Here is a 279,390-nt window from a genome sequence, read left to right on the forward strand (position 1 = left end):
GCAGCGGGAGACACCACCCGCAGCCTGCCAGGGTCACGGCTGTGCTTCCCCGGGGAGCGTGACCCACGCGTGACCCACGCGTGACCCATCTGTTTCCTCTCCTGTCCTGTCTGAAATGGAGGAAAAGCAGGCACCGAATTCCAGCTCCGGGGGCTGCACCCTCAGGCCAGCCCCTTAACCTCTCTGAACTGTTCCGTCTCATCTGCCTTCCCATGCCAGCCTCCATTTTTTTTTTTTTTTTCTGGTCTGTAGGTCCAGGTGTCTCTAGGGCCAGCAGGTTTGCTTTACCTGCCGTGTGGCAGGGAACACATTAGCTCGACGGGTTTCTGGTTTTCCTCTTAAGGGTCTCTGCCTTTGCCTGAATGGGCGCGCCTCAGTGATGTGGCACGTTCTCTCTCTCTCCCTCTCTCTCTCTCTCTCTCTCTGCTCTCCCTGTACTTTTGCATGCCCTGATTTCTGATTTTCCCACTCTTCCTCTCGCCTGCATCTGGTGCTACGATCTCCCGTCCTCTGGGGACGAGGGAAGAACAGGAAAGGCAGCAAGCGCCCACCAGCAGTCACCAGGCCAGGCCTCTGGCAGGGGCCCCGTCAGGAGCTGGCATCAAAGGCGGAGGGCCAGAGACCGCCAGAAACAAACACCTCCCAGGAGACCACGCCGTGGTTACTTCCCCTCCACGAGCCTCGGCGTCCTCATCTCCAAGACGCCCGGCACACAGCAGGTGCCACACATCCTGGTGCTGTGTGCACTGTGCATGCAGGGCCTGGAGGAGCCCGAATGTCCCTGGAGACATGCATCCCTCCCGCAGCCTAGGGTCCGACAGCAGACGCAGCCTCCCCAGAGGGAGAAGGACTGGCCTTCCACGCTCATGGGCTTCCTACACCGACTTCTCATCCCCTCCAGGGAGCTGGGACAGCTGACCCCCGCGGGCAGGTGGCCAGGTCCTGTCTGTGTGGGACAAGCTCATCTGCACACCTGCCAGGCCCTTCCAAGCCTGCTAGCAGGGAGCCCGGGGCGGAGGGCTGTGCAGGGAGGGCGGCAGGAGAGGCCCTTTCCAACAAGCGGAAACCCACTTGAGCGGTAAAGGAATCGGCCGAAGCCGCACTGTACCCTCCTGGAGAGGACCTGCTCACGAGCCCCGTGTGCTCTGTAAGCCCAGGGCCTGGCAGCTCTCACGAGGCTGAGATGGGCACTGTTGCTGTGCAGGGGCTGGGAGGGGGTGGGCTCTGGGGCCCAGGGGCCTGGGGGAAGTCATTGCTGCCTGGAGCCAGGACCCACGGTCAGCACAGGGGCCAAGTCATCAAAGAACCCCGTGAGGACCCTCTAAGCTCTCAGCTGCAGAATCCCCATCTTTCCACAAGACACACAGCGCAACACGGTAGCAAGAACACAGACACGATGTCTCCAGCCGTGACTTTGAACCCGGCATTCAACAGCAGGGGGATGATACCAGCCTTGTGGATTTTTTTTTTTTTTTTTTGACAGGCAGAGAGGACAGTGAGAGAGAGAGAGACAGAGAGAAAGGTCTTCCTCTTGCCGTTGGTTCACCCTCCAATGGCCGCCGCGCTGATCCGAAGCCAGGAGCCAGGTGCTTCTCCTGGTCTCCCATGGGGTTGGATGGATCTTGGGCCATCCTCCACTGCCCTCCCGGGCCACAGTAGAGAGCTGGCCTGGAAGAGGGGCAACCAGGACAGAATCCGGCGCCCCGATTGGGACTAGAACCCGGTGTGCCGGCGCTGCAGGCGGAGGATTAGCCTAGTGATCTGCGACGCCGGCCCCAGCCTTGTGGATTTAAAAGACAGACGGCAACAACAGGCAGTCCCAGACCTGGCTAGGTAGGGTTTTATCACTATCACAAGTTTTCATGCAGTGTGGCAATGTCACACAGCCGCCAGCAGCACCAAGCTCCTGCACCCCCCCACCAGCCCCCACACCTTCCTGCCACCACCCGTGCCAGTCGCCAGATTTACCCTTCTTTTCCCTGCTGGGGATCCTGGAGTGGACCCGGTAAATGGTCCCCTTTCACAGGGGTGCAATACTAGGTTTTGTCAGTAGATGGCGCTGAGGGGACGCCTCTCTCCCCTCCTATTGCTCAGGGGCACGAGTGTGCCCCCCCCCCCCCCCCCCCCGCACAGCCCCAGGAGGCCCGGTGCAAGCTGTTTTGCAGGCCAGCTCTGGCCCCCTCTCCCTCCCGGGTGAGCTGCTGGGCCAGCATTTCCCCCAGCACTGTCTACTCTGTTGTCACATGGCCACGTCCTTCCAGTTAACTGTCTCCGAGTCTCCCTCTTCCCACGTGGACACCAGGCCCACCCCAGAGACCTACCTGAACTTGGCCACACCTGCAAAGACCTTATCTCCAAGCAAGGTCACAGTGACAGGTGCCACGGGCCTCGTGGTCCTTCCAGGCTGCTACAGCAGGCGTCTCAGGCTGAGCAACTTCGAATCACACGACAGTGTTTGTCACAGTGGAGGAGGGAAAGGCCAAGGTCACGGTTCTGGCAGGTTCAGGGTCTGGTGAGGCTTCGCCCTCCCTCCACAGATGCCGTTCTGTGGCTGCGACAGGGGCTCGGGCACTCCCTCTTACAGGAACACGAGTCTCACTCAAGGGGCAGAATCCTCCCAGCCTAACAACCTGCCAAAGGCCCCCCGCAGAGCTGCCACGGTGAGGATTTGGTGCCACCGTGAACTGGGGAGGTCACATCCGAACCACGGCACTCGGCCCCCGCAATCAGCCATCTCCACGTGACACCCACAAAACACCATTTCCGATAAAGTCACTTTCACAGGTACAAAGGGGTTAGGACTTCAACATGTCTTTCTCGGGACACAACTCAACAATACTTTCTGATAATTCTTTAAAAACCTGTCTAGTCAAAGGGCAGAGTGACAGAGAGAGCTTCCACCTGCCGATTCACTCCCCAAATGCCTGCAACAGCCAGGGTTGGGCCAGGCTGAAGCCAGGAGCCAGCACTCCACCCAGGTCTCCCACATGGGTGCAGGGGCCCAAGTACTCGGGCCGTCTTCTGCTGCTTTCCCAGGTGCATTAGCAGGGAGCTGGATCAGAAGTGGAGCAGCCAGGATGCCAGTGTTGCAAGTGGCAGCTTAACTTTGCTACACCACAATGCCGGCCCCCTGAGAATTCTTTCTGTTCCATCTTCCCTGGTGCGGCTCTGTCTGCCAACGCTCCTGACACACCACCCTGACTCAAGTCTCCAAAACACTCACTTGGACCAGGCCAGCACCTCTGCCCTCTCCTTGCCCTGTCCCACAACCTCCAGACTCCCAGCCAGGATGAAGCCCACCCTCGGCCCACGGCCCACTGCCCTCGCAGCTCCGGGGCCCGAAGCCCCTCGAAGCTCACCCCAGGGCCTTTGCTCCTTCCACCCAGCCTGGATCCCCAGGACACTGCTGCTGCCTCCTTGGCCCGCAGGCCTCTGCCCGGCGTCTCCTCCAGGAGATGCCTTCTCTGTCTAACCAGGCCAGCCCTGAGCTGCCCTTCTGGTCAGCCCCTGCCACGTGGCCTCACTTTATCACCTCCCACATGTGTGTGCACCTAAGATTAGCACGTGTGTTTGCTCTGCACCTGCCAGCTGCCCCACGCGCAGTAGGATAGGACCCCAGAGACAATGACTCACAGCCTTGTACTCTCCCAGCTCTCCTTGCACCTAGAACAGCGCCGGGCACATAGCAGGTGCCCGATGCATGCATGCTGGCTGACCACCAACATCTCAGACCCTGTAGAATTAAGTCAGAGGAATACTATAACACTCAGATTTTATAAATAATAATAATAATATTAATAATATAATGGCCAGCTGAACGAAACCCTGTGTTATGTGGGTTTTCTTCTTAAAATCCGGCTTTTGCTCTCGCACCCCAGTGTTCTGGTCAGACCTGCGGCCACCGGAGGTCACTTCCTGCTGTCCCCTTCGGTGACCTGTGTGACTCCCAGTGTGGACAAGGCTGGCCCTGGCCAGGGAAACTTCCAGCGGCCCTCCCAGAAGCAGAACAAGAAATTGAGGCTTCTCGGGTTGCAGGTGTTGGCCGCTGGGGAGCGGCAGGGCGGCGGTGGAGATGGTGGCCCGCGGTTGTGCTGCACTGGAAGTTCGGGTCCCCCCGAACTCGCCTGCTGCACGCTGCTGCCTGCCAGGAAGGGTGTGGGGGCGGGGCCTGGGAGAGGTGACTGGTCATGACGTGATTGGCATCCAGAGAACTTCCTCATTTCTCCCACGCACGAGGGCCCAGGGAGGAGCCGTCTGCACCCACCAGGCGCACGTTATCAGCCATTGTTAATCCTTCAGAACGGCCCGTGGAGAGGCGATTTCTAGCCCCCACTTCTCCGTGTTGGGTGTGAGTGCAGGAGTGTGGACCCCCGTTCCGTCTGCTCCACAACGGGTCCATCCCAGCACACACACCCCAAGTACGCCGTCTCGGGTCCCCACAGAACCCAGCAGGGGCAGAGAGCCGCAGCGCGCGGCGAGTGCACGGCCAGCATTGGCTGCCAGGGCTCAGGGCGGGGGCGGCGGGGCGGGCTTCTTTCTCAGGCCATGGGAATGTTCCAGAATTAGGGGTCGGAGTTCAAGGAACCTGTAAGTAGACTAAAACCCGCTGAATTGCACACGTTACAGGGCGAGCTTTACAACACACGCACTCTCTCTCCACTCAAAAACAAAATAATGCAAACGGTTCTTCTAAAACCACAGAGCCTCAAAGCCCCAGGCCCCCTCAGAGAAGGGGGCTGCAGCCGGTGTGGCCTGGGTGCTGCAGCCGCTGTCCGAGCGTTAGCTGGAATAGGCCAACGCCAGGCTGCGGGGACTCCTTCTGAGACCACCGCCCTCTGTCCTGGACGGACCTTCTATTGGCTGCCTGGAGAGACCCTCACCGAGACAGAAGATACCACAACCCCTCCCCCCTTCTTTTCATGCGCAAAGCAGTTCTGTGTATCAAAGGAGCGGAGCCTAGCCTGCTTTCCTGAGTCCCTGGTGCTCCTTGGGGGGTGGGGAGCAGGTGCAGGATCCCTCCCGGCGGTGTCTGTCGCCAGCTGATTCAGAACTCTGGGGAGCGCTTCCCGCAGAGCCCCGCCAGTGGGAGGACGCGGCCGGGGCGGGGGCTCCACTTCCCGGCGTGACCGCTGTGCCCCCACTACCAACCCCGCAGCAGCCAGGCCCGGCCCTCACGAGTGTCCTCCCGGCCCGGCTCGGCTCCGCAAACCTGGACTGCAAGCGCCGACTCGGGCCTGCAGCGCCCCCTGCTGGACTGAGGCGCGCAGCGGCGGGAGGAGGAAGCGGCTGGGTGCGCGGCCGCGCAGGGGTCAGCCCCGGGAGTCCTCGGGCGCCGCCAGCCCGGCACCTTCCCGCCCCACGCGGGGGGCCCGAAGCCCCGGAAAGGAGTTCCTCGGCTCCTGCCCGGGGGATCCGGGCGGCGCCGAGCGGTCCCTCCAGGAGCCCCAGGTGTGGGCACCTCGGCTTGCGGCCCTCGACGACGCCCGCGAGCGTCCACAGCAGCGGGGGCGGGGGGACTCTACCCCACCCCGCCCTCCGTGTGCGCACAACAAAGAAGGGCCTGGACGCCCCCACCACTCAGCCCCCCCGGGGATTCCCGGAACCCCCAGGATTGCGGGGTCCCCCGGGTTGGACGGGGTCAGATCAGGCCTGGGATTGCTCCTGCCCGCCCTGTCTCCGCCTCTGTCCCCGTTCCTGTCCTAAAGCACCCTCCAAGCAGTGTCCCCCCCGCACACGCCCGGGACAAGCCCCTTACTAAGCTTCCCACTTGGGTCCCGACTCGACTGAACCTGGACACCCCGGAAGATGCTGACAGCAAGATTCATCCTGGCCAGGGGCCTCAGGGCCACCCGGAGTCCCCGAGGGGGCTTTGCAAGCCGCACCATGCACCAGTTTTGCAATGCAAGTATTTTATTAATGCGCAGCGCTTCCATAGAGAAGTGCCCAGTGCTGGGGTGTGTGACCAGCACGGAGGGTGGGCAGAGCGCCCCCTTGGGGCCCCTGCCCATCACTGCGCCCACTGTGTTGTGTGTGTGACCGTCTCCGACCTGGCATGGCACCCAGGAGACCTGGATGGCCTGAGGGTAGCCGCTGTTGCTCTCCTGTCCCTGCAGAGCAGTCCACGGTGGGGGACAGGCACAGCGGATTGAGTGCTTTCCTGTTTGGGCTGGACACGAGCAGGGCTGCTGTAGCACCGTGTGTGCCTGTTGGTGGACAGATACCCACGTGCTGAGCAGGTAGCTGGGCCTGAGTTGCTGCTGGACTGTAGGGTGTGTCCGTTTTCATGCCATCAGCAAGTCCCTGGTGGGCCCCCTATTTACGAAAGTCCCCGTGTAGGAGGACCAGCAGCCACAGGTGGAGGGAAACGAGGCCAGAGAGGCGGCACATGTGACATATTAGGGACTGATGGACAGAGCTTGTCTTGGGGGCAGCACGCCAGGCTCCTGTCACCCCGAGGCAGATTATGTCACAGCTAGACAGGGGGACACGGCCCGCTGGAAGGTGCCTGGACTTGCTTGAGCAAGGCATCAGTTGGAAGACAGTCCAGGCGTCCGTGCTAGATGAGAATTGCTTGGCAAGCTGGCTTGATGCCTCTGTTTATCCTCTTGGGTCTGGGGTCGAGTGCCAGGCTCACTGGTGGGCAGTCCTGCCGAGCCGGATCCCCGCACCCACGGAGCCACCGTGAATGTTGTGTCGCGTCAGGTGCAGCCTGGGACTTCAGGTCTGCGAGCCCCGACCACAGCTCCTCCCCTCTCGGCGGCCTGGCCAGGATGCTGTGCAGGGAAGGGCCCCCCACGGGGCCCTGGGTCGTCCTGGCCGAGCCGCTGTCATCTGGCGAGGGCACAGAGGCGAGCGTGCACATCCGCGGCTCCTGGAACCCAAGGGGGGCTCGTCTCCCCCAGTGCGTCTCTGGCTCCCTCCGCGCGCTGCCCGAGTGCCTCAGGGTGACAGAGTGATTATCTGTCAGTGTCTCAGAGGGCGGGGGACCCCGCCTTGCTGCTCTCTCTGCCCACACACCCAGCAGATGGCCTGGCACGCAGAAGGGGGGGAGGTGGGGGAAGGGAGGCAGGTGGGGGACAGTGGTGAGCCAGGGACAGGGAGGAAACCGCACTGCGCCGGCTCCTGGAACCTGAAGCCCACAGCGATTCCCACCGTGAAGGAGATGGTGGCGTCGGTTCAGCCAGGTGAGCCCCGTCCAGGGAGCAGACCGCCTGTGTCTGCCAGGCAGGGCCCCCCTCCCTGGCGCTGAGACAGGTAGGCCCCCCGGCTCCTGTGCCCAGAGGGCTGCTGTCGCTCCCCGTCTTCGTGGAGGAACGACACAGGACCCTGCGTTGTTCTTTCGTCTGCTCGGCCCTCCCCGGGTTTGCTGCTGGTTCTTCCCGGGTTGGCTGCTGGTCCTTCCCGGGTTGGCTACCGTCCCTTCCACCTCCGTGGAAGGGCGGTTCCCCCTGCCACATTCCCCACTTCCGCAGGGGAGCGGCACACCGCCGGCCGGCTCTCTCGGGGGCTGCACAGGTGTTCCCCTTAGATGTTCCCCTTAGATGTTCCTGGTGCATGCCGTCTCTCTCCTCCTTTATAGTCCTCCTCCGCCAATCCTAACTCGGCTGCCCACACGCCGAGTACGCTGCTCTCCTCCAATCAGGAGTAGGTCCTACAGTTTATTGGTTGAACTGGAGGCAGCTGCGTAGAAGCTGTTTTCTCCTCTCCCAGCGCCATATAGTGGGAGAGCAGATGCATAGAATAAGTCTTAATTCCAGTAACTCAGTCCAGTCCGGGTTGCTCCCCACAGGCTGCCTGCTGCAGGTGCCACATCCATGCCACATCCCGCAGGCCTGGGGCCGGCTGATAGGACGCGGAAACTGTAGCTAGAGGTTGGGGCGCCGTCAGCACAGCTGTGGTCCAGGCTGGCTTGAGTGTATCCCCTAGAGGTGCATGTGTTGGCAGGTGGTGACCCCTTTGAGGGGTGGGGCCTAGTGGGAGGTCATTGGGCCACTGGGGTCCTTACCCTCAGAAGGGGCTGATGCTGGGCTCTTGGGGTGAGTCTTCCCAGAGCCGGCTGTTACAAGAGAGCAAGGCTGGTCCCTGGCTGGGCTCTGGCATCCCATTTCAGAACTCCCGTCATCTACGCAGCCACGGAGACCCTCAGCAGAGGTCAAGTCCACAGACCCAAGCAACCTCGGACTTGGAGCCTGTGAACCCGAGGACCAAGGGAGCCTCTTTCCCCAGTGAGGCACCCAGCGTCGGGTGTTCTGTGACCGAGAGCAGAGCTCAGAGCGGCCACCACAGCACCCCCAGGGTCACAGTCAGGATTCGGGGAGGACCCGAGCGGTTCGTCCTTGGTGAGCCAAGTCGCCCTGCTGGGGGGCCGATACCCTCAGAGACGGGGCAGGCCTGGTGTTTCCACAAGCCAGGCTTTCGCCGCGACCTCAGTGTGAACTCCACCCTAGGCTTGGGTCACATGGCAGCCCCGGCCGGGGAAGGCAAGGTGGGTGGACGGGAGTGACTACAGAGCCCGCCAGCGTGCAGACTGCCTGCCTTCAAGTCGGCTGCGGCTCCCCGAATAGAGTGGGAAACAGACAGGTTCAGTTTTGGGGGGATGAGGTGTCCCCCACAGAGCTACACCAAGCGGCTGTGCTCCCCGGGGAGCCCACGGCAGCACCCCCCGTGTGCTTCTTGAATGGCCAGCCAGGCATCGCAGGAGGGAGATTTCCGACCTGTTCTGCGCAGGCGGACCCCACACGTCCAGGGGCACAGCCTCGCTGCTCAGAGCCTTGGCTGCTGGTGCAGGGCCTGGCCCGGGGACCCGAGACGGCAGTTCGGTCCCGTCTAAGTTGAGGCTACACTCTGCGTATTGACTTGATCTCATTTCTGCTTTTAACTGGATTCAGATGCCTTTTACAGAACTGCTCAGCCTGCATCGGGTGGATTTGGGCTTGGGAAGACCCTGGCAGGGGCCCCCGGCGCTGCAAAGGAGCTGGGTTCCAACTTTTCAGCTAAGGGCTCTTTGCCACCCGCTGGTCCTTGTATCTCCAGACCTGTAGCCACGCCCCCAGGTTAAGAGGACCTTGACCCGTAGGCCAGAACCTGGCACCAGCAGTCTTGCAAATACACAGAGTTCCAGCAGTGCAAACAAAATCAGCCAGCCCAAAGCAGGTGGAGCACTGACGACACAGGGGCTGTGGCACCCCATTCCTTCATGCAGACTCCTCCCAGGGTCAGTCCTTGGCTCCCCCAGGTCTTGTAGGAAGCTGGGAACCTGGACTTGACCAGGTGGTGACAAATGTCCTCACGTTGTGCCTTGAGCCTGGAGGAGGCAGGAGGCAGGCAGATGACCCTCCTGCACGCGGCGGGGAGGGGTCAGCCGCGGGTACTGGCAAAGCCTGGAGGAGGGGCAGCCCCTCCACCTTCTGGGGGTCCGGGGCCAGGAAGCTTCCTGTAGTGAGACATAATACAAGTGCCGTACAGTTCACCCAATGAAACAATTGCATGGTTCTTGGGAAGCGCGGGGATGTGTGGAGCCATCACCAGTCCATTTCAGAACACTGTCATCGCCCTGTAAGAAACCCCCAGGCCCTCGGCTACCACTCTTCTGCTCGTCCATTCTCCCGACCCCTGACCTGAGACCCACTGGCCCACTCTGCTTCTGGCTTTCTTATTCTGCACTCCCGGGTGCCCGTGTGCTGAGTCTCCGCTCGGTGTGGCATCTTTTTGTTTGTTTGTTTGTTTGTTTTTGACAGGCAGAGTGGACAGTGAGAGAGAGAGACAGAAAGGTCTTCCTTTGCTGTTGATTCACCCTCCAATGGCCGCCGCAGCCGGCGTGCTGCAGCCGGTGCACCGCACTGATCCGATGGCAGGAGCCAGGTGCTTCTCCTGGTCTCCCATGGGGTGCAGGGCCCAAGCACCTGGGCCATCCTCCACTGCACTCCCTGGCCACAGCAGAGAGCTGGCCAGGAAGAGGGGCAACCGGGACAGAATCCGGCGCCCCGACCGGGACTAGAACCCAGTGTGCCGGCGCCGCAAGGCGGAGGATTAGCCTAGTGAGCCACGGCGCCGGCCTCAGTGTGGCATCTTTGAGACTCCTCCCCAGCGCAGCCAGCACCGGTGCCGGGCCCCTCCTGATGGCTGAACAACACCCTGTCAGGCGGGCATCGCGCAGTTTGTCTCTCTGCTCGTCAGCTGATGGGCATCTGAGTTGCTTCCCTAAATGCCGTAGCTTTAACCACTCCTGTGCGAGTTTTGTGTGGACGTGGGTTTCCGTGTTTCCAGGAGTGGAACTGCGGGGGGTGGAGTAACGCTCAGTAATTGTCTGAAACTGCTTGGACAGCAACGGCACCCCCTTAGGTCCCTCAGCCCTGCAGAGGGCGCCGGTTTCTCCACGGCCACCCCAGCGCTTGCTCCTCCGGGATTCTAGTCCATGCCGCCTTGTCTCCGTGTTGTTATTTATTTGTTTCTTCTTTCACTTTTTTTTTTTAAACACTGCAAACATGTACTCCTTAGTTAGGGGCATTTGCCACTTACATGTCTGGGAGAGAAGTCTGTTCAGATCCTTGGCCTGTTTTTAACCGAGTCATTTTGCTTCTGTTTTTAGTTGTAAGGGTTCCTTTTACCTCGGAGATGCAGGCTCTGCACCACATCCGTGATCGCAGACTTTTTTATCCTGCAGGTTGTCACTTCCTCGGCAGCGTCCTTTGAAACACAAAAGTCTGATGCGATCCAAATCCTCTGTTTGTGTCTTCTGCTGCTCATTGCGAGTTTTAAGGACCGAGAAGGAGCAGGATCCAGCTTCAGCTTTTCAAGAATCTCTGACTCTGTGGGGAAAGAGTTTTGTGACAGCAAGAGTAAAAGTACACCTCTCTCTCTCTCTGCCTCTCCTCTCTCTCCCTCTCCTCTTTCTCCCTCTCCTCTCTCTCCCTCTCCTCTCTCTGTGCAACTCTGACTTTCAAATAAATAAATAAATCTTAAAAAGGAGGGGAGGGGGGCTGGCTCTGTGGCGCACCGGGTTAACACCCTGGCCTGCAGCGCTGGCGTGCCATATGGGCGCCGGTTCTAGTCCCGGCTGCTGCACTTCTGATCCAGCTCTCTATGGCCTGGGAAAGCAGTGGAGGATGGCCCAAGTCCTTGGGCCCTTGCACCCGCGTGGGAGACCTGGAAGAAGCTCCTGGCTCCTGGCTTCAGATTGGCGCAGTTCCAGCCATTGCAGCCATCTGGGGAGTGAACCAGTGGACAGAAGACCTTTCTCTCTCTCTCTCTGCCTCTCCTCTCTCTGTGTAACTCTTTCAAATAAGTAAATAAATCTTTAAAGAAAAAAAAAAGGTGAAAGTACAGAGACAGGTTAGAGACCCTACTCAAACTTGCTGAAGCTGCAAAAGTATTTGATGGTGGGGCTGTTGAGAGCGATTAAGATGTGATTAGGTCATGGGGGCGGGGGGGCCCTCCAAACTGAATCCTGGTGTGTTGCTGTGGATTCGTTCTGAGAGGAGGAGCGCTGTGGGGTCAAGAGGTGCAGAATCACCACACAGACCCCCAGGAGTCGGGTGAAAGCAGGCCAGAGGCGGGCAGCCTGCAGCCTCATTTATTTCAGTTGGTACAGCAGCTTAAATAGCCAAGGCAGCCAATCCAGTCAAGGGGCGGTCTACGCCATAACCAATCACAGCCTGTTGCCAGGCAGGCTCTGTTGTCAGCGGCTATCTTGGCATGGCCTTCTCATCCCACCACACCAGTGGCTTCACTGCACCACAGACCGCTAGAGGTGATGCAGTCAAGGGGACCCCTGCACAAGTCTGCACTTGGAGTTGCCCACACCGTGGGCCAAGAACCAATCCCTTCTCTTTGTAAGGTGGCCTGCTTTAGGTATTTTTTTTTTTTTTACAGGCAGAGTGGACAGTGAGAGAGAGACAGAGAGAAAGGTCTTCCTTTTTGCCGTTGTTTCACCCTCCAATGGCCGCCGTGGCTGGCGCGCTGTGGCCAGCGCACTGCGCTGATCCGAAGCCAGGAGCCAGGTGCTTCTCCTGGTCTCCCATGGGGTGCAGGGCCCAAGCACCTGGGCCATCTTCCACTGCACTCCCTGACCACAGCAGAGCTGGCCTGGAAGAGGGGCAACCGGGACAGAATCCGGAGCCCCAACCAGAACTAGAACCCGGTGTGCCGGCACCGCAAGGCGGAGGATTAGCCTAGTGAGCCGCGGCGCCGGCCCATGCTTTAGGTATTTTGTTACAGGGGCAAAGAACTGGGCTGAAATATGACAGGGAAAGGGAACCAAGCCCGAGCAGTGCCCGGGGCTGTCCAACAGTGGCATACCTAGTTACTAGAACCATCAAACACGTTTGCAGCTGCGTTTCCACTGCGTGGCCTGGGGTTTCAGCTCCTGAGTGAGTCTGGAGACAAACTGTGATAAAGCCATCACAGCCTCACTTTGGCTTCCTCCTGCACCAGCGTCCTCCTCCCATGGCTTTCCCTCACGCTGCAAGGGGGCTACCAGGAGCCAACGGGGCTCCCCGTGTCCACACAGGACAACGCTGCTCTCCCTCTTCCAAATCAGAGCTTCACCCTGACTGGTCTTATCCAGCCAGCGCTCACCCCGCACCATCACGGAGGTGTTGGGAATGCTGCTCGCCTCTTGGCGTAGTCGTAGGTGCGGAGATCAGTACAGAGCTGCGCTGGCTGCACGGGGAGCTTGGGTGGATCTGTGCCACCCACCTGTGAGGCTGCCCCCCAGTGGGAAGGGCAGCAGAAACGCTGGCGCTTGTTGGCAGCTGCTGATGGGGAGAGGAGGCAGGGGGACTCTGGGCTCGTGCAGCTGGGTGGTGGCGCCATTTAGGCAGAGGGACAAGTGCATGATGGGAAAGTGCGTACTGAGTAAAAATTCACTTCCTTCTTTCTGTCCTTCTCCCATGCACCACGCGGGGTTGTAAGATGGGGAGTGCTGTGAGCATTAGCAGTAACACCTGCGGATTAGAGGCGGTGAGACGCTGGCGGCACGGCAACGCGTTCGGTCGCCCCTGCTCTGCTCCAATGCAGAATGCCAGAGATCCCCCTCCCCGTGGGATGGAGAAGGTGGGCAAGCTTGGCCGTCGCTAATCAGACCAAACCCTTGGGTTTCACCTCTTGCATTCTTTTTTAATTTTTTTTATTCGACAGGCAGAGTTAGACAGTGAGAGAGAGAGACAGAGAGAAAGGTCTTCCTTCCGTTGGTTCACTCCCCAAATGGCTGCTATGGCTGGCGCTGCGCCGATCCGAAGGCAGGAACCAGGTGCTTCTCCTGGTCTCCCATGGGGTGCAGGGCCCAAGCACTTGGGCCATCCTCCACTGCCCTCCCGGGCCACAGCAGAGAGCTGGACCGGAAGAGGGGCAGCCAGGACAGAATCCGGCACCCCTATGGGATGCCGGCGCCACAGGCAGAGGATTAACCAAGTGAGCCAGCCTCTTGCATTCTTGAGCATCAGATCTTTAACCCACGAGATGGGAAAAGTGGACAAGATGGCGTACAGATCACCTCTGCCTCTGGAAAGGGGTTGTGTCAGAGTCTAGTCCCAGACTGGATTCACAGGAACCAACTCCAGACCCTCAGAGTTCTCGATCAGCCCTCGACCAGCCAAGGGGCGCCAAAGCCTCCCCCGGCTGCGGTGAACAATCCTGCGAGACGTGAGGCATCCTGGGAGAGGCGGGAGCGAGGCCCTGCTCGACCGCTGCAGGCGCTGCTCACTTTGGCTCTCAGACTTGCCCACGTGGCAGCATCCATAGCTGACTCAACCACACTCTCCCAGGGCCCGGCCTCCTTTTGCGTTTAGTGGTGCCCAGACGCCTCGCAGATGCTTGGGAATGTACATCCAGGCCAAGCGCTCTGGGTCTGCCTCACTCCGTGGCCATAACGGGCGGAGACGTTGCTGTACTTCGTGCCTCCCTGGCCAAAGTGCCTGACACGGAGCACACGGCCACCGAAAAATCCTGCATTATTATTGCCCTTGGCACGGATCTTTAAAGCTACAGAAACACGACCCTGCAGAGGAGTGCTGGTTCTCCTACAAGTTCCTGGTTCTAGACATAGACGTTTGCTCGGCGTAAGTTCAGCTATTGCCAAATACAAGGCAACCCCAATCCCACAGCCAGGGCCTCCAGTTCCGGGGCTGGCCTCCTCGGCCTCGTCATCTGGGGCCTTCCGGCTTCCCAGCTGCCATTCATGTGTGTGTGTGTGGAGTGGGGCCAGAGTGGGGGGGGGGACTTGCTGTGTTGGGGACCCTCTGTCAGGCCCCCTGAGGTGTGACCATTAGTTAACCAAATGTTGTCCTCTACTGGCTTAGTCCTGGTGGAAACGCAGGAAGCCAGAGCCCAAGGCAGGCTGATGAGGTCGTGGAGAATTTCAGCAGAGAGGGAACCCGTGCGAAGGCAGGAGGCGGCTTTCGCCGGCTGGGGGGACGGGCAGCACTCCAGTCGCCCTAGGAGAGCGAAGGGGCGTTCCAGGCTGTGGGTAGGTTCCCAGTTCCTTAATCAAACTAGCCTCTGAAGGCTAGTCTAAGACTGCACGGTCAAGGTTCTTTATTCTCCCTGAGGGGTGGTCTGCGTCCCCTTGTTGTACCTGAGTGAGTGCACACAGCGGAGCGCCACACACTGAGCCAAGGTGCCGGTCCTTTGTTGCCGGCGGCCGAGAGTGGGCTCATGTCCTCAAGAACTCTCGACCCCGAAGCCCAAAGCAACAGGGGATTTAAAGGCAAAACCCACAAACTCAGGAGGGGACTGCATGGTTGCTGGGATCAAGGGGGAACACGTGGTTACTGGGGTCAAGCTGACCTAAAACCTATGAAAAATTAATATCAATTATAATCTTGACGATACCAGTTACAATCTCAATATTAATTAGAATCTTGACATTAATCCACATATTGATTTTAATCCTGTGTAGGACGTAGACAAATTGCATTTTCATCATTAACCCAGGGCAGCCTATCGGCTTCCAGGCTTGAGCAGTCACGCTAGGGGGTTCTCTGCTCTGCCGAGTGTGATGCAGTTTGCTGCTGCTGTCCGAGAGTCTCAGACCAGAGTCTCATGGTGGGAGGGGGGTGGGGGGTGCCTGCCCAGAATGGAGTCTCAGGGGCTCCAAAGTGGAGTCCCTACTGTCAAGGGGCCACTTCTCCCTCCCCTTTGCGTTTTAAGATGAATCAAATTCTTGATTCAGTCACATCAAGTGGCTCAGGAAGGATATTTAGGGCAGAGTAACAGGTGTGCCTACACACGAGTTTAACAGAAGCTGTGCTTTGTCGAATGAAGTCTAGTGACCAGTTAATTAGGCAGGGTCCTACAGCCAGTCCGAGGAGGAGGACTAACGGCCCTGTCAGGCCAGTTAGCAGGGTGGTCAGCCATGGGTTCCAATGAAACACACGACTATACCACGGCTGTGGGTCTTTGCACTGTTTACGGCGAGTTTCTAAGTCTTGCTTTGCCTTTTGGAGGGAGTCAGTTATAACTCCTGATTGATTAGCATAGAGACAGCAAGTCTCTCCCAGGGCCACACACAGGCCGCCTAGAGTCAGAAACAGGAGGTCTAGCCCCCTCCTATGTCCACGAGAGAACTGACCTGGTCGTGAAGGTGGTCAGTAGAGCGCTGGAGGTGCCCTAAGTCTGCATCCATGGCCTCGGTTAAATGAGTGAGACCCACTTCTCCTTGTGTTAACACAGCAGTACTTAGGCTGCTGTTCCCGCAAGTCCCAAGCCTACCAGGACTGGGATGGCCAGAGGGGCTGCTCTTTTTGCTCGGTTTTAGTTCTGTGAGAGAAAAGGAGAGGAGTAGGCCTCCCTCTGCACCAGCATAGGCATACACCTGCGGAAGCACGTGTTATGGCTTTTCATTTGTAGGAAACTTAACACAGCGAGTTAAGCCCAATGTGCAAGCAAACCACGAGTTATTGGGGGGTGGTAGTTTGGGGTACAGGACATCACAGTGCGGGAGGCGGGATCGAGTCTCAGAGCAAACCTTTCTGTCCCAGTTCACAGCCTGGTGCAGAAGACGTTCTGTCAAAGCCTGAGGGACCCACAGACACTTAGCCCAACCCGATGTCCTCAGCACCCCCACTTAAGCCACATCCCACATCCAAGGCGTCTTGGGGGTGTTGCTGCCCTGGGGGCCCCTTAGGGTGTGGCGTGGGGAATGGCAGTCAAAACAGGGTTCTAACAGAGGGGGCCTCTTGAGGGGCTGCAGTGTCAGCTCCCAGAAACTGCTTCCATCCAAGGTTCCGTGGGCAAGGCCTTCTAGAGCAGTACTGCTTTAAGGCTGCAGAAAACAAGTCTAACAAGCAGATTAAGTACACAGGGTCTAAAACAAGGACAGAGCCATTATTAGAGAACCTATGGGGGCACCTGGCAGGTGGGGGGTCCCCACCCCTTCTGCCTGACAAATCTTCCACCATCTCCCAGGTGCAGCCCAGTATCTGCACTTCAAACACCCTGCTCCGGATCCCCATTCTCCAGGGGGTCCTGCTCACCCTTCCTCTGAACCCAGGACGGCACCAGCTAGGCTTCCTCCTGTCTGACATCTTCAGGGGAAAACTCAGATAGGAGCTTCTTAATATTTACAGCCATAAAATCCTTTGTTTCAGGAGGAGATGTGTGAAGACAAAGACCCATCTCCTTAAAACTCCCCCCCAACCCCCCGAACTAGACTGTGCACTCAGCCCTCTACCTCTATGCTGAGCCGCCCGCCTGCCTGCCCAGGTGTGTTCTCTCCACTCAACCACGTAACCTTGCTCCCCCCAGTCCGAGCAACTGAGCACTCTCTCTCGGGTCCTGTCTGGAGAGGTGCCCATCCGTTTTTACAGATGTCCCTTCCCTAATAAACTTTGCTATTTCACTTTTCTACTACTCTCTGTCTCACTCCTGAATTCTTTCTTGCCCGAAGACAAGAACCCTGCCATTCTCCAGTAACATAATTATCAATTAATTAGAATTGCTTTCTGTTTTTAGTAACCTGAATTAACCATACTTTTTTAGTTAGAACCTGTTAAACTTTGGCTTTACCTGTTTGTAGAGCCATACCAAACCACTGAATACAATAAAGGTAGGAAAAAGAAGTCCTTTGAAACCTAAAAGAGGACACATTTAAATACAGAACCAACAATGTTTTAATTTTTATGAGCAGTAAATCTGAGTTTTAGTGTTTAGGGGAAACTATAACTGTGAATGATAAAAGGCTTTTAGTAGCCATGGTTAAAATTATAAAACTTATTAACCAACAAGAAGAGGCACTTGTTTACTCCACACAGTATTTTAAGATTTTATTGGGGCTGGTGCTGTGGCTCAGTGGGTTAACACCCTGGCCTAAAGCACCGGCATCCCACATACACACCGGTTCTAGTCCCGGCTGCTCCGCTTCAGATCCAGCTCTCTGCTATGGCCTGGGAAAGCAGTAGAAGATGGCCAAAGTGCTTGGGCCCCTGCACCCATGTGGGAGACCCAGAGGAAGCTCCTGGCTCCTGGCTTCAGATCGGCACAGCTCCGGCCGTTGCAGCCAATTGGGGACTGAACCATCGGATGGAAGACCTCTCTCTCTCTCTCTCTCTGCCTCTCCTCTCTCTGTGTAACTCTGACTTTCAAATAAATAAACCTTTAAAAAAAAAAGAATGAGTATATATTTAACCAAACCATACTTCTTTTAATAAAAACACAGCTGTTTTTAAACTATCAGAATTTAAGGAGAGACAGAGAACATCAATAGGATAGAAAATTGATGTCTCTTTGTCACTAGAATGGGAAATAAAATCCTTAAATACAAGTTAGCACATAGAATCATCCCATAACTCGGAACAATTGTAACAGAGTCAGAACCAGGAAAGAGAAGACAACTTCCTGGATCTGGCTAGAGAACAGATGGAGTCACCAGTTAAATAAAAACCATCAAAAGGAGATGTTGTAGTTTTTAACAGATTTTAAAGACTATTTTAAAATATTTACTAACATATATATATATTACAAAAGCCTCATTGTTTTAACAGAGGAGCAGATTTAAATTAATAGCTTTTGTATCCAGAAAATTTTTCACTACCTTTTGTGACTTTCTCACGCCTTTTACAACTTAAACTTGTTTTTTAAACCTCTTCTTATGACTTAAACCTGTTCTTCCTTAACCTTCCTTAGCAAGAAGTTTTATACTTGTGACCCCTTTTACCTGCTGATTTCTTGATTTACATTGAAATAATCCTTTAAAATCTGTAAATTAAGACAACATTTTAAAAATAAGATAACACATCCAGTGTTAACCTTAGTTATTTTAAGTGGTCTTGAATTATGCTTTAATATGGACTCTTATGAAAACATTTTTGTTAGACGCATCTATCTCATTTACCTTTACCCAACTTATATTTAGCAGTTAAACCTCGGTGACTTAACATGTTGATATTATTTCATACCTTTATCTGAATTAAGGTCAAAATTGCATTTACATGGAATTGTACTCTTTTTGTAAAACTCCAGCTAGAAATCAATGACATAAACCAGAGACTGAAAAATCCACACCGGGGCTGATCACCCGTGTTCTTTTTCATCCAGAGCTGTAAAAACCAAGCCACAGAGCTTGGGCAAGTGACAAGGCAGTCTTTAAGGCAGCAATCTTTCTCGATTTAATAGAGAGACATTTTTGAACATCCACTGAAAAGGTGTCCCCTGGACTGAGCAGAGCCCATGCTCAGGGAAGGGGCAGAGACTCCAGAGACAGGAGACAGGCAGGACAGGGAGAAGGACTTGCCTCTCGGGATTATGGGTGCAGACGGTACGTCAGAAAGTGGCCACGAAACAGGAACAGAAGCCAGTACATCCAGGAAAGGCCCTTCTTCAACCAGACCGAGCCGCACGTCCTAACACCATCGCGCTCAAACAGAACAGAGACTGTATTGGCCTCGTCAGACCTCCGATACCCAGCAGGCACCACCAGGAAGTGGACGCCAGAGGACCTAAGGCCAGTTGGTCAGTGAAGAGGTCGAGCTGAGCCTCCCAGGTTGGTGAATCGGGACCCGGGGCCCTGGAACATCATCAAGGGGCGCCTGTCCTATGGCCGGAGCACCAGCCTGGAAGGCTCAGAGCGAGGTCTTCCCGGAGATGGGAGGTGGTCTCCATAGCTCACTGGGGCTTCCAAATGCTGTACCTGAGCAAGCGCACACAGCGGAGCGCCACACACTGAGCCAAGGTGCCCGTCCTTTGTTGCCGGCGGCCGAGAGTGGGCTCATGCCCTCGAGAACTCTTGACCCCGAAGCCCAAAGCAACAGGGGTTTTAAAGGCAAAACCCACAAACTCAGGAGGGGACTGCATGGTTGCTGGGATCAAGGGGGAACACGTGGTTACCGGGGTCAAGCTGACCTAAAACCTATGCGAAATTAATATCAATTATAATCTTGACGATACCAGTTACAATCTCAACATTAATTAGAATCTTGACATTAATCCACATATTGATTTTAATGCTGTGTAGGACGTAGACAAATTGCATTTTCATCATTAACCCAGGGCAGCCTATCGGCTTCCAGGCTTGAGCAGTCACGCTAGGGGGTTCTCTGCTCTGCCGAGTGTGATGCAGTTTGCTGCTGCTGTCCGAGAGTCTCAGACCAGAGTCTCATGGTGGGGGGGTGGGGGGGTGCCTGCCCAGAATGGAGTCTCAGGGGCTCCAGAGTGGAGTCCCTACTGTCAAGGGGCCACTTCACCCTCCCCTTGAATCTGGGTCCTACGACTCAGCCAGCGTCTGCGTCCGGCCTTCTGAGGACACTCACTCTAGGAACCCAGCTTCTAGATGAGAGAGGGACACCCCAAAGAGCCCACGTGAAGAGCCCCCCCGCAGAGACACGTGTGCACATCCCGGCCACGCGCCCCTGCTGAGGTCCCAGCCAGTAGTCAGCATCAACTCCCAGGCACCAAGCGAGCCTGCAGCCGGTGCCAGCCCGGCGTTTGCAGCCCCCGGCTGATGCCGTGTGAACATCACTGGGCTTCAGTAAAAGAACAGCTATGGGTGCCTTGCAGGGTTGCTGCGAGGGTCCCGTGAAACAAAACACGTGGTGTGGCCACGCGGGAACAACACCGGGGCGGAGCTGCAGAGCACCCGTGAGGATGCTTGGCTCGCTGCACCTGCCGGGCCACCTCTCTGGGCACGTGAAGGACCCACCTGGAGTTCAGGAGGAGGGAAGAGTGTGTGTGTGTGGCCGCGGGTCTGTGTCCAAAGGAGCACCTGTCAGAGCTGGGCTGCAGAGCCCACTCGGGGGCCTGTCTCCTTGGCCCTGTGATTGGAACAGGATTAGGCACCCCAAAGCCGTGGGTCTGTGGACTTGACCTGACTATGGGGTTCCCGAGGCAGGCCTGGCGGGAGGCCCCCAGGAGCTGTTGCGGGAGGGCTGCTACTCAGCCTGAGTCAAGCCCAGCCGTGCCCTCCGCTCCCTGGCTCGCCGTGTGACCCTCCGCTGCTGCCAGACGTCCACACCGAGGGGGCCGACCTGGTCTTGGACAGCAAAGCTCCTGAACCCTGAGCCAAAGCAAACCTCTTCCTTCGCCGGGAGCTTGCCTTGCACGTCCAGGTAGAGTGATGAAAAGCTGGCCAGTCCAGCGAGGAAGCGAAGACGAATGGGCAGTGTGGTGCCCAGGAAGCCTAGGCCCAGACACCAAGGCTGCTTCCTGGAGTCCCAGCGATGCGGGTCCTTCAGACAACAGAGGTGCACTCCATTCCTACTCTGCCCCAGACGGCAAAGTCGGCGACGGTCTGTGCCGTGGGAGGGCAGAGGTCCTGCCCACCGTGACCTTTGGTTGGTTGACAAAGCAGATTCCACAGGTTCTCAGAATGAATCGCCAGCACACTGCCCGGCATCCGGCGAACGGCAGGGATCGCTGGCCCTCTCCTAGTCTCGCTCCTCACCTATCCTCGCGCTCTCTCTCTCTCTCTCTCTCTCTCTCTCTCTGTGCCTGGCCTCCTCTCACCCACTGCCTAACCAGGACAAGCTAAGGCACCCAGCAAGTAGGGGAAACCCCATCTCTCGTAGCAGCCAAAGCGGGAAGCAGCCTGGGTAAGCGTCCACCGACGATGATGGGTAAACAGAACGTGGTGGGCCCACACAGTGAAATGTTACTCTGCCTCAGAACAGAGGGACCTGCTACCGAGTGAGCCCAAGGATGCCACGCTAAGTGAAGCAGGTCACAAGGGACAAGCACTCTGATTCCACTCACAGGAAGAGCCTGGGGCAGAAAGATTCGCCCAGAGAGAAAGCAGAGAGGTGGCGCCAGGGGCTGGGAGAGGGCATGGCGACCTCGCATTCGAGGGGGAAGGAGTTTTGGTTTGGTGATGGGAAAGCCTGCAGATGAGCGGTGATGCCGGCTGCCCAGCGGTGAGAAGGTGTTCGTCCTTACAGCCACTGAACTACACACTTCAAATGGTCAAGATGGCAAATTTTATGCTATGTATGGATTCTTTGTTAAGGCTTTGTTTTCCTGTCCCTACTGAGAGGGAGGCCTTGTTCTGCCTGGGACCCCAACCTCACAATGAATGAGGAGGTCCAGAGAGGGGCTGGCCTACCCGGGCACCTGTAGGGTGTGTGTGTGCCCTGGCCGGACTGTCCCGTCCCCTCCATTGGTAACTTAGCCCAAAATTCTGCACCATGAGAATGTAAAGCCCTGTGTTAGTCAAGGTTAAGGTCAACCAGCTGTGACAAACTATCTCAAAATACACTAACTCTAGAATCTTGGGCCGGCTCTATGGCACAGTGGTTCAAGCTGACTCCTGGGACACCCACATTCCATACCAGAATACCAGGCCAAGTCCCGCCTCCGCTTCCCATCCAGCTCTCTGCTGATGCATGTGGGAGGCAGCAGGTGGGGGCCCAAGTACTTGAGTTCCCGACAAGACCCGGATGGAGTTCCCGGCGCCTGGCCTGGCCTGACCCAGCCATGGCTGTTGTGGCCATTTGGGGAGCGAACCAGTGAATGGAGAAGCCTGACTCTGTCTGTCTGTCTGTCCCTCTCTCTTCTGCTTTTCAAATAAATAAACCTCTCTCTTTTTTCTTTAACCTAGACTCATATTTCTTTCTCAAGGAGCAGCTGCAAGAAGATGAAAAATCTGCACACATCACTGCTCGCAGCCATCAGCAGGCCCTGGCCGGCCATCAGGGCAGCTGGGAAGTGGAGAGGAGTGGAAACTGTGTGCCTAGTGATGGACAGCTCACAAGCCCTAAAAAGCAGTCACTCTGATTTTCTAAAAGACCGATTGAATCATTTATTTGAAAGGCAGAGTTGTAGAGGGGTAGACAGAGAAAGATCTTCCATCTGCTGCTTCACTCCCCCAGATGGACACAGTGGCCAGGCTTCATCCGGGTCCCCCATGTCGGCGGCAGGGGCCCAAGTACGTGGGCCACCTTCCACTGCTTTCCCAGGCACCTTAGCAGGGACCTGGATCAGAAGTGCAGCAGCGCCCTGCTAATGCACACCCTGGGAGGCAGCAGGTGTGGATCAACCACTTGGGTCCCTGACACCCATGTGGTAAAGAGAAATTGAGTTCCAAGCCCTTGGTTTCAGTCTGGCCCAGCCCCAGCCATTGTGGGCATTTGAAAAGTGTACCAATGGATGGAAGACTTCTCTCCATTTGCCTCTCTGTCTCTCTGCCTTTCAAATAAAATAAAAATGAATAAATTTTTTAAAAATTAAAAGACAAAGACCGTGGGAATGTTCCAGATTAAAAAAGGCTAAAGAGGCCGGCGCTGCGGCTCAATAGGCTAATCCTCCATCTGCGGTGCTGGCACACCGGGTTCTAGTCCCGGTCGGGGCGCCGGATTCTGTCCCGGTTGCTTCTCTTCCAGGCCAGCTCTCTGCTGTGGCCCAGGAAGGCAGTGGAGGATGGCCCAAGTGCTTGGGCCCTGCACCCACATGGGAGACCAGGAGAAGCACCTGGCTCCTGGCTTCGGATCAGCGCAGTGTGCTGGCCGTGGCGGCCATTGGAGGGTGAACCAACGGCAAAGGAAGACCTTTCTCCCTGTCTCTCTCTCTCTCACTGTCCACTCTGCCTGTCAAAAAAAAAAAAAAAAAAAGAGGCTAAAGAGACACAAAATATAATTCCAACACCTGGCTGTATACTGGATCCTATAAAACACAGGGGAATTTTTTTTAAGAGAGATGAATTGGTCAACTGACAAATGGGTTAATTAGGTGAAGTATTGCATCAAGGTCAAATTGACTGTAGTTGATACTCCTGCTGTGGTTATAGGGAGAATGAACACACACAGACACACACATCCATGTGCCAGGGAAAGCAAGTGGGGTACAAGACAAAGGACAGGTGCCTTTTGGAAAAGGGCATCAGGATGTACTTTGTGTGGCTTTATTCTTGCAACTTCTCTAAGTTTGAAGTTATTTCTAAATAAAGGTTTTGCAAATTTTTCTTCCTGGGGCTGGCATTATGGCATAGCAAGTGAAGCTGCCACCTGTGATGCTGGCTTCCCATGTGGGAGCCGGTTCAAGTCCTGGCTGCTCAACTTCTGATCCAGCTCCCTGCTAATGGCCTGGGAAAGCAGTAGAAGATGGCCCAAGTCCTTGGGCCCCTGCACCCATGTGGGAGACCTGGAAGAAGCTCCTGGCTCCTGGCTTTGGCCTTGCCCAGCTCCAGCTGTTGGGGCCATCTGGGGAGTGAGCCAGCAATCAGTTTCACCCATGTGGGGAACCCAGAAGAAACTCCTGGCTCAGCACTGGCTGTTGTGGCTGTGTAGGGAATGAACCAGCAGATGGAAGATCTCTGTCTCCATCTCCCTCTCTCTCTCTTTGTGACTCTTTCAAAAAATAAATAAATATTTTTTAAAAATTTGTTTAAATTCAAGCCCAGGGTGGGTGCTGGGCCCAATGGTTAAGGTGCTGCTTGGGCTGCCCTTTTCCAGTGGGGCATCTGAGTCCCAGCCCCCGCTCTGCCTCCAGCCCAGGTTCCTGCTAATCCACACCCTGGGAGACAGCAGAGGGATGTGTGGTGGTGTCCCTGCCGCCCAAGGAGGAGACCTGGAGGGAATTCCTGGCTCCCGCCTTCCACCTGACCCAGCCCTGGCCATCACAGACATGAGAGCAGAGAACCGTGCATGGGAGATTTCTCTCTCTCTCTCTTTCAAATAAAATGAAAATAAATAAAAATAAAAAATACCAGCCCATTACGTGAAATGCAATTCCAATTAAAAATACATATTTGCTCCCACGAGGGGAAAGACTGGCAGGCTGCACATAAATGCAAACCGGTCCTTCCCCAGGGGTGAGGGTGTAGATGGCGCTTACTGGCATCTTCGTGCATGTGTGTATTTTCTTCCGTGACAACTGTGACTTCTACAGTGAGGGCAGGGAAAGGCCTGTGAGGATACGGTGGTGACTACGCCTTGCTGCTCACCAAATGTTATTCTAGGCACCAGGGTCAGGACCAGAGCGGGAACACGGAGGCCTCACTCTGAGCCCAGAATTTAAGATTCAGCCATCACGGGAAATCACACATGAAGGCAATATTCTTAAATCAAAATTCACGCAGAAATCCATTATTGCAAAACTTCAGAAATTGAAATGAAACAGGCTTACTATTACAGAATTTTTCTTTTGTCTCACACACCAATGGCTATGGAGGGCACAGTGAAGAAGTTTGATTCATTAACTCCTTCTGGCTACTCTTTCATTTTTTTAAAAAAATGCAAGACATAAAAATTATACATATTTATGGGATGCTATGTTGTGTTTCAGTACATGTATCCATTGGGTAATATCCAATCAGGGTAAATATACTTCTCCTTTTGATGTTTTTTTAAAGATTTATTTTATTTATTTGAAAGACAGAGTTACAGAGAGAGGTAGAGACAGAGAGAAAGGTCTTCAGTCCGCTGGTTCACTCTCCAAATGAGTACAACGGCTGGAGCTGTGCTGATCTGAAGCCAGGAGCTTCTTCCAGGTCTCCCACGTGGGTGCAGAGGCCCAAGGACTTGGGCCATCTTCTATTGCTATCCCAGGCCATAGCAGAGAGCTGGATCAGAAGTGGAGCAGCCGGGACTTGAACTGGCACCCACATGGGATGACAGCACTGCAGGCCAGGGCTTTAACCACTATGCCACAGCGCCAGCCCCTCTCCTTTAGAGCTTTTAACATTTCTTTATAGGCCGGCGCCGCAGCTCAATAGGCTAATCCTCCACCTAGCGGCACCGGCACACCGGGTTCTAGTCCCGGTGGAGGCACCAGATTCTTGCCCGGTTGCCCCTCTTCCAGGCCAGCTCTCTGCTGTGGCCCGGGAAGGCGGTGGAGGATGGCCCAAGTACTTGGGCCCTGCACCCCATGGGAGACCAGGAGAAGCACCTGGCTCCTGCCTTCGGATGAGCGCGGTGCGCCGGCTGCAGCGCGCCAGCTGTGGCGGCCATTGGAGGGTGAACCAACGGCAAAGGAAGACCTTTCTCTCTGTCTCTCTCTCTCACTATCCACTCTGCCTGTCAAAAAAAAAAAAAAACAAAAAAACCAAAAAAAACAAAAAAAACACACACACACATTTCTTTATAGTGAAAGCATCCAAAATCCTATCTAATGGTTCTTTTTAAATAGGGAAATAGTGTATTAACATTATAGAAAGTCACGCTGCTGTGCATTGGAACCTCAGAACTTTTATCTAGCCATGACTTCCTCTCCCAGCCTCTGGTAACCACCATTTTATTTTTAACTTCTTTTTTAAAGATTTATTTACATATTTATTTCACGGGCAGAGTTATAGAGAGATGAAGGGAAAGAGAGAAGGAACCTCCACCTTCTGGTGCACTCCCCAATGGTCCCACTGGCTGGGCTGGGCCAGGCCGAAGCCAGGAACTTTCTCTGGGTCTCGCACATGGTTACAAGAGTCTAAGGGTTTGGGCCATCTTCTACTGCTTTCCCAGGCTCATTAGCAGGGAGTTGGATTGGAACTGGAGCAGATGGGACTCAACCAGCACCCATACAGGATGCCGGTGCCGCAAGCAGCAGCCTAACTCGCCGGGCCACAGCGCCGGCCCCTGTTTTTAACTTCTATGAGATGACTTTTTTTTTTTTAATTTTTTTTTTTGACAGGCAGAGTGGACAGTGAGAGAGAGAGACAGGGAGAAAGGTCTTCCTTTGCCGTTGGTTCACCCTCCAATGGCCGCTGCAGCCGGTGCACCGCGCTAATCTGAAGCCAGGAGCCAGGTGTTTCTCCTGGTCTCCATGGGGTGCAGGGCCCAAGCACTTGGGCCATCCTCCACTGCACTCCTAGGCCACAGCAGAGAGCTGGCCGGGAAGAGGGGCAACCGGGACAGAATCCGGTGCCCCGACCGGGACTAGAACCTGGGGTGCCGGTGCCGCAGGCAGAGGATTAGCCTAGTGAGCTGCGGTGCTGGCCGAGAGATGACTTTTCTTTAGACTCCACGTGCGGGGGAGCTCCCGCGACTCTTGTCTTTCTGTGCTTGGCTTAGATCACTAACACAACGACCTCTGGTTCCATCCACGTGGCCACAGATGACACACTCTCACTGTCCGGGGCTGAGCGATACTCCGCTGTGTACAGGAGCACTTGTGCCCGCGGGCAGCGGCGCGCACTCGGGTTGTCTGCGTTCCTTGGCCATTGTGACTGGTGCTGCAGTAACCGAGGGAGTGCAGACGTCTCTTGACAGATGGATTTCCTGTTCCCTGGAAATACACCCATGATCAGGGTCGCTGGGTCAGCCGGTAGCTCCATTTTTAGTTTTTTGGGGGAAGCTTCAGATTGTTTTCCACCATGGCTCTATTACTCCCAAGCTTTTCAACAACCTCGCGAGACAGGATACAATTATTACTATGTTGACGAATAGGGAAACTGAGGCCCAGGAGAACCAGGTGCCTGAGGTCTCATGGCTGACCAGTGAGAGTGAGACTGTGCGGCCTCATGGTGCATCAGCACAGGCCGAATGGCTCACGCCCCGCACAGCCCCCGCTGGAATGAGCTCACCCCCAGGGGCACACAATGCCGCCGACAACCCTCTCTGGGTCCTGGGCCCTGAAGCAGGTACTTCTCCCGTCTCAAAGGGCTGCTGGTGAACTCTGGGGAAGGAACCCAGGGCCAGCAGTGGAGGCCATGGACACATAGAAGGTGACGGCTCTCGGGAAGCCACCCGGCTACCTGCAGGGGACAGCCACTGCCCCACAGCCCAGTTTCTTCAAGGAGACCCTTCCTGGTGCAGGAGCCGTGGCTGGGTCTGGCAGACGCAGTGACCCCAGCCCCTCACTGTGTGCTCTCCTGTTCACGGGCGCTCGGCTGGCTTCCGCGCCCCATCCTCGGCTTGGCACCGGCAGTCCAGACACACAGCTTCCTGGGCATGCACAGGCCGTTCTCAAGGTCACAGCTCAAATCTCAGCTCTGACAAACACCTCTCAAGTGCAAACTGCTCGGGGAGCGATGCACGCGAACCCCATCTCTGTCCCTAGGATCCTTTGAGAAGTGACATCCAGACAAAAGGACTATGTAGAACGACGGCTAAGGAACTGGTCGGCCATGGCCGGCGCTGGGTGTGTGGGTTCATCCCTCAGTGGCTAGGGGTTGGAGGCCTGTTGTATCCTAGCTGCTATGGTGGACGTCATTGGAAGGTGAGCTTGTCAGCTCCCTGTGCTGCTATCAGGGACAGTCCACTGCTCCTCGAAGCTGTTGCATCTACAAGCTAAACCATGAAGAAGCCTTTGGCTGCCGACGCCAAAGAAGGGTCCACTGCTCACTTGCTCTCTCGCTCGGCAACTATTCATTGAGTATCTTCGTTGTCAGGCACTGTGCAGGATCCTAGGGAGACAGCGATGGTTGAGAGACGTTTCTGTGCCTGTAGGAATCCACCGTCCAGTGGGGGAGGACAGTAAATAAGAGACTACAGTAATGGTGTGTATGGAAAGTTCTGTGAGATCACAGGGTAAAGAAGCAACCCACGGCTGCTGGAGTCTGGGGTGGGCGGGGATGAGCAGAGGCACACAGTGTGCCTGTTAGTCCTGCCAGCCCCTGCAGCAGGTGCGTTAAGACCCTCTTAAGGGCTGGTGCTGTGGGGCAGCAGGTAAAGCCACTGCCTGCAGTGTCGGCATCCCATAGGGGCACCAGTTCGAGTCCCGGCTGCTCCTCTTCTGATCCAACTCCCTGCTAGTGCACCCGGGAAAATAGTGGAAGAGGGCCCAAATATTTGGGCCCCTGCACCCACGTGGGAGACCCAGAAGAAGCTCCTAGCTCCTCGCTGTAGATCGGCTCAGCTCCAGCCATTGTGGCCATTTGGGGAGTGAACCAGCAGATGGAAGACCTCTCTCTCTCTCCCCCCTCTCTCTCTCTCTCTCTTTCTCTCCTCTCTCTCTGTTCCTTTCTCTGTGTAGCTCTGCCTTTCAAATAAAGAGAGAGAGAGCCTCTTGGCCACACCAAGCTGACTACTCTCCTAACAACATGATGCCTTTTAAGAACAGAAAACGAAAACATTTTACATCTTCAAACTTCCTTGAATTCTAGAATTTCAGGGACATACTCAACGTGGCTCTTCAGGTGCTCATTGAAAAGGCAGTGAGCCAGTGCTGGGTGCGCAGGTTTGCCCCTGGCTACTAACCGGGCCCATCAAACGCCAGCTCCAGGCCATCGTTCCGGGAAGACAGAGGGGCAGCAGCGACATTCCCTGAAGCTGTTCTTCCAGCTCTGCCCTCGAAGGCTTCGTTACCAACCAGAAAATGGACCAGGTGTGAGAGGAGGAGGAAAGAACAGCCCAGAAAGCCTGTACTCTCTCTAGGCCAAGGAACAGAATCAGTAACTCAAACTCCCACAAGCTATACATTAATGAGGATGAGGATGAGTCTGTGTGCGCTTCCCTCCGAATTTTGTTTAAAGATCTATTTATTTGAAAGGCGGGCTGACGGAAGCAGGTAGTAGGAGAGAAATCTTCCACCCAGTGAGCCAAGCCGGAGCCAGGAGCCAGGAGCCAGGAACTCCATCCAGGTCTCCCACAGGAGTGGCAAAGGCCCAAGTACGTGAGCCACCTTCCGCTGCCTCCCAGGGGCGACTCTGTCCCACTGTGGGATGTGGGTGCCCCAAGCATTCTCTCAACCCGCTGTGCCACAGCGCCCGCCCCACCCCTGCTGGGTGGCTGTGTGGGCTGCTTGTCTCTCCCTGCCCTTGGGTGCACCTGCCCGACCCACGCCTCCCCTCCTTGGGTGCACCTGCCTGCCCCGCCCCTCCCCCCATTGGGTGTACCTGCCCGTCCCACCCCTCCACCCTGAGAGGGGAGGGGGGGAGCCAGAGCAGGTCCTCAGGGCACTCACAGGCATGAGAAGGAGCCATGGCCTGACCTTGCCTCTCAGCCCGGTGGCGATGGCAGTGGCGGTGGATGGGGGCAGTGGGAACAAAGGCCCACAGGCGTGAAGGCGCATGGCTTTTGCTCTCAGCTGCCTTCTTTTCCTTCAAGTTGACACACCACACGGTCACAGGTACCGCCTGTCCCATCCCCTTCCGGTCCTGGCACGATGCTGAGCCCTCACCTCCATCAACCTTCTACATCTCCCCCAAAGCCACTCGGCCCCTCCCGTGAGCCCTCACGGCCCGACTAACACTCCAGGACCTCAGGGGGTCCCGGCTGCTCCACTTCCAGTCCAGCTCCCTGCGAATTCACAGGGGCAGCAGGAGACGGGCCCCTGCCACCCACATGGGAGCCCCGGTGGAGCTCCAGGCTCCTGGCGGCGGCCTGACCCAGGGACGTCGTGGGCCTCACCAGCCACACCTTGCTAAGCTGCCATCTCTCCCTAGCCCCTGCTCTTCCCCTCCTTAGCAACTGTATTTGTTTCTGGTCGCTGTTGTAACAAATAACCTTAAACTGAGTGGCTTCAGTAGGCCAGCTGTAGCCTCTGTAGGCCAGCTCCTCCGACTCCAGTGACCACTGCAGGCTCCTGGCCCAGGGGTCCCCGCAATGGACAACGCCAATCTGCATCAGACATCAGCCTGGGCCTGCCTAGGCCACACTGCGGCGTCACCTCCTCCTGGAAGCCCTCAAGGAGAATCTGTCTCCACAGCCGCTCCACTCCCAGGGGCCGCAGCCTCCTTCCTGACGGTCTCACCTCCCCCTCCACAGCCAGCAGCAGCAGGCCACGTCCCCCCCACGCTGCCGTCTTCCTGTTCTCCCCGTGGTTGAGGACCCGTGGTCACAGGCCTGTCCCCATCATGCAGGTCAGCTGTCCTCGAATCCTTCTGCAAACGGAGTTCCCCTTCCCCCGCAATGTGCTGTACTCACACGTGCTGGGGGCGGGCCGCGGACACCTCTGAGGCCCATTCCTCGCTTACCACGGTAATCGTCAGTCATTCTCTCCTGGTTCACTTCCTCTAGTCTGGCTGGTGGAGCCCAGGAGGGCAGAGACACAGTTCCCAGCGCAGAGCTGCCACACAGCCGGCGCGCACAAGTGGTAACGTCACGCCTCTGTTATGCGGCTCAAAACTGTGGCTCAGACAGGCGGAGCGACACCCCGCTCACAGAGGCGCGGGCCGGGCTGCACTGTCCTAACGGCAGCCCAGTGTCAGGGGCTTCCGAGAACGCGGGCTGACTTCACCTCTCCTCCCTCGTCCCCCAGCCCCCAGCCTCCCTCCCAGGAACATGGCTGCTCCCACAGCAGGCGGGAGAGGAGCCCACAGCCCAGCACACACAGGCTCAGAGCACCTGCTGTCTCCTCTCCTCACTTTCTTGGGGTCAAGCAGGACACCTGAGTCCACTGCTCAGGGTCTGTGTCAGTGCGCTAGGGCTGCTTTGCAAACCTCCCCAGCCCGGGGGCCTTGCACAACACAAATTAATGTTCTCACGGTTCCAGAGGCTGGAAGTCCCAAGTTCAAGGTGTTAGCAGGGCTGATCTCTCCTTGGCCGGTGGACGGCGGTGGGGCTGCATTTTCTGTGTACAAACGCATCCCTGGGGCTTGTCCTCGTCTTGTAAGGACACCAGTCCGCTGGGTTAGAGCCCCGTCCAATGACCTCATCTAACCTCAGCCACCTTTTAAAGACCATGTCTCCAAACCTAGTCCCACCAGGTCTGAGTCTGTCTCCCCCACCTCCTTAAACACAGTTCAGCAACACTGAAGACGCAAACAGAGAGGGAGAGGGAGAGGGAGAGGGAGAGGGAGAGGGAGAGGGAGAGGGAGAGGGAGAGGGAGAGGGAGAGGGAGAGGGAGAGGGAGAGGGAGAGGGAGAGGGAGAGGGAGAGGGAGCCTCTGTAGGCCAGCTCCTCTAACTCCAGTGACCACTGCAGGCTCCTGGCCCAGGGGTCCCCGCAATGGACTGGGAGCTAAGGGAGGGAGAGAGGCTCTGCCTACTCATCTGGGTGTCCTGTGTGTTGGCTGGGCGGTGGCCCACGCCTTGTATGCACTAAGCCTTCCTCAAACAAACCCTCGGTGATTACCGTGTGACAGTCGCCGGCACCTGGCAGCCACTCTGAGCCTGAGTAGTCAGGTCACCGAGGAGAGTGGAGCTCAGAGAGGTTGAATTACTTGCCCAGGACACACAGCAAGTGAGAGGGTCCAGCCCCAGGCATATCTGCCCCCCACCCCCAGAGCCCGTGCGCGGTGCTCCGGGCTACCCTCTGCTCTTGGGAGACCCTCAGCTCCAGCATGAGACTCCCTCTCTGACATCCCAGCCTTGTCCCTGGCCTCCCTGCTCCTCCACTCGAAGTCCCCGGAATTCCCAGACCTTCCTGCTTCTGTAGGCCCTGCTGTGTCTTCTCTCGCCTTCTGTGCTTGGGTGGTTACAGCTCGGAGACGACCGTTCACGCCACACCCAATAGGAGGGCTGCGATCCAACATGGAGGATGGCAGGTGCAGGTGAGGGCGCAGGGGAGCTGTGTCACACCCTGCTGGTGTGAGCGGACAGTGGGGCAGTCGCTGTGGGAAGCGCTGGCCACTCCTCAAAAGGTGCACACACAACGACCAGGTGAGCCAGCAAATCCACTCCCGGACAGAGGCCCAAGGGAGCCGAGAGCAGGGACTCGGATCCGTGTATGCCCAGGCAACGATGAACAGACACGTGGCCGACATAACTGCGTTCTGTGTAGTAAACAGCCTGGCACAGCGGGACCAATATAGGATCCCACTTAGAGACAGGCCCTAGGTGAGACTCATGCAGACAGGAAGTGGAGCAGAGGACCCCGGGCTGGGGGTGGAGGTGGGGGACTTACTGTCGAGCAGTCGCCACAGTGTGCGGGTGGACAGTTTCTGGCGATGGGTGCCCAACGGAGCAAGTGTTCCCAACGCCACCGCACTGTCCACTGAGCATGGGCAGTGGGCGTTATCCTCTGGCTGGGTCGCATCGGGGGTCTCTTCAGCAGCCACAGGGGATGGGGTAGCACCATGCACCGCTCCCTTCTTGGCTACTCTGTTGGCTGGGAGCTCCCTGGGGCAGGCGTGGGCACAGACAGGCTGTTCCTCTGTGCGTCAATGGCTGACACTTGTCCTGCACACACACAGGCTGCTTCTGGGAGGCAGCAGCTCTGTCGGGGAGCTCCCTGGAGCGTTGGGCAGGGAGTCAGGACGGCACCTCTGTTCCTCCAAGATTCAGCTCTGAGCCAGGCTGGAAAAGTGACCACAAGTTCATGGGCGGCACTGGAAGCATCGGCCTGTCTCTGAGCTGGAAACAGAGGGTTGGGTCCCGAGCCAGGGCCGCAGACTGAGTGGTCAGCGCCACGTGCAGCTGCGAAGCCGCAGTCCATGGGGACAAAGGCAGGCACCGCCACTGAACTTGGAGAGAGGAGGGAAACGAGGGGCCCTCAGCAGGCCAGAGGAGGGAGGAGGGCGACCTCACTGTAATGGAGGCTGACGGAAGTGGGGAAACACGCTAAGTGCAGGCAGTGGGCAGCTGGCCTTGGGCCTCGAGCCCCCTGGAGCGGGAACGGAGACCTCAGCCCTTTGCCCTGACCCTGGGCTTGCCAGGGCCCTCACACACAGCAGGGGCCGCCAGGGCTCCCACACAGAGAACCCCTGTGTAAATCCGGTGGCTTACTCTGCAGGGGGTGAGTGCACCTGCTGCCTGCTTTGCCTGACAAATGTCCCACGCACAGCTTACGTGTCACTTCCTCCAGGAAGCCCCAGCCTGCCACCCCCCCAGTTCTAACCCCTCTGTGCAGTGAGCGCTCCGGCCACATTACGTACTCCAAGAAATGAGTTGTTCAGGGTACGGTGCTGTGCGGCAGCGGGTTAAGCTACCTTCTGCAACGCCAGCATCCCATATAGGCACGCGTTTGAGTCCCGGCTGCTCCACCCAATCCAGCTCCCTGCTGATGCACCTGGGGAAGCAGGGGAGGCTGGCCCGGGTGCTTGGGCCCCTGCACCCACGTGGGAGACCCTGATGAGGCTCTTGGCTCCAAGGCCCAGCCCAGGCTGCTGTGGCCATTTGGGGAGTGAACCAGCGGATAAGAGATCTGTCTCTTCCTGTAACTCTGCCTTTCAAATAAATTAAAAATAAATCTCTGAGATTAGAAAGGAAAAGAAGTGAGTAATCCGGAAAATCTGGGTCAGCCCAGAGGAGGGGACGCCGAGGGGAGGCACAGTGGTCTCACCCTGCAGGCGCCAGATGCTTACAAGACACCGCCCTGCAAGGGGTCCCCGGGGCGGGGACCCTCGGGCCGGGGCTCGGCCACCTGCGTGACTGCCCGCAGTGCGCCCAGCAAGAGATGGATGGAGACCTCGCATTCCAGCACAGACGGTGCGGGCCACGCACGCCCCGCACAGGCGGCTTTAACGTCAATCACTAAGTCGCGGGCGCGCTGGGGGCCCTCAGGCACCGGCGGGGACTACGCCAGCTAAGGTGGGCGGCTGCGGGAAGGCGGGATGCGGGGCGAGAACACCCCGGACGGGCCTCTACCGGAAGAAACCATGCGAAGCCCAAGGGGGCACCCGGGACCGGAGCGGGACCGGAACGCACAGGCCACCTGGCCCCGCCCCCAGAGGCCCCGCCTTCCGCCGCCGCCTGTGAAAAAAAGCCAAACCCGTAACCTCTACCCGGCCGCTTCCCATTGGTTCCGCGAGTGAGCGAAGCCCGCCGCAGCCAATGAGCCACGGCCACGGCGCGGCGGAGCCCTTCCGGCCCCGCCCCCGCGCCGGCGCCGCGCCGCCCGCCGGAGCAGCCGAGGGCGGGACGTGGAGGCGGGGGCGCGGCAGAGCTGAGGCGGCGGCGGCAGGGGCGGCAGGCGCCGGCGCTCGGCATGGCTCGCCTGGGGCTCGGTAGGCGCGGGTCTGCGGCGGGTGGGCGCTGGCCGGGGAGGCTCGGGAGCGACGTCTTCGCCGGGGCGCCGGCGGGGTCCCGTGGAGGAGCCGTGTGGCGGCCCGCGGGCGGTGCGGAGCCGGGCCCGGGGGGCGAGGCGGGAAGGGGCCTCCTTGGGGCGGAGGCGCTGCAGCCCAGCCGGGGGCCGAGCTCCTCGTGCGCCGGGGCCGGAGGCGGGAGCCCGGCTGGGCGTCGGGGGCCGCGGCGCGTGGCTCCCGCGGGCTCTGCGCGGAGCCCAGCCCTGAACGGAGGGAGCAGCGCCCTCCGGAAGCCGCATCGGGCTGCTAAGAGCACCTTCCGTGGGGCGCGAGCAAATGGAGGCCGGGCGCCCGGGGTCGTGTCCCGTGTTCGGGGCCGTGGGCGAAGTTGAGGTCCGGTCCCGCCCGGCGCGCAGGCAGCTCTGAGCCCGCGCAGCCCACACCCACGAGCTGGGTGGCCCTCCCAGGGTGCAGCATTGTAGGGGTGGAGGTCCCGGGGAGCAGTGAGTGAGTGCAAAGGGAGGAGACGACGTGCACGTGCTTGCGATCGGGCGAGGGGGCACGGTGTGCGTGTGTGAGCTGCACCGGGGCCGGTGCAGGTCCAGCCCGGGGCGTGGCTCTCGCTCACCGGTGTTCCCTCCCGCCAGCAGGTGTGAGGGAGACGCGCTGCGGGTGTTGAGTCTGCACAGCTGAAGCTGCCGTGCTGGAGTGGGCAGCCACAGGCCGAGCCGGCCGCTCCGTGGGTCCCGGGTGGGACGTGCCCAGTGCCCGGGGCTCGGCACCCAGCGCAGTGGTGGGTCCCGAGTGGGACGTGCCCGTTGTCCGGGGCTCGGCACCCAGCGCAGTGGTGGGTCCCGGGTGGGACGTGCCCAGTGCCCGGGGCTCGGCACCCAGAGCAGTGGTGGGTCCCGGGTGGGACGTGCCCGTTGTCCGGGGCTCGGCACCCAGCGCAGTGGTGGGTCCCAGGTGGGACGTGCCCGTTGTCCGGGGCTCGGCACCCAGCGCAGTGGTGGGTCCCGGGTGGGACGTGCCCAGTGCCCGGGGCTCGGCACCCAGCGCAGTGGTGGGTCCCGGGTGGGACGTGCCCAGTGCCCGGGGCTCGGCACCCAGCGCAGTGGTGGGTCCCGGGTGGGACGTGCCCAGTGCCCGGGGCTCGGCACCCAGAGCAGTGGTGGGTCCCGGGTGGGACGTGCCCAGTGCCCGGGGCTCGGCACCCAGCGCAGTGGTGGGTCCCGGGTGGGACGTGCCCAGTGCCCGGGGCTCGGCACCCAGAGCAGTGGTGGGTCCCGGGTGGGACGTGCCCGTTGCCCGGGGCTCGGCACCCAGCACAGTGGTGGGTCCCGGGTGGGACGTGCCCAGGGCTCGGCACCCAGCACAGTGGTGGGTCCCGGGTGGGACGTGCCCGTTGTCCGGGGCTTGGCACCCAGAGCAGTGGCAGTCCTGGGAACAGAGCATTATCGGCCAGTGTGGACCTGCTTTGTGTGGAGTGCTTCTCTGGGGGTCTCCAGGGGGAGTGGCTGTTGGCTGCTTTGACGTCGCCAGAGTGGACGCCCCTTCACAGTAGCTGGATTCCCAAGTGTGCACGGTGGCGTTGCCTTCTCAGGAGTTGAGGTCCACGTTCTCATCAGATACCGCGTGTGAGGAGCGGGGGCTTTGTGAGAGCTGGGCAGAATTTAAGACTGAAACCCATCACCATGACTGTGGAAAAAATAGCCCACCCAGGTCCTTGTGGGGCCCGGCGCCGGTGGTCACGCCGGCCCTGGCGTGGAGGACCCTGGCGTGCCCCCCTCGTGGCTCCGGTCTGCTCCTGGGACCTGTGGTGGAGACAGCAGCCTTTCTTGCTGTCCGTGGTTGAGAGGTGGAGGAACCTAATTCCACTGCCCGCCTCTGCCACGGGGCCCTTGAATTCTCCAGGCCTTAGGTTAGAGACGTGGGTTACATAACTGTGTTCATTCTAATGATGTGGCCTTAGGCTAGCTGTCCTCGCTGTCACGGTTTCCTGGCTTATAAAGCAGGCGTGGGGGTGTCTACCCGACCGCCTTCTCACGTGGGTTCCTCTGTGAACTGTGAAGCAGGGCCTGGCACGGTCGTCTGAGTGTGGCTGTGTTGTCTCCCACGAGAGTAAACATCCTAGCTTCTGGGTGGTAGACCAGATGTCAAAAAGCCTCCACAGCCACACACATGCCCTGCACATGTACACGCACCCCCCCGGTAAGGTTCTCCTAAGGAAGGGGCCATGTCCATTCTTCAGGGCAGGGGAAAGCAGGAGAATATTAGCCACTGAGCTAATGGCGAAACACAGAAAACATGAAAATCAAGATTGTCAGCATGGTTCCACCATTTAAAAAGGTTCCACTGGAAGTAATAAATAACCCATGATAGTTACTTAAATGGAAAATGTCTTTTTTTTTTTTTAAGAGTTACTTATTTGAAAGGGTTGCAGCTGTTCATTCCCCAAATGGCCTCACAGGCCAGGGCCAGACCGAAGCCAAGAGCCAGGACCTTCCTTTGAGTCTCCCACGTGGGTGCAGGGGCCCAAGAACCTGGGCCCTCCTCCACTGCCTTCCCAGGCACGTTAGCAGGAAGCTGGATCGGAAGTGGAGCGGCGGGGACTCGAGCCAGCGCCCACATGGATGCCGCCCTGCAGGCAGCGGCTCTATCTGCTGCGTGGTGGCGTTGGCCCACTTTTGAAAGTTTCACGTTAGGCTCTGAGGTCTTTTCAACCTGTAATCAATATGAGAGGAGTAGTGGGGTTTGTTGATGTTTTTGTGCCTTTACCGAGTCTTGGAAACCAGCGTTCCGTAAGTGCTGCCAGTTGGACAGCGTGTTGTCCAGGGCGCAGTCCCGCCCTGCTGGGTCCCCCCTTTCTCTTCCCCACCTCCTCCTCTCCGGGGCTCCCTCTCCCCCGACTCCAGGCGTTTGTTAAGGTGTCCCCTGGACCTCATCTGCAGCCTCTCACACTCGGTGCTTCTGCCTTCCATGCCCATCTTGAAGAAGAAACCGCACTTACTCCCCACGGAATGCTGGCTGGCACTGCTCTCACTCTGTGGCATGTTCGCTCCTCCTCTGCCCACCGGCCACTGCCGAGTCTCCCCCTCCGCCACCTCACCAGGGCACCCAGTGTGGTCTCTGTGGTTCAATCCAATCTCCGTCTTCCCACCTCTCCCGCTAGCATTGGTCAGTGTGGCCCGTCCCGATACTGCGCTCTGGATAACCCCCCAGGCCATTGTCCACAGTGCAGCGGCACCAATGCTCCTAGAAAGCAAGTCTGTCCAGCCCGTGTGTAATAACCCTCCTCTGGCTTCCATCACTCTGATCCCCTCAGTCCCGATGACGGCTGCCGTGTGGACGGTTCAGATGCAGTGGCTCTGAGTAATGTGATTGTTCACGCCCATGGCAGACCGAACCATTTTTCTCAGGGGCACTGACTGAGGGCAGCTTGGGAAGAGGAGTCAGAGTCGCTCTGCCCTTCCCGGCTACACGTGGGACCGTGGGTGGGCCGTGGGCTCCTCCGCATTTACATGTCTGACCACTATCTGTTGCTGGCTCATAAGGCTGTGAAAGATCCAGTGGTACAGTGGATTGGAAAGGGAGTTGAGGGAAGATTCGGCAGTTAAGTCAGCACCGGTGCCCTCCTTCTGGGAGTGTTTACAGGCAGGCCATTCCCAAATCTTGCGGTTCTGCTTGGGAAGCCAGCGTGTGAAAACAGGCCTGGGATGGCACTGCCTGCCCTACAGGCATTCCAGACTTGCTTCTGATTCACTGTATCAACCATTAAAGGAAAAGACACGATCTTCACAGAGCTGAAAAGACAAGGATAGATAGAAATTTCTTTTTTTTCTTTTTTTAGATTTATTTATTTATTTGAATGTCAGAGTTAGAGAGGGGAGAGACAGAGAGAGAGAGAGAGAGCTTCCATCCGATGGTTCACTCCCCAATTGGCCACCGCATCCGGAGCTGAGCTGATCCGAAGCCGGGAGCTTCCATGTCTCTCATGCAGGTGCAGGGCCCAAGGACGTGGGCCATCTTCTGCTTTCCCAGGCCATAGCAGAGAGCTGGATCAGAAGTGAAGCAGCCAGGACTTGAACTGGTACCCACATGGGATGCCCGCACTGCAGGTGGCGGCTTCTCCCTCTACGCCACCGTACCGGCCCCTAGAAATTTATTTAAGATCTATTCAATCTAAAAACCAGCATCATACCAACGGGAAAACATGTTTGTTAAAGTCAAGAAAAAGCCAAGGACACTGCATTATTTATCATTGTCCTGGAGGTAATTAGAAAACATTTAAAAATATTAAAGGGGGTAGAATTTTGATAGTATTGCCAGCTCAAACTGAGTTCTTAAAATACGCGTTCAGAATTTGTTTTCCTGTATGGAGACTGTAAATTGCATTTGATTTCTTAGAGCAGCCAACAGAAAGACGCTTGATCACGGTGTGGGAGCACCACGCTGTTAATGCCGCGGCAGGCGCAGGCCTGTTTGTCTCGCGGCCAGGACGCCTGCACCGTGTCAGGGCCTGGGCGCCGCACTGACTCCCGCTCCCGGCTGAGGCGACCCTGGGACGCGGTCTCTGCCACCCTGAGGGAGACTTAGGGCTGAGTTCCTGGCTCCCGGCTTTGGCCCCAGTGCGGCCATTGTGGGCGTGTAGGGGTGTTCCAGCAGGGGACGCTCTGTCTGTTCCAGCGCTCACTCTGTCCCTGTCTCCCTGTCTCTGCCTCTCAAGAAACGTCCGCACACACAGTAGGCCACATCCTGCGTGTGTAAGGTCGCTCACGTGAAACTGCGTAGTTTCGTGTCCTTCATTCCGCGACGCTGGCAGTGCTTGATAGCTGCTGTGGGTGGTGGTGGTAGACGTGAAAACACTTGGGGGGTGGGCTGTGGCGCAGCAGGTAAAGCCACTGCCTCGACACCGGCATCCCATACGGGTGCCAGTTCCAGTCCCGCTGCTCCACTGCCAACCCAGCTCCCTGCTAATGCGCCTGGGAAGGCAACAGAAGGCGGCCCAAGTCCCTAGGCCCCTGCACCCACTTGGAAGACCCAGATGAAGCTCCTGGCTTCCGCCTGGCCCATCCCCAGCTGTTGCAGCCATTTGGGGAGTGAACCAGCAGATGGAAGTGCGCACCTTTCTCTGGCTCTGTCTCTGCCTCTCTGAAGCTCTGCCTTTCAAGTAAATAAATCATTTTTAAAAAATAAAGTCTATGAGGACAGTACTATTTAAAAATATAAATACTTATAAAAACAGTTACTGCTGGGGCTGGTACTGTGGTGCAGTGGGTTAAAGCCCCAGCCTGCAGTACTAGCATCCCATAGAGGCGCCAGTTCGAGTCTCAGCTGCTCCACTTCCAATCCAGCTCTATGCTATAGTCTGGGAAAGCAGTAGAAGATGGCCCAAGTCCTTGGGCTCCTGCACCCACATGGGAGACCCGGAGGAGGCTCCTGGCTTCGGTTCGGCACAGCTCCAGCTGTTGTGGCCATCTGGGGTGTGAACCAGTGGGTGGAAGACCTCTCTCTGACTCTACCTCTCTGTGTAACTCTGTCTTTCGAATAAATAAAGTAAATCTTAAAAAAAAAAAAATAGTCATTGCCCTTGGAAAAGTCACGTCCAGTAGGACAGACAAGTGATTGGGTTTTCCCCTCAAAGACGTGTGCAAATGAGGCAGGTGAGTGACACGCGGAGGGCCGTGTGGATTGCCCGATGCAGCCTCTCCATCCGTGAGATGACCATGGGGACAGCCGCTCCACGGGGTGGCTAAGGATGGAGATGGTAACTCGTGAAAAGCTCCAGGAACACTGCGTGGTGAGGGTGAGGGTGAGGACAGCCTGTTGTCAGCGCTGCCTGGGCCAGGGCGGTGCCGGGGCTCGGCTGCAGCCAGGAGGGCACGGGACAGAGCCTCCCTCCATGTGAGGCCTTAGTCGCGGAGCCCTGGGTGCCCAGGTGTCCATGCTGGAGCCGTGAGCCCCCGCACTGACCGCGTGTGTGTTTGTCCTCCAGGTTTGGTGAGCTGCACCTTCTTTCTAGCTGTGAACGGTCTGTATTCCTCTAGCGATGACGTCATCGAGCTAACACCATCGAATTTCAACAGAGAAGTCATTCAGAGCGACAGTTTGTGGCTCGTAGAATTCTACGCCCCATGGTAAGTACAATAGAGAAATTGGGGGAAACACTACATGAAAATCTAATTTTATTTAGTCATTTGCTTTGCCTGGCTTCCAGTTTGCTTGCAAAGTAGAAGAGAGAGATGGGAACCTCCACAAAAAAAAATGCTGAGTCTGTTAAAGGCCACAAGACTGAGTTGGTGATAAAGGTTGAAGTAGCTCATTGTCATGAGAAAGAAGAAAAAACCTTATTTTTAAAAAAAGATTTATTTGTATTTGAAAGGGAAAAGAACAGAGCGAGCGAGCTTCCATCTGCTGGTTCACTCCCTAAATGCACACAGCAGCAAGCACTGGGCCAGGAACTGCACCTGGGTCTCCCATCAGGGTTGTAAGGTCACTGTCTACTGGCTTCCCAGCTCGTTGGCAGGAAGCGGGATCAGAAACAGGGTAGCCAGGACTTGAACCAACACCCCGATCCCACTTAACCTGCTGTGCCACAATGCCAGCCCCTGAAACCTTAACAGTTTTAAGATCTCTCCTTATGATGAGGTAGTGGGTTAAGGATGGAAAGAACACTGATTTGGGAGCAGGTGTTTGGCACGGCGAGTAAGACAGCCTGCATCCCACATCAGAGTGCCTGGCCTTGAGGCCTGGCTCCGCTTCCAGTCCAGCTACCTGCTCGTGCACACCTCGGGAGGCAGTGGTGATGGTCAGCCAAGGACTTGGGTCACTGCCACCCAGGAGGAGACCCATGTTGAGCTGGCTCCTGGCTTTGGCTTGGCCCAGCCTGGGCTGTTGGAGGCATTTGTGGATTGAACCTGCAGAGGAAGCACGTGTTCTCTCTCTCTCCCCTCCTTCTCCCTCCCTCCCTCCCTCCCTCCCTCCCTCTCTCTCTCTCCCTCCCTCCCTCTCTCACCTGCCCCTCAAATTAAAATCTTTCTCTTTTTGAAGTGATACCAGACAGCATAATTGGAAAGGCAGAGTCTGGATCCGCAGGGGTGACTGTTGCTGTACTTGGAGTTCACTTGCTGGTGCTGTGGGTTAGGAGACGTCTGTCTAAGCAGGCACTTCTAGCCACTTCCTGTGTCTGCAGTCCCGTGAAAGCCTTGGCTTCCTCCTCAGAGTGAAGGTTTTGTGTGTACGATGTGTAGCAAGCAGAATCACAAAGGAAAACTAGGAGTGGAAGTGCGGCTGCTGAGGTACTAGGGTGAATCCTGATGTGGGAGCAGCACGCGTGGAGCCTCCCTTATCCCAGGTGGCTGGGGCCAGAGGGGCTTCAATTTGGGGGTTTGGATTTTGGAATGTTGGCATGGGCTTTGTTGGCTGAACATCCCTAATCCAAAGACCAGAATCTGGGGAGTTTGAGACACTGCACGAGTTTCCGATGCCGGGTTTTCAGGTTAGGGACGCTCACCCTGTACTTCCTACTGAGCAGTCAGTACCAGCAGCCGGCTGCAGGCCCAGCCGTTGTAATCCTAAAGTTACGTGCAGAAGGGATTATTTTAAAAAAGATTTATTTATTTCAAAGAGTTACAGAGATGGAGAGACGTAGGGAGAGAATCCTTCCATCCGCTGGTTCACTCCCCAAGTGGCTGCAACGGCCCAGGCTGGGCCAGGGGGAGCCAGGAGTTCATCCAGGCCTCCAGCTGTGTGCCGGGGCTCAAGGACCTGGGCCGTCTTCCGCTGCCGTCCCAGGTGCATTAGCAGGGAACTGGGTCGGAAGTGGAGCAGCTGGGACATGAACCAGCATTCACATGAGATGCCTGCCTCACAGGTGGCGGCTTTACCTGCTGTGCCACAACGCTGGCCACATAAATGATCTTCAAAGATATCCCCGGTGGTCATGATGGTAATCAGAGAATAGTTGTGATTTTTGTTTTAGTACTAACCAACTATAGAATACTGTTTAGAGTCATAATTGAAAGAAATCCTAAATTTCAGTTATAGGTTAGTGAAATTAAGGGATTTTCCCCCCATTCAAGGTCTTAAATGTTTAGCCACCAGTCCCTTGGGAATTTGGCCTGCATGTGGTCCAAGTCAGAGCTTGCGTTATGTTGACATGGCATTATGATCTGCTTGTACCTTCCCTTGACACTCGGAGTGAGGGGTGTGAGCTGTCATGGCGTCTTAAAACTTGAGTCCCCTTTTCATAGATAAACTAGACTTAAGGGGCGCAAAGCTCTGTAAAAATTACGGTCAGGATTCTGAGCATCCCCAGGGCGACAGGATATACTGTGCATAAACAGGTGCAAGCAGCGTTCCCACGTGCCCCTGAAAGGTCTGGCCTCGTGGTCTGTGTTGGGGGTGTGGGCATTTCATGGGGACTGGACGTCAGGCACTGGCGCTGGGTGGCTGTGTGATACACGGTCAGTTTCTTCCCTGCCTCCATTTCATCCTCTGTGAAAAAAAATACTGATGCCGTCTTCAGTGTTCTGCCAGTTAAACAGAGTCTACAGAAAGTGTGCATCTTGGTGCCGGCACATGTTACTTGCTTGTTAGGTCCTTAGAGACCTAATTAGAAGAGAATTTGCTTGGTTTAAAAAAAAAAAAAAAAAGCACTGGGCCCCATGTTGTGGTGAAGCAGGCAGAGCTGCCGCCTGCAACGCTGGCATCCCGTCCGGGTGCTGGTTCAAGACCCAGCTGCTCCCTACTAATGGCCTAGGAAAGCAGCAGCAGGTGGCCCGAGTGCTTGGGCCCCTGCATCCACGTGGGAGACTCTGATGAAGCTCCAGTCCCAGCCACTGTGGCCATCTGGGGAGTGAACCAGCATATGGATGGTCAGTCTCTGGGGCCCCTCCTCCCACCCCCCTGTAGCTCTTCCTTTCAAATAAATTAAATGAATCAAGTTATCTATGAACAAGTGAACTGTGGTATTTGCATATGATGGATGTGGCACAGTCATGACAATAAACACCTTGATGAATGTCGGAAACGTAACAAGGGTGTGACCAAAGGGTATGATGTGTGATTTTTCATGGTAGTTTAAGTACTAGGACCTCACAGGGTTAAGTTTTTCTTTGTGTTCTTGTCTCCCTCCCCCGGGTCAGGCACACCTGCTGTCTACCGCATACGCGCACATACACACACCAATGGCTCACAACTTGTTAGGCTTCTAACTCGGGTTTATTTGAGCATGTTGAACTGCCAAGGGGTGTTCAGATGTAAACACAGGAGACGGGCTAGATGCAGTGTCCATGAAGTGAAAAGGTCCATTTACATCGGGGATCTCAGACCTCATAGGTCTATCAGCAGTAGAACTTCCGGGATGCACATTTTGGGACGGGCGTGAGCCTGGCAGTTAGGATCCCTGCGTCCCACACTGGAGAGCCTGGCTTCAGTTCTGAGCTCTAGGGGCAGTGGGTGATGGGCGGGTGGTCGGGTTGCTGCCCAGTTCTGAGCTCTGGGGGCAGTGGGTGATGGGCGGGTGGTCAGGTTGCTGCCCAGTTCTGAGCTCTGGGGGCAGTGGGTGATGGGCGGGTGGTCGGGTTGCCGCCCCCCACAGGGAGTCTTGGGTTGAGTTCCTGGCTTCCAGCTTAACCCCCCCCCCCAACCATTGCAGGCACTTGGGGTGTTACCCAGCCAGTGGGTAATCTGTCTGTCTGTCTGTCTCAAGTAATACAGGTTCCTTCTCCAGGAGCTCTGGTTTCTTGGGATCCAGGAACCTGCTTTTTGCCTTCCATAAGCTCCACGCGTTGAGGCGACTGGCCCTGACGCGTGGAGGGGAGTGTTCACGGCTCACGGTTTACTTCAGCTTGTGAACAGGGTTTAGTGGGTCAGTGATTGGAAGCTTATCTATTAGGGTGCTGTGTAAAGCGATGGTCAGCAGTAGTACGGTGCCCCTGGGGCCCTGAGGTGTTCTGTTTGTGCCTGACCTCCTGCAGATGCACGATGCCATGCAGGAGGCCACGGTGTGCCTGTTAGAAACTGCAGAGAGCAGTCTTCAGTTTTCACCTTCTTTGTGTTTTCTCCCCCACAAGGTGCGGCCACTGCCAGCGGTTAACGCCAGAGTGGAAGAAAGCGGCCAGTGCCTTAAAGGTGAGTCTGACCTGGCGGCGTCCCCGCGGCTCAGCAGGTACGCAGGTGGTGGCTGTGGACGTAAGAAGCTGACTGCCTCGTAGGGTTGAAAACATGGTTCTGTTGCCAACAACTTGTAGGGAACGTGGGCAGAATATCTATTTTATTTTATTTTACTTCGACGGATCTGTTTGAGAAGCAGAGAGCATGCTCCCATCGGCTGGTTCACTCTTCAGATGCCCACAACACGCCGGAGGCTGCAGTCAGTTCAGGTCTCCCACATGGGAGGGATCCAACCATTGGCACCGTCATGGTCTCCCAGGTCCACATAAGCAGGAAGGTGGGGTCAGGAGCCAGAGCTGGGTCTTTTTAAGAAAATTTGTATTTAATAAATATAAATTTCATAGGTACAGCTTTTGGATTATACCAGTTCTTCCCCCCATAACCACCCTCCCACCCCTACTCCCATCCCATCTCCTACTCCCATCCCATTCTTCATTAAGATTCATTTTTAATTATATACAGAAGATTAGCTCTATACTGTATAAAGATTTCAACAGTTTGCATGCACACAGACACACAAAGTATAAAGTACTGTTTGAGTACTAGATTTACCATTAATTCTCGCAGAGAGCCTACATGGAGAGTAAGTGCACAGTGACTCCTGTTGATTTAACAATTGACACTCTTATTTCTGACGTCAGTAATCACCTGAGGCTCTTGTCATGAGCTGCCAAGGCTGTGGAAGCCTCTTGAGTTCACAAACTCCAGCCTTATTTAGACAAGGCCATAATCAAAGTGGAAGTTCTCTCCTCCCTTCAGAGAAAGGCACCTCCTTTTTTGATAGTCCCTTCTTTCCACTGGGGTCTCACTCACAGAGATCTTTCATGTAGGCCATTTTTTGCCACAGTGTCTTGGCTTTCCAGGCCTAAAATACTCTCATGGGCTTTTCAGCCGGATCCAAATGCCTTAAGGGCTGATTCTGAGGCCAGAGTGCTGTTTAGGACATCTGCCATTCTATGAGTCTGCTGTGTATCCCGCTTCCCATGTTGGATCGTTCTCTCCCTTTTTTATTCTATCAGTATTAGCAGACACTAGTCTTGTTTATGTGATCCCTTTGACTCTTAGTCTATCGTTATGATGAATTGTGAACAGAAATTGACCACTTGGACTAGTGAGATGACATTGGTACATGCCTACTTAATGGGATTTGGAGTCCCTTGGCAAGTTTTTAGCTTTAGCCTTAGGGGTAAGTCTGAGAGGGAATGTGTACATTGCCTCCCTCTCTTATTCCCGCTCTTACTTTCTACAGGGATCAATTTTCAGTTGGATTTAAATACCTAAGAATAATTCTGTGTTAAGAGTTCAACCAATGGTATTAAGTAGAAAAAGAAATAGTAAAAAGAATAAAATAGTAAGTTGTTCCTCGACAGTCAGGACAAAAGTTGATCAGGCATTGCTTCTCATTGTGTCAGTTTCACTTCTACAGGTTTCCTTTTTGGTGCTCAGTTGCCACAGATCAGGGAGAACATATGGTATTTGTCCCTTTGGGACTGACTTATTTCACTCAGCATGATGTTTTCCAGATTCCTCCATTTTGTTGCATTTTGTTACCGCTGTGTAGTATTCCATAGAGTACCTTTCCCATAATTTCCGTATCCAGTCTTCCGCTGACGGGTATTTAGGTTGATTCCATGTCTTGGCTGTTGTGAACTGAGCTGCAGTACACATGGAGGTGCAGACAGCTCTTTCATTTCCCTTGGGCAAATTCCCAAGGGTGGGATGTCTGGGTCACATGGTAGGACTAGATTCAGGTTTCTGGGGTATCTCCACATTGTCTTCCAAAGTGGCTTTCCCGGTTTGCATTCCCGCCAACAGTGGACTAGGGTGCCTTTTCCCACATCCGTGCCAGAGCTGGGTCTCAGACCCACTCCTGTGTGTACCGTAGCTGTCTTTCCTAGGCTGCCTCTACAGCGTAATTTTGTTTTTGTTTTTTAAGATTTTATTTTATTTATTTGACAGAGTTACAGACAGAGAGAAAGAGAAAAATTAGGTCTTCCTTCTGTTGGTTCACTCCCCAAATGGCTGCAACGGCCGGAGCTGCGCCGATCCGAAGCCAGGAGCCAGGAGCTTCTTCCTGGTCTCCCACACGGGTGCAGGCACCCAAGCACTTGGGCCATCCTCCACTGCCTTCCCGGGCCACAGCAGAGAGCTGGACTAGAAGAGGGGCAACCGGGACAGAATCCGGCGCCCATATGGGATGCCAGTGCTGCAGGCGGAGGATTAACCTAGTGCGCCGCAGCGCTGGCCCCTGCAGTTTGATTTTCATATCGCATATTTCTGCACATCGTGTTTCCTGGGAAATGTCCTAACTGGAGTTGGGTCTGCGGGTTCTGGGAGCGGCAGGCTTCCCTCCACAGACCTCGTCCGTCTCTCTGTGAAGAGTGTCTCTGGTTCCAAGGCTGACGCCCTCACAGGATCTGTGTCGCCTTCACCTGCCTTTTATTACCTTTACTGCATGGATCTGATGATGGATTCATATCTGATCTTGTTCCAGTTGAAAGAAAAACAGATATCTGGGGCCAGTGTTTGGCACCGTGGTTAAGGTGCCGTTGAGACAGGCGCATCCCCTGTCGGAGCGCCTGGTTCCAGGCCCAGCTCGTCCCCTCCAGCTGGTTCCTGCACTGCAGGCCCTGGGAGGCAGCAAGCATGGCTCCGGCATCTGGGCCCCCGCCACCCATGTCAGAGACCAGCTTGGCTTTGGCTTGGCCCAGCCCCAGCTCCGGGGGCGTTTGAGGGGTGAACCAGCAGATGAGAAAAAGTCTGTCCTTTGTGTTTCTCTGCCTTTCACATAAAAAATTAAACTTTTTAAAAATGTAAAGGTTAAAAAGAAAACAAAAGTAGATACTTCTTCTGTGTTTCCACAGGATGTTGTAAAAGTCGGTGCAGTTGATGCAGACAAGCACCAGGCCCTGGGAGGTCAGTATGGGGTGCAGGGCTTTCCGACCATCAAGATTTTTGGAGCCAACAAGAACAGACCAGAAGATTATCAGGGTGAGTGCTTCCCCGACTCCTCTGTTGCCCTGGTGAGCCAGAACCCAGGATTTCTGCCTCGGTGGCACTCTGGCCCACAAGTTCCACAGTCTTTTTGTGCCTGAATTTCCTTAAATGGAATTTCTATAAATTGTAAGGTGAGATCCCTACCCCATCTTGAATTCTGAAAGATTTTTTTTTAAAGATTTATCTTTGTTTATTTGAAAGAGCGACAGAGAAAGCTCTTCCATCCACTGGCTCACTCCACAAACGGCCACAACAGCCAGTGCTGGGCCCAGCCATGGTTAAGAGCCAGTGGAGCTGGCGCTGTGGCACAGAGGGTTACAGCCTCAGCCTGCAGCACCGGCCTCCCATATGGGCGCCGGTTCGAGTCCCAGCTGCTGCTGTTCCAATCCAGCTCTCTGCTATGGCCTGGGAAAGCAGTGGAGGATGGCCCAAGTCCCTGGGCCCCTGCACCCGCATAGGAGACTGGGAAAAACTCCTGGCTCCTGGCTTCAGATCTGCTCAGCTTTGACCATTGTGGTCATTTGGGGAGTGAACCAGCGGATAAAAGACCTCTCTCTTTGGCTCTACCTTTCTGTAACTCTTGTCTTTCAAATAACTAAAATAATTCTTTAAAAACAAAAAGAGCTAGGAATTCCATCCCAGTCTCCTACCTGGGTGGCAGCCAAGTACTTGGGCCGCCTTCCCAGGCGCCTTGGCAGGAAGTTGGACTGGAGACGGAGCAGCTAGGACTAAAACTAGGGCTCCGACGTGGGATGCCGTTGTGGCGGCGGCCCGACCTGCTCTGCTGCGGTCTGGAGGGTTAACGGCGCCGTCCTTCGTCTCCCCCAGGCCCGTGCTGCCTTGGCTCTGTGGAGCGGTCGGTGTTCTGTGCCACCCTCTTGTCTTTCTCGCTCTTATTACTTAATATTTCATGATGGTCAGAATTGATTTCTCACTCAGCTCTCCTTCCTTTACTGGTACAAGAAAGCTGTAGCATGGCAACGTGAACGAGAAGGCCCGGTGACTTGCAAGTTGAACCGTCTGTAGTTGGAGAGAGGGAAAGACAGGCAGATCCGCCATCTGCTGGTGTACTGCCCAGACGGCAGCAAAGGCCAGGCTGGACCAGGCTGGAGCCAGGAGCCAGGAGCCCCTTCCAGGTCTCCCACGTGACTGGCAGGGGCCCAGGCACTTGGACCACGTCCCACTGCTTTCCGGGGCCATCACAGGGAGCTGGATGGAGATGGAGCAGTTGGGACTAGAACTGGCGTCAGTATGCGCTGGCTGCGGTTGCTTTTGCACTCGGCAGAGCTGCGTGGTGGCCGTGGACAAAGAGGCCCCCGGAGCGGAGAATAGCTCCACCTGGCCCTTTGCAGAGAACACGTCCAGCCACTGTCCTGAGTGGGAGACGCTGGCTTTCCCGGGGCAGCATGTTTCCTGCTAGACTGGTTCAGAGGACGGTGGCACTGGAAGGAGCCGGGGCAGGATGGCCTGCCCTCGTGTGTGGTCAAGGCCCACCCAGGATGCCGTCCGTGTTGCTGTGTGGTCCCCAGCGAGCCACCGGGGGTTCCTGCCCACTGGCTGTGGCAGCAAACCCCTGTTCGTTCTGCCATACAGTCAGACCCGTGGAAAAGCTTGATTATCAGTCAGAAAAGCTGTGAGAGATTGCAGGACAGTTACAACAAGTGTACTGTGATAAAGGCTGCGTGAATGTGGGCTCTTCACAAAAAGTCAAGACAGATGTTGGCATTCAGGCCGTGGGCACGTGGAACGGCAGGGAAGGGGGAATGTATTTGAAAGGCAGAGTTAGAGCGATCTTCCATCTGCTGGTTCACTCCCCAGGTGGCTGCCACCAGCCGGGACTGGGCAACCCAAAGCCAGGGCTTCATCCGGGTTTCCTGCACGGGTGGCAGGGGCCCAAGGACTTGGGCCATCTTCTGCTTTCCCAGGCACATTAGCAGGGAGCGCAGTCGGAAGTGGAGCAGCGAGGACTTGAGCCAGTGCCCATATGGGATGCCAGCTTAACCTGCTGCACCACAGTGCCTGCCCCATTGGCCATTGCCCTTCAACTAAATGAAATGAATAATTCAAAGTTGTAGAGACAGAGCCATTTTCCATCTGCTGGTTTGCTCCCCAAATGGCCACAATGGCCATGGCTGGGCCAGGAGCCAGGAGCTTTTTCTGGATCTCCCACCTGGGTGCAGGGACCCAAAGACTTGGGCCATCTTCCACTGCTTTTCCAGGCCATTAGCAGAGAGCTGGATTGGAAGTGAGCAGCTGGGACTCTTTACTGGCGTCTATTTAGAATGTGGCACTACGGGCGGTACCTTAGCCCACGATGCCGCGGCGCCAGACCCAGGTCCATGCATTTTAATTCAGGCTTGTTACTTCCTACATTAGGATTCAACTCAGTTTAGCAGTGTTTTCAGCAAGATAGCAGAAAGAGGGAGAAGCCATCGTGGGCTGCTTGCATCACAGTGCCTGGGTTTGAGTCCTGGCCACCCTCTGCACGCCTCCCTGCCAGTGCACGTGCGGGGAGACCAGTGGTGGCCCGGACAGCTGCGTCCTGCCAGCTGTAGATGCCGGCGCACGCGCACCCTTGGGAAGTGCTCCCGCGTGAACACTTGTGTTGCTGCAGGTGGTCAACCTCAGGTGAGCCTGTCAGCTCTGGAAACGCGAGTCCGCGGAGCGCCCGAGATGGCGCGCGGGCTGCAGGCTGGGCCGGGGCTGGGCTGGGGCTGCCTGTCCCTCCTGACCTCTCCTCTCCACCCTGCAGGGGGCAGGACCGGCGAGGCGATTGTGGACGCCGCACTCAGCGCCCTGCGCCAGCTTGTGAAGGACCGGCTCGGCGGCAGGAGTGGCAGCCACAGCTCCGGAAGACAGGTGAGGCCTGAGGGCCACTGTCGAGCCTGGCAGCAGGCTCCCGTAGGAAGGCGTCACGTTTCACTTAAACCGGTGGACTTTCCACCAAAAGACAGCAGGTGTCAGGTCCCTCGATCGGCAGCGTGCCAGCGTGGTCGCCGCGGGATCACCAGTGCCTGAGCCGGTTTGCCAGGACTGCAGTTCAGGCTGCGATGGGCTTCCCCGGCCAGGGCTGAAACGAGGGTTTGCACTGCGCTCCAGGTCCCAAGAGCTGGGCTCGGGAAGCCCGCGTGCCTCGGGATTCCAGAGGGGAGGCGGATGGCGCAGCACTGCTCCAGGTCGACCGGGCAGGCCGCGATGGAGCTTGGACAAGCTCTGCTTTGTGTGCGTGGCAGTCAGGAAGTTGTCCATAGTGGACAGGGAAGGAGAAGCGTATCGTCTGTATTGATTAGAAAGACCGCTCCCATCCCCCAAACGCACACTGCCAGCAGGGCTGGACCAGGGCAGTCCTAGGAGGTGGGAACGCGATCTGGGTCTCCCGTGTGGGTAGCAGGAGCCTGAGAGACTTGTGTTGTCACCACGGTCCTCCAGGGTTCACATTAGCAGGAAATGAGTCAGAAGTCAGAGCCAGGAATTAAACGCAGACCCTCCAGTACATGTGGTCCAGGCCTCCTGACCACCGGACCAGGTGCCTGTTCCTGCATTGGCACTTCAGATGCCCGGATATGGATCATGTAGCTTAACCGTGATGCGTGTATTTTACTGAAAGGCGTTAGCGTACAGGTGTATAAAGAATGGTTTCTGACTCCTAGAAGGCCGTAAACCCTGCTGTTTTATAGACAGCTCACCCAAAGACTGCACGCTCCTGCCCTTTTTACGAAACTTAGATGTGGAATGCATACACCCGCCTTGCCCCTGCCCCAGGCAGAGCTTATATGAAGGATGCCCTCAATTTGAAAGTTTTCCTAGTGTAGTCACAAAGAAAAACTGGAAACTCCCTTCTAACGTCCAGGCGAGCGCTGTTCTGTGTGTAGACTGGAGAGGGCTGTTTGGGGCCGCGCTGTCGTGTGACACCTTCTGTCCTGACGACAGGGCAGAGGCGACAGCGCAAGTAAGAAGGATGTGATTGAGCTGACGGATGACAGCTTTGATGAGAACGTCCTCGAGAGCGACGACATCTGGATGGTTGAGTTCTACGCGCCTTGGTGTGGACACTGCAAAAAGTAAGTGCTTTCTCGCGTCGGCTGTGTGGCCCGGGCTTTTAGTCCTTGCTCTAGCACGTTTTGGAAGACCTCCTGCAGAGGACTGACTGAGGGACACAGGACACCGGCGGGCGCACGGCAGCTTCCCGGTCGTGTGTGCAGAGCAGGGCTGGTGGTGTCCGATCTGGGAAGGGCCGGGGCGCCATGGTTCTCCTCTTCCGGCGAGACACCACTGGCACAGGCCCGTGGCGGTGTCCACGCTGCTGGGTGGAGTGCACGCTTCAATGCAGCTGTTTTTCTGTAGCCTCGAGCCAGAGTGGGCTGCCGCAGCCACCGAGGTCAAAGAGCAGACGAAAGGGAAAGTGAAGCTGGCGGCCGTGGACGCCACCGTGAACCAGATGCTGTCGAGCAGATACGGGGTGAGTGCGCGCCCAGGCTCCTCTGCCGTCCGCGGCCTCATTCCGTAGAGCAGGCCTGTGAGGCAGGAGGAGAGGGGGCCGCCCCCGCTGGGAGCGAGTGGAAGCCAGTCCAGTACGTCGGGACTGGGGTCTGGGCGCTCTTCAGTACCAGCCTCCTCCCCTGAGCACGCGCCCTGTGTTAGCTCCACGCCCAGCCCAGTGACAGGCGCCCTGGGAACAGGTGATCCAGCCTGCGCAGGCACTGTGGTCGACTCCTGCGCGGCGGTCCTGGCAGCCGGGAAGATTGTGGTGTTTCTAAGTTGATGTTTTTACTCTAATTTTTTACTAGATTCGAGGATTTCCTACAATCAAGATATTTCAGAAAGGCGAGTCTCCTGTGGACTACGACGGTGGGAGGACGAGGTCCGACATAGTGTCCCGGGCCCTGGATCTGTTCTCCGACAACGCCCCGCCCCCGGAGCTGCTGGAGGTGAGCACCTTGGCCCTGTGCAGCCAGGAGATGTGGCGTGGGGGCACTGAAGTCCGGCCGTGCCCAGCCAGTGTGGCCGACAGACTGCACACTAGCGCCTCCGCCCCACCAGACACGGCTTCTCCCCGGGCGGCACTGCTGTGTCTGGAGGAGGAAGCCGGCTCTGGGAGGGTCTGTGTGCAGGGGCGCTGGGGGCCTGCGGCCTCTCAGCCGGGCTTGTCTTGGGCCCCGCAGATCGTCAACGAGGACGTGGCCAAGAGGGCGTGTGAGGAACACCAGCTGTGCATCGTGGCGGTGCTGCCGCACATCCTAGACACAGGTGAGCCCGGCACAGCCTCCCCCGGCTGCTCCCTGGAGCCGGCCGTGACTCACCTGGGGAACTCCCTGTCTCTCAATCAGGAGCTGCAGGCAGAAATTCGTATTTGGATGTTCTTCTGAAGTTGGCCGATAAATACAAAAAGAAAATGTGGGGGTGAGTAGCCGAGCTTCCCGTCTCGGGGTCACGTGGGTGCGAGGCTGCCGGGGAGCGCGCTCCGTGGTGCCTGCGGGAGGTGGCCGTGGGGCTGTGCCTGTGTAGCTCGGGGGTGACGTGGCTGTCCTGCAGGGAGAGAGCAGTGCGCGTGCTCGAGTGCTCCGCACCAGCGTCAGAGGGCTCATTTGGTGGGTGGGCGGCTGGGCTTCCAGGCCAGCTCTAGGGCAGCTTTGGCGGCCAGAGAACAAGGAAGAACGGTGGCTCCTGGCTCAGCGCTGGGCGGGCTGGATCCCTCTGTCTCCTTCCCGTCTATCTTCATCCTCGACACCCAGCGTGGGAAAGCGGTGCCTCCGCGCGGCCTCACTGCTCCGCTGGGTCAACACATAATGAGTTCCTCCCACACACGAGTGTGCAGAGCGGCCCAGACGCCTCTGGTGGGGCGTGCGGTGAACGGCAGGGAAAGGGCCTGCAGGTTTGGGGGGCTGGGACCGCACAGCCTCTCCTCCTGTGCTGCACCACAGACGTGCAGGCCGCCGGGAGCTCTGGCCCGAGCGAGGAGTGCGTCTCAGCTGCCTTCTCAGGCCTCGCTTGGCTTTGCTTTCTGCATTCGTGCCATCCCACAAAGCACAGGAGGCGCCCTTTCTTGTTGTGCAGGCCTGCAGTTAGAGCCCAGCTAATGTGAAAGACCTCTGTGCCCTCAACAGCCGCCTGCTTTCCTAGGTGGCTGTGGACAGAAGCCGGGGCGCAGGCGGAGCTGGAGTCGGCGCTGGGCATCGGCGGGTTCGGGTACCCTGCCATGGCAGCCATCAACGCACGCAAGATGAAGTTTGCTCTGCTCAAAGGGTCGTTCAGCGAGCAGGGCATTAACGAGTTTCTCAGGTGAGTCTGCTGCTCGGGTCAGGTGTGGTGTCGGGTTTGGAACCAGGTGTGTGCAGTCGTGCACTTGAAACCAGAGAGTCCGGGCTCTCACATCCCCGTTTCTGGGGAGCTACCCTGCACAGCGGGTGCCCCCACACCGCCCTGCCTGCCACTGCGTGGCCCTGGGCTCCGTCCAGTTCTCAGCCCCGTCTCCCCCAGTCCTGTCCAGTGTGCTAAGTGACACGGTTTCCATTTCTTGGAAATGGGCGTCTTAGGTCACCCCCCCAGTGTGCAGACCCAGGAGCCAGCTTCTAGAGCCCTCGGTCCTACTCCGCGCACCCTGGGGTGGACCTAACCCTGCTGGGCAAATACAAGGCACTGACTGGCCTCACGCGATTCTGGGCCCAGGCCTCGCTCTCTTCCTCGTCATCTCCCTGCTGCCGTGCACCCTCCCCGCCTGGCGCACAGCCGGGGGCTGTACCGTGCAGGCAGCCTCCTCAGCGTGGGGGAACAGACCCTGGCCCGCCCCTCCCGCACCTCCGCCCTCTGGTTTGACGAGAGCCGGCCTCCTGGAGGGGCGCTGGAGATTGGGAAGTGGAAGCCAGACGGACAGGACCTGGGGCTGGCTGTCAGCCATCGCACTGAGGTGTTCCAAGTTGATAAAATGACAACATCAAAGCATTTGTTTTAGAATCTTTGTAGTTTAGATCCATTTGTTACAAAACTCAGGAAAAATGTAAAGTAACAAGGTTTCTTTCTTTTTTTTTTTTTAAAGAAAGCCATTAAACAGCATGGAGATTTCCAAATATGTACAAAGTAGACCAGGCTGACAGCAGGTGCCCACCAGTGGCCAGACTTTGTCACCCACTGCTCTGGTCCATTCCGTCTCATCTGTAGGTGTTTCCACAGGTGTCCCGTCAAAGCTTTCAGCAACAGGACATCGTGCCTAGAAAGCAGGCTGAGATGTCACCCATCCCCTAGTTTCATGTGGAGTTCATCTCCCAGTGGGCGCACTGGAACTGCTAATGTTTACAGGTGTTTGCATAGAGTAGTCCGGTGCCTGCTAAGGTTGCGAGCGTCCGAGTTCTTCTCCAGCCCAAAGCAGGGTGTCCAGACCTTGGATCACGTGGATCCATGGACTTGCTTATTCCGGCTTCAGTGACTTAAGTTTCTGGGGGTTGTTGGATGAACCCCACGGACTTGCAGCAGTAGAGTGTTTGGCTTTGGCCTCCCAGCCCCCGGTCAGCACGGGGCTGCGGTGCCCTCAGGCTGCGCGCCGGCTCTTGGGAAGGCTGGCGGCGCTGCCGGGCGAGGAGCGTCTGGGAGACACGGGCGGCCTGCGGGGTGACTGCATCTCGGCAGAGCGCCCTCGCTGGCAGCGACTGGCTTGATGGTAGACCTCGGCTGGCGTCACTGCTGGTCTGCAGAGACTGGGCGGCGAGCGGCCTCAGCGCAGGCGCACTTCTCCAGGGGGCCGGCGGCTGTCCATCCATCGTGACCGGTTCCTCTTTCCCCCCAGGGAGCTGTCCTTCGGGCGTGGCTCCACCGCCCCTGTGGGAGGCGGGGTCTTCCCTGCCATCAGTGTGCGAGATCCGTGGGACGGCCAGGACGGCGTGGTGAGTGCTGGGAGGCCGCGCGGCGGGGTGGGCGGCCTGCCTTGCTGCCCTGCGCCGGGGAGCCCTGCAGGGACCGCTTCCCTGAGGCACTGCCGCCTCGCCTGGAAGCGCCGCATGGCACAGGATGTCCCTGACGCACATCCAGGATGAACTGCCGTAGAGGTCACCTCCCCGATCGTCCGCCCCGGGCAGCGTTCAGCCAGGCGTGCGCTGGCTCCGCGCTGGGGAAGGCAAAGCTGTAGCATTCGCTTCTGCGCGGGTCTGCCCCCGCCCACCGGGCGGCCCTCGGCTTTGCGCTTCAAAGGCGGCGGTGACGTATCTGCGCTTAGCTCTCCGTCTGTAACAGGTGCAGGACGCGGGAGACTGGCTCGTGACCGGAGCCTTCCAGAGCTCCCGAGCCGCCTCGGGGGTGGCTGCGTCCCGGGGTGCCCCCGCCTGCGGGGCTGACGGTGGTTTCTGTCCACAGCTGCCCGTGGAGGACGACATTGACCTCAGCGACGTGGAGCTCGACGACTTGGAGAAGGACGAGCTGTGAGGCGCAGCAGCGGTGAAGGGGCGCCCCCCCCCCAGGAAGTCGCTCTGGATGGCCATTACAAACACTGCACCAGTGAACTTTTGCGTCTCAAGAAACACTGAGAAATTCTATGAATTGCTGTAGCCAGTGCAGGACTGTGCGCGGTCACGTCACGTCGAGGACAACAGGGCTGCTGCCCGCCCTCCCCGACTGCTGCTGGGATGTCTGAGGCTGTTTCTTACTCGTAGGGTTTTTTTTAATGTGATTCCTTCATTTGAATATTAATGGCTTTTTCCATTAAAGAATAAAACAATATTTTGGACAGTGCTGATAAATGTCTGAACTTAGTGTCCACCTCCTAAGCCAGGGCCTGACGTGACGCCCGACGGCACCGTGCGCCGGCCCCGGGGCTCCGGCTCTCCGTGCTCACCCGCCTCAAACTCCCGCCCGGACAGGCGGGGCGGCGGGAGTCTCAGACACAGGGCGATGGAGCTGCGGAGTTGGGAGTTCAGAGGACCGGGCGTTTCATTGTAACTAAACTCGGCTAACTGGCGTGAGCAGCGTCTCTGGAGACCTCTGCCCCAGGCGCCTGCGCGCCGGCCGCTAGTCGAGGAGACCGAGGTCGATGTGGAAGTAGACGTACGGGAAGTAGTCCTGGTTACTCAGCTGCAGCCCCGGGATCTCCACGGACGCCTGGGCAGGAGACAGGCTCTGAGCCACGCGTGGGCGCCGCGGGACGACTCTCCCCGCCCCTCCCGCTGGGCCACACGGCCACCTTGGGACCCGGTACCTACGTCCAGCAGGCTGGCGGCGGCGACCTGGTCCAGGTGTCGGAAGACGGAGTTGAGGACCTCCCGCAGGCGCTTGGTGGCCGACTTCTTGTGTGGCTGCAGGAGGACGGCCTGGAAGTTCACGGGCAGCCCGTACCTTTCCAGACAGACGGGGCGTCAGCTGCGGCTGGGCCGGCCCTCCCGCCCCCCGCAGGCGTCTGCCTCAGCAGAGTCAGGGCTGTGGGCGCACAGTGACAGTGCGCCACGTCAGCCCCCGCCCGCCTGCCGCAGAGCAGTGCTGGGGTCTGCCATCAGGGCCGTGCTAACGCGCTCCCCAGCCGTGTGCTAGGGCGGAAGTGACGCCCTGACCGGCCGCTGCACTGGCCTCACTGGCTCGCCACTTTTCTCATTTCCGGTCCCCAGAGCTCTGGTGTCAGCCAGGGGAGGGTGAGCGGTGAGATGGAGGCACCTCCTCCTCTCGCCTGCCCCCACCCCGGCCCGCTGGGCAGGAGCACGTCCCCACAGCTGCACCCCAGGAGCACTGCGGCAAGGGCCGTGGGTTTGCTAAGGGGCGGGCATTGCGGCCGCAACACAGCGGCTGGGCCCACCCCGGGCCGCGTGGACACAGCCTGCCCTGCCTCGGCGTCCCTCAGGCTGAGCTCCCCGGGCAGATGCCGCGTGGGTCCCTGGTGCTGACGGCGGATGTCACTCTCCCACGCATCAGGGCCCCGCACCCTGGACCCCTTCCAGGCGCCCGTCCTCACGCGTCCTCTGGCTCACTCGGAACGCGGCTTGTGCAGTGGCTAGTGTGCTCTCCAGGGCCTGCCCCCTGCCATCGCTCCTGGACTCCACCAGGGAGCCTTCCTTGCTTGCCCAGGTCCTCAGGGAAGTCGCCGGCTGCCCTCCAGCATCTCCCAGTGGCCTGCCGATGGCCGAAGCCACAGGCCACCTAACCCTCAGCCTCGCGCCTCCTGCCTCTCACCTCCTGGTACCGGGCCCCTCGGCCGCCACTCGCCCTACATGCTCGGCACCTTTCCCCTAAGAGGGCCTGGCGTCACCCCCGCCTGCCGCTCGGGACTCCCCAACACCTGCTCCCCAGACCTGCCACGGAGCCCTCGCGGCGCAGCCGAGGCTCTGCCTGCTTCACGTGGCTTCTCCGACAAACATCTCACATCCTCTCTGCCCGCTCGGCTGGGCGAGAGCTGGGGCTGGAGAGCATCAGCTAAAGCCACCACAGAGACTCGGGGAGCTGCACACAGGCCGACCCGAGAGCACAACGCAAAGCCAAAGACACGGGAGCCGCACAGCCAGCGTCAAGCACCCCGCCCTCTATCGGGCTCCACGCCATTCACCACGGCGGCCCACGGGCATGAGCAACCTTTGCTCTCTGCGGTATTCCTGACTGGCACTTCACTGTGGACGCGTAGGACAGCCAAGCCGAGGAAGAAAGGGGAGAGGCGACCGAGGAGACTTGTGGGAAATGCATTTACCCCAACTAGGCACGGGGGCCGCCTGCCCACCGCCCTGAGCAGGCGGGCATCCCGTGAGGCTCGGACAGACTGCAGAGGGCCTCCGACTCCTGGGGCCCGTCCACGCCGGAGGTGGCTGCAGTGCCCTTGACCCTCCCGGCCTCCGGGAGCCAGGTGCGGGCGTGGACTGGCCAGCCAGGAGCCGGGCTCAGGTCTGTGTTTGAACAAGCCACACCGACAGCCCTCAGGATGGGGAAGAGGCTACGGCAGCGGTCGGGCAAGCAGGGCCGGGGGCCAGAGGGTGAGAACGGGAGGCGCAGGCTGACCCTGAGGGCGGGCACAGGTGCTGGGCAGCAGAGGCAGCTCACCGCAGGCAAGCGGCAGGCCCCGGGTGGGAGATGGTGGGGTGCACACTGCAGGGGACCCCGGTGCCTGCAGGCAGCAGCGGCCAGCATGATGCTGCCACCCAGATGGGGCGGACTCGGGACACGGGACATGCTCAGAACAGGGCGGGAAGCACAGGGTGCAGATGTGTCCTGACTCGACTTCCACAAGCACTTAGTGAACACCTCCACAGCCCCCAGGGCCCAGGCAGGAAGTCCGTGTTTCCTGCTGGGGTTCAAATCACGGGAGATCCTCGCCGTGTGCTCCGCTCTCCTTGGAACAGCGCGGCAGAACAAGCGGGCTTGCCAGCGGTGTCATTTGGCTTTTCTTTCTTGGGCTGCCCTGGGCCTGGGAGGTGAGGGTGGACGGGGCTGTGTCCCAGGAGGCACTGGGGTCCTGAGGGCCAGGCAGCGCACAGATGAGACCTCCCCAGGGCAGCAGAGGCAGGAGGGAGGGCGGGGCGTCGCCGGCACGCACCTGAGCACAGACTCCACGAACACCCGCAGGGCCTTGATGTGGATCCAGGCGATAAAGGCCTCACTGAAGTTCACCTTGAGCCAGCGCAGCAGGGGCCCCTGCAGAGACAGGCCGGCCGGTCACGGGGCCTGCTGCGGCCGGGGACAGAGGGCTGGGGTGTCAGAGCGGGCCCTGAGCTGAGCAGACAGGCCCAGGAGTCGGCAGAAGCAGCATCGCTTGGACGGGCCCCACCGTGTCGGCCTGCAGCACCAGGCGCGCTCAGCGGGCGGCCAACGGCCCAGGCACTCAGGCCCCCCGGGCACGGGGCTGTCGGCAGGAAGCTAACGGCTTCACCTGACCGCACAGCCAAGGAGCCCACCTGCCCCAGGGTCCTGGCATCACCCATCAGCCGCCGCTGCCATGAGGCCGGCGGGCCAGCCCCTGCAGCCTCCAACTCCCACAAGTCAGGTGGGGCCGGGGCGGCCCAGGGGGGCACAGCCCAGCTGCCCGACCGCCACCGCCAGCCAGAGCCCTGCCCGTCACCAGCTCCAGCCACCTGCAGCCGGGGCGGAGGCGCCCTGGCCCACAAGCACCCCTTGCCCTGGGGGAGGGAGCTGCAGTGCGGCCCCCAGATTAGTAGGAAGGCATGATTCGGGGCTCCTCGGATTTGCCACCTCCAAAGCCGCGTCAGATCACAGAAAGGCAAGTTCTCAGAAGCAGCCTGCGCTGGCAGACGCGAGCCAGGGCCCCCGGGCGCCCAGGGGGGTGCTTACCTCGCCCTCGCCCTCACTCTCTCTCTCTCTGTCGCTCTGCCCCGCAGCGGGCCTATCGGGGTTCCCTAGCGGGGTTACCTTAACCTTGTGGTCCGGGAAGGTGGTGGATCCCTTTTTAAGAGCAACACAGGAAGTTTGCTAAAGGCACAGAAATGATTTATTAATCTTCTGGCAAACACTCATCACAGACAAACAAACATTTGACAGCAAGCTTGAGGGTTCTGGCCCACCCTGGGGGCCCAAGTGGACTGGGTGAGGGGTGTGGCAGGTGCCCAGAGAAAAAATCTCTGGGCTCCAGATTCCAGGGACAGAGCCACATCCCCTCTTCTCCCTGCCTGGCCTCGGTCAGGACCCCTGTCACCGGCAGACAGGGGTGACACCAGAGGGGTCACTGAAACAGGCCTGCATGTGGGCTGCCTCGTTCTGGGCTCAGGGCCATGAAGACGTGGCCAGGGCCATGGTGAGGACATGGCCAGGGCCACGGGGAGGACATCACAGCCCTTAGCACTGTCTGTAGACACAGCAGAGTCCCTGCCAAGGCTTGCAGTGCACTGACCGCCATGGGCTTCTGGCCCCTTTGGTCAACAGGTGTGTGCGTCCAGCCAGGAAGCCGGGGAGGGGGCACTGACGTCCCAGCTGGCGGCTGCGCCCCACCCCCCAGGGCAGGAGGCAGGCTCCTGTGTGGCTCCCTGACCACAGGGGGCCTGGCGGGCCTGCATTGGTGCAGAGGTGGGTGCCGAGGGCCCGGCTTTGCCACCTGTCCTTCCAGCTGGACACCTGTGTGAGCTGCCACCATCCGGCCCCCTCTAGACGCCGTGGCAAGGCCTCAGGGTCAGGCTAAGCCAGCAGGGAAAGGCTTGGCTGCAGAGAAGGGGGGGTCCAGGGAGCCACCCTCTGGACTCCGGCTCTCATGGATGGCGGTCACTCCCTCCCCAGTGTGCCGGGTCTGTGGGTGTGGTCTTTGAGGACTGGAGCGCTGGGTGTCCCCACCCAGACGTGTCCCTGTGTCCTTGTGAGGGTGCAAAACCCCCAAGTGAACGTTTACGTCATCCGCTACTTCCTTTCTAAGGGGAGAGGGGCGGGTCCACGGGGCGGGGGTGCTCAGGCCTGTGCTCACTGCTGGGGAGGGGGCTCTGGTTCACAGCCCCTGCCGAGGGTCATCGACTCAAGCCAGGACGGATGTGCACGGCGGTCGGCCATTGTCATACGTGGGAGGCGGCCCTGGCGCACACTTGAACCTGGGGCCGCGCCCTCCCCCACGCACACACAGCTCAGTGTTTGCACACGCACTGCCCTGTCCTGGGAAGGACCTGCCCCGCGTCCTGCTCCTTCCCCCTCTGCTGCAGGACGCTCCCTGGCTGGCCCAGGGGGACCTGGGCCTGGGGACATCGCAGCTGCACGGGCGCCTTGCCCGGGGCTAAGCTGAGCCAGTGCTGCAGCCGGAGGCTGGGTTCTGCAATGCGCCCATTTTTACAGAGCGGGGCAGCAGCGCTCCCTGAACCTCATCTCTCCCCTCCGGGTGCCAAGCTGCCCTCCCACGTGACCCACGCTGAGTGGCTGTGGTTGGAAGTCCCCCAGATAAGCACCTGCTCCTTGCCAAGAACCCAGAGAGGAGAAGCCAGTGCTGGTGACCCCCTGGAAACCGCACGGCCAGGGACAGCGGGGTGACTGTTGATGGCACGTTCCAGCCACGGCACAGCCCACTCCTGGGCCCAAGTGCTCCTGCTGGAGCCCACCGGCTTCGCCAGGCCCCCGGCTCCCTAGTGAATCTGACACAGGAGAGTGGAGCCTCCCTCCCCAGAGAGCTGCAGGCAAAGCACCGAACCCAGGTCCCAGGTCCTGTGTGGTCTCGGCTGACCTGCGCCCATCTCTCCCCGCCCGAGAGGGCCCGCTCCTCCCAGCGCGAGCCCTGGGGGACCGGGACCCCGAGAGACCGGCCCCCTGGGTGGTCATGGGCTGGGCCCTGGCCGTACTCACATACTGTTGCTTCTTATCAGACAGCAACCTGCTCATCTCCTCCCGCTCCCTTTTGATTTCTGTTTCATCATAGTAAAATTCTCTGACAGTGAACCTTCCAACGACAAAGCCAGGGTCACTGAGCAGCTCTGAGCAGAGCAGAAACCCCGCCCACCCAGGGGAGGCAGACCAGAGACCCCACTCCCACCCCCACCCAGGAGAGACAGACCAGAGACCCCCACCCCCACCCAGGAGAGACAGAGACCCCCACCCCCACCCAGGAGGGACAGACCAGAGACCCCCACCCCCGCCCAGGAGGGACAGACCAGAAACCCCGCCCACCCAGGGGAGGCAGACCAGAGACCCCACTCCCACCCCCACCCAGGAGAGACAGACCAGAGACCCCCACCCCCACCCAGGAGAGACAGACCAGAGACCCCCACCCCCACCCAGGAGGGACAGACCAGAGACCCCCACCCCCACCCAGGAGGGACAGACCAGAGACCCCCACCCCCGCCCAGGAGAGACAGACCAGAGACCCCACCCCCACTCAGGAGGGACACACCAGAGACCCCACCCCCACCCAGGAGAGACAGACCAGAGACCCACCCCCACCCAGGAGAGACAGACCAGAGACCCCACCCCCACTCAGGAGAGACAGACCAGAGACCCCACCCCCACTCAGGAGAGACAGACCAGAGACCCCATCCCCACCCAGGAGGGACAGACCAGAGACCCCCACCCCCACCCAGGAAGGACCCAGAGCCTGCCCCCAAGGCCTCCCCCTCACTTGTTCTCTTTGGCTTTGACTTTGAAGTCGTCAATCACTTTCCGAAACAGAGTCACAGTGAAGAGGCCGCCCTCGCCGTCCTCGGCGATCAGCCTGTGGGGAGGGGCATTTGTCCACAGCAGACCCACACCCCCGGCCCAGGCCGACACCACGGCAGGGCCATCTCCTGTGTCACCTGCAGCCAACGAGGACTGGGAAGCACTCCCTGGCTTCCCTGCCTCCCGGCCGCCTCGTCCACACCCACTCCAGGCTGGGGCAGGCACGCAGAGGCCTGGGCTGTCTCCTGCCCGTTACATGCCGGTGGGGGGCGGGGGGAGTCAGCGGCCGAGCCCAGCTTGGCGAGCCTGGGACGCCCATGCCCGGCAGGCCGGCTCCAGCATCTCCCCTGTTATCTGCACACCCGGCTCCTCCTCCTCTGAGCTGCTGGCTCGTTCCCCCACCCACCCACCCACCCTGTCCTGTCCCCTGCACCCCAGGTTTAGCTCCTGATGACTGAGCGAGTGGCCCGGGAGAGTCCGCCCGGGCAGCAGGCACCCCAGGGCAGAGGCCTCCAGCATGGACTGGGGTGGGCAGGCCTGCGGGGGGCAGATGGGAGGGGGGGCGAGCAGGTTCTCCGGGCGGGGCTGCCTGCCTGGGGCTCCTTCTAAAATCTCTTAAAATCACAACCAACTTAGACATACGAAATAGTGTGAAGGATGATAAACACCTCGGTATCAGCCACTCCACTTAGGCTACCATGCAGTTCTCTCCCATGCCACCACACCCCACTCCTGGCGTGCAGGTCAGCATGATCGTGGCCCCGGGGTTCTGCCGTGCACTCGTGGGCAAGCATCCCCAAGGCACAGAGATCGGTCCCATCCCGTTCCCGGAACTGCCCCTCGCTGGACCTCCCAGCTATGTCCATTCCCCAGAGGACACAGCCAGGTCCTGTTCCCCTCCTTCCCCCCCTTCTTGGTGCCTGGCTATCCCCCAGGCAGGCACTGGAGCCGGGCACACACTGGGGACAGTCAGTGCCAGGCTAAGAATGCAGAGGGCACAGCAGAGGCCCCTGCGCCGGGTGCCAGCCGGGGGGGAGGAGGGGCAGTGGAGGTTGAAAGAGCAAGGCACCTGGCCCGGGCTGTGACAAAGGAATTCCGGGCCGAGAGACTCCAAGGGCACAGGTGCAGGGGAGCCCCCCGTCTCCCCCCACCCCGCGCACCACCCTGCTCATCAGCAGACCTGGGCCCCACTTACTTGGTCGACCGAGGGACCACCATGTCCGAGAGGGACTCGTAGGTTTTCTGCCATTGTGAGTAGCTTGGCCTGCAAGAACACAGCCCTGTGCGGTGGTCCGGGCAGCAAGGGCCCGGGGCGCTGCTCACCCCTCCTACCCGAGGAGCTGACGGTGAGCAGGGAGAGCGCTCCCGACATCCCCGAGGCCCTGCAGCAGGACAAGCTCTGCCCAGGACGGCCGCAGGGCACGCACGGGAAGCATGAGGGAGGGGCTGAGTGCAGCTGAATTTGCTGCCCTGTGTGAGCCCTGACGAGCTCCCCGGGCAGGAGACCTCCCAGGCCGGCAAAGGGCGGCCTGCGATGCCCCAGGCCCACAGCAGGTGCGCAAAACATGGCTGCTTCTGCCACCACCACCCCGGACCTGTTACTGCCCTCACAGCTGCCAGCCAGGGGGCCCTGTGCAGAAGCGCCTACTTCCCAGAGGTTAGGCCAGTGGGGGCTCCTCTTCCTCACTGCCCCAGACACAGAGAGCAAGGCTGTGGCCAGGCCCGTGTCCCCCGCCCTTCCTGGCCCACGTACTTGGGGACGATGACCAGTAGCGTGATGAGATACTCAGAATCCAGCACAAAGTCCTCCTTGCACACGATGTCGCTCAGTGTCCGAGTGAACAGGTTCCCCCTGGAAGGGACCGGGAACCAAGCCTGTGGTCAGCCCAGGGGGACACAGCACCGCGCCCACACCCACAAGGCCCAGGCACGGGGGCAGGAGGGTGTGTAGGCTGGAGCCTGGGAGAGGCGGGGACTCCCCCATACAACGGTCCTCCCTGGCCCAGCCCCGCTGCTGCCCCCCTCCCCTCCTGGGAGAGAGCTTGGCAGGGCCTCTGGCGCTCTCACCAGTCACCAGAGGGGCTGCAGAACCCAACACCTGCGTGCCCTGCCGTGCCCCGGTGCCAGCCACCAGCTGCCAGCAGCGGGCAGGCGGCTCCAGCTCCTCGGGTGTCAGCTCACGGCCTCAGCGGAGATGGCCCCAATAGAGCCCCGTGTCGCTTTACAAGCCTGCGGGTCCCGCAGCCAGGGGACACCCGCCCGAAACAGCTCTGCACAGGCTCGGCAGGCCTGGCCCGAATCAAGGTCATGGCCTCGTTGGCATGGGGCATGGGGCATGGTGTGCAGCCCTTCAGCTGCCACTCACAGACACCTACAGGGAGCGTGTGTGCCCGTCGCTGCCGGCGCTGCACACAGTATTCGCACCCAGCAGCACACGGAGCCTCCCCGGGCAATGGTCCCCATGCGCTCACCCAAGACCACAGGAACAGTGCAATCCCAGCCCCCAGAGACTGTACTCCTCTCCCATCCCCTGCCTGCACCGCCACTGGGCGGCCATGCACAAAACCCACAGAGGCTGCCGCGGGCACGGGCCACCCTGTGATGTGTGCATTTCCTCCATGCCCCCAGCGCGAGGCCCCTGCCCGTGAATGGGCCATGAGCGATCGTTAAGCTCTACACGTGCACACACTGTAACTGACTTCTCCTTTCTACCCATGGGGCTCGGCACACAGCCCCACCCCCACCCCGTCCCGAGCAAAGAGGGGGATGAGGCGCCCGCCCCTCCTTGTATGCGCCCCTCACTCACTCACTCACTGCGTGCTCAAGAAATCAACTAAAGTGAGCGCAGACCACGGACAGACGAACAGAGCGATGAATGACCGGCAAGGAGAGGCCGGGCCAGGTGCCAGCTCTGGTGTCGGCCACTTCTAAGGACCACGATTTGGTGGTGCGGCCTCCATGCCTGACTGCCTATGCCGAGACTGCCATGTAGGACCCTCTGCCTTCCTCCCAGGCTGTACGGCTCACGCCACGCAGCTCTGATGAGAAGGCAGGTGGCCCGCTGCGAGGGTGCCTGTGAAACACATCTTTGCCCCCTGGATTTTAACTCTACACACATGGACTACAGGGTGGGTGTCCCTCGTCCAAAAGGCCTGGGACCAGAACGGAAGAAAGCGCGTCTCGGATAATTTTGAATGTGGGAATCTGTGTGCGTGCGTCACGGGAGATCTCGGGGGTGGGACCCGAGTCTGTGAACTCCATTAGGCCCCACGCACGCTGTACACACAGGACACAGCACCATCAGCGCACCTGCGAGCTGCCCGCAGCCCAGCACACGGGGTCGAGGTGGAATTTTCCAGTTGCCGCGTCGTGCGCATGCTCAGACTGTTTCAGGTTTTGGAGCACGTCACGTTTCAGATCTCGGACTAGGGATATTCCATCAGGACTTGCACACAAGGCGGCTGGCCCCCCAGCTCTAAGAGGGACGCACAGCAGGGCACCTGCCAGGTGACGCCCTGCACCCACAGCGTGGGCAGTCCGAGGGCGCGCAGCCGGCTCTGAGCTCCCCGGGCTGCCCCTCTGGAGAGAACCTTCAGGAACCAACCTCAACAACCAGACCCGAAGGTAGGGGGCGCTCAAGAGCTCCTCCACGCCAACCCCACCCTGCCCGGGCCCTCCAGCCTCTGCAGCAGGAGCTCACGCGGCTGCTGCTCACATACCTCCTCCAACAGGGCGCTCACTACCTGCCTCATCACAGAGCACGCTTGCTCCCGATACCCCCGCCCCTTGCTGACAGGGCTGTCTGCCCGAGCACCCGGCTCCCCCTCCACGCGGCGGCTCTCAGCCAGCTGGGGAAGGTGCCCGGGTCCCTGAGGCTGCTGTGACCCGGCGGCAGAGCCCACCGTGCCCCCTGCTCCGCACCAAGGGCTAGGTCCTGACGTCGCCGCCGTCGGCAGCCTCTCCATAGAGCATCCACCACGAGGAAGACCCGGGGCAGCGCCTCGGGCGTTCTGGATGGGTGGGGGAGGGGGCTCTGGGACCAGCAGCACCGCGTTCTCCACCAGGCACACACAGGGTGGTGTGACCGCCCGTCTGCCCGCCCCACGCGGCTCTGTCTCGCTGTCACGCTCACGTGTGGGCACGCACTCCCGGGCCGCCCAGGGAGGGGAAAGACGAGCAAGGCCAGCTGGGGAGGCAGCGGGGACGCGGATACGCACATGGACTTCTTCTCCAGGTTCTCCAGCGTGGTCTTCAGCGCGCTGTAAGCGGCCGTCCGGGACTTCAAGTCCGCCTCGATCTGCGCCAGTTGCTGCGTGGGAAAGCAGACGCCCCTGGCCACCGTGAGCATGGCGGCTGCTATGGAGTTTCGCCGAGCGGCGCTGCTGCTCACGAGGCCCCGGCTGTCGGCCTGCAAGGGCACATGGCCCCACCCTCCCCCAGACGGTACAGCCCCCAGGCCCACAGTCAGCCCGCACGCGGGGAGGGCCAGTGTCGCCACTTTTGGGTGAGCTTGGCTAGGCTCGCATGCCGAGTTCCGCCTCCCCCTGACCCTATGTGATCAGGGCATCCCGCGCCCTCCACACCTCGCCCCCTGGGCTCTGCCGGGGCTCTCCACACCTCGCCCCCTGGGCTCTGCCGGGGCTGGGGCGGCTCAGCTGACCCCAGTGCATGCTTCGCCCGCGTCCCCAGGCTCGGTCCTTGCAGCTGGAGGCAGGCACCACGTGGATGCGGCAGGGGCCCCTGCTGGCTCTGGAGGCCCAGGGTGCAGGGAACACCTTCCAGACGCCCCTCCCGCGGGCTGGCAGGGGCAGTGAGAAACCACTCGAGTCCAGGCTGCAAGCAGGGCTCCGCGCTCACTGGCGGGCCAGCCTCTGGTCCCTGCCTGCCCAGCTGAGGGTCACAGCCAGGGTGAGCACCAGTGACAGAACACCGTCCAACAGGCCCAGCTGGGGGAAGCCCTCAAGACAGCAGCAGGTGTCAAGAGTGACAGCCGCGAGTGCCCGGAAGCCAGTGCCACTGAGAGCCCCGCCCCCAGCCCCAGCTGTTGGGGCTCCAGCTTCGACAGCAGACCCCTTCCCTAAGGCACTGGTCCCAAAGCGCAGCATCCTGGCAGGGGACGCTGTGCAGGCCAGAGGCCAGCGTGGGAGAGGCCTATCCACCCCCACGGGCTCTGCAAGGCCCTCCTCAGCCTGGAGGCAGCTCCGCCACAGACGTCACGATGCACAGCAACAGAGGCTGCTGCTGCAGGAAGCTCTGCAATCACTGGGTGAAAACAGGCCAGCGGGCAGGAGCCAGGGCGCAGGAGCCCAGCAGTCAGGAGCCCAGGGCTCAGGAGCCCAGCAGTCAGGGGCCCCGAGTGCAGGAGCCCAGGGCACAGGAGCCCAGCGGTCAGGAACCCAGCAGTCAGGAGCCCAGGGCGCAGGAGCCCAGCGTGCAGGAGCCCAGCGGTCAGGAACCCAGGGCACAGGAGGCCAGCGTGCAGGAGCCCAGGGCACAGGAGCCCAGCACTCAGGAGCCCAGGGCACAGGAGGCCAGCACTCAGGAGCCCCACGTGCAGGAGCCAGCGTGCAGGAGGGCAGCAGTCAGGAGCCCAGGGCGCAGGAGCCCAGCGTGCAGGAGGCCAGCGTGCAGGAGCCCCGCGTGCAGGAGCCCAGCGTGTAGGAGTCCAGCACTCAGGAGCCCAGCGTGCAGGAGCCCAGGGCACAGGAGCCCAGCAGTCAGGAGCCCCGCGTGCAGAGCCCGCGTGCAGGAGGCCAGCGTGCAGGAGCCCAGCAGTCAGGAGCCCAGGGTGCAGGAGGCCCATGTGCAGGCCAGCATGCAGGAGCCCAGCAGTCAGGAGCCCCGCGTGCAGAGCCCGCGTGCAGGAGGCCAGCGTGCAGGAGCCCAGCAGTCAGGAGCCCAGGGTGCAGGAGGCCCATGTGCAGGCCAGCATGCAGGAGCCCAGCAGTCAGGAGCCCCGCGTGCAGGAGCCCCGTGTGCAGGAGGCCAGCGTGCAGAGCCCGCGTGCAGGCCGGCGTATTCCATGGCAGGGTCCACTCTGCCCCGGCAGACACGGACGCCTTTGGAGGGCACCGGGCGAGCAGAGGTGCAGGGCTGGGCTCAGGAGGCCGTTGGCGTTTTCACCTGCACACATGCAGGCTCTGATTGCTTTGGTAAATAAGACCTGTTATTGCCAACGCGCCACTGTGGATGATGAGGGTCACGGGGAGGCAGAGAGACCGCATGGATCTCACGTGCCCTTCATGATGCTTGTCCCACGGGTGACTTCTTACTGCACACCCAGACCACACCAAAACACAGCTACGCTACAGCCACACTGCACATCACAACCAGCCATGCACACTGCACCCTACAGCCACACTCATATCACAACCACACACACTGCACCCTACAGCCACATACACATTACAACCAGATTACACACTACCCTACAGCCACACTCACATCACAACCAGCCATGCACAATGTGCCCTACAGCCACACTCCCATCACAGCTACAACTTACATTGTACTCCACAGCTCTATTATACCACATCCCAACTAGTCTGTAACACACTGACTCTACTATATTCGACTACATCAAACTATGCTGTCTCACCCACTCCAGCTAAGCTACAACTACGCGCTATGTATACTAGCACTATACAGTGCACTGCACACCCATTCTGCACCACATCCCACTCTACAGCTGTGCGTACAACTACACACTGCACTCAGCTGCACTGTATCAGTGTAGGATACCACCCCACAACTAAGCCACAGAGTAATCCTCAGAGACAGACAGACAGAGACACAGGGACAGAGAGAGACAGAGACAGAGAGACAGGGACAGAGAGACAAAGAGACAGAGAGACAGAGACAGAAAGACAGAGATAGACATAGAAAGAGACAGACAGAAACAGACTGATACAGAGATCTCTCTTGGAAACAGGACCCAAGTCTAAGCATGAAACTCAGCTATGTTTCACAACTCACACACATGAAGGTGACTTACACACTTTTAGTGCACCTGCGCTCTGAATGCAACCTATCACATGAGGTCAGGGGTGGAGTTGTCCACTCACCAGGTCAGGTTCACTCCCAAATATTCTAATTTATTTGATTTTGGGTATTCAGATTAGAAATTGTGTGCCTGCACTGCACTAAGCAACTGTACTGTACAACCACGCAAGGTTACACTGCACACACGGCCAGGCCACACACACACACTTACCACACACCGTGTACCTGCACTGCACAGCTACACAATTCCACTGTACAACCACACAAGGTTACACCACACGCACGGCCAGGCCACACACACACACTGACTATACTGCACCACACAATGTCAGAGTAGTCTCAGAAACAGTGAACGTGGGTACAGTGTGCAGATCTTTTTAAAGTAAGACCTTCATTTTCTTTTATAAAAAGTAAAACAAAAAAAAGTCACTGGCTCCCCTCACTCCCCTGGCTCACCAGAGCAGTGAAAAGCTGCCCGGGTGCCGGAGCCAGGCAGGCAGTGACGCGGGGCCCTGGGACCACAGGGGCTGGAACCTGACGCCAGCCCCAGTTCTGCCCGGCTGGGTGACCTGATGCGAGCTCTCTGACCTCTCTGGGCTCCGTGCCAGAGAATGGCGTGAGATCACGCAGGGATTAGGGGCAGATTTAGTCATCTTTTGCAGAAAACAAAGCTGAAGCCGGGTTGTCACGCACGTGCGCCTGGCGCACCAATGCCCCGGAGCCTCTGCCCCGCTGCGTCCGAGAGCTGGCTCCGCACTGCACCAGGGAAGCAGGGCCTTGCACACAGCACAGCTCGGGGCTCTGGTCCCCACGTCCCACCTTCCTGGGCCAGAAAACCCCGGGGCACGTCACCAAGCCCTCAGCACTTCCTCACCTGAAGTCGGGGGAGGTGAGTGGAGGGAGGCTGCCCCGCATGGCTCTGGCTCCAGGCACGCCTGGAGCGCGATCAGAACCCGCGCCTGCCTCCCTTGCCTGCTGTCCTGCCAGTCACCCTGGGCACGCCACAGACAGCAGCAAAGCCTGATCTCCTTACTCCCCAAGGCGACCATGCACTCTGCGAGGGGGGCAGGATGTCCTCCATGGGGCCTGGCCTCCCTGGGACTCAGAGCACGCCGGGCCACCCACAGAGAATCCTGTACTTCCGGATCCAGGGTGGATGGGCACAGCGCCCTGCCAGGAACCACACCTGGCACAGGTGCCTTCTGCAGTCACTGCCCGGTTGTTCCAGGAGGGGCCAGCCCCTTGGGCGGCACCCAGATTCCCCGGACTTCCGGCCCCTCTCTCATCCCGAGACTGGAATGGGACCCAGAGCTTCTCCCGACCCGCCAGCCACACTCAGGAGAGAACACAGCACCTTCGTGCTGGCCCTCTGAGACGCTCTCCCCACCACAGACCGGCAGCAGATGCCCAATCACAGCTCAGTGTGCCGCGGCAGTGGGGCCAGGCCATCGGGAGGACGGGGAAGTCCCCAGGGACCCGGGCCATGGATCAGCAGACAGCAGCCTGGGGAGCTGGCTCACAAACTCCACTGAAGCGAGCGCTTTTGCTGATAAAGTCACCCAGGGGCGGGGCGTCAGGTTCCCGAGGGCAGAGCAGCGCGGGGCCGAGCGCCTGTGGGCGCCAACACTGGGGGCTCAGCCCCCCGACCCCCACAGTGGGGAGTGTCCTGGAGACCAGCCTTCTGGGTGGTAGGCACGAGAGGGGTGGGGAGGCTGGGCGACCCCCTTCCTGTCCAGGGCTGCCCAGAAACCCACAGCCCTGACCTCGCCTGGGCCACAGAGGGAGGCCCCAGCACAGAAACCCGGAGGCCCCAGCACAGCCAGCTCTGCTTCTGCGGCACCAGGGGCCACCCTCCATCCCTCTCACCTTTGCCAATGTGTCCACCACGCCCGCCAGTGGCTGCTTTGCAGGGTACTTGGCCATGTCCCACTCGAAGTGAGTCACGAAAGACGTCAGGTCAACTGGAAGAACAGAGACACGGTACAGCCCATGAGTGCAGCTCTCCACGTCTCCCTAGACCAAACCGCGAAGCCCTGGGCCCCGCGTCACCGCCCACCCCAAGGAAGCCATCAGTTAATGCCGGTGTTCAGACCTGGGGCTCCGGAATGGCACACACACCCCAGGGCGGCAGAACTCATGCCCCTCTGCAAACCACAGCAGCAGACAGAGCCAGGGGCCCTGGAGCAGGTGCACCTCGGTGCCCCAGGTGCTCCCCCCGGGGGGCTGCCACCCTAGGCTCTGCTGTGTGGACAACTGTTGCCTTTGTGCCAGCCGCTTGGTCACACTGCCCGGTCTCATGGTACCCCAAAGGCAGGCTGGAGATCCAGCAGCCAGCCTCGAAAACCACACAGCCCAGGGCCCGTCACGGAGGCCACCGCCTGCAGGAGGAGCGTCCCCTTGACTCCTGAGGCCCAGCACCAGGCAGTTCCAACGTGCACTGCGAAGCCCCCGCACGCATCGTGAACAGCAAAATGCTGCTGCTGCGACGGCGTGTGCCAGCGGGCGTGGACGCGCACTTTCCAGTGTGTGTCCTCCTGCTACCCAAGAGCTCCCGGGGCCCAGCCCCGCTTGGCTTCTGAGATCAGACAAGATGGAGCGCGGGCTGGCTGCTGCTACAGCGCCAACTCAGCCCGAGTCCTCACGTCTACAGAGAGCACAACGCACTGCTTCCCTTTTGCCCATTTCTCTCACCAAAAACAAAGCCCCTGCCGTCCTCGGGGTGCTTGGGGCTCTGTGTGGGGAAGGAGCGAGCGGAGTTGAGGTCAGACACACACGACACTGGACGGACCTCGGGCAGGCGAGGAACCAGCGCAGCCCCTCGCCTGAGCCACGGGGAGCTGTCTCGCCGAGGGACTGAGCTCAGATTCGCCCCACCACTTTCAGAGCGCGTCCCCGAGCCGGCTGCCTTCCTCGTTCCCTTCAACGTGCCTGCTCCAAGGCCAAGAGGCGACGTGGCAGGTGTTGAGGGCTACAGGAGTCCCCAGAAGCCCCCCAGCCCTGCAGGGACCACCATCCCGTCCCGGGTGGGTTTCTGGCCCCAGCTGTGTGCCAGCCATGCTTCCCAGCCCGTCGCCGGGCACACGGCAGGGGACGGTCACCGTTCCTGACAGGCAGTCACCCTCACCATGTGTCCACCCTGCTGGACAGAGGACACCCTCCCCCACCCAGCTTCAAGCTCTCACAGTCTACTGGAAGACAGCTGGGCAAGCGCCAGCCTCCAGCAAGCCGGAGAGCTGGCGACAGACAGGGCGTGTGGGGAACCAGGGAGGGCGCAGGGTGGTACCATGGCAGCCCCCAGAGACTGAAGGCGAGGGAGCTACCCAAGGGGCCTGCGATGCAGGCAAGGAGCACTGGCAGTGCCATGGGCCCCAGGAGTCACCGGGGGAAGCTGGTGGAACGGGCGGGTAGACGGAGGCTGGGCAGCAGGGCAAGCACGGGCCGTGAGGGTCGCACCTGCAAGTTATCCTACACGAGTGCCAATGCAGGACCCCAGCCCCTCAGCCCCGTTACGTGCCAAGAGCAGGACACAGATGGTGCTGACGGGGTCACCATCCAAGCCCCCAGGGCCAGCCAGGCAGCGAGGGGCCGGCCAGTGGCACTGGTGCTCACAGAAGCCGAGGAGGCTGTGGGAGGGGGATGTGGAGCCGATGGGGTGCTGAAGCAGCCCTGGGGAACGTGGAGGGAGGACCCACCGAGCAGCCTGGTGACACCCAGCTCCCCAGGCTGAGTGTCTGGGGGGGGAGGGGCAGAGGTGAGAAGAGGTGAGCTCAGCGTGCGGCAGGCCAGGGTCTGGCGTGTGGGCAGAGGGGAACTGAACAGGACTTGGAGGGGACCGACCTGGGACAGAACCATCCACCCGAATGGCCTCGCGAAAACGGACGGTGGTGGCACCCGGCAGTCTCGGAGGGCACATGGCCACTTCCCGAGGCCGGGACACGCGAGTCACCCGGGTCAACTTCCTGCTCGGCTCCGCTCAGAGCCCTCATCACTGCCACTCTGCGGATGGGACGCCCTGGCACACGGCCATTACGTAATCGCCACCACAGAGCGCGACACGCACAAAGAGCCCTCACCCTGCCCGTCCGCCTGGCAGAAGGGCACGGCAGGGCTGCAAGGGGACACGGTCGCTGCCCTCAGCCGTCCCTGCTCCAGAAACTTCCCAGATTTCCCAGGCTGGGAGAGGACTGGGTTTGTACATTTACGTCACAGGCTCTGGGATTAGGGCTGAGTCAGCGCCTGTGGACTGGATACCCCTAGGGCACTGGGGGCGGAGTCCTGGTGCTGCAGGACTCATGCCCTCATAAACAGGGGCCCCAGAGCTCAGCCACACTCTGTGTCCACACGCACACGCCCAGGGAAGGCCGCTTGAGGACACGGCGTGGGCTGGGGACCTGGTCCTGAGCCTCCGGCCTCCGGAGCTGTGCTGTTCAGCCCTCACAGTGCACGGCGTCCAGGGACAGCGACGAGCAGGCGGAGGCAGACTTGGGTCAGCCTTGCAGTTGCTACCCAGCTGGGGACGTGACATCGTGGACGGACTCGGGCCCAGGGAGATGGCCAGAGGACAATGGGGGCTGCGGTCAGAGGCTGGACAGGAAGGCCATGAGGGGCCCTCCTGCGGCAGACCCACGTGCTGAACCCCACCGTGGGCAGGCGCAGGCCAAGGCCCAGTCCACCTGCCAGGGAGCCGGCTCTGGGCAGCCTTGAGGGCAGGTGTGGGCCTCCTCCATGAAGCCCCCACCCCAGCCAAGTCATGCTGGGCTCCTCGCTGCCACCCCCACCCCTCAACACCCAGGGCGCAGGGAGCCCGGCTCCTCTGGGAGGTCCCTGAGCTCTGTGACACTGGGACTCTGCCCGGCCACTGCTGAGCCTCTTGAGGGCACCACTGGGTGTCCCACAGCCCGCCACGGTGCCCTGCGAGGAGACGTGCCCAGAAAACGCGCAGGACCTTGACAGAAATCCCGGTGACCAGGTGACCAGGGCGACTGGCACCATGAGGCTGCAAAATCCGACCACGTCCTCGCCTCGTGCACTCCACCGTCCCAGCTCCTCATGGCGTTGCCCTCCCCTCCAGGAGCCCTGCCGGTGCCACTGGACTCAGCCGGCCTGCTGTGTGGCACATGAGCCCGGGCCCTACCCTGTGAGCTCCTGGAGGGCCCGGCTGCACCTGTGTCACATCAGCTCCCAGGGCCCAGCACGCGCTCCGTCCGACCCATGCGCCAGAGGACATTAGACAAGGCAGGAGGCTCCTGAAACCCTGAGGTTTGTGACTGTGGTCCCCCCTCCCTTCCTCTTCTCCTCACCTCTGCTCCTACGTCCCTGACCCCAGCACCAGTGCCAGACACCGAGCCTTGGCCCGGGGCACACACGCAAGGGCCCTGCACCTGCGCACACTGGTGCCGTGGGGCGGAACACTGTGCACAGACACCTCGGCTTCCCCCAGGCTCCCTGTACCTCCCAGCCTTGCAGCTCTCTCTCCTCTGCCCAGAAAGGACAGACCCGGCCTCCTGCGCCCAGGCTGGAGTCGGGAAGGCAGGGCCAGAGCAGATGGCCTGGGAGAGCGAACCATGACTCAGACCAAAACCAAACACGCCGGGCACAGCCCGCACCTGTTGAGCAACCACAGGCTCAGGTGAGAACCCAAACAGGGCCAGGCGGCAGAGCGCAGGGCCGAGACCCGCCGCCCTGCCAGCCCCAGAGGCCACGGCGACGTCCGGCTCAGCAATCCACCACCACTGCCCTGCTCCACGCTCAGCGGGAGGCAAAGGACGCAAAAGGAAGGAGCCCAAGGAAACCCGAGAGCCGACACGGTGACCGCCGCTCCGTCCACGCACAGGTGGGCGAGGGAAGCGGACAGGAGACTCGCCAAGGTCGGGGTGCACGCTGCTCCATGACGACAGCACCCCAAACCGCCCCGCAAGACCCCACCTGCAGGGGGCACCGAGGCCCCCTGGGTGACCCTGTCAATCACTAGGTCATGGGCGGTGTCCTCCAGGTCACACGGGGCAGCTCTGGAGAGGCCTCTGGCCTGCAGGACTTCTCAGAGCCTTGCCCAAGCCACCGTGCACTGGGCTGGCACAGGTGCCGCCGCCGCCGCCCCCGGCCTTTGCTCGGGGCTGGTTCACAGAGCGCCCTCTGGAAACTCCCGCCTTGGAAGTCGCTGGCACCCACCGTGCAGGAGGTTCCCTCCCCTGAGAACAGAGGCGGCCGTCTCTCGGGGTTGGAGCCACGTGCCTGGGGATAGCTACCACGCAACAGCCACGTCCAGCTCTAAGGGGCATGCATTTAGAGCAGAAGTGTGAGTACGGCGGCCACTCTGAAGATTTATTTACTTATTTGAGAGGCAGAGTTACAGAGAAAGAGGGAGAGTCAGAGAGGAAAATCTTCGACTTACTGGTTCACTCTCCAAATAGTCACACGGCCAGTGCTGGGTCAGGAGCTTCACCTGGGTCTCCCACAGGGGTGCAGGTGCCCGAGCCCTTGGGCCATCTTCTGCTGCCCTCCCAGGCGCATCAGCAGGGAGCTGGATTGGAAGTGGAGCAGCCGGGACTTGAACCAGCACCCTGTGGCCACTCTTAATGTAAATTTCCATGCCCCAAATACCAGGCTTTTTTTTTGTAGAGAAGTGGCCCTGGGTTCAAGTTCTGGCTCTACCCCTGACGTGCACCTGGGAGGCAGTAGTGATGGCTCAGGCACTGGGTCCCTGCTGACCATGTGGGAGGCCTGGGTTGAGTTCTAGGCTCTCGGCTCCCACCTGACCTTGTCCTGCTTGGGTGTTTGCAGAGTATCTCTTCCTGTTTTTTTCTGCCTTTCAAATAAAATGCAAATAAGCAGATTTCTTAAAAAGACTATTTGTTTTGAAAAGGGAGGAAGGATGGGGGGGGGCATGAATGTGCTCACCAGCAGCTCAGCCCAGGGCCCTACAAGTCACCTGCTGGGAGACAGGATCAGCTGGGCCGTTGGACAAAGCTTCTATTAGGAGGAGCAGTGAGCGCCAGTGTGACAAAGAGCTCACGTTCGGGAAGGCACTGGGAACTTCCCATCTGTAAAGACTTCTCTTTGCCCTAGGGTCACCCCTGTTTAATGCATCCATTGGAGCAGCCTGGAAAAAACCCCGAAGCAAACGGCCCCCTTCTCCCAGCCCCACCTGGACTGGCCACAGTGAAGGTACAGCACACAGGACAGCCTCAGAGCAGGCAGCAGGGAGCCTGGGGACAGTCGTCCGGGCGAGGACGCAGAAGCTCCCTGGGGAACCCCGCAGAGCCAGGGTGCTCATGATTGCAGGGCTGCCTGGGGGAGGCAGGGCGACCCAGAAAGACGGGCAAGGGAACAGCACCCTGGCCGTCTGTGCCGTACGGGTGCGTGATCAAGCTACGAGGTTGTTACTTGAGAAATTGCCGCAGCCCCGAGACCCGACCGGCACCCAGCCTCCCGGGGACATGCAGGGTCACACCAAGCACGCACAGCAAGTGGGTCACACTGAGCGACACACGGCAAGCGGGCCCAACCTACTCTTTAGACATTTCATTTTCTCCTTCAGACCTGCAACACAAGAAGGCAGGGTTATCAGACGCAGGAAGCCAAGCTGAGACACGGGGGGCGTGAGCGGCAAAGCTGGCCAGATCGAGGCACCGGAGCCATGCAGGCGTAACCGACCCAAGACTCGGCAGCGCCACTGAGCTCTGGGCACTCAGCCCACTCAGCAGATCAGGGCGGGCTCCGCCAGGGCTGCAGCCGGGTGAGCGCCAAGTGGCTGGGCCTGGTGTCCCCCAGCGGCCGTCAGCACCTACCTCCATTGGCCAGGAGGTTCTCTTGGACTTTCCCCTTCGAGTCCTCCAGGACTTCCACCACGCTCTGAGCCATTCTCTTTATGAGGCTTGGGAGAGAAGAGAAGGAGCCGGTCAGAGTGGGAAGTGGGCAGGGACGCCACCGTGGGGGGCTACTTGGCAGCGGGGTGTGAAGAGGCCGCACACACGAGGAACCAGTAGTTCCACTTCTGGGAAACCGGCCCGAGGAAGGAGGGCAAACAGAAAAAAGCGCTCTGAATAAGGAGCTGCCCTCGGCGGCACAGCTGCTGCGAGTCGCAGCGGGGGAACCATGGGAAAAGGGGGCCACGGCGGGACGCGGGGGCAGCCGTGGAGGACGGGCGACAGAGGGCCCGATGCCAGGGACGAGCTTGCACCAGGACACGCAGTGGAGGACACCAGGACGCGTGGAAGCCGTCTGCCTACCCCACACCTTCTCACGGTGTTTCCAATCAGAAAAAGGAAACTTTCGGTCCCCAGGAAACATACGGGAGGCCTCAGAAAGTGCGGGGAAAGCCCGGCACAGGGCTTGGAGGCACCACGGCTCAACTTGGCATGACGTCACCGATCACCAATTGCTTGGTTTGGGCCAGGTTGCTTCGACTTCTCCGAGCCTCGGTTCTCCTGTCTAGAAAGGCCGGGTAGCACGCAGCGGGCGGGATTCCTGCCGATGCGCACAGCCGGCCAGGCCCCACTCATGTAAGAGCAAGAGAGCCTGCTCCAGGGCAGGGAGCTCGTCCATCAGAACCCCAACCGGCAAGCAGGGGAACCGGGAGCGAGGTCTGCGGAGTCGGAGGAGCCACAGCTTCGCCTCGGCCCCCTCGCCGCATCTCACAGCTCCCAGGAGGCTGCTCGGGTGTGCAGAGACTGGACGCAGGGCCCACGGTCACGGTCACCTAGTGTTGCAGGCACTGACCAACTGGCCACTGAGAGCACGGAGCCCAGGGGCCCTGGCTCTGACAGAGAAACTGAAGCAGAGAAGCCCCTCATAAAAGCAAGGAAGAGGGGCCGGCGTCAGGGCGTAGCTGGTTAAGCCGCCGCCTGCAATGTCCGCATCCCATCTGGGTGCCAGTTCGAGTCCCAGCTGCTCCACTTCCCATCCAGCTCCCGGCTAATGCACCTGGGAAAGCAGCGGGGGACGGCCCAAGTGCTTGGGCCCCTGCACCCACACTGGAGACCCAGAAGAAGCTCCTGGCTTCACCCTGGCCCAGCCCCAGCCATGGTGGCCATTTAGGGAGTGAACCAGCAGTTAGAAGAGATCTCCCTCCCCCTCTCTCCCTCTGCATTTCAAATAAATCTTAAAAAAATAGGAAGAGAAGGAGGGTAGTGACAAGCTCTCCTGATGGCAAAGTAATACAAGTTCACGGTCAGAGTCTGGAAAAACAAGTATATCATAGTTAACAAATGGACAACCACCCCTCCCCTCTCAGGGGAGCACACTGAGGGTCTCAGCACATTTCCAGAGACTTAGCACTTGCATGGGTCCCTTGAGGCGAGGTTGTTTTGTTTTTTCCTGCACCTATGAAGTTTCAAACATCCTTATACCGTTGTCCATTTAAATCTCACAAAAATCCCCAAGCGATTTCGCTTCATTTTATAGATGGGCAAGCTAAGGCCCAGAGAAGCCATCTGTGCACGCCCCCCAGATTCAGCCCGCACGTGGACTGCAGACGCCAGGTCTTGGGCACCAGGCCAGGCTGCGGTCTGGACCCTGTGGCCTGGCCTGCGTTTCCACGCCCACCGACGGGCAGCACTTCCTAGAAGGGCAGTTAACGGGCTCTCCTGAATCTCCGTGGCCTGGGCTTAGCTCATGCAGCGGCTGTGGACTTGACCTGATGCGTGTCAAGGACGGGGTCCCTGGGGGTTGGAGAGACACGCCAACATGTGCGCGTGCAGGACGCTTGGGGCACCGGCTGCAGGTTCTCTGCCCTCTGCCTCCCGGGGAGCTCCCAGAGATCAGAGAGGGCGAGAGAGTCCGGTGCCAGTAACCCCACTCCTCCCCCCAGCCTGAGGTCCCGCGCTGTCCCTCGTGGCTCTCCCACGTTCCTGCCACCTTGTGTGTCTGCACACGTGGACGGGTCCTTGTCAGACTGCCCTCCCATGCGTGCAGCCTGTTACTCGTGGAGCCCTGACTCCACGGCTGCACTGTGTTACTTCAGACTCCACACACGGGCGCCTCCGACGTGGCACCTGCGGCTTGGATGCTCCGGGCAAAGCAGAGCCCTCGAGCTCCCGGAGCTGCTGCCCGATGCTGTCAGCCATTCCTGTTAGGATCAGGGTGACACGGGCGAGCTGCCGGCTCCCGCTGCCCCCCCCCCCCAAACACTGCCCAGGAATCATTTGCTTCTGGTGAAGGCGGTCGGAGCTCTGGCCTCAACCAGTGTCCGACTCACAGCGGCTGCTTAGCAGTGTTTGTTGAATGAATAAACGAACCTTGCTGCCCTGGAGCTCCTACAATTAGACACATGCTTGTTTCTTTCCCACCAGACCTAAAGCAGAGCTCACGCGTCGTTTTGTCAGTGATTCTTTGCTGCTCCCCACCATCCTTTATTTTTAAGAGACAGAGTTACAGAGACAGAGGGAAAGGTCTTCCATCCACTGGTTCACTCTCCCAGTGGCTGCAATGGCCAGGGATGGGCCAGGGTGAAGCCAGGAGCTCCGTCCAGGTCTCCCATGAGGGTCCAGGGGCCCAAGCACTTGGGCCGTCCTCTGCTGCTTTCCCAGGAGTGTCAGCAGGGAGCTGGGTCAGAAGTGGAGCAGCCAGGACTCGAACCAGCGTTCATGTGGGATGCTGGTCTTGCAGGCTGCGGGTTAACCCTCTGCACTACAAACTCTGGCCCCTGGGAAGTATTAGCTATACCAAGAGTGGCCCCTTGGCGTGTGTACCACCCCTGGAACGTGCCAGAACATCACGGTCTTAGGAAGCTCAACTCCGAGAAAAATCATTTGTTTCACCTCCCAAAAACAGCATGGCCGCGGCTGGAGCGGTACCTAAGGCTGCCAGGCATCGTGGTGGTGCTGAGGTGGAACAATGTCCGCACAGAAAGGAACCGGAGACGCAACGCGCTGTTTTGGTTTTTCTTTTTTAGCTGAATGTATTTGAAAGTCAGAGTTAGAGGGGGAAGAGACAGAGGCAGAGGGATCCTCCATCCACTGGTTCACTTCCCCAGCGGCCAGAACAGCTAGGGCGGAGCCAGGCCAAAGCCAGGAGCTTCCTCCGGGTCTCCCAGGTGGGTGCAGGGGCGCACAGACTCGGGCCATCGAACACTGTTTTCCCCGGACCATGGGCGCGAGCTGGGTCGCAGCAGAGCGGCGCCCACGTGCGGCAGCTTCAGCTGCTCTGCCACAGGCCAGCCCCTCCACGCGCCGCGTGGGCCCCTTTCCAGGCGAGGACAGAGCGTCCTCCTTCCTTTCCTGCCCAGCGTTCCGTGGCACGGCCGCCGGGGCTGGGCCCTACTGGCGGCTGCTGGGCTGTGTCCACCTTACCGGGAGGCCCCGCACGCTCAGCGCACACGCACTCCCATCAACGCGGCGCGGGACGCCCGCTCTCCGGCACGAAGGCGCGTTACGCATTTTAATCCCCGCCAAGCTGATAGCGGAACACATCTCCCTGCGGCTCTGACCGCGTATCTTTGATCACCGGAGAAGCTGGACATCTCGTCTCGTGTTTTGGCCCCACAAAAGACCCTCTTCCTCCCTGTGGGGAGCAGGGCCCGTCCTTGGCTGATTTTTCTTAGCTGGCTTGTTCATCTTTTTTTACAACTCGATTTTAGTCATTGGCGTGAGCTCTGAGGGGGTTCGGAGACTCCGTTCCCGAGACGACACGGTGGGCAGACAGAGTGCACAAGGTCCCCTACACGGCTAATGGGACCCGGGTCTCAGGTCTGCAAGGCTCCGCGCTGGCCTTCAGGAACATTCTGGCGTTTTCCATAAAGCACTCTCCAGAAACGTCTCCACTGGACAAGATGTGCAAGTCACAGTTTTAATTTAAAAAGGGACGACAAACAATACGGGAGGACCTTGACCGTGCTGTCGGTTACACGGATGGACAGCCTGTCCACTTAAGATGGGCACATTTCACCAAGTATAAGTTTCAACTTGCTAAACCTTTTTTTTTTTTTTTTTAATTTATTTGGCAGGTAGAGTTACAGTGAGAGAGACAGACAGAAAGGTCTTCCATTCGATGGTTCACCCCCCAAATGGCCACTACGGCAGGAGCTGCACCGATCCAAAGCCAGGAGCCTCCTCCTGGTCTCCCATGTGGGTGCAGGGCCCAAGCACCTGGGCCACCCTCCACTGCCCTCCCAGGCCACAGCAGAGAGCTGGACTGGAAGAGGAGCAACCGGGACAGAACCCAGGGCCCATATGGGATGCCGGCGCCACAGGCGGAGGATTAGCCAAGTGAGCCACAGCACCGGCCTCATAAACATTTTTTTTTTAACGCCAGGAGGAAAAACAAATATTTTAGAATAGACACGAGTTAGAGCAAGTGGCCAAAGTTAAAATCTCCTGTAAGGAGAAAGGGCGATACATACCCCCTTACATACATAGCCTCCGACAAGACCGATTCCCCCTGTGGGGTGGGCGGTGGCTTTGCCAAGAGGGCCTACCCTGGGTCCAATCAGGAGGAAGCATCGGCAAGGTCCACAAAGGCAGAATTCGCGACGTAACTGGCCCTGCCCTTCAGAAACCAGAGCGTCACGGAAGTGCACGTCCGAGCGTGCGCTCCGCAAGGAGCGAGATCAAGGCAGGGCGACGCACTTCCAGGCCCACCAGCACGGAGAAAACCCGAGGGTGCCTTGCTGGAGAGCAATGCCGCGAGACGGTGGGGACGGCCACGCGGGCTCTGCGGACGGCGCGGCGGCGCCGCGTTCCTGGGCCGGTGGGACTGCGCCCTCGCGCCTCAGGAGACGCACGTCTGCCGTCTGCAGCTCCGGGGCGCAGGGGGACGGACAGACAGATGGCAGAAGGCAGGCGTGCAAAGCACACGGGAATTCTCTTCCCGAGTCTTGCAACTTTCGTGGGACTTGGAATCAGATCAAAATTAAGAGTTTAACAAGTATTGACCCCGTGGAGGCGGTAATTCCACTTTCAAAAATTGTTTCGGTGCCCACCTAAAGAAGATTCCAGAAAGACAAGACGCGGAGCTGTGAGCGCTGGTTACTGTCTTCACACACAGAAATGGGGACTCCAGCTCCTACGTGCTTATGCGTGATGTGCGAGTTTGTCAGGACATAGTACTTTCACAAGTAGAAAATAAAACAAAAAAAAATAAACACAGCAATATTATCCAAGAATCAAAAGGTGAGAGCAATCCGGGCACCCACTGACGGGTGACTGACACAGGGCTACAGGGCAGCCCACCACCCCACACCGCGGCACCACCGGGCCTCGCAGGGACGGAGACGCCAGCTCGCTGTGTTCCGACAAACCCTGCAGATGTCACGCTAAGTCACTCGGCACAGAAGGGCAAAGCCTGTATGATTCCACTCACAGGAGGCCCCTCGTCAGAGGCTCAGAGTGCACAGGTGGCTGGGGCACGAGGCAGTGAGTTAGTGGCTGACATACACAGAACCTCCGTTTCGGGGCCAGCACTGTGGCTCAGTGGATTAGGCTGCTGCCTACAGTGCCAGCATCTCACATGGACACCGGTTTGTGTCCTGGCTGCTCCACTTCCCATCTAGCCCTTGCTTATGGCCTGGTGGAGAAGATGGCCTAAGTCCTTGGATCCCTGCACCCACGTGGGAGACCCGGATGAAGCTCCTGACTCCTGTCTGACCCAGCCCCAAGCTGTTACAGCCATCTGGGCCGTCTGTTACTGGCCACCAGTGAACGGAAGAAACTCTCGCTCTCTCTCCCCCGTCTCTCCCTCTCTTTCTGTAACTCTGCCTTTCAGATGAATAAAACGTCAAAAAATCTGTAAAATCTGTTTTGCAAGAGGAAAAGTTCTGTGGCTGGATGGGGCTGGCGGTGATGGTCGCGCAGCCCTGGGAATGTGCGTAACGTCTCAGAAATGGCTAATACGGAAATAAAGACATTTTTAAATAACAGGCAAAGAAACTTTGCAAATAAAGCACTGTGGGGCTGGTGTTGTGGGTTAAGCTGCCACCTGGGACGCCGCATCCTAGACAAGACTCTGGTTTGAGTCCCGGCTGCTCCGCTTCCTATTCAGCTCATGTGCTGGGAAAGCAAGATGGTCCCCGTCCTCCCGGGGTGGGGCTGCACGCGCCTGGCTTCGGCCTGGCCGCGTGAGGGCTGAGGTGGCCTGGGGGACACAAGAGCCCCGGCAAGCGGCCCACACTCCCCGGGTGGAAGCGCAGCCCACCGGCTCTGGAGGGTCATCCGTCAGTGAGCGGATTCACGGTCTACAGCGGAGGAGTGCCCGCTCCGGGGACGTGCTGGGGACGTCCACCCGACATCTTCAGGCCGATCGTCTCACCCAGCCATTCCCCTTCGAGGAATCCGTCCCCGTGCTACACGGGAGCGCGTGTGCAAGGACCACACACGTTCAGCTGCACACTGTCTGCGGTTGCAAAAAAAAAAAAAAAAGAAGCCGTCTCTGTGCCATCAAACCAGAGATCCTGCAACGTAGGGTCACCAGGAAGGCCTCTGTGTGCCGCACGGAAGCACAGGCAGCAAAAAAGGCAGCGAACTGTCAAAAGCTTACGCGTGTCTGTATACGCACAGAAAAATCTGGAACAGCTGAAATAACGCTCTCTGGCGTGTGGGACTGCAGGGGTTAGCTTGGGTTCCTTTTAAAAACAGCAAGCGCATGTTCATAATAAAGTCACCTGTTGAAATCAAGACAAGTGCATGCTGCCCAGGATCCGACCATCACTGGGGCAGTCATCCACAGGGACCAGGGGAGAAACTGAGTGACAGGAGTGGGCGGAGGGAGGGCACTCCCCAGGTGCGAGACACCACGAGCAGGACGCACAGGCTGGGCAGCCAGACACCTGGGGCCGGAGAGGGGGACAGGTGACAGGGGGCGGCGCGCAGCCTCACGTATCTGCCTCGTGTAGCATGAAACCACACATCCCTTCCTTGGGAGCACCTCCGGGCTCCAGGGTGTCCACAGCGCCCCCTGCCTTTGGGATGGAGGATGGCCCCTGCAATCCATCGCCCCTCTGCACCCACCAGCCAGGAAGTTCCGCTGGGTGGGGCCCCAGGATTCTCCCGTGCCTGGGGTAGGGGCAGGGAGGCATCTGGGCAAGTGACTGGCACCTCGTGACCCAAGAGAGCAGCTGTCCCCCCATTCACCCGAGTCCAGCGACCCGAGGGCCCCAGCACAGAAGAGCAGCCTCCCAGACGCATGAAGACAGTTTCCAGAAGGTTCTATCCCCACTGCTGTGCACGGCGAGGCTGCCTGAGCCACTGTGCCGCACTGGGGCCTCCACCTCCCCAGCTGTGTCCTCCGCTCGCGGGAGCAGGGGTGGGGGCTCCTCCCTCCCGCTCTCTGCTGGACCAGAGCATCCGGGCTGTGGAAGGCAAGTCTATGCTCCTCCCTTTCTGGGGATTTTCCGGACAATTCCAGCAAAGAAAAAAAAAAAAAAAGGATAGGCTTGGCTGGTGCACTCATCTCGGGGAAGGCAAGCAGGTGCGAGGGCAGAGTTTCCAGTTTCGAAGCAAGAACAGTAACCTTGACCGAAGCACTTTCTACAGATGGATGTGAATCAACAAACCAGGGGACCGGGACACTGGGATGCAAGACCTCGTCCCAGGCCACTTCACTGGTGGCCATGGCATGAGCTAGCGCCGAGCCCCACCCCGGCCCTGCCTCTACCCTGTCCCCGGCCAGCCCCCCAGTGCCTGTGGGTGGGAGGAGCCACACCTGGGCGCTCCACGCTGGCCCTGGTGACTCACCGAGCCCCTGGGCACCCCACCCCAGCCTTTGTCCCTCTGCTTCCTCCTGGCCACAGGACAATGAAATCAACCAGCCCGCAGCCAAGTCATCAGGAAAATGTGCCCAGAGAGCAATTACGTGACTTTCCTTTCATGCAAACAAAGGCCGATGAGGCTCGGCTGGGGGGACTCCTGGGCACGCGCGAGCCCTGCTTTAAGCTCACGCTCGCTGGACGCTGGAGGCGGGGAGAAGCTGGCCTTCCAGGGTTCCCGCCGCACGTCCCCCCAGGCACTCAGCAAAGTACCCTCCGCACACAGACACAGCCCTCTCCGGCAAAGTTGGGAACACGGGGTGCATTCCCCCACTTCATAACCCTGGCCCTCCGAGAAAACACACCCGGCAGGGGAGGGGGTGAGCATGAGAGGCGTCGCTGGTGTAGACAGCACACGACCCCCCTCAGCATCCGGGCACCTCCAGAGTTGCCAGACGGCCCACCAAGCAGCGCAGCCACTGCGCCCCCAGTGGGGCCCTGCTCACACAGTGAGACCGCAACGCACACAGTGAGCGGGACACCGCCCCTACCCACCCCTGCAGTGCGGCCCGCAGCCCACCCAGGCAGTGCCTGAGCAAAGGCCAAGAGGTGGCAAATCACAAAAACAGACCTAAGAATGGAAAACGTTACGTTCCCGCACAGGCGAGGGTGAAGCCACCTCTTGTGACGCCGGCATCCGATATCGGAGCACTGGTTCAAGTCCCGGCTGTGCTGCTTCCCGCTAACCCTCCTGGGAAGGTAGCAGAGGATGGCCCAAGCGCTTAGTCCCCTGCCGCCAACGTGGAAGCCCCCAGGGAGTTCCTGGCGCCTGGCTGTGGCAGCCATCTGGGGAGTGAAGCAGCAGATGGAAGATCTCGCTCGCTCTCCTATGTCGCTCTGCCTTCCAAGTAAATCATGTACATGTAACTTATGTACAGGTTACATTATAGAAATAAAATGTTTTTTCTCGCATCATCACGCGTCATTCTCATCTTGCCAGGTAAAAGGACAAAGCTTCTTAAAGACACTGAGCTGCTGGGAGGCAGACCGTGTACTTTCTTGCAACTTCATAGAGATAACTGAGCCAGATATGCGAGGAATTTAAATAGCTTGACTAGGGTAACGAGAACGCAGACAAAGCATTATGCAAAGCAGCTAATTAATTACAAAATTAGAGTCTAATTATAATAGGAAGGAGGACGTACAAAACACAGTTGAAATCACCACACAGGGTCACACCCAGACAGAAGCCAGGAGCCTCCCCCATGGGCAGACGGGATCCAAGTACTAAAGTCATCATCTGCTGCCTCCCAGGGTGTTCATTAACCAGCAGCTGGACTGGAAGTGGGGAAGCCAGGACTTAGCGCAGTGGCTTGATGCTCTGTGCCATGATGCCCACCCCACACCCTAAGAGGCTTTTTAAGAATAAAAAGATGGGGCCGGTGCTGCGGCATAGCAGGTAAAACCGCCACCTGCAGTGCCAGCATCCCATGTGGGCGCCAGTTCAAGTCCCAGCTGCTCTTCTTCTGATCCAGCTCTCTGCTATGGCCTGGGAAAGCAGCGGAAGATGGCCCAAGTGCTTGGGCCCCTGCACTCATGTGGGAGACCCAGAAGAAGCTCCTGGCTTTGGTTTGACCAAGTTCCATCCATTGTAGCCATTTGGGGAGTGAACCAGTTGATGCAAGCGCTCGCTCGCTCGCTCTCTCTCTAACCCTGCCTTTCAAATAAAATAAATCTTAAAAAAGGAAACACGTCAGCACTAAAGAACAGTTGTTACATACACAGGCAACTCCAAAAACAACGTGAGATGGCAAAACCCAGGCACTTGCATAAAAACCCTGCAAATGCGAACATCATGGCGACAGGAAGCAGATCCGCTCAGACCAGAACTCCGTGGGGTAACGGGTTTTTACACTATCTGGATTGCGGTGCTGGTTTCACATGTATACATGCCAAAACTCAGGAACCCAATCATAAGCCTTAAAACTCTGCCATTATTTCATGTCCTTTATGTCTCAATGAAGCCATCTGAAAAACAAAAATCTGGGGCCAGTGCTGTGGCATAGCAGGTGAAGCCACCGCTTGTGACACCAGCATCCCATATGGGCGCCAGTTCAAATCCCAGCTGCTCTGCTTCCAATCCAGCTCCCTGCTAATGCACCTGGGAAAGCAGCAGAAGATGGCCCAAGTCCTTGTGTCCCTGCACCCACATGGGAGACCTAGACAGGGCTCCTGGCTTCAGCCTGGCCCAGCCCCAATCATTATGGCCGTTTTTGGAGTGAACTAGGAAATGGAAAATTTCTTTCTCTGTCTCTCCCTCTCTGGTACTCAGCCTTTCAAATAAATAAATCTTTAAAACTCAAAAAATTAACAAAGATCCAAATGTCTGATAACACACTGTAGTAGAAAAGCTCATAAAAATATTGGGGTTCTGGGTCTGGCACTGTGGCATAGCAGGTTAAGCCTCTGCGTGCAGTGCCGGCATCCCATATGGATGCCGGCTTGAGGACCAGTTGCTCCTCCACTTCCGATGCAGCTCTCTGCTATGGCCTGGGAAAGCAGAAGATGGCCCAAGTCCTTGGGCCCCTTTACCCGCGTGGAAGACCCAGAGGAAGCTTCTGGCTTCCGATCGGCACAACTCCGGCAGTTGCAGCCAACTGGGGAGTGAACCAGCAGATGGAAGATGGAAGTGCGCGTGCGCTCACTCGCTCTCTCTGCCACTCTCGCTGCCTCCCTCTCTCCTTCCCTCTGTGTAACTCTGACTTTCAAATAAATAAATAGTAAGAAAAAAATATTGGGGTTCTACTTTATTGCTGATGTATATGCAAAAGAGGCACCCCCCCAAGATGAGACATCTGGCATGATGTGCCAAAGGCATCTGACCCCAGGACCCTGCAGCTGACCTCCGAGAATTCACACTGCAGAAACTCCTACACGTGTCTACAAAGAATAACACCAGATACTCCTGCACGTGTCTACAAAGAACAACACCAGATACTCCTGCACGTGTCTACAAAGAATAACACGCGCGTACGAGACACAGTGCACCTGCTTCCCAGAGTTGGTAGGCCGGCATCCACCACCAGCTCCACGGTAGCTCCACGGCAGGAAGCTGGTCGCTTCCCAAAGGGAGCTTGCAAAGTGTGCCGATGGGAAAGCCTCCCCGGATACGTATTTTTTAAAAAGCAAAATGCAAAGCAACCTACGTGAACTACAACTTCGTGTCGTAAGAGAACACACGAGAACACGTCCCGGAAGTTTCCCGAGTTTGTACGAAGAGGCACTAGAGATTCATCCAAGCAACTCAGAAAACAGGTTTCCTAAGAACGTGGGGCCGCCCAGAAGGGGGAGAACCCAAGGGAGCCTTCTCCTTTGTGAGCCTTTGATGTTGTTTTATCTTCCATGCATATGGAACAAGTCACTATTCAGGTAAAAATGCAACAAAAAGAAACTTTATCATAAGCTCTTAAATACCCACTCAGCGTCCCCACCCCTAAGTTCTTAGAAGCCGCGCAGGGCTCTGGGGCAGGCTTGTGGCACAGCAGTTAAGTCGCCACCTGGGAGTCCGACGTCCCATATCAGAGTGCCTGGGTTCAAGTCCAAGCTCCACTTCCAAGTCCAGCTTCCTGCTAATGCCCACCTTGGGGGTCAGCTCAAGTACTTGGGTCCCGGCCACCCACGTGGGAAACCAGAATTGAGTTCCAGGAGCCTGGCCTCCCCATGACCAGCTCTGTCTGTCGTGTGCATTTAGGGAGTGAACCAGCAGCTGGAAGATCTTTTGTCTCCGTCTCTCTCTGCCTTTCAAATGACAATAAACCCACAAATTATTTTAAAAACCCTGTGCTATTAAAAAGAGAAGTGGTGCCTGAGGGACTAACAGGATAACGGCTAAGGTGCTGGCTGGCACCCAGGCCAGCATCAAAGCCCTCAAAGTGTGGCTCCCTGCCACCTGCCACACAACCTGCCCCATCACAATCTCTGGGCGGGCGGGTGGGGGGCAGGACCTGCATTTTTAAAGATCCCCCGAGAGACCCCACAGGCGCTAACAGCTCCAGCCCCAGCGCGCCCTGTGTGTGATCAGCAGAGCCGCCCAGCACCAGCCACATCGTCCCCGCTTTCCCGGGGTTTCAATTCCACAGGCAGGGACAGGGAGACGTGGCAGGTGGAATGCAGAGAATGAGGACAGGTGACCGAGAGGGACCGGGCCAGCCAGCTCTCCAGAGGAGGTGCCCTTTACACCGAGATCTGGAAGACAAGGAGGAGCCGCTCCACCAGGCTGGGAGGCAGGTGGGGGCCTTCCGGGCCCAGGGAACACCTTGTGCACAGACTCCAGGCAGGGCAGAGCCGGGTGGCCGGGAGAACAGGCCAGCGGGCCAGGACGCAGGATGCAAGCAGCTGCCCTGATCCCTCCCAGCTGGATGGCAGGATCAAAAGCCTGGATTTATTTTTTCAACTTTAAGATTTTTTTTAAACTTATTTGAAAGGCAGAGTTGGAGAGTGAGTGTGAGAGAGAGAGCGTGCAAGAGCACACATCTATCCACTGGTTCACTCTCCAAATGGCCACAATGGCCAGGACTGGACCAGGCTAGAAGCCAGAAATTCCATCTGGGTCTCCCACGTGGGTGGCAGAGGCCCAAGTACCTGGGCCATCCTCTGCTGCTTTCCCAGGTGCACTAGCAAGGAGCTGGATCGGAAGAACAGCGGCTGGGACTGGAAGCAGCGCCCATGGGCTGCCCGCATCACAGGTGGCGCTTTAACTTGCTGCACCACAACGCCGGCCCCAAGAGCCTGGGTTTCTCGCTGAGTTGCTGAGGGCGATGGAAAGTCACACGAGGGTTTTTAAGCAAGGGTCATGTGATTTTTATAAATCATTCCAGCTGCGGTGCGGAGAGAGGATGAAAAAGGAACAGGGAGATGGCCGTGTCCGGAGGCCACTCAGAGGGAGGTGCAGGACAGGGTGCCGAGGGGTAGAGGGATGCGGGACAGGGTGCCAAGGGGCAGAGGGACGCAGGACAGGGTGCCAAGGGGCAGAGGGACGGGGGACAGGGTGCCGAGGGACGCAGGACAGGGTGCCGAGGGGCAGAGGGACGGGGGACAGGGTGCCGAGGGGCAGAGGGATGCAGGACAGGGTGCCGAGCGGGTGCCACAGGGCTCGGCCCCTCCTGATGTCCCGTGTGGAGGACTGGACGGGGAGGTGGTGCCCAGGACGTGTGCCCGAGAACCAGGGCCCTTGCCTAAGCTGACAAGGAGACTGCACTGGGCAAGTCCTCCACTGAGGACGGCGTTTGCTTAGAACCCAAGGCCCGACGCCAACCGACATCCGAGAACGGCCCTCGAAGGCAGGCACTGAGCTCTTGAAATTAAGGACAGCCCCAATGACTGCCATCGGCTCCAACTGAGAAGGGCACCAAGCCGGTGCCGTTAAGAGGAAGGAACTAGGCTGAGATCCGGGGACCCCTGGGCCCCCAGGGACCTAGGCAGGGTCCGGGACAGAAGAGCCTCAGATGAATTTCACCTCCAAACAGAGATTTCACAACGTGGCCTGGGGCTGGCCCTTACTCCGTGCGTGCCATACCTGAAGTGGCTGGCCGACATTCCTTCCTCCCGAGCTGGCCAGACTCCTGCTTTGGGGAGAGCTGTTGGGAAAGCCTGGCCAATTCTGGGTCACCTAAGGCAATCGGAGACTGCCCCGGCAGGGCCTCCACCGAGGGCTGGAGGCGGCGGAGGCAGGGGACAGCTGCTAATTGCCACCTGTCACCGGCCTCTGACAGCCGGGGTGAGGAAATTGGGACAGCCAGGCTGCGGCCTGACACCTGAAGACTATATGATCCTGCACGAGTGACGTCACTCTGTGGACATCCATCTTCTCCTCTATCAATCACTGGCGGTGGCCAACATAGGGAAGTGGCAAGCATCAGGTGGCGTGGAACCCAAGACCCAACAGAACACACACGGCAGCGCTGGGGAAGAGAAACAAGGGCTAGAATGCCATTTGATGCTAAGGTGCTAGCGGTATCTAAGTCTGCCATCACCGACAAGCATCCGAGCCCCTGGAAGAAAGCAAGTAAGAGCAAAGGGGCCACATGACCACACGCCTGGGAACCCGAAGCAGCTGACAAGCCACAGAAACCACGGGGGAATTTCACACCTGTGGCAACTCATGAACTGCACATGTGAGAACCCCCCCCCCCCGGCCCCGCGCACCAACAACAAGCAGGTAGCGAAAGCAAGGACAAAAATGGCTCATTCCTAACAGCAACAAAATACAACGATGAACAGCTGGGGCAAGACCTTCACCGCCGACAGCCACAAAGCTGCATTAGAGGACCAGAACTGAGCCAGTGCTAAGTGAACGGGCAGGGGGACAGGTGGAATTGTCAAAAGCCCCCAACAAGAACTCCACCAGCCACAGACCGGGCTCTGCCAGAGCCGCTCAGGGTACGGCCTGTTTTTTTTTTTCTAATCTCTGCTTAGCAGATATCTCAAAGTAAGATCTTAAGATTGGTACATATTTGCATTGGATTATGAATGTGTACGTGTGTGCAGTTTTTGTTCTGTTTTACCAAGGGAAGAAATAAATAAAACTCTCATTTCTGGGCAGAAGAACCAGAGTTCAAGTGGAACTTTCCATTTCCTTCTACGCTGTTTGATTTTTCTAAATGTGCAAAATGCCTTACTGCTTTCCTTAATGTCAACAGTTACCCACGCAATGACAAGACCTGGATAAGCGTCTGGATTAAGAAATGATTCGAGGGGCAGGCAGCAGGCACAGCAGGTCAGACGCAGCTTGGGACGTCGGCATCCCGGCTCCGCTCCCGACTCCAGCTTCCTGCTAACACACGCCCTGGGAGGCAGCAGGTGATGGCTCAAGCGCTTGGATTCCTGCCACCCATGTGGGAGACCTGGATGGAGTTCCAGGCTCCTGGCCATAGCCTGGCCCAGCCCCAAAGACTCTGGGCACTTGGGCAATGAACCAGCTGAAAGAGGAGGTCTGTCTGTCTGTCTGTTTCAAATGCAATGAAAACATTCAGAACCCTGAAGAGCTGCCAACAACCGCCGAGGTGGGAGAAGGGCTTTTCGCTCCCTTTAGCTGTCAGTTCTGGCCATCATGGTGAGAGCTTGAAGTCCCCACAAGGCCCAGGACACAGGGCCCAGCTGGGGCAGGTGGCCACAGAAAGACCATTGATGCCAAGTTGGCAAACTCAAGCTCTCTTCTCTCCTCTGCTACCCCGCCCACCCTGCTCCTTCTAGAAGCTTCTGGGGGGGGGGCTGTTTCCCCACGTGGATCATGAGGAGCTCGAGTTAGATCTCCCAGGGCCCACCCAGCTCCGACAGCCCAGGATCCTTTCACTCACTAAGTCAATCAAGGGTCCATGTTGTAGCAGGTGCTGGGGATCTAACTGAGCAGAAGAACGGCCTTGCGGAGCTGGCTGCCTAGCAGGAAGACAAGGATGATTGAAAAGGTTCCAGCCTGCTGCGGCCCCGGAGCAGGGGAGCACAGGCGGGCTTGGGAGAGGGCAAACCTGCACATCTGGGGGCAGGGGAGGTGTTAGAGGTGAATGGGAGCACCGGCACCGCGGCTCACTAGGCTAATCCTCCGCCTAGCAGCGCCGGCACACCGGGTTCTAGTCCCGGTCGGGGCGCCGGATTCTGTCCCGGTTGCCCCTCTTCCAGGCCAGCTCTCTGCTGTGGCCTGGGAGTGCAGTGGAGGATGGCCCAAGTACTTGGGCCCTGCACCCCATGGGAGACCAGGAGAAGCACCTGGCTCCTGCCATCAAATCAGCGCGGTGCGCCGGCCGCGGCGGCCATTGGAGGGTGAACCAACGGCAAAGGAAGACCTTTCTCTGTCTCTCTCACTGTCCACTCTGCCTGTCAAAAAATAAAAAAGAGGTGAATGGGAGCAGGAGCGGTGAGAGAGGTCTGAGTCCACCTCATGGAGAGGGGGAGAAAGTTCACACACACACACACACACACACACACGGCAGCCCTGCCAAGCAGCTCAGAGCGACCCCGGAAGCACACAGCACACACAGCGAATGCGGCGAGACCACACACAGTCGACCCGAATCCGATCCTCTTGTCCAACCCCAGGAGGGAAGCTGTGCCCCTTAAGAGAGTCCGTTGGGAGAACCGACTTCCGGGCATCACTCAGCAGCCACCCACACTCCCAAACATCATCTTTGATCAGCCAATCCTCAGCCAACCTCAGGGGGCCACGTGGCTCAAGAAAAAGCCACCAGCCACTCCGTAAGACGGGCAAGTGACAGTCGGCGTGCGCCACGGGCAGCAGCTGAACGCCAGGCGCCGTGGAATGGAATATTTCAACTTGCATCGCACAGCGGGCTCAGACACTGAGCCGACTCTCACGTCCAGCAAGGGGCGGGCGTCCTTCCAGATACAATCATGGCGTGTCGGTGTCTGAGTGTTCGTGAATGACAGTGTCAGTGAGGAGTAAATTAGCAAAGGGAGTGCTGGGGGAATAAATCAAGAAAGAATGGGGAAGCTTTCGTAAGCAAAAGCTGCCTTCCAGGTACATGGAAAAACACTCTCCAGTGCCCCAGTAAATAAATAATAAAAGGATACGGAAACAATACACCTTGAAAACCCTCGTCCCTCCTCTGTTCTCCTGGGCAGAAGCGGTGCCGACAGGTTTAGGCAGCCTGGGCTGCGGACCCAGCCAGCGCTTATTTATCTAATAACACGGGAGTGAATTTCAAAGAATCGGGGAGGGCATTTCAAGGAACTGCCGTGTGGGCTCTGGAAGTGTTAGTCCACCCATTGTTTCGCCCGAAGCTCCACGTTAACTCTTAAGACGCTCTGACCCTTGGCCAGACAGAAGTTTGAAGCAAGGGCTGGGGTGCCTGGGTCTCCGCTTTCTTCTTTTCCCCCCAGACAGGAAGGCTCCTGAGAACGCACACCCACGAGGAAAGCTGCAACCACGCAAGCCAATCTGCATTCTTATCACACCCGCTTCCTATTTTAAAACCACTTGAATTGCTCCGGTCCAACCAAGGGTTTCACAACGTAGCCACGACCTGGCTCGCTACACCTCCATCGCAAGCACCTGTACCTACAAAGAGGTACCAACAAAGACTAACGTGTACACACACACACACACACACACACACACACAGTCAACAACAACAAGAAACTGAATGGAAGCAATCATTTGAGAGCACAGAAATCCAGAGCTAACAGGCGCTTAGGGAGTAAGGAGAAGGATGAAGGACTTGCCCGAGGGGAGACAGCTGGCAGCCAAGACTGAGCTAGAAAAATAAAAACGGACCGGCTAGGAGAATTCACACTGCTTCAGCCAGGGCTGTCAGGGCTGGCCCAGGACTCATGGGACAACCGCCTAAGGTGGTGGAACTGGCCTTGCGTGGGTTGGGGTTGTCGGATTATCTCGTTACTGTGTCTTCACAGCCAGCCCATGAGTCGTACACGGCCATCACACCTGCTGCGGCGCAGAGCAGTCCAACAAAGGAGTGGACATTCAGGCAGCAAGCCACTGCTCCCTGGAGGCTGGCAGGCCTGGGAGTCGGCATCCAGACTCGGCAGTATCCCCCGAGTCTCCTCTGAAGGCAATGGTGGGCACTGTTGCCCCATTTTATGGACACAAAAGCCAAAGGTTTATTCTCTTCCTCGAAGACTGCCTTCATGCGCGCCAGTCCAGCACCCACAGCCTCCGTGGCTAACCACGCGCACCTGCCGTGCGTGGGGGACGGACGTGGATGGTGACAGAACACAAAGCCCAGTCCTTAGCCCACGGCCCCCATCTGCAGATGGGCAATTCTCCACCTGTGTTCACTAGACTTCCTCTTTATACACTGTCCTTACAAATCCATTAGAAAAGACAGAAGCAGCCGCAATGGCATTCCACTGAGAAGGGACTGCATGTGTCACAGGCCCTGAAAATCCACAATCGCATTCAAGCTCAGAGAGGCAAGAGGCAGCTTGGTGGGCGTCACATCCAGCCCGCTAGGGCTGTCTCCTGGATCTTTAATGAAAATGAAGACACCTGGAGAACAAGACTTTCACCTGCACTAAAACAAGAGGTTATTATCATCACCACTTAAGATCTACCTGCTATGGAGGCAGTGGGTGTTTAGCATAGTGGGCTACAGCTGCATCTGGGGCTGGCACTGTGGCGTAGCAGGTAAAGGCGCTTGTGGATGCCGGTTCGAATCCCGGCTGCTCCACTTCTGCTCCAGCTAGTGGGGGATCCCCTCCCCTGCTATCCCTGTGGGAGACCTGGATAAAGCTCCTGGATTTAGCCTGGCCTTCGCAAACATCGGGAGAGTGAGGGAGAGGGAGAGAGACAGACAGACAGACACCTGCATCCCCCATGGGAGTGCCCTGGGTTTGAGTTTTGATTCTGGCTTCTGAATCCAACTTCCTGCCAACGCAGCCCTTGACAGCAGCGACACTGGCTCAGGTAAGCAGGCTCCTGCCACCTGCGTGGGAGACCCACCTCGCGTTCCCAGCTCCCAGCTGCAGCCCTGGCCCAGCCTCAGCCATTGTGGGTACTCAGAGTGACCAAGTGGATGGGAATGCACTCTCTCAAATGGTAAATATTTTCTTACAACTCCCTGGTAGATAAGTTACAGCAAACCCACAGGACGTATTACAGTGGGACAGCACATAGCTAATGAGATCAGAAGTTCAAAATGGGCTGCACTGTGGCGGAGTGAGTTCAACTGCCACTTGCGACAACGGCATCCCACATCCTGGGTTTGAGTCCTGCGTGCTGCTCTCTGCTAATGCACCTGGAGAAAGCAGGGGCACATGGCCCAACTACTTGTGTCCCTGCTACCCACATGGGAGACCAGGCTGCAGCTCCTGGCTCCTGGCTTCAGCCTGGCCCAGCCATGGCAGTTGTAGCTATTTGGGGGGTGACCCAGAAGATAGAATACTTCTCTCTCACTCACTCTCACTCTGCCTTTCAAATAAGAAAAAAATTGAAAATATGCAGGGAAAAGTTACAAAATACACACAATGTGGCCTTTTATTACTGCAGATACACAAAATAACATCTATGTGTTGAAACAATGGAAAGCACCTATGACAAACACAATTAGCAATGGTCCTCTCTGGGTGGCGTGATTATGGGTGCTGTGTGTTTTCTCCTCCATACTATTCTGCAGTCTACACGTGATTTCCAGGTTCGTGATCATGTGTTAGAAGGACAGGTGATCCCAAGACACCCCCACATGCCCAGCCCCTTCTGGTGGAAGTGTGCCCGGGAGCAGCTGCCTGCAGGGGAGACACAGGTCCGCGTGAGCGTGAGCTTTCACCTGCGTGTACCGTGTGCCCGGCATTTCCACCTGCAATTATTCCACTCCTACGTGTGCACAGGGAAGCAGGGAAAGAACACACATTGTGCGTAATAGCAAAAGACTGGGAACTTCAAACAGCTGGGGTCCCAGCCGGGAGGACATTGCCGTGGGCTGGCTGAAACCACCTCAAGAACACGTGGTCGAAAAGAACCAGGCAAGACGCAGAACATGGCCAACGTCTGGATGGTGGGGCTTTTAAGGCTACAGTCATACTCACCTGCACCTGGGTAGGCGACCCCTGGAAGGCGCACCTGGAAAGTTAACACTAACGCTGCCCCGCAAGAGGGGACAAGGAGGGCGAGGGGGACAAGGACAGAGGACGAGGGGGACAAGGAGGACGAGGGGGACAAGGTTAGAGGACGAGGGGGACAAGGTTAGAGGACTAGGGGGATAACAGACGAGATGGCGGATGAGAGGAAAAGTGAATTTGCACGGTGTATCTGTCCTTCTGCACTGTGACTTTTTTTTTAGAATGTGTGTGTTACTAAAACACATACTTGATGAGCAGTGGTGGACAAACACCCACGGCTTTCTGTAAGCCTTTCGGTATCTATGCATGGTGTTCGCGGGCCGCAGACAGGCCCTTCCAAAATGCTGCCTGTGGCAACCAAAACCACAGCAGGAAACCAGCAGGATCCCGCCGAGCCCGGAGCCCCAGGCGGGGCCGCCTGCCCTTTCCCCTGCTCTCCGGGCCTGCCTGCGTGGACACGAGTCCATACTTTGATTCGGCCAAAGCAGGAACCCTGTGTCCTCTGACCACAAGGTGCAGTTCTCACTTGTATGCAGTAAACAAGAAGTATTTTACCTTTCAGCAAAGGCATCCAGCTTCCCCAACTCGTCGGAGAGACCCACCAGGGAGTCCAAGGTCCCCACCTAGAGAGATCATGTTAGAGGACTAGTTAGAGGACTACAGTGGTGGGGGTGGTGGGGGAGCATGCACAGTGGGGGCCGTTGGGGGGGGAAGTTCAGCATCAGCACAGGTCACTCCAATTCATCTTGAGTCACCTGCTCTTGGCCAACAGCCACGCTGGAAGTGGGGAGAACTCTTAGTGGAAATGAGTAGTTGCCAACAGATAAACTGTCACATCGCTGCCACAGGGGGTCGCCTAGGTCATGACCCCAGTGTGGCTCAAGTCCTCTTAGATGGGCGGTCCTATGTTCACCCGAGTAATCCTCACAGCTCAGAGAGACAGCAGAAAGCAAGTTCGAGAAGCGGTCATTTCTGAAAGCCCCCCTCCCACAGGAAACCCGCGAGTCTCTGCGTTCTCTGCTGCTCCTGGTAGCAGTCTGGCTGGGGGAGGGCAGCTTTGCGTTCCACTTCACCCATCAACAGGTCCCTTCTCTGCACGCGTGACTTACGACCCGCTTTTCCAGTGTGGAAGTGCTTACGGGATCCAGAATTGGCCTGCAGGGTTCTCTCACCGCACTGGAAAGCCTAACTAGGGGGTGGTAACCCCACCAGTAATTAGGGAATAATGAAGCCGCTCCTTCTCAAGCAACCAGATCTAAGGCGGCTGCAGCAGAGACCAGGGCTGTTTTCATCCCTGTGCCCCTCGGAGGCCAGCACAGCGCCCCGCACCTGGAAAACGATGGGCGGCAGCTGAACTTGGCATTTGCCGCGCCTGCCCGAACAAACAGCGCCAGCTTCAAAAGGCAGCCGGGTTTGGGTTCAAAATCTGCTGCTGCCCCTGGCCGGCTCGGCCACCCTGATCACCATTCAGCTCCCCTCAGCCTGCCCCAATCCAGTGAGTGGGAGCTGGGATGATGCCAGGCGATGCCGTGAAAGGACCGGCGGGGCAACACCAGGGAGCTGCCGTAACTGCCGGCAGACGGGCAGACCCAGGCCTGAGCCAGGAAGATCCGGCCGTGGTCTCCTGGGCTTTGGCACCACCTGCGCCTCTTCCCCCACCCCCGCCCCCAGTGCACTGCACCTGCATGGCGGTGGGGGGCACACTCCAGGCCCCAGGCACCTGCATACAATCTTCAGAAGCCCACTCTTTGTGAAGTGAGAGGACTGTCCGCACGTTGCCTCTCTACGCACGTCTACACTACAGGCAGGTGTTCCTAGAGGGTGCCGATGTAACAGAACCCCAGGCCCAGCGCGGGTGATGTCTTGGCACTTCGGGAAGCATTAGGAGCTGTCCCCCACGACCTTCTCCCCAGCTTCACCCTCGGAAGCCGGTGGTTCCAGTCCACGGGGGCCACAGTAAATGCAGGGCCACAGCAAGTGGGGAGACCACAGGCTCCCAGTGGCTCCTGGACACCCACATCCCTGCCCTGTTATCTTGCAGGCGGGATTCCGCGCCCTCTCCATCACCCCCTCCAGCCCCCATCACCCGCCGCCTCCTCCCCAGGACTCGTACCTTGAAGTCCGGAATGGCGAATTTCGTATTGTAGGACAGGTTGGACTTGGAGGTCACCGTATTCAACCTCTCCAAGGCTTGCAAATTCTCCTTATCGCCAGGGGCAGAAATTAACCAAAACTCAGACATGTTCGCCGTCTTCTCCTATCCAGTCACTGGCCGGATCCCAGGCGCACACAGACAGGGACAGAGCGGGAATGCGTCAGAGAGCCCTTGCCATCACCCCGCGCCGCGCCGCGCGCCCCTCTGCGGCCTCCCCTCTGACCTCCCAGCGCGGCCACTGGAGCGCCAAGGACAGCCAGGGGTTCAAAGCACCGAGCTTATCTCGGCCCGGATGCCCTCGGAGCTCCTCCACCTGGGGGCGGCTGGGACTGGAATGAAGGCGCAGGGGAGGAGAGGCGGGTCCTCACCCGCTCCCCGCTCCCGCGCGCAGCACGGCCTGGGCACCCTGCGGCCGTCCGCCGTGCCCCGGGGCCCCACGCGGGCCGGGGTGAGAGGAGCTACGGGGGTCACGCCTGAGCGCCAGGCCAAGCCCCGGGGCCTAAGCGGCCACCCGCAGATGCGTATCGGACCCACAAACACACTTCGGACGCCCGCGTCCCCCTTCAGAGCGGGGAGCCGCAGGGGCCGCTTCGGTCTCCGTCCGTGGGGCGAGCCGTGCGCCCCGCGCCGCAGCCCGCGCGTGCGGCTCCTTCAGACGCACGCTCCACGCACCGCGCCCCTCCCCGGCGCGGCTCCGGACGGAAAACAGGAGCGAGAAGCGGCGGAGGCAACTTTCCCCTTCGCATGCCCGGGCTCCCTCCAACCCGAGAACCCCGCAGCCCAAACGCAGCCGCCTTCCGAACCGACTGCCCCGCCGACGGCCTGGGGACCACGGGCCTGCGGCGCGGCTGCGGAGATGCCACCTGCCGGGTCCTCGGAGCGCGCGGCGTGGGTGCCGGACGCCGCCGACCAGGGAGAACGCGCGGGCGCCGGTGGACGCGGGGTCGCCCAGCGCGCCCCCACCTAGTCGCGGCTCCGAGGCCCCGCGGCCCGGCCCCCACCCGGCTCGCAGCTCCACTGCGCCGCGCGTCCTTACCCGGAGCGGCGGGCGCGGGGCCGGAACGCACGGCCAGCTCCGGGGAGGCAGCGACTTCTGCGGCCCCGCACGCCCCGCCCCGCTTTTTATCCCGGGCGCGGGAGGCGGCCCCGGCCCCGCCGGTCATTTGCATACGGGCCGCCCGCCTCCCGCGTCGGGCCCAGCTGGGACCCGGGCGCCGTGCGGCCGGCGGCGGGAGGGGACGTGCAGCCCACGTGCTGGGCTCCAGGGCTTCCCTGAGACCCTGCGCGACCCCGCCCCAGGGAGCCGCGGCGGGGTGCGGACGACGCACGCCAGGCAGAGGCCGGGGGAGGGGCGCGGGCGCGGGTCCCTCGGGAATCACCTGTTGGCGGGCGTAGCCGAGGCCCGGGCACGAGACGGAGTTGCCCTGTGCAAAGCGACGCAGCAGGTTCCCGGCGTTGAGGAACGCACCTGTTGGGAGGAGCGGAGCTCTTCCTGTCGGCGTAGGCGCGGGTCGCCCCCGTGGCCCGGGAAACTCCCGCCCCGCCGCGCCCTGGTCCTGCGGGGCTCGGGGTCGCTGGCGTCTGCAGTCGAAAGTGGGAAGCCCAGACATCAGTGGGTGCTCATCGCATGCGAGACAAAACCCGAAATTACCGCGGGGCGGGGCGCCGCGGCATCCCCGTGCGCGCCGCCGCCGGCCGGTGGCTTCCCGACGAGGTCGCGGTCTCCGGGCCGCGCCCCGAGCTGGGCGTGGCTCTCTGAGGATGGACTCTCCTGACCGCCCGGCGTCCGAGCTTTCGAATGCGCTCAGGTCCCGAAGGCGTGGCGGGGCGCAGGGTGGGGGACGCGAAGCCCCCGGCCCAGGACGGCCGGCGGCTCAGAAGTCAGAGGTGACGGTGCTGCGGCTCCGTGGCGGACCTGCACCTGCGCCGCGCGTTGGCTGCGGGGCCGAGGGCGTGCATTAGTCAGCTGGCCCTTGCAACACCTTTCTGGGGGAGGACACCTGAAACCGAGCCCAGGGAGGGAGCGGCCGGTGTGACCGGGAAGCTGAGTGGTCCCTCTGGGACCTTGGCGCGTGCCGCTGTATCCAGCCCGGAGAAACAAGCGTGGAGCTGAGGGCGGATCTTAATGGCAAACGCCTCGGGTGGCCACAGGCGTGCAATAGTGCCGGGTCACACCTGGCCAAGCTCCAGGTGGAACCCAGGCCGGTGTCCCGGTCGGTGGACGTTCCTCCGGCTCCCGAGTTCAGATCCCCAGACCTGGTCCCTCCCGGACGGCCAGCACGTAGACCAGCCTCTCGGAGTTTGCTGATGGCCCTCTGCTGCCTACCACCCCAGTTCCCTCATACAATAAGACACAGGAACTCCTGGAAACCTGATTAAGGAGACACAAAGACACGGGGTTCCCTGTCTGCCCCCGAATCTTCCTACACGAAATCAGATTCTTTCTCCTCTTCTCTGGGTTCTCTGTGAGGATCTGAACAGTGGAGGATTCCACAGCTGCAAGGCTTGCGAGATATTTTCCAAATAACTCTTTTTTTCCTGATGATAAAGGTAATTCTACACTTCTTATCAAGAATTTGGAAACCAGAAAATTATGCAGAAGGAAGTAAAAATAGCCTGTACTTTCGTGATCTGAAAATAACCACAGTTGCCATGCAAATTCTCTGTGTGACTTGTTACTACATATTCATGTATATGGCTGTGTGCTTTTTTGCATGATTGAGATTATATATGTATAAGAAAGTCTGGCATCGTGCTGTTGATGGTGTCTTCAAGATTAAAAAGAAGTTAACAAAGGTATCTTATCAGTGCAGGCCAAGCCCTGTTACCAGACATTTATGGCAGCTCAGAACTTGAGTCAGATTTCAGAGCCAAATAAAGACACCTTGTTGGACAACCTACACTTTTTTTTTTTTAAAGATTCATTTATTTATTTGAAAGGCAGAGTTACAGAGAAGCAGAGGCAGGGAGAGAGAGAGAGAGTTCTTCCGTCTACTGGTTCACTCCCCTAATGGCCGCAAGGGCTGGAGCTGCACCGATCCGAAGCCAGGAGCCAGAAGCTTCTTCCATGTGGGTGCAGGGGCCCAAGGACTTGGGCCATCTTCTACTGCTTTCCCAGGCCACAGCAGAGAGCTGGATCGGAAGTGGAGCAGCCGGGACTCGAACCAGCACCCATATGGGATGCTGGCACTGCAGATAGTGGCTTTACCCACTAAGCCACGCTGCTGGCCCCACAACTTAAAGAGCGAGAGGAAGAGAGAGACCAAGTCTTGCCCACAAGGTTTCTGATCGGCAGTTCTCAAAGGTGACAACATATGCAATTATCAGTTTTAAGCTGATCGGTGCTTTTCTCTCCCTTTCCCCTATAAAGTGAGATCAACAGAGAAATTGCAAGAAATCAGCAGAAATTTGTGGCACCTGTGGCCTTGCTATCTTAGAAGAATATGATACTATAGCATCCTCACCCTGGGTCACAATCCCGAACACTCTGAATTTGCGTGCCTTGATCGCCACTGTTAAAATGCTTCCGGATTATTAAAACAAACAAATAAAAAAGAACCCAGGTCACCATGAACCACCTCTCCTTGGACTAAAGGCAGGGGAGCAGATGCCAGCTGCCTTGAATCACCACGAGCTGCTGAGCTTGGCCTTGGTTAGGTAGACCCTAAATGTGTCCACAGCTGGCCCGAGCCTTGCACTGAGCCAGCAAGGTCTGTGCCGAGATGGAAGAGCGCCGCCGGGTTTGGAGACCAGAGGACGAGGCTGGCCATGCCCGGACCACCCCGGAGGCTTCTGGGACTTTGCACTTCCTCCCTGAGACGGCCCTCGGAGGATGCTCTTTCGAGCTTAGCACAGGCGTGCTGGCACCTCGCTGGCTCACGTGCGTTTTTCCTGGCTCTGCTGAGATGAACCCAGGGAGGTTTTCTAAAGAGACAGCGCTCCAGTCAGGAGAAATGTTAGCAGAACGGTCCCAGGGCGGTGTAAGAACAGAGCAGGCATTGGGACCGGACAATGGGAGAAGCTGGTCACCCTCGCAGAGGCTCCGGCTTGCTGTCCAAGGAAAAGGGTGCAGCCATGCCCGCGTTCACGGCTCCTGTGAGGAATGGAGCTCAAAGTGAGGTGCCCCTCGCCTCCTGCTCTCCGACTCGCTAGATTGCACATGCTCAGTGTGGCACCACATGACAATTATACATTAAAAAAAAAAAAATTCCCAAGGGCCCAAAATACTTTGATCTATCTTTCCTCTTTCAGCCAAAAAAAAAAAAAAAAAAAAAAAGCCCTGTGGTCATAAGACAGGCATCAAGCATCATGGTTGTCACTTTTTGTCAGAGAAAATCCAGCCAAGGAATTCTCTGGATGTGTTTGCCCGCGTGCACACAGCTAAGGAGAAGCCCCCCTCAGCTGACAAGGACCCCTGCCCCCACCCACGTCTGCAAGGCACTGCAGGGTATGCAGGAAGAAATGGAAAAGTAAAACAGGGAGCACAAGAGCAAGCAGTCCCAGCTCACTAAGGCATGAACACAAACACCAGGCAGGATGTGCCCGCCGCACAAACATGAGACAGAAACACTCAAGAAATGCCATGAGCCTCATTTCACAGATGAGGAAGCAGCCTGGAGTGGAGCACGCACCCTGACCAGGGGCACGGCCAAGGGCACACCTGGCACTGGCGTTCCAGTTCTCCCCCTCCAGGCTCCTGGGGCTCCGCTGCCCGTCCGCACGCCTCCTGCAGTCCCAGCCCGGGCCCTTCCGCTTGCTCGCGGCGTGAGCACACTTGCATCTCTTAATGTCAGCAGACTTCTTGTAGAATGTGCCACGCCCAAGGTGTCCCGGGGCCAGTTCCCATTCCACCACCACTGAAGGTGAGCTCCCAGTGTTGGCCGCCGCAGAGACCCCGTCGTCCTTGTAGCTTGCACTCCTGCTGTTTGTCCTTGCCAAGTTCCTCTTTGTCCCCCCAGGGAGTTTGTGGAAGGTTCTAGCTCTGCCCTGCTGTCGACAGCTGGCACACTTGTCACCCCTGCTGTCCGTCACTTCAGATCTTTGATGTGGTTGACCTGTAGGTCACCAAGGCCTTGGGTGGAACTCAGTGAGTAGGAGGGATCCCGGGTCCCAAGATCCAAGCCCTGCACTGGAGAAAGAAGCGAAAAGGGAAAATCGAAGGTGGCTAGTGCTCTTCATGTGTGTTACATATTTATTGTTTGAGAGAGAGAGAAAGGGGGAAAAAAAAAAAAAAAACCCTTCCTCCAGTTTACTCCTCCAATGCCTGCATCTCCCAGGGGGACAACAAAAGCTGGGAGCAGAACTCAGTCTGGGTGCCCCGCATGGGCATCCCATATGGGCGCCGGGTTCTAGTCCTGGCTGCTCCTCTTCCGGTCCAGCTCTCTGCTATGGCCCGAGAGGGCAGTGGAGGATGGCTCAAGTGCTTGGGAGTGCATGGGAGACCAGAAGGAAGCACCTGGCTCCTGGCTTCGGATCGGCACTGCGCCGGCCATAGCAGCCATCTGGGGAGTGAACCAACGGAAGGAAGACCTTTCTCTCTGTCTCTCTCTCTCACTGTCTATAACTCTGCCTGTCAAATATCAAATAAATACAAAAAGAAAGATTTTAAAAGAGATTATTGCTGGATAGTGGGATTATAGATGTTCTCACTTTTTTTTAAAAGATTTATTTATTTATTTGAAAAGCAGAGTGACAGAGAGAGAGAGAGAGATATCAATCTTCCATCCACTGGTTCTCTCCTCAAATGTTTGCAATGGCTAAGCTAGATTAGGCTGAAGCCAGGAGCTGGGGTCTTCATCCAGGTTTCCCACATGGGTAGCCTGGGCCCAAGCACTTGGGCCTCCTTTCACTGCTTTCCCAGGTGTGTTAGCAAGGAGCTGGATCAGAAGTGGAACAGCTGGGACTAGAACCAGCGATCTTAGGGAATGCCCATGTGGAGTTGCAGGTGGTAGCTTAACCCACTGTGCCACAATGCCGGCCCCAGATGTTCCCTTTCTGTAAACTTGTAACTTGTCTATGTTTTCATAATGAACAAGTCACTTTTTTTTTTTTGACAGGCAGAGTGGACAGTGAGAGAGAGAGACAGAGAGAAAGGTCTTCCTTTGCCCTCCAATGGCCGCCGCGGCGCAGCATGCTGATCCAAAGGCAGGAGCCAGGTGCTTCTCCTGGTCTCCCATGGGGTGCAGGGCCCAAGCACCTGGGCCATCCTCCACTGCACTCCCTGGCCACAGCAGAGAGCTGGCCTGGAAGAGGGGCAACCGGGACAGAATCCGGCGCCCCGACCGGGACTAGAACCCGGTGTACCAGCGCCGCAAGGCGGAGGATTAGCCTAGTGAGCCGTGGCGCCGGCCTACAAACTTTTCAAATACCTGTGACTGTACCTAAAACGTGATAAATCTCTACCTAAAATCCTATGATAGATACATGAACTCAACAAGTCTTCCTGATTCAACATCATTTCCAAGATGTTTTACTTTTAAATCTTGAGTGAATCAGGCCGGATGTGATTAGTTAAGGAGTTCAGGGTGGTGTGTTACTGCACCTGGGGGAGGCCCTGCATCCAATATCTAGTGTCCCCCTAAGAGGAGGGGACGCACAGACTTGCAGGGAGGGAGGCTACGTGAAGGCAGAGGCAGAGATGGGAGTGATCCAGCTACAGTGCCAAATGTCGCTGGTGGAAGCCGCCAAGAGCTAGGAGGAGGCAAGGAAGCATTCCTCCCCAGAGCCGCCCGAGGACGCTCGGCCCTGCCAGCCCCTGGACTTGGGGCTTCCCCCCCGGAACCGTGAGGGAGTGGATTTCTGTGCGAAGTCGCCAGTCTGTGGTCATTGGTGGAGACAGCTCTGGGAGACCAGCAGGTCATGGCCTGCGCTGCCGAGAGTCCTCCAGCAGGTCCCCACCACGCTGAGCAAACCCCAGGACCCTTGGCGGGGCCTCCCAGGCCCGACCTCGGCCAGACGAGGGCCTGGGGACCACGGTGTTCAGTGATGAATCTTGAACAAGATGCGGCTTCTTGGGCCGCTCGCCACACCTGTCCAGGCCAGCGCTTCATCCGTCTCTTCACTGCGACTTGAATCGCTCCGTGTTAACTTGCCTCCGACAGAATATGCAGCCCTGGCTCCCTCGTCTCTCTCCATCGCGGCACTGGGAACTCCTGCAAGGCAGGAGGCACTGCCTCCCTCGTTACCCCTTGACTCCTGGCGCAGTGTAGGCTGCCAGCACATGTTTGCTTAATAAGTGAATTCTTATCATTATTTTGATAAATGTTATTTCAGACATTTAATCAATATAACAATCAGATATTTATTTGGTAAGTATACATAGCACAGTGCCATACTAATATATCCTTTTAAAAAAGATTTATTTATTTATTTGAAAGTCAGAGTTACACAGAGAGAGAAGGAGAGGCAGAGAGAGAGAGAGAGCGAGCAAGCACTCCCATTTGCTGGTTCACTCCCCAAATGCCAGAATAGCTGGAGCTGGACCTGGCTGAAGCCAGGAGCTGGGACCCCAATCTGGGTCTCCCGTGGGATGGCAGGGACATAAGTACTAAGCCATCACTTGCTGCCTCCGAGGCGTGCATTAGGGAGCTGGATGGACAGTGGAGCTGAGACTCTAACCCAGGCACTCCGGCGTGGGCTGGGGGTCCCAAGCTGAGGTTAACCACTGCCAAGGAGACGCGCACACTGGGGTCCTGCTTCCTGCCCACGGCCGGGTCCTCTCTGCCTCCGCCTGCTTTCCCAGGGCTGTGCATTGCGTCTTCGTTGGTCCTAGAGTCTGGGCCTCCACGGACCTGCTTCCAGGGCCAGCCCACTGCACCACGTGGTCCCCAACTGAGCACACGTGGGCGAGTGCAGACCCCAGGCCCCTGACGTCCTGCGGATCCCTCTGCCCCTGCCAGAGCAGGAGGAGAGAGTGTGTCTGTGTGTCTAGACGTCTGTGAGCCTGTGTTTGTGTGTTTGTCTTTGTGTGTCTGAGTGTCTGTGTCTGTGTGTGCGTCTGTGTCAGTGTCTGTCTAGACGTCTGTGAGTCTGTGTGTGTATGAGTGTTTTTGTCTTTGTGTGTGTGTCTGTGCCTGTGTGTGTGTCTGTGTGTGTCTGTGTGTCTGTGCCTGTTTGTATGTGTCTGTGTGTCTGTGCCTGTGTGTGTGTCTCTGTGCGTCCATGTCCGTGTACTGGGAGATGCGCTCTGTCTTCCGGGCACCCAGGGACTGCAGTTGATAAACAACAGGTGTTTCCGAGGGAATGAATGAGTGAGTGAATGAAGGAAGCGCATCAGCAGGCCACGCCCCTCGGCGGGGAGACTCAGGCAGGTGACTGGGGCAGTATTGCCAGCTCGGGAAGGGGTGGCCCCCGGGTCCCGCGGCCGACACCAAGCCCGGCCTCTGAGCTGCTTCACCTCCCGCACTCAGGGACCACCCGCTGAGCCCACCCGCACCCATGGGGCAGAAACTGCCCCGTGCCGGCCGTCCCGATCCCTGCCGTGTCCTGCCCTCTCGTGCCACCTGCTGCTACGCCCCCTGTAACCGGGCACTCCCCTCCGCTTTCCCCCAGGCCTGAGGCTTCCTCTGAGCGCCTCTGCTGCCCCCAGGCCAGCACCTTGACCGTGAGTGTGCGGGAGGGGCGCAGTGCTGACCGAGGCTCCAGCCGTCCCTTTCCTGAGGCCACTCGACCAGTCCCCATTCCCGCAGTGGACAGACACGTGCGGATCGCCCGAGGGGGGCAGACAGCCCTCTCCCGGATGGTGGGAACTCCCTGCGGGGGAGGGGGAGTGGCTCAGTCTCCTCCCCGGGTGATTCAGCCAGGGAGGCACCCCGCACGCAGTCACTGCTTGGGTGACCTGGCCCCCTATCCAGGGGCGCCTCGCACTCCACTTCCCGCCTCCCCCACGCCAGCAGCCTCGCCCTTCTCACCTGTGTGCCCCGCCCCCACAGCCAGGGTTAGTCCGGAACACGTGTGGGCGTCCCACCTCCCAGCTCCGACTCCACCTCTCACACCTGCGGCTGTGTCCCGCAGCTCGGGTCAGGTACCAGGCTGAGTGCGGCCAGCACAGAGCCCCCAGCCACAGGCTCCGATCCGCCAGATTGCCCGCTGTAGGCGCCGGGCACCAGTGCCAAGCTTGCCCTGGGAATCAGACCCCCCCACACCCCTCAGCCCCAGGCTGTAGCTCCAGGGTTCCCTGCCCTGCCCCCCAGGCTGGAGAGTTGGCTAGAACGGCTCACCAAACTCCACAAAAGTTTACTCCCTGCTGTCAGTTTACTATGAGGGATGCCACTGAGGAAGGGCCACACGGAAGGGCAGCAGCGGGCGAGGGAACAGGGGACGCACGCCCCTGTGATCCAGGTCCCGCCCCCAGCACTTCCGTGTGCACCGCCCAGGAGGCTCCCGCGCAGAGGGTGATCGGCGTAGTCTCCAGCTTCTCTCCCCTCCCCAGGGCAGTGTGTGTGTGTGTGTGCTGGCATGGGGGGTGGTCACTGGTGTGTGTGTGTGTGTGCTGGCATGGGGGGTGGTCACTGGTGTGTATGTGTGTGTGTGCTGGCATGGGGGGTGGTCACTGGTGTGTGTGTGTGTGTGTGTGTGTGTGTGCTGGCATGGGGGGTGGTCACTGGTGTGTGTGTGTGTGCTGGCATGGGGGGTGATCACTGGTGTGTGTGTGTGTGCTGGCTTGGGGGATGCTCACTGCCTAAAGTCCCAGCTCTCTAACCCAGCCTTGGCCTTACTAGCGAACAGATTCTTCCTACAATCTCTGGCACCAGGGAAAGCCACCTTGTTCACAGAAAGATGCTACCAGCTCCCCCCCCCCCCCACCAGAGACCCTGGGACACAACTCGGGAACTGCAGACAAAGACCCAATCGTTTATTTCTTGTTATACTGCAGTGGCACCCCACCCCCCCACCTCCTTGCGGGGGGGGGCTCCCGTTTAAAGCCCGGCAGTCCCAACTGCCAGAGCCCACCCACGGAGTTTCCTTTCCCTGTAAACAGCTGTCCCTTCCGCAGCTGGCAAACAGGGCTCAGCCCTCTTCCTGGGCCCCGGGATCCCACACAGCCACCACCCAGTCTTCCTCCTTCCTATCCCTTCTGATGAGTCACTGTCCTCACTGCTACCTGCCGGGCCCGCGTGCACCTGGCCGTGGACGGCCCGTGGTGCACACCTGGGCTGGAGGTAACAAGGGGACAGACCAGACGCGGCCACCGCCCTGCCGACGCTGTGGTTCCCGTGTGGAAGGCAAAGACATGGAAAGGGGCGAAGACATGTGTCGCTCCCCGTCTTCGTGGAGGAACGACACAGGACCCTGCGCTGTTCTTTTATCTGCTCGGCCCTCCCCGGGTTTGCTGCTGGTTCTTCCCGGGTTGGCTACTGTCCCTTCCACCTCCGTGGAAGGGCGGTTCCCCCTGGCCGCATTCCCCACTTCCGCCGGGGCTCTCGCAGGGGCTGCACAGGTGTTCCTTCAGATAGATGTTCCTGGTGCATGTTGTCTCTCTCCTCCTTTATAGTCCTCTTCCACCAATCCCAACTCTGCTACCCACACGCCGAGTACGCTGCTCTCCTCCAATCAGGAGCAGCTCCTGCAGCTTGTCAAGTTGGTGAGAGGCAGCTGGGTAGAAGCTGTTTGCTCCTCTCCCAGCGCCATATTGTGGGAGAACAGATGCATAGAATAAGTCTTAATTCCAGTAACAGTCTAGTCCAAGTTGCTCCCCACAGACATGCAAGTGCCGGGGCCCGGAGGCCTCGAGTGAGCCCCCACCCCACCCCGTGCGAGGGGTGCAGGGACGTGCGTGCAGGCTGGGGGCCGGGAGCTCAATGCTAGTGCTAAGACTCCTGGTCACGGTGCGCCTGGCCTTGGCCCTCGCCGCCTCCTGGGAAGCCATAGCCTGGTCTCCCCCCTAAACACAGCACTGTGTCCTCCTCGCTCCATTTCACCTCCTGCACGTTCTCTTCCTGGGCTCCTTGCGGGGCGCCCCTTTTCTGACTTCCTGTACCCCGTGTTCTCCGGTGAGCGGTCCCGTTCTCTGCCCTCTGCTCTCACTGCACACGGGAGTGGAGCTGGGCACGGATTCCTTTGCTTTTTCTCATGATCTCTCTTCCCAGGAACAACAGGTGCACGTGGTGTGTAACTTTTTATTTTATTTATTTGACAGAGATTAGAGCCCCTCCGCACCCTGACCATTATGAACCCCAAATTTAGAAGCTGCACCTACAGTACACACTTCCCTGCTGTCACTGTGCAAGATTGGAGCGTGGTGGGGTGGCAGGGCCGGACAGCTGGAGACTACTCTGCATGAGCCCACAGCGGTGGACACAAGTCCTTGTACCACTGTCACAGCCACAGGACCCACAGCACCAGGTGAACCCCAATGGGGACCTGACTGTGGTTAGTGGTGTGTCCGTGTACGGCCACCGACGGTAACAAGTCTGTACTCTGTGGGCATGTTGGGCGCGGGCAAGGCTGGGAGTGTGTAGGGGACGTGGGTGTAGGGGAACTGTCTCTGTTTTCTGCCCAGTTTTGCTAGGAAGCTACAAACACTCTAAGACAGATTTAGTGGCTTGGTTGCCACCTGCATCCCGTATCAGAGGACCTGGGTTGTGTCCTGGCTCCACTTCCAATCCAGCTTCCTGCTAATGGGGACCTTGGGAGGCAGTCGGTTATGGCCCCTGTATCTGGGTCTGTGCCACCCACATGGGTCCTGGATCCTGGCTTTGGCTTGGCCAAGCCCCTGTAGTTGCAGGTATTTGGGAAGTGAATCAGCAGTGAATCTCTCTCTCTCTCTCTCTCTCTCTCTCTCTCTCTCTGTTTTACAAATAAATAAAAATTAAAAATAAAAAAGTGCTCCAAAAATAAAATCATTATTTAAAAAGTGAATTCTAAAAATACTCAGGAAAGAGAACAAATCACATGTCTAAAGCTTGTTGAACCACAAGTCAGATTTCTCACAGAGTCGTCACTCGCGTCAGGAAAGAGACTAAGGGTGACCGGACGCTCTCTCGGCCCTCTCCCAGCCACTGTCCCCCTCCACTCCCCAAAGCAGCTACTATCCTGGCCTCTGTGTGATTGATTAGTTCTGCCTGTCACAGAGTTGAGTGCTATTTTCTCGTTAGTACCTGGCTCCTTCCAGCTCACATTACACATATGAGATTCCAGGTCCCGGGGTGCAACAATGGTTTTGCGTTTTCACTGGTGTGCAGTGTAGACCATGGTGGTCTGGTGGGCCGTGGTGTGTTTGGGGGTCTGCTTCAAGCTTTGGGCTATGATGAATACTGTTGCTATGAGTATTCTTGAACAAGAATCCATGGGTTTAGATTTTCTTTGCACTAAAATAAGCTGACCTTTTGATTCCATGTTCCTGAACTCTCCAAAGCTCCCTGTAGATGTCTGTTGGTGAACACAGGTACACACGTCATTGGACACGTGCCTGGAAGTGAAGGTGCTGAGCCATGGGGTATGCGTGTGTTAGATGCACCCCAACAATTCCCTGTAGTTTGCCCAACGTGACCGCACTTATTCACACATCTGTTGGTGACGTCGGAGCTGCTGCCGGTTCTTGGCGCTGTCAGAGTTTTCCATTGTAGCAGTTTTCAGGGAAGTGTGTGGTGACAGCTCTTTGTGGCTTTGGTTTGCATTCCCCGATGACTAATCTTGTGGAGAACATTTTGATGTGCTTACTGGTCATTAATGTACTAATATATTTTTTATTGGATTGTTTGTTTCCTTGTTATTGAGTTCTAGGCATTCTCTACAGACCTGAATACTGGGCCTTTGTTAGACCCACATGTGTGAATATTTTCTGTTCCTTTTGTTATGTAATGATTTATTTATTTGGAGGGCAGAGTGACAACGAGGAGGGGGAAGAGAGAAAGACAGAGAGTGAGATCTCTCATCTGCTGGCTCACTCCTGAGACGGCTGGGGCTGGGCCAGGCCGAAGCAGCAGCTAGGCAGAGTGTGAAACCAACTGAGGGCCCCTCTGGGTGCTATGCGATGGCGCAGGTCCTTTGCACATCCCACGCTTGCTCCTGTCTGTTTCGGGGGAGCAGGTGGCCCGAGAGCCCAGGAGACCCCAGGCAAGTCATCTGTGAGTGTTACTTCCTTCCCAAACCGGTGACTCTTGTCTTTTTCTATCTGCTGATTCCCTTCAATGCTCTTAGAAAGGTGAATGCTCACTAATTTTAGTGTCCAGTTGGTTAATTCTGAAAACTGGAGTTAACCAACGAAGATGTGTGAGAGCCCCTGGGATCAGGCATTGCGAGTTCTCCTGGAATGAATCTGCCCGTGGTCACATCATCAGCCAACAATTTGCATCTCACAGGTAGAGGCTGGGATAAGCATTTGAACTCAGAAGTCGGCTCGGAGCCAACCCGTATTCTGTGAGGTGGGATTAGGCTGCGTTGACTCTCAGTGAATAGCTGACGGTGTGTGGGCCGGTGCTGTGGCGTAGTAGGCTAAGCCTCCACCTGCTGTGCCAGCATTCCATATGGGTGCTGGTTCTTGTCCTGGCCGCTCCTCTGAGCCAGCTCTCTGCTATGGCCTGGGAAAGCAGTGGAAGATGGTCCAAGTCTGTGGGTGCCTGCACCCACATGGGAGACCCAGAAGAAGCTCCTGGCTCCTGGTTTCAGATATGGCCATTTGGGGAGTGAACTGTGGATGGAAGACCTTTCTCTCTGTCTCTCCCTCTCTGTAACTCTACCTCTCAAATAAATAAAATCCTTAAAAAAAATAGCTGACGGCCGGCACTGCGGCTCACTAGGCTAATCCTCCTCCTGTGGCACTGACACCCCGGGTTCTAGTCCCAGTTGGGGCACCAGATTCTGTCCCGGTTGCTCTTCTTCCAGCCCAGCCCTCTGCTGTGGCCCGGGAATGCAGTGGAGGATGGCCCAAGTACTTGGGCCCTGCACCCCATGGGAGACCAGAAGTACCTGGCTCCTGCCTTTGGATCAGCGTGGTGCGCCGGCTGCAGCATGCCGGCCGCGGCAGCCATTGGAGGGTGAACCAACGGCAAAGGAAGACCTTTTTTTCTCTCTCTCTCTCACTGTCCACTTTGCCTGTCCAAAAAAAAAAAAAAAATAGCTGACAATGTTCTTATTCAAAGGATTCTATGCATTAAATGACCTAAACTGACTCCCTCCAAGTAGACTGGAAATGCGTGCACATTCGTATTGGTATTTACACAATGCGTGGGCGTGTGGTTGAAGGAGGAAGTGTTCCGCAATGGTGCAGGTTCTCAAGGCCGGGCCCTAGTGCAGGTCAAAGCTAGGGAGTCTTGTGGTCCACTGTAGCTGCCAAGCTACCCAGCGTTCTTGCCCTTCCTCCAGGACACCTGTCACTGGGGACCATGTACTATCCAGCTGTGACTTCTGGTATTCCTGGGGCCTGACAACTGGCCCACTGAATGTTTGGCTGGCCTAAAGAGGAATGGAAGAGAAGGGGAAAAACAGAGCTGGAGCTGGCATTGTGGCACAGTGGGTTGAGCCACAGCCTGCGATCCTGGCATCCCATACTGGAGCTCAGGTTCAAGTCCTGGCTGCTCCGCTTTCGCCCCTGCTAATGCACCTGGGAAGGCAGCAGATGACCCAAGCACCTGGGTCCCAGGCCCCCACGTGGAAAACCCAGATGGGGTTCCTGGCTCCTGGGTTCAGGCTGTCCCAGGCCTGGCCATTGCAGGCATTTGGGGGAGTGAATCCACAGATGGAAGATCTCTCTCTCTCTCTCTCTAATTGCCTTTCAAATTAATAAATGTTTTTTAAAATATTTTTTAAAAAAGAAGGAAACAAAGGGGGGTCACTAGGTTGGGTTCTGTTATCTTGTAAAATGATAGCTAACATTACCCCCACGACCACCAACCACAGCAGACAAACCAAAAACAAACTTCCCTCATTAAAGCCCTGTTTAACTTTGTCCGTGATGCAGGCAATAACTCACTCTGGTTTATTTAAGACATTTAAATGCCCATATTAACAATACTAATGAAAACAATAATAAATTTAAGTAAATAACATTTATGAAAGGTCTTTTGGTTAACAACATGCACATAACTTGTTTGCTTTTTATTTATTCGTTTACCTATTCAATAGACATTGCCTGCTTGTCACATAGGATAATTAAAGAATGAATTTCCATGATCACATTTTTTATAGTTCATTTTTATCATTGTCCATTGGTGGATTTAAACGCCTGAGTTGGAAGCCGACTTTCCCCAGCGCGTGTAGACAGGATCCCCTGTGGGCCACCTGGACTCGTTCCTGCTCGTGGCACCAAGCAGAGGAGCCAGCAGTGCCGCACCCTGCCTCGCAGAGCTGTGAGGTAGCCAATGGCTGCTGCTGGAAGCCAGTGGCTTTGCAGTCAATTGTCCCACAGAAGTAAAGGACTAATCCAGTTGTTAAGGTATGGACAATTCCTCTGCAGGTTACTAAGCGACGATTCAGGGGAGCAGGAGAGGCGTGCGCACGGGGCGCCAGGCTGGGCTGGCTGTGGCCAGCTCCCAGGCACCTCAGAGCTGCAGGGAGACTCGGCAGCATGGGACAGGCGTCCAGGGGCTGGGAGGCGAGACCTCGGCAGCACCAGAGCCGACAGCACTGAGTAGCACCTTGGTCTCGTCATGCAGATGCATGCAGGATAAGGTGAGGGTGTCTGTGTCCACCGGGCTTAGGAGCAGAGTCTGCAAACACTGCAGATAGTACGTGCAGGACAGAGGCTGCCGGGTGGGGGCGGGGCCCCTGTGGGCGTCTCAGAGCGGGTGGCATCTCAGCTGGGATCTGGGTGGTGCGGACTACCCAGCCATGGAAAAGCTGGGGTCAGGGCACTCTGGGCAGAGAACAGCAAGTGCAAAGACCCTGAGGCAGGAAAAGCAGTGACCGGTGAGCTCTGCTCTCAGCTCCCAGGACAGGCTGAAGCCGCGGTGTGTAGGGGCTTCCCTGCCAGGGGAGGGGCTGAGGCTTCCATCTGACCGCCCTGAGCTTTAAGCAGGGAAGCCACGCCATCTGGTCGTGAAGGTTCCGGGGAGAACTGGCCACACAGTGGAGGGGTAAGACCTGGAGGCCAACTGGCAGACTCTTGTGGCTCTGGGGACCACGGCCAACTCTGCTTGGGAAGACTGGCAGGGGAGGAGAGGCCAAGGGTTCCATCAGAGCCGAGGTGGGAAATCGACCCAAAGCCTCTGCAGAGACAACGAAGAAGCAGGTTCTAGAAAACATGGAAGCTTCGTGGGCCTGGCCACAGGGTCCGTGGAAACCTCGCCTGGCTTCAGTGTCAACAGCCTTGCCCAGTCTGCTGTGTGCCTGCGGCACAAGCTGCTGGGGCTTATGCCTGAGGCCCAAACCAGGCAACTTCTCCTGAGCTTATCTGGGTCCAATTCCTTCAGGAATCTGCTGAGAAATTTGCATCTGCCCCATGGAAAAATACACACACCCAGAGATCTTCCCTCAACTGCGGGAGACCTCAGCGCTTCTTGGAGCCACGGAGTCCTGGCACTCAGTGTGCTGGCCGAGGTGCCCAAGGGGACGGGCACCACGAGAGATGTGCACTGACCAGGGCTCAGGATGCTTGCGAGCTGGTCGTCTGTTGTGGGGAACCATGAGCCGGCCATGGGCCCACATGCTAAGGCTTAGCTTGCTGACCGTTTGCAATAGTTACTGCCATGTGGATGTTTATGGTTTCTGATGAGCTGTGATATCGGGCCCGTTCCATGACCCCAGGGTTGAGTCTACAACTACAGCCTTGGGGCTTCCCGTACTTCTTTTCCCACTGACCAAGAGTTGAGAAGACACCAGGTGGAGCAACGATAAGCTTTCTGCTGGCGTCCGAGCCGCCTGCTACATGACCAGGAGCTTGACTGGATGAAGACATGTGATCACCTTTATGGTTGGACAAGGAGCGCATGGACTGTGCGTGATCAAGCACCCTATTGGAGCGCCGCCGCATGGACTGTAGCATGGACTAAGCTTGCTTTGCATGCTTCTACAATGATGTAATATATAAGCCGTTTGTGATATAGTAACGGGAGCTTCCCCTTTCTTTCGGAGCTCCCCTTGCTCAAGGGTTTCTTTTTCTATCCTGTTTAAATAAAGCCTACTGAAGGCCGAGAAGCAGCGTCCGAGTATCTGTTTTTCCCGAGACCCCGGGGACCACAGTCTGTCAATGTTTAAACAAATGTTATTGCTGAAAAATTTATTTTCACTTATTGGAAAGGCAAAGAAACAGATCTTCCTTCAGCTGGTTCACTCCCCAAATGCCCAAGGCAGCTGGGGCTGGGCCAGGCTGAAGCCAGGAGCCTGGAGCTCCAGCCAGGTCCCCCACACGGGTGGCAGGGGGCCAGGTGCCTGAGTCCTCACCAGCTGCTTCCCAGGTGGGCATGAGCAGGACGTGGGCCTGCAGCGGAGCCTTCCAGGGCTCCCCGGGGGCAGCTCAATGCCCAGCCCTGAACATTTAGCTTGGAGTGCCTGCCATGCATCTGACAAACCTGGCCTGGCTGCTGGCGTTACTAATCTCCCAGCATATGCTTTGGGAGCAGCTGCAGGGCTGAGACATGTTCAAGATGTCAGACTGGAAGGTGCATTTTCCAGTTTGCAAATCTATAGGGATATGGATGAGTAAGCTTAAAAATCACAATGTACGATGGCATTCTTCAAACCTGGATGGTGTTCAACCTTGTAGGTTGGAAAGAAATCTCAGACTCTTACTCTTTTTTTTTTTTTTAAAGATTTATCTCACCTACCCACAAGGCAGAGTTACAGAGAGAAAGACAGAGAGAGAGGGAGGCATAGAGATATCTTTTATCCACTGATTCACTCCCCGAATGGCAGGAGCCAGGCCAGGCCACAGCCAGGAGCCAGGAGCTTCATCTGGGTCTCTCCTGTGGGTGCAGGGGCCCAAGGACTTGGGCCATCCTCTGCTGCTTTCCCAGGCGCATAAGCAGGAATGGAGGATCAGAAGTGGAGCTGCTGGGACTCGAACCGGCACCCATGTGGGATGCCAGCACTGCAGGCGGAGGCTTAGCCTTCTAAGCCACGGCAATGGCCGGATTCAATTCTTAAAACAAACAAAAAAAAAAGAGGGGCCGGCACTGTGGCGCAATGGGTTAACACCCTGGCCTGAAGCACCATCATCCCATACTGGTGCCGGTTTGAGACCCGGCTGCTCCACTTCTGATCCAGCTCTCTGCTATGGCCTGGGAAAGCAGTAGAAATGGTCCAAGTACTTGGGCCCCTACACCCGTGTGGGAGACCCAGAAGCTCCTGGCTCCCGGCTTTGGATCAGCACAACTCCAGCTGTTGCGGCCAACTGGGAAGTGAGCCATCGGATGGAAGACCTCTCTTTTTCTCTCTCTGCTGCTCCTCTCTCTGTATAACTCTGACTTTCAAATAAATAAATAAATCTTTAAAAGAACACACTTTTTTGGCACATAAGGTCCCAGTGTGGCAGAGGTGGGGGGAAACAAGTCTTTCTGAAATCATTTTAGATGCAGAAAAAAAGTTTTAAATATGCTACGGAGGGGTGGTGTTGTGTTGCTGTGTGGACACCTTGTCCACCTGAGAGTGAGCAGGACTGAGCCCTGCCTCCGCTGGGAGGCTGCAGATGCCGGACAAGTACTGGGCCCATGCCACCAGGTGGAGCGCCCAGCGCCCACCTGCAGCCCAGCCACGCCCTGATGCAGGCATTTGGAGCAGTGAACCAGCGCTTGGGAAATCTTTCTCTCCTGCTCTGCCTTTCAATAAATGAAGACAAATAAACTTATAAAAAATACACCACAGAGTTCCCATTTACCTTCTACTCAGCTCTTCCTACTGCTAATGTCATCCATAACCTCGGCATATTTATCAAAAATAACACATGAGTGCTGGCATAAGGGTACTAGCAAAACCACAGGTTCTACTCAGATAATCACCAGTTTCTCTGCTATTGCCCCTTCCTGTTTCGGGATCCAACCCAGGACACTGTGTTACATTCCAGAATTAAATCTTTTTTTAAGTTAACTTTTTAATATGCTATTTAAACATGTACAACTGTAAACCTAGCTCTAAAATGTATTATGCTGGAGGCTGATGCTGTGGCGCAGTGGGTTGAGCCACTGCTGGTCATGTAGGCATCCCATACAGGAGCACTGGTTCTAGTCCCAGCTGCTCCACTTCTGACCCAGCTCCTGCTCACTCACCTGGGAGGTAGCAGCAGACGGCCCAAGAGCTTGGGTCCCTGCACCCATGTGGGAGACCCTGATGGAGTTCCTGACGCCTGGCCCAGCCCTGGAGGGAGGAGATGGAGAACTCTCTCTGTCTCTCCCTTTCTATCACTGTGTCTTTGAAATAAATAAATCTTTAGAAAAATTTACTATGCTTTTAGTTCTTATATTACTATAAACCACAAATCTTTGTGCATTAATTTCAAGCAAAACTTTAAAACTTCACGATTTGGGGCCAGCACTGTGGTGCAGTGGGTAGTCGCCATCTGCAGTGCCAGCATCCTATATGGCGCCGGGTCTCCCCAGCTGCTCCACCTCTGATCCAGCTCTCTGCTATGACCTGCGAAGACAGTGGAGGATGGCCCAAGTCTTTGGGCCCCTGCACCCACGTGGGAGACCCAGAAGAAACTCCTGGCTTCTGGCTTCGGATCAGCACAGCTCCAGCTATTGCAGTCATCTGGGGAGTGAACCAGCAGATGGAAGACCTCTCTCTCTCTCTGCCTCTGCCTCTCTGTAACTCTGCCTTTCAAATAAATAAACAAATGTTTATTTAAAAAAAGCTTCACGATTTAATACGAGGTGTCACTTGTTTGGAGGCAAATCGACTGCCTCTCTACCAACAGAATAGATGGCGCCACCGCAGTGAGTTATTTTGCTCCCCCACCTGTCCACGATCAGGCCCCGGGATGATCTAACTGCCCCATCCCTGACTTCAGTTTGGTCGGCTGCAGAACGGCTTTTGCACAGCGGGCCATGACATCGCGTGACTTCCACCCAGCACAGGCGTGTCCCACGGTGCAGTGTCCTGTTGATCCCCCCACCCCAGAGCCAGAGCCATTGCCGTGGAGGCATCCGTGAGCTGGAGACTTTAACACGGGCTGGGCCCTGTAAAAGGGGCCGCGCGTCTCATGTGGCCAGTAAGCGCTGGCTGCTGAGAAAACAAAGCAGAAAACCCCCAAGGGTACCTTGAGGATGGAACTGTGAGCCCCAGTTTACGAAATGGTTGCGAGCGGATTACACACAACCAGGCATCGGGGAGACGACACAGGTGCAGGAGGGTCCGCAGGTGCCAGAAGCAGCTGGAAGGCGGGCACTGTGGTGCAGTGGCTCAAGCTGACCCTTGTGTGGCTCGCATCCTGTTTGAGTGCCTGGCGTTGAGTCCTGCCTCCGCCTCCGACCCCGCTTCCTGATAATGGCCTGGGAGGAGGGGGAGACAGCCTGGGCCAGCCGCAGCTGCTGTGGGCATTTGTGGAGCGAAGCGGCAGATGGAGCTCTCTTCCTGCCTCCTCCCCTGTCACTCTTGCAAGTAAACAAAATAAATCATAAAACTTAAAAGAGGCAGGGAGGTCAGCTGGGAGTGTAATAATGCAAAAACAAGATTTAGAGCCTAGGCAGGAGTAATGAAACGCAAGGGTCTAAGGAGTCTGAGAATCAGAGGTGGGCGTGCGGTGCGCAGTTAGGCCAGGCTCGGACACCACACGGGAGCCTGGAGTCGAGTCCCACTGCAGCTTCTGATTCAGCTTCCGCTAACGACGCGCTGGGGCAGGCAGACGGCAGCTCCACTCCCTGAACCCCGCGGCCCACGGGAGACCAGGGTGAGTTGCAGGATGCTGGCTCAGCCTGCACAGCCTGCTGCTGAGGGCATTGGGAAGTGAACCAATGGATGGAAGAGCGTTCGCTCGCTCTCTCTTGCTCTTCAAAAAAAATTTTTTTTTAAGTTTTTATTTACTTGAGTTACAGATAGAGGGAGAGACAGACAAAGGTCTTCCATCTGCTGGTTCACTCCCCAAATGGCCACAGTGGCTGGGGCTTTGCCAATCCGAAGCCAGGAGCCAGGAGCTTCTTTCAGGTCTCCCACATGGGTGCAGGGGCCCAAGGACTTGGGCCATCTTCCACTGCTTTCCCAGGTCACAGCAGAGAGCTGGATCAGAAGTGGAGCAGCCGGAACTACAACCAGCACCCATATGGGACGCCAGTGCTGTGGGCGGAGGCTTAGCCCACCATGCCACAGCGCCAGGCCCTCAAAATTTGGGGGGGGGGGGCACTGTGGCATAGATTAAGCCTCTGCCTGCAATGCCAGCATCCATATAGGAACTGGTTCCAGTCCGGGCTGCTCCTCTTCCGACCCAGCTCTCTGCTGTGGCCTGGGACAGCAGCAGAAGATGGCCCAAGTCCTTGGGCCCCTGCACCCGCGTGTGAGACCCGGAAGAAGCTCCTGGCTCCAGGTCAGCCCAGCTCCGGCCACTGCGGCTTTTTGGGGAGTGAACCAACGATGGAAGATCTCTCTAACTGCCTTTCAAATACATACATCTTAAATTTCTTTTTTTTTTCCCAGAGGTAGAAATGTCAAGTCTAGCCACGTGGGCAGAAGAGGCGGCAATGGCCCGAGGTTCTTGTCTAGGTGACTGCGAAGACGGCAAAGCTCTTCCCCAAGAAAAACAGCGCGGAATACTGGGAGTGCTTAGTTAGGGGATTAGGCAAGCAGTACTTGGCTCAGCACCGTAAGCAGGCGCGGTGGGAGTGAGACAGGCAGGGACTGGGGTCTGGGGCCGGGGAAGCCTCCATTTTTCGAAGAAATAGGACAGAAATGGAGCACCCCGGGCCATCGCAGCAGCTCTCGCCGACCCGAGAGCGAGGTCGGGTCCCGGGTAACGGAGCGATGCGGGGACGCCGACGCCCGCGCGTCTGCCAGCGGCTGTCCGTCACGGCGGCCACACCCGTCCCCGGAGACCCCGGGCGCCAGCCCCTCCCCGATCGTCACCCCTCCCTCGCGACCTCCCTCATTAGTGAGTGAAAGCCAAACGAGCCAGGCGACACCCCGTTTTTAATGAAGCCATTTTTAAGCGCAGTTATTTCTAAAGCAAAGCTGCAGAAACACTGACAGAGACCACACTTCCCGCCACTCGCGACGCTGAGCGCAGGGGCGCGGCCGCCGCCTCACCAGGGCGCCCCAGCTCTCCCGCCGGCTCCGCCGCCTCGCTTCTTCCGGCGACCGGAAGTGCGTCATCATCCGGCGCCCGCCGCCGCACGCCGCGCTGTGCCGGGCCTGGGAGTCGGATGCTGAAGCGTGCCGGTGGGAGGGGACCGGGCGCGGCGACTGAGATCGCTGCCTCTCGCCGTCACCATGCAAGTGTCCAGCCTTAACGAGGTGAAGATTTACAGCCTGAGCTGCGGCAAGTCTCTTCCTGAGGTGAGTCGGGGCCGTCCCGGCTGCCCGGAGGCGAGTGACGGCGCGCTGGGGCCCAGGCTGGAGGGCGCCGGCACCGGCATCAGCGCCCAGTCTCTGGAGCGGAGGCCAAGTCGGCTTGGGCATGGGTGGCGGTGCCGCCAGGAAAACGTGGACGGGTACCTGGCCGGCTGCGTGCCGGTGCCCGTCCGCCCGCGGGTCGTGGTCCTCGCGCGTGGGCCGGGTACGGCAGTGGGCGGTGGAGACGCGGGCCTCGCAGGTGCACGGTCGGCAGCGGCGGACGCCTTTCCCCGCCTGCGGGACTCGCCTGGCCCCGCGGTCTAAGTGCGTGGTTCTGTCCCAGTCTTCTCGTCTGTAGATCTTTCTGGGATCCAGAAAGAGGTCGGGGCGGGGAGGGGGCAGCCCTCCAGGGCCCTCCAGGGATATCTGCGGGCAGGTGATGAGAGTCTTCGCCTCTTCTCCGCATTCCCGGTGTCAGGAATGGCACGTCTCCCGCGTCTTCTCATTCGTCACTCCCTCGTTCTGTGCACGCTCCTGAGAAGCTAAGCTGTGCAGGCGGCCCCGTCGTAAGTGCGGCATCCGGAGCGCATGTGTCACGGGGGGAAAGGATGATGGAGAGTGAGTGAGCGGGCGGGGTACAGCGTCAGCGCTCGGCGTGGGGCGGTCTGGAGGTGTAGCAGGTGCAGCGCCACTTGGGCTGCCTGGCGCGCTGTGCGCGAGTGCCAGCCCAGCTTCCTGCCAGTGCCTGGGGCAGCACAGAGGATGGCCCACGTCGTTTCTTTGAAAGAGAGCTTCCATCCGCTGGTTCACTGCCCAGCAGGCGGCTCCTGGCTTCAGCCTGGCCCCGCCTGGAGTATTGTGGGCATTTGGGGAGTGCACCAGTGAATGGGAGATCTCGCTCTCGCTCGCTCTCTCTCCATCACTCCGCCTTTCGTCTGGGCTGACCCTCAGGCTCCTTTGTCCCGTGCCATGCTGCCTGCTTGTCCGTTTGTGGGACAGCTCCCGGCCGGGCCTCGCTCCCCACCTGTGCCGGGTCAGGGATTCTGGCCCTCCCAGGTCCCGGCCCCCTCTCTGCCCCCTACGTAGGACCCTGTTCCCGGAAGGGCCGCCCCTTCCTTGAGTAGCTCCCTCAGAACGCTGGATGCTGGTCGGGGCGGGAGCCGTGGCGTAGACCTTCCTGCTGCCACAGGCTGATGCACCCGGATACACGTGTGCCTGGGAAGTCCCCCAGCTTCCCCGGGAGCTGAACACGAGTGCCAGGGAGCCAGAGGCACGCCGGGCTGAGGGCGATGGCCGGCTCCGGCTCTCCCGCCCTGTCCGGCGTGGACACCGCCGCGGCGCTCAGCTCGGGTCCCGAGTGTGTCCCAGAGGCCGGATGCCGCGGCCTGGCCCAGGTTCTGCATCGCGTCTGCTTTTAGAGATGGTGTCTGCTGAGTGGCGCGCTTGCTTCTCCTTGCTTCAGGGAGGGCTGAAGCCTTGCCGTTGGTGACGGTCTGGGGTGGCTGTCCCGCAGCGTGTGGCCTCTGTCCTCGGGGTGCGGGCATACCTCTAGTGACAGCCGAAAGCGTCCCAGGAGTTGCTGATGTCCTCTGGGAGGCGGACTGCCCCTGCTGAGACCCCCTGTTTCCGGTAGCCCTACTGACAAGTGCAGTGGAAGTGCCCCTTGCTAGACGGGGTGCAGGAGTACAGTCTGCCATCGGTGCCATCAGAGCACGGGACCGTAGAAGTACCCTTTCTTCATCAGTGTCAGCAATTTGACCAGTTATTTACCTGATTTCTGTATTGCTAGATGAAACTTTCGTCTTAATGCTTTCTTTCCTTTTGAAATTTCACTTAAATAGATTTGGCTGTTTATGTCTTAGCTGGAACGCACCATATATGAGGCTTATTGCTTTCCCTGGGTTGGTCAGGTGAATTAGTTTTCTCTTGTGTTAAACATGGTAGCTCAAAAAATTATTATTTAATAAGTGGAAGTATATTCAAGGAAAGAGATCCGGAAGATTTGGTAGCCGTCGGTTAGGATTATAGATTTTCATTTTCTAAGTTACATCCTCCTCTAGAGTTTGAATTTTTATATGAGCAGGTGCTGTTACTGCAGGCAGAAAGCAACCGAGGTAGAGTGTGTTAAAATCGTCTCTCTGTTTTCTCCAAGTGGCTTTCTGATCGGAAGAAGAGAGCGCTGCAGAAGAAGGATGTCGGTGAGTGTTGTCGGTGACCCACCCGTGCCACAGGGCCGCACACAGTGAGGCTTACAGAAGGCAGTGGAATCAGTACGGTGGAAATAAACCTGTTTGTCCTTTTCCTTCTTCTTCTTTTCTTAAGATTTATTTATTTACTTGAGAGGCATAGTTGTAGACAGAAAGAGGGAGAGACAGAGAGAGGTCTTCCATCTGCTGTTTCACTCTCCACATGGCCGCAATGGCTGGAGCAGAGCAGGTTGAAGCCAGGAGCCAGGAGCCTCTTCCTGGTCTACCACGTAGGTGCAGGGGCCCAAGCACTTGGGCCATCTTCCACTGCTTTCCCAGGCCACAGCAGAGAGCTGGACTGGAAGAGGAGCAGCTGGGACATAACCAGCGCCCCTATGGGGGACCCAGAAGGATCGTGATTGTCTCATTCTCATGTGCAGCAAAAGCTTTTTCTGTTGGTTGAATCCATTTGTCAGTTTTTGAGATATAGAGAATAAGCATTTTATCTTTGGACAAAGTAATTTTACATATTGGATATACAAATATGAGTATGAACAATAAAAAATCTTTGTAGAAGATTTTTTTTTAATTATTTATTTGGGGCCGGTGCTGTGACGTAGCAGGTGAAGCTGCCACCTGCAGTGCTGGCATTCCATATGGGCACCGGTTCAAGTCCCAGCTGCTCCACTTCTGATCCAGCTCTCTGCTATATCCTAGGAAAGCAGTGGAAGGTGGTCCAAGTCCTTGGGCCCCTGCACCCACATGGGAGACCTGGAGGAGGCTCCTGGCTCCTGCCTTCGGATTGGCTCAGCTCTGGCTGTTGCGGCCAATTAGGGAGTGAACCAGTGGATGGAAGACCTTTCTCTCTCTGTCTCTCTGCCTTTCCTTCTCTCTCTGTGTAACTCTGACTTTCAAATAAATAAATAAATCTTTATAAAAAAATTATTTATTTATCTATTTATTTGAGAGGCAGAGGCAGACCGACAGATGACAGAGAGCTGTCGTCCGCTGGTTCATTACCTAAATGCGTGCAGTAGCTGTGGCTGGGTCATTCTGGGAGCTAGGAACCCAGTCCAGGTCTCCCATGTTGGGACAGGAACCCACCTACTTGAGCCATCACCAGCATCCCACAGCGTGCATCAGCAGCAGCTGGTACTTGGACAGGAGCTGGGGCTTGAACCTGGACACTCTGACATGGGCTGCGGGCATTCTTGTCAGTGTCGGTGACTCATCCTCAGAGAGCATTTTGATTTAGGACTATAATGCCAGTTTGTAGTGTAAATCATTTTGGTGAACAGATCTTCATTTGAGTTTCTCCCTTGCAAGTTGTCATATAGAAAAGCAGATTTATCTTAGCTTGCTCTCTGAGATCCCAGCGCTAAATGCCTCAAGGCAAGTATCTTGGGAAGATGGCCTCTTTATGGTACTGAAGGTGGTCGGTTAAAAATCCAAGTCAGAGTACAACACAGAGCTGCTTCATTGCCGTTTAGATTCTTATTTCATCTGGTCACCCAGGTCCCATGTTCTCATGTGTAACAAAGCAGATTCAGACTGTGTACGGGAAAAACGTTGTTCATTGGTTGAGCATTCCTAATCGAAAATCCAGATGCTTTAAAATCGGAAGTTTTTTGCTGACTGACACCACTAGTGGTAAATTCCATACCTGGCTTCGAGTGATGGTTGCAGCCAAAACAGAAGCGCACTAAAAATATCACATAGAATTGCCTTCAGGAAGTGTGTATAAGGTGTGTGTGGGTGTACGTGAGACATATTTGAATTTCATGTTTAGACTTGGGTCCCATCCCTAAGGTACTTCATTATGTATATACAGATATTCTAAAATCCCAAAAAATCTGCAATTGGAAACACTTCTTTCTGGTCCCAAACTTTTCAATAAGAGATCCTGGACTTGTATAAGAAGACTTAGTTCTTGGCCTAACTGGGTAATGATAGTGGTTTTAAGAGATTTTTTTTTTTTTTTTGTATGAAGATTTTACTTATTTATTTGAGAGGTAGAGTTATAGACAGTCAGAGGGAGAGGGAGAGAGAGAGAGAGAGGGAGAGAAGGGTCTTCCATCTGCTGGTTCACTCCCCAAATGGCTGCAATGGAGGGAGCTGGGCCAATCCGAAGCCAGGAGCCTCTTCCTGGTCTCCCACATGGGTACAGGGGCCCAAGTACTTGGGCCATCCTCTGCTGCTTTCCCAGGCCATAGCAGAGAGCTGGATCGGAAGAGGAGCAGCCAGGACTGAAACCAGCACCCTATGGGATGCCGGCTCTGAGCCACAGCGCTGGCCCTGATAGTGGTTTTTTTTTTTTTTTTTTTTTTTTTTTTTTTTTTTTTTTTTTTGACAGGCAGAGTGAGTGGAAGTGAGAGAGAGAGACAGAGAGAAAGGTCTTCCTTTGACGTTGGTTCACCCTCCAATGGCCGCCGCAGCCAGTGCACCACGCTGAACTGAAGCCAGGAGCCAGGTGCTTCTCCTGGTCTCCCATGGGGTGCAGGGCCCAAGGACTTGGGTCATCCTCCACTGTACTCCCAGGCCACAGCAGAGAGCTGGCCTGGAAGAGGGGCAACCTGGACAGAATCTGGCGCCCCGACCGGGACTAGAACCCGGTGTGCCGGCGCCATAGGCGGAGGATTAGCCTAGTGAGCCACGGCGCCGGCCCCTGATAGTGTTTTAATGTTTGTTCTGTTCGCTCCTTATCCAGATGTTAGAAGTAGATTTTCATACACTATTGTGGAATTGCTTTTAAATTGCAGTGATGCTTTTTCTTTTCTAAAAAGTAAAAATAAAATATTTCACTTAGAAAAATAATGTATGAGTTGAAAAAAAGACTTTTTTTTAAAAAAAAATTTCTTTATTTTAAAGACCGGGACAGACGCAGGCCTTCCATCTGTTAATTTACTCCCAGAAGCCCACAACAGCTGGGACTGGGCCAGGCCAAAACCAGGAGCTGCAACCCAACCTAGGTCTTTCACAGGGTGGTGGGGACCAAAGGGCTTGATCCACTTCCTGCTGCTTCCCAGGGTGTGCGCCAGCAGGAAGCTGGACTTGGAAGCAGAGCTGGGACCAAACAAACCCAGTCCCTCTGATTTGAGATGTGGGCCCTGAGTGACACCTTGGTGGTGGCACAGATGCCTGCACTGTCTTCTGTCTGAAGGGTGAGCTCTGGGCGTTCCGCGGACTGGGAAGCACTTGAGACGTGGCGTGCTGTGACCACTCTGCATGTTATATCTTTCTGTGATAAAGAGCAAGCATGCATTAGTTAAACTAATTATCCTTTCTTTCTTTCTTTTTTTTGTAGATGTCCGTAGAAGAATTGAACTTATTCAGGATTTTGAAATGCCTACCGTGTGTACCACTATCAAGGTGTCAAAAGATGGACAGTATATTTTAGCAACTGGTGAGCATCTTCTCGGTTATGATTTACGTACATTTTATAGAAGGAAATACTTTGGTGGGAAAGATCACTTCTCTTCCCCTGACATTTTATTATAAAAGATTCAGAAATATATAGATGTTGAAGAAATGTACCGTGAACACCACTTACCCAGTACCTAGGTTCTGCAGTAAGTGGTCACTGTACTTGCTTTGTCACGTGTCTGCATCCGTCCGCCTGGTTTTCTGATGCATTTCAGGACAAGTAGCAGATTTCAGCACACTGTATTTTACTCCTAATAGCTCAGCACGTGTGTCATTAACTAGAGTTAATGTTAGGGTTTTTAAAATATTTTTTATCTATTTATTTTTAAGATTTATTTTATATATTTGAAAGGCAGAGTTTCAGAGAGAGAGAGGAAGAGATCGAGGTCTTCCACCTGCTGGTTTGCTCCCCAAATGGCCGCAGTGACCCAGGCTGGGCTAGGCTGGAGGCAGGAGCTTCTTCCGGGTCTCGCATGTGGGTGCAGGGGCCCGAGCACTTGGGCCGTCCTCTGCTGCTTTCCCAGGCGCATTGGCAGGGAGTTGTATTGGAAGTGAAGCAGCTGGGACTCAGATTGAGAGAACTCCTGTGTGCCCTGCAGCTCTGTCTTGCTTTTCATCACGCGGACAAGTTGAGTCTGCTTCAGGACTTCCCTGTGTGTTCTGTGTGCACGAGACAGCACAGCTGGGGTTTTGTCGGTGCCTGGACTCGTCCCCGTTGCTCTGTGTGTCAGTGGCTTCCATCATGTGAATATGCCACAGCCTGCTCACCCGTCTCCATTTGATGTTCACCTGGGCTGTTTCCATTTTTTGCTTGTTAATAATAAAGCACTAAGCGCAGTCTTTTTGAAGTCAGTTTTGTGTGCATGTGCTCTGCTTGTCTTTGATAAATTCTTTGGAGTGGAATTGCTGGGTCATCGGTAGGTGCAGGTTTAGTCTTACAGGAAGCCAACAGGCCTGTTCCGAATTGATCCTAACACTGACAGTGCCACCAGCAGTGAATGAGGGCACAGGAAAGGTCACTTCTAACATGACTTTATGTATCAGGTTCTAATACGGAGATTTTGCATTAACAATATTAATCATGGTCAAAAACATCATGAAACACGGGAACTTTCAGCGTGTCACAGTGTTGAACTCAGCCAGCCTGGCTGGGCTTCCGGTGCCTGCGTCCCGTGCGTTGTCTGCACATTTGGCTGTAACAGCTTCCCCCTGTTTCGTTTCCACCACGTCTCTTGATCCCTTCCTGCATGTGTACGTGCATACACCTCAGGCTGGTGTTTTTTTCCAAAGATTTATTTATTTATTTGAAAGTCAGAGTTACACAGAGAGAGAAGGAGAGGCAGAGAGAGAGAGAGAGAGAGAAAGAGAGAGGTCCTCCATCCACTGGTTCACTTCCCAATTGGATGAAATGGCAGAGCCGAGACAATCCAAAGCCAGGAGCCAGGAGCTTCTTCCAGATCTCCCACGTGGTGCAGGGGCCCAAGTGCTTAGGCCATCTTCTGCTGCTTTCCCAGGCCATAGCAGAGAGCTGGAAGGGAAGTGGAGCAGTTGGGACCCGAACCAGCGCCCATATGGGATGCTGGCACTGCAGGTGGCAGGCTTTCCCTGCTGTGCCACAGCGCAGGCCCCCAGGCTGGTTTTTTCTGAGTTAATGGTTGTCTCTCCTGATACTGGCCTACAATTTTATGTTCAGAAACTTAATTTGTTTTGATCAAGAGATAACAAGTAGCTTGTCCAAGCTCACAGAGAGCTGGGAGACAGATTAGGTAAGAGGTTATATCTATTAAATTACGTTTTCTTTTATGAAATCATTTTACATTCCCTGGCAAAGTTAATTGTTTCCATTTCTACTTTTAAAACAATTATTTATAGGGGCAGGCATTGTGGTGTAGCAGGTTAAGGCATTGCCTGCCACGCTGGCATCACATATGGGCACTGGTTCCTGTCCCGGCTGCTCCACTTCTATTCCTCTCCCTGCTATGGCCTGGGAAAGCAGTGGAAGATGGCCCAAGTCCTTGGGCCCCTGCACCCACATGGGAAACCCAGAAATTCCTTATTGCTGGCTTCGGCCTAGCCCAGCTCTGGCCATTGTGGTCATTTGGGGAATGAACCAGTGGTTGGAAGATTCTCTCTCTCTCTCTTTCTCTGTCTCCCTGTTTCCATCTCCCCCAACCCCCAACTCTGCCTTTCAAAGAAATTGGTCATCTGCTGGCTTGGTCCCCTAATGCCTCCAGTGGGCAGGAGTTGGAACGCTATCCGGGTTTGTGCCCTCATTAGGTTTGTGATGGCCTACACGAGTGGCAGAAACCCCACCACGAGTGGCAGAAACCCCACCACGGGAGCCGTCACTGCTGCCTCCCAGGGTCTGCATTGGGAGGAAGCTGGAGTCAGGAGCTGGTGTCCAGGATCCAACCCAGGAGGAGCTCCACGTGGGGAGCGGGCGTCTCACCAGCATCTTAGCTGCTAGACCAATGCTTGCGCTGCCTTTCCTCTTATTCAGAATGCTTTTGTTCTGTTTGTTTTTTAAAGGTTTATTTTTATTTATTTGAAAATGTTGTAGAGAGAGGTAGAGCCAGAGAGAGAGAGAGAGAGGTCTTTTATCTGCTGGTTCACTCTCCAAATGACTGCAACGGCCAGAACTGAGCTGATCCAAAGCCAGGGGCCAGGAGCCTCCTCCAGGTCTCCCACGCGGGTGCAGGGGCCCAAGCACTTGGGCCATCTTCTGCTGTTTTCCCAGGCTGCAGCAGAGCTCTGGATCAGAAGTGGAGCAGCCGGGACTCGAACTGGCGCCCTATGGGATGCTGACACTGCTGGCTGGGGCTTTAACCTGCTGCGCCACAATGCCGGCCTCAACAATCCTTTGGTTTTATTTTTATTGTAAAAAGAAGTATTTCCTAAAGAATACGTGAAACATGGCTAGTGAGAATGTGGGACTGAACTTTAGATTTGATTTCATCTTCACGTTCATAGCCGTCCATGCTGGCTGCCGCGTGGAACAGCACGGGTGTGGTGGCCTTCTTGGCCAGTTCCAGAGGCCTCTCTGCTGCCGAGGGGAGGGGACCTGGTTGTCATTTGCTTCCCCATTTGATTCCCTGGCGGGTCTTCCTTTGATCTCTGTATCCGCCTTCCTCAGATTGCCTTTGGTGTTCCGGCCTCGTGGCTGCGAACCAGCGGAGTAAGATTGACTCGTAAAAGCCTTTCATGACCCGGGGGATGTGCTAAGGACTGACGCCCGGGAACTAACCGGGCTCGGGTTCCTGCTTGTGACCCTGCCACAGCCAGGTCTGTGCTCAGTGACACTGTTAGTCTGCACTGGCGCTTGTGGAAGAGGCGTGAGACATAGAGGGGCGACGTACGTTTCCAGCCACTTTCTTTTCTGACGGCCAGAGTGATACGTGCAAGCCTTTTAAATGATCAGAAGTAAGAGACAAAAGCAAACACGCTCCCAATTAAAAGGGAAAGTGGGCCCTGCATGTACACGTGGGAGTTTTATATAAGCTTGCAGTCTTTCAAATCATGTATGGAATGCTAGGATGGGTATCACACCACAGGTTACTGTTTTTTTGTTTTGTTTTGTTTTGTTTTGTTTTGTTTTGTTTTGTTTTGTTTTGTTTTTTAAGTTTCTTTTCTTAAAATGAGATTTTGGGGCTTTGATCTGTGCCAGAAAACATGGGACCACTTCCTTCTTTTTAGGATGTCTTTATTTGTTTTTAAAATGACTTTTTCACCTGATCACAACGTGATAAACTTATACAAAATGGAAGCATCACAGAAATACGAAGGTGAGATGTGCAAGAGCAGCTGGCAGCGTTGGCATTGCTAACGCCGACTGCTGCGTGCAGAGGCCTCTTGTTTAGGGTGCCGACTTCGGGGTCGAGCGCCCGTTCTTCCGCGCTCGCCCGGTCTCTGCTCCCTTCCTCCCCCTTCCACTTGGCAGCTCCTGACAGGAGTGGCAGGCCTGCCTGTGCCCTGTGCCCTGAGCCCTGTGTGGACTGACCTCATTTCCCCGCGGTGGCCGTTTACCAATAGTGCTGCAGGGGGCGCTCTGTGTCTGTAAGTTACTGTAGACGGAGGCGCGTGGTCATCAGCTTCAGCGTGTGCTGGGCTGTCCTCTAGACGAGTTGTCGTGTACACTGATCAACTGCAGTGGACGAACATGCTTACTTCTTTATTTGTAAATGTTTGTTTATTTGTTTGGAAGGCAGTGCAACAGAGGGGGTGGGAACGAAGAGAGAGAGAGACCCTCCGTCCACTGGAACCCCATCGGAGTCTCCCATGTGGGTGTCAGGGCCAAGGGCCTGGGCCGTCGTCTGTTGCTTTCCCAGGTACCCTGAGAAGCTGGGTTGGAAGCAGAGCAGCCTGGACTTGAACTGGTGCTCTGATTTGGGGCGCCAGTGTCACAACCCACAGCACCAGTCCTGAAAGTACTTACTTTTAACCCTCCCAACACAGATATTAACTGTTTCCGTCTTGGCCATTCTGATGTGTAAGAAGTATTTCAGGGCGTGTGTTGTGGCATACTGGCTAAACTGCACTTGCAACCTCAGCGTCCCATCTCAGAGATCTGGTTCAAGTCCCAGCTGCTCTGCTTCCAGTCCGGCTCCCTGGGAAGGCAGTGGAAGACGACCAAGTACTTCGGCCCCTGCCATCGTGTGGGGGATGGGAGGTCTGGATGGAGTTCCGGCTCCGGGCTTTGGCCTGACCCGGAGCTGGTTGAGCAGCCATTTGGAGAGGGAACCGCTGGTGGAGGAGCTGGCTCCCTCTCTGTCTCTGCTGCCTGCTGTCTAAGTAGAGTTTGTAGAGGGTATTGCGTGTTGAATCTACTTTGATTAGACTCACTGGGAAGTCCATTAATTATCGTGTTTCCATCTTCTGGGCGCTCCTTGTTGATTTGTGTTCAGTTTCCCCGTGGGACATTTGGGAGGGGCTGCTTTCCTTTCCTTTCATTTGCTGTGATTAGTGCTGCCTACCCCTGAGTGGAGAGGGCACCCTCGCCAGCCGTCTGGGTGCTGACTGTGAAGTGTGTTTTTCAGTTTCTTGATTTTGCATCATGTAACTTTTTTTATAGGAACATATAAACCTCGGGTTCGCTGCTATGACACCTATCAGTTATCCTTGAAGTTTGAAAGGTGTTTGGATTCGGAAGGTAAGAGGCTAACACTGACTTGATGAAAATAGCTTAAAAAAAAAAAAAAAGACTTATTTAAAAGGCAGAGTAGCAAGGGAGGGAGGGAGAGAGAGATCGATCTATCGATTGATCTTCTATGTACTGATTCACTCCAAATGGCTGCAGTGACTAGGGCTGGGCCAGAGCAAAGCTAGGAGCCCGTATCTCCATTTGAACCTCTTGTGTGGGTGGCAGGGACCAGGAACTTAGGCCTCCATCATCTGCCGGTATTGCAGGCTCATTAGCAGGGAACCTGATTGGAGGTGGAGGGACTGGGACTTAGCCAGTGCTGTGAGTTGGGATGCAGGCCACAGAGGTGGCGACTTAACCCGTTGTGCCGCAACGCCCACCCCCAAGACGGCTCCTCGGTTTGTGTGCTTTTCTCATTTTTGATTTGTATGTTCGCTTTCGATGGTGAAATAGCAAATTATCACAACTGAGGGGCTGGAAACATCCCTTCAGTAGCTTGCAGCTCTGTAGGTCTTGGGTCTGCGCCGGCCCTTCTGGGTCCAGACCTGACCCTGGCGTCGGCCGGGTGCGGCTCTTCTGGAGACACTGGGTGAGAACCTGCTTCCCCGATCCTTCACGTGTCTGGCAGAACTCGGTGGTAGTGGCTGCAGGACTGGCGGTCCTGGGGTTTTGCAGCAGGCTCAGCTCCTGGAGGCCGCCTCGCTCCTCATCACGGCCTCGGGCCCTGCGTGTGCGGCTGGGCTACTGACTTCCCCTGCTGCTGCTGGCCAGAGGAAACGGCTTCTGAGCATTTCAGACACCCCCCCACCCCCGCCCCAGCTGCACACTGTAGCATTGTCCCAGGAGCGGCGTCCATGGAGCCTCGCAGGCCAAGGGGTTTACACGAGTACGCGTGCGTTTCTGGGTTTTGTTTTGTTTTGTTTTGTTTTTCTTCTTAATTTGAGAAACAGAGCCCTTGAACTCATTGGTCGACTCCCCAAATGCCTGCAGCAGCTGGGACTGGGCTGGGCCAGAACCAGGAGCTAGGAACTCGGTCCAGGTCTCCGATGTGGGTGGCAGGGACCCAGTGAGCACAGAGTATCTCTGCAGGTCTCCCTGCAGCCTCCCGGGGCCGCGTTAGCAGGAAGCTGACCTCAAAGCTGGAGGGAGCTCCCCCACAGGGCGTTCAGGCATCCTCTCGGCCTCCACGCCTGCCTCTGAACTTAGCTTTGAGCTCCATTTTCCATGAACAGTGTGGAGGTCCGTGCTAAAATCTTTGGCTATCGGGGGGGCAAGTTGAAATGAGGTAAGTTCAGGTGCTTTTGTCATTGGGCCTAGTGTGTGAAGGAAAAGTTAATAGGGAATGTGTCCCGTGGAAATAGGAGCACACTCTCCTAGCTTGTTTCACCCCTTGCTGTCTGAAGACAGTCGCATCTCTGTGTACCACTGTATAAAAATGGCTGTTTTCACTTTTAATTTTTGTTTAGCAGAACTGTGAAATAGTAAAGTTATTGTTTTTGTAAGCAACAATTTTTAATGTTCTTTAATGTAAACATTAGAAAGTCTTGAAAATTATTTTGTTTTGAGCATCTCAGAAAAACAGTAGCAAAGTTTAGAAGTCATTCTGTTTCATGACTTTGCCTCCCTTTTGCCAAAAATCTAGTTGAGTGGGTCTCTAATTGAAGTGATTTCTAGTTGAGGTGGTCTCTGGGTAAGGTGCTCTGTAGGTGAGGTGGTCTGTAGGTGAGGTGGTTTCTGGGTGAGGTGGTCTGTGGGTGAGGTGTCTGTGGGTGAGGTGTCTCTAGGTGGTCTCTAGGTGAGGTGTCTGTAGGTGAGGTGGTCTGTGGGTGAGGTGTCTAGGTGAGGTGGTCTGTGGGTGAGGTGTCTCTAGGTGAGGTCTTTAGGTGAGGTGGTCTCTAGGTGAGTTGTCTGTAGGTGAGGTGGTCTGTAGGTGAGGTGTCTGTAGGTGAGGTCTCTAGGTGAGGTGGTCTCTAGGTGAAGTGTCTGTAGGTGAGGTGATCTGTGGGTGAGGTGTCTGTAGGTGAGGTGGTCTGTAGGTGAGGTGGTCTGTGGGTGAGGTATCTCTAGGTGAGGTGGTCTCTAGGTAAGGTGGTCTGTGGGTGAGGTGGTCTCTAGGTGAGGTGTCTGTAGGTGAGGTGATCTGTGGGTGAGGTGGTCTGTGGGTGAGGTGATCTGTGGGTGAGGTGATCTGTGGGTGAGGTGTCTGTAGGTGAGGTGATCTGTAGGTGAGGTGTCTCTAGGTGAGGTGGTCTGTGGGTGAGGTGGTCTGTAAGTGAGGTGTCTGTGGGAGAGGTGGTCTGTAGGTGAGGTGTCTGTAGGTGAGGTCTCTAGGTGAGGTGGTCTCTAGGTGAAGTGTCTGTAGGTGAGGTGATCTGTGGGTGAGGTGTCTGTAGGTGAGGTGGTCTGTGGGTGAGGTGATCTGTGGGTGAGGTGTCTGTAGGTGAGGTGATCTGTAGGTGAGGTGTCTGTAGGTGAGGTGGTCTGTGGGTGAGGTGATCTGTAGGTGAGGTGTCTGTGGGTGAGGTGATCTGTAGGTGAGGTGTCTGTAGGTGAGGTGGTCTGTGGGTGAGGTGATCTGTAGGTGAGGTGTCTGTAGGTGAGGTGATCTGTAGGTGAGGTGTCTCTAGGTGAGGTGGTCTGTGGGTGAGGTGGTCTGTAAGTGAGGTGTCTGTGGGAGAGGTGGTCTGTAGGTGAGGTGTCTGTAGGTGAGGTCTCTAGGTGAGGTGGTCTCTAGGTGAAGTGTCTGTAGGTGAGGTGGTCTGTGGGTGAGGTGGTCTGTGAGTGAGGTGATCTGTGGGTGAGGTGATCTGTGGGTGAGGTGTCTGTAGGTGAGGTGATCTGTAGGTGAGGTGTCTGTAGGTGAGGTGGTCTGTGGGTGAGGTGATCTGTAGGTGAGGTGTCTGTGGGTGAGGTGTCTGTAGGCGAGGTGTCTGTAGGTGAGGTGGTCTCTAGGTGAGGTGGTCTGTAGGTGAGGTGTCTGTAGGTGAGGTGGTCTCTAGGTGAGGTGTCTGTAGTTAAGGTGTTGCCTAATTCAGGTGATATGCTTTTACTTCCCACTTGGTGTTTTGGGGGCACTGTGGCAATTTTGTTCTTATTTTATATAGGACAAAAATGAAAAAAATTGTATTCATCTTTACTTTCAACATTAATAATTGTATTTTTTTCATGTTTCTTTTTCAGTTGTCACCTTTGAGATTTTGTCTGATGACTATTCAAAGGTATGTACAGTAGTGTTGGTTTGTACTGGTTGTACTCAAGAAATGAGTGAGTGGAATTTATTTTGTAATAAGTAATGTTATGATAAATGGATTATATCATATGTAGTAATACATGACCTGTGATTTTCTACTGTTATATTTTTGATTTTTGGTTTGGTACATTTTTTTATTTATAAATAAATGGTGCCGGCCCCATCCTGTGTTTTGAGACATGTAGTTTTATAAGACGTTGTCTCTGAACACTGGTAAGTTTACCTTGCAGTATCACCCGCAGAGGTTGACGATGCCTTTGTAGCATGTTGAAGTTACGTTTATACCAGGTTTTCGGGCCCGTGTGATAACTGGGGATTATGAAAATGTGTTCCCCGGTGAGAGAGGAAGTGGCTCACTGGGGTCTCTGCAGTGCCCACGAATGAGGGGCGCGTCCGGCGCTTCAGTGAGAAGGGACACTCTGCAGACAGGCTGTCCGCGTGGAGTGGGGGCTGTGTCAGCACGCGTGGAGTGGCGCTGTGTCAGCACACGTGGAGTGGGGCTGTGTCAGCACGCGTGGAGTGGCGCTGTGTCAGCACGCGTGGAGTGGGGCTGTGTCAGCACGCGTGGCGTGGGGGCTGTATCAGCACGCGTGGAGTGGGGGCTGTGTTAGCACGTGTGGAGTGGGGGGCTGTGTCAGCACGCATGGTGTGGGGGCTGTGTCAGCATGTGTGGAGTGGGGGCTGTATCAGCACGCATGGAGTGGGGGCTGTGTCAGCACACGTGGAGTGGGGGGCTGTGTCAGCACGCGTGGAGTGGGGGCTGTGTCAGCACACGTGGAGTAGGGGGCTGTATCAGCACATGTGGAGTGGGGGCTGTGTCAGCACGCGTGGAGTGGGGGACTGTCAGCACACGTGGAGTGGGGGGCTGTGTCAGCACGTGTGGAGTGGGGGCTGTGTCAGCACGCGTGGAGTGGGGGGCTGTGTCAGGACGCGTGGAGTGGGGCTGTGTCAGCACGCATGGAGTAGCGCTGTGTCAGCACGCGTGGAGTGGGGGCTGTATCAGCACGCGTGGAGTGGGGGGCTGTGTCAGCACGCGTGGAGTGGGGGGCTGTGTCAGCACGCGTGGCATGGGGGGCTGTATCAGCACGCGTGGAGTGGGGGGCTGTGTCAGCACGTGTGGAGTGGGGGGCTGTGTCAGCACGTGTGGAGTGGGGGCTGTGTCAGCACACGTGGCGTGGAGGCTGTGTCAGCACGCGTGGCATGGGGGGCTGTGTCAGCACGCGTGGAGTGGGGCTGTGTCAGCACGCGTGGAGTGGCGCTGTGTCAGCACGCGTGGAGTGGGGCTGTGTCAGCACGCGTGGAGTGGGGGCTGTGTCAGCACGCGTGGAGTGGCGCTGTGTCAGCACGCGTGGCGTGGGCGCTGTGTCAGCACGGCGCAGGGTGCCCTGTGTTTAGAGGGGAGGTTGGGAGGGCAGAGGCTTTCTTCCTGTGCCACTTGCGGAGATGATGGGACAGACATTTACCTAGAAACCTGAGCCACCTGACTTTCTTGTTTCATTTTCAGATTGTCTTCCTACATAACGATAGATACATTGAATTTCACTCACAGTCAGGTTTTTACTACAAAACCCGAATACCAAAGTTCGGCAGAGATTTCTCCTACCACTATCCGTCCTGCGACCTGTACTTCGTGGGTGCGAGGTATTGACTCTAACCCCTGTCTGCGTTTCCTCCCACCGCCCCAACCCGCCAGCTTCTCTTCTTGAATTTCCTGTATATTTTCTTTCTGTTTTAATAAAAAGAAATGTGTGGTTATTGTAAAAAAAATAAAACTTAGAAAATAAGGAATAAGCAAATGAAAAAACCAATTTTCTACATATTCATGCAATTTATTGATTTATAAAGATTATTTATTTATTTGAAAGGCAGAGTGAGTGAATGAATTCACCCATCCGTTGGTTCATTCCCCAATGGCTGCGACCGCCGGGACTGGACCAGAGCAAAGCCAGGAGTCAGGAACTCCCTCTGGGTCTCCTGGGTGCAGGGCTCAAGCACCCGGGCACGGTCTGCTGCCTCCCGGGTCATTAGCAGGACACTGGATCGGAAGCAGAGCAGTCAGCACTGATACGGAACACGGGCGTCCCCAGCGTGGCTTAACCCGCTGCTCCGCAACGCTCCCTCTGACACCACTGGTTTGCTTAGTAAAATCTTTTCTGATTTTGGAAGTAGCCATGATAGTTACTCATCATAGTAGTTCGACCAGGAGATACTCATGAGAAATGCAAAAGCCAGGTCATGGCATATAGCCCGGTGCCACAGTTCATGAGACACACCACACGGTGTATGTATGTGTGTGTGTGTGTTCAAGTATTTTAATAAAAAGGGCCTAGAGGGGCTGGCACAGCGGGTTAACGCTCTGGCCTAAAGTGCCGGCATCCCATGTGGGCACCGGCTCAAGACCCAGCTGTTCCACTTCCGATCCAGCTCTCTGCTATGTCCTGGGAAAGCAGCAGAAGATGGCCCAAGTGCTTGGGCCCCTGTACCCGCGTGGGAGACCCAGAAGAAGCTCCTGGCTCCTGGCTTCGGATAGCGCAGCTCCAGCTGTTGTGGCCAGTTGGGGAGTGACCCAGTGGATGGAAGACTTCTCTCTCTCTGCCTTTCCTCTCTCTGTGTAACTCTGACTTTCAAATAGATGAGTAAATTTAAAAAAGTAAATAAATAAAAGGGGGTAGAGAGAGAAGAGGACAGAGAGCAGCAGGCAGACTAGAAAGAGCCCTGTCTGCTGTCTCACCCCTAGTGCTGGCAATAGCCAGGACTGGACAGGGCCAGAGAAGGGTCTGGAACTCTCGTTGTTCCAGTCTCCCTGTGGGCACTGGGGCCCAGCTACCGGAGCATTGTCTCCGCCTCCCAGAGTGCGTTCGTGGCAAGCTGGAGCCAGGAACTGAATGCGGCCTCTGGGGTGGGATGTGGGAGGCGGCTCTGGCGTGGGACGTGGGAGGCGGCTTCCAGCCCCAAGGCCACTCACCGTGTTGTGGTTTCTTAGTTTCCCAGATTTCTGTTTACTTCCTAAAACTCGCAGCTCTTGCCTTACCTGTGTTCCGTGTCCAGGTGAATTTCTTTCAGGACGTTTGTGATTTGGGTCACACGTGGCTATGGACTCTACTTAGGAAGGGTTGGGGGGCAGGCTTTCAGAAGGGGAGGACGCTGCCCGCCGGGCTTCTGCTCGCGATCTCTAGATTTGGAGGGGTGCGTAGGGGACCTCTAGGGCACTGCTGCTGGGATGTCGCGTCCATAGCCCGACTGCACGGTTTCCTAAGACTTAACTTTAAATGCTGCCTTTTCTATGACTATAAAACAATACACATTCATTCTAGAAAATTGGGAAAATAGAGCAAAGTATAGACAAGAGGCAGGCTTTGTGGTGCAGTGTCATGCCACTGCTTGTTACACCTCCACTTCCTGTCCAGCTGTCTGCTGTTGTGCTGCTGGGAGGCAGCAGGGGATGGCCCCAGAACCCGGGTCCCCGCCACCCACACGGGAGACCCAGATGGAGCCCCTGGCGCCTGGCTTTTTCCTGGCCCTCCCTCAGCTATTGTCATTTGGAAAGTGACCCAGCGATGGAAGCTCTCTCTCTGTCACTCTGCCTTTCAAATAAATAAACAAGTAATAAATCTTTTTACTAAAAGAAAATTATAAAGAAAAAGATATACCCATAATTGTGCCACCCAGAGGAAACCTTTAGGAGTGTTTATTTTTTTATTTTATTTGAAAGGCAGAGTTGGATTAGAGAGGGAGATCTTCTGTCCACTGGTTCACTCCCTGAATGGCCACAACAGCTGGAGCTGGGTTAATCCAAAGCCAGGAGCCAGGAGCTTCTTCCAGGTCCCCCACATGGGTGCAAGGCCCAGCACTTGGGCATCTTCCACTGCTTTCGCAGGTGCATTAGCAGGGAGGTGGGATGGAAGTGGAGCAGCTGGGACTTAAACCGGTGCCCCTGTGGGATGCTGGGCCGCAGGTGGTAGCTTGACCCACTACACCACAGCCTGGGGCCCTGTTATGTGTTATATTTCCTTCTACTCTTCTGTATGTGTACAGCTAGATAAATATTATATGTACTTTTGGATCTTGGATTCTGTATGTTATTTGTAAATAATATTCTACTTGATGGATTCGTATTATTTCCTTGGCAGATGAGTGTTTTAAATAAATTTTAAACCACTTTTTTAAGTAAGCTTTGTACATAAACAAATCCACAAATAAGATGGCTATTTTTAGACAGGATAATTTGTCAGTTTTATAGATATGTAGTGGCCGTTAGTGATCTGCATATGTCCATACCGTTTATACTTACGTAAGTAGATGAATGGAAAGTTCGTTCTAGCTTGCCTGCTGGTAACGTTTCCCTCGTCACTTCGCAGCTCTGAAGTGTACAGACTGAACCTGGAGCAAGGGCGGTACCTGAATCCTCTGCAGACGGACGCTGCGTGAGTATGGGTGCTGTTCTCACTTTGGCCAGGAGAGGGAGCCAGATGCTCACGTTGTGAAGCGGCCTGCTGCTCAACCTGGGTAAAGCAGGTGGACCTAGAACAGAGTTAATTCAGGTGTGTGAAGTTAATTGACACTGGATCATGGCAAAAGATAGGACTGGGACTAGGAGAGGGCAGGGGCGTGGGGGTGGGGGTGGGAGGGCGGGAACATGGGAAGAATTACTGTTCCTAAAGTTGTAATTCTGAAAGACATGCAAATGAATTTTTAAAAATTAAGAAAAAAAGAGTTTTTCTCCTTAAAAATTTACTGAAAGACAATGAGCTTAAACATTGTATGAAACTTACTTTTTAAAACAGCCCAGTTTATTATTTGCAGGGTTCTTTCAAGTTTCATTCATGATTTTGTTTGTGATATTTTCTCCTGTGGAGAAATTTTGAATTACCTTGTTTTGTTTTTCCTTTATCATGTTATGCTCCGTGCTTATGTTCTCTTCAAAGAGAAATTCTTTAGGACCAAACCCGTCTTTATCATCATCAGAATGGTTAATAGCAGTAACTTCCTTAGTAAAAACATTTACTATGTGCCAGGCATTCAGCCATTTTTAAACAAATTACTTGACAGGCAGAGAGACAGGAAGGGAGAGACACAGAGACAGAGACCTGCCATCTGCTGCTGGCGGTGCCTGGGGCTGTGCCAGGGGAAGCCAGGAGCCGGGAATTCACTGCAGCCTCCGGGGGAGGGGGAGGGGGCGGGAGCAGCCAAACCTCTGAGCAGTGACCTGCTGCTCCCGGGATTTGCTGTAGCAGGAAGCCAAGTCGGGAGCCAGGGCCAGGTGTTGGGCCCAGGTGCTCCCATGTGGGCTGTGGCTGTCCCGACCTGTGTCTTTTCTTTTCTTTTTTTTTTTAAGATTTATTTATTTATTTGAAAGTCAGAGTTACACAGAGAGAGGAGAGGCAGAGAGAGAGAGAGAGGTCTTCCATCCACTGGTTCACTCCCCAGTTGGCCACAATGGCTGGAGCTGCGCCGATCCAAAGCCAGGAGCCAGGAGCTTCTTCCCAGTGTCCCACGAGGGTACAGGGGCCCAAGGTTTTGGGCCATCTTCTCCTGTTTTCCCAGGCCAAGCAGAGAGCTGGGTCAAAAGTGGAGTAGCCAGGACTCAAACCGGCACCCATATGGGATGTCGGCCCTGCAGGAAGCAGCTTTACCCACTGCACAGTGCTGGCCCCAGTTGTCTGCTCTTTAGTTACGTAATTTTCTGTTTGTGGTAGCAGCTGTTATCTCTGCACTGGAGACGCTGCCTCTCGACAGCGCTGAGGCCGGTGCAGTCGCTGTTTCGCGGCAACAAAGCCGGGCTCCGCCTGGTCAGGTTCCCCAGCTCGCTGTGGTCGGAGCCCGGGCACTGGTGCCAGACTGCATGCCTTCCTTCGCATAGCTGGGCTTGGCTGTCAAAGGCTGGCTGACGTCCCGTCCCCCGGAAGTGGGTGCTAGCTGGTGTTTTCTCCCCTCTGCGTTACCGTTTCAGGGAGAATAACGTCTGTGACATAAATTCCATGCACGGCTTGTTCGCCACAGGAACCATCGAGGTAAGCATCTGCTGACTGGTTGTTCACGCTTGCTTTGCAGCTGACAAGGAGCGGCAGTTTTACTTGGAGCTAGAGTTACTGGATTGCGTAGAGCAGGGTGGGCACACGGGTCCTCTGGATTGCATTCGCATTTTGCCCGGTTGTTGCTCTTGCCACACGGGACACGGCTGTTCTGTGCCTGCCGCGCACCACCGCCTGCTGTGCGAATGACTGGGCGGGCGCTGGCACCGGCCTCGGGACCTAGACTTGGAGGGATGGGGCTGGGCACAGCGCACCCGCACTGCCGCACGCAGCCACGTGGCTCCTCTGGGGACTGTCGTGGAGCGCTGGCTCTCGTCAGGCAGGGTGGCTGTGAACGCGTGGGTTCCCAGGCCGGCAGAACCTCCCGTGGCCACGCGGCAGAGGTGTGGCTGGGGAGCACATGAAGTGACCCGCGTGAAGGCAGCAGAATGGAGAGGCGGGCCGGGGACTTGTGCAGCCCACAGGGTGGCACTCGCGACGCCGTCCATGGTCCCCGCTGCCTGGCGGTGAGGGTCCTCACGCCTGCGGAGAGTCTTTCTCAGTTTGCACTGTTTATTTACGACAATGATGAGTACAGTACAACAAAAGTCCCGCATGCGAGTGAGAAGCACATAGTGCGGGGGTGTCCCCTGGCGCCCCCCGTCACCACATCGCACACTCCGGGTTGGCGCCGGATCCCTCGGGCGTGCTCCTGCCAACGCGCCAGCAGGCGTGCGTGCACAAGTATTGGTCTTCAAGTTTTTTCAAACGTGGGATGGCAGTTCTTCGTGCGCCCAGTGGTGTCACACACGAAGGTCACATCAGTGGCCGTCTCAGCCTTGCGTGGCCGTGGTAGGGTGCAGGTGCATTCCAGCTGTGCGGCTGCGGCGTCACTGGGGGGAGCTGAGGCCCTCTGTGGCGTTTGTAATCTGTTACCAGAGTGTCTGTGCGGCGCGTGGCTGTGCCGTGTGTCATAGTTTTCCACCTGGAAATAGTGTAGTTACAGCTACTCACAGTGCTAACTCGGTACTTTGACACTGATGAATCGGTTGCCTGATGTGCTGTGAGTCATTGAACCAGTTTTGTTTGGAGGAAATTGAGGCTTCTTTACCCAGATTGCTTTCATGTTAAGAGATGAAGATCTGAAATGGGGCCTGTGAGGCCGAGCTCACAGGAACGTGGAAAACCGTGTTGATTGCCGGGGTGATGAGCCCAGGAAGCATTTTCTTGGTAACCACGTGTCTTAGACTGCTCAGAGAAATATATTTTTTAAAAGGTTTATTTATGTATTTACTTGAAGGAGTTAAAGAGAGAAGAAGAGACACCATCCACTGGTTCAGTCCCCAAATGGCCACAATGGCTGAGGCTGGGCCAGGCTGAAGCCAGGAGCCAGGAGTTTCGTCTGGGTCTCCCACGTGGGTGCTGTCACCCACTTCTTTCCCAGGTGCATGAGCAGGGAGCTGGATCGAAGTGGGGCTCCATGGGTTGCCCACGTGGGACGCTGGCATCACAGGCGGCACGGAACCTGCCGTGCCACAGTGCCAGCCCTGCTGGGAAAATTTAAAAATAGGTTCCTAGAGAAAGTAGTTCTGGCCAGCGTCCTGAAGCAGTCTAGGGCAGAGTCAGGAAGAAGTTAGGGTGAGAAGGGCCTCCAGCCGCTGCCGTGAGACCAGCCGGGACGCGGAGGGGTGGGAAGGACTGGCCAGAGGCTGGGCTCTCCGATTCCCTCGCTGTTGAGGGCTTGCCACTTGATAGGCATAGTCGGAGCGCACTTGCAAACTTCATCTTGTGGTTTCCTTTTTTAAAGGTTTGTTTATTTATTTGAAAGCCAAAATTAACAGAGAGGGAGGGAGAGACAGAGAGGTTGAGGGAGAGGTCTTTCATCTGCTAGTTCACTCCCCAGTTTGCTGCAATGGCCAGGGCTGGGCCAGGCTGAAGCCAGGTGCTTCTTTGTGCCCTCCCATGTGGGTGCAGGAGCCCAAACGCCTGGCCGTGCTCCACTGCTTTCCCAGGCTCGTTATGAGGGAGCCGGATCGGAAGTAGACAGCTGAGACACGAACCAGCACCCACACAGGATGCCAGCGATGCAGGCAGTGGCTTTACCCGCTGCGCCACAACGCAGCCCCTTTTTTGAAAAAGTGGGGTCATACTGTTTTTTCAGACAGGTCACTTGTTGTGGATACGCTGTAGGTGCGTGTGTGCCCACAGCATCCTTTACAGCGTCCTTTTTGCTGGCAGAGATCTGTTAAGTGTGTGGCATGTGCGCATCCCTAAGCTGAAACCAGAAACCTTGAGCACGGCCGTGACGCCACAGTGGAAGATTCCAGCCACGAAGTGGTTTACCCCCGAGTTAATAAAGATACCACATAAAATTACCTTCAGGCTGTGTGTGTGTGAGTCCCATCCCCAAAACATCTCATTCTGAAGGTGCAGGTATTTCAAGATGTGAGACACTCCTGAATCTGATAACAGTCCTGACACCAAGCATCCGGAGGGGACACTGCCTGCGCCATGGCTTCGTCCTTGCTGTGTCGTTTGCAGCTGCCTTTTTGTTTTTTAAAAGTTCTCCCCAGCCTTTTATTAAAAAAAACAAACAAACAAACAAAAAAAAAACCTTTAGAATAAAGTCAGAAGCAGAGCTCGGTAAGCTCCCCTTGTACATCCTTTTTCTGTAAAAATATGTGTGCTCGTCAGAGATGTCTTTTAAAGCAATTGAAAATAAATTGCAAGTATGAAATTCCATTCCCAAGTACTTCAAAATGTGTTTCTTTTATTTGAAAGATTTTTTTATTTATTTGAAAGGCAGAGTTACAGAGAGAGACAAACAGATCATCCATCTGCTGTTTCACTCCCCAGAAGTCTGCAGCAGCGGGGAATGGGCCAGGCAGGAGCCAGGAGCGCCATCCGGGTCGTCCTTGTGGGTGGCAGAGGTTCAAGCCCTTGAGCCATCTTCTGCTGCTTTCCCAGGCTCAGTAACAGGGAGCTGGATCTGAGTGGCGCAGCTGGGCCTCCAGCCAGCACTCAGATGGGGTTCCAGTGTCACAGGTGGCGGCTTAGCCCACTAGGCTCAACACTGGCCCCTAAAATGTATTTCTTAAAGAAAATGACTTCACCTATAAAATCCTAATATCATTACTTTAAAATTTAATATTTATACAGTATATTAAATATTTAACATTGGCACAATAATATTTAATTCTCCCAGTTATTTCAAAATATCTTTTTTTTGAAAGGTCTATTTTATTTATTTGAAATACAGAGTTACAGAGAGAGGTACAGCCAGAGAGAGAGGTCTTCCATCCACTGATTGACTCCCCAAATGACAACAACGGCCAGAGCTGAGCTGATCTGAAGCCAGGAGCCAGGAGCTTCCTCTGGGTTTCCCATGGGGGTTCAGGGGCCCAAGCACTTGGGCCATCTTCTACTGCTTTCCCAGGCCACAGCAGAGAGCCGGATCGGAAGTGGAACAGCTGGTGTCCATAGGGGATGCCGGCACTGCAGGCTGGGGCTTTAACCCATTGCACCACAGCGCTGCCCCCTCACAGTATCTTTTAACTGTGCCCTCCTTCCCCTGTCTAATCCAGTTCCAGGATCATGCGTTGATTGCACTTTTTATTTTTGAGAGTGATGTTTTTTCTTTTGTTTTAATTAGAAAATCAAGTCATGGTAAAACAAAATTTACTTATTTTCATTTTTATTTGAAAGACATAGAGACAGAGATAGGGAGAGATACATATTCCATCCACTCGTTTTCTCCCTAAATGCCTGCAACAGGCGGGGCGGGGCCAGGCGGAAGTCAGGAGCCCAGAGCTCAGGTGGGTGCTGTGAGCGGGTACAGGGGCCCGGGGCCAGGGCCGCCATCCGCGCCCGCCACAACGCGCGGTAGCAGGAAACTGGAGCAGAAACAGTTAGCCGGGCTGTGCAGGCACGCGCATCTGGGGCGGGGACGTCCCCAGTGAGATTTAACCGGGCTAAACGGGAGTAGGGTGAAGGTGCGTGTTCATTCTCCGGAGGCAGCCCACGATAGTGAGGTGGATCTCGCGTCTGCGCACCTCCTGGAGCAGCCTGCGTTCACACTGGGTCTGCTTTGTCCAGGGCCGCGTGGAGTGCTGGGACCCCAGGACTCGGAGGAGAGTGGGCGTGTTGGACTGTGCGCTGAGCAGCGTCACCGCGGACTCCGAGTGAGTACGGCCAGCCCGCGCCCCGCGCCCCGCGCCCCGCGCCCCGCGCCCCGCGCCCCGCGCCCCGCGCCCCGCGCCCCGCGCCCCGCGCCCCGCGCCCCGCGCCCCGCGCCCCGCGCCCCGCGCCCCGCGCCCCGCGCCCCGCGCCCCGCGCCCCGCGCCCCGCGCCCGTCAGTAGGGAATCCAGACAGGGCGCTGCGGGGTGAGGCTTGAGACTCACAGCCAATGGTAGCTCCTGTGCTTACCTACTTTATATGGAAACTCTGTGTCTACGTAGAGTCTCCCGAAGAGCCCAAGCCAGAGACCTGTCGTCAGAGCCCTCCGTGGGCGCGGGATCGCTGCCTAGCGCCGGCTCTCAGTGAGCCCCTGTGCGGTCGGTGGTGCGGTCCGGCGGAGAGGTGTGCTTAAACTCTAGGGCGCAGGGGAGTCCGGCTTTGGCATTTTTCTCATTCCTGTGCCTGCCTGGGGATGAAGTCAGAGGCCCCGTCCCGCTCTGCCCCCATTCACCAGAGGCCCCTGCCATGGTAGCACAGGGCACAGGGGTGTCTGTCTCTCCCGGTCCCCGCCCCATTCACCAGAGGCCCCTGCCGCTTGGCACAGGGGCACAGGGGTCTCTGTCTCTGTCAGACCCTGGGCCTGGGGTTTACTTTGCTGCTGTCAGTTCGGAAATGCCTTTTCCCTGGGCTCTTGGCTTGTGGTTGCGGTTTTACCATCTGTGCCCTTTCGGGCTGGTCAGATGGCCACCTGTGCTCATGTCCGCTGCAGGGTGTGGTCTGTGGTGGCTGCTGTGAGCCCTCCGAGTGCTGCACTGTTTGGTGTGGTTTGCAGTTTCCTGGGGGAGAGGAGGATGCTTAGGTGCTTTTAAATAAAATGGGTTTATGTGAAGCCTCCTTGCCTAGAAAATAAACTAAGAGCACTGCATAAGAAAGAGACCTCTTCTCATTGCATGCATCCCTTTTATGGTGAGTAAAGAATACATTCAATTTTGTCATCTGTGTATTCCAACATTTAAGGTGAACTTAGGGACTGTTTTTCTCTGGCTATGTTTGATTTCATTAAGTAATACAACAAACAGCTTCATTCATCATGGTTTGCAGTATAGTTTATTAAACATTTAGGTTGGAAAATTCGCTTATTCTGTAGTTGGTAATAGATAATCCAGTGGAAGGTATGTGCCAATATTTTATGATTTTGGTGTAAAAGAAAGAATCAGAACCTTGAGTAGTTTTGGAGAAAAGGAAGCCTGGTGTGAGGTAAAGAGGCCCATTCCCTAGGGAGCAGAGGTGACTTTTCCTTTCTTTCTTTTTTTTTTTAAAGATTTATTTGAAAGAGAGAGGCAGAGGCAGAGAGAGAGGGAGGTCTTCCATCCACTGGTTCACCCCCCAGATGGTTGTGATGGCTGGAACTGGTCTGATCCGAAGCCAGGAGCTTCTTCCAGGTCTCCCACGTGGGTCCACAGGCTCAAGGACTTGGCCATCTTCTGCTTTCCCAGGCCCATTAGCAGGGAGCTGGATCAGAAGCGGAGCAGCTGGGACTCAAACTGGTGCCCATATGAGGTGCTGGCTAACCTACACCATGGCGCTGGCCCCTTTTCCTTTACTCATATTTTTTTTAAAGATTTATTTATTTATTTATTTGAAAGGTGGAGTTACAGAGAAGCAGAAGCGGGGGTGGGGGTGTGTGTGTGGAGAGGTCTTCCATATAGTGGTTCACTCCCCAGATGGCCCCAATGGCTGGCGCTGTGCCATTCCGAAGCCAGGAGCCAAGAACTTCCTTTGGGTCTCCCATGCAGGTGCAGAGGCCCAAAGACTTGGGCCATCCTCCACTGCTTTCCCAGATCATAGCAGAGAGCTGGATTGGCAGTAGGACAGCCGGGACTTGAACCAGACCCATATGGGATGCCGGCACTATAGGCGGTGGCTTTACCCACTGCGCCACAGTGCCAGCCCCTTCCTTTACTCTTTTTATTTTTTCCTCAATTAGGTCTTTTGTTCATTTACATTTATTATGCCATGGATTCATAAGGAGTGGGTTCCAGCAGCTCAGGCTCCTTTCCATCGGTTCTGACAAGGTGGCTTCCTGGGGGCGCAGGCTGGCGCTGTGGTTGAACCCGGGTGCCCTGCTCTTTGGCTGCCTTCTTTCTCTGATCGTTTTCCTTCACGTTTCAGGAAGCTGTCTCGGCTCTTAGAGTGCTCAGTGTGTTCAATACGCACATTATTCTCTTGGCAAGACTCTTGCCCTTCACTGGTTTGTCCACAACAGTGCCAACAGCATGCTGGGTAACATTGTAGACTCTTCCAGTTTTTCCATGGGGACATTTATGGGGCATTCCTTTTTGATCAGTACCCATTCCCTTGATGTCCACAATGTCACCTTTCTTGTAAATGCCCATGTATGTGGCCAAAGGCACAACTCCATGTTTTCTGAAAAGCCTGGAGAACAGGTACCGGCCACCTCGCCTCTTTCTTGTGTTCGTCATCTTGGCAAATTACTGGAAGATGGCAGCCCCAGCCGAAAGCTCCCTTGCTCTTAAACACTAGCTTATCTTTGACTTAGAATGAAAAGAGTTGGGTTGTGGTACAAGCTCCGTCATTAGTAAGCCTCATGTTGGGAGTGTTCTTTAAGGAAAATAGGCCAGCAGGTAGTGTTTGCAATCTATCTTTTATTTTTATTTTTATTTTTGACAGTCAGAGTGGACAGTGAGAGAGAGAGACAGAGAGAAAGGTCTTCCTTTGCCATTGGTTCACCCTCCAATGGCAGCCGCGGCCAGCGCGCTGCGGCTGGCGCACTGCATTGATCCGATGGCAGGAGCCAGGTGCTTCTCCTGGTCTCCCATGGGGTGCAGGGCCCAAGCACTTGGGCCATCCTCCACTGCACTCCCTGGCCACAGCAGAGAGCTGGCCTGGAAGAGGGGCAACCGGGACAAATCCCGCGCCCCAACCGGGACTAGAACCCGGTGTGCCGGCGCCACAAGGCAGAGGATTAGCCTAGTGAGCCGCGGCGCCGGCTTATTTGCAATATATCTTAGAGTGTTTCTATTTTAAATTTAGTGGTTATGATAGAAATAATATTGGAGTTATTTAAGGAAGGGTTGTAAAACAGTCTTAACTTTGGTCTTTAGAAACAGAGTATTTATTTAATCTGAATAGAATACTGATTCACAAACATTTTGAGTGGTCTCCTTTGTCCTTAAAGGTGGAACATTTCCAGTGGTTTTTGCTTATTTAAGAAGATCACTTTGTTATTTAGAAAAATGATTTATACTTAATATAAAGAAGATACTAGGAAGTGCCAAAAACACCAAAAAGAACACTTAAAAATGTAAAATGACCTCTGAGTGCGAGACAGGTGTAGCTTAAATCATCAGATCCCTGTTGGTACATGCAGGAGGGTCAAGGTTTCAGTGTTACATGTTCTCATACAGACCTCTGGTTAATTTCCTTAGGGAGAATACCCAAGCCTCAGACTTCTGAGTTAAACAGTGTGCATGTTTTTAGGGCATTTGGCACATGGCTAAATTGCCTTCCAGGAAGCCACCCACCACATGCTTATAGAACGCTCCTCCTCACCCCGCCCTCCTCGGCTCGTGGCATCTGCCCCAGCATCGTCACTGACGTGAGGGCGCGGGGAGAGTCTGGGGATGCTGGTGAGGTGACACCGGGTAGACTTCCGAGTATTTACCCTCATTAACTTCTGTAATGCGCTAGGTACTGTCACCGTACCTCTCCGTGGCACACACACTGTGCAGCCTGACAGTCGTGTTCAAGAGCGCACTTGTTGCTAGGGGAGGTGTTCTGTGCATGTCCCCAGTGGAAAAGCAGGCCAGTGGTTGCCTGTAGAGCTGAACACTTCTTGTAGGAAAACAGTGAACATGTAAGTGTAGGCAGAGGAACAAAGTCGGGGTATTTACCAAAATGTTGACTCATTTTTGATTGATTTTGTTGATTTAGTTTTGGGTGATTTTACTGATTTATTGTCACTTCCGTTAGGTAACAAAGTTCTGGAAGGCGGAGCCAGCACAGCAGGAGAAGGGTGCTTCCATCCGGGGGGGGGGGGCTGGCGTGGTCCCAGACGTGGGACTGTCTGCCGAGAACCTGGAAACCTTTCAGAACTGGTGGGCTGGGTACAAAGTAAATGTGCAGCAGTCGATGGTTTTGGTATTTTTCAGCAAAATCCAGTTAGAAAAATAAGAGAAAAAGTGCTCACTTTTAGCAACAAATATTATAAAGGACTAAGCAATAAACTTCATACCTGTATGAAGAAAATAACAAATTTTATTAAAAAACAAAGTTTAAGTGGAGAAAATATATCACTATACTGGAGAATGATTTTTTTAAAAAGATTTATTTATTTACCTGAAAGAAGGAGTTACAGAGAGAAAGAGAGAGGAGACAGAGAGAGAGAGAGAGAGAGAGACAGAGAAAGGTCCTCTATCTACTGCTTCGCACCCCAAATGGCCCCAACAGCGGGGGCTGGGCCAGGTCGGTGCCAGAATGTTGGCCCCTGGGAACTGAGTCTCATGGGTTTTGGAGCGCAAAGGAGCACAGCGCGGCGGTCAGGCCTCCAGGGTCCGAGTGCCGTGTAGTTCCGAGCGGAGGCTTTAGGTGGCAGAAGAGACTTGGTGAAGCCGCAGCCCCAGCCTGGCCCGGCGGCGTGGCTGGCGCCTCTGAGCCCGCGCCTGGCGCTCTCCCCACTGCCGAGCGTTGCCGTCGGTGCTGGGGCTCGCGTTGGCGTGAGGAGCACGTTGCTCGTGGTCATGCCGTTCATCTGGCTTTAGAGTCCAATGGCCTCATCTGACAATTAGTCTTTTTCTTTGCTTTTTAAAAAGATGTATTTATTTATTTGAAAGTGAGAGAGAGAGTCCATCTCCATTTGCTGGTTCACTCCCCAAATGACCACAATGGCTCAGGCTGGGCCAGGCTGAAGCTCGGAGCCTTGAACTCCATCTGGGTCTCTTACATGGGCAGCAGGGATCCAGGCGTTAGGCCATCTTCCACTGCTTTCCCAGGCATGTTAGCAGGGGGCTGGATTGGAATCAGAGTAGCAGGGACTCGAACCAGCGCTCTGATATGGAATACCAGCTTAACCTGGTACCCCGTAGTGTTGGTCCCTGCAGATTAGTCTTTGTTTTAGCTAATTTTAAAGTGAAAATGCACATACCCATGTTCAAATATAAAATTTCTTCCTATTAGTTAAAAAGGAGGATGCTTCTGCAGATACCTTACTCTGGCTTAATCACAGTGCAGGCGTCCGCCCAGGAAGTGAGACCTCTGCACTGCACGTTGCAGCACCTGGGTTTAGTTCCGGGCTCTGGCTCCTGGCTGCGTTTTCCTGCCAGTGCAGAACCTGGGAGGCGGTGCCGAAGGCGCAGTTAAGTGGACTTCTGCCCCCACGTGGGAGCCCTGCAGTGAGTCCCTGGCCCGTAGTTTTGGCCCGGCCCAGCCTCAGTGGTCGGCAGCACTTGGGGGTGAAGCGGGAGTTGGGAGCTCCCTCTGTGGTGCTCTGCCTCAATTCATAAATTAAGCAGCAGCGTGACAGGTCAAGGTGGACTGCGTCTGTGTGTCTGGAGGCTGGACGTGTGATTCTCTGCTAGAGCTAAAATGAGGCTGACAGCGGATGCGCTTGTTACGTGGCGGGTTTGGCCGTGTGTTCATGGACCCTGAATATTTTCCCTTTCAGGATAAGCAGTCTGCCCACCATCTCTGCTTTGAAGTTTCATGGTGCTTTGACCATGGCAGTTGGAACATCGACAGGGCAGGTAAATGTGTTGAAGCTGGAAACTTGATATAAAGTTGGCATTCGGGGACACTGTGTTATGAGAAGCACGCTGTGGGAACAGAGAACGAGGCGTCGCTGTTTTGGCCAGAGTGGAGAGGATGCCGCAGCGTGTCTCATTCCTCCAGCATTTGAGAAGCCTTGACCTTGCCCTGTGGCTGGCCTGAGATGCTGTGGAGCTGGAGTTACAGATTTGTAGGCCTTGGGTGCTGTCTTGATAGTAGCTGGAACAGCGTGTTCCAGGTCCTGGGGTTGAAGCGTTTGGAATTCTGCCAGACTCCTGGTCTTAGAGACTCGCGGTGGGTTCACACGTGCACTGACGGCTCGGAGGAGCCCTGCAGACGAGAGATGTGTTTAACAAGTGTGAGCTCATTTGTGAGCTCCCGGAGCCTTCTCCCGTGGCTCCAGTAGACACATCCCAGCTGTGAGAGCAGAGGACCGTCTGAGTGCATTAGCAGTGCCGGGAGCTGTCTGTCTGTCCTTCAAGGCAGAGCCCACTGCTGTCCCCAGGGAGGTCTGACGTCCTGCTGTAGTCGATTTGCTTCCTCTGTCATCACCGGCTAGCGGGGGTCTGGCACTAAGACCCAGCTTCTAACGATGGGGTCAGACGAGGATTCCCCTTCTCCCAGACGGGGCTGGCCTGGCACCACCCTCCCTCTGGACTCTGTTCTTGTTTTGTTTTGTTTTGTTTTGTTTTAATTTATTTGACAGATAGAGTTAGAAAGTGAGAGAGAGAGACAGAGAGAAAGGTTTTCCTTCTGTTGGTTCACCCCCCAAATGGCCACTACGGCTGGAGCTACGCCGATCCAAAGCCAAGAGCCAGATGCTTTCTTCTGGTCCCCTATGCAGGTGCAGCGCCCAAGCACTTGGGCCATCCTCCGCTGCACTCCCTGGCCACAGCAGAGAGCTGGCCTGGAAGAGGAGCAGCTGGGACTAGAACCCGGTGCCCATGTGGGATGCCGGCGCTGAAGGCGGAGGATTAACCAAGTGAGCCACTGCGCCGGCCCCTGTGGTTTTTTTTTTTTTTTTTTTCTTAATGATTTATTTATTTATTTGGAAGGCAGAGATACCAGAGGCGGGGGGGAGGAGTCTTCCATCTGCTGATTCACTCCCCAGATGGCCACGACGGCCAAAGCTGAACTGACCCGAAGCCAGGAGCCAGGAGCTTCTTCTGGGTCTCCCACGCAGTGCAGGTGCCCAAGCCTACCTGCTACACTGCAGCACCAGCCCCTCATTCTCTTTTATATCATTTGCTGTGGCTATGCCTGGTGTGTCGGAGGCTCTCTGATGTAGTTGTTGAATAAGCAAGTGAGACAAGTTCTTTTTTTTTTTATCTTTTTTTTTTAAAGATTTATTTTATTTATTTGAATGACAGAGTTACAGAGAGAGTTAGAGACAGAGAAAGGTCTTGCATCCGCTGGCTCACTCCCCAGATGGGCGCAACAGCCAAAGCTGCGCTGATCCGAAACCAGGAGCCAGGAGCCTCTTCTGGGTCTCCCACGTGGGTGCAGGGGCCCAAGGACTTGGGCCATCTTCTACTATTCCAGGCCACAGCAGAGAGCTGGATCGGAAGAGGAGCAGCCAGGACTAGAACCGGTGCCCACATGGGATGCCGGTGCTTTAGGCCAGAGCGTTAACCCACTGCGCCACAGCACCGGCCCTGAAACAAATTCTTGCAGAATTTTTTTTTTATAAAAGTGATTTCTTAGCATAGCTCAGTAGTTGTCAAACTTAGTGTGCCTAAAAATTATGCTCAGGGTTGAGCTCATAAAGCTGTGTTCTCTAGGAATAATCTAAGAGATTTTTCTAGAACATTACTGGCTGACTTTAGAATCTTAGCACCCTGAGTAAGGGTTTTCATTTTCGTCAGGTGATGAACTAGATGGGAGCCGTCAGTCTGTTTCTTTTTAAGGTAAAATATTTAGTTTGCGTGAGCAGAATAACTTCCTTCCTGTTTCAGGTGTTGCTGTATGATCTCCGCTCCGACAAGCCGCTGCTCGTTAAGGACCACCAGTACGGGCTGCCCATCAAGTCGGTGCACTTCCAGGACTCCCTGGACCTGGTCTTGTCTGCCGACTCCCGGATTATCAAAATGTGGAATAAGAACTCGGTACGTGTTTGTGGTGGACATTACTTTCTTCTTATTTGTGTGTGTTCCCAGTGTGCCTTCTCTCAGTGATCAGGGGTCCTGAGGAAGAGGTGTTTCATCTATCTGTCGCGTAGGAGGAAGTCAGTTGCCTCAGGTCACCCAGCCATGATGGCTTTCTCCCTATGAAAAAGTTCTCCTGATCCGCTAGAACTGGCGTGCATTGTAGGTGTTCCCTGCACAGATGGAGAAAAAAATCATTGAGTCTTGAGGCGGGGACTGTTGTGGCGCAGTGGGTTAAGCCACTGCCTGCGGCACTGGCATCCAGTATGCACACTGATTCGTGTCCCAGATGCTCCTCTTCCAGTCCAGCAGTGGAGGATGCCCCAAGTCCTGGGGCGCCTGCACCCACATGGGAGACCCAGAAGAAGCTCCCGGCTCCTGGCTTCGACCCAGCCCTGGTCATTGCGGCCATTTGGGGAGCAAACCAGTAGATGGACGACTTCTGTCTCTCTCTCTCCCTTTATATACAACTCTGACTTTCAACATAAACAAATCTTTAAAAAGAACAAAAAGAGCCACTGGGGCAAGTGTTTGGCACAGTGGCTACGTCATGGCTTGGGCATCCCATGGTCAGAGCCTGGGTTTGAGCCCCAGCTCTGCTTCTGCTCCAGCTTCCTGCTAATGCACACCTTGGGAGGCAGCGGGTGTTGGCTCAAGTACTCTGCCACCCACGCAGGATACTTCGATGGATTTCTTGGCTCTTGGCTTTGGCCTGGCTCAGCCCCAGCTATTGCAAGTATTTGGAGAGTGAACCAGCAGATGGAAGATAAGATAACCCCCCCCCCCCTTTCTGCCTTTCAGAAGAAATAAATAAATTAAAAGTCCATCCCTGAGAGACCTCTGAGATCCTGAGGCTCTCACAGCCTGAGGGTGTTCATGGGCTGCTCTGTCAGTAGTATGATGAATCTTTTGTTTGTTTGTTTGTTTTTTGACAGGCAGAGTTAGACAGTGAGAGAGAGAAAGGTCTTCCTTCCGTTGGTTCACCCCCCAAATGGCCATTATGGCCGGTGCACTGTGCTGATCTGAAGCCAGGAGCCAGGTGCTTCTCCTGGTCTCCCATGGGGTGCAGGGCCCAAGCACTTGGGCCATCCTCCACTGCATTCCCGGGCCACAGCAGAGAGCTGGACTGGAAGAGGAGCAACCGGGACAGAATCCGGCGCCCCAATCAGGACTAGAACCTTTGGTTCCAGACTTTCCCTCACCTCAAATAATCGGATTTTAGAAGTGACACTTCTGCAATGATTTCTTCTAATATTTTTCTTAAAAGCTGTATTTTCTTAAGAATATTTTGTTCTTCCTGACCTTCAACTCCAAGTGTCATTTTAAAAAGTAATAATCCTATATTGCTGGTTTGGATAGCTGTCTACTTTTCATTTTATTTAATTTTTGAAGACTTATTTATTATTTAATTTGAAAGGCAGAGTTACGGAGAGAAGTACAAACACAAACAGAGAGAGAGAGGTCTTCCATCCACTGGTTCACTCCCCAAATGGCTGTAATGGCTGGGGCTGGGCCAGGCTGAAGCCAGGAGCCTGGAACTCCATCCAGGACTCCCACATGTGTGCAGGGGCCCAAGCACTTGGGCCATCCTCTGTTGCTTTCCCAGGCACATTGGCAGGAAGCTGGATGGGAAGTGGAGCAGCCGGGACTAGAACTGGGGCTCATATGGAACACTCGCGTCACAGGCGGCAGCTGAATCTGCTATGGCCCAGCAGCAGCCCCTGCTTTTCATCTTAAAACCTCGGTTTTTTGAGAGAATAGCAAAAGGTTAGTTCAAGGGCATTGACTTTCTGTGGGACCCCGTGCACATAGGAAGTCTGTGCCTTTTCACCTGTTGTTGTTTTAAGGTAGTTCATTAAATGAATGAGAAAAATGCATTCAGTGTAACGTTAAATTGCTTTTAAGAGTTCTTTACATTTAATTAACCAGAAACTTAGCATCTTTTTAAAATTTATTCTTTTCAGCTGACACACAGTGATTGTGTGGGGAGGTCTGGCCTGGTGGTTAATATGCCCCTGCCCCACATGGGAATGCCTGGGCTGGGCGCCCAGCTCTGGCGTGGCCTTGGGAGGCACTGCTGCCCGGGGGAGACCTGGCCCCTTCTGGGCTCAGTCTTGGCTGTTGTGTACATTTGGAGAAGTGAACTAGCTGGGAAGAAAATTCTCAAAAAGAAGTTCATATCTGAAATGCAGTTGGGTAGAAGATGCCCCTGTCTGTACTGACCGCCCGAGGGCAAGTGCGCTCTTTGCTGGGTGCCGCTGTGCTCAGGGCGTGGGTGCTGCAGGAGCCCGCCACAGCCCGGCCGCCTTCCCAGGCCACTGCTGTTGCTGCTTCGGTCCCGTGTTAACTCGTGAGGTGCTGACCTTGCTGAGCTTTGCTCTCCCTCTGTGTCTGCCTGATTCCGTCCGAGAGCCTTGGGAGTCTGTAAGTTACAGGCAATCACAGCTTTGCTGAATGCCTGAAGGACTTACTGTGGTGATACCTGGAATCATTTGTTAGCTTTGAGTTTTCGTAGTATCTCTGCAGCTTTTCTGGCCATCTGAACTAATTTATGCTAGAGCAATCTTTATTGTTAACACTGCAAGCACATTTTCACTTTTTTTTTTTTTTTTTGACAGGCAGAGTGGACAGTGAGAGAGAGAGACAGAGAGAAAGGTCTTCCTTTGCTGTTGGTTCACCCTCCAATGGCCGCCGCGGCTGGCGCACTGCGGCCGGCGCACCACGCTGATCCGATGGCAGGAGCCAGGTGCTTCTCCTGGTCTCCCATGGGGTGCAGGGCCCAAGCACTTGGGCCATCCTCCACTGTACTCCCTGGCCACAGCAGAGAGCTGACCTGGAAGAGGGGCAACCGGGACAAATCCGGCGCCCCAACTGGGACTAGAACCCGGTGTGCCGGCGCCGCAAGGCGGAGGATTAGCCTAGTGAGCCGCGGTGCCAGCCACATTTTCACTTTTAAAATTGCATAAAATCGTGGCAAGGCAGCTGTGCTTCCTCCCTCCCTAAAGGCAATGACTTACAATCATGGCTTCCCGACCCTTGCAGAGCTTTGCGTGGGAGTTTCTTTAGGCCGTGGTGCCCTTCGTTTCTGTTCCACGCTGGTGGAGTTCCCTGTGCCCTTGCAGAAATGGAGGCAGCTGTGGGAGTCTCGCTGCTGCTTAGCCGTCCTGCCCACGCACCTCCCCCCCTCGCCCTGGCAGCTCACCGCGTCCTGCCTGTCTTCTAACAACGAGCTTGAAGCGTGAGAGCCTGCAGAAATCTCTCTGCACTCACAGGGAATCGCTGCGCGGTCACGCTACAGGACACTGTATTTTGGCATTTTTTTGTCTCATGACTAAACACTTCCGCTTGACTAACACCCAAATCACTTGCGTTTGCGTGCCTTGCTTGTCTTGTTTATCTTTCTCATAGCTTTCTCCACACCCAACTTCTTATCTTCTTTTTTCCCCTTTTATTTTCCTTCTCATTGAATTTCTTCACATACAACACATTTCCCCTGCGTTTAAAGTAGTCGTGTTTTAGCCTTAGCTACGTAATGCCTGATCCCTCACGTATTTGTAGAATTGCATTTTGCCTTCCGACTGCATTGCTTTCCGTGTCCTCCTCAGCCTCGGGTGCAGGCGTGGCAGGCCTCCTCCTCTGGTCTCTGGTGCAAGCCGAGTAAACCACTGATGAGGCGCAGCCACCCTAAGCACCACTCTGTCCTGACTTGTGGGCTTTGCCTTTCAAAGTTCGCACTCATTTATTTACTTTCTGACAAGTCACCTCTCCTTCTTGGCCCGTTTCTTCCTCTCTGATACTGAGGACATTTGATAAATTGATATGACAGATTCCCTAAGACTTTAAAAATGTAAATTCCGTGAATTAGTTATTTCTTTGCATAGCATAGGTGGCTGAGTTATGCCTCCAGTTTGTTTGCGTTGTGTGACGTTGCCAAAATTGCCTGTCTTTAACTATCTTAATAATTTATTTTTGCTTACATTTTAGGGGAAAATATTTACTTCCTTGGAGCCAGAACATGACCTTAATGATGTTTGCCTTTATCCCAACTCAGGTATGCGTTATGTAGCAAACGATCGTTCCATGACACAAGTGTAGGCTGTATGTGTTTGGTTTTAAACTCATTTCTCAAGACAGAATTTGGTTTGGTCTGGACAATTCTTGGATTTTTTTTTTTAACGTGGACAAGCCAAGAACAGGAAGTGGTGTGGATGATTCAGAAAATGGCACTCTTAATGACTCAGGCCTCAGCCCGCCCAGCTATTAGTAAAACCAGTGAGAACCTGGAGGCAGGTGGCAGGTGCAGTGCTGTTGTGGTGTGCTCTGTAGCAGGATTCAGAGCAGCATGTGTGGCCGTTGAGGTGAGGGATTTGGAGCAGGCGGGAGCTGCCTGATCACACAGACGACACAGGAAGCCGTGAGTTTTGCTCTGTTCTGTGTTGTGTGCCACATGTGGATTTCAGAAGTAGCAGTACTGTCAAGGCAGATCTGAAGCATTCAGGGACATGGGAGAGGGGAGAAGAGTTCACTCAAGCAGTACTCTGAGGGCAGACATGCTCAGGGATTTTTTTTTTTTTTTAAAGATTTATTTATTTATTTGAAAGGCAGACAAGAGAGAGAGAGAGAGAGAGAGAGAGAGAACGCTCTTCCACCCTCTGGTTCACTCCCCAAATGGCCACAAGGGCTGGGGCTTGGACAAGAGCCTGGATTTCCATCTGGGTCTCCCACATGGGTGCAGGGGCTCAAGCACCCGGGCCGTCCCCCACTGCTTCCCAGACACACCCGCAGGGAGCTGGAGTGGAGGCTGAGAGCCAGGTCTCCAACCAGTGCTCCTGTAGGTGCCAGCCTTGCGGGCAGTGGCATAACCTGCTGCCCCACAGTGCCGGCCCCTAACTGTTGACTTATTTTCTCCTTTGATGTTTTTCATCAATTTCTCTTTCACAGGTGAATCTGTGGTTCAGGTAGGTTTGGATACATTTATAGACATGAATATTGAACATAACATTGAAAGGTGCAAGGTGTAACATCTTTATATACTAGTGTTTTTGGCTTTAGGGGTTAATGCCTGATAGTCCATTGTAAGTTGGAAATGCATTGAGTGCAACCAAGCTACTAATATGCAGCCTGTAGCATAGTGCACTGTAGGGCCCGGTTGTTTCTCTGTGTGACAATGTGGCTGACCGGAGCTGCCGTACTCTACCTGGCTCTCCCATTGGCTGCAGGGGCCCAAGCACTTGAGCCATCTTCCGCTGCCTTCCCAGGTACATTAGCAGGGAGCCGGATCGGAAGCGGAGCAGCCAGGACCTGAGCCAGCACCCATTTGGCATGCCGGCATCGCAGGTGTTGACATAGCCCTCTGCATCGCAGTGCTGGCCCCACTCGGGTTGTTTTGAGAGAGAGAATCCAACAAAGTGTGTAAACCCCTATCATGTATGTACAGCCAGCACTTTTTTTTTTTTTTTTTTTTTTACTTTGTTCATTTTATTTGAAAGGCAGAGTTACAGAGAGGCAGAGGCAGAGGCAGAGGACAGGAGGGTCTTCCATCCGCTGGTTCACTCCCCAGATGGCCGCAATAGCTGGAGCTGTGCCAATCCAAAGCCAGGAGCCAGAGCTTCTTCTGGCACGTGGGTGCAGGGGCCCAAGGGCTTGGGCATCTTCCACTGCTTTCCCAGGCCACAGCAGAGAGCAGAGTTGGAAGTGGAGCAGCTGGGACCAGACTGGCGCCCTTATGGGATGTCAGCTTTACCCGCTACGCCACCGTATGGTAGAGAACAGCATGTTAGAGAGGGTCTCGCTGGCGCACCTCGGGGACGCTGTGGAGACTGTTATTTGTGCTGAATTTGGCTTGTGAGTGAGATAAGGCTCAGCGGGAACGGGGAGGCGATCCCCTGAGATAAGGCTCAGCTGAACGGGGGAGGCGATCCCCCTGAGATAAGGCTCAGCTGAACGGGGGAGGCGATCCCCCTGAGATAAGGCTCAGCGGGAAAGGGGGAGGCGATCCCCTGCGATCCCCTGCAATCCCCTGAGATAAGGCTCAGCGGGAACGGGGAGGCGATCCGATCCGCTGAGAGCAGAAGGCAGAGCGAGACCCCGGGGGACGCTGAGCTGGGGGGGGGGGGGCTGCGAGCCTCTGACCGGTGGCTCTGGGAGGGCTGCGGTGCAGGGCGGATGGCGCGGGGGGCAGGCCCAGGAGACGAGCTGAGGGGACTGGCCCTGCCTGCCGCGAAGAAGACCTGTTCAGACGGTGCTGTCAGAAAGCAGGTCTGCCCGCTGTGCCAGAGGCACGTGGGTTTGGAACTAAAGTTGTGGGGGTGGTGCTCTGCGCTGAGGCGGGGAACCAATGACAGAGATCGTGGCTGCTTTCCCAGCACTGAGTAGTAGGAGGTGATGGGATGGGGCCACTGTGTGCAGAGGGGCTCTAGCTTGGCTGCCCACTGGTCATCTGGGGAGCGTTTAAAGTACAGATCCCTTGACCTCATCCACAGTGCACTGACTCAGGTGTCCAGGGCTAGGGCCCAGAGATGTGTAATTTTTTTTTTTTTTTTTAAGATTTTTTTTAAAAAACACTTGGGCCATCTTCCACTGCTTTCCCAGGCCATTAGCAGAGATCTGGATCAGAAGAGGAGCTGCTGGGACATGAACCGGTGCCCATATGGGATGCCCGCACTGCAGGTGGAGGTTTAACCTACCACAGCCCAGCACCGGCCCGAGACTTGTATTTTCCCTGCAGTGCCCACGTGCCCCTCACAGCTGCAGCCCCGCACTGACCCACAGGCCTGCACTTGCAGCTGTGTCTGTGCGCAGTGCGGACTGTGGTCTCAGGGTCAGCAGGGTGCAGAGGCATGGAGATGGAGGTGATTCCCGGGGTGGGAGCACGTGGAGCGAGTCGAGAGAGCAGGAGTGGCTCCTTCCCGGGGCGGATGAGGAGGAAGACGAGCCAGCCGAGAAGCTTGGCGGGAACGGGCAGAGTGACCGTCCGCGAGCCACAGCTCGGCGGCCGCGGCGCCCGAGGCAGAAGAGATGCAGTCGGCACAGCCCAGCGAGCAGGGGCTTAACGCGTGTCCCGATGTTGTCAGTGTGGGTGCTGGCGGCTGTCACCGTTTATCATGGTCTTGTTACAGCCCTGTGTAGTCTGTGGCCTGCAGTTGGTGGGCTTTTTCTTTTTTTTGTTTTCTGTCTTACCTCTCAGGTCGGAGTAGTGGGGTGGTTTGCAGGGTGGCTCACAGGCTGGCGTGTGGCAGCCTGGGTTAGAGCCGTCCTGGTGTTGGGGGCTGTCGCCATTCCGGTTGCACACCGCTCTCCCAGGAGAGGCGGGCAGCTCAGGACCTGTCGCCTGCACTTCCGCTGTCAGGGTAGTGGGGGTGCACTTCTGTTCTGGGGTTCAGGAATTCAATGCGGGTGGCAAGAATGGGGTCAGACTGATTACCAAGGGGAGCGCAGCAGGTGCGGTGAGGCTGGAGCGGGGTGAAGAGCAGAGGTCACTGTGGAGGGCCCAGGGGGTGCTGAGAGAATTCACTGCAGGAGAATTTCACCCCCTCGTTTTTGCTTCTCCCGAGGGTGACTTCTGAGCCCAGGCCAGTGGGCTCCTGGAATGTCTGTCATTCTGAGTGTCTGAGTATGTGACAGTTTCTCATGATAGCCAGTGTCACCTAAACTACAACTTAGGGCTGAAGAGTTGATTCAGGCCCAGCGTGGCCTGCCGGGCTCTCCCGTTGGGTCTCCTCCCAGCAGATCACGCGGGCGTCCTGCGCGATGGGGGTGATTCTCCTGACGGAGGACTGACTGGTACTACCCGGGGACCTGCAGACGGTTCACCGGGCACCCGTGAGCTTGCCAGGGTTCCGTGCACAGGGGATGAGCCCCCACTCGTGGTGGACGGGCCTGCGTGTGGCTGATTCATCATCTTGCTTTACCACACCTTCTTTCAGCTCCAGTCTCTCTGTTTTCTGCTGACTCATTGTGCGCTGAATCATGTTTCAGAAAAGCGACAACCTTCTTCTTTATCTGCTCATCTGCTCGTTTTGTAGTAATCGAATAATGGTGATTGCTCCCTGGTGTTTTTCTAGTGCTGAGGCTGCTCAGAGCCTTGAGAAACCATCTGCCGCGCGGCTCACCCTCCGGCCACTCTTGCTCACTCTGTGTCTGCTCCGCGTCCACACGCAGCGGTCTCTGTGAGCCGGGGGCTGGCCAAGGCAGGGCGGCTCCGTGACTTCGGTGTGTGTCACACTGCTGACACGGGAACCGGGGAAGCTTGCGTACATCTGAGCCCCTTTCAGACCCAGGAGTCGGGACCAGTGACTCCAGAACCCTCAGTAGAGAGAAGGTGCACTTTGGGCTAGAAAAGATGTGATTGAGGCTTACTAACTATGCAAATTATCCAGCCTCCGCTTTCTTACCTGCCTTCCAGGGCTGTTGGAGATTGCCTGTATTTTCATTAATTTTTTTTTAAGATTTATTTATTTATTTATTTGAAAGTCAGAGTTACACAGAGAGAAAGAGAGGGAGAGAGAGGTTTTCCATCCGCTGGTTCACTCCCCAGTTGGCCACAACGGCTAGAGCTGTGCCAATCTGGAGCCAGGAGCCTCCTCTGGGTCTCCCACACTGGTGCAGGGGCCCAAGGACTTGGACCATCTTCCATTGCTTTCTCAGGCCATAGCAGAGAGCTGAATCAGAAGTGGAGCAGCCAGGTCTTGAACCAGCCCCCATATGGGATGCCAGCGCTTCAGGCCAGGGCTTTAACCCACTGTGCCACCGTGCCGGCCCCATCTTCATTTATTTGAAAAAAGGACAGACAATGAGAGATCTTCCATCCCTTGATTCACCCTTCATTGGCTGCAACAGCTGGTACAGCCCGGGCAGTGTGCACGTGGGGGAGTCTGTGACTGGAGGCCCCCTGCCAAGGAGAGTCTGGGATTAAAGCCCAGGACACGACCTGTAGGGGACCTAGCGGGGCACCCTGTGCTGAGTACCCTGGGCGTTCCAGCAGGTAGCCGAGTCCTTTTCTCCTCTCCTCCCCATGTGTTTACCGTTTTCTCTGTGTTTATTTTTAGGAATGCTTCTAACTGCCAATGAGACCCCCAAGATGGGCATCTACTACATTCCGGTAAGTCCTGCGAAGAGGAGAAACAATCAGATAGGATGAGCAGGACACGGTGTGTTGAGGCCGGGGCCTCAGGCAGGGGCTGCATGAATGACACTCAGTGCTGTTGCTTGCTGGCTGAATGGGCTTCCAGTGCTGAAACACTCTTCTGGGGGAAGCCATCAACATCAGGTTAAAGTGGGCGTCACAAGTTAGTAGTTATTCTTCAGGTTGCATTTGTTCCCAAGTATTTTAGGATCTTAACCTTTCAACTGTTAATTGTCAAGAGGTCTAATTCTTACATCAAAATCTGCTACTCTCCCAGTCATCTCACCGTTGTCTGTCTGTTTTGTGTTTTGTCCGACAAGTGTTATAGAGGGAGATTCGTTGTTAGCAGAATGCAGAGGTGAAGCACGGCATTCACGTGTTCCGCTCACAGTGCTGAGGCGGAGGCGGGCTGCGGGTCGGTGAGGGGGCGTGGCCTTTGCAGGACACGCGGCAGTCTGTCACGCAGCTCCCTGGTTCCCTGAAGCGTGCTGCGCTAGGGCGCCCCCAGAGGGTTGTTCCACATTCACTGCACTTGTACAGTGTTCTCCCGGTGGTGTTTGTGCGACTGTTTGTTGAAGTTTGCCTCAGACTAAAAAGTTTTTCCACTTCCATTGCCTTCCTAGGGTTTTTCCTCTGTTCTCTGACAATTTGTTTAAAAAATAAATCTCACACAAAAGAAGCCATCTTAGATCGACTTGATCAATGATAGCACGCAGTTAGCATTCTGTTCTTTTTTCTCCTTAGAGAATTCTCATACATTCCAGAACTTTCTGCACTGGTGGTGTTTAGCTTACAGTGGGAAATGCGATCTGCTGTGGTGCGGGGTTGGCACGAGGCCTCTGAGTGGTCGCAGGACGTCCCCTGCTCTGCGACGTGGGGGCAGGAGAGCAGGACTGAGGGACGGGAACCCGTGAACCCTCCGTGGCGGAGGAGGGAGTGCCTCCGGCCGTGGTGGCTCTCAGGTAGCCCGGGGCATCTGCACAAGAGTGCTCTCCTGGGCTCTGACGCTCTGCGGCTTTGGGAAAGAGAACGCAGCAGGAAGCCCCCTGAGCTACTCCTTTAGGTTGACAGTGAGATGAGGCATTAGACAGGGAGCATCGTAGCTTTCCTGGGTTGACAGTGAGATGAGGCATTCAGACAGAGCGTTGTAGCTTTCCTGAGTTGACAGTGAGATGAGGCATTAGACAGGGAGCATTGTAGCTTTCCTGAGTTGACAGTGAGATGAGGCCTTCAGACGGGGAGCATCGTAGCTTTCCTGGGTTGTCGCTTGCTCCTCTCCGCCAGGCTCTGCACGGATACTGCTGCCATATTCCTGTCTGTCTGTCTCTTGCCTGGCAGTCACTAGTTGGTAAAAGACTGCACGCACCAGGCACTGTGCTTGTCCTGGCCGCGTGGCAGCGTACGGAGCACCGCTTCTTTCCCCAGGAGTTACTGCTGAGCACTAAAGACAGCAGGCAATTTTTTCCTTTCTCTTTATTTTTTAAGGTGAGTTTTAATTGTGTATTTATTTATTTTGTTTTGAAGATTTATTTATTTCATTTGGAAGGGAGCATGACAGGAAAAGGGAGAGGTAGAGAGAGCCAGAGAGAGAGATCTTCCATCCTCTGGTTCTTTCCCCGAATGTCCACAACAGCCAGGGCTGGGCCAGGCCAAAGCCAGGAACCAGGAACTCTACCGAGTGGAGACGTGGGTGGCAGGAACCCAAGTACCTAGGCCATCGTCGGCTGCCTCGCAGGCGCATTAGTAGAAAGCTGGATTGGAAGTGTGGAGGAGCTGGAACTTGAACCAGGCACTCCGATATGGGATGCAAGTATCCCAGTCAGCTGCTTAGCCTGCGACCAAGCCCAGCCCTGCCAGTCAATTCAGAGCCACGAACGCTGTCATAGACGTGAGAGGGAAACTGGGAAAGCCCGTGGGAGGAGCAGGCCAGGAGCTGGTGGGAAGTGTGGCCAGAGACAGAGACTGGACAGAGGGGTCAGGTAGAGTGGGGTACAGAAAGGGAGACTGGTCTCAACAGTACAGGGAACAGTGTGTTCGAAGATCGGGAGAAAATAGCTCACATGGCCCAGCACTGGAGAGAGGACAGGAAGTTAAGGGATAGAGTGGGCGGGCCTTGTAAGCCTGGGGCGGGCATGTAGGACACAGCGTCCTGGCAGAGCTGTGAGCTAGGGAGTGATAGGATCAGATTTGCATTTTTGGAAGGAAGGCTTTGGCTGACACACGGAGAACGGATCGGATCGGATGCAGTCTGGCAGCAGTGAGAACAGGCCGTGCGATCTGCGGAGCAGAGGAGAGCAGCCATGTGACCTGCTCAGTGGCTGTGGCCGAGGGTGCTGGGAGGATGGGAAAGCAGAGGCCTTGTCCGTCAGGCGGTCACTGCAGTCTGCTGTCCTGGATGCCCAAGGGCGTGTCTCAGAGGGATCACTGGGGAAGCCCCGTGTAGCTCTCAAGAAATGTCCCCCTTAGTCCAGTGCTGCAGCCTTCTCCCAGGGTCCAGCCCTCTGGGGAACAGTGTCAGGGGAGGCAGAATCAGTCAGCTTGCCCCTCACGGACCCCTCCATCGTGGGCGAGGTCTCTGTTGGTCTTCCTCTTACGAGTGCTTCCTGTGTTTTGGTCCTCAGCGACTGGCCATCGATGAGGCGCGTCTGAGGTCCCTTCCCCTGGACAGAAGTAGGCGGATCAGCTGGGGCAGGGAGTTCTCCCGGTGGAGCGGGGAGGCCGGCGGGGAGGAGGGCGTCGGGATGGAAGGCCTCGTCTGGGAGGAAGGCAGGGCTGCTGTGACGGGGCCATCTCACGGGCCTGCGGGCAGCTTGTGGGCAGCCGGGGTGGACCTGAAAGACTTGTCAGAGTTGGGAGAGGCTTGGTGACCAGCTGAGTGTGGGGTGGGAGGCCAAGGAGGGAGCCGAGGGTGGCACCCCTGTGTCTGCTGGGGCAGGTGTGTGGTGGCGGCGTCATTCTGAGTCCAGAGCAGGTGGGGACACTGAAACCTATTTTCCCTGTGGTATTTTCTGCATTTTGTAAAATGGCTTTTACGGAAGCAGACACAGCTGTTAGATTCAGTGAACAGTGTGGGCACGTTCCTGTTCCGGTTGTTTACGAAGTGTAGTTCAGAACCACCAGACCCACCTCGGCAGTGTGGTGACTGCTGGTGAGGGACGACTTCTCTTCCAGTTCCGCCAGTGCTGTGCGCAGTCACGTGGCGTACACACTGTGCCCTGGGTTCTCAGTTCACCTTGGAGTTCTCAGTTCAAGCAGCTGAAATCCCGTAGACAGTCTCAGTTGCGTCCGTTGTTTCTTCCTGGGGCTGGTGACACTTAGGTCCCCTCAGAGCCGCCGGGCGTCAGTCACCCGGTCCTCTGGGTCTCTTTCCAGGTGGGCTTCTTGCTGTGAGTGTCGGGGGCTCCAGCAGCGTGAGCGAGAGGGGCCGCTGGTGAGCAGCTGTGTTCTGTCCTGGAGAGCTCTCGAGCGGCGGGCGGCATTGCAGCAGGCTGAGCAGGGCGCCGTGGGAAGCGGCCCGGCGCCTGTGCCCGCGCCCTGCTGGCGCTGCCCTGAGCCGCCGTGCCGCCCCTGCGTGAGCTGTAGAATGCCACTCAACACCCAGCCGTGCTGTGTGATGCTCCTTCAGAGCAGGAGAGCCCAGGGGGCTGAACGCCTGCCCTTTTCCCTGAGATTGTATCACACTTCCCGAGCTGACATTTGGCTCGGAGGCTCGGGTGAGGCCCTCGGAGCCAGAGAGGCGTGTTAGTGCACGACCTGTGCCAGGTTGAGGAGGCGTGCACTGATTTGTAGCAACATCAACATCCTACTCATCAGGTGGGAAGCACTTTCTCCCCTGTGGGGCGGCCTGAAGACGAAGGCGGCTTCACACTCTTCCAGCCTGCCCGTCTTTCTGGAATACTCCAGGTCTGTGTAGATGAACGCCAAGATCTGTGTAGACGAACACCGTTCCTGATGTGTGCACCCCTCGTCCTTTGTGACCAGGCAGATCTTGCCAGCCCGTGTCCTGTTTTCTCAGAACTCCTCTTTTCTCGACCCTCCCCCGTCTCTCTCTCTCTCTCTCTCTCTCTCTCCCTCTCCCTCTCCCTCTCCCTCTCCCTCTCCCCCTCCCTTCCTCCCCCCCCCCCCGCCCGTCTCTCCCCCTCCCCCTCTCCCTCCAGGTTTGTTGTCACTTGTGTGTTTGCTGCAGGGTCTCATTATTCTCAGCTCCAGAGACCAGCCCAGCGATGATTCTTGAGACTTGGTTTTCCTCTGAAACGTAACTTCATTTTCGGTTAGTTCTTTATAATGAACACCGCTGGCAAGTGTGTGGACTGCCTGGGGCCCCTGGGCCGCTGTGGCACCCACGCTGAGACCCAGCGCCCGCCCAACCTTGCTCTGCTCAACGCTCCCGAGTGCCGAGCCCCGGCTTCCCACGGCTGCGGCGGCCGCGCCTCACCCGTCCTCCGTGGACCGCCTGTGTGCTGATACGTGGGTGTGTGAACTTGAGGGGCACCATGAGAAGAAAATATGTTGCTTTTTGTTCTGGAAGCTACTTGATTTAGAAGAATAAAAGTAATTCAGTTACTGAAGGGTGCTTTTTGGTTTTTGGGGTTTTTTCCAGTTTGCACTTTCAAGCTGCTCTAATCGTTTTTATATATATATATATATGTGTGTGTGTGTATATATATATATATATATATATATAGTAAAGATTTTATTTATTCATTTGAGAGGTAGAGTTATAGACAGTGAGAGGGAGAGACAGAGAGAAAGGTCTTCCTTCCCTTGGTTAAATCCCCAGTTGGTTGCAACAGCCAGAGCTGCACCGATCAGGAGCCAGGTGCTTCCTCTGGGTCTCCCATGTGAGTACAGGGGCCCAAGGACTTGGGCCTTCTTCTGTGGCTTTCCCAGGCCACAGCAGAGAGCTGGATTGGAAGAGAAGCAGCCGGGACTAGAACCGGAACCCATATTGGATGCCATTGCCTCAGGTGGAGGATTAACCAAGTGAGCCACGGCACCGGCCCCTGCTCTAACCATTATATGCAATGTCACTGGACCCGGTTTGCAATACTGGAAGTTACGTATTTTATTTTAAAACATTTTCTTAGGATAAAGTTTCTATGTCATTTGTATTAAAATGATTGGGTTAGTTATAATAGATCGAAAAACCCATTTAAATATTTTACCGTTTATGATTTGGAAAGTGCTTGCTCGTACCTGCAAATGGGCAAGATTAGAAACAGCAAGGATTCTCCAGGGCTTATTTTCTTCTGATGTAAATGGAGGCTGTTCTTAAAGAAACAGGAAGGGCTGTGTCTAAGCTGCTCTTGGACTTTGGTTGCTGTGCGGGAACAGCACTGGGACTACCCAGCATCATTCCCAAGGCCACAGCGTTTGCAGATGGAGAAGAGTAGCCCTCAGGAGTGCTTGCTTCACTGAGTTCTGGAAACACACGTGTCACACGCACATGCTCACAGAGGCGTGCAACGCCGAAGAGAACGCACCAGGGCTTCAGCCCCACATTTTGAGGAATGAAGGGTTCAATTTCATGACTGTCTCTATCCCTCTCTACCCAGGGGGTTTCCACACTCCCTGGTGGGAGTCCGTGGCAGGGCCGCGGTCTGCTGGCTGCTCGGGCTCATTGGCTTCTGCTCCTGCGGGTGTAGGCTCAGCGCTGGGCAGACCTCTGTGTGCAGAACCTGGGGAGATTTGGGGTGGCCAGGGAGGTGCTTTTGAAATAACTTAGTTGTAGCATTTAGAAATCAGTTTTAGAGAAGTGGTATGGAAATTTGTGTAGTAAATATATGGCTATTTGCAATTTGGCAGAGAAATAAAAATGGGTTTTGTTTTGTTTTGAGAGCAAGAGAGGGAGGACAGGGAAAGAGCTCCCGTCCACTAGCTGCATCCCAGAGGCCTGCACAGGCTGGGCTGGGGGCTGAAGCCGGGCGCTGGACACTGAATCTTCCACGCGGGTTGCAGAGACCCAGTCGCTGAGCTGCCTCACGTGGTCTGCATTGGCAGGAAGCTGGAGGCAGGAGCTGGAACTAGAACGGGGTGCTGCACTCCCGTGTGGGGTCTGGGGCATCCTGCTTTACCTGGCAGGCCAAACAGCTGCCACTGAGGGCTCAGGCATTTAAGTCGGTGTTGTCCTCTAAGGGCTGTTGTCACAGAACGCTCACACACAAACAGTTTCAGGGGCTCTGCCAGGCGAATCGGAACTTGAGCTGACTTTGTAGGTGCAGTCCTACATTTTGCGATTGTGTGAGCCTGCCTGCTGCAGAGGTATTCACTTCCTGATCAGCCCTAGGTGGTCTCGGCAGATGACACCTGTGTCAGGTCTGGTGTCTCCAATATTACTTCCCTGCAGTGCCCTGGCGTAATTTTCCAGAAGGCCTGAGGACAGCATGGTTCCCAGCGCCTGGGAAGGGGGTGGAGGGGGTGGGGTGGAGAGAGGAGGCTAAGGGTTGGGTGCAGCCGGATAGTGTTTCCTAGCACGGTAGGTGACTGACTGACAACAGTGCGTTGGCTGTTTCAGAACAGCCAATCGAGGGTTTTTTTGGAAAAGATTTATTTATTTGTTTGAAAGGCGGGGCAACAGAGGGAGTAGTGAGAGAGGGATTTCCTATTTGTTGGTTCATTCGCCAAAAGGCCCACAACAGCCGGATGTGGACCAGGGCAAAACCAGGAGCCAGGAACTCCAGCCAGGTCTTCTCCATGGCTGGCAGGCACCCAAGTACTTGGGCCATCATCCACTGCCTTCCCAGGCCTGTTAGCAGGAGGCTGGGTTGGAAGCAGAGCACCCGGGACTTGAACTGGCCCTCAAATATGGGATGGCCGTGTTGTAAACAGATGCTTGGCCCACCGTGCCGCAGTGCTGGCCCCAGTAGAGGATTCTGAGTGGTTTTCAGCACAAAGAAATAGCAGATATCTGAAGAGGTAGATGCTGGGTCCTCCTCGTCTGTGCAGGACTTGACCGTGGCCCTCTTCCCCTGACCTCCAGGTGTCCGTGTGCCCGGGGCTCTGTTCCTGTCTCTCCTGTTTGTGTCCTCTCCCCAGGCAGTGCATGTGTCCCTCTGCTGCACGGATAGCTGTGTGCTGGGGACTCCCAAACCGTTTCTCCCGCCCTGCCCTCGGTGCGGGCTGCAGGGCTGTTTACCCACTGGCCCACTTGGCTCCTCCACTGGGTATGTGACAGCACAGCACATGGAGCGTTGCTACCGCAGAGCTTCCGGGCCTGGCTCCCCACTCACCCCCACCTGCCAGGCTCCCGTTTCAGCTGAGGCTCCGTCATCCACCGGCCGTTTACCATGCGTGCTCAGAGCGGAGGAGCCGTCTGTCTGTCCTCTGCCCTCCACCTCACTCTGCCTCCTCCAGAACGTGCGCCACACCCAGCTGTTCCGCAGTGCGCATTCCTGCTGCTTCCCCACAATGGCCTCCGCGTGGGCGCTCTTTAACTTTTGTCCCTCTGTTAGTCTTTCTTCCATCCAACAGCCAGATTGATTTAAAATATAAAAAGATAAACGCACACAGGCTACACTACTCTTCTGCTTAAAACTTCCAGTGGCTTACCATTTTGCTTAGAACATCCCAGCTCTTCTCATAACTTAAAATGTCCTGCATGACAGAGAAGGGAAAATAGATTAAAATGCCAGTGTGTGGGGCCAGGGCTGTGGTGTAGTGGATAAAGCCACCACCTGCAGTGCCGGCATCCCATGTGGGTGCCAGTTCAAGTCCCAGCTGCTCCACTTCTGACCCAGCTCTCTGCTATGGCCTGGGAAAGCAGAAGATGACCCAAGTGCTTGGGCCCCTGGCCCGTGTGGGAGACCCAGAGGAAGCTCCTGGCTCTTGGCTTCGGATCAGCGCAGCTCCAGCCGTTGCAGCCATCTGGGGAACAAATCAGCGGATGGAAGACCTCTCTCTCTGTGTTAATTCTGACTTTCACATAAATAAATCAATCCTTTTTTAAAAGATTTTATTTGAGAGGTAGAGTTAGATAGTGAGAGGGAGAGACAGAGAGGGAGGTCTTCCTTCCATTGGTTCACTCCCCAAATAGCCGCAACAGCCAGAACTACGCCAATCCGAAGCCAGGAGCTTCTTCTAGGTTTCCCACATGGGTGCAGGTGCACAAGGACTTGGGTCATCCTCCTACTGCTTTCCCAGGCCATAGCCGAGAGCTGGATGGAAGAGGAGCAGCCGGGACTTGAACATGTTCAGTTCTGTTTTCTCTCACCCAACAGGGGCCAGATCTCTATAAGCCATTAATCCCTTCACAGACAGCACCAAATCGTCAGACCATTAAACTAACTTTCCAGCCAAATCAGACATACATTACCTAAACCGAAACATGAAATTATCAGAGAGGAAGATTGAAATTAGAACGACAGTCAGTGGAGATCCAGGGAATCTTGGGTCCAGCTCTGAGAGCCAAAGAGAAACTGTCCAGGTTGAAGCAGCCCAAGTGAGGTGTGCGTCTGCTAAGGGGCTTACCTGGGCTTACCTGGCTGTGTCAGGCGTGTCCATCCAGTGGACATCTTGGTGAGACCTCCAGAGTTATTAAAGGACGATTTTCCAAAAGTAAGAGAAATAGCAATTCTTAAATAGATACAAAATAAAATTTTAATTTTAATTTAATGAAGGAACCAGGTACCTATTATAACCGATCAAAGGAGAACTCTAAAACAACACATTTTACGTGGAGCAAAGTTATATTGACTCGGGAATGTGCAGACAAAAAATGGACTTTTCCAAGGATGTGGGGGGCCAGCTGTCCATCTGGGATTATCCACCTGGTTGTCTACTGGTGCTTATTTTGCATTTGCTTCTGGTTACCAGCAGTTTGTAGAGTTTAAAACAGACCCTGTAGAATCAGAATCTGTTTGTCTTGTACCGTGTGCCTAAGACCACACAGCAGCCTGTTTGGTAATAAAGTTTTATTGGGACCCAGTGTACCCACTCACTTTTCTATTGTCTGTGGTGGCTTTCTGACTCTGACTGCAAAATTAAGTAGCTGTGATAGACACCGTGTCCTGTGAGCCCCCAGATATTTTTCCTGTGTGTATTTATCTCCTTCGTTATGCATGTCTTTCCCCATTCTTATATGAAACATGGCTGCAGGGGCTTGTTTGTGCCTCCCATCGGCTCCACAGCACCTTAAGCAGTGCCTACCCACTGCAAGAGTGATCTGGTTACTAATGTGGGGATCTTAGGTACTGGTTGTGTGTTTTGACAATGGCTGGTTTGCAGCACTTAGACCAGTTTGGAACTTTGCATTTGTCTGTTTCTGCTACCCTGTTGAGATACAGAAGGGAAGAACACGATGTGGAAGTGCCAGAGTGCAGTTTTTATGCAGTGTGCTCATGGAGGGTGTTCTTGTCAGGCTGATGAGAGATGCATGTGATGGGAGAGTTGTGGCTGGGAGTGCTGACAGATGTCTAAAGTGACGCCTGGGCCAAAAGATCCCGTGGTGATACTGTTAAGAGGATAGATTCAACTCTTTCCTAGAAAAATAAGAAGAATATGAAGGCCAATAGCATTTGGCTTGTCGTAGCTTTTTTGGAATTTGTACAGAAGTTGGCTTTGCGTCTAGAGTGGGAGACTTACCTGGTTTAAAGACTGGAAGTGACAGTGCTGGCTGTTCCCCATGTGTGTGCATGTTCTTCTGACTGACAGTGCTGGCTGTTCCCCACGTGTGTGCCTGTTCTGACAGACAGTGCTGGCTGTTCCCCATGTGTGTGCCTGTTCTTCTGACTGACTCTAGGCTCTTCCCCATGTATGTGCCTGTTCTTCTGACTGACAGTGTTGGCTGTTCCCCACGTGTGTGCCTGTTCTGACTGACAGCGGTGGCTGTTCCCCACGTGTGTGCCTGTTCTTCTGACTGACAGTGCTGGCTGTTCCCCACGTGTGTGCCTGTTCTGACTGACAGTGCTGGCTGTTCCCCATGTGTGTGCCTGTTCTTCTGACTGACTCTAGGCTCTTCCCCATGTACGTGTCTGTTCTTCTGACTGACAGTGTTGGCTGTTCCCCACGTGCCTGCCTGTACTTCTTAAGATTTGGGTTTGGATATGGACCATGACTGCCCAGTCGATCCATTTCCATTACAAATCAACACTGCTGATTCGTTTATGTTTGCTAATTTGGTATTCTGGAGAGTTCCCCAGATGAGAACTATCCTTGGCTCACTGGTGTGTGTTGGAGTGGTCCTGAGCGTGGGAGTGTCCCTGGTGTGTGTTGGAGTGGCCCCGAATGTGGGAGTGTCCCTGGTGTGTGTTGGAGTGGCCCTGAACATGGGAGTGTCACCAGTGTGTGTTGGAGTGGCCCTGAGCGTGGGAGTGTCCCTGGTGTGTGTTGGAGTGGCCCTGAACGTGGGAGTGTCCATGTGGAACCCTGAAGATGATGGATAGCGTTTCCATCTTCTAAGCAGAGAGCTGTTAGATGTACTGAGAGAAGTGATTTTATTAGACATTGCGTTTGGCGGTGCCAGTGACAACATAATCTTGAGTTGGGGAGGTAGTGCCAGGTGTCCCCGGGGAGTTTGCCAGCACACAAAGGACGTACAAGACAGAACATAAGCTGGACAAGTAGTTGCTGAAATGTTTTCCGCACGAAGGATTCTTCAGTGTGCTCTACGGGAAGGAGGAGGCATTGCAGCATGGCACATTGCAGCTGGACGGGATCTTTGAGTCTTCTAATCCAGCCCGATTTACAGCTGAAGAATCAAGCTACGTGGTCAAGGTCAAACGACAAATCGGTGGCAGAGCTGGCTCTAGGAGGCATTTCTCTTCCTTCTTAAGATGCATTTCTTTCTTTGAAAGGCAAAGTGACAGAGGGAGGGAGTGGGTGAGAGATGGGGGGTGGGTGAGGGATATCAAGAAAGTCCATGGGACTACTCCTTAAATACTCGCAACAGCCAGAGCTCAGCCAGGCCAAAGGCAGGAGCCAGGAACTCCATGTCTCCGGGGCGGGTGCCGGAGCCCACCTGCGAGCCGTCATCCACTGCCTTCCCAAGCGCATTAGCAGGAAGTTGGGTTGGAAATGGTACATCCAGGTCTTGAACCAGCTCTCCAGTGTCTCACGTGGTGGCATAATTTGCTGTGCCACACACTGGCCCCTAGATTGCACTTCATTCCACATTGCGTAGTAGAAGGAACTGAGGTCTTGGAATTAGGCCCAGAAGATTTATTTTATTTATTTGAAAAGCAGAGTGACAGAGAGGAAAAGACAGAGAAAGAGATCCATCATCTGGTTCACTCCCCCACGTGGCCACAATGGCCAGGAGCTGGACCAGGCTGAAGCCAGAAGCCTAAAACTCCATCCAGGTCTCCCACACGGGTGGCAGGGGCCCAGTACCCATCCTGCGCTGCTTTCCCAGGTGCATTAGCAGGGAGCTGGATCAGACGCAGAGCCGACGGGAGTGGGGAGCCAGCAGCACTCTGATCTGGGGTGCCGTCACAGGTGCGTTTAAACCACTGCAATCCTGTAAGGCAGTGAAGTGAAGTGAAGCAGACGCACTTAGTCGTTTCTCCTGTCCCACCAGTTTCCTGAGACAGGCAGCATTTGAGGAGCCTGGTACACAGGCTTCGGATGAGAGTCGTGGCCTTAGTGGGCATGGTTTCCTGTGGGTCTGCAAAGGAGTATGCACCAACCAAGATAAAGGGACACGATCAGGCCGTGACAAGATCCCAGGTGTGGGCCAGGAAAATACTGTCACGTCTGTTCCTAGATCATAGAAAGTACAGTGGGAGAGTGCTGCTGGACGCCATTGATTTTGTCATTAAGTATTGAAGCAGAAGCAGCGGTGAGATTTGGTTGCTAAAATAAGAAATGGGATTTTTTTCAAGTGAAGTCCATTTCCCTCCATTATGTCATCAAAGCTTGCTCTTCATAGGAAATACGGTGAAGACGAGTGGCAGGAAACTCAAGCAGCCTTCCTCCACCCAGAGGCAAACATTTATAGCTATATTTTTTTTAATATTTAATCTGAAACATTGTCATCATTTCATATCTTGCTGTTTACTTAATGTTTCCCTGTGTTCTTATAAACTCTTGGAAGTAATCAAAATGTAATTGTGTACGGGGATATAAAAGTGATTTTAGTTATTTTCATAATATGTAATGATCGGGAAGAAAAAGGCAGCTGTGGTCACACCAGTCAGAGACATTCTTGCTAACATTTTTGTTATGTTTTCTTTGCATTTGGGAGTAGTTTATTGGCTGTTGATTGGGTTTAAAGTGAAATCCTAGAAGAGGCTCATTTAGCTAACATGGCTTTAAATAAAGGCACTGGTGGCTGGAATGAGATCTGATGGGGAGAGAGGCAGCCAGGTTCAGTTTTGTGCCATCTGCTCCACTCTGGGCAATGTCTTGGAGTAAACTTGAGATGGGAGCTTTCTTAGCAGAGAGAATTCAGCCCTGGTTCCCCAAAGCATCCAGCACATGGGATCACGTACGTGTGGGAATCTTCTCTGCGTTTAGGGTGGTGCTCGTTCTGCACCGACGTTGGGAGAACGAGAAGACAGGCACTCTGTTATTTTTGTGTCTGTTGGTTCCTGGCAGCTCTCCTGGTGACGCCACACTGAGTGGGAGTTAGCATTTAAGATGGGATTTTGGGCTTGGCTGCTAAGTATCAGCCGTCTGCTGTCTCTAGTTCTGTTCCAGCCCCTGAGGAAGACTCCAAAGGGATGTTCAAGGTTAATTCTGGTTATGCCCCGTTCGGTCTCATCTGACTGACTTTAGAACCTGATCTCTGTATAATAGGTCAAACCAGTGAACAAAAATGTCAGAAATAGTACATGCAACAGGTGGAGTAGGAGAAGGGAAAAGGTTTTAAAGCTGTGGTTAGCAGGTTCAGTGTGGGCAGTCGGGCTTTGCAGCCAAGTATACAGGAAGCACCTCTGGGGTTTGGTCGTCTCTAAGTCAAAGAATGAATGTGGAGTGGACACCCCCCACCACCTGCCACCGAGTGAATGCTGGGGGGCAGGGACAGGGGCTGTGGGCAGGGCTGTCTCCTGCTTCAGTGTGCCATGCCGGGGGCATCCATGGCCACTGAGAAATCAGTTAGCAGTTGTGTTACCAGGCCCCATACAGGGAAGGCACGTCTTTAGGATATAGAAAAAGAATAAAATAATGAAATAAAGGCGCTTCACATGAAGTGAAGAAAGTCGTGGGGCTGGGTGTTGGCCACAACTGATGCCAGTTGACGTGTCCATGTGCCGGATCGGGGTTCAGTGTCCAGCTCTGCTGCCGACCCCAGCTTCCTGCTCATGTGCACCCTGGGGGGAAGCAGGTGATGCCACCCACTTGGGAGGCCTGGATCCATCGAGTTCCAGGCTTCTGCCCTAACTGGGAGCTGGTTGGGCATTTGGAGAGTGACCCAGAGAATGGGAACACTCGCTCACTCGCTTGCTCACTCTCTTGCTGTGCTCCCCCAGCCCCAAATAGATTAAAAAACCGGGTTCTGAAATGATGAGCATTGGATCGAAGGAGAAAACGTTTGTGACTGAGAGGGCGAGAAGAGGTGTCAATGAAACACTCACCTTTCAGAGCTTCTATAGAAACAGGTTTGATTGAAACTACTCACTTTCACTTGCGTTGAAGCATGGATAGTTTACGCTATATGTGTATTGAAGTGCCTTTGGGACGCACGCTTGAACTTAATTCTGCAGGAAGGGCATTGTGAGGGTGAAGCCTGGGGCGGGCATTCAGCGCCGTGGGGAGCCACCTCTCTTATCAGAGTGACTGAGTTTGCGTCCCAGCTCTGCTTCCAGTTCTGGCCTCCTGCCACTGGCACCCTGGGAGACAGCAGGTGACAGCTCAAGTTCTCGGGTCCCTATCACCCACTTCGGGGACCCGGACTGGGTTCTGGCCTTCTCGTTTAGCCTGGGACAGTCTCAGCTGTTGCAGGCATTTTGGGGAGTGAACCAATGGGTAGAGGAGCATGCCCGCTCACTCTCTCTCTCCCTCTCTCTCTCCCTGTCTCCCTTGCCTTCTATCCTTCCCTTTCAAATACATAAATAGGAAAAAAAATCTAAATGGATAAGATGTCTCAGGGAAGGTAAAAGACCCAATTTTATGGAGAAAAAAACGTGAGGCACTTTCAGGCAGGGCCCAGCAGACTCCTGGAAGGCAAACCCCAAGTCCCGCGGATTCTCTTTACCCTCTCCTAATTAACGAGAAGGGAGCGGGGTTTCCTTTGAGAGTGCTTCCTTAGTAGCCCCGTCGGCGGTGGAGCTGTGGTGAAGCTGAGTAGGAGACCTGGTGTCCTGTTTGTCCCGCTCGCTGCCGGCCTGTTCTGACAAGCGGAAGTGAGGCCCCCGTGGCAGGTGGCGAGCACACGCTCTGTGTCATACAAACAAGTTGTTTGTGACTTTGCAAAAGGGAAACGCGGGCTTCCTATTTTAATCTAAACACTTTGAGGCAGGAACGGTATCTGTGGCATTTTTCTCAACAAAGGAAATCCTCTCCATTTCCCATCGCAATTTATTGGGTCACGAGAATAGCAGACGTACAGAAGGCATTAACGTGTGACAATCAGGAAGTCATTTTCTGGGCATCCTGTCACATTTCCAGACGTTCATTTCAGCTCTGATTGGGTAGCAGTTCCTGTCCCCTCCATATGGAAATATGCGGTGCACGTGTGACATGCGCCGTGCTGTGTGGACGTGTGAGGTGACTTATTTTTGCTCAATCAATTCTACATCCTGCTGCCTGTTTTCCTCCTCTTGTGCTGCTTTGAGTCAGAACTGACCTTGCCTCCTCGCTCCGGCTCCCCCTCCTGCGAGGGGCTCGCCAGGCCGACCTCTTCACCATTCTTCTGTGGCCAGGACAGAGAGATTCCTCCATGTCTTTGTGTGGCTGAATAACACCCTCCCAGGGCCGGCACTGTGGTGTAGCGGGTAGAGCCTCTGCCTGCAATGCCGGCATCCCACGTGGGCACCGGTGCGGGTCCCAGCTGCTCCCTGCTAATGCATCTGGGAAAGCAGCAGAGGCAGCCCAAGTGCTTGGGTCCCTGCACCCACGTGGGAGACCTGGACGAAGCTCCTGGCTCCTGCATTTGGACTGGCCCAGCTCTGGCTGTGACGGCCATCTGGGGAGTGAACCAGCAGATGGAAGGCCTCTCTCTGTCTCTCCCTCCCTTTCTCTGTAATTCTGACTTTCAGATAAATAAGAAGAAGAAGAATCTGCTGGGTGGATGTACCACAGTTTGCTGTTCCAGTCCCCACTGGCATCTTGGCTGCTTCAGGTTTTGACAGTTACGAATAAGCTGCCATAACAGCCATGTGCAGGTTTTTGTGCAAACCTGAGTTTCCAGGTCCTTCGGCTAGATGTCAGGGACTTTGGCGAGCTGGTTGGGTGCTAACGGTCCTGCTTGGTGTGTGAGAAACTGCCCAGCTGTCACCGGAGGTCTGAACCGTTTATATGCCCCCCTTGTGTGAATGGGGAGTTCCTTTTGATCCATGTCCTCATCAGCGTTTGGGGGACACATTTCATTTTATTTTATTTTGTGTGTGTGTTTGTTTAGAAAGGTGGAGCAGTAGAGAGGGAGAGAGAGACACAGAGAAAACTTGCATGCACTGGTTTGTTCCCCAAGTGCCCACACAGCTAGGGATGGGCAGGCCAAGGTGGGAGCCAGGAGCTCCCTCCAGGTCTCCCCTGGGGTTGCAGGGACCTGCCAGCGTGCTTAGATCGAAGCAGAGCGGCCGGGGCTCTTCAGCTGTCCCCGGCAGCTGCTGCACCTCTGCACCACTGCCCCGTCCCGCGTTGCGCCTGTCAGTCATCGTAACAGCGGGGAGTGGGGTTTCGTTGCTATTTTAGTTCAGAAGGATGGTGGCATCAGGGAGATGGGTCTGCACACAGCGAATTGAATCAAGACTCAACGCTTCGGTCAGGCCAGTCTGCTTAGGAGGAGCTGCCGTTTGCCGGTGCCGGCTAAGGAGCAGGAGGCAGGGCCGCAGGGGAAGCAGCGTTTCGGCACCAGGGCTGGGGCCGCAGCTTCTGTGCCGACTTTGAGGCGAGTGTGCACCTTGACAGGTTTTATGCAGGGGCTTGAGCTCAGAGCGAGTGTCGGAGTAGGCAGCCTGTGGGCAGGGCGTGCCAGGTGAGGACATCTTGTTGTGGATCAGGACCGTGCGAGCCCCGTCCGTCAGCGGACATGCTAAGGGGGAGCACCATGTAGGAGACACTGGGGGTACGTCCCTGGAGTTTGGAAAGGCTTGGGAGTGTGGCCGGGACGGGGGGAAGGGCCCGAGTGGCACCCTTCACACAGGGGGGGTGGAGAAGCGTCTCGCTCACAGCGATGAGTTGCACTGCTTCCTGGCAGGGAGTTCTCACCTTTTTTTTTCCTGGTTCATCTGTCTAGACAGGCTCGGGTGCTGTGAGTTAGGGCCTTAAGTTTTCTGGGAAAAAATCAAAAGCATCTTTACCGTCTACACTCTGAGTTCTCTTGGTGAACAGCCCTGGTTCCTGTGAGGACCTCTGGGCTCACTGGGTCACGGACCGGGCCTGTGCTGCTTTGCGAAGAGTGTATTTGCAGTAGTTCAGTTTCAGTTTGCTAAGGTTAATCACTGTTGATCTCTTGCCGTCCGTTTCTGTATCTGTGCTTGCATCCTTTTGAGAGCGTTGGTTTTGCTTCAGAAAGAAAAGCTCCGATTTTAAAAAAGATTGAACCTCCGGGCAGGTTAAGGCGTTGCCCGTATGTCAGAACCGCTGGCGCGCTGGCTGCCCTCCTCCGCTGCAGTTTCTTGCTGTTGCTCCTGGGAAAGCAGCAGAAGGAGACCCAGATGGAGCTCCTGGCTCCTGGCATGACCTGGCCCAACCTCGGCTTGTGTGGCTATTTGAGGAGTGAACCAGTAGATGAAAGAAATCTCTCTCTGTCTCTGTCTGTCTGTCTGTCTCTCTCTCTCAAGAGGTCAAACACGTGCAGAATCTGAGTGTGTGATCTAGGAAGGCACAGTCTTCGTAACCAGCCGTGCGGTTGGTTCTGAACACGTTGGTGCAGTCTTGGTAGAGTAGGTCCAACTAGCGAGCGTGTTTTAAGTAGAGATGTCCTTCTGATTGCTATTCTGAAAGGGTTTTTTTGGCCCCTTAATGTGTCACTTAGGCCCATACACTTGAACCCGTGAGCTCGTTCTTTTTCATCATTGTGTAGTGCCTCCTTGGAGAGTGAGAACTCGTTTGCATAGCTCCCTGTGGTGGAAGTTTACCACTCACGTTTCTCAGTTCTCTAAGCCATAGCGCGTCCCTCAGATGCGGCGAGTGCGCCTACAGAATGGAACTTTACGTCTCGTTTCATTTAGACAGCTACAGAGGGCTAGTGGCTGCTGTGGTCGAGTGCTGGACGCTACATCCCCAGGCCATTTCAGGTTGTGGTGAGGTCATCAGGCTGCCTGCTTGGACCACAGGACTTTGGCCTTTATAACCTGCAGCCTGAGGGTGCTTCTTCCAGGTTGCACAGCCCAGCCCAAGCCGGAGCCATCTTCTCCCCTCTGTGGGCAAAACCTTGGTCTCCAAGGAGCCCAGAGGTAAGCTGGGTCAGCCATCGCAGTGGTCGTCAGCATCTCATCGCCTTGCATGGCTGTCCTCTCACTCAGCGGTTAAAGACTTCAGTAGATGCATGACTGTACCATGAAGCTCTGTGAACTCTTCTTTAAGATGGATCCCACCTGCAGTCGTTGGGATCTGTCCCTCAGCTGCACCGAGAGAATCGTCCTGGGACGCGTCTGCGTGCTGCCTGCTGTGGCGCCCTGTACGCCTGTGTTCGCCTGGACTCCCTGTCACCTCAGGGAAGATGCCTGAAGGACTCTGAAGTAGCCGTGCCTGGGTTGGAGGAGTGACGGTGGGATGCCTTCTGCTGGCTGAGTGCAGCTCTGTGCCAGTGCCACGCTGCCTCTGGCTTCACTGGGGGGACATATGCGACATCTTCTGCTCAAATAATCGTGTTCTTCGGGATTTCCTGATTCTGTGCGTGACCTCCCCAACCCCCACACCCCAGATACAGTCCGTAATGGTAATTGGTGCTAAAATGTGTTTGACCTTAGAGTAGCACTGTGACAGTGTAGAGCCTTGAGGAAAAGAGTTCCTGTAACTTTCAGGAGTTTCACTCTTCCTCTGTTTCTGCCACACTTCCCTCCTTGGGGGTTTTTAAATGCTGTGGTCCTTGGAATTCAGAATAGCAAGTTGGAAGGCAGCAAGGAGAAGTTGAAAATGTATTAATAACCACCATGGCCTGCAAGGAAGCAGGAAAGAGCCGGAAACGACTGATGTGCTAAGCAAGGGTAACACACGGCACCATCTGGGCCCTCCTGGCAGGAAGAAATGACAGAACAATGTCTTGGGGCGTGCTCCTCGCCAGGTGTGGGATCACGAAGATAAACGCCTTGCCATGAGGCAGTTGGCCCGGTGCCTGCGCCCCCACCAGGGGAGGTGTGCATGCGTGCCGCACGTGGCGTTTCAGTGTGTTGGGAGACTGGGGCGGGGAGACGGAGTGGAGGACTTGACCCCTGCGGCAGTCAGTCACGGTGATCTCGGCTCGGCGTGAGCTCTCGGAAGCCGCGCCGGACCACGCGTGGGATCTGACGCTGATTTGTAGCCGCGCGCACGGCCAGGCCTGAAGAGAAGCGTCTGCTTTTCTTACATGGCTTGCAGTGAGCTTTGAAGGGGATTGTCACCGAGTTAGGATTTTCTTTTTCTTCATGGTTTTCCATCCTGCCTAATACAGCATTTGCATTTTAAATTAAAAGCCTCAAAGTAGAAAAACAGTTTTGAATACTTACAAGAGAGCGTTAAGAAATTTTTTTGTGAAGGGATTTCATGGTTTTGAATGAAATTTTTGCTCACTTAAACTGCAGTGACTCATTTGAGAGTGATCAATTTCCATTATTCTCAAGTTTAGCAGGAATACGTGTTCTTTTAACAAGGTTTGCGTGTGCCGAATGCTGCTAGATTCAGGGTCTGCAAATCTCAAACTTGTAATTTTTTGTTTAGAACCAGATGCTTTAATTAAGATAACTTTGGGAGCTGGAGCTCAGTCCTGTCCCCGCCGTGCCTCTCTCGGTCCGGTCGGCGACTCCTGGGCTGCTGCCCTACAATCTAATTTCTTTGTCATGTGTGGCCACTGAGGTCAGCCTGGCTTGCTCCACATCAGCTGATGACCGAACAGCACTGCCTTCACGGCCTGGACTCGGTAATGCCGGCCTGGCCCAGGCGCTCCCTGCTGGCGCACGTGGGGTCGTGGCAGCCCCCGCCCCGAGCCCTGTGATGCTCTGTTCCTACAGCTGCCTGCGTTGTCAGCCTCCTCTCTCCCCCTGCCTCTGGTCACGGCTTCCGGGGCTGCGCCTCTGGCTGACCCAGGCCAGCTGCCGGAGAGCCCCGCGAGGCCCTGCCTCCTCCCGGTGCGCCCTGTGGCCAGTTGTGGGCCTGCCCTCGTCTGCTCTCCATCGCCCTCTGCTTTCTCTCCCCTGGGGCACGTGACCTGTCACACTCTGCTGTCCAGCCCGTTTATTGCTGTTTCCCTTCCTGGAATGTCAGCTCTCTGGGGGTAGGGATTCTTGTTTAGTTCATGGGAGGGGGAGGTGCCGACAGCAGCCCTGCACGCCAGTGCAGTCAGTGCGGGTCGGCTCAGACGCCCGGCCTTCCTTGTGGAGGAGGCTCTGGCCTGCTGATCGGGAGCCCTGTGTGCACCGGGCCTTGTCCACTGCTAGTGTCCATGCCGAGCCTTCAGCTCCACGCATCAGTGGCTTGGGGCTGTCTGCTGGGACGCTTCTTGTTCTCCAGAGAAGAATCCAGTTTGATTTAGAGGCGTTAGGGGCCTGGCTGGTAGGGAAGCAGCGGTGTGCTGGGGGCTGGGAGCAGCAGCTGAGAGCCCACGGTTGGTATGTCGAGCGCCGTCTACGGGTCCTGATCTCATCCCCACCGCTCGAGTCAGGGTGCTTACCCCACCCCACCCCTCCCGCCGTGTGCAGCGGCTGTGGTTTCCTTTCTGCAGAGTCAGCCCCTGTTCTCCTTAGGGGTAGCCGGGATTTAGGGTCCTCAGCCTCCGCAGCCCCCTGTTCAGCCTGAGCTCCGTCCTGTCTTCCCGCATCCGTGGAAGCTCGAGGCGCTGGTCCGAAGGACTCTGGTGGAAGGCTCTCCCCTCTGCCCTCCGCCTCCTGTTTACCGTGGTGACTGTCTTACACCGCTGAACTCTTCTGTTCTTTTTGTTCTTGAAGGTTAGGACCTTCTAACATTCATTCGCTGTCACTGTAGCACGGCCAGGGAGAGGAAGGGCTGCCATCATCACTCCTGAGGGCACTCCGTGGTTCCGATTCCTGTGTTTGCCCGGGCTGGCCGGCTCCCCTAGCCCTGCGGCACGGGCTGCGGCCGCGCTCAGTGGGACGCGCAGAGCCCTGCAGAGGGGGACTCGTGTGGCGTGCGGGCCCGCAGTGACACGGAGCCGTGGCGAGCTCCCGTGCTTTCTCTGCTTGCCTTTATTCTTCTTACCATTCACTTCCGTGCCCAAACCAGGTCTTCAAAACTAAATCAAGATAAATAATAATTGTTCTTCTTTTTAAAACGGTTTTAGAATGTTTAAAGTAAGTTGCCGCTTTGCTCATCGGAGTTTTAGGAACAGAGAGCGCTCCGCAAGCAGCCTACTTTAAACGAGCTGTGACTGCTCACGGGGGTGTGGGCTCAGGAGTTGGTTACGTGCAGATGCAGTCGCCGCTTAGAGACGCGGCCGCTCCACTGGGCTCCCAGTCACTTCTCAGCATTTATTATTGCGCCCCAGCTGTCAGGATTTGAGAATGAGTGCTGGTGCTAGTGGGGCCCGTCAACCGATACTGAAGGAGAAGTCGAAGGAGAAGTTTTTTCGGTGTGCAGAGTTGCTTTTCTTGATTTACCAACTCTGATTCTGCCAGGGTGATGCGGGCCTTGCGGGCAGGTTTATCATTAGTCATAATGGTGGCCAAGGGCATTTACAGCTGTGTTTAGTGTGTATTTACTGTATGTAGCTGTATTCAGCCTGCATATTTATAGTGTAGCTCTGTCTCTCTGATCTGTAATTCTGAAATGAAAAATGTCCTCGAGAATGTCTTTGAACTCACTGGGACAAATCTGGACCAGTCTGAATCACTGGGACTTAAACATGACCTCAAGTGTGAGCTTTTTCTGGGCCTTCTCCAGTCAGTTGTGAGCGCGTGTGGGTCTCATGGTAGACATCGCATGCTGGACGCTTGGGCCGCGTGACCGTGCGTCCACAGTGCGCAGACTGTCATTTCAGACAGCCTGGACGGATTCCTGGTACTACCCATGGGGGATAAAACCCTTGCTTCTCGGAGAGTAGCTTCCTCATGCCTCTGTTACTTGGGTTGCTGTTGCCGTAGTTAGAAAACTTCGTCTCAGGCTGCTCTTACAGTATCCTGAAGGTAGTTCTGTAATAAAGTGACCAGGGGCCTCTTCGCGGCTGCTAGTCAGTCAGTGACTCACCTGTTTGATGGTGTCATTGTAGCACACAAATGTTTTAAATGAGCTTCTAGGATTAAAATAGTGTAAAATCACTAAAGGTAGTTTTGATAATTCTTCTAATCAAGCAATTTCTGTATAAATAATGAGTATAATACATTTACATACGGCCGGCGCCATGGCTCACTTGGTTAATCCTCCACCTACGGTGCCAGCATCCCATATGGGTGCCGGGTTCTAGTCCCGGTTGCTCCTCTTCCGGGCCAGCTCTCTGCTGTGGCCCGGGAAGGCAGTGGAGGATGGCCCAATTGCTTAGGCCCTGCACCCACGTGGGAGACTAGAAGAAGCACCTGGCTCCTGGCTTTGGATCGGCATAGTTCCGGCCATAGCGGCCATTTGGGGGTTGAACCAACGGAAGGAAGACCTTTCTCTTTGTCTCTCTCTCACTGTCTAACTCTATCTGTCAAATAATAATAATTAAAAAAAAAATACATTTACATAACATCCAATTCTAACTACTTACTATGGCAAATAAATTTTCCTGATTATGAAGTCATAACCTCTCCAAGGTTTTCAAGGCCCAGCCCCAGTGCCCCTCAAGGCTGTCTAGACTTGCCTCAGCAGACAGGGCTCCGAGGCCCACTTTTAAATTTCTCTGTCATAGCACTGTGCCAGTCCAGCCATTTAGGGAGTGAACCAGCAGATAGAGGGTCTCTCTCTCTAACTCTGACCTTCAAATAAATAAATAAAACTTAGAATTTTGTTTTAGTTACATCTGGACTGAACACACACAGACTTTTTCTCCCTGACATTATACTCTAAATAATGCTGCATACCAGCCCTTACACAGCTTCTCTATTGTGTAGAGTAGAAAATCTAGCGCATTAATTCTGTGGTCACTGGAGGCCCTACAGGGAGAGCAAGCCCTCATGGGCCGTGCTGGCCACCGTGTTCACATGTCAGTGGCAGGTCTCCGAGGACAGCTCCCATAGCTAAAATGTGCCATTAATGCCACTGCAAATCAGGAATTTCGGCTTTGCTGTGGTGGTTCTGGTATTTTTCTTTCTGAAAAGGAACTGGGGAAGTGGGATTAACAAAGTCGACTGCTGTTTTTAACTTTGTTTTTGATGGAAAGATTTCCTCCTGTAAGCTTTGATGGCCATGAATCTGATTGCAGGGGTTATTTACCATGGCTAGGCCTGTCCCCTGAGAAGCAATTTAAAACAATTCCATTAAAATCCAGAACGCTAATCAGAAAGAATGTTGTGGCACATTGAGCGAGGACTGTGGAGGGCGTTCAGCCCTGCACGGGTGTGCCGTTAGCTGCCCCTGGCTCGGGTGTGCCCTTCACGGCCCCGCAGGCCGTGTTTGTGGCTGGGTCAAGGGGAAACCACGTGGACTTCCATATTCACGGGTTCCCATCTGCAGATGCAGCCAACTGAGGACTGGAAATATTTGAAAACATTATTACAGTTTATTCCTTGTCACTACTCCCTAGGTAATATAACAGTAATCTATGTGGCAGTTATAATTCATCTAGAGACAATGTACAGTATATGAGAGGTTGTATTTATTTAGCTTGTATGCATATACTGTGCCATTTTGTATATGGAACTTGAGCGTCTACAAATGTGGATAGTTGTAGGGGGTCTGGAACCTGTCCCCCAGTGACAATGAGGAGCGACTGTCCTTTATTTTGAGTGACAGTGTCCCCTTGCATAGGAGTCAAAATAGATCTAACTCTTCCCACCGAGTGTTCTTGTCACCAGTAGTTTTATGATGGGATATGTGAATGTTTTTATCCGAATAAGAAAAATTAGACGACTTTAGAAATGCTTTTGCCAAAGAGGACTCTTCAGGTTTGAGGACCGTGTACCTGAATTCGTGTGTGCTTCACGTGTGAGTAGGTTCATTAAGCAGATATTCCCTGAGCACCTGCTACTTGATAGACACTGTTCTAGGATTGGAAATTCAGCAGTTAACAAACTAACTGAAGTCCCCACCCTCCCAAGAAGGGACGTCTTGGATATTATATCCTAGAATAGCGGTGATAATGTACTTCCGTCCTGACACAAGAAGCAAGGACCGCTGTCTTAGGGAGTGTATCAGCCAACAGAACAGCTTGGTACCTGTGGCTGACTGATTGGAAGCAGACATAGCTGTGTGCTGGGATTTTCACGCCTTGCTCACGCATTCAGTGCAACCTGAAGCCTGAAACCCTTTTGAATATGCTTCACTGTGGACTCACTCCCTCTGGGTTCATCGCTCTACGTGACTGTGTGTGCGTGTGTGTGTGTGTGTGTGTGTGTCCATCCACCTTTCTGCTCCAGCTCGATTCCAAACTCTTCAGAGAGCCCAGCAGGTGTCTAAATCATCTTGCAATTTTGAAGGTTTGTGGGTTTTTTTCTTTTATTTTTTTTCCCTCATTTTATTTGAAAGGCCGGGATAGAGAGAGGTGTTCCATTCATTGATTCACTCTGAAAATACCCACAACGCCACAACAGCTGGGCTAGGCCAGGCCAGAGCCAGGCCTGGAACTCAATCCCGACGTCTCCCACGGGTGGCGGGACCTGAGTGCTTCAGCCTTCACCTGCGGCCTTCCAGGGTGCACATCAGCAGGAAGCTGGAGTCCAGAAGTTGAGCTGGCGCCTGGACCCAGTCAGCCCAAGAGAGGAAGCAGGTGTCTCAGCCCCTTCTCAGCCACTGCGCCAAATGCGCTCTCCTACTTCTGTTTTAAAAACTGTGTAGATTGTACTCACATCACATTTGCTAGGAGACTCCTTTTATGCTAATTAAGAGCTGCGTTTCATGTTCATGAGCCCCATAGCCTCATGTCGGGGCAGGGAATCTCTGTTGTAATGAGACAAAGCAGCATGACCAAAATGAGCGTGGCCGTGTCAGATGTGGACTTCTGCTTAGTCCATAGGGATGTTTCTCCACATGTAGTGTATTATGTGTGAAATAAAAAAAGTTTAAGATCTATTTATTTATTTATTTGAGAGACAGAGTTATAGACAGAGGGAGAGAGAGGTCTTCCATCCACTGTTTATTCCCCAAATGGCTGCAACAGTGGGAGCTGGGCCAGTCCGAAGCCAGGAGCCAGGAGCCTCTTCCGGGTCTCCCACACGGGTGCAGGGGCCCAAGCACGTGGGCCTCCACTGCTTTCCCAGGCCACAGCAGGGAGCTGGGTCGGAAGTGGAGCAGCCGGGACTCGAACCTTGCCCTTACAGGCTGCAGGCGCTGCAGGCGGAGGCTTAACCTGCTGCTCCACAGCATCGGCCCCAGAATGCTGCGCTCTCCTGAGTGAGGGAGGTGATGGGCGAACGAATGGGTGGTGTTATAGGGCCTGCATTATTGATCCGCATTTTGATGGGTCAGTGTTTGCTAGTGTCTTTGTGTCCCCGACTGAGTGGGGTTATTCTCCTCTTCCAGGCCTCAGTTCTTCTGTTTCCTCTCCTTTGTGTGCTTGCTCATCATACGCATTGCAGTTTTTTCTCGATACTTCTCATGGAGACCGGGATGTACACCTCGCGTGTGCGGAGGGCTCGCTGTCTGTGTCCATTGCTAACCTGTGATCCCCACCGCCAGGTCCTGGGCCCTGCCCCGCGGTGGTGCTCCTTCTTAGACAACCTGACCGAAGAACTGGAAGAGAACCCGGAGAGCACGGTGTACGATGATTACAAATTTGTAACCAAGAAAGACCTGGAAAATTTAGGTAAAAATCACAAGATGTCTTTAAGGTTATTTTAGTTCCGCCTTCTCTTTAGTTTTGAACATTAGAACTGCCTGAGCCGTGGTAATCTGATTTTCCGAATCTTCCCTTTCAGGCAGTAAGCAGCCTGTACATTAAACACTGCTTCTGCCAGATGAGCTGTTAGCACGCTGTGCGTTGACGATGTCTGACGTCTGCTTAGAGAGGGGTTCAGGGAAACTCAGTCTGCTGAAGTTTTTCCTTTCAGTGGAGGTAATCCTTGCACATGCAGCTGTGTGTAGGGGACATCTGGCACGGAGCTCTGTAAGAAGGCTGACGTGGGTTTACACTCACTGCTGACTGTTTCCAGTGTTCTTCGAGTGTAAGGTCTTGAAACTGCCCCCAGAGGTCAGCAGTGAGTCCTGGCTCCCTGGTAGGTGTATTTATGAAAGACTTAATCTAAAACCCAGAACTCGTAGACTGGATCTTCCAATAAGGGTAGAACCTGAATAGATACTTGATATTTAAAGGTTATAAACTGAAAACATGTCTTCCAAGAGTAACTTCCAGGCCGGCCCCGCGGCTCACTAGGCTAATCCTCCGCCTTGCGGCACCGGCACACCGGGTTCTAGTCCCGGTCGGGGCGCCGGATTCTGTCCCGGTTGCTCCTCTTCCAGGCCAGCTCTCTGCTGTGGCCAGGGAGTGCAGTGGAGGATGGCCCAGGTGCTTGGGCCCTGCACCCCATGGGAGACCAGGAAAAGCACCTGGCTCCTGCCATCGGATCAGCGCGGTGCGCCGGCCGCGGCGGCCATTGGAGGGTGAACCAACAGCAAAAGGAAGACCTTTCTCTCTCTCTCTCTCTCTCACTGTCCACTCTGCCTGTCAAAAAAAAAAAAAAAAAAAAAAGTAACTTCCGTGTGCCCCATGATATTTAAGTGTTTTATGTATTGCCTATTTAATCCTCAAAACTCTGTGCAGTGGGTGTTATTATGGTTCCATTTTATAGGTAAAGAAACTGAGTCTGAGGAAGATTAAGTATTCAAGCTGGGGCTGAGCCCCAGAGTTTGTTTTTTGTTTTTTTTTTGTTTTGTTTTTTTTAAGATTTATTTATTTATTTGAAAGGCAGAGCTACAGAGAGGCAGAGGCACAGGGGGTTGGGAGAGGTCAGTCTTCCATCCATCCACTGTTTCACTCCCCAATTGGCCGCAACAGCCGGAGCTGTGCCAATCCAAAGCCAGGAGCCAGGAGTTCCCTCCGGGTCTCCCATGTGGGTGCAGGGGCTCAAAGACTTGGTCCATCTTCCACTGCTTTCCCAGGCCATGGCAGAGAGCTGGATCGGAAGTGGAGTAGCTGGGTCTCGAACCGATGCCCTTATGGGATACCAGCACCGCAGGCGGTGCTTTACCCCGCTGTGCCACAGCACCAGTCCCCCAAAGGTTCTTTATGTGTGTGTTTTTAATATCTTCTAATTTTTTTAAAAAAGTTTTATTTTGGGGCCAGCACTGTAATGTAGCAGGTAAAGCCACCGCCTGCAGAGCCAGCACCCAACATGGGAACCCAGTTGCTCCACTTACCATCCAGTTCTCTGCTGTGGCCTGGGAAAGCAGCAGAAGATGGCCCAAGTGCTTGGGCCCCTGCACTTGCGTTGGAGACCCGGAAGAAGCTTCTGGCTCCTGGTTTTGGATCTGCCCAGCTCCAGCCATTGCAGACATTTGGGGAGTGAACCAGCAGACGGAAGCTCTCTCTCTCTCTCTCTGCCTCTACCTCTCTGATACTCCGTCTTTCAAATAAATAAAAAAAAAAAAAAAAAAAGACTTATTTTATTTATTTGAAAGGCAGAGTACAGCAAGAGTGGGAGAGACAGAGAGAAAGCTCTCCCATCCGCTTGTTCACTCTCCACGTGGCCACAAAGGCTGGAGTTGGGCCTGGCCAAAGCCAGGAGCCTGGAACTCCATCCAGGTCTCTCACATGGGTGCAGGGGCCCAAGCGCGTGTGCCATCTGCTGTTCCTGTCCCAGACACATTAACGTGCAGGGAGCTGGATCTGAAGCGGAGCAGCCGGGACTCGATCCAGCGCTCATGTGGATGCCGGTGTTGTAGGCGGCAGCGTAACCTGCTGTGTGCACAGCAGCACCCTGTATCTTCTGATATTAAATGAGCAGTGGCTATCATTTTTAAGATTTCTGAACCACGCGTAAAATCTCCTAAATAGATTATCTTAAAAACAAAGGCAACTATGTTACTGACTGACTTCCTTGAATTATTTCGTTTTTTAATTTTTCATTTATTTTACTTGGTAAGTAGAGGGAGAGAGAACCCTCCCATTTGCTAGTTCACTCCCCAGGTGCCAGAGAGCCGGGAACTCAGTTCAGGTCTCCCGTGTGGGTGGCAGGGACCCAACTACTTGAGCCCTCCCCTGCTGCCTCCCAGTGTGCATTGGTAGGAAGCCTGCGTTGGGCCTGACCAGGAATCCAGTCCCGGGACTCTGATGTGGCCGCAGACACCTCGCCCTGCAGGCTGAGTGCTCACCCGGGGTTATGGTTCGTGCAGCGTCAGTCGCATTGAGTACTTGCAAGTTCTGACTCTGCTCCTGTTTGTGGCCTTTGGCAAACCTGTAGCTTGTATTCCCACAGCCTGTTCCCTGGAATAGTACGTCTATAAAAGAGCTGCATGGGTAGCATGGTGGCTGATACCATGAGCTCTGTAAGAAGGCTGACGTGGGTTTACACTCACTGCTGACACTCAACACCTGAGTCAGTTGGCCAGTTCACTGAGCCTGGTTTCCTCCTCCATAAAACAGGAATAATGGACCTGCCCGTAGGATTGCTTGGGCAGTGAATCGGATAATGTCTGAAACAGACTAAGTGTTACTAACAGACTAGCTGTTACTGTAGGGATCTGTGACAAGTTGAAGTAATGCTAGGTTAAGTACAGTGAAATCAAGTTCTTTATTATGGAGACTTTAATATCATACGTGTTGTGGGTCTCTGGGCCAGGAGAGAGGGTCTGAAACATTTCCCAAACTTAGAGGACCATGGAGCCTTTTGCCCTCAGGCCCCTTGGCCCTGTGTTCTGTGGCGCTCACGGCACGGCTGCTGTCAGTCTCTGTCGCGGTGTTTCACCGTGAAAGCCGCCACCTTGGTTTCTAGTTGTGATCTGACTTGGAGTGGGAGTAATTGTGACATAAGTCAGAGTTTTATATGGTTAATACTAATAGAGGAAACAGACGTTAGTGCTGTCACTGGTCTATATTTATATGTGTATATAGAAGATTTGATTTGATTTGTGAGGTAGTTCCATTCAGTGAGAGGGAGAGACACAGCGTAAAGTCTTCCATCCACTGGTTCATTCCCTAAATGGTCGCAACGGCTGGAGCTGAGCCGATCCGGAGCCAGGAGCCAGGAGCTTCTTCTGGGTTTCCCATGAGGGTGCAGGGGCCCAAGGACTTGGGCCATCTTCCACTGCTTTCCCAAGCCACAGCAGAGAGCTGGATCAAAGAGGAGCAGCCGGGACACAAACCGGCCCTAGTATGTGCTGCTGGTGCCGCAGGTGGAGGCTTAGGATAGCATGCCACAGCGCCGGCCCACAATCTGGTGATCAGACATCGTTCTGAAGGAAGGTTGTGTGATAAACATGCAGATGCAGGTACTTTTAGGCTGTTGTGCATTGACGCATTTCATGAAGACTCAGCCGTCTTTTTTTTTTAACAATCCACTGTGAAAGACGTTTTATTATCCTAAGGAATTCTAGGAAAGAATTTTCTGACCAAGTCTTATAATTACTTTATGAAGTTATCCAAAATTTAACTTGGCTTACTTACATGATTTCCTGTTGTATACTATAGTACTGTGTGATTTTTGCATAGGACCTGATTTTCAGATCTAGATGGATGTATTTTTCTAGAATTTGAAAACTAGAGGGGCCAGCACTGTGGCGTAGTTGGTTAAGCTTCCACCTGCGGCACCAGCATCCCCTGTGGGCACCAGTTCAAGTCCTGGCTGCTCCACTTCAGATGGAGTAGCACTTCAGATGGACGCAGCCGTTTGGGGAGTGAACCAGCAGATGGAGGCTCCCTCACTCTCTCTCTCTCTCTCTCTCTCTCTCTCTCTCTCTAACTCTGCCCCTCTGACATAAGTAAAATAAATCTTTCTTAAAAAAAGAAAGCTAGACTGTTTGCCGTGAAAGGTGCTTAGCTCGTATACCAAGGGCGCTTTTTCTCGGTTCCTTACATGTAGTCTCACTTTGAAGATAATAGTCTCGTAACTTTCTGTTCAGATTTTTACAGTGAATAATTCCTGTAGCATAGACGGAGTCCTTACGTGACCCCAGCAGCCCTAATGCTGTCATCCGCTGGAGGTGTTACGCAGCGCAGGGCTGCCCGCCCCTGGCTGCCAGTAGACTGTCCATCCATCCCCAGTGAATTGTGCGTGTAATGTGTGTATTAATGTGCACGTGTGCTTCTGTGTGCGTCGGCTGCTCTTTCTTCCCAAGGCTGTTTCCTTTGCTACCTTACTGTTGTATACTGTCCTTTGTTTTTGGAGGTTAAGGATGATAATAATTTTTCTCCCCCTCTGCCTCCACCTTCCTGCTTAGCATAAACATCAACAACCTCGTGTTGATTCCTAGTATTATTTTTAAGTTGAACTGGTTTGTAGAATCCAAAAATCTGAGAACCACTAGCATAAGGAGCCGTCTTTACCAGTCCGTTGGAGTTTGTAATGATTTTCTCGTTGTTTTATGCTTAGTGTATCATTTAAAATAAAATGATAGTAAGTTAATTATATTTTTTCTGTAGATATTAAAGGTTGGTAATTCCGATCCTTAAATTTTTATGCAGAAATAAAATCTTCATATCGTCAAACTGTTGTCTAGGAAAAACTTAAATTTTAGTTGGGATTTCATCAGAACCTGCCCTCTTTAACTTTTCCCAGGGCTCACACATCTCATTGGATCACCATTTCTCCGGGCTTATATGCATGGATTTTTCATGGATATAAGACTCTATCACAAGGTACGTGCAAAATTCCAGTTGTTTCAAGAGACCAATGAGCGATCTGTAGCTGGCTCTTTTCTGCTGTACTTTGATAAAACATACAAAAGGGGCCAACATGTGGCACAGCAGGTTGGGCCATTCGTTCTCTGCAGCACCAGCATCCCATATCAGAGCGCTGGTTCAAGTCCCAGCTGCTCTGCTTCTGATCCAGCCTCCCGCTGATGTGCTGGGGAGGCAGAGGAAGACGGCCTAGTACTTGGGCCCTGCCACTCCGTGGGAGACAAGGATGGAGTTCCAGGCTCCTGGCTTCAGCCTGACCCAGACCCAGCTGTTATGGACATTTGGAGAGTGAACCAGCAGCAGTGGAGGACCTCTGTCTGTCTGTCTGTCTCTCTCTCTCTCTCTCTCTCTCTCTCACACACACACACACACACACACACACACACTGTCTCTCTGCCTTCCAAATAAATAAGTAAAACATACTTGGGATTTATAAGGGATGTGTCTGTTCTTTAACATAGTAATCGTGGTGTATTTGAAGCATGCTGGTAACCATTTTTTTTTTTTTTTCATTTTATAAAGGTGAAATTGATGGTAAATCCATTTGCTTATGAAGAATACAGAAAAGATAGAATTCGACAGAAGATAGAAGAAACACGTGCACAGAGAGTCCAATTAAAGGTAAATCTTAGGTTCACCATTGCATTTGCCTGAGAAACACTTAATTTGCGTTTCACTTTGTGTGACCTCTGCTGTTGTTCGCGGCTGCCTCCCCGTCGCTGGTCGTGAGGCTGGGTCCTCTGTGCAGCTCTGTTTTGGGAGCTCTGTGGCAGTGGGAAAACGGGGAGTAAATGATGGAACCACCACTCGTCACCCCCACTAAGAACATCTGATGAGGGTGGGGGCAGCGTGGGCCCAGGTCGGAGGGTCTGGAGGAAGTCCCAGCTTCCTGTTAATGCACGTCGCGGGAACCAGCAGGCGACGCCTCCAGTGCTCGGGCTGCTGCCACCACGTGGGAGACCAGGTGGAGTTGCAGGCTCATGGCTTCTTCCCAGCCCAGCCCTGGCTTTTACAGGCATTTGAGGAGTGAACCAGTGGATAGAAGATCTTTCCCTGTCTCCCTGCCTTTCAGATAGGCATAATGAAACAGATCGTTTAGTTAAATAAACCCTGATGGGGTTTTCCAGTGAGCTCTCAGTTTTGGTGCATTGGGGCTTTACCAGTCCCCACTTCGTGCCGACTTCTGGCAGTGTCTCGGGCTGTCTGGATCACGAGGGCATCGTTAGGCTGTGTCAGGAAACAAACCCTGGCTGTCCTATCAGCAGAGAGAGTTCAGTGTGAAGAATCTCCAGCCAGGTACCGTTCGAGAGAGCTGAGAAGGACCAACGCTGCTGTTTGGGTAAGAGGCAGTAAGTGCAGGCCACGGCTCCCACTTCAGGCTCTGCAGGGCCCGTGGAGCTGGGCCCTGGGCTTCTGGGAGCGGCACAGGCCGTGCCAGGCCCTTGGTGGGTGTGGGATGTTCCTGGCAGCGCTGGAGCTGGACGACCAGGAGCACTGCTGCCCCTCAGGCCCGCTGTTGCTGCCAGGGCAGAAAACCTGTGGCTTGAAGCCCACCCGAACGGCAAGGCAGGCAGACGGGGAAAACAAGTCCTCTCCCCCCGGCTGCCTCCCTGCCTCTCCAGCGACCCTCACTCGGTGTAATCACCAGGTGTTCTAAATACTCACAGCCGGACACACACGAGTGTGCTTCCAGGCAGGGGACCCGGCTGCCCTGACACTACCTCGGCGCTGTCCCCTTTGCCCAGACTCGTGGCGGGTTGCTGAGGACGCTGCGTGGCAGGAGAGGCTGGTGTGAGGACGCCTGTGCTCCGGCTCTTCACTGCCTGTCGCTGTTACCCGCCGGACCCAGAGCACGCAGCACTGAGTGGAAGAGGGTGACGGATAGCTCGGAACTTGCACCTGAGGGCACGCAGGCTCGCCTCTCCAGTTCCCTCTAGAGGTTTGCTTCCTCAGGCTCGGGAAGCGGTGCAGCCAGATCCTTAGAAGCGTTTTGGCCTCCCCACACTGCAGCCAGAGTTCACAGCACGAGCCCTGCTGCCTGCTGCTGCCCGTTAGGGTCCTGGCCTGTCTGTGGTGTCGTGGGCCAGACACGTGTCTCTCAGCTGGTTCCTCCAGGTGCTGGGAGGATGCGGGGTGAGGGTGAGGCCCCCCGCAGCACCCCTCGGGTCCTCGTTATTTCCTGCTTTGGGGATAATGAAATTTCAGAAGTAAGAATTAAGCTCTCTCCTTCTGAACTCTTTGTAGAAGTATTAACCTTCAAAGCTAAAATAGCTCTCTCGATTACGTAGTTACAGCATTTTTTTCCCCTCTACCACTGTTAGAAATTGCCAAAAGTTAACAAAGAACTGGCACTGAAGTTAATTGAGGAAGAGGAGGAGAAACAAAAGTCTACATGGAAAAAGAAAGTTAAGGTAAGCTTTTGTAAGAAAATATTGATAAATTGTTCCTGGATTTTCTTGATGGTAACTGGTATCTTTTTATTATTTCTTTTTCCTTAAAGATAGATGTAGAGTTTTTTTGTTTTTTTTTTTTAACTTTTTTACCTGCTTGTGAGATAGAATGTGCTCCACGTGGACTTCAGACGAGAGGAAAGAATGTCTAGCAGGAAGCCGCCCTCGGGACTCTTCCCGGAGGAAGGCATCATGGTAGTCAGTGCATCTCCTTCCTGTTTCGTGTCTTTGGAATCGTGCACTGGAATAGCAAGACAATCTTGTGTGTGGCAGACCTGCCGTGGCTCTGTAAGCTGACATGGGGGGTTCCCGTTTTCTTAACAGTTCTAAGTCGTTTCAGTGGCTGCACAGGCTTACGGCTGTATTATGATTTACTTAACCCTTTCCTGTTAGACGCTTAGGTTGCTTATCGTTGCTTTGTGCTGACTGGCTTGTAATTCGCAAAGGAACTGACTTATCTTTACAGCCGGGTTTACTGAGAGTGTGCGGCTGCCATGTGACTGGTGCCTGCCCGTCCTTACTGAGAGGAAGTAGACAACGTCCATCATAAAGTAAAATAGAGAGTGCTTTGAACTGATGTTGTCCGGTTGCCTCAGATGTGTGTAGATTTCCTGGGCCCCCTGATCCTGTTCTCTCCCGGGTCCAGCAGGCAGTGTTCTCCGCGCCTTGGAGACACTCTGGGGCTGCGTGTGGCCTTCTGGGCAGGATTCTTGTCTGTTTGCTTACTTTTTGTGTTCTCTGGTTTTTAGCCAGGTAAGTGAATTAATTTTTGGAACCCTTTCCTAAGTAAATGATGGTTAGTATGTCTCCATTTTCTTTAACTTAGTACGGTAGCGAGGTTGGAACAGTCACATAAACTTACTGATACGTGAACTGCATCTATGCTCTGGCCGTGCTGTGGGCCTTCCTAGTGTGTGCCAGCGCTCAATGTGCTGTGCTAAAAATGCTAGTGCTCCCCCCTTCCAGCCCAGCTCTCTGCTGTGGCCAGGGAGTGCAGTGCAGGATGGCCCAGGTGCTTGGGCCCTGCACCCGCATGCGAGACCAGGAGGAAGCACCTGGCTCCTGGCTTCGGATCAGCGCAGTGCGCTGGACGCAGCAGCCATTGGAGGGTGAACCAACGGCAAAAGGAAGACCATTCTCTCTGTCTCTCTCTCTCACTGTCCACTCTGCCTGTCAAAAAAAAAAAAAAAAAAGCAAGTGCTTCCTGCTGGGTTGACTTCACCCTCGACGTATGCACAGTGACCTCCCGTTAGCCACGGAGGGTCGGAGGGTGGCTCGTCAGCTCCACAGTGGATCTTACACACTGCTCATAGTGGGAGTGGCGTTGGCACTGGCGTGCCTGGAGCTGTGGTGGGAAGAGGGTGGGGCCATGCCAGTCCACATCATGGAGGGCTAGACACCTGGACACTCAGGTGTCACTTGGCTGCCCCGTGCAGCATGGTTGATCCGGGCCTTTCTGTGAGGCCCTGTGAGTAAGACGCCATCCCCTTCGCTCTCTTTCTCCTTTCTTTCTTATCCTTTTTCGTTTTGTAACTTTAATCAGCAGTTGGTTCTCATGCACCTTGACTGTAGATTTTTCAAAGTGGTGACAGGTACACGAGTGACCAAAGCAGAGCGTGTTGGGTGGGTCGTCTTCATCCTCATTGCTTTTTCTGGACCCTGTCACGCGGATGCGGTGCGGACGTTCCTGTTCCCTGGGCCTGGAGCTGTCCTCAGCCCAGTCTCCCGCATGGCTTGCTTGCGGCTCTCTCTGAGTGCCTGGGGCGCGCTTCCCAAAGCCCAGAGTGTGCTCTTGTGAGCGTTGATGGTGTCCTGCTGGCACCACTTAGGGGAGCGGTCCTGGGGGGCCCCAGTGGCAAAGGAAGCCCCTTCAGCCCCTCCTCGGCCGGGCACAGCCAGAGAAGAGAGATTGCGCAGCAGTGCAAGGTGGCGGAAGTGGCACCGAGGAGTCGAGACCTTAAGCGTCCTCCTGCAGTTCATTAGAAATACGTAACATATTGGAATTCAAGACGTTAGAGACAGGACGTAATTGAGCGTTTTATTTCTTTGTAGAAGTAAAAGGCTCGTCAGGAGTACTTTGAGCAGCTCGCTTTCTCCTTCCAGGAAACTTGGGACGCACCGCCGGCATTTTCTTTGCCTTAGCAAAGCGTCCTGCTCCTTCTGAGTGTGCTTGAACTCCAGCGTTCTCTTCTTTGTCTTTACAGTACCTGAAAGTCCCTCTCATGTGAAGTTTCTCGCCAGTGTCATTTCTGCCGGGGCCGTTTTTCTTTGTCACAGCTGCTTGCCTTGGCTCTTTGGAGACACTCACCTGCCCACTGCCCTTTGACGGGATCTGGGGTTCAGCCGGTGGCGGCGTCCGCGCCCCACACCGGCTCTTTCCTCCAAAACTCCGTTAGCGTGTTTGCTTTGCTTCGGTTCCCTCCTTGTCGGCCAGTTCTCTCCTTTTACCTGCATTTGGAAACTGTCACGTGGTTGGTCTGAGAGATACAAGGGGGCAAGGCCAGCGAGAGCCAGGCTTTGCAAGGCTGAGGTTCCTTACTTACTGGGGATTTCTGGGCCGCAGGGGTTCAGCAGAGTTTGTATTTCATGCAGATAGTCCCAGTGGGTGAGCACACGTAACTCAAGCTTGAAGCATTTCTGTGGGGGACCGGGTGTCTTCTGGGTGCGTGGTGGTCGCGGGAGTCAGGACCTGTCAGTCAAACCTGCCCCCACACACTCTAGTTAACAGTCGAGACCGCATTTATTTGTTTTATTGGAATTTGTGTTTGCTGGGTCATCCCGCAAGGGCTGTCGGCTGCTACTTCTGTTGTCAGAGCAGGGAGGGAACCCCTTAGAAACCCGGAGCGGGATTCCGTCAGGCCGTGTTCGCGCCTGGGAGTGGGGTCTCGGCCACCTCGTCATCTGCTGGCGGACTTCTGCCGGACTGTGCTGGTCTCAGAATGAGCCCCTAACGTCCCCTTGATGGCCTGCTGACCTTAGCAGAGCTGTTTCATTCCAGAAGTGCTATCCGAGGTCCCTGAGAATCCGAGGCTGAGCTTAGGAGAGGTTTGTGTAGCTTGCGATTTAACAGTTTTGGGTTGTATAAGAGGGAGACCTGAAGGACTCTCGCGAATGAGGGGAAGGACCTTCCTCTGCAGCTGTGAAGAATACTTGAAAGAATCGCCCAGAGCAGCAGCAGGTCGTTAGTGTTGCCTTTGAACCCAGCCCTTCAGAACTTCAGTGGCTGTAATAGCCTGCTGTCTCCGACGGGAGAGCGTGTGTCTTACAGTCACGTCCTGCTTTGCTTACAGCTCAAAGTTCGTGGAGACAGACTGCGCGCTGCTCCTGAATTTGCTCTCAGTGATAACATAGTAAAGTCTATCAGGTGTTTACTGTGCAGTTGATGTGGAACCCGCAGCGGGAAGTGACTCACCACGTACACAATATCAAGGAGCGTTTTCTGGACATCCTCCAGACTCGGAAACTTGGGGGTATTAATTCTAATTAAGGATTAATTCATTTGTCCTCCAACACGTATACAAGCGGCGTAGAGACCTGGGCATGTGTGCTGGTGCGACTTTTAAGGGCCGGACTTTGGGTTAGCGCCGTCGTTCCTACAGGTGTCACTTTCTGTCTGTCTGTTCCTCGGGCAGCTTCACCTTGGCTGGGAGTCTGAGCGTGCTTCCCCTGGGCTCTGCAGCAGCTCGGCTCTGTGTGAGCTCTCCAGCCTGTGCGTCCTCTGTGGCTGGGGAACCACGGCAGAGCCTCGGAAATCATGGAACGCCATTAAGAGTGTGTATCGAAGTAGTGGCTCCTCTCTCTAGGAGAGGTATAATTATGTACAGACACTCCGCATTGCACCTGATCTGTTTTAACATCTCAAACAGTATTTCTAAAGCTTTCCGTGGGTACCAGTTAACCATTTGTGTGTTTAAATTACGGTTGTGCAGACATCACTTTTAAAACCGTAGACGTTTTCCGTGGTCTGGTGGAATGTCGGCCCTCCCTTATCCTCCTCTTCCTCCCACCCGCCCCTCGTTTTCACCTCGTCCGCCTGTGGAGCTGGTCATTTTGATATAAAGTTCTGTCTCCCTTTTTAGTGTTAGGCATTCTCTCCTGATGGCCGCCCCTCCCAGGAGAACCCTGTGGGAATGTCGGTTGCGTCCCTGTGCGATGCTTTGCTAACCTTGTCACAGTTCTGTCTGCCGTTGGTGGCCAGTCGGGCGGCAGTGGTCTGTGACTGCATCTCCCCGTGACCCTTCGTTCTCCTCGGCCCCAATTCTTTACGAGTTGTCTAAATCTCACCTGGAGAGAGCTGTGCGGGCCACCTGTTACACTCAGCGTCCTCTGGCAGCAGTTGCTTCTAGGTCTTCCTGGCCTGCTCTCTTCTGGACTGGTTGGCTTCTGGTCCTGGGGTCTCCCTTTACCATGTCCTAGGGATTCACCGGACCTCAGCCACGTGTAGGACAGGACCTCTAGGCAGTCCCCAGAGGCTCTCTCCTGTGACAAGGGAGAGCAAAGCCAGCAGGGGGACCGTCTGAGGGGTCTCACACCAGGTGCCTGGGCTGCTCCACTTCCAGTCCAGCCCCCTGCTAATCACCTGGGGAGCAGCAGAAGACGGCCCACGTGCTTGGGGCTCTGCACCCCGTGGGAGGCTCTCCTGGCTTCAGCCTGGCCCAGCTCCAGCATTGCAGCCACCTGTGGAATGAACCGCAGATGGAGATCTCCCTCCCTCCCTCCCTCTCTCTCTCCTCCGTCTCTCTCCATCACATTCCCTCTCAAGTAAATAAATCTTTAAAAAAGAAGAATGATGTGGTGTTCAGAAGCTGAATGAAAGCGCTCCAGTGGGGAAAGAGCCCCTCGTCCCCTTTCGGCCCCTTTGTGGTGCGCTGACTCTGGGCGCATCGTGGGCTTAGCTCTTGCCCTTGCTAGTCGGGTCCTCCTGCTTGAGGGCTGGGCCTGGCAGCCGGCATTCTGAGAGCTGACCGCCTTGGGCCGAGAAGCTTGGGGGGGCGACAGGAACAAGGGGTCAGCTTCCCGCGCTCAGCACGCGCCCGGCTTGCACAGGCTGCCTGCCCCGGGCAGTGCCCTCCCTCCCCTGCTCCAGGGGTAGGGCCAGGGCTGGCTGCACAGAGCTAGAGTGGGATTTTAAACGGGCCTTTTCCCTTGCTTCCGAGCCGTGTGGCCCCATCTCCTCCCCGCGCCCTGAGGGTCTTCTGTGAAAGCCGTTTCTACTCTGATGGGGTTTCAGGAGCGACTAGGCGGTGCCTGCGTTCAGTCGCCTTTACTCAGAAGTCAGTCCCGACTTCGTGGCATGGAAAGAATAAATGTTATAAATGGCAACCATTGCTCCGTGTTGAGGAGAATATTGGTAATAAGCGTTCTGCTCAAATCTACAAATGGAATTCTTTGAGGGAGGGCCATGCTGGGAACAGTGCTCCGAGTGTTTCCCACATGTTAATGGAAGTGGTGAGCGTGTCTGTGTGTCTGTTTATGGGACAGATCTCTGGCTAGACACTTGTAAACTGCTCTAGAGCATGGCCACCTACAGCTGTGAAAACAAACAATTAGACTAGGAAAATCCCCGGGGAAAGTATTTTTACTGCTGGGTCAGAAGAGTTATTTATAAAATAAGTTATAAATTGTTCCTCTTAAGCATGCTTATCTTTAGGCAGTGCAATGTATTTGTTTTAAATTCAGACAAATCTTCAGGGTGGGCGTTCGGTGTAGTTAAGTCATTGCTTGGGATTCCCACCGCCCATAGCAGAGTGTCTGGGCCAGGTCCCGGCCCTGCTTCCAGTCTAGCTCCTGTTACTGGGCGCCCTGGGAGGCGCAGGTGAATGGCTCCAGCAGTGAGGCCACTGCCACCCACGAGGTCAGCCCTGACTGCTGGGGGCATTTAGGGAGTGAACCAGCGGGTGGAAGGTTTCTTTCTTTCCTTTTTTCAAATAAAATGAAAATAAATAAAATTTTTTTTTAATCTGAAGAATTCCAGCAACATATTCTTTAACATGTTCTTTATTAAATATTATTTTGACAAATAGAGTAAGAGGAAAAGAGAAGATTGCCCCTTAAGTGTTTTTCTGAACCTGAAGATAGGCACCTGCTGTTGATTAGCAGACACCTGTCTGATGAGGGCTTTCGGAAGTTCAGGGAAACACCTATTAGGAAGCCACGCGTGGGTCTTAGAAATCCTGCACCACAACAGACTTAATGTTTTAATTCCATTTTCCATGAACGTTTTCAAGTCCCTTCCCCTTTGTGGCTGACTCTAGAGTGTACATTGTGCCCCTCCGGTCTCCTGAGACCTGGCGAGTTGTTCCCGGACACCTGCTGGATTGATCAGAACTGGATGGTGGCAGTAGATGTTGGCACCATGTTAAGATACCTGTTGGGATGCCTGTGAGTGTCTGTGTCCAGGTCCCGGCTCTGCTCCTGATCCCAGCCTTTGGGGAGTGAACCAGTGGATGGAGGATCCCTCTCTGTCTCTTCTGCCTCTCAAATAAATGAACATGAAAAGAAGGACTAAGTGTTGAGCAGAATCCGGATAAGGTTTTCCTACCCAGCCTACAGTGGAGCATCATTGCATGCTTCGCACTCCGCCCGCCCCTTCTCCCGAAACTTCTGACAGCATCTCCCAGCCCACGGTGCCACCCGCTTTCTATCCCTGGGTACTCGAGGGACGCTTCTAGCCCTGCTTCTCACCGCGGGCCAGGCCACCCCTCGCCGCATCTGCCAGCTCTGATGTAGAAACGTCTCAGAGCAGCTCTCTTCCGTGAGTCTCTGCCCACCGTCCTGTTCCCCTAGCCCAGGGTCAGGCCCCAGCTGCTTGCCCGTGAGTCTCCGCGGTGACAGGCAGCTTCTCCGGCAGCGTCTCTGCCGCCGCAGGCTCGTGCAGCACACCTGTGCCTGTCAGCCCTCCCCGTCCTCGGCTGTTTCTTCTCCAGTACTTGTCCCTGCCCCGCAGGAGAGCAGGCGTGGCACTTGAAATCCATTACAGTCAAGACCCCCGTTCCGCGGTGGCTTCTGCCTTGCTCCGCCCGCCTGCTGGAAGTGCCCCTTCCCGGGTTTCCTCTCAGCCCAGCCGGTCTGCACACTCTGAGCCCCTCTGGCGGCCGACGTGGCTCCCCACCGCGCTCTGCCCCTGCGGGGCCCGGCAGCATTCTTTGCAGATTTTCCTGCCTCACTGGCTTGGGGTCAGGAACTGGATCTTTCCTACCCTTCTCTTCCTTAGCCCCAAGTGCATCTTGGAAATGATGTTGAATCAGGAAGACTTGTTGAGTTCTCGTATCTATCATAGGATTTTAGGTAGAGATTTATCACGTTTTAGATACAGTCACAGGTATTTGAAAAGTTTGTAGATGATGGAATTAAAATGTTTGTTTTGGTGCATGAATTATTGAAATCCATGCATTAACAGGATCTTCAAAAAGTTCATGAAAGGTTGGGAGGGTGGGAGGGAGGGAGAAAGGAAATATCACTATATTCTTAGACTTATATCTATAAATCATAATGAATCTGTTAAAAATTAATTAAAATAAAAAATGGAAAGAGAAATATATCATGAAAAAACTTGCCTGGGTTTCAAAATATCTTTTGTACCAAAGTAAATTTATCTCTTAATTCTGTTTTCCACACACTTGTACCCTGCCAAGTAATAGGCCAAGCTTGTTGATACCCTGGGATTTACCCAGGTTTGTGTAACTCGGTCATGGGAATGCAGTCTTCCGAACTCAGCTGTTTACAGCCGGGCGTACTCTGAGCAGCGGGGAGCTAGAGTCCAGCACGGCAGGCTGGCTTCTCCGGCTCCTGTCCGGGCTGTGTCCTCTCATTACGAACCATTCTGAGTAGGCGGTCTGTCTGGCCCACAGCTTGTAGCTAAGGAGCAGTAAGAGAGCCAGCAGCCAGAGGATGGACGACATCGCACTGCAGTGATGGGGCGGCCACCTCAGAGATGCAGATGCGCAGGCGTTTCCACCCTCTCGGCTGGAGCCCATGAAGTCGCTCGTCCAGCCCTGCCACACCGCTGTCCACACCACTGTCCTGGTGTCGTGTACTGTTAGCTTTGGATTATGAACTTAAAAGATTTCAGAATAGTTGCTATGCGGTAAAAGCCATCCTTCAAAAAACTGGGTGTTTCTTTGAAAAATGACTTTTATAGTTAAAAGTATTAATTGAAGAAATTTAATTTGTTAGCACAGAGTTAGCCCAGACGCTCACTCTTGGCTCATTGTGTGTAACGGCCGGGTGGTATGGGTCACTTGCAAAGTGGATTAGTGGGATTTGTTTGCTAGTGGGAGGTAAAACCCAGGGACAGTAGGAAAGCTCTGGAAGTGACTTCTAAAAAAGTTTCATAATGAGTTAAGAATTTATGCCTTATGTAGCTTACTGACTTTTTATAATAGAATGAGTGGCTTCAGGCCATCTTTCTGGTCAGATTTTATTCAATATTAACTTTAAATTTTTACATAGCTGCTTTTCTTTCTTTTTTATAGAGCCTTCCTAATATTCTCACCGACGATCGATTTAAAGTTATGTTTGAGAACCCTGACTTCCAAGTAGATGAAGAGAGTGAAGAATTCAGGCTTCTGAATCCACTTGTTTCAAAAATTAGTGAAAAGAGGAAGAAGAAACTAAGACTTTTAGAGCAACAAGAACTTCGAGAAAAAGTAATGTGTTCCTTCCCATTTAGCGCGTGCTCCTGTTTGTTTATGTGACGCTCTCCCTGTACGTTAACAGTCTTTGTACTGAAGGTGTAATTAATGGCACGGTAGCTGTTGGACACGCAGCCCGGAACCGGCCTTATCTAGTGAAAGGGGCTGCTTCCCATGCACGTGCTGGGGCAGCCGTCACGTACGCCCGAGGACTGAAGCCGTGTAGGAGGGGAGAACGGCTCGCGCTGGGCTGGGGAAAGGAGCGCCTGCTTACTATTTTTGTTTTTCAGGAAGAGGAGGAAGAACTGGAAGGAAAACCAAGTGATGCGGAAAGTTCGGAGAGTTCAGACGATGAAAAGGACTGGGTGGACGAGGTCAGGAAGCAGCGCAGACTCCTGCGGCAGGAGGAAAAGGCGCAGCGGCAGGAGCGGCTCAGGGAGGACCGGCAGACGGTCCTGCAGCCCCAGTTCTACGAGATCAAAGCAGGAGAAGAGTTCCGAAGCTTCAGAGATTCTGCCGCAAAGCAGAGGCTGATGAAGTGAGTAGCACAGCCTCGGTGACAAGGTGGCGAGATGCCGAGCCCTCGCGTTTCCTCCTTGGCTCGTCGCCCTCCAGATGACATTCCTGTTTCTGGCAGGTGGCGGCTGTGGGGAGGGCAGAGGCCTGAAGGAGCAGGGGGGCCAGAGGGCAGAGCATGAGGGAGGCAGCAGGCCGCTTGAGGCAAGTGTCCCTGTTGCAGTACCTGTCCCGGCTATGTCTTTCTCTAACAGCTTTGCGAGGGATGGTTTACATGTAAGTCAGTGCAGGGTCTAGTCTTAGGAGTGTTGGTAGGTAGACATTAGGACCAACCCCGAGTTTGCGCTTGGTGGTCTCCCACCAGGCTCCATCTCAGTTTACCTGATTATTAAAGCGGTCCCTTGGAAAATTTGCCAGAAATTTTAAACCTTTTGTAAGAAAATGACCAAAGAGAAGGATGCTCTGGAGTAGTCAGATGCATAGAGACAAACAGCAGGGTGGTTGCCACGGGCTGGACAGGGAAGAACGAGGATGCCGAGTGTGTTGGGTCTGGAGAGACGTCTGGTTTGGGCTGATGAAAAGGCTTTGGAGATGGATAGTGGGGACGGTGGCACAAAGTATGTACTGAATACAACTACTGACCACTTAAAGAGTTGCAGTGGTAAGTGTTATGTTGCAAATGTTTACCACAGTAAAACAAAAAATCAACCTTCAAAAAATATTAGTTTCATGTGAACAGTTCTCAGATGTCCAAGGAACAGGCCAGTCCACGAGTCCAAATTGCATATAGGCCGTAGGCTGTGAAAGGCTGCGCTTTGAGGTTTCTAGGCGAAGTGCTGATTGGCGAGATTTGGACTGGCAGGTGGCACAGCAGGTGTCTTAGAAGAAGAGCTGGAATGTCTGGGAGCTCCGGGGACGGCCACGAGGTGGTGGAGGAGAAGACGGCCTAGGTGTAGGTCCAAGTCAGTGCCATTTCTGGAGCTCGTCCCTCCAGAAGGTGGGGGCAGAGCAGCCACGCTGTGTTGCTGTGGATTCGTTCTGAGAGGAGGAGTGTGGTGGGGGCAAGAGATGCAGAGTCACCACACAGACCCTGGGAGCCAGGTGAAAGTGAACTAGAGGTGAGCTGCCCGCAGACTCGTTTATTTCAGTTGGTGCAGCAGCTTATATAGCCGAGGCAGCCAATCCCGTCACGGGACAGTTTATGCCCTAACCAATCACAGCCTGTTGCCAGGCAGGCTCCTTTACCAGGTGGGTTCTGAAGCCATTCCTGAGTAACTGACACTTGCTTGCCAGTGGCCATCTTGGCATGGCCTTCTCATTCCACCACATTTCCCCCTTTTCGTTTATTTTTGAGCTACAAGAGGCATGATTCTTGGCCATACCATTGTTGACCCCGTTTCCATGTGGTCTAATGCAGCTGTGCCTATCTTAGGTTGTCCCCAGGGGATCTTACCCATCAACTAACCAGCCCTTAAAACAGGAGACCACAGGAGTGCTTGCTCAGATAGGGGTGGGAATGAGGAACAATGGTAATCAGGAATGGCGTGACTGCACACAGGCTGTGGGGCATTTGAGTGGCTGACCAGAGCTAGTGGGGTATAAAACAGTAGCACATGTGGCTGTGGTCAGTTCCTCAGGGCAGGATGATAGGGCAGGTGCGTCTGCTAACAAGGTGGACTCTCAGTCTTGTGCAGCTGGTCCTGGTTGACTGTCAGTTGCAGGCTTGATATTTCTGGCTGTACCCAAATGGGCTGTTCTGCATTCTCTGGAAAGACACAAGCATATCCTTGACCCTTGGTTAGCAGAAGCCTTTCTACAGGCATTGGAATCCAGGGCCTGAATTCTGCATCTGCTCTGAAATTAATGGCAAACATGCGGGTGGGATGGGGTCTAGCAGCTGTCCTGAGAGCCTGGGGTGCCCAGGGACTGCCACAAACGTGGGGATCCTCACTGGGTGCAGATGGGATGACCTCGCATGGGTTATCGCCTTGAGGTCGTCTGTGTTTATCCCACAGATATTTGGGGGGTGGCTGACTAGGCATTGCTGCGTTGTCTGCTGTCATGTCATTTTCACTGTTGGAGCTCTCTCCCCACAAGTCATCCACTGTTACCTGTGAGGCAGCGGCCTGGAATGTCAGGCTCTTATCACTCACAGATTCATTATGTTTGGTAATCCATGTGGGCTTCTGAGAGAGGGATATCTTTCCCATGTTTGAGCACTTAAGAGCAGTGTACCACACCAACTTTATCCAAAGGAATGACACGCACAGCACTGCTACCATAACAAAGGAAATTCCTAGCACCTCAGCAGCTGATGGCATTCTGTAGGGGTTCCCCACGTTAGACGAACAGACAGTGGTGTATCAGATCGTACGTATGTCCTGTGCTTAGTGGGGGACTTCCTTGATTCGTTAGGTCAAGGCCGTCTGCCCACGCTGTGTCTTTGGAGCATCACCTCTCTCGAGTGAGGGAAGATGACTTGGTTCCGAATTCTAGGATGATCAGTCCTTTATGTGAATTCGCCAGGCGAACAGAAAGTAAAAGGAGGAGCCAAGAAGCTGTGTTACGCTTCTGGGCAGTGTGTGCGTAACCTAGGGTCACTAAGACCGAGGACAAGGACAAGGAAAGGGGCGTAGGAGGGGGTTCTGTGCTCACCCTCGCAGAACCGAACAGCACACAAAACACCGAGGGGCCTACTTGCCGAAATCAAGGGGGGAACTCGCCGAGTCCGACAACGCTGTCTCTCAGCCACGTTGGCACCAGATGTTGCTGTGGATTTGTTCTGAGAGGAGGAGCATGGTGGGGGCAAGAGGTGCGGAGTCACCACACAGACCCTGGGAGTCGGGTGAAAGCAGGCCAGAGGCAAGCAGCCCGCAGACTCGTTTATTTCAGTTGGTGCAGCAGCTTATATAGCCGAGGCAGCCAATCCGGTCAAGGGGTGGTCTATGCCCTAACCAATCACAGCCTGTTGCCAGGCAGGCTCTGTTGCCAGGTGGGTTCTGAAGCCATTCCTGAGTGACTGACGCTCACCTGCCAGCGGCCATCTTGGCAGGGCCTTCTCATTCCAGCACAGTGCTGAGGCCCGCCCGGCTCATCTTATGCAGCAGCTTCTGGAGCCTGCCTGGGTCTGCACAGCTGAGCGAATCCTGTCCTTCAGAGGCTCGGTCTGCTTCACCGCCGGAGATGTCGGCACATGAAGAAGCTAGGCGTGGTCTCTGCTCCCTTGAAGGTGCTTTCCCTACCGCCAGCCTTTTCTTTTTTGAAGCAGCTTTGTTGAGGGATCACTTCGATCCACCAGCCTCAAGCATGCGATGCGTGGGCTGTCAGTGCATTCAGAGCTGTGCAGCCATCTCCACCACTTCAGACGATTTCCTCACCCCAGACAGAACCCACACCCACGAGCAGCCCATCCCCTTCCACCTCCGGCGACCCCGTCTCCCCAGCCAGGCAGCCGCGGGTCTGCTCCCTGGACCGTGGGTTTGCTGTCCTGTCATCTCATGGAAATGGGATTACAGGGTGGGTACCGTTTGGTCTGGCTTCTTAGCACATGCGTTCTGTTCATCCGTGCGCAGCGGGTGTCAGTACTGTTTGTCTTTATTACCACAGGACTCCTCTGTGTGGACATGCGCATGCCGTGTGTCCGTTTCTCAGTGGATGGACGATGGCGCCTGAGCTGTTTCCACTGCGGGGTCTCAGTCATGTTGCTGTGCAGAGTATTCGTGTGCACGCCTTGCCGGGACAGGTTTTCATTTTTGCTGGTCAGACAGTAACGTCACACTGTTTTCCGAAGAGGCTCTCATTTTCCATCCCCACCTGCAGCGCGTGCAACCTTTCTGTTACTTGTAGATGTTTTGTTTGGGGTTCTGCTGGAGGCAGCGGGGGAGCTGCTTGCTTCTAGTGTTCTGGTTCAGTGGAGGAAGTTTATTTATTAGGCTGTCCTTTGTTCTTGTCTTGCTTTATTTTTGCTTTATCTCTGCCTCCTGGTCAACCCTTGTTCGATGCTTGTTAGCTACTTGTCATCTGACACACTGGGGAGTTGTTCGACACTGTGAGCCTTTCACGCCTGGGCCGTACATCAGGCGACTGTGGAACCCCTGCTTCGAGGTCTGCTGGGAAATAACTAGCTCCCCAGCGCCCCACAGACGGGGAATCGGGGCGCTCCCGTCTGTGAGTGACCACGGCGAGAGAAGCCCGTGCTGGGGGCGGGGGGTGGCATTCTTCCCACTGCCTGGGGCTGCAACAGGATATTAACGAAAAAAAAAAAAAAAACAGTGAAAGACTTAGTAGTCAAGATCAGCGAAGGCTAACTAAACACACTGCAGTTGAACTAAGTTAAAGGTTCTTTTTGTGTAAATAGTGATGCTTAAAAGAAGGGTCTTGCTGGCTCAGTCACGACACGTGCGTGAGTAGCCTGCAGCCCGCTGGCGTTGCGGCGCACACGGCTTCCTGGATTCCAGTCGTGACTGGATTACTGTGGCACATCTCGACTTGCAGTATCTTAGTACCGTTTAACAAAGCGCTGAGCCATTATCCTTCGGAGAATCGAGTGACTCCTCGTTTATCTTGTGAGTTACCGCAGCCGTCGGGAAAGGACGGCGTCAGAATTGCGTGTGTGCTGTGTGAGTTCCACCTGGACTCGCCCACTCGGGAACTTCTTGTCGGGGAAGACTAGTAGGAAGGTAGCCCGGGCGCGAGAGCATCGTCGGCTCTGCTGGCGTGGTCCTGTGGCTCTGGCTACATACGTGTTTGCACGTGGCCACGCCTCACAGACTGCTAACGTTCGTTGCGAGTGTATCCGTCCACTTCGCAGTCTTCACGCACAATCCATTCACCAAGTGCCTGGCGTGAACACGCGGCTGTCCTAGAGCCCACGCGTGGGAGGGAAGGCGTGGCCCGAGCCCACATCTAGCAGATACCCCGGGCAGGAAGAGGCGTGGTGCAGGGCCGAGAAGAGTCAGGGGCTTCAGCTGGGGGAGAGGTGAGGCCGCCTTTTGGAGAGGCTGAGTGGTGCAGGGTGCGAGCGCAGACCGCAAAGCCAGGATTACCACACTCTGATCTCTGAGAGCCCCTCCCCCGGTAGTCTCGATACTTCCATAAATAGTCGTGCACTCACTGTTGTAGAAAATAAATCATACAGATCCCTCTTTCCTGGGAGCCTACTGACAGGATCTCCGTTTTACAGGGACAAATGTCGGGGGACACTGGACCCGCAGGGGTCAGCTCAGCAGCTGTCAGTCACCCACTGGGCAGTGAGGCAAGGCCTCCTGGGGGCGGGGTGCGAGGAGCCGGTGCGAGCCGCCCCAGCTTAACTGGGTGCTGGAAACGGTGGAATGCAGAAGACTTGCCCTTGTTGTGTAGGGGAAAGCAAGGGCAAAGAAACCAGTATTTTTCTTGAGTCTGTGTTAAAAAACAAACGAAAAAATTGTACTAAGAAAAATACAAGAGTGCAAGGTAGTGCATAGAGGTGTAGCGACCTCGCAGATGTTCCAGTCAGCCGGAGCTAAGAATTTGAGAGGACCGGCAAAGGAGGTGAGCAGTGGGGATGCTGAGGCACCGTCAGAGAAGGGGGGAGAGCTGCGTGGAGCTGAGCTCGGAGAGGGGGCAGCGGGGAGATGCCCACCAGACGGGGCAGCAGCCAGGGCCCAGCAGGAAGGCTGAACACGGTGGCCGTGAGGGCGGCGGCGCTGGGGCTTGAGGCTCGCGCACGCCGGGCGCCTGATCGCGGCGGACAGTGTGGGGTTACGAGTGCCCCGAGAGCTGTGTAGCTGGGCGGTGAGCGGGGCATCAAAGCCCACGACTCGAGGGAGACCGAGTTAGCCGGGAGAGGAGTCGACCCTGGAGCGGGGCCGTGGAGGAATGAGGGCATGGAGTCCCTCACAGTGGGATTTGGGGAGAACCTCAGGAAGATGGGGCCAGGGGCCTGGGAAGGGCCGAGGCGTGGGTCCTCAGAGACACGGGAGACGGGAGGGAGTGAGGGCAGCGCACAGAAGGCTGGGGGAGTCGCTGCCCGCCGGCCCTCGTGAGAGGCTGGGGAGAGTGGCGTGCAGGGTCGGGCTGGGTGGGCGTGCTGTGGCCCCTGCAGGAGGGGCTCCTCAGGACAAAGACCCCGAGTTCAGTGGGGAGGGCTCTTCCTGGGAGGAAGCACAGCTGCTGGGGGCCCTGCAGGCCCCGATGGAAGTGATCTTTGATGTGTCTGCCCATTGGTGGGTCCTGGACATGCAGAGGTGTTTGGGTTTTTTGGCTTGTTCATTTTTTTTTTTTTTAATTTATTTATTTGTTTGAAAGGCGGAGTTACAGAGAGAAAGAGAGGGAAAGACAGAGAGAGACAGATCTTCCATGTGCTGGTTCACTCCTCCAGTGGCTGCAGTGACTGGGTTTGGGCCAGACTGAAGCCAGGAGCCAGGAGCTTCACCCAGATCTCCAGGTGGGCACAGGTGCACACACCCAGTAATACAGGAGCATGGTGTCTTTGTAGCGCTTGAGAGGGTAGGGGAAGGTGAGGTGTCGCTTCCCCTCCCGCGCCCTCCCCGGGGGCCGCCGGCTGGTGAGCCTCTCTGAGCCGCATTCACGACTGTCCACGCTCTCTCCTTGACTGTGAGTGCCCCGTCCTTGTGTGTTAACTTGCTGCTTCCGCCTGACCCAGCCTGGCCTTGCTCTGTAGATCCGTAGCAGGCCTGCCGCAGGCTGTGGGAGTGTGTCCGTAAGGGGGATGTGCAGTGAGCTGTGTGGCGTGCCCCTGACTGTGGCTGTGTCTAGGTTGTTTCTCACGGTTGCGAATGTGAAACACGCAGTATTTCTTACAATATGTTCCTCACAGTGGAAGTGGCAGAGAGCATGTGTGATAGATAATGCTGCGTAAACCTTTTAAACTTACTTCTCGGGGCCTGCACTGTGGCGTAGCGGGTAAAGCCACCAGCCGCAGTGCCAGCATCCCATATGGGTACGGGTTCCAATTTCAGTATATGTGCTGCTGAAGCAAGCACATGGGGTCGATTCGAGTCCCGGCTGCTCCACTTACACTCCAGCTCCTTACTAATGCACCTGGGAAAGCAGTGGAGGGTGGCCCAAGTGCTTGCACCCCTGTACCCACGTGGGAGACCCAGAGGACACCCCTGGTTCCTGGCTTCAGTCTGGCCCAGCTCCAGCCATTGCAGCCTTTTGGGGAGTGAACCAGCAGATGGGAGATTTCTCTGTCTCTCACTCTCTGTGTAACTCTCTTTCAAATAAAAAATAAATAAATGTTTAAAAAATAATAAATTTATATCTCCTTAAGGCCTTGAAGCAACACAGGCAAACTGAAAACATTGAAATATTTTCTAGCAACTTGTACCGTCTGCAGGTGGCTATTTGTCAAAGTTGGCGGTTTAAACCAAAGTCCTTAAAATCACATCGAAAAGTACTTAAAGCTCCTCATGCCCTGTGGACTCCATTTTCCCCATTTCCCTCTTTGAAAGCCCACACCCCCCTGTGCGTGGCAGTCACAAATTCTGAGTTCAGGAGCAGCATTTTCCATCAAAGTAAAGCTCCCACTTTCCTGGGGCCCCCAAGGAATAATCTGGTTCGGTTTCCCCTGTGGCTTATGCCGGTTCCCTTCTGTGTTTTAAGGCCACGGTGCTAATCCGCGAGGTTCTTCCCCACTGCCCTCTGGTATCTGGGGTAGTCCCACCCACCCGTACCCTATGAGAGCCCGTATCTTTTTCTTAGCCGTCTCCACAGTTGTGGGGATTTTGTTGTTGCTGTCCGTCTTGTCTCACTTAGATTTGTCCGTAAAACACTGAGCTTCAAGTTCTGAAGTCCCCAAGCCTGGCTGCCGGAAGCCCGGGGTGCGGGGGGGGGGGGGGGGGGGAGGCAGGGATGCTCCGGGTGCTTTCTGCTGCAGGCAGTCTGCAGGTGTCCCAAGCCAGCCCCGGCCGCCTCTGACGCCGTCTCTGACCAGGCGCCCTCCGGAAGCCGGTGGGGGACGGCTGGGGCGCAGCCCCGCTCAGAGAACCCACTTTCAAAGGGAGGGGCAGGAGCTGCTTTAATGTAGAGATCTGCACACACAGTCCCTGCCGTGTCTGATCTCCTGCCACGCCTCGTTCCGTGCTCCGCTGGGCTTCGCGGAACAAGTCCTTACAGGCGCCCGCGGCGCGCGGCAGGGAAAGCCAGAGTGTCGCGGAGGAAATAAGGTCATCGCTCAGAGCAGTAATTCCCACAATTGACTTGAAAAGGCGCTCTCTCCTCCAATTAGGCTTCTCCGCGCCCCGCCTTGTCTCGGCGCTCCACCAGCTGTACACCCAGGTGACGGCCGGAGAGCAAAGAGCGAAAATGCAGTGAGCAGCCGAGGAGCTGCCCCCACTGACTAAGTCACGCGCACGGTGCAGTCGCTCACCTCCGGTTTTGAATTAATAAACACAAAAGCTGACCTAAGTCTTGATTCCATCCGGCCTGCGGCGTGGAAGCTTGTCCTCTAGAGGACTTAATGGCCACACTCCGCCACACGGCCCGGGGCAGCGTTTACTGTCTCACCTCCCTCATGACCACCTGCGAAGGATAAATCCTTCCGTCTCAGGGACGTTGAAAGGATTAATTAGCTAGTCTGCAAAGGGCTCTGAAGATGAGAAGTGTTTCCAAAGTGCTTCTTAATCACACAATCGCCTAGGACAGAGCACAGCTGTCCTGCCAGCCACTTTGCCCCATTCACAAAAGAAGGCGTGGCCAGGGAGCGTGCCGGTGTGCACGTCAGACCCGGGCCTCGGGACTCCCCCCACGCATCGCTGGCTGGCCGGGGGCTGCGGGGCTGCGTTCCACCCGGTAATTAGCTCCAAGATCTCGGGGCGGCGAGAAGGCCCTTGCACACACCAGCCTTTGTTCTATTTTTTATTCGGTTGGACTTTTGGAACTGACATTTGGCTGCGGGACGGTCCGGGCAGGGAGGGAAGTGAACTTCTGTCTTTTCCTCCCTCCTGTCTCTTGTCCCAGTCTCACCAATGGGACTGTGCTGCTTCCGCCATTTCAAGAAGGGGAGAGCTCACTGTTCAGACTCACGCAAACTGTTTTTCTTTGGGCTTAATTCAGACGTCCCCTGAGACAAGTCAGCAGGTGGGCCAGTGTTCCGGCCGCTAGTGCAACACAGTGGCGGGAAGTACTCTGAACTGCTGTCGAATTGTTGGAAAGCCGCGGTGGGACTGTGTCAGAGAGGACAGGGATCGCGGGGCACGGCAGACTGTAAGACACAGAGGACAGGGATCGCGGGACACAGCAGACTGTAAGAGAGACACACAGGACAGGGATCGCAGGACACGGCAGACTGTAAGAGAGACACACAGGACAGGGACCGCGGGGCACGGCAGACTGTAACAGAGACACACAGAGGACAGGGACCGCGGGGCACAGCAGACTGTAACAGAGACACAGGACAGGGACCGCAGGGCACGGCAGACTGTAAGAGAGACACACAGGACAGGGACCGCGGGGCACAGCAGACTGTAACAGAGACACACAGAGGACAGGAACCGTGGGGCACGGCAGACTGTAACAGAGACACAAGTTGTGTAAAGAGGCCCTCACAATGTGGAAAACATGGCCATGAAATGAACTGAGGCTTGGATTTGACGTGAAGTGTGCCAGAGGAATGTCGGGTAAGGGGTTGAAAGGGAAGCTCCCTGGAGAGAGAGCGGGAGCAGACTGAGTTGGCAGTGTCCCTGGAGTGGAGCGGGCCCCTCTCCTGCCGGCGTGGTCAGAGGGACCCATGGTCCCCAGGAGGAAGCCTTGGTGATGCCGGTGGCGGAGAAGTCCGCCTGCCCCAGCTCTTGCCTGCACCTCACCTGCAGAACTGGTGTTCACTCCTCGGGACAGGGTGGGGGACCGGCCGCGCGATTCACACGCCTCGCTCGTGCGTGGTTTAAATATAAAGTGCCTTGGAATCATAAATCCCGTTGACCATTGCCATAAATTACAGGCTTCAGAAATATATTGCTCCCTGAGTTTTGGCTTCAGAAATACAATTTAACAAGGTGAGTGGTGACCGTTGAGGTTATTGGTGCTGACTCCAAGTGTTCAGTTAGGGCTGTCTTTGCCAGCGTGGTGTTTCCCATGTCTGTTGAGCGTGAGCAGTGCGCGAGAGTGCAGACTCCTTCCCATCACTTGGGTTAGTGGATGGTGTTTGCTGTGCTTATCACATGTATAAATTATTTTTCTTCATGTGATAAATCCTCAGTAAAACCCACTTCAGATGGTGAGGCAAAACCTAGCATAGGGACAAGCATTTGGCTAGCAGTGGTGATGCCAACAGGGACACCTGGGTCCCCTGTGGGGCACCTCCAGCTCTTGAGCCCAGCGTCCTGCTGATGGTGCAGACCCCCGGAGGCAGCGGGATGGCTCAGGTAGTCTGGTTCCTGTCACGCAGGGTGGGGGCCTGAGTTGAATTCCTGGCTCTGAGCTTCAGCCCCCGGCCATTGCAGATGGTTGGGGCTTGAACCAGCAGATGGGAGCTCTCTGTCTCCATCTTTTTTGCCTCTCAAATACATTTAAAAAAATTGTAAAAATTATTTTATTTGAGAGACAGAAAGAGAGATCTTCCACCCGCTGGTTCACTCCCCAGATGACCGCAACAACAGCCTGAGCTGGGCTGACCCAAAGCCAGGAGCCAGGAGCTTCTTCCATGTCTCCCATGCCGGCTTAGGAGTCCAAGCACTTGGGCCATCTTCTGCTGCTTTCCCAGGCCATAGCAGAGAGTTGGGTTGGAAGTGGAGCAGCTGAGACTAGAACCGGCACCCATATGGGATGCTGGCACCTCAAGCCAGGGCATTAGCCTGCTGTGCCACAGCGCCAGCCCCAATTTTTTTAAAACATAATGCTAACTAATTCTTTTAAACTTTCTACAGCAAAACTCTTGAAGATCGTTTGAAACTTGAAGCGAAAAATGGGACATTGAGTGTATCAGATACCACCGTTGGCAGCAAGCAACTGACATTCACATTAAAGAGGGTAAGTTGTTGCTAATATTACTTGTCTGTATTGTGTGCATCGGGCCTGGAGCTGCCTGCCCAAGCGTTTCCCTCGTGGGAAGCTGTGTTCCTCGCAGCCAGAGCCCCTGCCGGACTGAGAGCCAGGAGTGCCACCAGGGAGGGGCGGGAGGCCGGCCTTCCTGCCTGGGAGTGGCTCTGTGGTGATGGCCAGCTGCCTCGGGTGCTGGCTCACTTGTGGCCTCAAGTGCTGGCTTGGAAGCAGAGTCCTGGCCGTCCGAGGGTAAAAGAAACCTCGTGCGGGCTTTGAAGGAGACCGGGACCTGGCATTCTGATGCTTCGTGACAGTCGGATCCAGCCTGCCGGACGGCAGCTTCAGGAGGCTGGCGACCCCAGTCGTTAGAGGAGTCCGCTGGTTAAATAGGAGCTGTTGTCTGATGAGCGGAACAGCGCGGTTTTCTTTCTCAAACGTTTTCTCATTTTCAGCCAGGCAGCAAGTAGGAAAGAATGATAAAAATGCCACCTGTTTCTTTTTAAAAATTGAGATATAATTTACATAGCATAATGTAAATTTCTTCCTTTTAAAATGTGTAACGCGGTGGTTTTTAGTAGTCTCTAAGTTCAGTAGCCATCACACTCTCTTATTTCAGATCACATTCATCATTCAGAAAGTTCCCCCTACCCGTTAGCGACCCCCATTCCCCAAGCACTCCCAGCCCCTGGCAGCCGCTCCCCCTGCCGCCCCCTAGAGTGGCTGCCCGTGCGTTTCACGTGTGTGGTGTCCACACTCCGTGTCGCATGAGTGCCGTCTGCAGCCCGTGTCACGTGAGTGTGCCTTCTGCAGCCTGTGTGGCGTGAGTGTGCCGTCTGCAGTCCGTGCGGTGTGAGTGTGCCGTCTGCTGTCCGTGTGGCGTGAGTGCCAACGCGCAGTCCGTGTGCTTCCCGCAGCTCCTCTCGGCGAGCCTGGTGGTTTCAGGGCCTGCGTGTTGGGGCAGCAGGGCCTCGTCCCTGCTGTGGCGGGACGGCTCGCTGTGTGGGGCAGCCACGCTGCTCTCCGCGCACCTGCTTGTGGAGTGCTGCGGCTCTTCCCTCTGGAGCACGGAGACTGCTGGGAAAAGCCGTTTCGTGTGAGTGTGTGTGCGTGCGAGGGTCGCTGGCTCACTGTCTGAGGAACTGGTAAGCCCCAGCCGTAGGGCCCAGGCCTCGTTTCTGCTGTTGCTGCCGGCCCTCCTCGTGGCCGGCGCGGGGAGCGGGGGTGCTGACTCTCGGTGATGCTGTCCCTGCTGACTCAGCGGGGGCTTGGCGGCCACTGCCTGCTCCGGAGGGACGGCCGCTCGAGCCTTCACCCGCCCATCTCTGCTTCTTCCAGCATCCCCCGCCTGCACCCAGGAGTCTTGCTGAAGGATAGAAACGTTTAAGTTCTAAGTGAAAGAAACAGTTCTGTGTGGAACAATTGGCACGTTTGTGTTTGTCATTTACAGAAGCCAGAACGGGATGTGCGCGCGGACGAGCTCGTCATGTGCCCTCCCGGCGCACCTTAAAGCGGCTCTCTGTTCCGCTGACGTCCAGGTGCCGTCGAGCGCGAGCCCAGAGCAGCAGGCCAGAGCCCACCCCAGCGGAGGGCGTCTGCAGGGCTTTCCCACTGTTCCTAAAGCTGCAGGTCCTGCGCTGAGCGCCAGTGCATAGCTCGTGGCAGAGTGAAACGAGATGGCTCTGAAATTACCTTTTTGTCAAAAGTAAAAGGAGGGGGACAAGAATGGCTCAGAAAGGCCACATAGCAGAATCAGAGGATTGGAAACTATTTGGGGCATATACCATTATTTAAGCATTTTTTCACACAACACTGTAATCGCTCAGCCTATTTCGCTTGAGACTATATTTAGGACCAGCGCCGCGGCTCACTAGGCTAATCCTCCGCCTACGGCGCCGGCACACCGGGTTCTAGTCCCGGTCGGGGCACCGGATTCTGTCCCGGTTGCCCCTCTTCCAGGCCAGCTCTCTGCTGTGGCCAGGGAGTGCAGTGGAGGATGGCCCAAGTGCTTGGGCCCTGCACTGGCTGCAGCGGCCATTGGGGGGGTGAACCAACGGAAAAGGAAGACCTTTCTCCCTGTCTCACTGTCCACTCTGCCTGTCAAAAAAAAAAGAGAGAGAGACTATATTTAGGTGCTTGTCCGTGTATTCATTTATAGAAATCCTATACCACGGGGGTGATAAATTCAGGTTACATCTTGAGATTTTCCAGTGTTTCCCTATCAGTTAAAGTCAGGAGGAACAAAATCCTTGCTTCCTTGTTACCTAACCCATGTGGTGGGCAAACGGATGAGGCCACAACTCTGACTTGAAAAACGCCCTTTACCGTGGGCACGGCTCCTCGCGGTGTTGCTGGTGCAGGCGTGCCTGCGACGACAGTGAGCGAGCCAGGGGCGAGGACGAGGGAAGAGCCAGCCGGCGTGAGGGGGAGGGGCGGCGCAGAGCCCTCCCGGCACGCGCAGCGGGGCTGTGGTGGTCCCTTTGCTATAGATTTGCCCGCAGCCCCTCCCTGAGCCCCGCCCGGTAGAGAAGGCCCAGGAGAGGCGAGGAGGCACCCACGAGGTCGCGCTGCCTCAGAAGGTGAGTGGGTGCTTCAGCGTGCCGGCCGTGTCGAAGACTTGTCAAAGGACGGCCCTCACCGGAAGGCTCCCGGTTTATCTTTATTGAGCACATTATTTTCCAAAATTATGCAAAGAAGCACTTTGTAAGGGATGTTGATTAATGAGGCAACAACGTATTAGTTGCCCCGTGTTGCCGTCACGATCGCGATGCCGTGTCTGGGCTGCTCGGGGCTGCGGGCTCCCGCCGGGGTCTTCCGAGCGTCCGTGACCGCCCGTGCCCCCTGCCCGCCCAGTGCCGTGTGCTGGGCGCAGGCATGGCTTTCGCTGCTGCGTTTCCCACTCTGTGGAGGGAGGTGGCGGTGGCTGGAGACTAGACGCAGGTAATGACATGATTAGGCGTGGTGAGGGGTCCAGCTACAGAGCACTCGGACTGGCGGCGTTTGTGTGTGTAGTTTTTCAAAATTCATTTATTTTATTTGAAAGAGTCACGGCGGGGGGCGGGGTGGGGGACAGAGAGGTCTTGCATCTGCTGGTTTACTCCCCAGATGGTCTCAACAGCCAGGGTGGGGCCGGGCTGAAGCCAGCAGCCAGGAGCTTCTTCGGGGTCTCCCTGCGGGTACAGGGCCCAGGCACTCGGGCTGTCGGCCACTGCTCCCCAGGCCTTTAGCAGAGAGCTGGGTTGGACGCGGAGCAGCCACAACACAGGCCAGTGCCCTGTGGAATGCCCGTCACAGGAGCAGCTTTACCCACAGCGGCACAACGCTGGCTCCTGCACTTTTGTCCTTTGGAGAATTATTCTGAGTACTGCGTGGGCGTGGACCGCGGGGCAGAGGTCTCAGAGAGCAGGAGACCGGAGGAAAGCCGCGCCCAGGGCCAGGGCCGCCTCAGGCACAGCGCGCTGGAGGAACTTGGGATGGACGCCCTCTGGGTTTTCCACGAGCAGACACTGGAGCACTGGCTGTCGTCGGATAAGGACTGGAGACCCAGTGGGGAGCTCCCTGGGCTGGGGGCTCGCGGCCTTCCTTCCCTGGGCTTGCTCACCCGACAGTGCCGGGAGGCGAATGTGAAGCGTGTACCGTGAGTGGTGCTAGGGTGCAGGCCAGCGGCCCCGGGGCTCCCAGCACCCACGGGGCAGCGCTGCTCCCGTCCGTGCGTAGGCTCGCCAGCGCCTGCTCGGTACAGTGCACGCAGTCCCAGCCGCAGGGCGCGCTGTCCTCAGTTCGCGTGGTCACAGCTATCCACAGTGTGCATAAATGACGCAGCGTTACCTTCGTTGTCAATTCTGTGCTGCGAGTCTTTTATCTATTTATTCGTTTTTAAGATTTATTTAAAAGGCAGGGTGATGAAGTGAAGTGGGGAGATGGAGGAGAGATCTTCCGTTCACGCCCCACATGTCCACCACAGCCAGGGCTGGACCAGGCAGGGCCAGGAGGCCGGCACTCCGTCCAGGTCTCCGTGGAGGGGTCAGGGCGCACTCAGCGGGAAGCTGGACTGGAAGCGGAGCCGCCAGGTCTTGAACAGGAGCTCCAGCGGGCACTGGGTTCTGTCCTGGTTGCTCCTCTTCCCGTCCAGCTCTCTGCTGTGGCCCGGGAGTGCAGTGGAGGATGGCCCAGGTGCTTGGGCCCTGCACCCCATGGGAGACCAGGATAAGCACCTGGCTCCTGGCTTCAGATTGGCGTAGCGCCAGCCGTGGCGGCCATTTGGGGAGTGAACCAACAGGCGGAAGACCTTTCTCTCTGTCTCTCTCTCTCTCACACTGTGTATAACTCTACCTGTCAAATAAATTTAAAAAAAAAAAAAAGAACATAATGAATCAGGCATGGGTGATAGTGCGTGTGCTGTGTGCCTAAGCGTGCTGTGCGCTAAGACACTGTGTATAAAGTCGTGGTTCTGGCTTACAAACAGAAGAGTTGTGCAAAAGGAGCAGACATTGTTTTCTGTTTAAAATATCTTCATTTCTTTTTAAAAAATATTAGTTATTTGAAAAGCAGAGTTAGAGAAAGAGATCTTCTATCTACTGGTTCACTCCCAGATGTTTGCAAAGGCTGGGGCAGGATCAGGCTGAAGCCAGGAGCCAGGAGCTTCCGCCAGGTCTCCCACGTGGGTGCAGGAGCCCAAGCACTTGGGCCGTCGTCCTCTGCTTCCCCAGTCATGTTATAAGGGACCTGCGTTGGAAGTTTAGCAGCCAGGACTTGAACCGGCACCCACATGGGATGCCAGTGTCACAGGTGGTGGTTTAACCCACTACACCACAATGCCGGCCCCAAGTCATGCGTTTCTGACACTCTGGTTGGACTCTGAGATAAGATATCTTGTAATAATTTAATGCATTTAGATGATCACGTTTGTTACCGTAGTAATACATTAACTACACAAACACGTGACAGCCACCCCAGCTCTCCTCACCCCAAACAGCATGGGGATCTTTGAGCCGCAGCTTTCCTCAGCAGTGGGCGTTTGTGAGCAAACTCGTCCTCGCCAGGGGCTCTTGGTAGGCGCTGTCACGCCTCCTGGTAGTGTGTGTGCCCTGGTTAGAAAGCTGGCTTCCTGCTCTGTGGCAGACAGGTCTGGCGGGGCCCTTCCCCTCTGCTTTGCAAGGGCTGCCGTTCTGTCAGAGCGGGGTCCGGCCGGCCAGCCCACTGCCCTGACCCGGCGGTGGTGTGCACTTGGCCTGTGACCGCGGGAGTGGTGGTGGCGTCCTCTCTCCCTCCGCCTCCTCTCATTTCATTTTCTCTTTCAGTCCGAACAGCAGAAGAAGCAGCAGGAGGCCGAGAAGCTGCATCGGCAGGAGAGGAAGAAGCTGCGGCGTTCGGCTGGTCACCTGAGGTCCCGGCACCGGAGAGGCCGGCCGTTCCACTGAGCCCGGGCGGGGCCAGCACTTCTCCCCGGGCTGCTCGCCATCAGGGCCTTGGCCCGGGGAACGCATGCCACGGTTCCGTGTAAACAACTGTATGTGGAGGCGAGAGTTTCTAACGTGGCCTGTGCCACTGGGATTGGACTCGAACGGGGCGCCCGCCAGCTGGCCAGCGCTCGGTGCCGGGGTGCCCTCCCTGGTGTGGCCCCTGTAAACCGGCCCTTTCCCGGTGTGGTGAGCGGGCCAGGCCGCGGGTGGGCACCATGAGCTGGAAGGGTCACCCTGTCCTGTGTGCAGTGTCCCGATTAAACCACCAGAAGCACCACCCGTCCTGCCGGTGTCTTGTGTCGGCCAGCTTTGTGTCCAGAGGTGTGGACGGGTCTGTTTGCTGGCCTCCGTGTCCGTCTGCTAGTTGAAAACAAGCGCGCGTGCCAGTGCTGGAGCTGCTGGTCCCTCTGAACGGGCACAAGGTTAAAGCGCGGCCTCCTCCTCTCCCAAAGGGGATTCGAGGAGACATAAGAATCGGTGCTCCGTTGGATGCTTCCTGAGAACAGGTCAAACCTCGAGTTAACTTGGAAACCAGCCTTGCCGCCACCACGTGTTCCTCATATTAGTGTGATGTCAGAGGTGAGGTGGTGTGTGGGTTTTCAAGCCCATGGGCGCCCGAGAGCAGGGCTCTCTGGACTGGGAGTGTGGGTTCCACCTGCAAATGCTGTCAGCCATAAGGCCCAGTGCGCTGGGCGCGTGGCTATGTGGGAGCAGACTCTGTCCCCGGCTCCCACTCGCACTGTGGTGATTAGCGGGTGGGCTCGGGCCGTGGCTGTGTGGAGCTCCTGGTGGCCAGCCCCACTCACACCCTGGTGCTGAGCCCCCTGGCCTGTCCGTCCCTGCCCCCAGCTGCTTCCCCCGGCCTCTGTCCCTTGACCACCTCTCAGAAAACGGGGCTGCGGCTTCCTGGGCTCTCAGGGGTGGGAGCTGTGGATGAGGTGGGAGAAGGGCGCTGCTGCCAGACTTGCCCGGGGTGCCGATCACACGCAGAGCCACTGCCTGCGGGGCCGCGTCCCTGGGGGCCTCCTCGCTCCCGGGCTGCCAGTGCTGCGGGGCACTGAGACTCGGGGAGTCCACGTTCAGCAGCGGGGAGCAGTGTCGCTGGGAGGCGGGACCAGCGCGGTGGCCAGAGGTGGGCTCTGCGGCCACACCAGCCCAGGGCTGCCTGCCCGCTCTGGGTCCTTGGACAGTTTAACCTCTGCGTCTGAGGATTAAATGAGGCACTCGGGTTCGGCAGAGCCCCGCCCAGTGCCCTTTGTGGCTCCCCAGACCTGCAGATGGTGGGACCCCACAGATGTGTTGCCAGTTCACAGGTGCACGGTTGTGGTGCGTTAGGGAAGGCTTGCGCCTCCCGTGCTGGCCGAGGGTGGGGCCTTGCAGAGGGTGGGCTGCCGGGGCGGAACTGCCCAGCATAGATGAACCCCGTGCCCGGCGTCTCCCAGCCGCCTGGCTCAGCGTGCGCTGGTCCATCACCAGGTACCTGAACCAATAGGGCTGCCAGGTCGCGGACTGTGAACCTGAGACTAAGCGGAAATGCAGCTCCTGCCTGCCCGCTCCTCCCTCCTCCTCCCTCCTTCCCCCTCCATCCCTCTTCCCCTCCTCCTCTCCTCCCCTCCTCCGCTCCTCCCCCGCTCCCTCTCTGCCTCCCAAGAAGCCCCCCTCGGTGTTTTAACAGCAGTGACAAAATGCTGGCACACTCGGTGAAAAGGGTTGTTTTCTCAAAGTGCCACGTGCCCGCCATCACAAATCCACGCGCGTCTAAGCCTGAAGATAACTTGTCCTAGCTTTTGTCAAATATTTTTCTATTCTGTAGATGTAGACAGCACACATCTGTTTTGATAATACAAATGGGATCACACTATAGAAATTGTTCTTCAACCCATAATTTATATAACTTTGATTTGACTTAAAAATCTAAAAGAATCTTTCAAAATCATTTCTATAGTAAGTATAAGCCGTTATTTTTGAATTGAACATATTAACTTTGTGAAACATCAGCGTGAAATAAAATGATGGAAATGTCTTTAGTTTCGGTTTCCTTTGATGTATAGGACTTGAGAAAATTTTATTTCTAGTTAGGACAGAATTTTGGCTTCTTTTTAAATCCATCATTTGTTGTACAAGCAGAAGCGGCTGTTTTGTAACATACTTAGGTTAATCTTAGAAACACTCTTTTAAGTACCGTTTGTGTCATGTTTTATTTTGCCTGCAATTGAAATCATTAACATTGCTAAGACAGTGGCACGGCCCACCTGATTCCCCGCCAGTTTCCAGGGGAGGATGGCTGTGGGGTGAGGACCGAGCGAGCAGGGAGCCCCGTGGGAGTGGCGGGGGGGAGAGGGACGGAGGAAGAGGGGCCTTGGTGTGACTGCCTGCGTTTGGCACCAGAGCCAGTTTAACCCGGGCCACATCTCTCCTCGTCAGAGTGACAGCCCGAGTGTTCCGGGAGCTGGCCGCTCCACAGCGCTCCCCTAAGCCTGCTCATCGGGGTGACACTAACCTTGCTCTTTCTAGCACATCTGGGCACTGTCTTCAGCCAGGGCCTCTGCCTCTCCCCAGCCATCTCATGTCTCAGCCCTGGCCGGCCAGGACCGCCCATTTAAGCCGTTACACACCGCTGCTGGCACCCTGCCTTGCCTAGGTTGCAAATGATAGGTGACCTGCCATGTTTTGTTTCGTTTTGTTTATTTGAAAGTCAGAGTTAGAGGGAGGGAGAGACAGAGAGAGAGGGCTTCCACCCACTGTTCACTCCCCAAATGGCTACAGTGGCCAGAGCTGGGCTGGTCCAAAGCCAGGAGCCAGGTACAGGGTCCCAAGCACCGGGAGCCATCTTCCGCTGCTTTCCCAGGCACATTAGCAGGGAGCTGGATCAGACGTGGATCAGCCGGGGCTCGAACCTGCGCCTGTATGGGATGCTGGCATTATGGGCAGAGGCGTAGCCCACTAGCCACAGTGCAGGCCCCCAACATGCCATGTTTTCTTGAAGAACTTCCATCATGGACAATGTGGACTGTCCACCAAAGCGGAGGAGAGCTCCATGAGCACCCGCGGCCCCTCGCCAGCTCCGTCAGCCAGACAGACACCAACCGCCTCTTCCTCCTTTCCGCTGCCTTAGCATCTTGAGACCCCGGTCCCTGACACTGCCATCATGATTCGGTTGTTGCTGGTTGCCCCTCGCACACCCACGGCCAGAACAGGCTGTAGGCCAGTCAGGGTGGGGCGGGGTGAACCCTCCACTGTCCATCCAGCATCCAGAGCAGGGCACAGACAGGTTAACTGGGGGCTCACGTCGCGTGGATGAGGACGGAGGCTGACCCTGGTCTCATAGCAGTCGGTGGTTCTCACGGTCTCATAGCAGTCGGTGGTTCTCACGGGCCAGGAGCTGTTTCAGAGGCAGGGCCTGGTGCCAGGGGCCCGGCTGGAGTCGCTGAGCGTGGAGAGGGAGGCAGGGACGGTGATCCGGGCAGCTCCTGGGAGCAGCGTTTGGATCCGCGGAAAGTGGGATCGAGACGGGAGGAACGGCGGCGCGCCTGTCCCTCTGGGAACCGTCCAGGAGCGGGGAGACAGCAGTGGCAGCGACGGTTACGCGGGTGACAGCCATAGAGTGGGCAGTTCCCTAGCAACGTGAGGGGGCAGGAACTGGGGAGCAGCTCGGCCGGGTGCTGACTCCGGGCTTCTCCTTGGGGTGCAGAAAGACGTCCCTCAAGGGTGAGCTCATCTGAAGCCTTCCAGGCTCGCACGCGGGGCGGGCGGTGGGCAGCAGGCCTCAGGTCCTTGCGACGTGGCCCTCCAGAGCGGCCTCACAGCACGGCACCCCAAGAGACAGCGAGAGCGAGGCGGGAGCCACAGTCTCCTGGGGCCGCGGGGGCCCGGGCTGCTCGACAGCACCAGCCCTCGTCCACGGTGGAGCGTCAGCCAGGGTCGCCAGGTAAAATGGGGCGCCCGTCAGAGCTGGATCTCAGAAAAACCCTCAACTCGTCAGGAAACGTGGCCCAAACAGAGGTGCTCTGGCAACGCGGGTTAAGTGGCCACCTGCGATACCAGCGCGCTCGCTCGCTCCCTCTCTGCAACTCTGTCTTTCAAATAAATGAATAAATCTTAAAAAAAAATCCAGGGCATTAGAGAGGCGGGTGTGGGAGGAGAGATCTTCCACCGTCTGGTTCACCCCTCAAATGTTTTTAGGAGCTGGGGCTGGGCCAGGCCAAAGCCAGGAGCCCAGAGCTGCATCCGGCTCTCCCACATGGGTGCAGGGGCCCAGGCACTTGAGTCATGATCTGCTGGCTACCAGGATGCATTAGCAGAAACCTAGACCACAAGTGGAGTAGTGGGGCTGGCGCTGTGGCGTCGCAGGTAAAGTTGCCGCCTGCAGTGCCGGCATCCCATATCGGCACTGGTTTGAGACCCGGCTGCTCCGCTTCTGAGCCAGCTCTCTGCTACGGCCTGGGAAAGCAGAAGATGGCCCAAGTCCCTGGGCCCCTGCACCCGCATGGGAGACCAGGAAGAAGCACCTGGCTCCTGGCTCCTGGCTTTGGATCGGCACAGCTCTGACCGTTGCAGCCATATGGAGTGAACCCGTGGATGGATGGAAGACCTCTCTCTCTCTCTCTCTCTCTCTCTCTGCCTCTGCCTCTCTGTAACTCTGCCTTTCAAATAAATAAATCTTAAAAAAAAAAAAAAAAGTGGAATAGCCAGGACTTGAACCAGCACTTGGGCATCATAAGAGGCAGCTTAACTCCCTGTGCCACACGGCACGTGCCATAGACGAGTGGTTTTTAGACTATAGACAAGCACTATGACTGTTTATTTGATGATTTCATTGACATCTCCAAGAAGTTTATATCTCCCAAGTTGGCATAAGTTTTCTTTTCCTTGGGAAAATATGGATTTGCCGTATACTCAGACATCTATAATAACTTTATTAAGGACAGTACACATTCTCTCTCTCTGCTTCTCCTTCTCTCTGTGTAACTCTGACTTTCAAATAAATAAATAAATCTTTAAAAAAAAAAAAGGATGGTACGCATTTCTTTGAACACGTGCAGAAAATTCCATTACCTTAAATTTTTTTTAAGATTATTTATTTAAAAGGCAGAGTTACAGAGAGACAGAGAGCAAGATTTTCCATCCGCTGATTCACTTCCCAAACGGCCGCAACGGCCACAGCTGGGTCACTCGGAAGCCAGGAGCCTCTTCCAGGTCTCCCATTGGGTGCAGGGCCCAAGCACCTGGGCCGTCTTCTGCTTTCCCAGGTGCATTAGCAGGGAGCTGGATCGGAAGTGGAGCAGCTGGGACTCGAACCTGCGCCCGTATGGGATGCCAGACCACAAGCAGCAGCTTTACCCACTACACCACGGCACCAACCCAGTTACTTTTTCTTGAAATTAACTTTTATCCACATAAAAACTTTCCAGAAGCGATTGGCACAGTAAGAACCTGGCGTTGCTACTGCGTGAGCCACGTGGGGCTTCGTGCGCTGCCACCTGCCCTCCGGGGCCACAGTCAGGCTGCGAAGGCCCGTCCACCGAGACGTGACGCTCAGGGCAGGAGCGCGGGGGACCTGGGCCGCCTCCCTGCAGCTGGGCGGAAGCCGCGTCCTCGTCGGCTTCCTGCCTAGTGAGAGTCCCGCACACGTGGCGCTGTCTGTGATGACTTTAGGCCCAGGTGGGCTTCAAAGCTGTGGGCTGGGAGGAAAGCCAGCCCCATTCTCCAGCCGCCTTGGGTTTCCCTCAGATGGGGAGCGGGCTCCTGGCTCCTGACCGACGCCTGCCCAGTTCCACCACTCTCCCCGATGGACGCGGGCCCTCTCTCTCTCCGATCAGCGCTCCGACTGGGAGCTCAAACCTTCACCCCCACCATCCCCCCGCCCAGCTTCCTCTCTTCCTCCGCCCTGGCCGTTTGCCAAGGGTTCTGCAAGGCAGGTTTGAGTCCTGCTGTCGGCCCACTCCCCACGTGGCCACCCCCGCCCCCGCCCCCGTACAATCCCGCCTTCAGCCCTTCTGGTCCAGTCTGGCTCCAGGGACCTGAGGCTAAAGCCACAGCCACTGTTGGTTCAGCCACTGTGCCGTGACCACGCTCTGCTGGAGCTGACGCCCCCCCCCCCCCGCACTGGGAAGATGGGCGGGCCCAGCTGGGCACACACAGGTGGCGAAGCCCCCGCAACGGCCAGGGTGGGCATGGGCCACAGAGCCCTTCTCGGCTCCGCAGCCTTGGCGTGCCCTCCACGGAGACCTCCCCAGCCCCTCGCCTCCTCTACGTGGACCAAGGCCAGCAGCACACGGGGGTCCCAGGGCAGGCTGTGGCGCAGGGCCTGGCAAACCCTGGATAGGGCCTCACCAGTGAACACAACCGTAGGCGAGGGAGAGCTGGCGCCAGCAGGGGCTTGCTCCCGGCGAACTTGCCAGTTGGTGGCCAAGTCGCTTAAGCCGTCCGTGCCTCGATGCCTGCATCTCTAGAATGGGTTTAATGGCATCTGCCCCCCGAAGACTGCAGAGGGTGTCTGTGGAGCTTAACCAGAGGGGCATAGGACGCCTCGGACACAGGTGCCGCCGCGCACGGGGCACCGTTGTAATCAGCGCTCCACTCCCCACGCCAGGTTTTAAGAGGATCCCCATGACGACCGGCTCGTTTGAAAAAGCACGCGTGTGACAGGCGTGGCGGCGTCCTCACGCCATGAAGTGAACTTTATCTCGCTGACAACCGCACAGCCATCGGCGACAGCCCGACCCCCCGCCGCGGCCAGGCGCCGCCACGCAGTGGACGCTGCCGGGTGGGCGTGTTCCCAGCGCCTGCACTTGGGGCTCTGGGCCTTGGTGGGGGCCCAGGGCTGGTTTGGGGGCCCGAAGCATGCGTGTGCACGCATGTGGAGGCCGCGTGTACGGCAACGTGAAGGCCGGGGCCGAGAAGCTTCGAGGTCGTTTGAGCCATTTCTGCCCCAGGGCTGGGCCGGGCACGGAGGGCCCTGCCTTCTGTCCACGTAGCCCAGTTCCCTCCTAGCCCCTGCCTGCCTCAGCTTTTACTGCTATTTTTAGTCTTTGCTCCTCTGTTGGTAAGGCCTGAGTGGTGACCCTTAACCCTCCACTTAGCCACTTCCGGCCCTGGCAGGCCCTGGCAGGACCCAGGAGCCCCTTCCCCGCCGCTGCGCAGGCAGCCATGAGGGAGCTGGGAGGGGCGGCCTGGGTGCTCCTGGGCCGTGGCAACGGGCGAGGCCGGAATCAGGAGCTGAGCGTCAGGCGGCCAGATCCTGGTGCGCTGGACCGACTGCATCACCTCCAGAGCCGTGGGCCGTTTCCTGTAACCATGGCAACATTGTCAACAACAACACCCGCCTCCCCCCCCACCCCCAACGACAGACTCCAGGGGTCGTGTCAGCCAGAGGCCGGATGCCGCACGGCTCAGGGGTGACAACCAGGCCTGGAGCCCGGGCTCGCCACTTACGGGATCTGAGCACCGGGACCCCGGCTGGGTTTCCTCAGCCTGGCCCTACCCCAGTCATTGTAGCTTTTGGGGAGTAGCCAGTGGTTGGAAGATCCGTCTCTCTCTCTCTCTCTCTCTCTCTCAGGAACCTGACAGCTGGGGTGGGGGCTGTGGTGTGCATCAGTCGCCACTTGCAAAGCCACATCCCGTCTGGGTGCCGGTTCGAGTCCCAGCTGCTCTGCAGATGACGGCGCAGGGACTGGAGCTCCTGCCACCCGTGTGGGCGGCTCAGGTGGAATTTCAGGCTCTTGGCTTCAGCCTGGCCCAGCTCTAGCTGTTGTGAGCATTTGAGGAGTGGAACGGTGCGTAGAACACCTCTCCCCCCCCCACTCTGCCTTTTAAATAAACATAAGTAAACATTTTTTTTAGATTGATTGATTTGAAAGAGTTACAGAGAAAGATGAAAAGACAAAGAGAACTCTTCCATCCGCTGGTTCACTCCCCAGATGGACGCAATGGCCGGCCCTGAGCCAGGCCGAAGCCAGGAGCCAGGAGCTTCCTCCAGGTCTCCCACGCGGGTGGCAGGGACCAAACACTCGGGCCATCTTTTCCCATCTTTTCCCATCTTTTCTCCCTCCTTAGTAGGGAGCTGGATCAGAAGTAGAGCAGCTGGGAGTCAAACCAGTGGGAAGCCAGCGTCACAGGTGGCGGCTTTACCCGTTATGCCACACCGGCCCCAAAAGTATTTTTTGAAATAGAACCCAAAGGTGCTGCTCTGGGCGGGTGCTCAGCCTCCCCCGCTGCCCAGTCTTGCCCCACTTGGTCAGCACAGCCTCGGCGTAGCCTACACGTGCGGGTACCAGGGTGCTGTGCTGGTGCCTCTGTCCACACGGCGGTCATCAAGCGCCAGCCGGCCACTGCGCCAGGTGAGGGCCCAGGCCCCAGTGGGCTCCACCTTGGGGTCGCAAGGCTCTGTTGCCATGGAAACAGTGTGATTGGCATCCTGGGGTTCCCCTCCCCAGGCTTCTCCTCGTGGCTCAAAAGCCCGTGGTGTCTCCCCCTGGGTGGTCTCACTGGACACGGCCAGACCCCTGGACCTGGGGCGTGGCCCGGGGATTGCTTTCTGCTTCATTGAGGGCCAACAGCTAAAAGTCAAAGCATTTCACGTGCGTCTGCAGTGAGACTTCACCTGTCTGCAGGGAGAAGGGGGAGACAGAACCCCACAGGACCCGCCCCGGCCTCGAGGGCTCCAGGTGGGAGGTGGCGTCCAGCAGGGACCCTGGGCCAGGGAAGGAGTCCAGCAGAGACTAAGGAGTCGGAGTGGGCTGTGGGGTTGACGGTAGCGCTCCAGCACGGGTTCCGAAGGTGCCGAGCTAACCAACAGTGCAAACAGGGGGAGCCATGCGGGGAAGGTGAGGGCTCCAGACCTGCAGGAAAAGCTCACAAAAAGCTGCTTCTTTTAAGGCAGGAGCCAGGGTGAACGGGCAGTGCTTAGCTGGGGAGCAGGAAGCCCGAGGCTTGGTCTGAGTGTGCGCTGTGGCCTCTCGGGCTGGGCCCCCAAGGCCACGCTCAAGGCCCAGGAGGGTGAAGGCCAAGGTGGCGGGCCTTCCTGGCTACCCGGGGGCAATGGAAACGAGCGGACTGTTTCAAGGACAGCGACCTGATGTCCCACGCGGACGCAGTCCTGGCCAGGTGAACAGCACCTGCGGCTTTGGAAACGCCACGGAGAGAGAGGACAGCGCCAGCAGGTGCAGGGGACGGAGGCTGTGGTCCAGGTGAATACCGCATGGGCGACACATTTGTTTCTGTCGCGCCGGAAGAGGGGCATCGAGGCCTGACCCTCAGCGGGTACAAGTAGGACCCCCAACCCTCTGCGCCGGCGCAGATGGAGCACTGCCAGGTAGGCTTTGTATAAACTTGGAACCGTTCACAGGAAGTGCAGTTAAAAGTGTGGGTTGGGCAGGGCTTTGGTGTAGCTGTTAAGATGCCCCCCGGGAGGCGTGCCTCCCTCATCCCTGTCCGAGCCTGGGTTTGAGTCCCGGCTCCACTCTCCACTCCAGTTCCGGCCGTCGCACACCGGGAGGCAGCACGTGAGGGCAGTAGCTGGGTCCCTGCCACCTTGGGGAGACTCACCTTGAGTCCCCGGCTCCCGGCTTCAGCCTGGCCCAGGACGGGCCACTGCAGGCGTCTGGGGGAGTGGAACAGTGGTAAGGAGATCCCTCTCCGTCTCTCTGTCTCTCTGCCTTTCACAGAAATTAAAAAAATAAAAATCTGTGACTCTCTGCAAGACATATGAGTTTATTTTGGTGCAAAGTTTCTATCATGAGACGCGGAAAATGCACTTGATGTAAAAACTGTGCGTGCACTTCCAGACGCTACACCCAAATTACATTCCGTTTCCCGTGAGCCCCGTGCACAGCTCTTCCATCTGGCTGTGCTTGCTTGCACTGCCTGAGGTCAAACCCAGAGAGCAGGTTCTGAGAGCCTGGCGACCGCCGCCCTCCCCGTCCCGGAACGCTCCCGCCGGGGAATCCGAGCAGCCGCCCTGTGCCTGCTGCCCTCGAGGCGCGTTTGCCAAGGTCCTTGCAAGAGCCGCTGCTTGGAAAAGTCTGGAGGGAGGAAGCGGAGTCCCAGGTGAATGGCTGGGTTACAGGAGAGGCCAAAAGAACAGAGTCGCTTCCTCCAAGGCTGCCAAGCCTGCAAGTCCTTCCCGCTTTGCACATCCTGCAAGTGACTCAGCGTGAACGTCCCTTCCTGCCACCCAGGAGGGTCCCCGAGCGAGGCCGGCGCCTGCGGGAGCAGCCGAGCGGCCACCAGCTCCCTGGCGACGCTGGCCCTGCCCAGGCACTGCCCGGTGGGGCACTTGCCCGAGTGGACAGGCCACTCAGTAGCCAAGGGAAGACGCCGGTCCCTTTCAAGGGGGAATTTTTCTATTGTCAGCGCACAATTCGGTAGCACCATGAACATGCCCAGTTGTGTGTTGTGCAACCTTCACTGTCACTCGTCCCCAGGACTTTGTCATCGTCCCCAGCTGACACTCGGTACCCTCCAAACACTGCCTGCTGGGCGAGGGTGTGTGGCACAGCCAGCGAAACCACGACTTGGAACCCTCACATGTCGTGTCCGCGTGCCGGCTTCAAGCCCCGGCTGCTCCACACTTCCAATCCAGCTTCCTCCTGGTGCGCCTGGGAGGCAGCAGACGACGGCCTAGGTACTTGGGTACCTGCCACCTGCGTGGGAAACCCTGATGGAGGGTGGCGCTTGCCTTGGCACGCTGGTACCAAGGGGCCGCTGCGGCTGCCAGGTGGGCCTGGCGCAGGCGCAGGTGCAGGGAGCCGCAGGGGCCCCGCCGGTCGGACACTGCAGCCAAGCATCGCCCCAGCTGTGGTGAGCGCAGCTCTCCGACACAGAAGAACTTGGGGTGAGGTGTAACGGCGTCTGACGCTGCGTGTCTAATGGCCCTGTGGGATGTTCTCAGTAGCTTGTCGTGGGCGGGGTCTTCCTGGTCCCTCCTTGACCAGGGTCCAGGCGCAGGCAGGGCCAGGTGACCACGGGGCAGCTGGAGGCTGCTCACCTCCTGGCCCGGACAGCTCTCCCCGCACCTGCCTGGCTGTCTCCGGTCCCCGCGGCTTGCCAAGGTTGGCCTGCTTCACAGAAAGTGCTAGACCCGCACTCAGCCGCCAGTCTGTCCTCTTGGGAGTTTTTTGCCTGCCCGGCTCGTCCCTGGCCTGGCCTCACACATCCCCCCTCCTCCAGAGGGGGCGCCCCAGTGGTCGGCCTCTCGGCGTGGACCCCCGCGGCTTCCGTCCCCAGGTCAGGACATCTCTGGTGGCTGCGGAAAGCCAGCCTGGGGAAGCACGGGACCAGCCCCACTTTTCGGCCAGGGGTACCTGAGGTTGCTCTCCTGGGATCTGCTGAAAGTGTGGCCGAACATTGCACGGACCCCTACACGTGGGGGGGGGGGGGGGCCCTGTGGTTGAATTCTGTTCCCAAACTCCATACGCTGACGTCCTCACCTGTGGCACCGCGGATGTGACCTTGCTTGGAGCCCGGGTCTTCCCAGAGGCGCTGAAGCAAAGGTGAGGTCAGGAGGGTGCCTGGACCCCCCGTGGCCCCGTGGCCGACATCCGTCCTCATACAGGGAAGCTTGGGTGCAGGCACACACAGGGAGAACCAAGCACACACGGGGACGCGCAGGCGGGGACCGGGGTGCTGCAGCCAAAGCCAGGCCCGCCAGGGGTGCCGGCAGCAGAGTTGCTGGACAGAGAGAGATTCGGCTCCCAGAACTCACGCTGGCGTTCAGCCCCCGTAGAGCAGGGTTCACGGTGAACGGCACAGGCGAGAGCAGTGAGGGTGAGAACGGGGCTGCTGGGCGGCCTCTGGACGGTGGCCTGGCCTGGGGTTGCTTACATGGCCCACGTGTGCCGCCTGTGTCCCGCCTGGCGCCCCGGGGGACCCCCTCCCCCCTCCTCCAGCCTCACCAGCCATCCGGACCACGAGCCGGGACACGCCCTTCCCCTTACCACGCAGCTCCAGGGCCCGCGCAGTGGCACAGCCGGTAAAGCTGCCTCGAGCCACGCCAGCATCCCACGCGGGCGCCGGTGCGTGTCCCAGCTGCCCCATTTCCACTCCAGCTCCCTGCTGGTGCGCCTGGGACGAGCGGTGGAAAATGGCCCAGGAGCTGGGGGCCCTGCCACCCACGCTGGGATGAAGCCCTGGCTTTGGCCTGGCCCAGCTCTGACCACTGTGGGGAGTAAACCAGCAGATGGAAATCACTCACTCTTTCTCTTTGTAACTGTGGCTTTCAAAATAAACGCACACATTGTTTTAAAAGTTTGGAAAAGCTGGTAATACAGCAGCCCACTGACAGCCCGGTCGCGGGCCAGGCGCCCCCATTTGGGGTGTCTTGTTCCCGTAGCCACCCCGGTGGAGGTTCTTGGTTTGCTCTGGGGAGCTTTGGGGTGCAGACGGGGCCAGGTGTGCTCGGCCACGCCCCCTCTGGGCCCCAGCCCCCAGCGGTGACACCTGCCGGCCCCTTCTTCCTGGGCCCTCGGAGAAGCAGACAGAGGAGCCTGTGGGGCCCTGCCCGCCAGAGCGCGCGCCGTGCAGCCGGCCTGGCCGCAGGTCCTGCACGCTTGCTGGCTGCTGGGTGCAGCAGGCGCGGAGCGAGGCGGGCGCTGTCCCTCTCACCGCCTGCGGAGGAGCCGGCCGGCCGGGGAGCCAACACCGCCGGCTTATTGCTTCCTGGATGGCGCGGTCAGGGCCCCCTCGCCCGCCCGCGCCCTGGAAAGGCCGGCCGACACGTGCATCCGGGCCAGCTGGGCCGGGCGTGCTTCCTCACAATTGTTCGGACGACCGGTCAGGTAAATATGGAAAAAGCCTGTAGCGTGGGGGCAGGCGCCGACCCCTGCGGGGCGTGGCTCCCTGGCTGCCCTGGCGCTGGCCTTGGGCACTGCCTCCTCCCCGCGGTGACCTTGGGGTGTCCCCGCTCCGCCCAGGCCTCTGTGACGGGAGAGCTGGGGCACTGTGGGGCTCCACAGGACACAACAGCGTTGGGGGCATCCCCACTGCACACGAAGGTGACTGGGGGGCCCGAGGCGGGAGTGAACCAGGGTGCATGGGGGGTTACTCTGTTGGCTGGAGCCCCCACCATGGAGCTGCCCTTGGCCTTCCCGTCACAGCCTCACTGCCCTCCTGCCCCATCACCAGGCGGCACTGCTGTCCCCAGCCCAGCACGGCTCCGTGCACCCCTCGGGGACGGGCATGGCGTTCATCTGTCACCAAGCTGCGGCGATCGGTTTCGTTCTAAAAGCTGTTATTTATTTATTTATTTATTTTCACCTCATTTGGGAAGTCGGGGAGCTGGGGACTCGGGTGAGGTGGGCGTCCCAGGCAGCACCGTCGCTGCCGCGCCACGCGGCCACCCGCACTCACCTGGACCAGGAAGTCCCCTCCCAGCGCCCCGCGGCCCCCACCTGGCACAGGACAAGCGCTCACTCAGGGTCGCTGCTTCTCACCATCAGCAGGCAGAGGCTGAGAGCAGACCCAGGTCCGCGCGAATGCGGCCGCGCGGGGAAGCCACGGGCGGTTTCCTGCCGGGGAATCAAATGCCCCCAGGGGTCTGTTCACACAGAGGCGCGGGGGCTGCACGACCTCGGAGGGGCTTTCAACACACCGACTCCCCTTGTCTGTCGCTGGGTTGCAGGCCGGGTGGCCTGTGTGAGCCAGGGTGGGGGGCCCGGCACAGCCCTGCCTCTCCCTGACGCCTGCTGCCCTCCGAACGCGCGTGTTTCCACCAGGCCTAGTGTCGTGTGCCCTGGGCTGCTCCAACAGGCTTGTCACGCCCAAACACCGCCTCTCCCCTCCGCCGGCGGTCGACATGAGCACGCAGGCCCAGGAGTGAACGCTGAGTCCACAGCCTCCCCGGGCCAGGTGTGACCGCTGTGGACAGGAGCCGTGAGCAGGAGTGATGCGCCCCCCCCGCCCCCGCCAGCAGCCACGTTCTTCACGGAGGGGGCTTCCCTTCAATCATCTGCCTCTGCCCCTTTGTCCGGAACCTCGGTGCAATGGCCCATGTTCCAGCAGCCACCTTGGGCTGTGAGGACCAGAACTGCACCCTAGGGTGGATGCCCCCTCCCAGGGGCTCCGGCCCCAGAGCTGGGAGAACACGGCTTGAACTTGCTGAACATGAAGGCAAATTTGAAGCGTATTCTTCGCATCCGGCACCCCGAGCATTTTGACTGGGTTTGATGTACACCTGTAAGATCTGTGACTCCCGGGAGGGACAAGAACCGCATGACGACATCCTGACATCCCAGGGACACTGCCCTGTCACCACTCACTCTCAAACCAACCTCTTAGGTTCCAGGCAAGCCCAGACGCATCACTTCTAAGACCTCGTCTCCCTAGGTGGGCCGCCCCTCCTGGGCCACGTGGCAGTGGGTCGGGTCCCAGAGAGGAAGGCTTCTGGGAAGGAAGGCGGGGGGGGGGGGGTCAGCGGCGGTGGCAGCAGGGGGCGGTCACCCTGGGAGTCACAGATGCAGCGGCTGGAGCCGGGAGCCGGCGGCGCGGGGAGCGCTCCGCGCTGAGGACCTTTGTGGGCTGGGAGTAACACAGGTGGGCAGCTGCCCCACCTTCTTTGGGCGGAGCCCAGAGATAAAAAGCAGGGGCTGGTTTGCCAAAGACAGCATCACCACCACCACCACCACCCCCCAGAGGCTGCTCGGGGCAGGTGCGGGAGGAAGGCGACTTTGTCCTTTTCTTGCTATCTGTATCCTTCATGGTTTTTCCAAGCCTGTTTGCCTGCTCCCGCCACTTACAGGGAAACATTTTAAGTAGATGCTTAAAAAGAGAGCATTGAGGCAGGGGTGTGGACAGCGGGTTAAGCCTCTGCGGGGACCACTTCACTCCCATCCGAGCGCTGGCGCGGGGTCCTGCCGCTGCCTCTGCCCGGGGGGCAGCGGGTCATGGCCCCAGCGCTTGGGCCCCTGCCAGCCACGTGGGAGACCTGGACCGAGTTCCAGGCTCCTGCTTCAGCCTGGCCCAGCCGCAGACGTTGCAGGGCACTGCGGGAGTGATGCAGAGCATGGAAAATCTCTCTCATTCTCTCTCTCTCTCTCCCTCTCTCTCCCGTCTCCCTCTTGCACTGCCTTTTTTTTTTTTTTTTTTTTTTTTTTTTTTTTTTTTTTTTTTGACAGGCAGAGTGGACAGTGAGAGAGACAGAGAGAAAGGTCTTCCTTTGCCGTTGGTTCACCCTCCAATGGCCGCCGCGGCCGGCGCACCGCACTGATCCAATGGCAGGAGCCAGGTGCCTCTCCTGGTCTCCCATGGGGTGCAGGGCCCAAGCACTTGGGCCATCCTCCACTGCACTCCCGGGCCACAGCAGAGAGCTGGCCTGGAAGAGGGGCAACCGGGACAGAATCCGGCGCCCCGACCGGGACTAGAACCCGGTGTGCCGGCGCCGCTAGGCGGAGGATTAGCCTAGTGAGCCGCAGCGCTGGCCTACTGCCTTTCAAACACTTCTAAAAATAAGTTAGCATTTCAAGAAAGAAAATAATCATTAGCGAATAAAAATAAAACTCCCAGATTCCCAGCCCACGCCTTCTCTGAGACTGGGGCTGATTTCCTGCGACAGGGGCGGCTCATGAGACTGGGGCGCCCTGGGAGAGGCCGTGGCTTTGGGGGGACGTGTCAGAACCAGACCGGCGGCGGCTCTATGGGAGAGGGCACCAAACATCCCTTTCCGCTGGGCACGGGGCCGGCCAGGTCCCCACACGCGACCAAGATCCAAACCCTGTGCCCGGTTTTGTTTCCGTGAACAGAGACCCGGGCTGTAGGGGGTAGCTTGAACCCAGGGTGAAGCCAGCAGCCGCAATGGCATCCGAGTGTGGGAGAGCTGCCAGGCTGTCGGCTTGTCTGTCTGTCTGTCTGCACTGCTCAGCTTGCTCCTGTGGCTGACAGCTCTGGGGCTGGCCGCATGCTGAGGGCCCCGGGCAGGGCTGCCAAGGAGGCCTGCACTCTGCCGTGGACGCCGGCAGTTGGGGTCCACAGAGAGGCAGGAAACAGGAAGAGACGGAGACAGAGGGATGGGCTCCGCTCCACAGGGGGCCCTCTGCCACCGGCTGCCCAGGGCGGCCAGCGGTGCAAGGCCCCAGAACCCAGGGCAAGGAAGATGGACGCCCAGGTCACACACCCAGGCCTCCGAGGATGGGGTGGTGGCCCGTCCCCCTGCACCATGAGGGTGGGTCTCCCTCAGCTCACTCACAAGCTGGCCTCCTCTGGAATCCCCCTCCCCAGACACACACACCCACAGCTGCAGCCAGAGCCTGTGTCTCAGCTGCTGTGTGGGCGTCCGCTGTCAGGTCCCGGAGCCAACCTTCGCACAACCCAAGGGTAGCAGGTGCCCACTGCGTGTGAGACGCTTCACCACCCGCTCCCTACAGCCCCTGGGGTCTGCCCCTTCACGAGTGGGCGACCTCGGGCTGCCCAGGGTCCTCGTGCCCCCACCCCGAATTGAACCTATGCCTAAGGGTGCTCACATCAGAGCCATGCCTGCTCCAGGCTGACATGGTCCTGGCCAGCTCCAAGGTGTGACAGCCGCAGGATGTGTCCACTGAATGGAATCGAATGTTCCAGGAGACACTGGGGACACTGTTTATTGTCATTCATGCATTTTGCCTTTACGTGTCAGGCACCTGCTGAGTGCACGGCTTGGTTTTGAAGTTGGCAGGGATGCAACAGACACGTGATGCCACATCTTCCTTCCAAGACCCCGCATGGAGCAGGGAGCAGGTGCACCCGGCTTGGTTGGGTGCAGGTGAGAGCTGTGGGGCCCCAGGAGGCAGCAGGCTCCCTCCTGGGGAAAAGGAATGACCCGGAGGAGTTTCGGGAGGCAGGCGGGGCTGAGCTGAGCCCTGAGGTCCCAAAAGCACAGGAGGGGCTGAGAATGGAGTAGGAACCTTCTGGAAGGCAGAGGCGCGGAACAGCTGGACCAAAACAGCAGGCTCTCTGGGGGAGGAAATCCTGACACGTGCCATGCCAGGGCCACCTTGGGGACAGGAGGAGCAGTGGAGCAAGCCAGTCCCCAAAGAACGAAGGCCGTGGGGACCCGCTCGGAGGGGTTGCATTCAGGGGAACAGGAAGGAGACGAGACTGGGGCTTGCTAGCAGCCGAGTAGCAGGGCACGGGGAGTTGTGCAGTGGGACGAGCTCCTGTGTGAGAGGATGGAGAGTTCTGGAGATGCTGGAGGTGGCGACTGCACAACTCAGAGTAGCACAAGTGCTGCTGAGCCGTTCGCTTGCAGTGACCAACACGGGGGTGGACGCTCGACCTCGCGGCTCGGCCGCCAGCGGGGATGGGGGCGCCTGGGTTCAGGTCCCCTTCTGCGTCCTGCTGCTGCACGGCCCGGAGGCAGCAGCGATGGCGCAGGTAGCAGGGCCCCTGCCACCCACAGGGAGACCCGCCTCCGGGCTTCACGCGGTCCCTGCTGGGGGCCGTTGTAGGCATCCGGGAGACAACCTGTAGGTGGGATCTCTCCTCTTTGACTCTCAAATAAAATTTTAAAAATAAGAAATATGATGAAAATGGTAAATTGTGTTACATACACTTTGCCACAATTTATTTTATTTATTTGACAGGTAGAGTTATAGACAGTGAGAGAGAGACAGAGAGAAAGGTCTTCCTTCCGTTGGTTCACCCCCAAAATGGCCGCTACAGCCGGCGCCATGCCGATCCGAAGCCAGGAGCCAGGTGCTTCTCCTGGTCTCCCATGCGGGTGCAGGGCCCAAGCACTTGGGCCATCCTCCACTACACTCCCTGGCCACAGCAGAGAGCTGGCCTGGAAGAGGGGCGACCGGGACTAGAACGCGGCGCCCATATGGGATGCCGGCGCTGCAGGCGGAGGATTAACCAAGTGAGCCACAGTGCCGGCCCCCCACAATTTTTAGATACAACCAGAAGTTTGGTTTTGAGGTTAAGTCTGGAAGGCGCAGATGTCTGTCGCAGGGCTGAACGCCCGCGTGCTGAGGCGTGCGGGCCTCACTCTGCGGTGACCTGTCTCCCTGCAGGTTCTGTCGCAGCCTAAAAACCGACCTCAAAATCTAATGGTGAGGACAGCCGTGGTGCCGTCTCCTGCTGGGTCTCGAGCAGGCCCAGCTGGTCATTCCGGGGCCCCGCGTGGCGTGCACCTGGGTTCAGGATGCTGCTGTCACCGCTGGCTCTGAGACCACCCCCCCCCCCCCCAGTGCTCTCTCCTGCCTCTGACCTTTGCAGGGTGGGGCAGGGTCGGGGAGGGGGATGTAGGGGAGAGTGGAACCTCCCTCTCCTTTTCTCTCCATGCCACTGGCCTGGTAAATGGATCCCAGAATCCCAGGACAAGCCCCTGAGTGCTACTGTTTGAAACAGAGACCAGGGCTGTGTGGGAGGGAGGGAAGGAGGGAGGCCACACCCAGCCCTCCCAGCTCTGCAAGGCTCCTGTGGTTTGCACTTTCTAGAATCAGCAGCCAAGTGAAGGTTTTGTACAAAGTAGCCCCCAACCTGCAGGATTTTGTTACAGTTACAAAAAGTGGCACAACCGCCTGTCTCTCAAAGCCAGTGCATGCCAGCTGACATCAGTTCCACCACCTTCCGTGGGTCCGAAAGACCCAAGTTCAAAGGGAGGGGAGAAGCCCACACGAGGCAGGGCACAGCGCCGGCCGTCCTGGAGCAACTTTGCTGCTGCGTCTGCTTCCAGTTTATGTGGAAAGCGACCCCTGCCCTGTTGAACTGACAGTCCGCACTCCCAAAGCCCAGGGGCAGGAAAGCCTTGAAGTTAGCAACATTGTGAAGTGGCGGTCCTGTTTGTTTTTCATTAGCAGCACGGGAATAGCCGGTTACTCTGCTAAAGCAGAGTGAGTGGGTGTGGCTCATCCTTCCGAGTGCCCTCCGTTTAATCCGGCGTTTAGTGATCTGAGGGCTGCTGGAAGGTGCCGATTTTCAGCGTTCGGTCCCACGGCTGCCACGACTGGAAACCACCGCGAAGATGCAGAGAAAGATGGGTCTCGCTGTCCAGACAAAGCCACGCTCCTCTCCCCGATCCGCTAAGCACGCAGACCTTGCTGTGGCCTTGCCTTTGAACTCTGCCGAAAAACTCCATCCTCTCTGTTGTCAGTCATCTTTGCATGCAAGCCAGAAGGATTTTACATTCCTAACAAACACGTTCAAAATCCGTCCGCTCCTCATTGGGATGGCTTTTAAAACAAGTGAAAGAGGCCGGCGCCGCGGCTCACTAGGCTAATCCTCCGCCTTGCGGCGCCGGCACACCGGGTTCTAGTCCCGGTTGCCCCTCTTCCAGGCCAGCTCTCTGCTGTGGCCAGGGAGTGCAGTGGAGGATGGCCCAAGTGCTTGGGCCCTGCACCCCATGGGAGACCAGGAAAAGCACCTGGCTCCTGGCTCCTGCCATCGGATCAGCGCAGCGCGCCGGCCACGGCGGCCATTGGAGGGTGAACCAACGGCAAAGGAAGACCTTTCTCTCTGTCTCTCTCTCTCACTGTCCACTCTGCCTGTCAAAAAATAAAAATTAAAAAAAAAAAATAAAACAAGTGAAAGAAGGGCTGGCGCTGTGGCGTAGTAGGTTAAGCATCTGCCTGTGGCACCGGCATCCCGTGTGGGCACTGGTTCGAGTCCCAGCAGCTCCACTTCTGATCGAGTTCCCTGCTGATGGCCTGGGAAAGCACTGGAAGATGGCCCAAGTGCTTGGACCCCTGCACCCACTGGGAGTCCCTGATGAAGCTCCTGGCTCCTGGCTTTGGGTCGGCACAGCTTCAGCTGTTGGTGCCACCTGGGGAGTGAAACAGTGGATGGAAGACCTCTCTCTCTCTCTCTCTCTCGCTCCCTCTCTCTGTAACTGTGTCTCTCAAGTAAATAAATAAATCTTTAAATAAATACATAAATAAGTGAAAGAGGCTTGGTTGCACTCGCTCCCTACAAAAAATCATGGAGCCATGGTAACATTTCTCAAACAGGGTTCCAAATTCCCAAACAGGGCTCCCAGCATGCATTTGTGGGGGACCGAGCTGCTGCTTCCCTGGGCTCACCTGGACGCCGTTTCTCCCCCGAAGGGGCAGCTTGTGTGTGCGGCTGTGTTTGAAGCATCTGCCAGCCAAGAAAGGGTGATTAAATGCAACATTTGTTTTCTGTTTGTTTGCTTTAAGCGCAACAGGTCTTTTTTAAAAGATTTATTTTATTTATTTGAATGGCAGAGTTACAGAAAGAGAGAGAGAGAATCTTTATCCACTGGTTCACTCCCCAAATGGCCACAGCAGCCAGAGCTGGGCCAGGCTGAAGCCAGGAGGCTGCAACTCCATCCAGATCTCCGACGTGGGTGCAGGGGCCCGAGCACTCGGGCCATCCTCTGCTGCTTTCCCAGGTGCATTAGCGGGGGGCTGGATCGGGAGCGGGGCAGCCTTTAAAATGGGCTGTGTGGGGCTCCCCAGGGAAGCTCTGTGGAGCAGTTCCAAGGCCTGCTTTCCATGGAAGTGACCCCCGATGCACTGCCAGCCCCCCTCGGCCTGCCTCTCGGACCGGGAAGCGATGTCCCTGTTCTCCTTCTTTGCAGCCTGGCCTGGAATCCTTCCTTTCTTTAAATTCGGAGTGAAATGTAGCTGCAGAAGCCTACTGTTTTCAACAGCACATTGTGTCCGGGAGGGAGGTCATTGCAGCTGGGAAAGTGGCGTTTCTGCGCTTGCTCATTGAAACACAACCCTTCTCAGGCCCGGGGCAACGTTCACAACTGTATCCGACTGCACAGCGAACCTCCACGCAATAATCGCTGTGGCCTCACTAGCGTTGTCTTCCTGCCGTGTTTGTTGACAAAGGGGCGTAGGGGCGTCCCTCGTTTTATGTGCTGTGCGGTTTCATTGCCAGCCACTTAAGTACTTGCCCACTGGTATTCCCTCTTAGGGTTTTATAGATAGATAGATAGATAGATATAACACCAACACAGAAAAAATAAGCCTCAGAAGAAATTTCTAAATACTATTTTCTTTTTTAAAAGATTCATTGATTTATTTGAAAGTCAGAGTTACACAGAAAGAGGAGAGACAGAGAGAGAGAGAGAGAGAGAGAGAGAGAGAGAGGTCTTCCATCCACTGGTTCACTCCCCAATTGGCCGCAACGGCCAGAGCTGTGCCGATCTGAAGCCAGGAGCCAGGAGCTTCTTCCAGGTCTCCCAAGTGGGTGCAGGGGCCCAAGCACTTGGGCCATCTTCTACTGCTTTCCCAGGCCACAGCAGAGAGCTGGATCAGAAGTGGAGCAGCTGGGACTAGAACCGGTGCCCATATGGGATGCCGGCGCTTCAGGCCAGGGCATTAACCCACTGAGCCACAGCACCAGCCCCTAAACACTATTTTCATTACATGTTTAGGAGCTTGTGAAGAACCGGATCGAGTAGCACTTTATTTTTATTCACATATTGGAGAGACAGCGAGCTCTTTCATTTCCTGGGTCACTCCTCAAATGCCCCACAACAGCTGGGTCTGGGCCAGGCCCAGAGCCAGAAGCCAGGATCTCCACCCAGGGCCCCCGGACGGACGGCAGCGACCGAGCGCTCGAGCCATCAGGGGTGCCGCCCCGGGTCTGCATTTGTGAAAAGATGGCGTCAGGAGCCAGAGCCAGGAGCCGAGCGCCGGTGTCCCCGCGGGGCGCGGGCCTGCCCCCAAGCCCGTAAAGCAGTTCACGGTTCCTAACCGGTGCCGGGCCTTGTCTGGGCTCTCAGCACGCAGTGTTTGAATGTGTTGCCAAGTGCAGCGTCGTGCAATCTCCAGCAATTATCCCACGCATAACATATACTTAGAGGGAGGCCGCAGCCCCAGACGTGCGTCCCCACCCCACCCCCGCCGGATCCGGCCCCGCGGCCAGCTGCAGCCTGAACTTAGGGATATCTGCGTTGGCTCTTTCGGGGGAGAGACCACGACCCCAGCACGTTCCTCACATGGCGCTGTTGTGATTGTCTGTTTTATCACTACTCTGTGTTGATAATCTCTTCCTGGGCCTAACTTGTACATTAAGGTTCAGCATGAGCGCGTATAGGTAGGGGAACACATAGGCCGGAGAGGGCTTGGCACCGCCGAGGCAGGACGCGGCTGCGGGGGAACTGGGGAAGCCGAAAAGCAGAGTCCCAAACTCTCATCGCCTGTTTGTCCTTCTCTCCCTCTGCTGCCGCCCTGTCCTTGGCCTTGACCTTGAGACAGCAGATAGAGGGAACTGAGAAAAACACAGCACACGCTTCAGACGCCGACCCCTAGAAGCTGGCCACTCATCTGATGGCGGCCGGGCGGCACACAGCAGCGGCCTCGAACCCCAAGACCAACTCCCGTAGAGCCACAGCCGCCAGCAGCCCTGGGGCCTCGCGTCCCAGCCTCAAGCCGAGCCTGGAGCCCTGGCCGCGCCGCCTCTCCCGGACAGTACGCTTTCTCTTCCTGGAACAGCGCTTGGCTGCTGCGCTGGTGTCTGGGCACGCCTGCCTCAAGGTCTCGTCCGAGGCTCGGAAGAACCTGCACCTGCTCCCCGCCTTTCCACCCTCCACCCCCACAACACCGTCGTGGCTACAGGTGTCTGCTGGGGCCTCGAAATTCATCCTGCAAGGCGGGGGGCCCCTGTGGTCTTCACCATTAAGAGCAAAGCAGTGGTGATGGTGGAGGGGGCGCCTGAGGCCTGCAATGTCGCCGCCATCCCACATGGGCACCGGTTCAAGTCCCGGCTGCTCCACTTCCCATCCTGCTCCCTGCTAACGGCCTGGGAAAGCAGTAGAAGGTGGCCCAAGTATTTGGGCTCCTGCATCCACATGGGAGACCCGGATGAAGCTCCTGGCTCCTGGCTTCAGCCTCGCCCAGAGCTGGCCATTGCGGCCATCTGGGGAGGGAACCAGTGGATGGAAGACGTCTCTGTCTCTCTCTCTCTCTAACTTTGACTTCCAAAATAAATAAATAAATCTTTTTTTTAAAGGGGGGGGTGCTGCCTTCATGTCCCACGGGAGGCAATGCCAGGTGGCTTCCTGCTGCTGGTCACTGCGTGTGCCGTCGCCTCTCCACGCCTGCAGCCGCTCCACTCAGGTCCGAGGCTACCTGGGGTCACCCGCAGGTGACAAGCCTCAGTCCGCAGCACGGCCCCCCTTCTGATGTCAGCCACACATGGTCCCCAGGAGGCACGGGCCTCTGCCCAGCTGACCACAGATTCAGGAGCTCCCATGCCCACTCCTCTCGTCCACGGGTTGGCCAGGAGAGGCAGGCAGTGGGTGGAGGGCTCGCTGGCAACTGCTGGGAGCTCCCAGCATGGCCGGGGCCTCTGTTTCCGGAGCTGGGGCCGCCCTCCTGTGGGGTTCGTGTTTCCCAGCTGGGCAGCTCCAGAGCCTGTCGGCCAGGGTTTCCTGATGGTTTCAGGACGCGGGCATGGTCCAGGAAATCATTGGCCACTGTGCATCGAGCCCAGCCCCCAGCCCCGTCTCTGCAGTGGGGGTCCCCAGGGCCCCTCCCCCATGAGTCACGTCTCTGTCACTCTGAGATTCCCAAGGTTTTAGGAGCTCCCTGCCCCTAAAGATCAAATGCAAGACTTTAAACCACACTGATGGTTTACGTGGGCTTGCACACGGGGATCATTTTCAGGCTTTAGGATTCTTTTGCTGGGTCGTTCCGAAGATGCCCGATCCGTGCCCCGCGCTGGGGCAAGCATCCGCCAGGGCCCTCGGCGCCCGGCAGGAGTGAGCGTGTCCAGGGTGCCCCGGCTTCTGCGTGCAGGACAGACCTCCCGACTCTCAGCCCAGTGGGGTAAATGTTTGTAAATCTCCCTCTCTTGGGAAACCAAGCCACAGGAGGCTCTGGGTGCACTGACTCACTCGGCGCTCCACCCAGACACCACGCCGAGCGCCCGTGCTCCCAAGGCTGACGCGGGTGCCACAGCTGCAAGGCCGAGTGACACGGTTCTCGTCCTCGGGGAGCCCCCGGTGCAGACATCCACCCGGAGGGCACACGGGCAAGGCCGCCAGCCGGTGTGCGGGGGCGGTGCAGCCCTGAGTCACAGGAAAGCGGGCCAGATCCACTTCCGGAGGAACTGATGTTCATGGCTGAGCCTTGAAGGTCACAGCTGAGTGAGTCCGGAGCTGGGCTAGGACAGCAGGGTGCAGGAAGCTGCCAGGAGAGCCCAGGGGCCGGAGGTTGGGTGCAGAGGAAGGGAGGCCAGCAGAGGCCGCACCACAGGTCTCCATGCGCCGGGCCAAGGAGTTCTGATTCACCCAGGGGTGACAGCGGCCCACGAGGGCTGAAGAGGGGGGCGCTCGGGCACTCTTGGAGTCTGAGGACAAATCAGTCGCTGTAGATTGCAGCGTGGAGCCCGGGAGACGGCGCAACACGACTGCTGTCAGCCAAGGTCAAGGTTAGGGACGCAGCCCCCTCAGCAGAGGCCTCAATGACACCTGCTGCAAGGTCCAGGACCCCCAAGGCCGCGCTGGCTGCAGACGCCGGGGCCCACAGACTCCCTCGCTCCCCGGGACTCTAACGTGACGCAGAACTCTGGGAAGTGCCGTGGGTTATTCGGTTTTACAACATCAAAAGGACACTGGACATGGCCAGAGAGAGGGAGTGTAGGGTGAGGCCAGGGCGTGTCCCACAGCAGAGCCCCACCCCCAGCCCTCACGCGTGCCAGCCGGGGGCACCCAGCACAGCTCCCGGGCCTGGGCGTTTCCGTCCATATTCGTGAGAGATGTAGTCCTTGGCCCTGTGGTTGAACTTGACCTCTAGATGTTCACCTCCCACGCCGGGCTGGTGCTGCGGAGAGGGGAGGGCTACTTGGAGGCGGAGGCTGGAGCTCATGGCACCACAGTTGTGCACGGAGGTCCTGGGAACCAGCCAGCACCAGGTCTCAGTTTCTTCCCCTGTGCAGTGGGTGTGGGGCTACTGGGAGCACTAAATGAACGTTCATGCAAGGTGCTTGGCGCCTGCTTTTTAAAGATGGATTTACTTAAAAGGCAGAGTTGCAGAGAGAGGGGGAGACAGAATGAAGCTTCCATTCACTGGTTCACCTCCCCCCACCCCCCAATGGCTGCCACAGCTGGGGCTGGGCCAGGCTGAAGCCAGGAGCCAGAAACTCCATCCCGGTCTCCCACGTGGGTGCAGGGGCTCAAACACTTGGGCCATCTTCCGTTGCTTTCCCAGGCACCTTAACAGAGAGCTGGATCAGAAGTGGAGCGGCCGGGACTCGAACTGGTGCCCACGTGGGCTGCCGGCGTCATGGTCAGCAGCTTAACCCACCGTGCCACGACTCTGGCCTCTCTCGGCTTTTGTTTTATTTCTATTGTTTCCACAGTCAGGATTAATTTTTCTCTCTCTCTCTCTTTTTTTTTTTAAGATATATTTATTTGAAAGACAGAGTGACAGTGAGAGGAAGAGGTGGAGAGAACGTCCTTCTACTGGTTCACTTTCAAACGACCACAACAGCCAGGACGGGGTGGGCTGAAGCCAGAAGCCAGCAGCTCCATCCAGGTCTCCCGCGGGGGTGTCGGGGCCCACGTACTTGACCCATCATTTGTTGCCTCCCAGGTGCATTGGCGAGAGCTGAATTGGGGGCGGGGTAGCCATGACCCGATCTGGCACGGGGACATGGGCTGCTGGCACGGGGACGTGGGCTGCTGGCGTTGCGAGCGGCGGTTGAACATGCTGAGCCCCTGCCACCTGGGCAGCTGCGTTTCCCGCCCACGTCCCCGCTGTCCGTGTCCTTCTCCGGTCGTGTCCACATGAGGCCACTGAAGGCCGTGGAGGCTGGGTCACTACCGGCCCTGGTGGGCAAAGCCTGTGAGTGAGTGGAGACGGAGGCAGAAGCTGAGCCCGGGGGACCCCGCTCCCAGGACTGCCCCCTCCTTAGCTGTGCAGCCTTGGTTAGCACCACTTCGGGGCTGTCTGAAACGGGAGGCGGAGCTCGCCCCAGGTGACTGGCAGAAGGGTTGGGCTGGGCCGGCGTTGTGCTGTCATGGGTGAGGCTGCTGCCTGCTGCCCACATGGGCGCTGGCTCGAGTCCTGGCTGCTCCACAGGCCCAAGGGGCGTGGGGGGGCTTTCTTCTAGGAACCCCTAAGTGTCTTCTGGGTGTGGCCCCCAGCATGGCTCCCAGCTCGGGGCCCCTGGCGCCAGCAGGTTCACCCTGACCCCTGGTAGGAGCTGTCTGTGACACAGGGTGGGGAGACAGCCGCCAAGGTCACGGCCGTGCTCACCTGGATCCAGGAGCCTGAGGAGGCCGTGCGCACGGCTTGGAGGTGAGTGTGGGGGTGATTACGGGAAGCAACAGGCTGCAGTGCGGGACCCGCGTGCCTGGGTGGGGGCTGCGGGGCCCTGCAGAGTGGTTTCCGGGCGGGCAGGAGCGCTCACCTCACTCAGCACCCCCAGTCCCGGAGCCTGCGAGCTGGCCTCGCCGACAGAGGCAGCCCCTGCCCTGCTGTCCCCAGAGACGGCGCGGCCCCTGGGGTCTGTTCCCACCATCCTTGCCCCCAGCTCCTCATCTAGAGCAGGACCCCAGCCTGAGCCCCACCGCTCTCTCTCCTCTTCCCAGCCCCGCGACCAGGGAGGGCGCCGGGAAACCCAGGCCGAGAATCCACTGTGCTCTTATTGAAGGTTTGCTCGGACCTGCGGCTGATGCGTCTGACCGCAGGAAGGCGTGCAGCTGCCCCAGCGTGACCCAGGCCTGGCACCTCTGCTCTGAATCTCACAGCCCGGCCCTGCAGGCCCTGCAGTCCCCACCGACCCACCTGTGCCCCGGGCACCCCCGACCCACCTGTGCCCTGGGTACACCAACCCACCTGTGCCCCAGGTACACCGACCCACCTGTGCCCCGGGCACCCCCGACCCACCTGTGCCCTGGGTACACCAACCCACCTGTGCCCCAGGCACCCCCGACCCACTGTGTCCTGGGCACACCACCCACCTGTGCCCCGGGCACCCCCAACCCACCTGTGCCCCGGGCACTCCTGACCCACCTGTGCCCCGGGCACCCCCAACCCACCTGTGTCCTGAGCACACCACCCACCTGTGCCCCGGGCACCCCCAACCCACTTGTGCCCCAGGCGCCCCCGACCCACCTGTGCCCTGGGCACACCACCCTCCTGTGCCCCGAGAATCCCTGACCCATCTGTGCCCTGGGCACACCACCCACCTGTGCCCCAGGCACCCCCGACCCACCTGTGCCCCGGGCACCCCCAACCCACCTGTGCCCCGGGCACACCACCCACCTGTGCCCTGGGCACACCACCCACCTGTGTCCCGGGAACCCCCGACCCACTTGTGCCCCAGGCGCCCCCGACCCACCTGTGCCCTGGGCACACCACCCTCCTGTGCCCCGAGAATCCCTGACCCATCTGTGCCCTGGGCACACCACCCACCTGTGCCCCAGGCACCCCCGACCCACCTGTGCCCCGGGTGCCCCCAACCCACCTGTGCCCCAGGTACACCGACCCTCCTGTGTCCCGGGCACCCCCAACCCACCTGTGTCCCGGGTTCCAGCGCCCTGGGCTTGGCGGTCAGGGCTCCATTTGATTTGGCTGCAGCCTGGCCCCTCACTGCCCCACGATGCTGCCGGCCTGTTCCTGTCACCAGGGTCACCCACCCACCTCCCCTCCTCTGCCTGTGGGATCAGTGGCAGCTATGCCGGGAGGACCACGCCCCCTTCCCCACAACAACGGCTGCGCTTACTCCCTGAGTGAAAGAGCAGAAACGCAGCCGGGTTGGTGAAAACCCGAAATCAGACAGCGCAGAGAGAGCTCAGGGGGATGGATGGCCCTGGGGCGCTCCCCCCTGGGGGGGTGCAGGTGGCTGTGGACTCCGCCCCCCACTGTCCGTGGGATGGCCGTGGGACATGGGCCTCCAGGCATCTTAGGGGAGCCAAGGGCCCTGTGACGGGGCTGGAGTCCTTCTGGGAGGAGGAGGCGCTCCACCCTACCCTCTGCCACGGCCGCCACCTGGTCTGCTGGATCCTGGGAGAGAAGACCCTCGCCCCACAGGGAGGAAGGAAGGCTGAGGCAGGCCTGGGGGTGCGGACGGACAGGCCCTGCTGCCCCCCAACGCCCACCCCAGGGGTGGCCCCCATCAGCCCTCCCGCCCCCCCCCCCCATGTCCACACGGCTGTCCACTCTTGCACGAAGCAGCCAGGTGAGACTCGGAGCCAACACTGGTCAGGCTCTCCGTCTGCACCTTCTTCTGCTGTAGGGGTATTGGCCGTGAACTTTGGGAGAGCCGGAAGGCGCCAGCCCGTCAGCCCTGATGCTCTGAGTAAGTCCGGTGCCCGGATACACCCGGGAGTCGCGGCCACGCTGGCTTCCCCGGGCTCCAGTCCCAGGCTGGCACCCGAGGGGCCGGCATCCACAGCCCCGTCTGCGCCCGTCGCCCGAGCCCCCGACCCCGCCCATGGCAACCCCAGTGAGCCGCTGTGGGGTCTTTTGCAGTCGGTTCGATGCCTGCTGAAGGCCACTCCCACTTTCCTGTTTTGAAGGCAGGAACGCCCACCACAGAGACCGGAAATCCCAGAGTTTCAGAAACGCACAGATCACGGTGCACACAGTTCAGGCTCAACCACGGCCAGCGTTGTGTATCTCTTTCCGATTTCCTCCACTGTTTTTCCTAAAGTTGTATTATGTTGTCTATGCAAAGGGACTTCAAAAAGCTCCCAGAAGAATGGAATCAAAAGATAAGCTTATTTTGGTGCAAAAAAAATTCGGAAATCCATGCGCAGTTTTTCATGATGTGCATTCCTGTGGATTTTTTTTTTTTTTTTTTGACAGGCAGAGTTAGACAGTGAGAGAGACAGAGAAAAAGGTCTTCCTTCCATTGGTTCACCCCCCAAATGGCCGCCGCTATGGCTAGCGCTGTGCTGATCCAAAGCCAGGAGTCAGGTGCTTCTCCTGGTCTCCCATGGGGTGCAGGGCCCAAGCACCTGGGCCATCCTCCAGTGCACTCCCGGGCCACAGCAGAGAGCTGGCCTGGAAGAGGGGCAACCGGGACAGAATCCGGCGCCCCGACCGGGACTAGAACCCGGTGTGCCGGCGCCGCAGGTGGAGGATTAGCCTAGTGAGCCGCGGCGCCAGCCCTCCTGCAGACTTGTCAATGCACCCTCCTACAGTTTGGCGCCTCTCATTTGTGCGTGAATTTAAATGCATGTTCACTTCTCTCTCATTCTACCAGTGTGGTATCACAGGCATTTTCTGGTCATGAACCACTCATCCGTTATGGATGCGGGCTGTTCATGTGTCATTCCTTCAGTGCACGCATGCTCAGAGCCCACCACGTGTGTGCCAGGCTCTGCCTGGTAAGAGAAGCGGGCAGAACAGGTGTCGTCCCAGCCCTGTGCAGCTTCCAGTCTGACGGGGAGCCAGGCCGGAAAGAAGGAGTTTGAAGGGTGACAGTGCTGTGAAGGAGAGTGCTGGGTGCCCTGGGTAAGCGACAGGAGGTTCCAACAGGAACCCACCCCACTCTGAGATCTGAAGACTCTGCGGAAGTATCTAAACCGTGTTGCTGGTGTGTTGTTACACACCATGTGTTACATGTGTTACACACATGTTTGTGAGGCAGAGGAGTAGCATGTGCAAAGGCCCTGCCTCTGTGGGAGTGCCCGTAAGAGAAGAAGGAACCAGCTAAGGAGGCTGGTGTTGTGGCACAGTGGGTCAAGCCACTGCCTGTGATGCTGGGATCCCATATGGGCACAGGTTTGAATCCCGGCTGCTCCACTTCCCATCCAGCTCCCTGCTAATGCACCTGGGAAAGCAGCAGAAGATGGACCAAGTGCTTGGGCCCCTGCCATACAGGTGAGCAATCTGGATGGCTTTGGCTTGTCCCAGTTTTGGCTGTTGTGACCATTTGGGGAGTGAACCAGCAGATGGGAGCTATCTCTCTCCCCCCACCCATAACTCTGCCTTTAAAATAAATAAATAAATAAATAAGTATTATAAAAAGAATAAGTAGGACAAAGAAACAACTGACCTCTCAAATACTTCATAAAATAGAATTATGGAAATAAATGTCAAAATTGCTACATTAAATAAAATAAAATACAAGCTTTGAAATATCTATAGCAAGCAGAAACTATAAAAACTTTATATGAGGCATTTTTTTAAAGAATCAATAGATATTCCTTACAGGAATAGAAAACACTACAACTGAAATTTTAAATTCAATACATAAGTTTAATGGACAATTAGATACAGACAAGGAGAGAATCAGTGAACTGGAAGAAAGGGTGGAAGAAGTTATCCAGGTGACCACACAGACGAAGGATGCAAATCATGATAAGAACAGGGACAGGAGAGAGGGTGATTTAATTGGCGTTTGAGAAGCAGCAGCAAGAGAGAAGGGGCATTATGGAAAGAGGTGATGTCTGAGAACTTTCCAGAACTGCTGAAAAATGTCACACCATACACGCAAGAAGCCTGACAATACCGAAATGCAAAGGACAAAACGTAACTGAGCCTGTTCCCAGACTCCAAGTGCCCATCGCAGTCCTGTCACTTAGTGGCCGCCTGGCCCAGCGAGGTGGCCAGGTACTAAGGCCACTCGGTCAGTGCTGGATCGAGTGGCGCAGGGGCAGCAGCTGCCTCTGCAGAGCCCACTCCGTAGGGCCTGCCCGGTGGGTGCCGTGATCAGAACAAGGATTTTGATCTCCTGTGGTTCTTGTTTATGGTGCAGGGTGGGGTAGGGGAATGGTGGACACCCTGTCCCCCACGGCCAGCTCCGCTTTCTGAGAAGTCCAAGCGCAAATCCCCTGTCTCTCCCTCGTCTGCCTGGGAGCTACCGAGCACCTAGACTCTGCAGCAAAGACGCACAGAGAAAATCGTCAGCTTTCTGAGTGTCAGCGCTGGGTTCCGGCTCCCTCCGGGGTGGAGGAGCTGGGAAAGGCCAGGCCCAGGGTCAAGTTCAAGGCTCGGTTTTCTGTTCAGCTCCTCACTCCTCAGAGATTACAAGGAGGCGTGTGACCTTGTCCTCAGAGATTACAAGGAGGCGTGTGACCTTGTCCTCAAGGAACGGCATTGCGTCACCGGCTCCTGACAGCACGAACCAAGACCTGGGAGATTCCACAGAGCTCTCCGGAGTGACATAGAAACAGAGCAAACAGCCTGGTTACATAACCGCGACAGCAACGTGAGTCACGGCTGTGTCACGGGAGTCAGGCTGGTCACTGGAAAAGTAAAAGGATCTCCGGGCTGAGTCACCGGCCCACCCTCCCGGGGAGTCTCCGAACCCCAGGGGACTCCCGGCTGATTCACTCTGCCTTTGTCCTTTCTGTCACATCCCAGTGTCACAATGGAGCCCAGCCAGGGGCGGAGGGCCCTCAGAGGGCAGGGCCCCAGCCCCACGCCAGGCTTGGTCGGGTCTCCCAGGTGGGCTGTGCACCTGCACCCGAAGGCCACACCACTGAGCACCCCTGTGCTCCCAGAAGCCACTTGGGGCCAGCGCCGCAGCTCACTAGGCTAATCCTCCACTTATGGCGCCGGCACCCCAGGTTCTAGTCCCGGTCGGGGCACCGGATTCTGTCCCGGTTGCCCCTCTTCCAGGCCAGTTCTCTGCTGTGGCCAGGGAGTGCAGTGGAGGATGGCCCAAGTGCTTGGGCCCTGCACCCCATGGGAGACCAGGAGAAGCACCTGGCTCCTGCCATCGGATCAGCGCGGTGCGCCGGCCGCAGCGCACCGGCCGCGGCGGCCATTGGAGGGTGAACCAACGGCAAAGGAAGACCTTTCTCTCTGTCTCTCTCTCACTGTCTACTCTGCCTGTCAAAAAAAAAAAAAAAAAAGAAGAAGAAGAAGAAGCAGCAGCAGCCACTTGGGCTCTCAAGATGCGTGATCCCGATCCGTCCTCCCAACAGCTCTGTGAGAGAGGCCGTGGCCTCATTCCACAGGCGAGAGAGCCCAGGCCCGGAAGGGCTGGGGACATGCCCGGATCCCAGACTTACCTGGGAACGACAGGCAGTACCCCTGCCCAGCCTGCCCCCTTCTGGCCGGGACAGGGGGCCTGCTGCAGCTTCTGGGCTGTCCTGGCCGGCACAGCTGGAGGGGCCCTTGCTTGCGTGGGTGGCTCCCCACCCAGGGCTTGAGCCTGCTGTGCACGGGCGGGGGTTCTCCTCCCAGTGGGTGGGAGAGGGGGTGGGACAGCAAACCAAGTGGAGCATTGGAGGCGGACTTTCGGTTGGGTGGACAGCGGCACTCGGTCTCGCTGCTGTTCTTTGATAGGCGATGCCGTGAACGAGCCGCCCGAGACCCTGGGGTGGGAGGGGAGGTGTCACTGGGTTCTGTGCTGCTGTGGGCACTCCGAGGGCAGGTCTGCTGGCAGCCCTCTGCCCCACGCTGTTCTGCACCGTGGAAACCCGCCCAGAATGACAACTGTCCAGGCAGGCTGCTCACCGGGCAGGGCGGCGGGGAGGGGCCCCTCTCGCAGGGAGTTCCGGCTGAGCCACGAGAAGGCACGCTACTCCCATGATCCACGGCGTGATTCACCTGTCCGTGTCCGTCACGGCTGGCGTGACCCACTTCCCAGCCTCATCTCCTGTTAGTGTTCAAACGTGCAGATGAGCCAACCGCATGGGCACAGGTCCCGTTGCCCTGGGGCCTCAGGGGAAGTCTAGAAGGGCCAGACCCTCTGCGTCCAGTCTCCGAGAAGTGGACACAAACCCCTGCCCCCTCCTTCTGCAGGGGCTTCCTCGTGACCTTGAAGGTTGTCGCCAAGCCCAGGGGTCCCAGAGGGACCCTTGCTTTTGCCAGTCCCTGTCGCCAAGGTGGTGCCTGCTATAGCCACAGAGCCAGGACCACCCCTCTGACTCCCACGGGGCAGGCCTGCGGGCTCTGTGCCAGCCTCCAGGTGCCAGCCCCTCACAGCCCTGCACACTGGGCTGCCGCTGGTCCAGAGCATGCCCCAGATGAACCCCATGTGGAGCAGACCCAGCCCTCCCTGCCTGGCCAGACTGGACCGAGGTCCCTCCCTCCCGGCCTTGGTCTCCCCCACCACACTGAGCACCCAAGGATGCTCAGCTTCACCGGCCTCCCTCCACGCCTCCTGGACGGACTGCAGGTCCGCACGTGAACACCAAAGGGCATGGAGGGGCTGGCTGAGGTCCAAGGCCCTCGGCGGGCAGCAGGGGCTGCCAGGGGCTCTCCTCCTTGGCTCCCCAGTTCCCAGGAAGAACACAGCTGCCTCTGTCCCTTCCCCGCGTTGTCATCAGCTGAGCTTTGTCTGGGAAGGAAGATGGGAGGATGCAGCCACAGCTGGCCGGCATCTGTCCCACGCTAGTGCCGCTTCCAAAGGGAGGCACTGACCGGTGTGCAAACTCGGGCTCCTTCGTCCACCCAGAATCGTTTAGTGCCCCTAGAACTGTCACCTGCCGCATCTCCCCGCCCCCTGTGAGGAGGGGGACAGAAGCACGTGGGCTTCATCGGGGGCTCTGGGCAGGCACCTCTGGGTCTCCCCGTGCCTCCCCCTCCTCGCCGGTCGGCTGGCGGTTCTTCCCGGCAAGCCTTCGGAGGTGAGAAGTGGTGCCCGTAAGAGACGTCGCCCTGATCCGGGGTAAGCAAAGTTTTCCTCGCCAGACAGGAGAAGTTCTGCCCTCCAGGGACAAAGCAGCCAAAGCAAGGACCACGGGGCGGCAGGCCGGCCACAGAGCAGGTGTGCGTGGAACACCCGGGGGCCTCGGCAACTCTGTGGGAACGGGACTGAAACCTAAGTGCCAATAACGCTTCCGTCCGTGCACGCGCGAGCTCTTCAGAAAGTTCCTGGAAAATGCGGCTGAGGAAGGAAACTGTGTGCGGGCTTTGACATTCTCATACAAAAGCGAATGCATAGTTTTTCAAGTTTTTTTAAAAGCAGAATTAGAAAGAGAGAGAGAGAGAGAGAGAGAGAGAGAGAGAGCGCTTCCATCACTGGTTGACTCTCCAAAGGGTTGCAATGGCCAGGGCTGGTTCCAGGCAGGAGCCAGGAGCCAGGAGCTCCATCCAGGTCTCCCGCGTGGGTGGCAGGGCCCAAGCTTGGCCCAAGCCATGCTCTGCTGCTTTCCCGGGAGCCTTAGCAGGGATGGGAAGTGGAGCAGCTGGGACTCGAACCGGCACTCATACAGGACGCCAGAACACCATCCCCAGTAAATGTATACTCTAATTCTAATTCTATCTTCCATGAGCTTTTGGAAGTGCACTCATACTTCTAAAGGAGTTATATTCCAAATATATTAAAAATTCCCACAAACCGGTAACGGGGCCCACAAACCAATAGTGCAACAGGCAAAGGGCTTGACTCGGCTGTTCCCAAGAGAACAAGTCCAGTGGCCAGGAAGCAAAGGAAAACACAGGATTTCATCAGGGAAATGCAAATGAGTCGATGATGACACACAGCCACCACGCCCATCATGGTGGCTGTGATGACAAGGGCAGGCGACACTCAGGGCTGGGGAGACGGAACAGAGCCTGCAGCTGCCGTCACCTGCTGGTGGGAGGTGAAACCCACGCCGCCGGTCCCGCCTGGCAGCGTCATGCCCGGGTACGCGGCCAACGCCGCTGCACAGCGCGTTCACGGGAGTTCGAGCTGAAAGGCGCCCAGCTGCCTGTCGACGGGAGAGAAGAGAGACGGGGAGACTCCCGCAGGGACACGCAGCCATGGGCGGGGACAAGTCGCTGCTTCTCCGAGCCCCCGGGTTCCAGAGCGAGGTTGATGAGGACCTACAGTGTGCTTTCAGGCGTCCAAGGTCCAAATGCAGGACACAAAGATCGAGGGTGTCAGGAGCCAGAAGAGAGGTGGCCCTTGGGGGAGTGAGAGGCTGGGAGGGGCACAAGGCTGCTTCTGGAAGCTTCCACGTGTCAACGGAGTGCTGGTTTCCATCGTGAGCGCTCACTGGTGATGGCTTACTTCCCGGTGTGGGTGATGACAAAGATTCTTGCACCTTGGGGCTGGCGCTGTGGTGCAGCGGGTCAACGCCCTGGCCTACAGCACCAGCATCCCACATGGGCACCGGTTCGAGTCCCGGCTGCGCCACTTCTGATCCAGCTCTCTGCTGTGGCCTGGGAAAGCAGTGGAAGATGGCCCAAGTATTTGGGCCCCTGCACCCATGTGGGAGACCCGGAAGAAGCTCCTGGCTTCGGTCTGGCCCAGCCCTGGCCGTTGAGGTCATCTGGGGAGTGAACCAGCGGATGGAAACCTCTCTCTCTCTCTCTCTCCCTCTCCCTCTCCCTTTCTCTCTCTCTCTGTCTTCCCGTAACTCTGCCTATCATATAAATAGAAAAGTCATTTTAAAAACATCAAGGGCCAGGGTCAAAGTTTCCATCCCGTTCCCTCCCCCGAGACCCCTCGCTGTCAGCGCATCTGCCCGCCCCGCGGCCTCGCTGTGCCTCGCGCTCTGTACATCCAGGGCATTTCCAGGCAGCCTCCGTCAGGATAATGGGTGACAGTGACGTTCAGGGGAGCAGAACCACGGGGCGAGCGCAGGGCTTCTTCCCAGAAGAGAGGGGCTGGGCTCTGCTTTTCCCGGCAGCCGAGCGTCTGGCGGCTTTGGACGACAGCTTCTCTCAGCACAGCACTCAGACAACAAGGTCCGCCTTACCGGCACCCTGCCGGCCTCTCCTGCCCGGGGCTTTTCTCATTAGCCAAGACCTGCTGCCTCGTGGTAGAACATTGAAAAGGCACGGAAGGGGCCGGCGCTATGGCATAGCAGGTAAAGCCGCAGCCTGCAGTGCCCGCATCCCATATGGGAGCCGGTTCGAGTTCCGGCTGCTCCACTTCTGATCCAGCTCTCTGCTATGGCCTGGGAGAGCAGTGGAAGATGGCCCAAGTGCTTGGGCCCCTGCACCTGCATGGGAGACCCTGAGGAAGCTCCTGGCTCCTGGCTTCAGCCTGGCCATTCCAGCCATCTGGGAAGTGAACCAATGGCTGGAAGACCCCCCCTCCCCGTAATTCTGCCTTTCAGATAAACAAATCTTCAAAAAATAAATACAGACATGAATAAAAGAGAGTAGTACCCGAAGACAAGAGAAGTGATCATTTTGCCCTGCCTCCTTCCGGTCTTTTTAGAACGCACATATTTGATGAACACATTTTTCAGGTAGCTTTACTGAGATAAAATTAACTTGCAATAAAATCCACCTGCTTTAAGAGTGTGACCGAGAGGCCCGGGGTAAGCTTGCAGGTGCGCAGCCCTTGCCACAGTCCTGTGTTAGGACACTTCCGTCCCACTGCAGTCCGACCCAGCCCCAGCATCCCAGACCCCAAGCCCACGTGCCATAGCTTGGGGTGTCCTCTTCTGCGCCCCAAAGGACACCACGTATACAGGGAGTTTCGATTATACCCGTTCATGAGCAGGTGTAGTTTGCATTTCCCCGGTGGCTTAACGGTGCTGAGTTTCTATTCTTGTCCACAGCCTATTTGTATCTGTGTGTGAAATGTCTACTCAGATATTTTCCTATTTAAAAGGGGTCGACTGTCCATTGAGCTTTGTAAGTCCTTTATATATTCTGGGAAGTCCCTCGTCAGACAGATTTTCAGCCTGTCCCTAGCATGTCTTCTCATTTTCCCGATGCTGTCTTTTGGAGGACAACAGGTTTGCATATTGCTAAAGTCCTAATGTATCAGTTTGTCTTTTGCCGCCTATGCTTTTGGCATCTAAGAATCATTTGCTTAACTCAAGCGCGTGAACGTTGTATCTGTCTTTGCCTGCAAGTTTTCTAGGTACGGCCCTTACCCTTGGTCTGGGCTGTTCTGACTGATGTTTGTGTGGTGTGGGGGCGGGACGTCCAAGTCCACCTGTGAGGAGCAGGTGTGCGCACAGCAGTGAGGGTGCACTGCCCCCCACAGTGCCTCGGTCCCAGCCCGGTTCTGCTCTCCATTCCAGCTGCCTGCTACTGCGCCCCCTGGGGGGCAAGTGGTGCCGGCTCAAGTACTTGGGTCCCTGCTACTCCTGTGGGGGCCCAGGCTGAGTTCAGGGCTCCTGGGGCTTCGGCCTGACCCAGCCCCCAGTGCTGTGGGCAACTGGGGAGTGAACCAGCAGATGGGATCTCTCTCTCTCTCTGCCTTTCAACTAAATACAATTAAGTAATTAACTTAAAACATTTCTCAAAGGAAAGGTACTAAAAAATTAAATACATTTCACCTGTGGATATACAATTATGCCAATACCTTTTGTTCAAAAACCATTTTCCCCTATTGAATTGCCTTGGAATGTTTTTTAAAACTTTTTAATTTTTTTTTTTTTTGACAGGCAGAGTTAGACAGTGAGAGAGAGAGACAGAGAGAAAGGTCTTCCTTCCGCTGGTTCACCCCCAAATGGCTGCTACAGCCAGCGCTGCGCTGATCCGAAGCCAGGAGCCCCCTCCTGGTCTCCCATGCGAGTGCAGGGCCCAAGCACTTGGGCCATCCTCCACTGCCCTCCTGGGCCACAGCAGAGAGCTGGCCTGGAAGAGGAGCAACCGGGACAGAACCGGCGCCCCGACCGGGACTAGAACCCGGGGTGCCAGTGCTGCAGGCGGAGGATTAGCCTAGTGAGCTGCGGCGCTGGATGCCTTGGCATGTTTTTGAAAACCAATTAGCCACAAATGCCAGGGCTTATTTCTGGATTCTGGATCCTGTTACACACACATGACACACACAGATGCACACACACAGGTGCACACACATACATGCACACGGAGCCCTGCTGGTGTGGGGGAGACCCGGTCCTGACGGCCACACATCGGTGAGCTTTGCGATCAGGAAGTGAGACTCCTGCAGGTTTCTGCTTCCTCACCACAGTGGTTTTGGGGAGTCCGGGCCTTTTGCAGCTGCTCAAACACTGAAGGGTTGGGCTGTCACTGCTGCACAAGCCTGCTGGGGTTCTGATGGGGACTCCCGGGCCTGCAGCTCGCTCTGAGAAGCGCCGCCGGCCACGCGGACCGGCCGAGCACAGAGCGCCTCCCTGGTCACACAGACCTTCGGCTTCTCTCCGGCGTGGGGTGGGTGGCAGTTTCCGGCATGCAGGTCTGCAGCTTGGACTTTGTTATTTTGACCCCAGTGGTTTGCGTGCACGCGCACACGTGGGCATGGAGTGAGTATTTCCTAGGATTCCCCACTTAGAGGATCACGGGGTCTCCTGGGAAGACAGTTTTGTTGCCTCCTCTCTGGTCTGGAAGCCTTGGCTGGATGCTGGTGGTCAGGCCTTCCAGTAACACACGGAACAGAGCAGAGAGGGCGCGTGTCCTCACCTGGCCGCCAATCCTAGGGAGAAAGCAGTTAGAGTTTTGCTGTGAAAAATGCAATTGGATGGCACTGGTGCTGTGGCGAGGCAGGTAAAGCCGCCGCCTACAGTACCGGCATCCCCTATGGGCGCTGGTTTGAGTCCTAGCTGCCCCACTTCCGATCCAGCTCTCTGCTATGGCCTGGGAAACAGTGGAAGATGCCCAAGTCCTTGGGCCCCTGCACCTGTGTGAGAGACGCAGCTCCTGGTTCCTGGCTTCGGATTGGCACAGCTCCAGCTGTTGCAGCCATGTGGGGAGTGAACCAGCGGATGGAGGACTCTCTCTCTCTCTTTTTTTATTTATTTTTTTATTTTTGACAGGTAGAGTGGACAGTGAGAGAGAGAGAGAGACAGAGAGAAAGGTCTTCCTTTGCCGTTGGTTCACCCTCCAATGGCCGCCGCAGCCGGCGCACTGCGCTGATCCGATGGCAGGAGCCAGGTGCTTCTCCTGGTCTCCCATGGGGTGCAGGGCCCAAGCACCTGGGCCATCCTCCACTGCACTCCCTGGCCACAGCAGAGAGCTGGCCTGGAAGAGGGGCAACCGGGACAGAATCCAGTTCCCCGACCGGGACTAGAACCCGGTGTGCCAGCGCCGCAAGGCGGAGGATTAGCCTAGTGAGCCGCGGCACCGGCCCTGTGACTCTGCCTTTCAAATAGATAAATAAATCGTTTAAAAAAGAAAAACGCGGTTGGCCATCGGCTCTTGGCATTCTTTGCTAGGATGGCAGTTCCCGCTCATACTGAATTGCTGAGTGTCTATCGCGAGTGGGTGTCCGGGGTCCCACCCAGCTCTGTGTTTGACGTGACCGTGAGTGCTCTGTCCGTCCTTCTGGGGACATGCTGCGTGGCGTGCGCTGATTTTCTTGCCTTCCTGGGGGAGATCCCAATGGCTCGTGCCGCGCCGTTCTTGTCACTGTCAGCTGCTTCAGTTTGCCCGTAGTTTGTGGAGGATTTTTGCAGCTTTATTCGTAAGAGACGTCCTCCTGTCGCTTTATTTCCTGTGACATCCTTGTCTGAAGCTGGTACCAGGGCAGCATGGGCTGTATTGATAAGTCATGAGCGCTCCCCCTGCCCTGTTTTCTGGAAGGATTGGTGGTAGGTTGGTGTCATTTCTTCTTTAAATGTGTATTAGGGTTTAGCAGGGAAGACTTCTGGGTCTCGAGTTTTCCTTAGGGGAAGTTTTTAAATTGCTAATACATTTTTTAAAGATTTATTTATTTGAAAGGTGAGGTAGAAAGAGAGAGAGAGAGAGAGAGAGAGAGAGAGGTCTTCCATCTGCTGGTTCACTCCCCAAGTGATCACAACAGCCAGAGCTGAGCCGATCCGAAGCCAGGAGCTTCTTCTGGGTCTCCCACATGGGTGCAGGGGCCCAAGGACCTGGGCCATCTTCTTTTTTTTTTTTAACTTTTATTTAATGAATATAAATTTCCAAAGTACGATTTATGGATTACAATGGCTTCCCCCCCCATACCGTCCCTCCCACCCACAACCCTCCCCTTTCCCACTCCCTCTCCCCTTCCATTCACATCAAGATTCATTTTCGATTATCTTAATATACAGAAGATCAGCTTAGTATACATTAAGTAAGGATTTCAGCAGTTTGCTCCCACACAGAAACATAAAGTGAAAAATAATAGATGATTTTTTTTAAATGATGATGAAATCAGATCAGACCTATTGTCATGTTTAATCCCAGTGAGAGTCAAGTTGGGAGTTGATAATTTCTTTTCTTTTTTTTTTTTTTTTTTACAGAGGATCAGTTTAGTATACATTAAGTAAAGATTTCAACAGTTTGCACCCCCATAGAAACACAAAGTGAAATATATTGTTTGAGTACTCGTTATAGCATTAAATCTCAATGCACAGCACATTAAGGACAGTGATCCTACATGAGGAGTAAGTGCACAGTGACTCCTGTTGTTGACTTTACCAATTGACACTCCTGTCTATGGCATCAGTAATCTCCCTATGCTCCAGTCATGAGTTTCCAAGGCTATGGAAGCCCTCTGAGTTCTCCGATTCTTATCTTGTTTAGACAAGGTCATAGTCAAAGTGGAGGTTCTCTCCTCCCTTCAGAGAAAGGTACCTCCTTCTTTGAAGACCTGTTCTTTCCACTGGGATCTCACTCACAGAGATCTTTTGCCAGCGTGTCTTGGCTTTCCATGCCTGAAATACTCTCATGGGCTTTTCAGCCAGATCCGAATGCCTTTAGGGCTGATTCTGAGGCCAGAGTGCTATTTAGGACATCTGCCATTCTATGAGTCTGCTGAGTATCTCACTTCCCATGTTGGATCACTCTCCCCCTTATTTATTCTATCGGTTAGTGTTAGCAGGTACTAGACTTGTTTATGTGCTCCCTTTGACTCTTAGTCCTTTCATTATGATCAATTGTGAACTGAAATTGATCACTTGGAATAGTGAGATGGCATTGGCACATGCCACCTTGATGGGATTGAATTGGAATCCCCTGGTATGTTTCTAACTCTACCATTTGGGGCAAGTCAGCTTGAGCATGTCCCAAATTATACATCTCTTCCCTCTCTTATTCCCACTCTTATGTTTAACAGGGATCACATTTCAGTTAAATTTCAACACTTAAGAATAACTGTGTATTAATTACAGAATTAAACCAGTCATATTAAGTAGAACAGACAAAAAAACTACTAAGAGGGATAATGTATTAAGTTGTTCATTAACAGCCAGGGCTATGCTGATCAAGTCACCGTTTCCCATAGTGTCCATTTCACTTCAGGAGGTTTCCTTTTTGGTGTTCAGTCAGTTGTCACCGATCAGGGAGAACATATGGTATTTGTCCCTTTGGGACTGGCTTATTTCACTCAGCATGATGTGTTCCAGATTCCTCCATTTTGTTGCAAATGACTGGATTTCGTTGTTTCTTACTGCGGTATAGTATTCTAAAGAGTACATATCCCATAATTTCTTTATCCAGTCTACCGTTGATGGGCATTTAGGTTGGTTCCAGGTCTTAGCTATTGTGAATTGAGCTGCAATAAACATTAGGCTGCAGACCGCTTTTTTGTTTGCCAATTTAAATTCCTTTGGGTAAATTCCAAGGAGTGGGATGGCTGGGTTGAACGGTAGGGTTATCTTCAGGTTTCTGAGGAATCTCCAGACCTGGGCCATCTTCTACTGCTTTCCCAGGCCACGGCTGAGAGCTGGATTGGAAGTGGAGCAGCTGGGTCTCGAACCAGCGCCCATATGGGATGCCAGCACTTTAGGCTAGGGTGTTAACCCGCTACACCACAGCGCTGGCCCCCAATTAGTACATGCCTTTGAGCAGGTTACAAATCTATGTAGGTGCTCTCTCTCTTCTTGAGTTTTGGCCATTTGTGTTTCTCAAAATTCGTCCTTCTTGTCTGCCTTGTATGATTTGCGGACGTGCCGTGGCTCGCGGCTCCTGGGCAGCCGTTCGGTCAGTCGCCTCTCTCACTGCTGCTCCTGGGCACTGGGACCTCTGCTCTCCCGGCCATCGTCACTGTCGCCGGTCCTTTCAAAGACTGTGTGTTTGTTTTTTCCTGCTGCATTTGATTCCCACCCGAGTCTTTACTTGATGCGTATGCTTTTAAGTGAAATTTGACATATGTAGCATCCTGTTTTAACTTTTAAATAATGGACATATAATTATGTATAGTTACGGGGTGCAGGGTGATATTTCAATACAGGTTTACAGTGAGGGCCGTCGGATGGGGGGAGCGGGCACAGCTCTCGGCTGAGTCAGCACATCTTGGTGTCGGGACACTCCCACGTCTCTCACTCGCGGACTAGAGGTGTGTGTTGTCAGTTCTGCCCGGGTGCACCCCGTCCCGTCCCCCTTCTGCGCCGCCTCCTCCCCGCCGCCCTGCCCCCGTCCACATCTAGGAGGTCCACGTCTAGGAGGTCCACGGGCTCTTGCCCTGTGCCTGGCTTGTTTTCACTTAGCACGATGCCCTCCAGGCACGTGATGAGAGCTCACCCTTCTCCGTGGCTGCACCGCGTTCCACGGTGTACCGGCCCCACCTTCGCTGTTCCCACGCACGTGTTGGTGGGCGCTGGGCTGCCCCGTAGTTGTGAATGGTGCAGCTGTCTCCGCGGCTTGCTCTCTCCTTTCCTCTGGATCCATTCCCAGGAGTGGGATTGCAGGATCCCTGGTCTTTGTTGTTGTTGTTTTTTAACCCTAAAATAGCGTGCGTTCTGTCCCATCATGAAATATGTCTTAAGACCCAGTTTCTGTGGGTGCTTCGTATTGCATTACTCTGATTCCCTTGACCATGACCCTGTTGTTCAACTTGTGGGTGGCTTCCTGGTTTCCCACTACCCTCGATACCTCCACGGATGTCTTTGTCCCAAAATCTAAATCCTGGGTTCCTCAGGGCAGCCCCTCCAAGGCAGGTGTCCTGGTCAAAGCCCGTGGCCACAGCTGCCTTCCAGGATCCTTCACCAACTTCCGGTCTCAGCGGCTCACGGGCCAGCGTCTGCTTGGCTGCCCTTCCGCCCAGCAGGTGAAGTGGACGCAGGTTCCCCGGGGTGCAGAGACCGTGGGGCCCCTCCCCACCGGGGGGGCGGTGCAAGGCTCAGGCCCCTCGTGCTGCCTTTGGGTAGGAGCAGGTGGGGTGAAGGTGACAGCCCTGGGCCCCGAGGGTCGGCACGTGGGAGCCTGCGCTCGCGACCTCAGCTTCTGCTGGTGGAAGCAGGAGCCACGGGGTTCCCTTGGGCACACGTTTCATTCTGAGCACCCTGGATCTGAGCGCACCTGTTCCCCGGATTTATCTTCCACACCATTGATGAGGTGGGTGCAGCCCACACTCAGTGACCCTCCCCGGCTCCTCAGCTTGTGTTCCAAACCTCCCCCATCCACCCCGCCCCCACACGGAATGGCCTGGCTCTGTTCATTCTTTCTTTCACGTATGCCACGTGAAAGACGTGCAATTCCAGGGCCCTGGTGCCTCTGTACGACCCAGGGAAGCAGCGATGCTGGCACCAGAAGCCGCCACCTCTGTGCAGCTTCCCTGGCTTGCTCTCTCTGTCTCCTGCTCCTCTCTCTCTCTCTTACTTTGCCTTCTTAATAAATAAAATAAATCTTAAAGAAAATCCTGGCCCCTTTTCTTCTCCAAAGATAGCCTCACTGGCAGGCAGGGACGGTGACCTGTCTGTCCACTGGCCCAGGGACCGCCTCGTGTCCCTGTGACCCAGCGCAAGCCCTGCTCCTAGGGGCGCCCTCCGACTTCCCAGGCCTGATGGGGCGGGGGCTGGGTCAGGCGCTCCCAGGGGTGGGTCCGCCTTCTCGGAGGGCCCAAGGCGGATCAGCCACCACCAGCCTGAGTTTCCTCATTTGGCCTGTAGGGCAGAGCCCTGCTGGCCTGCGTCGCTGGGCTGCTGGCGTGAGGGGTTCACGTCCACACTCTCCACGCTCAGCACGCTCTGCCTGGGCCCAGGCTGGGTGGGGGCCTCCAGGCACAGCTCAGGGCTGGGGCCAGGGCCAAGTGGACCTGCTGGGAGAGCTGCCCCAAGGCGCTCAGGGCCCCTTGCTGGCAGCCCCAGCCCGGAGCTGTGACAGTGGGGGGCCCAGGGCTGCCAGGGCCACTGCTCCTCCCGTGGGTGCCACGCAGGATCTGGCCACCAACCCTGGACCACGGTGTTCTGGAAACGCTCGGAGAACCGGCACTGGCCAGAAAGGGAGGCCAGCGCGGGACTCCGGTCGTCTTTGCCTGGCTAGAGTTTGAGGCCAACTGCCCACGAGGCCAGAGTGCTGAGCAGGGCAACGCGCCCATTTCACAGATGAGCCAACAGAGGCACAGGGAGCCCCGGGGGAAATCAGCAGAGCACGGGGCCCGGGACTCCAGATCCCAACACTTGGAGCGACTCCTCCTCCGCTGCGTCCCCGGCCGTGGAGTTCGGCTCTGGCTGGCCCGAGACAGCGACCTGTTGGACTTCCCTCCCTAGGAGGCTCTGGGCGGCAGGGCAGAGAAACGGGCTCTCCTGGGCTCTCCCGGGCCTGGGCTCGGTCTGGTAGAGCCAGCACAGGCTGTCCCAGGTGGGAGATGCTGTTTGCTCACACACACCCCGGGGGGCGGGGACAGGGACAGGGGCTTCTGGACCCCAGCTGCCGGCAGGGCTGGGGTGGGGAGGTGGGGTTTCTTTGCTTTTCAAAGGGACAAGGGGAGCCCCTGCGCCCGGAGGCTGCCACGGCTCTGTCCTGGCCACCGTGTGCTCTGCCTGCCACCAGTCTGTCTGTCTGTCTGTCTGTTCGAACCAGAGCCCCGGCAGAGGCCGGTGCGGGAGGGCGGCGTGGGGCAGTGGGGAGATGGGAGAGACAGATCAGAGAAATGCAGCCATGGGCTACTTGCAGCTTTTTGCAAATCCTGAAATATCACCTTGTTAATTGCTTAATTTTCTGCATTCGCTCATTTTAGTTAGACTAGCCCGGGGCTGGCCAGCCTGGCGTACGAGGGAACTTCTTCCTTTTTAATAATAATACTTAGCGCTCATGCAGTGTTTTATGTTCAAAGTGCTCCTCAGACTTCGCTAATTAATTGGAACGCTAACGGCCGCCCTGGGCAGGTTGGACCAGGTTCTCAGGCTCCTAATTGTGCGGGGAGGACTCTTCCTGCCCGCTGCCCTGGACCCTCTGTCCATCCCCAGCGGAGATGGAGCCGGGGCCGCACCCAGGCCTGGGGCCGTGGAGCCGAGCCAGACCCACTGCCGCCTCTGGGAGCCCTCAGAGTAGGGCGGGACGGGATCCTGGGGCCTGCCCCACCTCAGTGGAGAGACGCCCGGTGGGGGGTAGGGGCACAGAGGGGCCGCTGCACACAGGCTATGCCAAGCAGGGCTGGCGGGAAGGGGCCCTGAGGAGTGAAGAGGAGCCCTCCAGGCGGGCGCGTGGGAGGGGCCTGTGCAGGGAGGCGTGGAGCTGCAGGAATGGAGGGGACGAGAGGCCGGAGCCAGGCTGCAGGCCCTGACTAACCCGCCAGGGCCCTGGACGCCATGCCCACAGGGGCCTCCCTGGTGGTCCCGCAGGTTGGAGGTTGTTCCCCAGAGATCGAGGGGCTGAATGGACAACAGGTACAAAGCAGAACGAGGATAGATGGAGAGAAGGCCGGACCCAGCTGAGGCTGGGGAAGGGGAGAGGCAAGAGGGGCACAGGACCCTCCTGGCCCAGTTGCAGGGGAGATGGGTCACTGTGCCCGGATGCATGGGTTACAACTGGGCAGGGCTTAGGGAGAAGTTCTCGAAGAGCCAGACTTGCGGACTAGGGGTTGACGGCATCCGAGACCCTGGGAGTGTCCGGGCTTCTCTCTGCGGACATCAGTACCGAAGGGGTGGGTCCAGGCAGGGGGCGGTTCCGAATGAGTGGTCCGAGCGGGGGCGAGGTTGCAGGGCAAGGGTGGAACGGGGTGCCTGGGGCCAAGAGGCGGGAATTCCAGACCAGGAATGGCGCAGGGAGCCCAGGAGTCAGCATGGGCCGCCCGCTGCCCCTGGTCACTGGGTGGCCACGCGAACCTGGGCAAGGGCAGTGCCAGAGGGCAGTGTGGGGCCCCCAGGGGGAGACGAGCAAGGGTCGTCAGGGAGGGGCGCCAGCTGCAGAGGGGCGGGGGGTTCACGGCCCTGAGACACACGTCTGGCAGTGCCCACCGCAGGGGCCAGGACACAGGAGGCTGGCCGAGGGCAGGTGCCCGAGAAGCCCAGCCGGAGGCCGGTCCTCCGAGGGTGTTCTGCCCGCAGATGCTGGGGGAAGCGAGTCTGTTACGGCAGCAGGATGCGCAGCCACGGCGGACGCCTAGGAGACCAGCATCCCAGGCCTGGCCCACACCTTGGGCCCTCCTGGACCTCACCGTGCTGGGCTGGGAGGAGCCGGAGGCTGTCTGGGGGAGAGGGGCCTCATGGGGGCTCTTGTCCAGCTCTCAGGGCCCAGCTGCGCCCATGGGAGGCCCTGGTGCTCCTCCTCCGCCTGTACTGGGCGCCAGTGCCCGCTGTGGTCCAGCCTCGGAGGGGCGCTGCAAGGGCAGGGGCCCAGCCACTCTGCGGAGGGAAGAGCACCCCAGCCCCCAGCCCAGCAACGCTCCCGGTGGCTGAGAATGGGGGCCAAGGGCCTGCCCTTCCCCCAGGCCCCCACCCCATGGGGTGTAGGGTGGGGGTGCACGCTTCTCTCCCCACCTGGGGGCACTGATCTGAGAGGGCGGGGGGCAGCAGAGACGCACAAGGGCAGCAAGAGACGGGGGACAGGGTGCAGGGGACTCCAGTCCTGCAGCCCTCGGCAGGGGGCTCTGCACCAGCACCCAACAGGAGCAGAGGTGGGGGGGAGCCGTGAGAGCAGGGAGATGGTGCGAACGCAGGGCCGGTGTCTGAGCGTGGAGGACCCGCACAGCAGGGCGGCGTGCGGCCGGGGGCTGGGCTGGGGCTGGGGCTGCCCTGGAGGGACAGCCTCCCTCCTGTCGAGGCTGAACTACTGCTGGGCAGAGCAGCCCGGGACGGAAGGAGAGGGGAGAGTTCCAACATCTAATAGGGAGTGGGCCCCAGGCCAAGCAATAATAATTAACTTTTACTGAGCACTTTGCTGGCTCGCCCCACCCTCTTCTCTTGAATGTTCCCATTTAAGACTCGGCGCCGCCTCGGTGCAGCTGGGGAAACTGAGGCACACTGCAGTTAAGTGACAGGTCTGGGGCCACAGCACCGACTGGGACTTTAAGCCGGCAGCCCCAGCACCTTGTGCTCATGGGAACACAGGCTGAGGACACCCAGGGGTGCAGCCGGGCTGCGGGGCCCCAAGGCCCTCCTCTCCTTCTGCAGCCCTCGTGTGCTGGGTCTCAGCCTGGGGCCAGGACGAGAGAAAGGCCGGCACAGCTCAGGGCTTCTCGCCACAGTGGCGGGCGCTTGACTGCAAGCCGGCGTCAGAACCCCTGGGCACAGGCGGCTCCAGTTGCTGAATCCGGGCGCTGGGCGGCTGCAGCTCCGCCTGTGGGGGGAGGGGGCAGTCCTGCGGCCCCTGCCCCATCTGCGCCCCACTGCCCGAGCCAGGGACAGCAGACGCCTCTCTCCACCCTCCTCCGCCTCCTCCTCCAGCCCGGCCCCTCTGTGGGCTCCTGGCTGCTCCCCGCTGCTCCCGGCTGCACGTGAGTGAGGCCTGCACACGGTGATTGCCTTTGCACGAGAAGCTAGGCTGGTAGCAGCAGCTCCGTGCAGTAACCTAAACCTGTCACACAGACCACCGCCCTGAGACGCCCGCCATCGGCATGCTGTGCCCAGTACGGCCAGCTCTGGCCCGAGTCCTGCCCCTCCTGGACGGCCCTCGTGCGAGGTGGCTGACTCCTCTCCCCGTGGTGCACACCCCTATCCGGTCCACGCAGCCCAAGCAGCCATCAGCCCTTTGCACAGCACGTTCAAGGGCAGGAGCCGCGGCTGCCCCCTCCCTCCCCTGCCTGGTCCACCACGGGAGCGCAGGCTCCCGGCCCAGCCCACAGCCCTCCTGGGCTCCGCGCTCGCCTGCTGTTCCCAGTCTCCTTTTAAGACTAGACGCTTCGGGTTTAGTTCATAGAGTTGGCTGCCCACCCCCACCCCACCCCCACCCCAGCAGTGGCTCTGGCCCCCAGCAGCCACAGCGGCCCTGTTGTGTCACAGGCCCACACACACGGGCTGCCTGTCACCCACCCAGACAATGCCCCTGGCCCCCGCCCGGCCGTGGCCCGGCCCTTGATGCATCATGAGTGTACCTCGCCGGGCCTCTTCCAAACGGCTGGCGGGCCCCGTCTTGCCTCAGCACCTTGGGCTGCGTGGCGTGGGCAGCCTCGCCATCTCCAAAGCCAGGCGGCTCAGAGTGCCTGGCCCAGGCTCCGTGGGCTCGGTGGCCCTCCCCGTGGGCCTCTGCTAGCCAGCGGCCAGAGGCCCAGTGGGCAGCTCCACATGGGCAGCCAGTGCGAGGGGCTGCAGGTGGGTGCACGCTGGGGAAGCTGGACAGCCCTGTCCTGGACTGGTGGACACCCTGGGCGCATTTCCCAGCGTCCTGAGCGAGCCGACGCTCTGCAGAGCTCAGCAGTGGTGCTGGGCGTGGGCCAGGAGGACCGTGACACTCAGGCAGCCGTCTCTGGCTTTGGGAGCTTTGGCCGGTCTTCCTTCTCGGGGACTAGCAGCCAGACGCCCTTCTCAGTGGTAGCCAGTGCTGTGGGAGAGAAGGAAAAACAGCATGAACTTTGAATTATTTAATAAAATAAAGTAATACAGGCTGGCATTGTGGCTCAGTGGGTTGAGCACCACCAGTGACACTGGCATCCCATATCTGAGCGTGGTTTGAGTCCCGGCTGCTCCACTTCTGATCCAGCTTCCTGCGAACACGCCTGGGAAGGCAGCGGACGATGGTCCAAGTAGTTGAGGCCCTGCCACCCCTGTGGGAGGCCTGGGTGAAGTTCAGGCTCCTGGCTTCAGCCTGGCCCAGGTCTGGCTGTTGCAACCCTCTGGGGGTTGCAGGTGGAAGATATCTCTCTCTATTTCTGTGTCCCTGCCTGTCAAATAAATAAACTTTCTAAAAGTAGTAATGATCAAATCGGGGCCACGCTGCCATTTCTGTTCCGGCCAGGGCGAGTCAGATGAAACAGAGACGGCAGGAGGTTGGTGACGATTGAAGCTGAGTGACAGCTGCTGGGAGTCAGCGCACTGCTCCCTGCCGCCTGCATTCACCGTGCACTTGTCCTCTGCACACGTCCTGCACTCTTGTCACAGTAAACAGTTAAAAAAAACCGTGTGTGCATCAGGCCGACCATGGCTGATTCTGGACACTGGCATCCAATGAGGCTTCTCCCTGGGGGCTTGCTCTGTGCAGGGCTGGGGAGTGAGAGCTGAGACATGGTGGGGGGCTGCCCTCCCTCCCCGCCGTCCACTCGCCCCAGTTTAAGGGTGGTTTGCTGGAGAGGGGCTGTCTAGAAGGAGGATGTCTGCTCCAGGTCAAAGTTCAAAGCCGGCAGGTGTAGCAGAGGCAGAGGTATTTCTGTGGTCAGACCTGGGGTGATGTGTGCTGGGTGCTCCTCCCCAGGGGCTCACGCAGGTGGACGACGGGGGTCGGATGTGCGCTTTAAATGCTCTTCTCACAATTGTTGGGGGCAGATGGGAGGGAGACAGAGACCCCGGGAAGCTGCAGGCAGGTAGGGGCGAGGCTGGCCCCGGGGGCTGGGGCGGAGGACTGTGTTTGATGAGACAGGGGTGGGGGCGAGACTCGGCCCCGCCCCCACTTCCCACGGGGTTGAGTTGCAGGCTCTGAATGGCACGGGGTGGGTCCCAGGCCGCATCTGGGGTCCCCAGGGGACCTGCTGTTGGACTTTTCCAGCAGACAGAAGCTTCAAGCTCAGCCAGGGCTGGAAGTGGAGTTTGGAGTCTTGAGCATGGAGGCGACACTTGGGACCAGTGAGTCACCACCAGACACGTTGTGGGAAGGGCAGAGGTCAAGTCAAGGACACTCCAGCCTGGAGGAAGAGGAGGGCAGGAAGATGTGGAAAGATGGGAGGAAAGCAGGTGCGCCGTGAAGACCCACACGGATGAGGGGCGGGGAGAGGCCACGCTGGCTCGCGCGCCTGTCACTCCCCCAGGGCTGAGCAGGGGCTGCAGAAAGGCGGGTGGGGAGGGGTCAGACCACGGCCACCCACTGGGACCAGTGTGCAGGGTCCTGCAGGGGGTCTGTGGGAGGGTTCCTCGAGGGTGGGCGGAGTTGTAGGCAGAGGGGGAGGAGCCAGTGAGGCAAGAAGAGGACGATTCTGGAGGGCACAGAGCGGCCCTGGGCAGGGGTCTGGGGGCTACACCACGCCCAGCTCGGCAACAGAGCTCCCTCAAGGTGTCTGGGGCCTGATTCAAGTGGGGAGAGACGGGGAGCCCCTCCCCTCCACCGCTAGCGGCAGGGTGGCCCCCTCCTGGTGCCCAAGTGCACCTGCTGGGCCCTCTGGGGACCATCGGAGGGCGGAGTCTGCAGGTCCAGCAGTGACCCCTGCTGCTGCCGCCACGGAGCCAGCTCGCCCCCTCTGCTATGATTACGTCCCAGCGCCCAGCGCCGCGAGCACCCTCGGTCCTCGCCTCAGCTCTCCACATGCGGGGTCCTGAGCCCCTGGCAGGTGTCATGCTGGGTTCAGGAGGACCTCGGCGCACCTGAGGTCCCCAGTGTGCAGCTGCAGAGGGCAGGGGGCAGCAAGGGGGACCCCCGCAGAGGTTACCCTCTCCCTGTCCTGGAGGGGCTGCCAATGTCACCTTCCCCCATGTCCAGGAGGAAGCAGGTCTGGGGACAGCAGCAAAGTCCCCCTGTCTGCTGTCAGTGCCCGGCACGAGGCAGGCACGGGAAGGCCTTGTTCACTGCGGTGGCCGAGGAGCTGGGTGTGGGACAGCAGTGAGTGCAATGGATTCGGTCGTGGCCACGCCCTCATCTGGCCACGCCCAGATGCCCACCAGCTGTGTAAAGACCCTTTGCGCTTGTGGGCAGGACTCGGAACCCGAGCCCCCATGTCCACGTCAGTGAAATGGATACAGACACTCCAGGCCAGCACTGCGCACGCGCAAGTTCACCTGGACAGCAGTGGGGAGGGCCCCTCGCTCTTGGTGCATCTCTGGGGAGATCTTAGTGTGTCGTGGGTCAGGCTCCCCGGCTCTAATGGTGGCAGCTCGAAACGGGGTGGGGAGGGGCAGCTGGAGCAGTCTCCGGCCGTGGCTCGTCTCCAGCTTGAGGGGCCTCGTCCGTGCCCGGGGCGGGTTCCAGAGGCCGCACCGGTCCGCAGCACTGCCCACGCTGGGCTAAAGTAAACATCTCGCAGCCTCGCTGTTTCGCCGGATGATTTCCGGGTGAATCAATGGGGCCGTTTGTAAATCCTGTGAGGTCACCCCCTCCCTTGGGGGTTCCCTCTTTCCAGGATGTGGCTCGCCAAGGCTGCCGCCTCCGATGCACCCCGGGCTCAGCGTCACAGCCCTGCTTACGCAAACACAGGGCCGGCCCGCTGAGGCAGGTGTGTCCCGGGAGACGGGGTGCGGCGGGGCCCCTGGCAGGAAGGCGCAAGGCTCCGGAAACGGGGTGGTGGCTCCCACCAGGGCCAGGCCTCTTGTGTGCTTGTCATGGTCTGGGGTCCGACGATGTCCACCCAGGGCAGAGTCAGGCTCATCTCCCAGCCGACCGTCATTCCAGGAACGGCGCCCTGAAGAGGCCCCTAGCAGACCCGCTGCACCTGCTGCCTGAACCTGTGTGAAATTACGGAATCTGCATCAGAACAGACTTCTCCGGTCCTTTTGATAGCGCTCTGCTGGTGTGGACTGGCCCACGGCTCAGGGCTTCTATTCTATTCACAAGCCTGTGCAACCATCACTACTAATTCAAGAATATTCTCACGCCCCCTCCCCCCACAAAAAGTGCTCATGCCCATCTCCGAGCCCCAACCCCTGGCGACCTACAATCTACTTTCTGTCTCTCTCACCTCGCGACAGGTGTTGGGTTGCTGATACAGCTTCTGTGGACTTTTGGGCCCAGGCTTTCGTGTGGCTGGATTTTTGCAATGCTCCCAGGCTTAGACCTGGGAAAGGGATTGCTTGTCACATGGCAACTCAGTTCAAGTTGTTGAGTCGGGGCCGGTGCTGTGGCGCAGCGGGTTAAAGCCCTGGCCCAAAGAGCCGGCATCCCATATGGGTGCCGGTTCGAGTCCCAGCTGCTCCTCTTCTGATCCAGCTCTCTGCTGTGGCCTGGGAAAGCAGTGGAAGATGGCCCAAATCCTTGGGCCCCTGCACCTGCATGGGAGACCTGGAAGAAGCTCCTGGATCCTGGCTTCGGATCAGCACAGCTCCAGCCATTGCGGCCATCTGGGGAGGGAACCAGCGGATGGAAGACCTCTCTCTCTCTCTCTCTGCCTCTCCTCTCTCTGTGTAATTCTGACTTTCAAGTAAATAAAAATAAATCTTAAAAAAAAAAAAGTTGTTGAGTCACTCTTAAGCTGTTTTCCAAAGTAGCTGTGCCCTTCTGTGTCCCCACCAGCAACACGCAGGGTTACACAGGGTTCTGATCCCGCCCCCGCGCGTGGTACTCTGTGTTAATTACAGCCAAGCTGGCGGGTGAGAAACGGCAGCTCACTGTGGTTTTGATTTGCATTTCCCTGTGGACGAATAATAGTAAACATCTTTTCTTGTGCTTAGTGGCCATTTGTATATCTTCGTTGGAGACATGTCTATTCAAATCCTTTACCAATTTTAAAGTTAGATTGCTTGGTTTTATTTATTTGCTTATTGGAGAGGGACAGAGAGCAAGCTTTGATGCACTGGTTCACTTCTTAGATGCCCTAGACGGAGGCCGGAGCTGGGACTCAGTGCAGGTCTCCTGGCTGCATGGCCGGGCCCACGTCATTGAGCCACTGGCTCCTGCCTCCCAGGCTGCGCACCAGCTGGAAGCTGGACCTGTCAGGGAGCTGAGGATTGAACCTGGGCCCTCTGATATGGCACGGGGGTATTCCAACAGCAGGCCAGACACCTCAGGTTCCTGATTTATTTTTTAATTGTTGAATTATAATAATTGTTTGTTACGGATACTAGATCCTTGCAAGCTATATGGTATTTATTTATTTATTTATTTATGTGAAAGTCAGAGTTACACAGAGAGAGCAGGAGAGGCAGAGGGAGAGAGAGAGAGAGAAAGCGAGAGAGCTCTTCCATCCCCTGGCTCACTCCCCAGATGGCCACACGGTGCAGGGGCCCAAGCACTTGGGCCATCTTCCACTGCTTTCCCAGGCCATAGCAGAGAGCTGGATCGGAAGTGGAGCAGCCGGGACTCGAACCGGCGCCCATATGGGATGTGGACACTGCAGGCAGTGGCTTTACCCGCTGCGCCACAGCACCGGCCCCTCCTCTTATTTCTTCCAGTAATGCTCTCCCTCCCCCTCTTGCCCTTCCCAGCCATGATAACCCACTCTGCTTCCCTGCTGTTTCTCCTACAAGGGGGGCCCAGAGCCCAGCCTGGTTAGCACGGAAGACGGCTGTCTCTCGGGGGTCCCACCCAGGACACCACGCTGGCTCTGGTGACTCGCCTGCCCCCAGCCCAGCTTGCTGTCCCCGCTCCCTCTTCTGCTTCGCCAGGACACTGTGAATCCTTGCGGGGCAGTGGCCAGAGTTGGACAGCCCCGTCTCCCCGGGATCTGACTCCAGGATGTCTGCTAAGCTTTGTAGTGCAAGGCAGTTCCCTGGTTCTGGACCTACAGCCATCAGTCGCACCCGAGCACACACGAGAGGCTGCTCCGTGAGACAGCAGGTCTTACGGGAGGTGCCAGGCATCAAATCCTTCTCTGGGGGTGGTGTGCAGCGGGTAAAGCCACTGCCTACAGTGCTGGCATCCCACATGGGCACCGGTTCAAGTCCCGGCTGCTCCTCTTCCTATCCAGCTCTCTGCTACGGCTTGGGAAAGCAGTAAAAGATGGTCCAAGCTGGTTCCCCACCGTGGGGGCAGCTGTCTTTCTTAGAGTGGCCACTACGGAAGCCTGATTCTGAAAGGCTTCGCTCGGCAAGAATCTTCTCTTAGATGTTTGTTAAAGACATTTGCAGGCTGGCATTGTGGCACAAAGGTTAAGCTTCCACTCTGAATCGCCAACATCCCGTATGAGCCCTGGTTCCAGGCCCAGCTGCTCCACTTCCCATCTAGCTCTCTGCTAAAGCTCCTGGGAAAGCAGTGGACGATCCCCCAGGATAGGTCTGAGCCCCTACCGGCAACGTGGGAGACCCGGATGGAGCTCCTGGCTTCCGGCTTTGGCCTAACTCAGCCCAGCCATTGCAGCCATATGAGGAATGAACCAGAAGATGGAAGATCTCTCTTTTTTCTCTTTCTTCCCTCTCTCTCTCTCTCTCTGTAACTCTACCTTTTTCTTCTTTTTTTTTTTTTTAAGATTTTATTTATTTATTTGAGAGGTAGAGGTACAGACAGTGAGAGAGACAGAGAAAGGTTTTCCCTTCCTGGTTCACTCCCCAAATGGCCGCTATGGCCAGAGCTGAGCTGATCCAAAGCCAGGAGCTTCCTCTGGGTCTCCCACGCAGGTGCAGGGGCCCAAGGACTTGGCCATCTTCTACTGTTTTCCCAGGTCACAGCAGAGAGCTGGATCAGAAGAGGAGCAGCCGGGACTCAAACCAACGCCCATATGGGATGCCGGCACCACAGGCGGAGGATTAACCTGTGCCACAGTGCTGGCCCCTCTACCTTTCAAATAAATAAATAAATAAATAAATAAATAAATCTTGGGGGGGGGGGGGAGGCATTTGGGCCAGTGACCTACGTCTGTGGCCTGGCTCTTAAATGGAAGAAATTAGTCTGAAAAAAAGACATCGGCCCTTCACAGCAAGCTGCCTCTTGGAGTCCTCCCAACCCCAAATTAGAGACTTAAAGACGTGGTTGGGATTTTGCAATAAAATCACCCTGTAGCCCTGCCTCCCAATCATCATTTTATGTTTTATGCTTTTATGGCTTTTTTTTTTAAAGATTCATTTATTTATGTGAAAGGTAGAGCAACAAAGAGAAAGGGAGAGGCAGAGCGATCCTCCATCTGCAGGTTCACTTCTCAAGTGGACACAGTGGCCAGGACTGGGCCAGGCCGGAGTCAGGAGCCAGGAACTCCATCAGGTCTCCCACATGCGTGGCCGGGGCCCAAGGACTTGGCCATCGCCCACTGCTCTCCCAGGCACACAAGCGGGGAGCTGGATCAGAAGCAGAGCGGCTGGCGCTCCGATATGGATAGCGGTTGGCAGTACTGCAAAGGGTGGCTTAACCCACGCACGGCCATGCCGGTCCCGCAGTTGCCATGCTAGCCCCTCACCCTCCAACAGGAGCAGACAAGCCAGGATCGAGGACCCTGGAGTTGAGAGAGAAACAGGCAAAGAAATCGGCGGGGGGGCAGCCCTGCAGAAATCCTGGCCGGGACATGAGCTCCACCCGGGAAACAGGAAACAATGGGGCAGAGAGGCATAGTAGGGACACAGAGATGCCTTCCCCAGCACGAACAACCTGGGACAGAACCAGGCACTCAACACGAGGACAGGAGCACGGGGCCGAGAACCTTCCCCAGACGCAGACAACGGTGAAGGGGTGGGCGTCTGACGCTGCCTGTGACGTGGGCATCTCCCAGAGAGGGCCTGAGTTTGAGTCCTGGCTCCCCTCCCAACTCCAGCTTCCTGCTAATGCACAGCCTGGGAGACAGCGGGTGATGGTTCAAGTACTTGGGTCATTGCCTCCCACATTGGGAGACCTGAAATGGACTCTTAGCTTCAGCCTGGCCCAACCCTGGCTGTTGTGGGCATTTGGGGAGTGACCCAGTGGACACCTGCCTCTCTCTCTCTCTCTCTCTCTGTAATTCTGCCTTTCAAAAAAAAAAAAAAAAAAGTGAAATGAATGTTTAAGAAGAAACAGACAAGAATGGAAGGCCCAGCCCAGGAGGCCTGATTTAAAATTAAAAAAAGAAGGCATTCCAGAAAGTGAGAACAGAAGTAATCAACGAACTCATTCAAGAAAACTTCGGCCCACTGAAGGAGGAAGCATCTGGGATGAGAGGGCCCGGGGCCCAGCCCGGGCAGGAAGCAGACCAGCGGCCAGAGTGCTCCCGTGACGGGCATTGTCTCCTATCTCTGGAGAGTCCCGAGCAGCTCTCTGGCTCCGGAACTGTGAGAGAAGGGGGGTCTCTGGGAGGGGCTCTGGGTCCCAGCAGAGAGGCCCTGGGCAGGCCCTGGCTCCCGTGAGCCCCCACGTCGGGCCTGGGCTCCGTGTGTCCCCAAGACCCCTTTCACAGGCAGGGCAGGGGTCCCCAAGTGAGGCCCAGCCTGGGTGCCAGGTGCGGGGAGGGCTCAGGGCCCCTGGCTGAGGCTCCCCTTGGAGGTGGCAGGAGAGGTTGCCTCTGGGAAGGGTCTGGGGGAAGCCACGCTCAGGGGCCGGCAGGGGGTGCTGGGAAGCCAAAGAGCAGAGGACATGAGGGCTCCCCCTGCCCAGCCCCTGGTCTCATAGGCACAGCTGGGGGCGGGAGGGGAGGGCACCTGGCTCTTCAAGGCTGAGCAGCCCGCTCTGTCGCCGGGGAGCCGCGCCCCCTGCTGCAAGCCCAGGGTGACGGCATCCCTGAGTCAGCAGCGGGCGCGCCGGAGAGGCTTCTGGGTCGGGCGTCGGGCAGAAGGCCTGGTGATGTAAGAGAGCGCGGGGTGAGCTGGCTGTGGCTGCACTGCCGCTCTCGGTAATTATTATTATCTGACCTACTTGGATGACTCGAGTTAAATGAGAATCGTTTTGCAATCACGCGGTTCAGAGGGTAGCTGGGAGCTCTCCCTGGGCCGGATGAGAAGTCCCAGAGCGGCTTCCCAGGCAGCCCCACCTGGAGGGATCATGGTAGGTTTAGGAGACAGGCAGGTAAGGCACAGAGAGGTCGAGTGACTTTCCCGAGGCCACACAACAGGGAAAGCAGAGGGGCGGGCTGGGCTGGTTTCACACTTGGCGCCACCGCCACTGGCCACATGGCCGCTGTCCCAGGCTGGGTCCTGGCCCCAGAGCCATGCATCCCCGGGGCGGCCCCACCCTCCCCTGTGCTTCCAGAGCCGGCAGGAGCCAGAGCTGCCTGCACCTGGCGGGGGCCACAGAACTCTTGCTGCCGGCATTTCAGACTGTAAATGCGGCTTTCCTCTGATGGGAAGAGCGGGGAATCGCGGAAATGCAGAAACTGCGAGGGCGCCGTGTGCTTCTTCCCTGAGGCCTCTCACGCGTCGATTGCAATTTCTGTTCAAAAGGATCAAGGTCGTGCTGCGTGCGGTCCTGCGTGCTGCCGGTTCTCCGCCGGAACTCAGCCCGGGGTCCTCTTCCCGTGGTCGCGTCCCCGGAACGGCTACAGTAGTCCATCACATGCAGATAGTCTGTGCTCCAGAAACCAGAGAGGCCTGGCTCGCGGCACCGCGGCTCAGCTGCCACGTGCGACGCGGGCATCCCATGGTTGAGTCCCGGGTGCTCCACTTCCAATCCAGCTCCCTGCTAACGCACCGGGAAAGGCAGCAGAGGACGGCCCAATACTTAGGTCCCTGCCCCCACGTGGGAGACTAGAAGGGAGCTCCTGGCTCCCGACTCTGGCCTGGCTCAGACCTGGCTGTTTGGCCATGTGGGAAGTGAACCAGTGGGTGGAAGATCTCTCTCCCTGTCTCTGTGTCACTCTGCCTTTCAAATAAATAAATAAATCTACCTTTAAAACACAGAAGTGAGTTAAAATTAGAAAGAACAGGAGCTGGCACCATGGCATAGCTGGTTAAGCCAATGCCTGCAGTGCCGACACCCCCTATGGGCACTGTCTGAGTCCCAGCTGCCCACTTCTGATCCAGCTCTCTGCTACGGCCTGGGAAAGCAGCGGAGGATGGCCCGAGTGCTTGGGTCCTGCACCCGCGTGGGAGACCCGGATGAAGGTTCAGGCTCCTGCCTTCAGCGTGGCCCGGAACTGGCTGTTCTGACCGTTGGGGGAGTGAACCAGCAGGCGGAAGACCTCTCTCAATCTCTCACTCACTCTTTGTAACTCTGCCTTTCAAATAAGTAAACAAATGTTTTCATCAAAGAGTCCAATATATGAAAAAGTTGGTCTACTGCCGAGTCCTCAATCTCAATTTGTTCAATGATGAATTCTAGACAAAGACTTAAATGTCGACAAGAAAGTAAAGGCCATTTTTGGGACATTCCTTAATTTAACATTAGGGAAAACTCTATGATCCAAGAATGGAAACCTAGAAACAATTTTTTGAAAGATACCTGATTGTTACTATTTAGCCATTTCGAATAATTTATGGCAGAACAGCCCGGGACAGTGGACCAATGGCATCTACTTGCAATTCAGAAGGTACACAGTGGCTCGTTTGTTACCTACAAAGATTTCTTGCAGGGCAGAGTTAAGCTATCACATGCAAAGCCAGCATCCCACATCAGAGCACCGGTTCAAGTCCCGTCCCCTCCACTTCTGATCCAGGCTCCATGTTAATGCGCTGGGGAGGCAGCGGAAGGCGGCCCAAGTGCTTGGGCCCCTGCACCCATGTGGGAGACCCAGATGGAGCTCCAGGCTCCTGGCTGTGGCCTGGCCCAGCCCCAGCTGTTGTAGCCATTTGGAGAGTGAACCAGCAGATGGAAGATCTCTCTGTCACTATACCTTCCAAATAAATAAATCTTTTTTTTTAACAGTTCTGCACTTTTTTTAATTTTTTTTTGACAGGCAGAGTGCACAGTGAGTGAGAGAGAGAGAGACAGAGAGAAAGGTCTTCCTTTGCCGTTGGTTCACCCTCCAATGGCCGCCGCGGACGGCACGCTGCGGCCAGTGCACCGCGCTGATCCGATGGCAGGAGCCAGGTGCTTCTCCTGGTCTCCCATGGGGTGCAGGGCCTAAGCACTTGGGCCATCCTCCACGGCACTCCTGGGCCACAGCAGAGAGCTGGCCTGGAAGAGGGGCAACCGGGACAGAATCCGGCACCCCGACCGGGACTAGAACCCGGTGTGCCAGCGCCACTAGGCGGAGGATTAGCCTGTTGAGCCTTGGCGCCAGCCCAGTTCTGCACTTTTTAAAAAAGATTTTATTTATTTATTTGAGAGGCAGAGTTGCAGACAGGGAGAGACAGAGAGAAAGGTCTTCTGTCGGCTGATTCACTCCCCAAATGGCAGCAACTGCTGGGGCTGGGCCGATCCAAAGTCAG

The 279,390-nt window shown here is 56.4% G+C and overlaps 3 protein-coding genes across 23 annotated transcripts; 2 read left to right on the forward strand and 1 right to left on the reverse strand.

Annotated features, from left to right (window-relative positions):
- Positions 1–34,112: 34,112 nt before the first annotated feature.
- PDIA6 (protein disulfide isomerase family A member 6) lies at positions 34,113–56,091 on the forward strand. The gene is made up of 13 exons (XM_008249839.4): positions 34,113–34,177; positions 40,191–40,332; positions 44,272–44,329; positions 47,236–47,362; positions 50,121–50,227; positions 51,299–51,429; positions 51,713–51,827; positions 52,156–52,296; positions 52,531–52,615; positions 52,696–52,768; positions 53,489–53,647; positions 55,146–55,242; positions 55,709–56,091. The coding sequence occupies exons 1-13, from the start codon at positions 34,159–34,161 to the stop codon at positions 55,775–55,777; spliced, it is 1,323 nt and encodes a 440-aa protein (XP_008248061.1). The 5' UTR covers positions 34,113–34,158; the 3' UTR covers positions 55,778–56,091.
- ATP6V1C2 (ATPase H+ transporting V1 subunit C2) lies at positions 44,354–100,729 on the reverse strand. Of its 12 annotated transcripts, none has more exons than XM_089326812.1 (16): positions 99,848–99,975; positions 98,770–98,924; positions 97,212–97,279; positions 77,182–77,267; positions 76,904–76,933; positions 71,261–71,355; positions 66,610–66,701; positions 65,702–65,776; positions 64,146–64,244; positions 63,588–63,656; positions 62,355–62,447; positions 61,586–61,679; positions 59,609–59,746; positions 58,857–58,954; positions 56,551–56,683; positions 44,354–44,673 (listed from the first exon to the last, which is right to left on the reverse strand). In XM_089326812.1, the coding sequence occupies exons 2-16, from the start codon at positions 98,896–98,898 to the stop codon at positions 44,617–44,619; spliced, it is 1,356 nt and encodes a 451-aa protein (XP_089182938.1). In that variant the 5' UTR covers positions 98,899–98,924; positions 99,848–99,975; the 3' UTR covers positions 44,354–44,616. The 12 variants fall into 12 exon arrangements, with proteins under 12 accessions (XP_089182938.1, XP_089182934.1, XP_089182935.1 ...); XM_089326808.1 differs by lacking the exons at positions 44,354–44,673; positions 99,848–99,975 and adding exons at positions 56,167–56,449; positions 100,280–100,729; XM_089326809.1 differs by lacking the exons at positions 44,354–44,673; positions 99,848–99,975 and adding exons at positions 56,167–56,449; positions 100,191–100,729.
- A 20,229-nt stretch (positions 100,730–120,958) lies between these two features.
- On the forward strand, positions 120,959–220,866 carry NOL10 (nucleolar protein 10). 10 transcript variants are annotated; one of them, XM_089327838.1, is made up of 22 exons: positions 121,002–121,164; positions 123,314–123,359; positions 126,652–126,750; positions 131,839–131,916; positions 135,088–135,125; positions 136,662–136,798; positions 139,516–139,581; positions 141,108–141,168; positions 145,264–145,349; positions 145,627–145,747; positions 151,029–151,107; positions 153,085–153,234; positions 157,258–157,324; positions 162,321–162,373; positions 187,397–187,523; positions 192,430–192,509; positions 193,074–193,172; positions 194,873–194,962; positions 203,476–203,649; positions 203,925–204,172; positions 215,016–215,118; positions 220,428–220,866. In XM_089327838.1, the coding sequence occupies exons 11-22, from the start codon at positions 151,081–151,083 to the stop codon at positions 220,545–220,547; spliced, it is 1,338 nt and encodes a 445-aa protein (XP_089183964.1). In that variant the 5' UTR covers positions 121,002–121,164; positions 123,314–123,359; positions 126,652–126,750; positions 131,839–131,916; positions 135,088–135,125; positions 136,662–136,798; positions 139,516–139,581; positions 141,108–141,168; positions 145,264–145,349; positions 145,627–145,747; positions 151,029–151,080; the 3' UTR covers positions 220,548–220,866. The 10 variants fall into 10 exon arrangements, 9 of the variants coding, with proteins under 9 accessions (XP_002722436.3, XP_089183969.1, XP_008248058.3 ...); XM_002722390.6 differs by lacking the exon at positions 145,627–145,747 and having other exon boundaries at positions 120,959–121,164; XM_089327839.1 differs by lacking the exon at positions 123,314–123,359 and having other exon boundaries at positions 121,007–121,164.
- Positions 220,867–279,390: the final 58,524 nt, after the last annotated feature.

Source organism: Oryctolagus cuniculus, chromosome 2, assembly GCF_051225735.1.
Source record: "Oryctolagus cuniculus isolate XC-2025 breed Fujian yellow rabbit chromosome 2, ASM5122573v1, whole genome shotgun sequence".
Taxonomy (NCBI): Eukaryota; Metazoa; Chordata; class Mammalia; order Lagomorpha; family Leporidae; genus Oryctolagus; species Oryctolagus cuniculus.

Bases quoted from the DNA above. Each gene is read 5' to 3' on its own strand.
- NOL10 (XM_002722390.6), top strand. From the start codon at position 121,099: ATGCAAGTGTCCAGCCTTAACGAGGTGAAGATTTACAGCCTGAGCTGC. The intron at 136,799-139,515 runs GTATTGACTCTA...GTCACTTCGCAG, and splicing joins CTGTACTTCGTGGGTGCGAG to CTCTGAAGTGTACAGACTGA. The intron at 153,235-157,257 runs GTACGTGTTTGT...CTTACATTTTAG, and splicing joins AAATGTGGAATAAGAACTCG to GGGAAAATATTTACTTCCTT.
- PDIA6 (XM_008249839.4), top strand. The intron at 47,363-50,120 runs GTGAGTGCTTCC...TCCACCCTGCAG, and splicing joins CAGACCAGAAGATTATCAGG to GGGGCAGGACCGGCGAGGCG. The intron at 53,648-55,145 runs GTGAGTCTGCTG...CTTTCCCCCCAG, and splicing joins GGCATTAACGAGTTTCTCAG to GGAGCTGTCCTTCGGGCGTG.
- ATP6V1C2 (XM_089326808.1), bottom strand. From the start codon at position 98,898: ATGTCTGAGTTTTGGTTAATTTCTGCCCCTGGCGATAAGGAGAATTTG. The intron at 77,268-97,211 runs GTAAAATACTTC...TTCTCTCCCAAG, and splicing joins CTGGATGCCTTTGCTGAAAG to CCTCATAAAGAGAATGGCTC. The intron at 66,702-71,260 runs GTGAGAGGGATG...TTTCCCACGCAG, and splicing joins TGGTGGACACATTGGCAAAG to CAACTGGCGCAGATCGAGGC.